Source organism: Delphinus delphis, chromosome 14, assembly GCF_949987515.2.
Source record: "Delphinus delphis chromosome 14, mDelDel1.2, whole genome shotgun sequence".
In the NCBI taxonomy this organism is placed as follows: Eukaryota; Metazoa; Chordata; class Mammalia; order Artiodactyla; family Delphinidae; genus Delphinus; species Delphinus delphis.
Window position 1 is genome coordinate 52969154 of NC_082696.1, and position 288358 is coordinate 53257511.

General features: G+C 41.9%; 2 protein-coding genes across 2 annotated transcripts in view; both read left to right on the plus strand.

Moving 5' to 3' along the window:
- Positions 1 to 35769: 35769 nt before the first annotated feature.
- PREP (prolyl endopeptidase) lies at positions 35770 to 172239 on the plus strand. Its single transcript, XM_060030171.1, has 15 exons — positions 35770 to 35984; positions 41121 to 41195; positions 61362 to 61495; positions 62623 to 62753; positions 65243 to 65452; positions 69422 to 69543; positions 87063 to 87168; positions 101543 to 101734; positions 105912 to 106109; positions 111601 to 111704; positions 152490 to 152626; positions 153778 to 153872; positions 157179 to 157310; positions 167895 to 168051; positions 171503 to 172239. Exons 1-15 carry the CDS (start codon positions 35940 to 35942, stop codon positions 171795 to 171797), a joined length of 2133 nt encoding a protein of 710 aa, XP_059886154.1. The 5' UTR covers positions 35770 to 35939; the 3' UTR covers positions 171798 to 172239.
- Positions 172240 to 270522: 98283 nt separating this feature from the next.
- Positions 270523 to 288358, plus strand: part of POPDC3 (popeye domain cAMP effector 3) — a 20452-nt gene continuing 2616 nt past the window's right edge. The window contains exons 1-2 of the mRNA XM_060030174.1: positions 270523 to 270738; positions 286840 to 287576. Coding sequence (XP_059886157.1) covers positions 287092 to 287576 — 485 coding nt within the window. The 5' untranslated portion in view covers positions 270523 to 270738; positions 286840 to 287091. The remainder of the gene's footprint in view (positions 270739 to 286839; positions 287577 to 288358) is intronic.

Below are 288358 nucleotides of genomic sequence, written 5' to 3' on the forward strand. Positions count from 1 at the left end.
CCCACTACTGGGCATATACCCAGAGAAAACCATAATTCAAAAAGACACATGGACCCCAGTGTTCACTGCAGCACTATTTACAATAGCCAGGTCATGGAAGCAACCTAAATGCCCACCGACAGACGAATGGATAAAAAGATATGGTACATATATACAATGGAATATTACTCAGCCATAAAAAGGAACGAAATTGGGTCATTGTAGAGACGTGGATAGACCTAGAGACTGTCGTATAGAGTGAAGTAAGTCAGAAAGAGAAAAACAAATATTGTATATTAACGCATATATGTGGAATCTAGAAAAATGGTACAGATGAACCAGTTTGCAAGGCGGAAAGAGAGACACAGATGTAGAGAACAAATGTATTGACACCAAGGGGGGAAAGCGGGGTGCTGGTGGTGGTGGGATGAATTGGGAGATTGGGATTGACATGTATACACTAATATGTATAAAATAAATGACTAATAAGAACCTGCTGTATAAAAAACTACAATAAAACTTATTTTAAATGGTTGAATTCATTAAAAAGAAAAAAGAAAATTAAAGCAAGGATAGGAGATGATGAGTGACAGGTGTGTTCTCAGATAGGATGACAAGGGAGGCTCTCTGAGGAGGGGATATCTGAACAGGAAACCTGAGTGAAGTGAGGAGGGAGCCCTGTGGATATATATCTGGGAGTGCCAGGCAGGCGGAGCATCTAGGACTGAGGCTCCACCTGTCTGGCACTAAGCAGGGGCTTACTTGGAAAGTTTCAGGAACAGAAAGGAAGCTGGTGTGGCGGGAGTGTAGCAAGGCAGGAGGAAAGTCAGTGGAGATGTGGGCAGAGACGGGGTCGGGGACTGGATGACAATGGCCTCGTACTTTATAGTGAAGGACCCAGATTCAGTGCTCTCAGAATAGTTCCCGATCACTGAGCCCAGGGCTTGGGTCTCACTCACCCCAAGGCCCCTGTGGCACTTTTTCACACTGTAGACATTACGCAAAGAAACTGGTTCATAACTGCGAATAAACTACCCTGGAATAAACTCTAGACAGGCACATTAGGTATCCCCAGCCATGCAAAATACCTGTGTCAGGTTTACTTAGAGATTTTGGCAATTCTCTGCACAAGTGAGCTTATCTTTCTCAATCAGCTAGTTACATTTGCTACAATAAAAGACTGATCATTCTTATTTCCACATAATTGCTGATCTTGGAACTTGGCAGGCAACCGCTCAAGATACTAAGTGCCTGAAATGTCCTGAGACCTGGAGCAGCGATGGCACATGTCTATTTTAGTAATCACTTTGGCAGACTCCTTCGAAGCATTTGTTAAATAATCTACTTCTGTGTTTTAGGAAAATTGAGTCTTGAGTCAATGACCCAGGAAATGCAAAGGAATGCTGCCTGCATGACAGATTCCACGTGTTGATAGAAACACTTTTCACTCTCAGATTCTCTAAGAAAATTATGAAATGGCATTGCTTCGCGTAGAAGTTTTCTTCAGTATATATTCATTTAGTGTTTATTTTAAAACTACATCCCCTTCTTTTTTAAGGAAGACATTTAAATTATGGGATTTTCCTTTTTCCTTTTTTTTTCCTGAGGCAAGAATGGCCTTTGACTCCAGGTTAGATGAAGATACCCCGTACAGGACATTGAGGGCTTTGTGATGGCAACAGGAAAAGCCCAAGAAAAGAGAGAACCTTGCTGAAGGATACATGCCTGAAAGGGAAGGGTGGGCACTGCTGGGGGAGGAGGGAGGAAGGCAAAGAGCAAAGAAGATGAAGGAGACCGGGAAGTGACTATTATTTCAAGAGATGTCCTGATAAGCTTATTGCAGAGTGTGGAGCACGGTCAGTGACCTTTAACTGGACTCAGGTTACATTGGCTGTCAGTGTTCGGTCGTCACAGAAATGGTCTCATCCTTTTGAAAGAAACATACGAAGTAGAACTAGATAGGAACCACGTCTTTAGTGGCATTAGGTTTTCACCTGTTTTGTGTAACATCCGTATAGGTATTGAAAGCCACTCTACCTTCTCAACACTGACCACTTACCAAGCCAAGTAGGGTGCTGTGGTCCCCAATCTGAGCATAACAGTGGTGGGTGCTCAAGTAGAAAGAGTGATTGTGGCAGGAGGTGGGGGAGACAGTCTGAGGGGGGAAAGAGACGGGATCTATGTGGGATGGTTTTAATCTCATTGAGACCATTTCTTGGAGGCTCTATTATCTTTAAGTAAGTTTTTATGGTAGTCTGCGTTATGTATTCTTGAATAATTCTATTTTTAAGAGTTTCTTCATTTTGTTTTCCCTTCTTCTCCAGAAGAGATGACATCTCTTATATTTTAAATCTCTTTTAAAGGATTTAATTTTATAGTGCCGTTAAGACCAAAACTATGTCAATTTAGTGAGGGAAGAGATTTAATTGCTTCAGAACATGCACATTTTGAAAAATAAACATGTTTCTTTTTCTCCTTGGTCAATTTGGCAGCATGAAGTCACTTATTTGTGGCTGTTATTTGTCTCCACAATTTCCCTTAATAGGAGGTTTCACAGTCTCTATATTCATGAAGCATTTCCTTATGTCTGGACCAAATCCCTTTTTGCTCTAATTTGAGGCCAGAGAGTCTGTGGAGATGCTCACAATTGTCTATTGAATAGACAAACACTTGGAGTTTGTTTTGAAAACTTGCGTCTCTTTCCCAGGGTAAATAATCCTGATCTCACAGCCTTCCTCAATGGCAGTAGAATGCATTCGTGACAATGTGTTCATGTTTAAAATTGGTCACAGTTCTGCAATCTCAGGACTAGTGCAAGAAACGCAACACAAAATTTATTTGACAATCCTACTTGATAATCCTAGTATCCCTCTTACTGGGATGGTCCTTTAATTTACAAAATACTTTTATGAACAAGAGCTCATTTTATCTGGATCACAAATCTGTGAGATAAATATGACTTATTTTTCTCTTCTTTCCTTTTTTTCTTTACAGATGAGGTCACAGTCTCCAGCCACACTACCAATAAGTGGGAAAGCAGATTCAAGTCCGGCTCTTCTGAGACAAAGACCAGGGGTACTTCCACTCCCCAGCAGCTGCCTGCTACATGCAAAGCCCTGTGCCGAGCGTTGCAAAGGATATTAGCATGGGTACTCCACTCCCAAAGACCTGCTTATGAGGTAAGGAGAAAGGTCTTGGGGAGGAAATGGAAAGATTTGGGCTCTGATTGTTAAGTAGGGTTTGGGCAGGTGGAGAAGAAAGTTAGAAACATTCCTGGTGTGAGGGGACCTGCCTATGTGAATGTATGTTGTGCAAAATCATCACATGTTAAGCCTGTATCTTCTCGTGGTAGAGGGCATCCGTCCTTGGAGGCATGATAAAGTTCCATGGTTAAGAACTAGGGCTATGAAGTTCGTGAAGTCTAGATTTAAATCCTGGATTCACCACGTACTAACTGTATCCTCCTGGGCAATTTCCTTCGTCTCTTTTTGCTTCATTTTCTCATCTGTAACATGAGAGGATTAAATGTAACTATTCATGTAAACACACCATAAACATTAGTTATCATGGCACCAAAAATGCCTTTAGTTAGAATAAAGAGTGGATGGGGGTATTCCTAACTCATATCTCAGTTTTCTATTTCCCAAGGACATGATTCAAAAGCATTCTTAGGGCTTCCCTGGTGGCGCAGTGGTTGAGAGTCCGCCTGTCGATGCAGGGGACACAGGTTCGTGCCCCAGTCTGGGAAGATCCCACATGCCGCGGAGCGGCTGGGCCCGTGAGCCGTGGCCACTGAGCCTGTGCTCCGCAACGGGAGAGGCCACAACAGTGAGGGGCCCGCGTACCGCAAAAGAAAAAAAAAAAGCATTCTTAGCCTTGCCACCAGTTCCTTGTGCTAAAGCACAAGATGATTCTAATTTCACTCTCGTTTTACAGGAAAGGAAACTGAGGAAACATCTGGTGGATAAACCCCTTATCCCTTCCACAGAGATAATTTTAATTCTCACTGTTGAATATTAGTGGGTTCAAGGAACCTAAACTGCCCACACACACAAAAAAAAACAGTAGGAGAGGAAAATATATCAACTTCTTAACTGGCCTCAACTGCCATTGACTTTCCATCTTAAACTGCAAGTTTGGGGTGTTTGTTGTGCATGATTTGCATTTTGTTTAAATTAGAGCGGCTGTTTCTATCAAACTCAGCTCTCACTGTGTCCCCATTCCTGAATGAGGCGTAAGGGGTATGACTGGAGTCACCACATACTCACAAGGACTTGATCTTAACCTTGAGCAGCCCCAGCAAACTGTGTTGTGTGTGAAAGCTTTCTATCAAGTGTGCTCTGGACAAAAAGAAAAATGAAATCATGATTTAGGGGCCAGTGAGAAGGGCTTTTGTTGGAGAGATGGGAGAGGTGAGTGTATCTTGCTCTGAGGTTGATCAGTGTCTCTATTTTGGGGTGGGAGAATGGAGCATCACAAATCGTCTTCATTGCGCTGAGTGAGTGGTACCTGCGTACAGGTCACTAAATAATCATGGTTCTGCTTTTCTTCCTCGAAGGACTGCTTAGTGTGGTGGGGGAAGGTCATTGGGAATTTCAGCATAGGTGTATTAGTTTTCTCTGGCTCCAGTAACAAATTACCACTAACTTAGTGGTTTGAAACGATGCAGATTTAATTATTTTGCTGTTGTATAGAGCAGAAGTCCAACATGGGTCTCATTGGGCTAAAATCAAGATGTTGACAGGGCTGCATCCCTTTCTGAAAGCTCAAGGGCAAAACTCGGTTCCTTGCCTTTTCAGTGTCTAAAGGCTGCCCAAACTCCTTGGCTTTGGTCCTCTGTCTCTCTGCCCAAAGCCAGCAAAAGTAGGTTTAGTTGGTCTCATACCACATCACTCTGACCTATTCTACTGCCTCTCTCTTCCATTTATAAGGACCCTTGTGATTACATTGGGCCCACCTGGATAATCTCTATTTTTAAGGTCAGTAGATTAGCAACCTTCATTTCATCTGCAACCTTCATTTCATTTTTCCATGTAAGGTAACATATTCATAGGTTTTAGTGATTAGGACATGGACATCTTTGGGGAACCATAAACCACCTGCCTACCAGAGTAGACACTGGTGCCAAAAGACATCCTCAAAGCCATTTGTTCAACAGATCCACTGAGTAGTTAGGTTATAAGCCTCTCTTTTGTCCAAAAATATCTACTAAAATTGTTAAGCCTACTAGACGTGGACACCTTGGTGTCGGCACTTATCTGGAACAGCCGCTCTGCCTGCTAACTTGGAGAGAGACAAGGAAGGAAGACAAAGAGAGTCAAGGCGCTATGTCCTAAGCTCAGTTCCTGTCACCCAACCTTTTGCTCATCTTTATTAAATGCACTGAGAGCCTCCCTTGCTCAAAAGGACCATCATCTCACACTCCAAGGATCACACACCAGGAGCTTCTATACGAAGTTCTGTTGAAGCTCTACCGTGCCCACCTACATCTCCTAACTTCAGCTAAAAGTGGGTCATAATAATCCCAGGTTCATCTCTTGTTGGCCTTCCATCCTTCCTAGGTATTGAACTTCATTTCCAAAATGCCCCAGGACAACAGAACTCCAACTCTGATCTGATTAAAAGTCATACATTCAGTTATATTTTTAAAGTTCAAGTCATGACTCAGTCTATCCAACTGAGTTGCGATCATCAGAAAGGAGTAGCCAAAAGAAGGTATTAGAGATATTTCAGGACAATTAAATTTAATTTTTAAATTGTACCTTAAAATATTTTTAAAGTTCTGAGAGACCGTGAATGTTTTTTCTTCATTCATTCCTCTTCTGTACCAGAGTAAGGATCGAACCACTTACATCAAAGGAAATTATCTTGTTTTGTTTTTAAGATCTTCATTCCACCAGAGGAGGACACAACTCCACAAATTTTCTTGTCAATATATTCTGAAGTTTAACAGTTCTCCTATCCAGAATGTATTCCTGGTCCAGACTAATTTAAATCCACTTATTCTTTTATATTCTTAGTTGAAGTGTAAAAAAATCTGGTTTTCAACTTTATACAGAAAATATTTAGATACTTAAAGACTCTTATCAATGTTCATCCTTGCTAGTTTTGCCAGATCTAAAGTTGGAGAATATGGTACATATTTTGACAAGAATTATGCTAATCCTGTGCTGTCTAATCTGGACTCAGACATTGTGTGTGTAAGTGCATGTGAGTGACTGTGTGTGTGTGGGCACGTGTGTGTGGGGGCATGTGTGTGTGTGTGTGCGTGTGTTCCAGCCATATGGGACATCTGGAAACCCTACCAAATTCCCTTTTTTTCCAGATCAAATAATCTCAGTTCCATTTAATTTTTCTTCAGAAATTCAAATATATAAACACTGAAAAGAGCCATTAAAGGAAGTAAGAACCACACTGTAGCTAAACAGCTAGGATGACATAAAGCCAAGCTTTCCTAGAAGCAGAGAATAAATAAGTGAGTTTTTTATTTATTTCTTATTAGCAGTAGAAATCTATGAAACAGAACCACATATACCAACAGATATTTGAGTGTCCAATAGATTTTCAGACCTGCCATAGGCTTTGTCAACCAGACAAGTCATGTGAGTCTTGGGACCTGCACACACAGGTCTCAGGGGAGCCAAGGGAGCCCTTGATATGCAATTGACTCAGACTTTTCATTCACCCAGGGCTTCAAATGTGGCCTTTGGGTTCTTTTTCCCTAAAGGAGGTCTTTGATTTACAGAAGATGTTCATCATTCAAATTTAAGCTTCTGTCCCATTACGGGTATCCCACCTATAGTACACTTAAAATTAAGTATTTTTTATAAATCCTGTAATTATCTTATGAAAAACCAAATTATACTGTACTGCTTTTGTATGAAAAGCATTAATTTATTAACCATAAACATTTAAAGTGTGCCACAATTATTTATAATCCTGTTATAAAATTGAGAAGTGGCCCAGGGCCTCTCTCAACCTCTGGGAGGCCCTGTACGTATAAAGTCCTGTCTTGGTGTCTGGGCCTTCCAGTATGAACCCACAGGCTTCCATGTGGCACTATGCCAGTATCCTCAAAAAGCAGGGTCTGCCTTTATTGACCTGATGCTCTGATGGCCTTTGATCAGGCCATTGTACCAGAGCAGCCAAGATACAGGGCAAGATGTGGCCTTTCGGTAACCTTCCTTCTTTGTGTGAGAGTAAGACAAGTTAATTGGGCTTGACAGTACAGATGACCCTTTCAAGTCAGGTAAAATGAGACTGTTGTCCTTATCACAGGTAGATAACCATTAATATTGCTTGTACTGTCTATGGCAAGAGAAAGGGGCTTGTTTGTTTTAAATGTTTTTCAAGGAAGGCAACAAAGATTCCCCGGTGATGGGGTGGGGGGGTTGCCTGGCTCACTTCATCCAAGGAAACAATGGTGCCATTTGAAGGGTTCAAGACACATTGAAAGGTAGAGAACACACTCCCATTGATAAATCATTATTATCGATAACCCTTTCTTTGTTCTTTATTTCACATAATTGTCAAAGTTCAGACTGTGGGACCTAGTGCTCGCTTCGGAGCTCTCTTCAGAAAGCTACATCTGAAAAGGAAGCCTTCTTGGATTTGAGTAGCAATGGAATGTCCCAGGCTATCTGAGCTGATATTGCTGATACTTTATTAAGCAATTTGTTTTGCTCACCATATATCCTGGAACTCTTTTTCCCTTTGTATTAGTTTGATTCTCTTTATGAGAGACACCAACGACCGTACAAGATTTCCCCCAGAAAAGGATCATTCACTCTTCTCATTAGCCAAGGTTTCCAGGGTTGGAAGATGGTACCATCCTCTCCGCTTCCCTGTAGAAAACCAAAAACTACAGGCTAGTCTCAGGGACTCAGAGGCCCTTTGAGGTCATGTGGCTTTGGTGCTCACTATTCTATTTCACTTGTGTTGGTCCTGTTCTCCTGTCAGCAGTTCAGAATCTAATTTAGGAAGAAAGCAAGAGAGGCGGGGGGGAGGGCGGGAAGGAGATACTAGGGCTAGTCTCAGTGGAGGTTCCCAGGTGGCCTGCGGTGGGTCCTGCTCCCTGTGGACAGCCCTATAGGTAGGAGCATGATCTACGCATTGATGTCACGTGTCTTACATTAGCAAAGAGCGATTTCCAAATAACTCCAAGATTTACCGGTAAAATAAGAAAGAAATCTGAGTTTTGTAGCATAGCACTAATGGAATTTCATCGTTATTCTATTGCCAGGGCTACAGAAAAATAATTTTGTCCGTTTATTGCTCTAGACTTTGTGAATAGGTAACATTTCTTTTGGAGAACAACTCCCTTAAGGACAGATAATTTCCTTTCGCATCATTTATACCCCCTCCCCAGATGTGCCAGCACATCTAGCACATGATTGCTGTTCAAAAAATACTTGCTTAGGGGCTTCCCTGGTGGCGCAGTGGTTGAGTCCGCCTGCCGATGCAGGGGACACGGGTTTGTGCCCCGGTCCAGGAGGATCCCACATGCGGCGGAGCGGCTGGGCCCGTGAGCCATGGCCGCTGAGCCTGCGCGTCCGGAGCCTGTGCTCCGCAACGGGAGAGACCACAACAGTGAGAGGCCCGCGTACCACAAAAAAAACAAAAACAAAAACAAAAACAACTTGCTTAAATAAGTAACGAATGAACAGGCCAAGCCAAATTTTAGATCTTTTTCCTCTTTTAATTGTCTGTATACTGTTTAATAAAACACCACCAGCATCTTTGATTAAAAGCCAAAAAGAATTCATCGTTTATTAATAGAGTAAATTCTACCATATGCAGAGCCAGAGACTCCTACTTTTATATTTTGTATACTTCTGGATTGTTTTAATTTTTTATTATTAAAAACATATATTACTTCTGTAACATAAAAAAATAGGATAAAATGGTAGGCTGAAAATGTTTGGTTTGAGCAAGAACATTCACACTTCAGGAATTTGTTGTTCCTGCAGGGGTGGAAACAAAAGGAAGTGTCAAGGGTGCTGAAGCACAGAAACTGTTTCATGTAAATGTTAAGATTCACATAGCTAGACCTTAGAAAAATGCTGCTGACCCAGATCTCCCCAATCCTTTGCTAAAGCAATGAAAAAGAAGCACATTTTCCTCCACCTTTAAAGTAATAGTTTAGGGACTTCCCTGGTGGCGCAGTGGTTAAGAATCCACCTGCCAATGCAGGGACACGGGTTCGAGCCCTGGTCCGGGAAGATCCCACATGCCGCGGGGCAACTAAGCCCGTGCGCCACAACTACTGAGCCTGCGCTCTAGAGCCCATGAGCCACAACCACTGAGCCCACGTGTCACAACTACTGAAGCCCACATGCCACAACTACTGGAGGTTGTGTGCCCTAGAGCCCACACATCTCAACTACTGAGCCCATGCTCCACAACTACCAAAGCCCGCGTGCTCTAGGGCCCGCATGCCGCAAATACTGGGCCCGCGTGCCACAATTACTGAGCCCGCGTGCTGCAGCTACTGAAGGCTGTGCACCAAGAGCCTGTGCTCTGCAATAAGAGAGGCCACCGCAAAGAGAAGCCTGCACACTGCAACAAAGAGTAGACCCGTCTCGCTGCAACTAGAGAAAGCCCGCGCGCAGCAACGAAGACCCAACGCAGCCAAAAATAAATTAAATAAATAAATAAATAAAATAGTAGTTTATTATCACTAGACCTTGGGTGGGGACAGGGGCAGGGAACCATGATGTTTTGCGCTTCTTGAGAGTGAGTACAACTCCCCTCTGGAGAAGGGAGGAAAAAAATATCAAAGGACAAGTCATAGCCCTTCTCTTCCCCCCAGCAATTTTGTCCAGGGTTAGTAAGAACTTACAAGACTGTTGGCTGCCAAAATTACCTAATGGTCTCAGAACTGTGGCTCAGCACTGAGGAGATTTTACTCTAATATTCAGTTTATGGCAACTTGAGTTAAATCCCCTTACGAGTGGGCTGGGCAAAGTGATTTTCTTCCAGAGACAGGGGGAGAAAGAGTAACTTTATAGAGGAGACGTCTGGCGAACATTACCTCACGCAGGTGACCAAGATCAACAGCAACTATGATGAGTCTTGCTGATAGCATGTACCCTTGAGATAGTGTGATGGGACGGGCACTTTACTTCTGTGGTCCCTCTTCCCCCAAACCCTAATTCCAATATAATCATGAGGAAAACATCAGACACATCCCAACTGAGGAACATTCTATCAATATAAAATACTTCACCAGTATTCCACAAATTTGTCAAGGTCATTAAAAGCAAGGAAACTCTAAGAAACAACCAGGAGTTGCCTAGGGAGACATGGCAACTAACTGTAACGTATTACCCTGGATGGGATCTTTCCTGTAATAGAAAAAGATATTAAGTAAAGACTAAGGAAATCTGAATATAGTAAGAGTTTTAGTGAGGGTCTGTGTATTAAATAACAGTAAGAAATGTACCATAGTAATATAATATGGTAACGATAGGGGAACCTGGGAGCAAAGTACATGGGCTCTCTCTGTAGCATCTTTACAACTTTTCTGTAAATCTAAAACTATTCTAAAATAAAAGCTTTAATTTTAAAAAATAAATAAAGTAGGGAAAAGGGAGAAGCAATTTAATATACCAATGTTAGAAATGAAAGACTTCTTCAAGCATGAACGTTCTGATTGTCTGAGAAATGTAAGCCAGTCTTTGTGGGTTAGTGTTAATCTAAAAATGTTCTTTTATGACTCACCCTTTCAATGCATTTGAATAAAACAAAAAAGAGTCATATCAGAAGGTTGGAAGAGACGTTGGAAATATTCTCACCCAAACCCTTTTATGAGTGAGCTAGTACAGGACTGAGAGGCAGAGCCAGAGGGCAAGTCCCCGAACTCCAAGCCCCCAAACTATGGAGAACCCCAACCCAACAAAATGCCAACTGAACACAAGTAGTCTATCTCTCAAGTATCTAGCAGTCAGCTCGCAATCTGCCTCTGCTGTTGATCAGTTAGTTCCTAAGAAGAGACTAGGAATTTCAGTCTCGCAGGCTGAAATTTGGTATACTTGCCCAATGTTTCCCAGTAACTTAGAATTTAAAGTGATCCAGATAGTGGCATAGCTGAATATAGTACTTTAAAAATCACTGATATTTCTTGATTTGCTTTAAAGCTGCTCTGTAGCCCTGGAGTATCACAGCCGGTGTATTCAGACTTCTACTGCTCAAGGTTTGAGCAAGTTTTCAACTTATATCCAGGAACATCCCCAAGCGAGAAAGGGCTTACAGTACCTTTCAGCCATGTGTGTCCCACCTCGGTGACCCCAAAGGGATGTGAGACACGAGCTTCAGGGAAAGAACCTTCTTCTTTCTTTTCCCATTACCTCTTGGAGTGGCCGAGGATCTCTGAGGGTGTAACTAAAATGCATTCATCGAGGCCATCTGTTATGATTGTGTAGACTGTCGCTTGTACAATGAGCACAGCCACACACAACTGCCCTGCTTAGGATTGACACCAAGTCAGCCGTGAATCTGAGTTGATGTTTAAAATGAGAAGAGGCCCAGGTGTTTATATTTCCTTTAGCTCTTATGATCGCTAAAGCTCTTTGCTATCTACCTTTTCCAACATGCAGGTAACACTCTGTTAGATAGTGATTGCTCTGATAAGTTTAATATTTTTTTAAAAAAATACATGCAGGAGGTTGCCTCTGATATTCCTTCATAATTTTGTATGTCCAGAAAGCTTTTTAAACCCCTCCTACTCTCCCAGACAAAGAGGCATAGACATCCCGGTGCTTAGGCAAGGTTACTAGATTTTATAGCACCTCAGCTCAAGAGTCCAGTGAGTCCATGCTAGAGACAAGTCTGATTTTCTGTGAATATGCTCACCACGCACTACATCTGAAATAGTAGAACTGTTCTGCCGTCCAGCAAAGATGTATTCCTCCTTACTAAGAGCCTCTCTCGGAGTTATTTTCACCTGGAAAACGGGGACAATAGTGTTGTGAAGTATTATTCTAAAATATCATGCCCACCCAAAATAATGTGGTAGACATTTCCAGTGGAGAAAACACTTCAATTTGACTGTTTCCATAACTCCAGGTCCCAAAGGAGAATAAGTAGCTGTTTGAGTTGGCTGATTCAACACAACTATTCTTTTTTTTACATTTATTTTACTGAGGTATAGATGATTTACAATGTTGTGCTAATTTCTGCTGTACAGCCAAGTGATTCAGTTGTACATATGTATACATTCTTTTTCATATTCTTTTCCATTATGGTTTATCGCAGGATATTGACTATAGTTCCCTGTGCTATACAGTAGGACCTTGTTGTTTACCCATCCTATATATAATAGTTTGCATCTGCTAGTCCCAAACTCCCAATCCATCCCTCCCCCACCCCCTTTCCCTTGGCAACCACAAGTCTATTCTCTATAACACAACTATTCTAAAGTAGAATTAGTAGTCACATTGATAAGATTCACTCATAGATCAAGAAGGAGATATCACAGCATCTGCTATAATTAAATGTCCTGGGCCTGCACTTCTGAAATGCAGACAGTCAGGACATCCCAGATGAACTGGGTCAAAGGGCGACCTATTCAACTACTGTCTAACTTTTCTATTTGGTGGCACAACTGTCCAGTAACAGCTAGATAGATACAGTTTATCAGGTCCGAAAGAGAAGACCTTCTAGATAGAAGAAAAACATTCTCCTATATTGATAATATAAAGTTACCTTAGAAGAGGATTTCATTGAGACATTAACTTTTAAAGATGTTATGATATTTCTTGTGACACACTCCAGCCGAGCAGTAATTAACGTCAACTTCACAAAACAGAGAGAAAACATTTTTTGAGGAGAGTAATTTCAAAGCAAGTGTGTGATTTCCTTCCAAGGTGTATTTCGTATTTTGCCAGTTGTAAAAGGTGGGCATTATATGCAGGAAAAATGACACCTGCACATGTAAAGGGCCACAGCGTTCCCCATCCTAGAGCAGTGCGATCCAGCAGAACTTTCTGTAATGATGGAAATATTCTCTATTTGTGCTATATTGTCCAATAGCCAGATGTGGATACTGAGTACTTGAAATGTGGCTGGTGTGACTGAGGAACTAAATTTTAATTGTATTTAATTTACATTAAGTAGCCACACGTACCTAGTGCGTACCTCATTGGGCAGTGCAGCTACAGACACTACGTTATATCCTCTCTGGAAGAAGTAAAAGTATTATGGCAGACGGATCAGGGTAAACAGTAGTGTTTGGAGAACACGGGGCTTTGTGCCCATCGTTTCATCATTAAATCTCTTCAGCTGTAAAATTGGAACTTATGGCTCAACAGAGACGGATGAACTTCCATAGAAGTCTGAGTATTTTTCAGAATTTTATATGAATCCTGTATTCCTGATCCTATGAATGTATGTATGTATTTATGCCACTTGATTCCATTTCATTTAATATTGTTAAGAAGACAATGATATATGGAACTGGGTAAAATGCTATGGAAAAAACTCTTGCAAATAGGAGCTATTTCGTAGGCAGTCTCTCAAAGGAATTTATAATTTTAATAATGTGACTATTTAGATAGTATGTTACTCTGAAAATTGAAGAGAAGGTATACAAACTATAGTCTTGAGCTCTTCCTGAATTGTAGACTTGTACATTCAACTGCCCACTTGACATCTCTACTTAGGCTGAGGATGGACAAGAGAATCTAATGTGAACATGTAACTTCAAGTGACTTAGATAATCAGGTACCTTGATTGGGAGATTTGATTACATTATGTATTAGCAGTGTTTGAATCTGTATAAAATTCTTTGTATTAAAAAAACACATTAGTTTTAATCAGCCATCATCATGTTGACTATCAAGATTACAGAGCACCCAATAGACAGAGGAAGACCGAAAAAAAATGCAAGGTATAATCCTTGTTAGGATTAGGAATACAGGATTCATATAAAATTCTGAAAAATGCTCAAACTTCTGTTGAAGTACATCCTTCTCTGATGAGCCATAAGCTCCTAGTTTACAGCTGAAGAGTTTAATGGTGATACGATGGCGCAAAGCCCCATACTCTTCAAACTTCACATTTATTTTGTTAGACTAGTGTTTACCCTGATCCATCCACTTCAAGCTGTTAAAATCGGCAAAATTTTAATAAATGAAAAAGGCTTTACATTTTTAATAATTATTTGGGATTCATTTTGATGAGATCTGAGCTATGGTAAAATGTAATGACATTGTATGTTGTCATATATATTAACATTTCCAACACACCTAATACAAAAATGCCAAACTTATACAACATGCAAAAAGAAACTCTTACAGATGTTGGTCCATCCTTCTATATCTATGTTAAAAATAAAGATATAAAAGACTCATCTGAATGTTACTTTATATGGCAGTTTTAGTATCCTAAAACCTTTAGCCACGGCCACATTCAAAGTGACTGGAAGAAATTACTGAATTCATTTGTTTACAAGACATATTCATTTCTAAAGCCCTACTTTTCCATTCATTTTACGACAAATATTGTCCATATTTTCTTTCTATCCCAGAGTCGTAAAATGTGGAGCTTTAATTTTCTCGTCATGTTGAAAATGAAAAAAATCAAGTAAATGTTCTCTGAAATTCTGAGGCTAAGTCAAAGGCAGCTAGCTTTCTCTTTTCAAGTCACTAAAGATTGAATATTTGCTGCCACCTGTTGACGATAATTGCAAATAATAAATCTCGTCTCCACAAATCACGAACTTCCATAGTTGAAAAAGTCCTTAGAAATCCATCTCCACTACTTCATTTTATGAACAATGAAAGGGCTCAGAAGGGTTAAGTGATTTTCCCAAGGTCACTCCAAGGGGGCAGACCTGAGAGTAGACTGTAGGTTTGGGCCTTGGAGGTCCGTGTTGATTTTCCTGTACCATTTTTTCTCACTTGTTGAGGTAACAGAGCACCTGAAATTCATGGTCCTCTGCACGGTTCCTGAAATACTGATGTGCTTCAATCCGTTACATTAACTAGTAACATTTTTTGCCATATGGAGGAACATGTCTATGTCTCTTTAAAATACTGTAGCAAGGGCTTCCCTGGTGGCGCAGTGGTTAAGAATCTGCCTGCCAATGCAGGGGACACGGGTTCGAGCCCTGGTCCGGGAAGATCCCACATGACGCGGTACAACTAAGCCCGTGAGCCACAACTACTAAGCCCGTGAGCCACAACTACTGAGCCCGCGAGTGACAACTACTGAAGCCCGTGCACCTAGAGCCCGTGCTCTGCAACGAGAGAAGCCACCGCAATGAGAAGCCCGTGCGCTGCACCGAAGAGTAGCCCCCGCTCGCCGCAACTAGAGAAAGCCTGTGCACAACAACAAAGAACCAAAGCAACCAAAAGTAAATAAATAAAATAAATAAATTTAAAAATATATATATTGTAGCAAGTAGGTCCATTGGATCTGACATTCAACCCAGGATGGGCATGTCTGGATGGGGTGGTAAGGTGGACTCACCAGCTGTCTGCAGGAGTGACCGAAGGGCCTCCTGGGAAAGAGTCCTTCTTTCTGAGAGAAGAGAGCTGAGAGTGACCCAAGAGGACATGAGATCCTGGGTGTGTCCCAAAGTGGCTAAAGGCTCGTGTGTGAGTCTGAAAGAGAAAGAGGTGAAACAAAAGAGTCAGTAAAACCTGAAAGAGTTCTTCACACTGTGGGCGCTGGCTTCCTCGTGGAAGGAGACAGCTCCTCTGGGTCTTCAGCCCATTTCACAGGCACCATCATCTCTAGGGGAGGGGCGTGCATTCTTCAACACAGGCATCCCGTGCTTGCAGGAGCTGTCACCCTGGAGAGTCGGGGCAAGGGCAGAGGACCACATGGCCCCTGCCTGACCAGATTTATGAGCACCGAGTAAATATCCCCTGCAACTCCTATAATTAGTTGAGAGGGGAGACTTTTAAGGACTTGGAATTCTCTTGATTACTATCGGCAGCATAGCTAGAGAGATGCTGTTTGATTTGTTTTACTCTGAGCACCAGGCTAGTGCCACAGCACTGACACTTGTTCATTCAAACGTTATAAATATGAAATTGTGGGGAGTTAATTAAAAAAAAACACAAAAAAACCCTAGCAGTCACAGTAACCTAATCTAAAGGAAAGGCGTTTGACCTTAAAATAAATCATTTAATCTCTCTAAGCCTTGGTTTCCTCATATGTAAAATGAGAAAGTTATTAACCAACCCTTTCTACTTGCCTGAGATGTCTGAGAAAGTGCTTTAAAGTTGTAAGACTTATTCAAATGCAAGGCAGTGTTTGTTCATTTAACCTATCCTTGCTCCTTACTGATTTGCAGTTAATTGTGACCATGTGACTTCCTTTGGCCAATAAAATATAAACGGAAGTGACCCACCACTTCCAGACAGAAGCTTTAAAAGCCAGTGTGTATTTCACTACATTCTTGTCACCCTAAGGTGATGATTATGGAACAGCCATTAGGATGGAGCCTCTATCAGTCTGGATGGGGTCCATGAGGACTACACATGAACAAAGCCCCCTACTGGTCCATACTGGACATGGCGTGTGAGCAAGAAACACACTTGTTGATTTAAGTCACTGAGATTTGGGGATTACTACCTCAACACTACCTGGTCTATCCTGACTGATCCCTGGGCCTATCCCATATCTGGGATACAAATGTAAAATATAAAGAAACAGTATGAGTCAAGTGGAGGTGACTGAAGGAGGGCTTCTTGGAAGAGATGTTTTAGGGAAAGGTTTTTTAAAAATGTCTAACAGGGCTTCCCTGGTGGCACAGTGGTTGAGAGTCCGCCTGCCGATGCAGGGGACACAGGTTCGTGCCCCGGTCCAGGAGGATCCCACGTGCCGTGGAGCGGCTGGGCCCGTGAGCCATGGCCGCTGAGCCTGCGTGTCCGGAGCCTGTGCTCCGCAACGGGAGAGGCCACAACAGTGAGAGGCCCACGTACCGCAAAAAAAAAAAAAAAAAAAAAAGTCTAACAGAATAAGAGAGAAGCATTACTAATGAAAGAATTATCATGTGCATATGGCTAGCTTAATTTGAAATATGGCTAAGAATCAGATGGTCAACAATAACTATGTGATGTTTTTAGACAGTATCCAATACTAATCGCTCATACACTATAATACCTGAACTGGCTTTAAGGAAAATGAATTCTTTGCCTGCATTTCTGTGAGGCTTGTCTATTAAATGAAGGGAAAAATAAAAAGCCTGACACACAGACGTCTTTTTTCTAGGTAGCACCTTTTTTATCTATCATGCCAGTGGCGGTCTCTATGAATAGGAGCACAGATACATGATCTTTAAATATCTGAATCTGGACAAAAAGGAGACAGATCTAAGAGACATAAACAGATAACAACAAATTCTTCATGAACAAAATTTCCATCCCTGCTTATCTCTGCTGAATGTCAATTTTAAACTCTCAGTGGGGAAAGGTATCTCCAAATCTCGATTATACCACTTCTCTCCACACCTTCACAGTGTTATGAAAAATGACCCAGAAGACATTGCTGAGTGAAAGGATACCTTACCAGGGTGACACAAGTGAAAGAAAGAAATAACCCAACAATGAGGCCTTTGATGCGGAGCCTGAGGATTTCCTAATAGCAAATAGGACGAATCAGTGGTTATGAAAGCAGCAGCTGCAGCTCCCATTAAAACAACACACACGCCTCTTTCACTGCCTTCCTAAGAAGCCTCGAGGAGAGCAGCTCACGGCGCTCTCCAACCCAGACAGGTCGAACTTCTCTGCCCTTCCTGAGCGCAAGAGGAAGAAAGCATCCACACAAAAGAAATATTTTTGTTGGCTGTCAGTCCAGAGCACGTTGACATCCCTGTTTGTGACAATCCACTGGTCAGTCTGGGTGTGGTCGCTCCTTTTGAAAGTTGAGTCTTGAGGAAGTAGGTCAAGTGAGCCACTGTTGTCGTGCTCCCCTGAGCGTGGCTACATCCTTGCCCTCGTTATGTGTGTGTTGCCTTGGAATTTGTGTCTTGCTGACCCATAGTGCCACCTACTGATTCACCAACCAGCATTTCTGGTTACTCCAAGTGACCAGCAGGGCTGGACTCTTTCCTTCAAACAGGCTGAGCTGGGCAAGCAAACGACCTGTCATGCTGAGAGTCGGAGGGGATTGATCAAAATATGGGATGTAGTTGAGGAAAGACTGGTGGTTAGAGTTGAGATAAATAATCCAAGGGGACCAAGGTACATCTGCAGGAGGGAATTAGGAAATGAAAGAAGACAAGGACTGTGAGATGGTCAGAGGCAAGCAGACAAAGGGCTTTGAGGGAAAATGTGAGCCATAGTTCTGATTCACCGTCCACCAGCTCTTCCCCCCATCACTGTGGCAGAGACCACCAGCTGTTCCCCACAAATCCTCTTCTTCCCAGCATGTAGCTGAGCTCCATCTTCCTGGTTCCTTGCAGTTGGTGTAGCCATGTGACTGGGCTCTGACTAATGGAATGTGAGAGGAGGTGCCGTGTGCTACTGTCAGGCCTGCCGCCTACTCACAGTCCCCTTCTCCCCTTCTAGCTGCCTGTGGTGGTGACATTGGAAGCCATGCATTCATAACAGCATCTCTGCAATCAGCCTGGATCTCTGCCAGGAGTAGAGCCCACCTTCTCCCTTTCCTACCTCTACCCGCTAACTTGAAACTACTCAGTCCTGTAAAGTGAGAAAGAGAGAAACTCTAAGTCGTTCTCTAAGCCACTGATTTTTTAGGACTTCTTTGTTGCTGCAGCAAAGCCTACCCTGGCTCTTATCATTTTTATTACATCCATAATATGACCTGACTCACACACTATTATTTACTATCAATTCAGTGCAGGATTCTCCTAGTTCCCTATCAGCCATGAATATAGGAGACCTGCCTGGTTTGACCAGTTTTCTTCTCCAGCTTCATCTCTCCTTATGCCCCACATTGTCATATGTGCTCCAACCATACTGAACTCCCATGCTCCCTCACATGCATCTCTATTTCTCAGCTCTCAGCATTTCCATAGGATGCTCCCTGAAACACTCTTCACCTACCCCTCCCACCCCACCTCCTCCCTCCTGATCTGTACCTGGTTAATTCCTACTCAATCTTCTGATTGCAACTTGGCCATTACTACCTTGGGGAACCCTTCTTGTTCCCTCCAAGACTGAGTTAGGTGCCCTCTGCATTCTCACAGCCCCCTATCCCATAGGTCCTACTGCACTCATCTCCCTTCCAGAATCTAGGCTCCATGAGAACATGAACTGTGTCGTATTCATAACTGAACCTTCGGATCTTAGCATGGCGCCTGGAATGTGGTACGCACTCAATAAATATTTATTAAATGAAAAACTTACTCCTGAAGTGGCCATCAAAATCCTAATATAATAATCTGAGATAATGTTTGAGAATGAGACAATGTATATGACATCTTTTTATAATTCCATTGCTTAATTCAATCCCTTGTACATGGATGTTGCCTGTACATACCTAAGTGATTATCTTCTCGGAGAAAGACTTGTATTTTTTTATTTAAGGGAAAACTGGGCAAAATGTTGGTGCCTGACCCAATATTTGCATTTTATCCTATAAATGACTTTTATCCATTTTCCTAGTTGTACTTCCGTATGCATAAGAAGTCAAATGTTTCCTAAATGATAACTGGAAAAATTCCGGAAGGATCAGTATAACAATTGAAACAATGAAGTATATGTGAGGAATGGATGTCCCTAATAACTGACACAAATGCAAAAGAAATACTTTAGGTAAATAGAGCAACACATCAGGTCAAGTTTAGAATTGAGGCTAAGGTGTTAATCTGAAGGATAGAAGATTTTAGTCGCTTGTCAAACCCTCTAGGCCAACAAATAAAAATCTAATCAGGAACTCTTAGACTTGTGAAAGTCTGTTGAAGAGAAGCTGATTTCAATGATGGAATGCACCCACACATTCAAGTATTCTAAGAGAATGGATAGGATTTTTTTTTTTTTTTGCTTCCTATCCTTGTTAAAGTTTTGAATTATTATGGCAAATTTTGATTTTCCAGGTAAATTCTCAATAACACACTTTGTGTTTGTTCTGATCATGATGAGAGATTGCCTTATAGTAGATAATATATTTTTAATTTTTGTACACTATAGTAGATAATATATTTTTAATATTTGTATATTCTTTCTAGAGCAGATTAAAGGCAGGCCGTCCTGGGCTGTACACACAGGCTGAGTGTTCTTGGGAGTTGTAGGTGACATGCACATGTGTTTTCATGGGAATGGTCTTAACCAGAATAGATGGAAGCAATTGGTATCACTGCAAACCTCCTGGGTTTAGTACCTCAGGGAAGGGATATCTAACTCTAAGGAGCTAGGTGAAGTATTGGACAATGTACTTGAGAACTAAGAGAGGATCAGTAGCTTAGAAAGTAGTCTCAGAAGTTGGCCTTGGAAGAAAGCGTTCCCCAGAAGGATTAAGCCATTAGCCGGTGAGAAGACTTAAGGGAAGTCTCCCGAGAGCCTCATGCAACATTCGCAGAAACTGTACCATAGCATAAGCATTTCCAAGTTCTCTATAAATTGGAAACTTCCCCAGATAAGAAGTCTAATACTTAACTGCAAGAGCTGCCCCTGCTTGAATTAAAAGCAGAGCTGCCAAGTCTGAGTCAGGCCAGCAGAGGGCAGAGCAGTGAACCTTCAAACCCGGTGACCTGGGCTTAGAGTTAGGCAGATGCGAGCGTGAACTGGAGCCTGAGAGTGAATAAGGGGTAGAGGATTGCCTGTGAAATTGGGGCTGCCTTGACAACATAAAGAAACCATCAGGACTGAGCCCAGGCTTCTGAGGAGTAGACTTTAGAAGTGTACAATTACGAATTAGTCTCTACTTCACTTCAAAGAATATGGACCAGTAAGCAGTTGGCTCCTGTTTCTAACGCCAGAGACAGGAGAAAAGGACCACAGCAAACTGTGCCCCAGACACTCTTCCAGGAATCTGCAACTGGCACCCCAGGTCCTTCTGGCCCGGGGGAGATCCTGCCACTCTGCTCTCTCTCGCACACTCCCTCTTGACAGAGGATAGGCAGGAGGCCTGCACAGTGGCACCTTGGACCTCAAAAAACCCTTACTCCCCATCTACTGCCAGCCACCTGGATGTGAGGATATCCTACCTTGCCCCAAGGTGCGAAGAGTGTGAAGATACTGCTTCCTTCTTTACCTACTGGATTCCAAATCATTAGGCTTCTACCTTAAAAAGAAGTTCATGTGTTATCAGAGATGGGTTTGGTTTGAGCCCCCATAGGTGGGTTGGAAAGAGAGGACAAGTGAGCTATATTTACTATGAAAGTTTATTTTTGAGCCCAGTACCCAGTCTAAAATGTGAAAAGAGGTCCTAGGAGCAGCCAGAGTTGCTGTCCTTGGACTCGGTGGATAGAAAGTGTTGAGAGGGGACGCAGGTGCTCCAGTATAAACCCAGAAGCCTCCCTGGACAGAGACAAGCTCTTAAGAAGAAATGCATGCAGAAAGACGTCCTGCGGCTCTGAGCCACTGCTCCATAGCTTTCCTACTGGCAGCTTACTGAATACTGTTTATAAAAATGGAGACTTCCTGACATTACACTGGGATCAGTGTGCTTACTAGTGTTTCACCCCTGGGCTTTTACATCTTGTGGAAACACCCAGGCCCTGCTTTCTTGCTGGCCCTTAAATAAACCACATAGTGAATTCCCTGGCTACTGTGAGCAGTAATCAATCAGGCAAGACCTTCTCCAAGGCCCTCCCGCCCCTGTCTGTATCCTAACAGCTCAGACTCACACAAGCTCTGATTTCCCTGGCCCCAAACTCTGGGTCTCATGCCTTCACTTTGGTGTCTGCCTTTGGATGGCTCAGATTCAGCAGACTTCAGACTCTTAACCCCATTCTTGGATCTTGATCCCATAGAGTGGCTTTGCGGTTTGTCCACCACTTGATCCTACCTGAGCGGCACCCATCGGCCCAGAGGAGGGCTCCACTCCTTCCCTGTGCTTATGTGACAATCTGGTCAGTCTCTGGTCCCCAAAGCTCACAAAGGAAACTGTGACTTGACACCAGCTTCGTGGGCTATCTGGTGAAGAGATTCCCTCCATAATCTGACAAGTAAGTTGACAAAACAAGCCCAAAGAGTAGTCTTAGGCCACTAGTGTCTTTGATACCAGGGTTATGCCAGGAAATTCAAGATCAGTTAAACATGAATTTAAAACCATCAGTTTCCACAATGTCTTCAACTGAATGGATGGAGAATAAGAAATCAATAAATACTGTCTGAGATTTACTCTTGTAGTTAAGAACACACACACACACACACACACACACACACACACACACAAGCACACTCCATAAAGACTATGACATCTTGATTGTTCAAACTGTAATGAATTATTTATTCAACTGCTGCCTCTGCAAAAAGTGGGTTGGGGGGAGGAGATGCAGGTCTGTTCATTTTTTCATATTACCCCCTTAACTTCAAAGGGCTCTTTTGAGAACTATCTCCAGTTTTAAAGAAATGTCTACCTGCGTTTCAGCAATACCATCAGTTTTACTTCAACTTCTGTTGCTTCTGTTAAAGTCAAGCCAATATTAAGTTTTAAAATTTATTTTAAAGCAATATGTATTGTATAATCTATTGTGTGCATACACCAAAGTTTATTTATTCAATCTACTGTTAATGGACATGTTTTGTTTCTAATAGTTTGGCGCTATTATGCTCAAATACAGCTATAAACGTGATTGTACATGTATCCTGGTGCGCATGTAAACATTTCTCTAAAGAATGGAGAACGTTACTGGAATTTTAATGGAATTGCCAGTTGTAGTGTATGTGCAAGTTCAACCTTACCAGGTGAAGCCAAATTGTTTTCCAAAATGGTTTTCCAAATCTGTGCTTCACCCCTGCCACCAGCCCCCTCTGACCCCCTCAAGTACACGAGCAGAGCTCCCCTTGCTCTACATCCTCTCTTTCACTTGATATTTTCAGAATTAATTTTTCTAATCTGTTGGATTTGTCATGGTACCTCACTGTGGTTTTAATTTGCATTTCCCCGATTACTAGTGAAGTTAAGCACCATTCTGTGTGTTAATTGGTGATTTGGATTTCTTCCTTTATGAAGAGCCTATTTAAACATTTTGTCCATTTTCTACTGACCCGATAAATGCTTTCTTGTTGCTTTCTCAGAATATTTAAAATATATTCTGCATACTAGATTTTGATAGCTATGCGTGCTATAGATATGATTGTCTTTAATGTAGACTTTTCCTTTCACTCTCTTTATGGTGTGTTTTGATGAATGAGGTTCTTAATTTTAACATAATTAGAATTATCATTCTTTTCCTTTACGGTTAGCGCTTCTGTTTAAGAAATCCTTCCCCATCCTAAAACTAAGGGGATTTTTTTCCCTGTTCTGTCTTAAAAAGTTTATTGCTCTTTCTTTCGTGGTAGGTCTTTAATCTACCTGAAATTTATTTTTATGTATAATATGCGCTATAAGTCCAAATTTAAAATTTCTATATTAAGACGATTGTTTTAGCATCGTTTATTATATTTCATGTTTTAGCATCATTTATTATATAAAAACCAATTGTATTCTAAGAATACAATTGGTTTTTATATATCCATTTTGTAACCTGCAGTTCCCTAAATTCTATTAATTCTAATAATTTATGCATAGATTTTTTAAAAATTATATATATATGTAGCCATACTATATTTATAACTCATGAATGGATGTTGAATTTCAATAAATATGTTTCTATAGACTTAAAATAATCACATGACTTTTCTTATTTGTTATTCTAATGTGGCAAATTTTATTAACTGACTTTTTAAAATTTTTTTGGGGGGTGTACAGTTTAGTGGTTTTAATTTTAATTATTTATTTTTTTAATTGAAGTATAATTGACCAAAAAAATTCTATTAGTTCCAGGTGCACAATAGTGATTCTACATTTTTATGCATTGCAAAAAGATCGCCATGATAAATCTAGTTACCAACTGTCATCATACAAAGTTATTACAATATTATTAGCTATATTCCCCACACCATATATCTCATCTCCATGACTTATTTATTTTGTAACTGGAAGTTTGTACTTCTTAATCTCCCTCATCCATTTCACTATCACCAAATTCCCCTGTCCTCTGGCAACCACCTGTTTGTTCTCTGTATCTATGACTCTGTTTCTGTTTTGTTATGCTTGTTCATTGGTTTTGTTTTTTAGATTCCACATATAAGTGAAATCATATGGTATTTGTCTTATTTATTTCACTTAGCATAATAACCTCTAGGTTCATCCATGTTGTCGCAAATGGCAAGATTTTATTCTTTTTTATGAGTGAAGAATATTACATTGTATATATATATGTACCACTTTTTATGTATCCATTCATCTATCAATGGACACTTAAGTTGCTTCCATCTCATGGCTATTATAAATAATGCTGCAGTGAACATAGGGGAGCATATATCTTTTCAAATTAGTGTTTTTGTTTTCTTTGGAAAAATACCCAGAAGTGAAATTGCTGGATTGTATGGTACTGATATTTTTAATTTTGGGGGGAACCTCCATACTTTTTTCTGTGGTGGCTGCACCAACTTACATTCCCGCCAACAGTGCACAAGGTTCCCCTTCTCCACAGCCTCGACGACACTTGTTATTTGTTGCCTTTGTGATAATAGTCATTCTTACAGGTGTGAGGTGGTATCTGACTGTGGTTTTGATTTGCATTTCCCTGATGATTAATAATGTTGAGCATCTTTTCATGTGTCTGTTGCCAGCTGTATATCTTCTTTGGAGAAATGTCTATTCAGATCCTCTGCCCATCTTTTTAATTGGGTTGCTGCTGGTTTTTTTTTTTTTTTTTTTTTTGAAGTTTAAAAATTTCTTTAATATCATCTTGAATCACACAATAAATTTGAAATATTCTTATTAACATCAGAAACTCTGATTATAAATTATTGTTACTTGCTGTCCTAGAACTTCCTTATATTATTTATTTTTAAACATTTTTTATTGCAGTGTAACAGAAATACCATGCAGTTTGGGAAAAGAAAAATCGCTCATTTGTAATTTTTGTTAAATTAATGATGTAAATACTGTCTTAATGGTTAATTTTAAGCTACCAACAGTTTGACACTTGACTCACAAATTCCTGTTTAACAATTGGCCCTCATGAACTAGGGTGAACCAGCTTTAGCACACCACTACAACATGTATACAGAAAAATGTACAAATCATTAGTTTATAGCTCATTGTATATCAGCAAAGTGAACACACCTACCACCCTGGTCAGTGCTGCTGGTTTTGATGTTATTTTGTTTTGATGTTTTGATGTTTTTGTTTATGTTATTTGTTTCGATGTTATTTTGATGTTGAGTTATATGAATTCTTTGTATATTTTGGATATTAACCCCTTATCAGATATATTGCTTGCAAATATCTTCTATTCAGTAGGTTGCCTCTTCATTTTGTTAGTTGTTTCCTTCACTGTGCAAAAGCTTTGTAGTTTGATGTAGTCCCATTTGTTCATTTTTGCTTTTATTTCCCTTGCCTGAGGAGACATATCCAAAAAAATATTGCTAAAACCAATGTCAAAGAACATTCTGCATCTGTTTTCTTCCAGGAGTTTTATGGTTTCTGGTTTTACATTTGAGTCTTTAATCCATTTTGAGTTGATTTTTGTATATGGCGTTAGCAAATAGCCCAGTTCTCTTCCATTAATCTATGTGTATGTGTCTGTTTTGGGGCCAGTACTATACTATTTTGATTACTGTAGCTTTGTAGTATAGTTTGAAATCTGTTCACCTATCTTTTCCTTTATATCATATAGTCTACTGTTGATTCCTTCTGGTATATTTTTAATTTCAGGTATCATATTCTTCAGCTCTTTTTGGTTCTTTTTTGTATTTTCTAACTCTTTGTTAAACTTCTCATTGTATTCATCCATTCTTCTCCCAAGTTCATTGAGTAGCTTTATGATCACTACCTTGAACTCTTTATTGACTAGATTGCTAATCTCCACTTCACTTAGTTCTTCATCTGGTTTTATCTTGTTCCTTAATTTGGAATATATTCCTCTGTCTCCTCATTTTGCCTAACTCTGAGTTTTTATTTCTGTGTACTTGGTAGGTTGGTTATGTTTCCTGATCTTGGAGAAGTGGCCTTACATAGGAGATGGGTTTCCATAGGAGCAGCACACTCTGCTCTGGCCACCAGAGCTACATGCTATAGGGGTTTCCTCTACATGGGCTGCATGGGCTCTTCTGTTGTGCTCGGGCTGACTACTGTGGGTATGCTGGAAGGTGGGACTGGCCCCTGGCCACTTGGCTGCCAGGCTCTGCCTCATGCAAAGTCTGCTAGCATGCTGGTGGGCAGGGCTGAGTCCTTGGGCATTGCTTGGGGATGGGGTGGGGGGGAGCCCAGTGCTGGTGCTGACCCACTGGTGGGTGGGGCTGTGTCCCCACACAGCTGGCTGCTCAACCTGGGGCATCCCAGGACTGGTGCTGACTGGCTGGTTGGGCAGGTAATTCCCCAGTGCTAATAGGCTCTCAAAGGAGAGAAAATTCAGCATTGCTGATTAATTTTCACTGAGTATAAAATTTACATTCTGGGGAAAAGAAAAAAAACAGTACATCAAATTTGTCAATCATTGTGTTCAATTCTTCTGTATTTTTACTAACTCTGCTTGCTCTTTAATTACTAAGAAATATTTTAAAACTCCTGTTCTGATTGTGAATTTGTTCCTGTTTATTGTTCTGTTAATATTTGCTTTATATTTTAGGGGTAGTGTGAGGCTTTTATTGTATGTTCAGACCACCAGCATTGTTTAAGAATCTACATCCTCTTCTACATTTAGTACTGTCACATTTGTTATATTTTGATAATTGAATGGGTATAAAATGAGACTTCATTGTGATCATGATTTCTGTTTCTCTGATTATTAATACTATTGTTCAGCTCTGAGTGTTTATTGACCATATGTGTTACCATTCTGTCCCTAACCTTCTGATTTGTATCAGAATTTGTATCTGATTTGTATCTTTTATCCATTTTTCTATTGTTCGTTCATTTTTCAATCCAAGAGGAAGTTATTTTTATGTGTAGCAAATATCTTTTCTCTGTTTGTGTCTTGCCTTTTCACTCTCTTCAAAGCGTCCTTTGATGTCTAGAAGTTCTTTATTTTAATGCAGTCAAATCAATCAATATGTCCTTTATGGTGATCTTTTTGTATGCCATATTTAAGAAAATTTTTTTCTGGCCCCAGTTAAGAAGGAAATTTCTCGGTGTTTTTGTTTAAAAGTCTTAACATTTTGCTTTTGAAATTTAGGCTTTAATCCTTTTGGAGTTTATTTTGGGGTATTTTTATTGTTTGATTTATTTTTGGAGTTTATTTCAGTATGATATGAGGTAGAAAAATAATTTTATTTTTTTCCTCATAGATAAACATTTATTCTGACTCTGTTTATTAAATACAGTTGACCCTTGAACAACATAGGGGCTAGGGACACTGACCCCCATGCCATAAAAAAATCCGTGTATAACTTTTGACTCCCCCAAAAGTTTACTAATAGCCTACTGTTGACTGGAAGCCTTACCAATAACATAAACAGTCAATTAACACATATTTCGTATGTTATATGTATTATATATACTGTATTCTTACAATAAAGTTAGCTAGAGAAAAAGAAAATGTTATTAAGAAAATCATAAGGAAGAGAAAATACCTTTACAGTACTGTAGTGTATTTATCGATACCATAAGTTTACATCATTTGTTTGCAAGATGAATAATCTGTTTGTCAGTACCTACTTCAATATTGTCTTATATGACACAAAATTCTGTAGATGTTATACATATTACAAACACTAGGCATCAAAAATGAAGAGATAATATGAAAAAGAAATTCATATTTATTTACAGGTTCACAATTCATGCACTGATAATGAAAAAGCTTCAATGTGATAGCCTAGTGTAAGCAGTGTGATTGCGTCACAGCAGGCTACACATTAATGATGAGTCATTATACAATTTTTATGACATACAGTATTGCAGTCATATGAATATGAGTTAGAAACATTGTTACCTTTTTTTAAAACCACTTACCTGTGATAATAGACTGATACGCACTTTGTCCAACTATGAGAGAGGTGTACTCTACAGTAATGTGATTCTTTGAAAGCAAAGTTATAAAACGGTAAGAAAGCTAACACATGATTAATGTTTTATTAAATATTACTTACCTTATGCCTATGTAAGGATAGCCCACTATCTACATATATTTTATGCATTCATGACATACTTTTTCTTAATTTTTTTGATATTTTTAGGCTACTTGGTTCATCTGTTTTTTTTAAATTAGCACAAATCTCCAAAAACTTTTCCAATATATTTATTGAAAAATATTCACATATAAGTGGACTAGTGTAGTTCACACCCATGTTGTTCAAGGATCATCTGTGGTTCCTCCATTCTCCACTAATAGACAATAGCACCAGGGTCACATATCAAAGTTCCCTGTATTTGTGCGATTGTTTGTGGCTATTCTAGCCTATTCCATTTTTCTATCCCTGTTCATATAGCATCCTATCTCAATTAATGTAGCTTTATATTAATTCTTGATAGGAAAAGCTTCCATTCCTTCCTCAAAAGTGTTCTGACAGTTCTTACACTTTTACTCTTCTGTATAAATTATAGAATCAGCTTGTCAAGTTCCACCAGAAAAAAAAGTAGAAGTATTGAGATTTTAACTACAGTTGCGTTGTATCTACAAATCAACTTGTGGACAATTGACATCTTTTCAATATTAAATATAGCAAGCCATGAACGTGGGCTATTTCTCCATTTATTTAGGTTTTCTTTCATGTCTTTTAAGAAGGTATTCTGTTTCTCTATGGTCCGATCTTGCACATCTTTTTTCAGATTTATTTGCGGCTCCTTTATACTTTCTGTTGCTAAGTGGGTCTTTTTAAAATTAATTTTTCTATTTGTTTGTTAATGTACCCAGAAACACAGTTGACTTTAGCACATTGATCATATATCCAGCCACAGCGAGCCACTCTCTTATCTTGAATAATTTTTTGGCAGTACTTTTGTTCTCTAAGTAAACAATTATACCGTATAAAGATAATGACAGTTTTATTTTCTCTTTTCTAATCCTTCAGTGCAACGTAGAGTAGAAGTGGGTATTGCAGCATGCTTATTCTTCTTTTGAGATTATACATGGAATACTTCTAATGTTTCCATATTTTAAATGATTGTGGTTTTAGGTTTTTTGGTCTTTATTTTTGTTTTTTATAGTTACCTAAATCAGGTTAAGGCCATTCTCTTCTATTCCTACTTTTCCTTGAGATTTTATTCATGAATGAGTATGGAATTTTGTTCTCTTAACATATAGAGATGATCAAATGGTTTTTCTACTTTCTATCATATTTAATACTTGTCCTTTTCTTTCATATTTTGCATCTCTTTGTCTCTCTGTATTGCATTTAGTGTCATTTCCTCAGAGCTACCTTTCAGCTCACTAATTAACTTTCTAATTTGATATTTAATCTATCCATGACTTTATTTCACCAACTTATTTTTCATTTCTAAAATATATATTTTGTTTTTTCCAAATCCAGTTGGTCATTTTAATACTTTCTTACAACTTACTATTCAGGGGATGACATTTTTTTCTTGAAACATTTCATATCTTGGCATTCTACATTATGTATTTGATCTTTCCAATACCTAAAACCCTCAGAGAGTCTAAACATGTTGCTTGTTACTTGTTCTTACTCTTATTTATGGTTTAAAAAATGTCTAGATAGAAAAAAAATAATCACGGTAGATAATTCCAATGGAGAATTTAATACAAGTAATTTGTTATACAAGTAGGATAGGCCTGGAGGATTGAAAAAGGAAAGGTGATGTTACCTGGAGATTAATAACTGTCACAGCCACTCTTTCTCCTAAGACTGGGGGAGCAAAGGGTGAAGTGGTGTCACGCAGACCCCGTGGTGCTACACCAACCACACCGTCACTGGTTACTGCCACTTCTCCATAGGAAGCCACAGCCTGCACTCCCACGGATGCTGCAAGAGCCTGGGAGTCCACAGTGCCTTTGATATTAATGAATTTGCTGCTGACCCCTTAGGCGCTGAAGGTTCCCTACGACAGATCCAACTATGCTGCAGCTCCAGCAACCTGCAGTGACCTGCAGGTGCCTGCCATTACCAGCACCTAAGAGAAAAGAGAAAAGTAGTGTCTCTCCTCCTACCCCTTCTCATCTCTGTTTTCTTCCATTGATAGAACCTAGCCAGGAACCACCTGACGAGGGCATGTAGGAAATGCAGTTTTCAGGTTCACAGCCTCTGGCAATGCAAAGGATTTTAAAGGAATGTGAAAATGTTGCTGAATGCTAACAGACTAAAGCCAATACCGTTTCCTTGCATGATCTGTGATTGTGAGTTAAATCGTGGTTGAGTTAGTGAGTAGAAAACCTCTGGGCCTAAGTTAGCATGCTTTCCTTCAAAGATGACCCCTTTTAACAGACAATTCAGATAGTCATTTGTTCTGAGGGCAGTCTTTCTGGAGTCTGTACATGGAAACTAAATTGCACAATTCCAGAGAGTAACGTATACATAGAATGTAGTGCAAATGATGCCCCTTGCAATTCTTTATCCTGGTGACTCTATTGCTTCACACTCTCCTGTTTCTGCTCATATTTTTTTAATGGCCTGTCTGTTTGGAGGGAGTGAGCAAAGTGTCCCTGGGAGCCTGGAGGTGCATTAACAATCCTGTCTTTAGCAGAAACTATCTCGTGTACCCTATCGCCCAAACTAGAAGTCTCCATGTAGTACTTTTATAAAGACAATAAAGAGATTTTCTTTCCCCGTTCCCCCACAAATAAGGAGGGAAATGGTAAGGCTAGTACACAGTCGGGAAATCTGTCAGCTACCTTTTCATGGAACGTGAGCTATCAGCAAGACAGGGCTTCGGGAACTTAGATTGCCCTAGGGAATGAGGCAATCTCTAAACCACTTGGGTGCCAAACTCTTCCGGTTTTATAGGACCCTGAATCTCCAGAGATGCAGAGAGTAATGGGCTGAAGACCAATGTTTCCCAGTGCTAATTATATATTAGAGGCCATAATACAACGCTGCGGCATACAGTGAAATGGTTAAACTGTAAATGTCAAGGGAGACCAGCACAGTGAACTTGAATGTAGATTTAATTCTTCAGAATTAGCTAGTTCAAGATGATACCTGTAAGAACTGCATGAGAGAAGCAGTAGTATATGGGAAAACAGTCTGGTTGCTACTCAGTAAGCCCAGAGAGACTCAGAGGTACTGAACTGCACTAGGAGAACCTCTAGTGCACAGGTTAGATACACTGCTTAGTGTCGATTAATGAGGAAAAACACCAGCAGGTCCACCATTGCTACCCAGAGTTGTAAAAGTTCCAACAGAACTTAAAATTTTTAATGTTAATATTCTAAATGTCATATAATGAGGTGTTGTTCTGTGAAAGGCTCTCTGTGTGTCCAGCTCTGGTGTTCTGCATGTGTTGTCCTGTGTTTATTGCGTCTCCATATTAACTTTTTGTGCTTACTTTTACCTTCATATCATATCTGGGATGCTGTCTCTCCGTCTTGCTTTGTCTATCTCATTTTCTTTTCCTCTCTGGTCTTTCCTAATCCCCTATCTCTACTTTTATAGCCAAGAATTTTGAACAGGCACATTTTTGTATTGCATGTTGTATTTGCTGAAAGGTATTAAGTTCTAAATTTAAAACAGATGAATAGATCATCTTTCTTTGCTTAAATGAAACAAGTTCATTTTACATGTAGGGGCCACACCTGATTTTTCTCCTAATAACAGAATAGGAAAAAAGATTTCTCTCTCCTGATTTGGAAACACACCTAACTTGGGAACCTCATTAGAAATGGTATAAATAAGTTCCATAAGCTGAAGTGGAAAAATACTCCAGATTCATTCTTGATCCACGTTCTCCATCCAATTTTATCTGGATTTAATTCAGCCCTCTCCTCTCATTCTGGTATTTAATTCAGTTAGGCATTAAGTTGAGAAGGGGAGGAGGGAGTGGAGACTTCACAGCTGTAATTCCAGACACCTCACATAACCTTTTAACCACATGGCTATATTGAGAGAAGAGTATTAGAAGGGAACAGCTACAGTTCCTAAAAAGATCAGATCTATGAATTTAGTAAGAACCACAGGCCCAGCAATGGCCTCTGAGCCAAATCTGCAGTTGTGGATGGTTTGAAAACAGGAGAAAACTACAGAGAAAGCCCTTTCAGTAGATAGACAATTACCTTCATCTGTCCACAAGGTATGGCCAGCACTCCCCCAGGGCAACTTCATTCTTAATTCCTGAGTTAGTTGTGAGGCTCCTACATCTTCATTTGAGTTCTTAATTAGAACTAAAGAATCTTAGAATTCTTTGAAGGCTTCCCTGGTGGCAGCAGTGGTTGAGAGTCCGCCTGCCGATGCAGGGGACACGGGTTCGTGCCCCGGCCGCGGAGCAGCTGGGTCCGTGAGCCATGGCCACTGGAGCCTGCGTGTCGGGAGCCTGTGCTCCGCAACGGGAGAGGCCATAACAGTGAGAGACCCTCATACCGCAAAAAAAAAAAAAAAAAAAAGAATTCTTTGAAACCACCTGATCCAGTTCTCTCCTGTTGTAGATTAAAAACAGTGATGATGTAAGGACTCATTCAAAGCCAGTGAAACAGCGGCAGGGCCAAAAAGAGAAACTCACTCTTATTCCAGGTGCTATTTCACGCTGCGTGAGGCTTTGCATCTAGGAATATACGCGAACTTCCATTGAGTCACACTGGAAAACGTAATATAAATCTTTGGGGGAAAGCAGTCGTAAATGACTGCACTCCACCAATCAGTCAGGGTAAATAGCTACTTACCTGGAAACCAGAAGTCAAATTAAAGGATGGCTCATCGGGGCAAGCACACGAGGTATCAGGCTTTAAGGGGTGCTAGCTAACGAGACGGCACTCTTGGTGTGTATCAGAGAAATAGGCTTCCCCCGGGGCAGATGCAGCCCCTTGCTGGCGGACCTTTATGAGATGATAAAGACAGCCCTTCCTCCAGGTGAATGCAGCCCGTGTACGCGGAGTGGCAAGTGGAGGGTGAGGTGGATTTCAGTCTACACTTACCCCATTGACTAAGCATCCTTGTGCATTTACCAGAAATCAACTCTGGTTGGTGGGAGGGAATACTTTGACAAGAACTTGGAGCGGGGTTGAAATAGCCAAGCAGCAGTAAATGATCACTAGCCTGCCTCCCTAGGAGGGTGACTCTGGTTAACTGAGTGGGTTGCAAAGTTTGAGGTCAGGCACTAGAAAAGGGGCTGCCAGCTTCCCTGGAGGTCTTTCTGTATCTCTGCTAGTGCCCATCCCCAAAAGGCCTTGTGCTGCGGGAATGAGTTCTAGGTTAGAGCGTGAGTCACAGTGTGAATTCTGTAATTCCCCTGCAAATGGTGTGCAGTGACGGGTGTCAAACGGCACTCTGAGGTTTATTCTGGAGGTAGTACTTCCATTTCTGAGATGGCCCAAATACTTCCCTTCTCTCCGTTTTCTATGGTCAAGGTAGAGCAGGGACTTTTCAGTCAAGTGACGGATTTGAATTTGAATCTTGGCTCTGTCTTAGCTGTGTGATGACATCGGACAATTTCCTTTAAAGCTACTGAGATTCCTCTTCCTCATCTGCAAAATGTCTTTGTTAGGAGGATGAAAGCAGACAACACATATCAAGTACGTGGCAAATGTAGGTAGTGTACGATCAGCCAGGCCAGCAGGGGGCGGGATAGGGCTATCCAGTCTTCCTCTCCTTGCCACCTCACTGCAGGTGCAGACTATCTATTGCTGGCAGCTCACTGCACTGCCTGGGCCACGTACAAACCTTTGGCTTTCAGGGACCAGAGGAGCTGGGCACCAGGATAACTGCCTGGAGGGAAACAGAGGATGTTACTTGAGTTGTGATTTGTCCTTTGGGTACCACAATTCCTATAATTTCTACCTCAGGTCCTGATAAAATGAAGTCCTTGGGAAGTTCCACCTATTAACAGGTGTGCGTTAGACCACAGAATGCTACTTATTTGTGAAGAGGGAGACCATCAGAGTGGTTAAGAATGAGTGTTGGCATCAGAGCAATCTGGGAATCTTGAATCTTTTTTTTTTTTTTCCATTATTTGTGAAGTCCCGGGCTAAAGACAGCCCGTTTTCCTCAATTGCAAAATTGGGATATTATTAGTTCTCATCTCATAAAGTTTAAATAAGGTAATTTCCTGGCATATCAGAAGCAGTTAATAAGCATTAACTATTGTTGTTGTTGTTGTTGTTAGGGAATCTGCTGGGACAGGTGTTCCTAGGTTGCCCTCAAAAAACAACCACAAGCGGCAGAAGCATAAGGTAATGCCTGGTGGCCCCTGGGCCAGGTGACAGGCAGGCAAGGCAGGAGGTGATGACTGGGCTGCAGAGTGCTAAGCCTCTGTGTTTGTTTGCACAAAGTTGGCATCAGTAGTGTGAGCTCTACCAGAACTGAGGACTCTCAGGTTGCCCAAGGAGGATGGGTCTGGAAACAGATGCAAAACATGATTATCAAACATCCCACCACTAACAGAAAGGCTGAACTGTGGGTGAGGCACGGAATTGGGATGGTAATAAAAATGAAACAGAAGACACAAGTTTACAACAGTTACCGTGCCCTCCTGGAATTCAGGACGTGAAGGACTTTCTGGTCACACCCATGCCCTCCTCCCAGGACTTTTAAGAAGCCAGGAGTACAAAACACATTGGGCACACACCATAGCTCTGATAACTGGGGCTATAAAGCTTCTTCCTGATGGTCCGGAAAGCAAGGCCAGAACACGTTATCACTAGCCCGAGGACGAATAAATATAACTATTAAAATTTCATGGGTTTGAGGTCAAGCATCTAATACCCCCCCCCGCACCCCCCCCATAAAAGATGCTCAATAAACAAACACACTGGCAGAAAAGAGATGCCGATAAAGGAACCGGCAGGATGAAGAAAAGACCCTAGATGATTTCCAGTCCTCCCACCTTGGTCCCCTCTCAACTGGTAAATCTCAAGGGCTCATCCATTGTCTTACACCTCATCGCACCTAAATAATCCAGCTGCCCAACCACACAGCGTCCACCAGGGGGTTTGAGAAAAGAGGTGTGTTTCCTTTATGGTCCTCACGATCCATTATTCCTTCCTTCCCAAGTCCAGGGTCACAGGCAGTGTAAATTAGGTCACCTCAAGCCCTTCGCTCTCAAGGCTGGGGAGAGGCCCGGTCTCTCCTCGCCGCCCCTACCCAGTACGGGAACAGGAAGATGGGGGAATCAATACGCAAACCCTGCGGTTCATTCGGCTCGAGGGAGGCCCTGCGAGCGCGGCAATGGCGAAGCGGCCAGCGGGGGGACTTCAGGGAGGGCGGGAGGGGGCAGGAGGCGTGGTGGCCCCGCCGGCGTGACCGTACGTGTGCCCGGCGCGGTGGCCGGGTGGCCGGGGCCAGCGTGTGGGGCGTGTGGCCGGCTCCGTGGCATTGTGGGTGTGGCGGGGATGTCTGGGGCGGTGGTCCCGGCGTGGGTGCGCCACGCGCCGGGAACAGCAGTCCTTGAGCCCGGGCGGCGCGGGCGCGGCCGGCGCTCCAGCAGAGGGAGCTGTGCGCCCGGCCTGGCTCACGCACGGCGCCGCCCCCTTCCTCTTGTCGCCGCCGCTGCCGCTGGGCCCGCCCGCCGGGGAGGGGCTGCCGGCCTCGCCGACAGCTCCTTCCTGCTTCCCGCAAGTCCTCGCCGCCGCGCCGCAGGTCCGGTCGTGAGTCCCGGCTAAGAGCTGCACGCCGCCGCCGCCGCTGCCGCCGCCGTCGCCGCCCAGCCCGCGCCCCCGCCTCTCCCCGCGGCCCGCCCGGCCACCTCGCGATCGCTCCGGAGCCCGCGCCGCCCCCGCGCCCCCGGCCATGCTGTCCTTCCAGTACCCCGACGTGTACCGCGATGAGACCGCCGTGAGTACCCCCGCCGCCCCCTGCCCTCCCCTCCTGCCCTCCCCTCCCCCTCGGCCTTTGTTTGCAAGGCCGGGCGGGGGGCGCCGGGCTCCTCCCTAGCCGAGGGGGCCCTGGTGGCGGCCACCCTCCGCCTGCTGGCGGCGGAGTCGGTGGTCAGCCGCCGCTGGGCCGCTTCCTAAGGAGATCAGCGGGGTCAAGGGCAGACGCCCAGGTGGGAATGGGCATCTTAAGGGAGTGGGAAGACAGAACGTGTCACTGCTTTTTGACCGGAGGAGGCTCTGGCTTAAATATGGTGGTAGGAAAAAGTGTGTATGCGTGTAGGTGATGTCCAATTATAAAACAAAAGCAAACTTTTTCAACTCACAAATTAAAAATACTTAGAGTTGAAGTTCATTCATTCGATTTTAAAACGTGTATCGAGCGCTTCCCCTGCCCTTGGCCGAGCGCTGGGCGACGGGCGCTGGGGATGCAGGGCCGGGCCGAGGTAGAGTCCTGGGGAAGGTGGAGCAGGGCCCCGAGCTGTGGCAGTGTTGATCCGAGTGTTCCTAAGCTAGAACAGGAGTTGGTGGGGTCGAGACGAGGTCTTCGAAGGGGAGAGGATGGCCTTTTAAAGAATGAAGTTTTGCCTAGTGCAGGGGTTAGCCACCGTTTCCTTCAGCTGTAGATGACCTCAGGGTCACTGTTGAGGTCCCCAGGGTGGAATTCTGGGCAAACACTTTTCGTGTGTGTAAAAATTAGTTTGGCATTTTAAGAACTGGAGTAAATCCAAATGTTGTGGGCATGATTCTGGTAGGAATAGCCAAATTCTTCAGATTACTTAAAATGGAATCCAAATAAAAAAGATTTTTGTAGGATACAGTTCTAGGTTTTTTTCTGTTTGCTTTGACCAGATTTATGCCAGAAAGTCTGTACTTTAAAGCAGTCTCATTTGGGGATAAAGGGTACTGGGGCTTTAGCGTAAAGGACGTATTGCTTTAAATTAAGATTCCCAAGTGGCACTGATGCATCCATGGTTTCTTTGACCTGTGGTCATCTGGTAACCATGTTTTCTCAGCCGGTTCAGCTGCTCGCTTATTAAATTTACTCTGACGCCCAAGAAGCTGTATCCCTGTGGTTCAGAGAGTTGTTTCCTTTGTGTCTGGGAGTAAAGTGATCCAGCCGGAATGGAAAAGAGGAGAGACCAAGTAAGAAGAACTGAGCGCTAGTTCTGGTTCTGTCACTCACTTGCTGGATGCTCTTTGGCAGATCACTTACCTGTTACAGGCCTTCTCTCCCATATGTGAACTATTCGGGCCGGCTTGGCTAATCACAGAGCTTACTTGCTGCTGTAGTAAGAATATCATCCTTCATTCATTCACATGATGGTCCAGCCCTGCAGTGTAACGGACTTTAGTAACGGGAAGACATGAATATCTCAGTTTGGTTCTTGAGAATCTTTGAGTTTTCAGGAGAGATTAAAATTATAAAGAACTATTATGTGGGTTTGATAAGTGCTGTTTTAGATTTGTTTTGTTTTATTTTTAAAGGCAGGGTTGCTTCTTGCTTAGTTTTTCCCTTTAAGGGTTACCAAAATCCTACAGTTCACTTATCTGTGTTTTACAGTTCTTGAAAGGGTTAAGTGAGGATTTTTTGAAGACATCAGAAAGCTTAGGAACAATTAACTTGAAAGAGTATACCGTGGATTTTAATACTCTCCAGTTCCTTTTCATCAAAGAACTCACGGTCAACCTCAAGGCCAAGGAAATGTGGTTCTAGTCCAGCCTGGACCCTGCTCTGTGGGTCCCAGTGTATCTATCCCAGCCCTGATAGCCTGCGTGGAGTATCTTTTTCCTGTGACGGAGTCCTGATTACTAACCCTACGCTTGACTTATGCATTTGCTCAAATTGTAGTCGTGATTTCTAGGATGGGTTCGTTTCTCTCCAGCAGGTGCTAGAGATTGCTGTAGCTCTCTGTCTCTCTCCCTTGAGCATCTTCCAGCTACGTACGGCACAGTCTCCTGCTGAACTGTGGGGTTGGAGCATGCAACCCTTTGTGGTGGATTTCTGCTTTAGTGAGCAGAGTTCTGGAAACCTTGCCATTCCACTGTAATGCCGTTGCCCATCCCCCCTGAGAGTGTTGCCCTCAGGGAGTTCGGGCCTGCTACAGCAGTTAGAAGAATGTATAGGGTGAGTGGAGAACACAGGGGAGGATGAGATTAATTTCCATCAGTAGGAAGAGACAGTATGTGAACTGAGCCTGGAAGTTGGCCAGTTGGTTAAGGTAGAAAGGACATTTCTGGCGTGTGACTTAAAGTCATCGTTATGTAGGGCTGTACAGTCATGGAATTGCATTTGTTTTAGGATGGCAGGAAGGCCAGAATATCCGTGGGTGGATGAGCTTGGAAGGAGGCTGGAAAGGGAAAGAAAAGAAAATGGGGCCAGGTTTGATGGGCTCTGCGTGCTGTGTGTACAAGTCTGCACTTCATCCTGAAGGCAGCAGGTGAGCTGTTGAACAATACAAGTGAAATATTGAACAGTAACAGTGTCTTGTCAGGACTCTATTTTTAAAGCCTCTCGGGAAAATAAGGCATGGTTTGCAAACTTAAATCAGATGGGAGAATCAGATACTGCACAACTTGAGTTCAGGGGATGTAGCTATGAGATCACCCCATTTGTAGGGTATCATCTTGTAAAAGAAAAATGTAGGGAGTGGGCGGGATGGGGGGAGGGCACTCGGCTCCTGGGATTCTCCTGGAGAGAATCAGTCTCTTGTCCTGGTTAAAAATGTCTGCTTGATAACTAACTTCAGTCTGCTTTAGATGGCGATGGGGCTGTTTGCTCAGAGGTAAACACCGTTCAGGAGGCAGTCCAGTGTAGGATACACTGGGTTCTGAGTCAAGGTCCAGCTGTGCACCTGCCAGTTCAGAACTGGCCTGCTTCATTAGCCAAAGGTTGAGTCCGCAGGCTTTGAGGTCGGCTCAAGGTGGGTCACGGTCCTCCCTCCCACTTATTAAGTCTGACCCTTGTCAATTGCTTTAATTCTCTCCAGCTTCAGTTTCCTCATCTGGAAAAATGAGTTGGTGAATAACCTCCCAGTGAGGACCAAATCAGATAATGTGGCTGTGGCGCAGTGTTTAGCTCACAGTCGATCTGTGGCCCTCCAGTCTCTGGGAATTGCATTCTGTAGTCTGGAAAGTAGGACTGTCATCACAGGGTTGCTTTAAAGCATCAGGCACGACAACATGGATATTCAGCGAATGTGCATTGCTTTGGGTCTAGCACTTGGCAGCACCTTCACTTAGCCATAATGCTAAGATGACTTGCAGTTCGTCTTTTCCCCTTCTTTATGAAAAGTGAAGTCTTTGGATATGTCTGAGTTCTAACAGCATCATAATCGAGGAACGTTTTTTAAGTGTCCGGTCTGTCCCCTCCAAGGAGTATTTGGGGAAAAGCTGTCGGCAGCTCGTTTGGAGTCACAGCGCTGACGCTGAACTCGGTATGGCCCTGGGCGTGTTGCCATCTTGTGCCTGACATCGCTCCTAAAAATACCGGATTGGAAGATCTTTCACAACTTTAAATGTTTTTGATTCCTTATTGACAGAGAAAAGATGGTTGTTACTGTAAGCATATTTTGTAACCATTCCAAGGTGTGTAGAATGTAAGACACTTGCAGATGAGAAGAAAAGACAGAAAGCTTTTCTTCAGTGATGATAATCAGCTAAAATTTAGAGAGGCTTTTGGTAAGGATTGAAAATTGGTAATTTTAGGAAGACTCATCAGGAAGGCTCTCGTCTGATTTTGTCAGTTGCACTTGTCAGTCATTGTTTGCTGAGAACAGTTCCTGTGTTCCACCTGAACTGCCCGTTCTTCCAGGTGTGCATTTCCCCAGGTGCTCTCCTCTGGCACCAGATGAGGACAGATGCTGACCCCTTGCAGAAAGCCTGAGGTTTGAGGCTTGGGGGAGATTCTTCTCAGTTGGCCAGCAGCCACGCTGAAACTTTGACCAGCAGTAGAAACAGCAGGTTTTCCTTTTCCAGGAGAGTGTTCTCTTTCCTTCGGAAATAGCCGTTACATTTTGGTATTATAGAACAAAACAAGGAGACAGATGCAAAACTCATTGGAGGCACTGGTAGTCTTCTGGACAACCTCATATAAGAAGCCTTAGCCGGAATGTTAATGAGTTGTTGAGAGAGACTTGACTGGAAAGACGTTGTCCATGTGGTTTCATTTGATTAGATTAATCACGTGAGTATGAAATGGAGAGGTTCTGCAGTGACATTTACCTGTGGATAGTTTCTTTAGGCATCATCACCTGGGGAGTGGCGACTCCCTGTCATTCTTCTGGTCTCGGTTCGTCTCTGAGGGCAGGCCCAGGAATTTGGTTTTTCAGAAGCTCCCACGTGGTTCTGAAGATCAGCTCCTGTGAGCGCTCCTGGAAGTGTCCCCTCAGTCAGGCCCTTCTTGCGCTCGGCAATTTTATTCATTAAATATCAGGGTAGTCCCAATGCCTGAGGCCTTTGTGCCTCCTTTTCTACACAGTGAAAGAAAGCATTTCATAACAGTGCACTAAACGGAAGAAAAGCTTCAGTTTTAGAAACGTTCTTTTATGGCATGTAAGTCAGCTTTCTCAGCTGACGTCACTTAGTATCATTGCACATTAGTTAACTTGCTTTCTGGCAGTTCAGACTTAAAGGCACAGCGGATCATATTGTACATTGTAGGGAGATTTTCTAATCATCAGTCAGCTTAGCGAGAACAGGGCAGTGCACTCGTGTGCGGTGGCTCCCTCCCAAGCGTGCCCTTCCGGCATCCCCACTGCACTGTGTAATTCTGTGCTTTGCTACGACAACACGTTTTCAAGTTTCTTTAGCACAGCGGCAGGCCTTTGTTTTGTGTTGTACAGATGGAGCGGTTCCTATTCTGACCTTTCATCTTTCTTCCCTCTCTAGCTAAAACGTTCTTTTCATGAAGGGTGGCTTGACACCTTTGAGAACCTGCCAGCTTTGGTTCATGTGGTAATTTGGGCAGACACGTTGCCAGTGAGCCAATTGGGCTGTTTCTGACTGCGCCTTTCCTATCTCTGTACCACATTCGGAAAGTAGTAACTTAATTGGGATTAGACACTAGTTATCTAATACCATATTTTGTCTTTTGCAGGTACAGGATTATCATGGGCATAAAATCTGTGACCCTTACGCTTGGCTTGAAGACCCAGACAGCGAGCAGACAAAGGTAAATTAGGGTTTGTGATTAAAGATAAGGCGGGGAAGGGTAAGCTGTGACAAAGCGAGAGAGAGGCATGGACATATATACACTACGAAACGTAAGGTAGATAGCTAGTGGGAAGCAGCTGCATAGCATAGGGAGATCAGCTGGGTGCTTTGTGGGGTGGGATAGGGAGGGTGGGAGGGAGGGAGACGCAAGAGGGAAGAGATATGGGAACATATGTATATGTATAACTGATTCACTTTGTTGTAAAGCGGAAACTAACACACCATTGTAAAGCAATTATACTCTAATAAAGATGTAAAAAATAATAATAATAAACATAAGGTGGGCTTCGTAGCTCAGACCAAACCCTAGACATCAATAACCGTGGCGTTTCCCTTCTGGTATCATCCTGTGTTGTCTGCAGTGAGAGGGTGAATAGACATGTTGGTACTGCCACTTTTCTGTGAAATGATTCATGGGAAAGAGGTGAAAGCATTTTTAGTCCCATAGAAGGTCACGTAACTGTTTTGAATAATGTTCATGGTTTATAGGGACACTAATGAACCAACTATTTGAAATGAAAATATTTGAAAGAAGGAAAACAGAATTTTACCAAAGGAAAATGAAACCCTACAGAAAAATTATGTGAAGGAAAAAATTGCCTAATACATTTTCTCCAAAGGAAAGAAAATCGTATATATTTAAGAAGTACCAGGTCCTGAAAACTGAATGCTGGTCATATAGATTACTTATTGATTTTAATGCAACAACAATAAAATTATAAGAGAACTAAATTCTAAGCATCCTCTTATATTTTATAAGGGGGTAGGGGGAGAATTTTCCACTCTGTGTAAAAATATGAGGCTTTCCTATTCTTTTGGAGAAACGTAGTATTTTGAGCTGAAGTCTCATTTCGTTAACGAAGCTTACCTTTAAGTGCCATGTCCCATGGGTATTTTCTCCTCCTTGGAGTGCCCAAGACTTGTCATTTGAGATTCATTATTTACATATACTCTATGTGGTTAAGTTTGCTTGGTTGAGGGAATAGTGTTTCTCCAGTCCACTCTGAGTTCCTTGACTCTTTTATTTATAGCCATGCTAACTTAGTATGTAAAAATATGTATACAATTTCTAATGTGCTCAGCATTCCAGAAGTTTATTTGAGCTTCTTTAGAATCCCAGAGTACATTTCCCATTAAAAAAAAAAAATTAATGCATGCTGAGTAGTTCTCTAGGCCAGCTTCTAAAAGCCTATGTGTTAGCTGCTCTTATATCTTGTGGTCCCTTGCCACCGTATATACCAGTGTTCTCTGGAGAACTGAACTCAGATTTCCAAGGCAATTCAGATTTTCCAGGAAGGCATTCCCTTCTGATGTGGACCTGGCTAGTGGAATCGGAATTCTCTCCTTGCCCATCCCCCATCCCCAACCCTTTCACACTCCCTGGCCAGTGGGGTTGCAGACTCCACCACCTTCATGTCCTTAGGGAAAAGCTTCACCAGGAACGGAGTGGAGGGAAGGGCTTAGCCAGGCACGATGATACATGGAAGAGGAGAAAGTAGAGGCAGGAATCAAGTCTTTCTTCATTTCCAAAGCACTGGCCTGCCTGCTTCCCTTTCTGCCGCTCTCAGCTGTTCTTCGTGACTAGCATTTTTCTCCTCCTCTGCCCACTGCAGAAACTCTTAAAACTTCTTCCCTGTCCTTTCCCTTGAAGTAAGCACACCACCATTTTGAGATCTTCTAATGGTTTTTACTTCTATCTATACTGCCTCATTCTCACCCTTTCCTGATTCCCTTCAAGAAAGACAGAGGTCTCATGGGTGAGAATGATTGGTATCTGGGTTTTCATTTTCCTTTGGTGAAGCAGTGGGTTATAGAGGTTGATGGGTAGCCATCCCCAAGTGAGAAACAGATGGGTCACTTGAGGGGCAGGCAAAGGCTCTAGCTCCGCAGGTAGGCTAAGCGGAGCAGGGAGCAGGTGTGGGCCGCCTCCTAGCCTCCACTCTGCCACAGATGACCTTGTCCATCCAGCTTTGGGCTGAGCTGTGACAGGATTGAGCCTGGGAATGGAGAGTCACAGGCAGCTTCATAGCCTGTAATGGAGGGAAGGAGATGAACTTCCTGTGCATCGCTGGAAAACTGTCCCCAAGGACTATCTCTATGACGATTACTTTGTCTGAGGTATTGGGTACAACCTGGATTCCTTCAGCCTTTGATGGTGATTGAGTGATGCAGCTGTGTTGGAATGACCCAGCTTTTGTTTACGTGTTAATGGATGCATACTTTGCTGTTCCTTAATTGATGATGGCTGGTCCTGTGGTTGACGAGACACTTACTAGTAGATGAAACTTTGCCAATTGGTGATCTTGCAGTCAACACTGGATAGACGCTAATGACACTGACGTATACACTGTTATTTTCGTGGTCTACATTGACTGGTTGTTTACCATGTGCAGGGCACTTCACTGGTAGCTTTGCGTACCCTATCCCATTCAGTTCTCAAACTCTGACATAGGCCTTTTTATTTTTCCCATTTCACAGATGAAGAAATTGAGTTAGAGTGATTAAGTAACATGTCCAAGTTCACGTAGCTAGTAAGAGTGGAACCCAGGCAGTCCAGTGGAACCCAGGCAGTCCACATTAAAGAAATGATAAAAGATCAAAGACTCTGGGTGTAATAGCTTTGGAAATGCAAGCTATAGGAATATATTCATGTCTGTGCTTGCCGTGTCCTCCTGCAGGTACCCTCGGCTTCCCCCCACCCCCCTCCCACGCTGACCTGTTCAGACGGTGTACCTCAGGTGTCAGAGGGCTTTGCAGCTCGTGCCTTCCCCCTGCATCCTCCATACACACCTTGCCCAGTTCCCCCTAAACAACATCGTTATTGACGCGAGCTAGTTGTCACCTGAAATCTGATGAGTGAAATTTCGGTCTCAGACTGAAAAGACAGAGTGTGTTTTTCTAACACTCAGAAGAGCAGCAGGAACATTTTCTACTCACAGTGAGAGGCACGTACACACAGGTGTATTAGCCATACCTTGGTGTAAAGGAAAATCTTCACGTAACCTCTAAATCAAAGAAAAACTGCTTGTTACGTTTTCAATGAAAAACCAGCCCGGAAGTGAGGAACATTGATAGCTCATTTATACTAAGATCTGAAATGCTGTCGGTAAGTCTTTGATTTAATCTAGTATTTAATATAGGTTATCCAACTCTGAGAGTTCCTGGCATTTGAGGCTCTATCCTTTATAAAAGAATCTCGGAGCAGACTTGTAACTTAGAAAATTCTCAAAGACAGTGGTGGTGGGGACTTGAATCTGGGTGAATTCTTTCAAGCTCTGAAGGCCCACGTAACCCTATTTTATAGCAAATGTTCCAGTTTGTAGAAGATCCTACACAACTCAGTTGTTTCTTTGAGGTCAATTCAACCTTTGTAAAGAGGAAACAGTGTTTTCAGCACTGCCCAATAGATGATATAATGTAAGCCACGTAGATAATTCAAAGTTTTCTAGTAGCCACAGTAAGTAACAAGAAACAGATGAAATTAATTGTAATAATTTAATCTAGTATACTCAAAATATTAGCATCTCAGCATGTAATGAATATAAAATACTGTTAAGATATTTTACATTCTTTTTTTTTAAAGTAAGTTTTCAAAATCCAGTATATATTTTATACTTATAGCACATATCAATTCAGACCAGCCACGTGATCAGTTGCTTATTTGCTACATGGGGCTAGTGGCTACCATTTTGGACAGTGAAGATAGGGACCAACCTTTCTTGTGAATATAGATGTAAAGACTAAATAATGTTAGCAGGTTAAAAAAAAAAAAAGCAGAATTTGTCACAGGAATTCAAGAACAATTTAATATTATTACATTCATAGATTAAACCTATATTCTATAATTAACCTAGTTAATATTTTAAGAATTAAAATCCAAAGCTAAAAATAGAAATAACTTTAATAAGATAAATATTCAAAACAACCTAAGCGCTAGGCTGGAATATCTCTGTCACTACTATTTTTGTATGTTTGCAAAGCTTTGACCAGTGCGATAAAACATGAACTGCAATTTGTACAGGCGAAAATAAAATTATCATTAATTATAGATTCTATGATTATGTGTCTAGAAAACCTCAGGGAAACAACTGAAAACTTTTTAGAATTAATGCGTTCAAGTGACGTGAGTATGTACCAAATAAATGTAAAATCAATAGCAATGATGAGAAATCAACCCATCTGATAGCAAAAAGCAAATACCTAAGGAAGAAGAGTTTTCAGGCCTACTGGGAGAGTAATAGTGTCACTTCAGAAATAGGGAGATCTAGAAAAGGGCCAGTTTGGGGCATTATTTTTTTTATTTTATTTTTTGCAGTACGCGGGCCTCTCACTGTTGTGGCCTCTCCCGTTGCAGAGCACAGGCTCCGGACGCGCAGGCTCAGTGGCCACGGCTCACAGGCCCAGCCGCTCCGCGCCATGCGGGATCTTCCCGGACCAGGGCACGAACCCGCGTCCCCTGCATCGGCAGGCGGACTCTCAACCACTGCGCCACCGGGGAAGCTCCTGGGGCATTATTTTTAATAGTGAAAAATTGGAAATCACCATTTCCAACAATAGTTTAGTGTTTAAGTCAAATCTGGTGGATCTGCTTAACGAAATAGTACATGCCTCTATTAAAATGTTGGGCTGTAAAGATTGCTTTCTAAGTGAAAAAGTGCTTAAGGTAGAATATGAAGTGGGAGAAGGATGCAAGATTGTAGTGCTCCCAGTGATTACAACTTTATAAAGTATGTGTGTAATTCTAGGAGCATCTGTATGGAAATACAACCTAAACAGTAATAAGATAAAGGGAAGGCTCTGGGTTAAAAGCCCTTTAGACATCTCGTAAGTGTGATATACTCTTGAGGTGTCTGAACCATAGTGAAATCTCACTGGGGTAAATGGGACACCAGGGTAACCTTGGAAGTTTTCAGTGTGAGATGGCAGAGAGGGAGGTTTGCAGTCATTAAAAAGGATTTGAAGACAGATAGGCAGGTCCCAACAGATGGTCAGTCCATACTTCCCATTCAGCAGGCTCTTCCCTGGTGGAGCAGTGGTTAAGAATCTGCCTGCCAGTGCAGGGGACACAGGTTTGAGCCCTGGTCCGGGAAGATGCCACATGCTGTGGAGCAACTAAGACCATGTGCCGCAACTACTGAGCCTGCGCTCTAGAGCCCACGAGCCACAACTACTGAAGCCCACACACCTAGACCCCGTGGTCAGCAACAAAGAGAAGCCACCACAATGAGAAGCCCGCGCACCGTAACAAAGAGTAGCCCCCGCTCACCGCAACTAGAGAAGGCCCGCGCATAGCAAGGAAGAGCCACCGCAGCCAAAAATAAAAATAAATAAATCTATTTAAAAAAAAAAAAAAAGCTTGTCCTTTGCAGGTCATGGAAGGAAGTATGTAGCAGCCTTGATGCACCCCGATATTTTGACACCGAGGTAACTTGAGCCTCCAGACTACTAATAGCAAGACACCCATCCCCCATCCACTGACAGTAATGTGCATGTGATTCACTTCCTAATCTTTAACTTCCTAAGTTTCCTGTGGGACACAAACAAGTGAACCCCAAACCCCACACTCGGCCTTAGCTCTTTGCAGCCTCTTTCTTCCTCTCAGTTGGCGTCCTGGCCCCTTTGGGTGTGCCCTGTTCAGATCTCATTTCAGATACTGTCACGGGCCATCTCCTCTTTTCCTGTCGATTAGCCACTCTGCATGCCCCTCCATGCAGCTGATAGCCCTTCTTCCTTTGTCCTGTCTCCCATCAGTATAAACCATTCTCTTCGTGATCAGCAGCAGCCCCATTGCCAAATCCAGTGACCTTACCATGGTCCTGTGTTCTTCACTGTGCAGATGGACCACACGTCCTGGGGAATAGTAGAGACTTGTATGTCACCAGCGAGGGGACTGCTGTGCCCCCTCAGCTTTGCATTGCCTCTCGATCCCTTGCAGTTTACGGAAGCAGCCGTCTCGCTGCCAGGTCCCTGTGAGAGTACCGAATGCGTATTTCTTTCCCCTGGCCTCCCCGTCCATCGTGGTGCAGTCAGTGCACGTGGCACCATCTGCGCCCCTTCCTGATAGTGAGAAAGTCTCTGCATCCCAGGGCTTGGTTTTGCAGCCCTAAAGTCCAGATAGAAGCAATGTCCCTGTAGCCTTTTGAAGAGTCTCCCCATTTTACTCCATCGTATTGTGGCTTCAGCCTCTTGGTTGAATATTCTAGAACTTGTTACTGAGTTAGTGAAGGGGAGATACAGAAAGGAAAAATTTACACCTTTCATGGGATAGCTGCTGTCATTGTAACTAGTTGTCAAGTCCGGCTTCCACAGAAGCTCTGTCCTGGGGCTTTGGTACAGGAGGTAAGCAAATGTAGAATACCAGCTGCAGATATCAAATGGCTAATTTATTTTTCCCTCTCTGAGAGCTGCCTCAGGCAAAAGGACAGTAACGACAGCTCCATCCCTTGTGGATCATGAGAGAAGAACTCTTTAATAGGAACCAGCAAAAAAAAAAAATTGTTTTTATGTTCAGTCCTTCTAAAAAATGACATCACCATTTGTTTCAGAGAGGATCAAAGGAATACAGAATGTAGGTCTTTTCCCCCACACCCCATTTGTCTGAGTAGTTGGGGGTCGCCCATTACACCTGCTGAGAAGGGGCTGTGAAGGTAATGAACAGAACAGTCCCTCAGTCTTACAGGTGAAGAAGCTGGAAACGTCCCCTTTCTGCCCGCACTGTTCCCTTCCTTGGCAGGAAAGATTTAAATCTCAAAGGACTTCTGATCATCTCTAGGGTATTTAAATAGCCTAGGATTTCTGTGTAGGTATTTTAATGTCACAGAGGTCGGTGGAGAACAAAGTTGAGGGCAGTCAACACCTTTCCCTGGGATCCTTTCTGCCTATCCTAATATGCGGTTTTTTTCTTTGCTTGCTTGCTTTTGTTTTTGTTCTTTGAGGTTAACCCTAAAAGCAGGTAGCGTGAGGAGTTGCTGCTCTGTGCTGGTATCAGTCTGGCCTAGATCTCCCTGGGCGGTGTGCTTTCCTAAAGTGGGGCAGAGCCAGCGTGGGCAAGAACTGGTGGGGAGCTGGGTGAGCCACGATCCTTCTGTCCACTTGCATTTCCCCCTCAGGCTGTCAGGCCGCAGAGGCAACCGTGGAAGCTTGCTCCCAGGACTTCCACTAACATGAAGGGCCAGTTCAGTGTCTCTAAGCCAACAGACAGCAGATGAAGCTGACTGGGAACTGAGGAATACTGGATATAATGAACAGCATAGGAGACTTTAGGTTTTGGGTTTGGTTTATGGTGTTCTTTCGAAGACATCAGGACAAACTGTGAATATCCTCTTTTTAAGTAGTTCCTTCATCCTGTGAGTTTCCAGGCGTTTCCCATGTCACCTCTGTTGGGAGGCAGGGTGGAGAAACAGAATATTTGCCAGATGGGAATAGAAGTCATAGCCCTTGGTCTTTCATTTTCTTGGCCTTTGAGCACAGCCAGCTACCTTACCTGGGATTCCTTTTCTTCATCTATAAAATGAATATAGTCACACTCAATTCATCTTAGCTCCAAGGTTTTAATGACACCCAACTGAGAAAATGCATGTAAAAATTCATTTTCCCCACACAGCAGAGCTGTGTACAAAGATGATACATCCTGGGCACTGCTGCTTCAATGTTTTGAGATGTAGACCTTCAGCCTCTAGTCCTCTTATTTGCTTACTCAGAATGTTGAACTTTAAAGACGCCTCTGTCTTTTTATTTTCATCCTCAAAATGAAGCAGGATTTTCCTTTTGAATTCTAGTTATTTAGAAAAAGATACTTAAATTCTAAGCATTGAATTCCCCACACCTCCGCCAACGGAACTGTGGCATCTAAGTGTGGCTTAGTTGTTCTAAAGGACGACGACTGAACTAGGCCAAACATTACCTTAAAGCTATTTGGTAGTGCCTCTTTTAATTGGTGTTTTCTGAACCCACTGGCAAAGCTGGCCTGTGAAACGCCCTGCCATCCATTCATTAATGTTTCATGTAAGGACCTGGATTGAGAATTACTACTGTGTTGTTCCTCCTCTAGTGGAAACAGGAAATGCTCTAGGTAAATCTGTTACCACATATCATCTCAATCTGCAAGGCGTCTCAGGTCTTAAAGGTCTCACCACCTCCTATAGAAAGGTTTAGCCTTATGTATGTTCGCAAACACACTTATGATAAATCCGCAGTTGAAATATGTATTTAGAGAACGACATCCTTTTGATCTGTGCATGGGGTAATTGTCAAAAGTGTGATAGAATTTGCTGGTCCTGGGCCATCCTCTTTTCTAAGCAGTGCTCTCTCTTGTCTTTTTCTGTCTTCTTTCTCTTGCTTTCTGTAATGAGCTTTTTGAGGCAAGCAGTATAAATGAATTCTGGCCATGTTAGGCAAATAAGGAATTCATAGCAAGGATATGAGGCCAGCTCCTGGGATGCACTGAGGGCCAGGCTTAGAGCAGGCAGGAACCAGACAGTTGTGGGACTCCGTGGTGGGAATTTCCACTTTTCACCCAGCACTGCTGATGGCATCAGTGATTACAGTGATTTGGCCCTCTGTCGCTTGTTCAAGTGACTGCATCCCAGGAGAGGGAGTTTTGATTGGCCAAGCTCCAGATGTGTGCTCACTTCTTGGCTGTACTGTGACAATGAAAAAAGATTTGGTAAAAGTCTTAGGGACCCTCTTTGGCTTCTGTAGTGGCAGGACAGCTATGTGAGGTTAGTATCTCACTACGCAGGGTAGAGCCCTGGGGAGGAGAATGGATGCTGGCTGGCCCTAATGCCATAGGTCCACTGGTTTCATTCCCCTTCCTTCTCCATATGTGCTCATGCCCTCCCCTTCTCCCCCTGTCCTGGGTTTACCGGTGTGCCCACTGCACCAAGCATTGGGTTAAATGGGGGTGAGGAGAGGGATGTGTTGTCATGAGCAAGACAGGTGTGGCCCATGCCGGCCTGGACTCACACATCAGCCTAGGAGACCAGAGATTGGAGTTGGGCGAACCACGTAACCTTTGAGCTGCTAGAGGTCAGTGCTGAAAGGAGGCTGAGCCGCATCTTGAGTAGAGGCTGGGAGTCTTGCCCCATTTGGTCACCACCAGGGAAAGCTCCGTTTTAGAAAAGCAGACCCCAAACCATTGATGAAATTCTTAAGGTGCTTGTGTACATTTAACATTAATATTTTCCCCGTAGGCAGCTACTCGGCCTTGTTTCCAATAATCTGCATGTCCTCTATGAGAAATGCTGATATCAGACATGGTATCTTTAGGAAAACAGTTATGAAAGAACTAACAACTAAAGAACGAAGATAACTGATGTTTCTGAGCCTCTTTCTTTTCTCTTAGGTATCTGGAATCCATTCACCAGCCCATGCTGCCATGTCCAGGGGGAAAGCATTCAGTCATAAAAATCACCTGGGTATTTGTTAAAAATAGACATGCCCAAGCTCTACTTCTGTAGCATCTGATTTGGGTAGAAATCTATTTCCCAATCACCTCACCAGGTAATTCTTAAGATCCAGAAAGCTTGGGAAAACTGCCCTAGAGAATGCTTAGACATGATTAGAGAACAATAGTAACACCTTTGATTTATATAGGGCGCTTTCAAGGAGTTAAGGTTCTCATAGATGCCTCACTTGTTCGTAGCGTCTTTGTAAATTAGAGGGACAGTGTTTGCGATTCTAATTTTCTCATTGGGGGAAATCAAGGCATGTGTCACAATAAAGACCTCTGGGTCTCTCCTGTATAACAGTGGATGGCACTCTGACCATTTGGGTCAGCTCTCTATTCAATCATGCACACCGTTCTCTGGAGCTCCAGTTCTGCCTGTGTAGAATCTCATACCCTTCTTGTTTTTATCCAGGCTGTCACTGCCTGGTTCAGGCGTGCATTGCCACTGAGCTAGGCATTCAGTAGCTTCCTAACTTGTCTCCCTTCTTCCAGAATTTTTTTTCTACCCTGTTCTTCCCAGAAGCTGATGAGAACCCTTCGAGATCTTGGAACCTGTTTATTCATGGGAAAGCAGTAGTGTATATTCATTTAATGAATAGCTTTAGAGGTAGAAAGACAGGTTTGAATCTTAACTCCACAGTTTTATCAGAGTTGTGACATTGGTCATGCTTATTAACCTCTCTGAGCTTCAATTTTTTTTTAATTTTTTTTAAAATTTATTTTTGGCTGCATTGGGTCTTCATTGCTGTGTATGGGCTTTCCCTAGTTGCGTCGAGCGGGGGCTACTCTTCGTTGCGGTGTGTGGGCTTCTCATTGCGGTGGCCTCTCCCGTTGTGGAGCGTGGGCTCTAGGCACGCGGGCTTCAGTAGTTTTGATTCTCGGGCTCTAGAGCACAAGCTCAGTAGTTGTGGCGCACAGGCTTAGTTGCTCCGCGGCATGTGGGATCTTCCCAGACCAGGGCTATAACCCACGTCTCCTGCATTGGCAGGCGGACTCCTAACCACTGTGCCACCAGGGAAGCCCCTAAGCTTCAATTTTCTGATTTATAATCTGGAGAAAACTACTGTGTATGGTTGTGGGTAAAATTGAGTGATAATGTTTTTGAACCGTGGAGCGGAGTGGTTGACACAAGTAAGTGCTTAATAAATGCTTGCCATTGCACTTATTATTAAATAGTTTAAATAGCACAGGAACTATCTGCTTGATAATTTAATAGGCCTCATCTTTAGAGCTATTTGGGACAAATTCTTTTACTGCAATTATTTCTTGGGCTCTGTTTAGATCTCCTTTCTTTTTGGATCAATTTTAGGCATCTGTATTTCCTAGAAAATTGTACGTGTCATTGAGATTTTAAAATTTACTAACAGGGGATTATGTGAAATAGTTCTTGTAATGACTTTACTCTCCTTGTTTGTGTCTCTATTTGTTTTTTGGGGTTTTTTTGGCTGTGCTGGGTCTTTATTGATGCGTGCAGGCTTTCTCTAGTTCCGGCGAGCAGAGGTACTCTTCGTAGCGGTGCACAGGGTTCTCATTGCGGTGGCTTCTCTTGTTGCAGAGCACGGGCTCTAGGCGCGTGGGCTTCAGTAGTTGTGGCCCGCAGGCTTGGTAGTTGTGGCTCGTGGGCTCTAGAGCGCAGGCTCAGTAGTTGTGGCGCACGGGCTTAGTTGCTCCGCGGCATGTGGGATCTTCCCGGACCAGGGATCAAACCCGTGTCCCCTGCATTGGTAGGCGGATTCTTAACCACTGCGCCACCAGGGAAGTCCCTGTCTCTCTTTCTTTATTATTTCAAACTTCCAGCATCTGTAACTCCTCTCCCCTTTTTGACTGGTTTAGCCAGCGCTTCGGTTGAATGCATGGGAGTTTTTTGGTTGCTGTTTGTCTTTTTAGAAAGAAATGGTTCTAGGCCTTATAAGTTGTACTCTTTAATTTTCTAGCTCATTAATTTCTTTTTATTTCGCTTTGTTACTTTAAAACTTTTTGGTTTGAACGTTTAGTTAAATTTCACTCTTTCTCATTGGTGGATCACCTTTTCCAGGCTTCCCTATCCAGCCCTTGGGCAAGCTTCTGGTGGATTCCTCCTCTCCTACCCTGCCCATGCTTGGCCAGCTGAGCGGCTCCTGGAAGAGCTGTATCAGGCAGGACTCTTGACGAGCAGCACCTGAAAGCCAGCTCGCTCTAGCTCATATAAAAAAAAAGGAGCTGAGTGGCTCACATAATTGAAGATCAGTACATGCCTTTAGGCACAGCCTGAGCCGGGACTGCACATGATATTTCTGGAAACCTGTCTCTCTTTGTCTCTTAGGTCATCTGCTTTTCTCTGATTGTTTTGTTTTCTAGCAGCCTCTCCCACATAGTAGGGAAAGATGGGCCTTGCCCCTTCAGGCTTTACACAGTCCTGACAACCCGAAATCTCCTAAGATTACTTCTCCTTCCAGTGTTCACCTCAGTCCCTGAAAAAGGATTCTGGTTACTTAGCCTGGGTTCACAGCTACTTTATTGACTGTTACATGTAGAGAAGCATTGACGAAAGACTCTGCTTATGAAAGTGAACAGGGTTTACTTATGTGAAGAATGTAGAAAGGAGTGAGCATAGTTAGAACATAGAGGTATCACTACCATTATGTATGACATTCAGCGTAAGCTGCCGCCCCCAGAAACGATAAAATCTGATCAAGAGAGAGGGTAACCCCCAGACTTCCCGACGTCGTGACTCATTTTCCAGGCCCAGCCTTTCTATTTGGGTACAGAGCACCTCCCCTGGGCCAGATGTACCTCATCAGTCACAGTGTGGGCGCTGTCCTGCAGCATAGGGCACACCCAGGCACCAACACCATCCCCCGAGCCTGTTCCAGGTACACTCCTGAATCCGTCCTGTGGACTAGATCAGGTCAGCTGCCCCGACGTGTGTGGGATTCATGAAACAAAGCCCTTAGATCAGCCTCGAGCCTCATCCTGCATGGACGTCCTGCCCGGCTCTGGATCAATCCCTGGATCTCGGGGAGGGGTACTCTGATGGCTAGCAGAGGTCACACCTCAGCCACTCCGCCCCCAGTCTATCAGTGGGGCTTCCTAAAGGTACCGAAAAGAAACAGATCTCAACTCGAAGTGTTTTTACCACATTCTAAGAACTTTAATTCTTTTTTTTTTTTTAACATCTTTATTGGAGTATAGTTGCTTTACAGTGGTGTGTTAGTTTCTGCTTTATAACAAAGTGAATCAGCTATATGTATACATATATCCCCATATCTCCTCCCTCTTGCGTCTCCCTCCCACCCTCCCTATCCCACCCCTCTAGGGGGTCACAAAGCACCGAGCTGATCTCCCTGTGCTATGCGGCTGCTTCCCACTAGCTATCAGTTTTACACTTGGTGGTGTATATATGCCCATGCCACTCTCTCACTTCATCCCAGCTTCCCCTTCCCCTTCCCCGTGTCCTCAAGTCCATTCTCTACGTCTGTGTCTTTATTCCTGTCCTGCCCCTAAATTCTTCAGAACCATTTTTTTTTTTTAGATTCTATATATATGTGTTAGCATACAGTATTTGTTTTTCTCTTTCTGACTTACTTCACTCTGTAAGACAGACTCTAGGTCCATCCACCTCACTGCAAATTACTCAATTTCATTTCATTTCATGGCTGAGTAATATTCCATTGTATACATGTGCCACATCTTCTTTATCCATTCATCTGTCGATGGACACTTAGGTTGCTTCCATGTCCTGGCTATTGTAAACAGAGCTGCAATGAACATTATGGTACATGACTCTTTGAATTATGGTTTTCTCAGGGTATATGCCCAGTAGTGGGATTGCTGGGTCATATGGTAACTCTATTTTTAGCTTTTTTAAGGAACCTCCATACTGTTCTCCATAGTGGCTGTATCAATTTACATTCCCACCAACAGTGCAAGAGGGTTCCCTTTTCTCCACACCCTCTCCAGCATTTATTTATTTATTTATTTTAGAAGATGTTGGGGGTAGGAGTTTATTAATTAATTAATTTATTTTTGGCTGTGTTGGGTCTTCATTTCTGTGCGAGGGCTTTCTCTAGTTGTGGCAAGCGGGGGCCACTCTTCATCGTGGTGCGCGGGCCTCTCACTATCCCGGCCTCTCTTGTTGTGGAGCACAGTCTCCAGACGCTCAGGCTCCGTAGTTATGTCTCACGGGCCTAGTTGCTTCGCGGCATGTGGGATCCTCCCAGACCAGGGCTCGAATGCGTTGCCCCTGCATTAGCAGGCAGATTCTCAACCACTGCGCCACCAGGGAAGCCCTCCAGCATTTACTGTTTGTAGATTTTTTGATGATGGCCATTCTGACTGGTGTGAGGTGATACCTCATTGTAGTTGTGATTTGCATTAAGAACTTTAATTCTTAATGTTTTAGTTTTTCTTATTTTTCAAATACTCTTGTTATAGTTTGGATTCCCTCACTGATACAAGAATTATTCAAGAGAGGATTTGCACGTGTTTAACTTCGTCCTGGTTGGATTTTTAGTTAGGTTTGGATTTGATGTGCAGATCACCTCTGTCCTTGCCAGGCTTCTGGTCAGTAGTGTGTACACCCAAGAACGGAACCAAAAAGGGTTAGTGTTCCGACTTTGAAGGGGCGCCCTGGTGATGGCGAGATCTGAGAACAAGGCTTGAATCTAAGGTCGGAATGAGACTTTCTGTTTCCTTCCCCCTTGATTGACAGTAACTAGCCCAGTGAGGGAACAAGTTGATTTGCCTTCAGCGGGACAGGCAGAGAAGGTGGAAAGAGTCCTGGCAGGGCTTCTAGAAGGCCCCACCTGGTCTGTTACCCACATGCAGCGGGAAGCTTAGTGGGAGCCTTCCTGACCTGAGAGCAGATGGTCCCAGAGAGAAGAGAGGGACCCACTCTGGGCTTTTAATGTTCAAGGACAAGCCCCGTGGGTTTTGGGCTCTCGCCTGTTGGATTTGACGTGGCTCGTCCTTGGGGTTTGTAGGGGTTTGTGGGACCAGGAAGAGAAAGGCTCCTCTCTGGGTTGAGGTAATGGCATTGTAGTTACCACCGTGACCCGAGCAAGCTTTTCTTTGTCGTCTGATGGACTGCTAATGTTTGAAAGTTCGGAGCGCACTGGAAAGTAAGGGGCACTCTTCTCTCTTTTGGGTGTGGGTTCCTAAATCTGTCCGGTACATTACCCCATTCCTCCATAGCCTCCGTTTCTAAAGCGGTCGCCTGCAGCAGCTGCCTTTCACCCTCTGTTTGGCGCGCCTCTGGTTTTCCATGTGACCGTCCAGCCCTCCTGGCCCTGGGTCCTCCTGCAGCCTCCGGGATGAGCTTTGCCACCTCTTGCCTTCTCGTTTATGGGCATATCCCTGCACTTGGAGAGTCATTTCCGAATTCTGCTACGCTCCCAGCAGGGAGAGGGGGTCCAGGCGTGCTTCCTCCTCTGGCCTCCAGGATGCTCTCAGCCCTTCACACATGACTACGATCGGGGTTTTCTGCCAGGCCGTGCTGTGGCACCAACCACTTGCTTTAACCAGCTCATTCATATGTGCGTGTCTTTGTGTGTGTGTGTGTGTGTATCTATATATTTAAATAAATAATATATTTACACACACCTACATATAATTTGCAACAGAAACTCCTCTAAGTTTGTGGGTTGTAGATAGCACCATCCCTGGTTTCACCTGGGTGGTACCCATGATGGAGTGGGTCTCCCACCTGGAAGTCCCTCCTGGGCATTGGACTGCCTGCCTGCCCCACTCCCCAAGGCCTACACCACCCTATCCCAGCAGTAATTTCCCCTTCATTTGTTCTCCTGTAGCTCTTATCTTATCCGTGTGATTCATCTGTTCAATCCTGTGTTGCCTGTCGTGATGTTCTGTATACATATCTATTTAATGAGGAGCTGTACGCATCCTTTTTATTCCTGTATGTAAAAATTGTGCTTGTAGAAGGACTTGAGATATTTTGTGGATTAAAGCATAGTACATATGAGGACAACTTGAAAAAAATTCTTTCTGAAGACAGGGAAGGTAAAGGCATCTCCAGCTCCCAAACTGAGCCACCCTTTGCCAGGTAGCTTTGTTTTGTTGTTTTTTGTAGATTATGGTTAAGAACGTTCAACATGCGATCTGCCCTCTGAACAGCGTTTAACGTGTTAATGTGTACGGTATAGCATCGTTAACATACAGGCACGGTGTTACACAGCAGAGCTCTCAGATTTAATCGTCTTGCATAACTGGGACTTTGCTTTGAAGATTTCTGATAGTCAAGGCAAAATGCAATGTGAATTGGATTTCTTAGCTTTGAGCAGCTGTTCTTAGAACAATATTTTCAGACTCATCCGTAGCTATGGACTCTAAACTGGTGATCCCCTTTAAAGGCTCAGCTGCTGGTGTCATTTCATGGGCTTTCAGGTTTCAGTGATTTTAATAATATCCTGGAGTGTGACTTTCGATGCTGAGACTCGTGAGGGACAAGGAGAATTTCATTCCCCTCACCCTGCTTCTTTACCATTCTGCAATTCCTCCAGTTTTTCTTTTCTTTGTCCTTATACCTCTTTTCCCTTTCCCCCAAATTTGCTCTAATTTTCAGACCCAGAAGCCAGACTATCAAATCCATAAATGACCACGAAGGCATTACTGGCGTTCTTTGGAACCCCGCATTTCACAAAGCCGCCTCCATGAAAAGGACTTGCCCAAATGATAAATATGTACACTATGACGGAACTTAGACTTTCAAGAACTTGAACACTGTTTGCATCTAGATACTGGACTGGGAAGGGTGCAGTCTTTGAATATTGCTCTAGTTAAAGTAATTGACTCACATTTGTGGGCGAGAGGTAGCAAGATTGTATATAATGAGCCTAGTTATTTAGTAGCATTCCGACGGCTGACTTAATGGTTTTCTGAACATTTTAAGTGAGAAAAGCCAGTGTGCCTGCTTTGGTGTGAGATGGGTTCTGTTGCAGCAGTTGTAACTGTAGCTGAGAAGCAAAGCAAGATAGAGAAACCGTGGGAGGGTGCAGTTCCACCTTTCCAGGGAAAATGAACTGAGGATCTATGACTCATGCACCCGCCGTGGTCCTCCAAGATCCAGGGTATGAGGCCTAGATGCAGCCTCGTACAAACACAAATCAGACGGATTAGGGAAACGAAGTCTGCAGGGCTCCCTTCTCAGAGGACCCCCAGTGGAAGGGGAAGGGGCCAGCCAAGACCCTCAGTCTGCTGGGGCCTCAGGGTGGGAGCCCTAAGCAGCTAGAATGTTCTGGCGAGGCCCTTCTGGGAAACCGCCATCAAACCTAGATGTGAGCATGCGCTGTGCCCATCTTCTCTGTCCCTACTCCCATTACAGTGGTCGTTCCTGCTCCTTTAGAGCCCAGCCATTCCACTTGGCCTTGTCTCCCATTGGACCGCTGCCCCGGCTTCCTAACCGGCTTCCCTATTTCTGCTTTTGCTCCCCTATAGTCTGTTTTCCACCCAGAGCAAGAGTAGTCCTTTGAAAAGGTAAAGCAGACTATGTAACTGTCTCCTCACCCGGGCATAGCTTGTTTGCATTTGGAATGAAGATTCAAACTTCACATCTGCCCACCAGGGCCCACGGGATCTAGCTCCTGCCTGGGTCTCAGTCTCTCTCACTCATCCCCAGCCTCCCTGACCTCCGTACTCTTCTCACCTGCCAAGCTCCTCCGCCCAGGGCCCGGCACCTGCAGTTTCCTTGGCCTGGAACGCTCTTCCCGTCTTTACAGAGCTGCTCCCTCTTACCTATCAGATCTCAATTCAGAGCCTCAGAAGAGCCTCCCTGGCCATCCTGCTAGAAGTAAGGACACCCCCATCCCAGTGTTGCCCAGGATTGGTGGTGAAAGATGGCTTTCAAATTTCCGTGGGGGCTTTATATTTTTGTGAAATGTAACGGAGATGTCACGGCAGCGTCCCGTTGCTGTGGCGCCCCCTCCCGGTCCCTGCGCTCGCCGTGGGCTGGCAGTAGCGGTTCAGGAGCCGCGCGTCTCGTGGATGCTACTTCGCGTAGGAGCTTCGCCCCACGGCTACCCTGCGTGCGTCCTTAGGACTGACTGTTCTCTGCAACCCTCTGGCTTGTGTCTTGTCTCCCCCGGTAGAACGTTCGCTCCACAATGGCAGGGATCTTGTCTTGGACTTCTCACCCCTCCACCCACCATGCCAGGATCGGTACTGACGCACACTAGGTTCACATTAAATCCTTGTCGACACTCCAGCACCCTGATGGGGCTGCCCAGCCCAAGCGGGAGGAGATCAGAGAAAGCCCAGGCTGCCTGCCTTCTCCCCAGTAGGTCTGCTTTGTCTCCACATCCAGTATCAGGCAAGGAGTCGGCCGCGGTCACTGTTACAGTGACTGGAAGAACATGATTCCGCTTCAGCAGTATCGCTCCCTCGCTGTGTGGTGCTGGCCAAGTGCCTTCAGTACCACCTGCCTCCCTTTCCACGTCTGTAAAGGAGGCCTGGCATTTCCTTCGCCCATGAAATCAGGTGATGCTCTTGCACACGCTTAGCGATCTCCAGAACGCTGCCCCCGCGCGGCTTCGCAGCTGTGCATTGACTTTGTAACTAAAAGACAAGAGTTAATCTCCTTGTTGACAGTTTTTAATGAGATAGAGTGGGGTCAGCAGACTTTTCCTGTGAAGGGCCACACAGGAAATATTGTAGATGTGAGCCACCTAGGTCACTGCTGGGTTTGCAGCCCGCCCCTCCCCCCCACCCACCTGCCCAACAGTTAAAAATATAAAAACTATTCTAAGCTTGAGTGCCGTAGGGAAAGCAGGCCAGGGCGAGGTTTGCCAATCCCTCGTGATAAGCAGTTGGCGTTGTATTTCTGTGGGACTCAGTCAATGTTACTTTCTGTTTGAATGAAATAAGAAATGTGACCCATAACAGTTTCATTTCTCTTGAACCGATCCTCTTGCAAAGCTGTTATTCATCATTGTACTCATACCTCACACTCTTTCTCACTTGTTTTCAAGAGCATTGTAAACTTCGAGTTTTAGAACAGCTTTCTCTCGGCACACAGTCGTGGTTCTCCAGGGCGGGGTCAGTGGTTTGTGTAGGAGAGCCCGTTTAGAGACCGTTTGGAGCTGGGGTCGGCCCTTAGATCTGGGTGAACTCTGATAATAAGGGTAGAAGGTCTTAGAAAGATTGTCAAAAACAAAATTGATATGGGACTTCCCCGGCAGTGCAGTGGTTAGGAATCCGCCTACCAATGCAAGGGACACGGGTTCGAGCCCTAGTCTAGGAAGATCCCACATGCCGCGGAGCAACTGGGCCCGTGTGCCACAACTACTGAGCCTGCGCTCTAGAGCCCGTGAGCCACGACCACTGAGCCCGGGTGCCACAACTACTGAAGCCCACGCGCCTAGGGCCCGTGCTCCGCAACAAGAGAAGCCACCGCAATGAGAAGCCCGTGCACCGCAACGAAGAGTAGCCCCTGCTCACCGCAACTAGAGAAAGCCCGTGCACAGCAACAAAGACCCAACGCGGCCAAAAACAAAAGTTGATAAAGTAGTACCTAGGTATCTCTAACTTGGTTTCTTTAACTCTGATGTTTGGGGCTCACCGGCTGCTGAGGGGCGTGGAGCCTTGCACAGCGTGAGTGTAGTGTCTTGACAGTGCGTGATCTGAGTAGCTGATACTGTGTTTGGTTCGAGCGTAGATTTGGGAGCCAGCTCTGCCACTCACAGCCGCGTGATGTTCGGCACCTTTTTGACCTCTAAGACTCAGTCTCCCCATCCAGAAAGCTGGGCTAAAACAGAACCTTCTGCATAGGATTATGAGTCCTAAATGAGTTAATACCTGCTGGGTGCATACTTAGTGCCATGGAAGTATTAGTTGTTGTTATTTATTGAGGGAAAATATGCTTTCACTGATATATTTTTTAAATCCTTTTTATCCAGGTTTCATTGAGATATGATTGATGTACAACACTGTATAAGTTTAAGGTGTTGAACATAATGATCTGACTTACGTGTATCATGAAATGATTACCAGGACAAGTTTAGTTGACATCCGTCATCTCGTACAGATATCAAAAGAAAGAAAAAAAATATTTTTTTCCTTGTGATTAGAACTCTTAGGATTTACTCTCTTTTAACAACTTTCATATATATCCTATTGCAGTGTTAATTATAGTCATGTTGTGCATTACGTCTCTAGTACTTACTTATCTTATAACTGGAAGTTTGTGTCTTTTGACCACCTTCATCTAGTTCTGCTCCCTTTATCCCCTGCCTCTGATAACCACAGATCGGATTTTTCTGTGAGTTTGGGGCTTTTGTTTTGTTCTATATTTTAAGAATCCGCATATGAGTGAGATCATACAGTATTCGTCTTTCTCCGTTCAACTTAATGTAATGTCCTCAAGGTCCATCCATATTGTCCCAAATGGCAGAATTTCCTACTTTTTTATGACTGAATAATATTTGATTGTCTATATATATTCCACACCTTTTCTTTACTCATTCATCCATCAGTGGACACTTCGGTTGTTTCCATGTCATGACTATTGTAATAATGCTGCTGTGAGCATGGCGGTGCAGATATCTCTTCGACGTAGTGTTTTTGTTTCCTTAGGATATAGTCCCAGGAGTAAAATCGCTGAATCTTGCTGATACATATTAATGGATAACACTCCCCATGGAAAATTTTATATCTGACTTGCTTTGTTCATTTAAATTTTCTCTCCAGGCTTTTGTGGAGGCCCAGAACAAGATTACTGTGCCATTTCTTGAGCAGTGTCCTATCAGAGGTTTATACAAAGAGAGAATGACTGAATTGTATGACTATCCCAAGTATAGTTGCCACTTCAAGAAAGGGAAAAGGTATGTGAAGTTGCTTTCATTTAATTTTCTTTTTACTTTTCTGATCTAATACGTTCTTAAATTTTACAGTACAAATGCGGAATAACTTATCAGTTTATAAACTTAATTCATTATAAAATCAATTCATTTCTATGCTGGAATATGAGAATAATATTTTTTGGTCTGTTGACCACTTTCTTAAAAGAAGGACCAAGAAATTTAGCAGAGATGTGTCCTAGGACGAAATCTAGATCGTAGGAAATGATTGTTGTCTCGTGGCTAGTAATTGGTGAGATAGCAGGATTCATAGACAGCAATGGAATTTGTTTGCCTCTGAAATTAATTCTCTTTAGCTTCTACTACTTGAAAAGACCTTATTATATGCATTTCTTCCATCCAGGAATGGAAATGGGCCAAGATGCAGCACCCATTAATTCACCTCTCTTGTTCCTTGCCCTCTGACACCCACTTAAAACATAAGTCTCTTGTTTGCTTTTTAACTCTCTTTGGAACCACTACCACAAATTTACTCTAGAGTTTGTTAGACTTCACATACATAGGGATCAGCACAGTATGATCTGCATGCCAAGCCCTGTCTACCCCCCGTTTTGTAAATAAAGTTTAAATGGCACACAGCCATGCGCGTTGTTGGTGTGTTATTCACGGCTGCTTTTGTACAACAACTGCAGAATTGAGTAGTAGCATCAGAGTCTGTATGGTGCACAAAGCTTAATTAATTTGCAGTCTTGCCCGTTACAGAAAAGGTTTGCCCACCCCCTACCCTAGCACCCTGGCTAGGGATGGGAACCAGCACTTCATCTTAGCAGATCTGCTGTCTTCTCCGTTGAAAAGAAAAAGTTACTGCTTTATTTGAATATCAGTTTTCACTTTAGGAAATAAAGCAGGCTTTATTTAGCTAATGTGTAGAATTACAATATATTATTTGAATTCCTAAAGCAATTCAGGGAACAAACTCTGGCTACAGGGAGATGGTGGGACCTTCCACTCTAGTCCCCATGTCCCTGGCACGGCCTGTTTGCAGTTGTACCTTTGTATGTTGTTTTCCTTTTCCTATTTGTTTGTATGTATTTGGTTTTTCTCCACAAATAGAACTCCATAGCTGAATAAAGACCATCTCTGTCCCCCAGGTATTTCTATTTTTACAATACAGGTTTGCAGAACCAACGAGTATTATATGTACAGGATTCCTTAGAGGGTGAAGCCAGAGTGTTCCTTGACCCCAACATACTCTCCGATGACGGCACGGTGGCGCTCCGAGGTGAGGGCTACACAGCCAGGCCCACGGGAGTCCCGGGGCCCTCGCTCGCAGCTCTGAAAGACCAGACAGAGTGTGGACCGTATTGTAGAACAGACGCACACGCAGTGTCAGGAAAGCTGATTTATGCACGGTAAATTCAGAACACATGGGCAGTCACATCTCCTTCTGATGGCATGAAGCAGGACCAGAGAATAATTCACGCTGGACCTAAATTAGCTTCTAGTGCTTCTGGGATCTTGAAGTATCATCATCACTTTCTGTAGCTTCTCTGAGACCTGTCTACGTTTGGAAAAAAATTAATTCTCTTCTGTAAGAAATTTAAGTTGTACAAAGAATGTTTTAACTATAAATATAAAACAGGAAAGAATATTTATGAAATCTGCTTCCTTGAGGGGAAAAAGTGATGTTTTCAAATTTAGTTAATTGTTAGTATGTTAGAATTAAAAGTATAAAACACAGTCTTGTAGAAATTAGACAACTTGGTACCTTGTCCCCAGAGGATGCAAGTTTAAAAGCTGAATAAGTATGTTTTGCTGTATGCAAAAATATGTATGCACTTGCCGTATGTCTCCTAAATAACTTCCCCCGAGATAACCTCCTCTACGGGCCATGAGATTACCCAGGTTTGTGCCATAAGCACCACTTCTAGGGTAAGGAAGTTGTCTACACTCTGGTTCTGTGGTTTAAAAATTGTACACTCTGAGAATCATCTCTGGCTAGTGTTCTAGATGTTTTTAGTAAAGTTGGCTCAGCATTTCCTCCGTAGCATCTTCTCTTTTGTAGAAAAAGCACAAGTGTAGGTTCAGCCCTACAGAATTGAGCAGTTGGAACGCTGAAGTCCTGTAACTGATTAGGTGGGAATTAAAGAGGCCTGTTCCAGCAGATCTGTGTGAGAAGACCCTTTTATAAAGGCATTCAGTCATTTAGCAGTTCCTCCTCCTCTCCCCCAATAGGCTGTGTATGTACACGATGATCTTTAATCTCATTAGTATTGAGAGTAATCGGTATTGGAAATAAGATGCCAGCCAGCTTATTGTCAGTATTCTTCCATGAATTTGGTCTTGGAAATGAAGATCAGTTGTGAGTGAATTTAATACACTGATTCTGTGCAGTAATACACCCTAAATAGAAGTTTATTTCATTTTAACCAGGGTCTATCTTGCAACTCATCCAGAGGACTTCATTATAACAGGGTCTCACCTCTCACTCTGATAATTCATTCCAGTAACATTTTTATGTAATGCTTGTCATGTACGGACCCTGATGGATGGCAAGGTAAATTAGACATGGAACTTGGTCTCAGTCTTTGAGTTTTCTGAAAATGATATTATAGGGGAGTCACAGTATAGGTAGACATTCAGATTCTTTTGATAGTATATGATTTTTTAAACATATATTTCAAGTCCAAGTGTTTTATTTACATTTTTCCTGAAAATTTTAAAATTATATATAATTTATGTAGCATAAAAAGTGAATATTTACTCCTCATCACATTCTTGACTCTTTTCTGCGTTTATATACGTTTGAGCCTGGGTACTTTATAGGAATTATAAGTGATTAATAAGAAGGTTTTATGAAATTTTAACCTTATTTTTCCCTAGGAGAAGTTCCATGTAAAATAGTAGGAAACCCGTGAAAATAGTTGTGTTTCTTAGGATAATTTTTAACCCCCAGTGAAGTTTAACAGGCATCATAAGAGGAAATCCCTGGTGTCAGTATCTGGTACCAAACACTACACATTCCTTATAATCATAAAGCTAATAGAAACATATAAATATTTGTCAAGAAGCATTCCACAGTGGTTAGAACATTCTGTCTGTGATGGCCCCAAAGAATGGGGGACAGTGCATTAGTCCATCAGTGGTGTTGCTTTCCTTATCTTTTCACGGTCACTTTTGGAATGTGCACTGCATGAGTCTTCATTGCAAACCCTCAGGCTTCATTTACCTGGGCTTTTAGTGGTCAGATGGTGTGGACATTAATCCTGGAGCGCCAGCAATGCTCAGAAAACGAGGTTGTAGAGAGGGATTTCAAGTAGTTTGGAGTCCATTCCAAAAATTATGTAACGGCTCCAGTTTAGTTCTGTTACATTCAGTCATTACTCTAAAAGCAGTGTCCTTACTCCTTTCCCCCGTCCTTCCAAGTATAAACCCAGATGAGCTCTGCTTTTAAGTGAACTGCTTATTGAATTATAGAAAATTTTTAAATGGAAGCATCTTAGTGGTCATATAATCTATTACTTCATTTTACAGATGAAGAAACTAAGGCCTGGAAAGGTTAAGAAACTTGTCCAAGGTCATAAGGCAAATTCCTGGGAGACCTGGGTGAGCCCCCAGAATTCCTCACAGCCAGTTGCCTGCTCCTCCTGTCGCCACATTCTGCTTCCATGTGTGACAGAGAGCTTTGTCAGACAGCACAGTGGGCAGCGGGCAAGGCTGGGAGTGGTGTCCCCATGTTCACCATTTGACAGTTTCTCGTGTGTCCCTTAGGCTATGCATTCAGTGAAGATGGTGAATATTTTGCCTATGGTCTGAGTGCCAGTGGCTCAGACTGGGTGACGATCAAGTTCATGAAAGTCGATGGTGCCAAAGAGCTTCCAGATGTGCTCGAAAGAGTCAAGTTCAGCTGTATGGCCTGGACCCACGATGGGAAGGGAATGTTCTACAACGCATACCCACAACAGGATGGGAAAAGTGATGGTAGGTTGAGACTTCGGATGAAGCACCTTTTTCATGAAATGAAGTGTGACTTCACATGACTTAAAGAAAGAAGCTAAACCCCACATAGAGGTTGCTTGGTCTAGAATCATGTTTCCTGGAAGGACGTTTTATCTGTTAGCGTAGTTGTGTAACAGTTCTTGCCAAAACTTTGTGGTTCAGAATAACGACCATTCGTTTGCACTGTGAGTCTTCAGGTTGGCCAGGCAGTTCTTCTGGGCTTAGCTGAATTCTATCATGTATGTGAGATGAGCTGCTGGTCAGTTGACTGATCTTAGCGTGACGTTTTCGCATGTCTGGGGCGTCACTTCTGCTCCATGTGGTCTCTCATTCTCTAGCCGGCCAGTCCAGGCCTGTTCACATGGCAGCTCAGCAGGATTCCAAGGGGGAGAGCTGAAAGGCACGACCTCTTTGATGCCTGGGCTTGCTATTGGAACATCACTTCACTGCACTCTTTGGGCCAAAGCAAGTCACAGGACCAACTGCTGTTCAAGGGGTTGGGAGAGAGATACAGGGAACTGTGAAAAATTGGGGCCATTTTTATTGCCGTCCGTTCTTCACATATGCATTCTTTCTCCCAAGGGGATCATGGAGAAGATGGATTTTTTTTTTTTTTTTAACAAAACCAACTTATTTAATGATGTTGAGTGATGATAAAATTTTGCAGGAACCACATCTCTTTCTCTGCTCAGAAGTTACAGGTCACCTGTCGGTCACACTTGTCTTGACGCTTTTGTCCTCATTAACTACCAGGACACACCTTTGTTCTCTGCTTCAATTGCACAAAGATCCTGTTGTGTGCAAGTGGTCCCTCTTTCTTCCTTCACCTCTCACCTTCCCAGGCAGGAAGGGCCCTGTAGCTTGTACCTTGCTGGTACAAGCTGTCGACATCATCTTCTTTACGCTACTCCATATTTCCATGTGGTGTACAGCATTTTCATGTTGTCTTGGTTGATCTTTACAGGTGGGCTACCATCCCTTTGCTGGAGTTTTGGAGCTGGGGTGCAGAGTCTCAGTTACTTGTTGCAGGGCCTAGAGCTGGCAGGAAGCACGGCTAGTCCAGTGCTTTCTCCTGCACATGCTGTCCCCTTATCATGAATTGCTGTATCTTTGTCATCTTTAGATAGGCTTTTTTCCTCTTTTCCCCCCAGTTGAATTGGGAATAAGGCTATAATACTTTTCATCTCCTTCAGCTGCATTTATCAATAGCTTTTGCTGCCTTGGATTAGATTACTGTAGTACCTTTTTCTTAGTTCACCAATGAGCTACAAGAGGAGCTAAGAGTAGGCTTTTTATTCAAGGATGTTGGCTAAAGAAAGACCTCTGTGCTCTGTACACTGAATTAGCTGCCTGTATGAAGAGTGCTGCTGAGTTAGAAAGTGTTGGCTGTTTCCAAGTTCTAGGAGACCAAAAAAGTATATAACTGGCCATTTCTTGTTAGAGAACAGTGTTACTAAGTTAACTTGTGAAAAACATGGAAATTATTATTTAGCCTTAATTTCCATTGGCAGAAATAGTAATAATTAGTAATGGTGGTTGATTTAAGAGAGCCAGCATCTTCTCCCAGCTGTAATTTTGCTGTCCTTTTGTTCGGAAGACCTCAACAGCCTTTCAGGTTGTGTGGTGGAGGACTTACGAATGAGGCTAAGCAATTCTGGCTATGTGCTGTTAGCAGTGTTCCTGGAAACCCATGGAAAATCACCAAGTTAAGCTTTTTTTTTTTAATGTTATGGTATTATCTTCCTTTTTTTCTTCATTGTCCTGAAGAAAATCAGCCTCCAAAATCAGCAAATATATGTGGTTATTTCCAGGGTGATACCCAACTGATACTTAACTCTCTTTTTTTTTTAATAGATCTAATCTTTTAGAGCAGTCTCAGGTTCACAGCAAAACTGAGCATAAGGTACCAAGATTTCCCATATACCCTCTGCCCCTCACACATGCATGGCCTGCCCCATTATCAGCAACCCCATCAGAGGGTACAGTAGATGAGCCTGCACGGACACATCATAATCACCCCAAATCCACAGTTTACATTAGAGTTCACTCGTGGTGGTGTACGTTCCATGGGTTTGGGCAAACACATAACGATACATATCTACCATTGTAGTATCATAGAGTGTTTTCACTGCCTTAATAATCCTGTGCTCCACCTATACATCCTTCCCTCTCCTGCCAGCCCCTGGCAACCACTGACCTTTTTTACTGTCTCTATAGCTTTGCCTTTTCCAGAATGTCATGTAGTTGGAATCATACAGTATATAGCCTTTCAGATTGGCTTCTTTCACTTAGTGATGTGCATTTAAGTTTTTTCCATGTGTTTTTATGGCTTGATAAAAACACTAAAAAGCATTATTTCAGCATTAAATAATATTCCATTGCCTAGATGTACTATAGTTTGTTTATCCATTCACCTCTGAAGGACATCTTTGTTGCTTCCAAGTTTTGGCAATTATGAATCAAGCTGCTGTTAATATCCGTTGTACAGGTTTTTGTGTGGATGTCAGTTTTCAACTCATTTGGGTAAATACTACCAAGGAGCACAGTTCCTATATCATAACGGTATGTTTAGTTTTGTAAGAACCTGCCAAACTGTCTTCCAAAGTGGCTGTACCATTTGCATTCCCGCCAGCAATGAGTGAGAGTTCCTGTTGTTCCACATCTTGGCCAGCATTTGGTGTTTTGAGTGTTCTGGGTTTCGGCCATTCTAATAAGTGTGTAGTGGTATCTCATTGTTTTAATTTGCAGTTCCTTGATGACATATGCTGAGGGGCATCTTTTCACATGCTTATTTTCCATTCGTATTTCTTCTTCGGTGAGGTTAAGATCTGTTAAGGTCTCTGGCCCATGTTTTTAATTGGGTTCTTCATTTTCTTATTGTTGAGTTTTAAAAGTTCTTTGTATATTTTGGATAACAGTCCTTTATCAGATATTTGCTTGTCTTTTCATTCTCTTGACAGTGTCTTTTCGTGGAGCCGAAGGGTTTAATTGTAATGAAGTTTGGCTTATCCGTTATTTCTTTCATGGGTTATGCTTTCGGTGTTGTATCTAAAAAGTCATCACCAAATCCAAGGTCATCTAGATTTTCTCCTGTGTTATCTTCTAGGAGTTTTATAATTGCATTTACATTTTTAGGTCTGTGATCCATTTGGGGTTAATTTTTGTGAAGTGTATAAGGTCTGTGTCTTGATTCGTTTTTTGCATGGGGTTGCCCAGTTGTTCCAGAACCATTTGTTGAAAAGACTGTCTTTTCTACATCGTATTGCCTTTGTTCCTTTATCAAAGATCAGTTGACTGTATTTATGTGGGTCTGTTTCTGGGCTCTCTACTCTGTTCCCTTGATCCATTTGTCTATTTTGCTAACACCACACTGTCTTGATTATTTATAATAAATCTTGAAGTCAGGTAGTATCAGTTGTCCACCTTTGTTTTCTTCCTTCAGTATTGTGTTGGCTCTTCTGGGTTTTTTGCTTCTCCCCATAAACTTTAGGATCAGTTTGTCCATATCCACAAAATAACTTGCTGGGATTTTGATTGGGATTGCATTGCATCTGTAGACTAAGTTGAAAAGAACTGTCATCCTGACAATATTGAGTATTTCTGTCCATAATATATTGAGTATATCTTTCCATTTATCTACTTATTCTTTGATTTCTTTCATCAGTTTTGTAGTTCTCCTATAGACCTTATGCATATTTTATTAGATTTATACCTAAGTATTTCATTTTGGGGGCTGCTAACGTAAATGGTACTGTGTTTTTAACTTCAAATTCCACTTGTTCATTGTTAGTATGTAGGAAAGTGATTAACTTTTGTATATTAACCTTGTATCCTACAGTCCCGCACCAGATACTTAGATTTCTAAATATTTCTAGCATTGTACAGTATGGGAGGGATGGATTTTCTTAAAATTGTCAGCTGCATTTCAGTGTATGTTTTTAATTCCTTTAGGCACAGAAACATCCACCAATCTCCACCAAAAGCTCTGCTACCATGTCTTGGGGACTGATCAGTCAGAAGATATTTTGTGTGCTGAGTTTCCTGATGAGCCTAAGTGGATGGGTGGAGCTGAGGTATCGTTCTACCGTGAGATTTTACCCACAAACACCATCTCTCTTGGATTGTGTATATAAATATTCTTATGTGGTGATCTTTACAGATGGTGGAAGTCCTTTGAGTGAATATTCTTTTGTTAGAAATATTAGTACTCAAATGGACTCTTAACAATGAAGGTGAAAAATCTTTTAACTGTCATCTCAACATAAAAATCTTAATACTAAAAGTAATACATGCTTATGGTAAAATTGTAAAAGTACAAAATAACGTAAAGTAAAACGTGAACATTTCAAAACTTGGAATCCTGATTCTCAGAGGGGAGGAGAGTTTCCTTCCAAAACTTTTCTTTGTATACACAGGTGAGAATGTAGGGGGAGAGAGAGTGTGTGTGTTTTTCTTTTTTACACAACTGTGCTCTTCATGCCTCTTGTTCTCTTGTTTTTACATTAAAATATGTACCCTTTGGATATTTATGCATCTCATAGGTGGTTCATACATTCCTTAGGGGTCTTGATAATAACCGACCTCTGTTGAAGTGATGTCTTTGTAGTTACTGTCCCAGATTTTATTCTGAATCGCCTGTGAAATAACTTAGAGGTGCTTAGAGAAAGAATTGGACTCTTGTTAGCTCATTTCTGGGTACTAAGATGTATATATATATATATATTTTTTTTTTTAAGAAAGAAAAGCATTCTGAATGTTTTCATATAGGTGGGCTATCATCCCATTTTAGTGGGAATGAGGAATCCACTAGAAACTTTGAAGCCCATTGAGCCTCTTACCCCTTCTCGGGGATACAATTAGAACTTTGGTAAGAAAGGGGTATTTTAGATTTGAACTTCTGTGCATGGGTCTGATTCAGTGGGGGATAGAATATGAATCCACGGTTTTTTAGTCCACGTGCGTTAATATACCTTATTCCAAATTGTCCTTGTATTTATTTTGATTCTCTAGAACCACAGTTGGCAGCCTACTGCCCTCAGCCGAAGTCTGGCCAGCTGCCTGCTTTTGTAGATTGGGTTTTGCTGGAGCACAGTCACGCCCATTTGTTTACTTGTCTGTGGCCGCTTTCAAGTTGCCAGAGCAGACTTGACTAGTTGCCACAGAAGGAGGCCCTGAAAGCTGAAAATATTTACTTTCTGGCCCTTAATAGAAGAGGTTTGCCAGACTTTAATGCAGTCTGTTAAAAGTGAATTTATAAGACTTGCATATTATTGCCTGTTTGAAACTGTGCCCTTTTTGCATGCTTCTTCCCCACCCTACAAGCGTTTCTTGTGTAGTTACTGTTGTCAGTTTTCTCACATTTGTTTTTAATGGCTTTTCTGACTTTATTTGTAGATTGTTTCTACTAAGTTTTCTTCTTAGTCCAACTTCTCATACCCAAGGCTTCTGCATTCTGCAGATAGTAGGTATTTATTTATAAAATAATACACATTTTTACCTTCATCTGAGTGAAGCAATTAGGGAGGTAAATATGCTACCAAAAACATCTTGTAATGTTGGGTCATGTGTTTCTTTTCACCTTTTTGGGGGGAGAGATGTTGATGGGGAAACATTACAGCAGACCTGTTTTAATCAAGGTAAAATTATATGGTCGATAAAATGAAATACAACTGAAAGTGAGTGCCGGAATAACTGATGTACTTTAGCATATTAGTCCAGAAGAAAACAAGCTTCGCAGTAGAGTACACATGCAACTAGTTGCTCACATCTCTTTATTAGCGTTTGCTTGAAACAGCTAGTTTTTTTTTTTCTTTTTACTTCTTAAAATCATGGTAAAATATAGCTAACGTAAAACTTATCCCTTTAATCGTCAACATAAAGTTTATGAGTTTAATCATTTATAGAGTTCAGTGGCATTAAGTACGTTCACATTATTGTACGAGCATCACCCCCATCTGTCTCCAGAACTTTTTTCATCTTGAGAAACTGAAGCTCTGAACCCATTAAGTGATAACTCTGCATCCCTTCTTCCACCCAGTCCCTGGTAACCACATTCTACTTTCTGTCTCTATGTATTTGACTGTTCTAGGTACCTCATGTAAATGTCATTATACAGTATTTGTCCTTTTGTGACTATTTCACTTAGCATAACATCTTCAAGGTTTATTTCCATGTTGTACCATGTGTCAGAATTCCCTTCCTTTTAAAAATTGAATAATATTCTATTGTGTGCATATACATTTTGTTTATCCAGTCATCCGTCAATGGACACTTGGGGTGTTTCCACAGCATTATTGTGAATAATGCTGCTATAAGCCGCCAGTTTTTTTAAATACAGTGGAAACATACCGTATATGCATTTAAAATATATGTATATTCTGGGCTTCCCTGGTGGCGCAGTGGTTGAGAGTCCGCCTGCCGATGCAGGGGACACCGGTTCGTGCCCCGGTCCGGGAAGATCCCACGTGCCGCGGAGCGGCTGGGCCTGTGAGCCATGGCCGCTGAGCCTGCGTGTCTGGAGCCTGTGCTCCGCAACGGAAGAGGCCCCAACAGTGAGAGGCCCGCGTACCGCAAAAAAAAAAAAAAATATATATATATATATATGTATGTATATTCAATTCTGCTACTAGGCAACTGAAAAGAAAAGCAAATTTAAATAGTTTGGATGATCCTTTTACCATTCACTCAGTAGATATTCACTCTGTGTGACTTGTCTAATATCTTTACCATAACCGTGGTAGGGTGGTGATCATTCCATTGCATGGACAAAGTAAAGTACCTGTGAAGGTGACTAACTTGCAGGTCCGTGGCTGGAACTGCCTGCTGGGTATGTTAGACCCACAGCCTGTATCTTGTTAACCTCCAGCACTCTGCCTCCCTTGTCGAAAGGTAAGAAGTTGTGCGAAAACAGCAGGAATGACCGTTTAAAGAATGGCAGTAAATGAAGAGATGGCATCTGTATTGCACAGAAGCAATAAATGAAGTTGTTAAAAAAAAAAAAAGCTAATGGGATGTGTACAGTGTGTCCTAAGGAACTTTATACTAGATCAGGGCCCTGATGAGCAAATTATGCAGAGGAAGTCTGTAAGCAAACCAGTAGGCTTAGTAGACACAAACTGGGTATAGGTTTCATTAAGCTGTATTCCAGCTGCTTAGGGGGTCTTGTTAGACATCAGCCTTCCAGTGGCCAGGGTTAGTTGGGCAGGTTCTGTTGAGAGGACCTTCTTGCTATGTGGAAGAGCAACTTTGTCACTTAAACACGGGTGCTATAGTTCTGAGCCTTCAGAAGCCTCAGGTATGCCCTGAAATTGATTCAGTTCCAAGTCAGAAAAATCTAGGTCATGCCAAAAGTCGTGATGTACGAGTTTCTTGTACCTGTCAAGGAAGTGTGATAAAGCCCATGGGGTCCAAGAAGCTGGTGGGCTGTCAGCTGGCTGGACCAGAAGCGCCCATGCCTGGTGTACGAATGAGCGCTCCGGGCATTCACTGGAAGTGAAGCAGACGGTTTCCTGACAGGCTTTATTTAGTGACCCACACCTTAGAGAAAAGCAGTAGTCCTGATCATAACCGCACAGCAAATGCACGTGCTGCAGTTGTTGCTTTTATTTTTCAAGTGGTGGCTTTTAGGATCGTCATTTTGAATCTGGTATTTCGTGAATACACTCACTCAACAGTGTCTCTGAATGGAGGGCCAGCACCATCGTGATGGGGGTGTACTGGAGCACGAATCAGGAGATTTTAATTCTAGTCCTGTCTGTGTGACCTTGGGCAAGTCACGTCATCTCTCCAAGTCTGTTTACCTAAGTTTCCTTCAGCGCCTTTTTCAGTCTGTGGATGGAGGATTTATTACAGCATCTCATAGGCCCTGGAGGGTTGGGCTTTGTGGGTGTGGCTGAGTGAGTGGATGTCTCTGAATTTCTTTGGTGCGCTGCCCTCCTCCTCCCTTTTGGCTGCTGCAATCCAGGTTCACCGAGGACTTCTCTTTATATCCTAGATGCTATCTCCTCGTGACTCCTCTCCTTCCTTCACAGATACCTCCTCTGCCTTCCTACATGGACAGGTCCTTCTTGCCTTGAGCCGCCCGTCAAGTTACTATCACGAAGCAGCTTTAGTTTCCCCACTGTTGTCCCCACTAGGACAACATCCACCCGGCAGAACCCATAGCTTTCTGGACACTTTAGAGTATTTGAACTGTTACTAAAGGTCCATTGCAGCTCAAAACAAAATATCAACTCTCCAGTTCACTTGCTTCTTCCCTCTCCCCAGCTCAGGTTTCGTGAGCACGTGGGGGACTAGCAGGTGGGGTAGGTAATGTTTGTTCCCTAGACTTGGACATGAGTAGTCATAGTGGCTTTGTTCATGATAGCCCCAAACTGGACACACCCCAAGTATCCATTAACAAGTGCATGAGTGAATAAACTGTGGTACATCCCTATGATGGAATACTAGTCAGCAATAAAAAGGAATGAACTATTTTTTTTTAAGTTTATTTTATTGAAGTATAGTTGATTTACAATGTTGTGTTAGTTTTCTGGTGTACAGCAAAAATGATTCAGTTATATGTACATATATAATAGTTTGCATATGCTAATCCCAAACTCCCAATCCATTCCTCCCCTACCCTCCCTTCCCCTTGGCAGCCACAAGTCTGTTCTCTAGGTCTATAATCTGTTTTTGTTTTGTAGAAAATTTCATGTGTCATGTTTTAGATTCCACATATAAGTGATATCATATGGTATTTGTCTTTCTCTTTTTGACTTCACTTAGTAGGATAATCACTAGGTCCATCCATGTAGCTGCAAATGGCATTATTTCATTCTTTGTTATGGTTGAATAATATTGCATTGTATATATACACCACATCTTTATCCATTCATCTGTCAGACATTTAGGTCGCTTCCATGTCTTGGCTATTGTAAATAGTGCTGCTATGAACATTGGGGTGCATGTATCTTTTCAAATTCTAGTTTTGTCTGACTATATGGCCAGGAGTGTGATTGCTGGATCATAAGGCAATTCTGTTTTTAGTTTTTCTGAGGAACTTTCCTACTGTTTTCCATAGTGGCTGCACCACTATGGGAATGAACTATTGATACACTGAACAAGAGGGATGAATCTCAGAGTAATTATGCTCTGTGAAAGAAGCTAGAAAAGAAAGAGTACACAGTATTTGATTCCATTTATATAACACTCTAGAAAATGCAAAGTAGTCTATAATGGCACGGAGCAGATCAGTGGTTGCTTGAGAATTGGGGGATGGGAACAGGAAGGAGGGAATATAAAGGGGCAGGAGGCAACCGATGGATGGTCAGACTGAAACGTCAGAATTTAAGTTTTACGGGGTGGGGGCAGGGGAGTGGCCATTCTGAGCAGTGACAAGATTGCCTGTTCCCTCCCCTCAGCCATTCATCGTGTTTTAGTTTCTACAGTGGCCGTGCAGGGGGAGGAGTTGGAGAAGGGGAACAGGGTTTTTGCTCATCCGGAGCTGTTTGTGCATATGTCTTCTGGCAGCTTGCGGTCATGAGGGGTTTCTAGGTACCAGCTCTTTGTGATCCTTTTGCAGTGAGATCCCCTCGATTCTGGGAACCTGTGCACTTTGTCGTTCCCTCGTGTGGACAGTAAACTCTCTGGCTGACCTTTTGCATCGTCCTCCCTTCCGCTCACAGCTTCTGCTCCCAGCAGGATTCCCCTGAGGTTCATGCCTCTCTGGCACCCCCTTTTCCATCCTTTTTCAGCAGGCTCCTTTCCAGATGACTGGAGTCCAGCTACCTTCCTGGTGCCTCTTGTTCCAGGGGAAGCCACGTCCACGGGTCGCTCCATCCTGGACGTGCAGGCAGTGTTCCCCACTGCCCTCCTCACCTGCCAGCCCAGGGCCTCCTGCCCTTGGTCCCTCCTGCACCTCCAGCGGCTGTGCCCCTGGGGGTAACATGAAACACATACCTGGCATCTGGCTTGGAGGCACAGTGATGTCACTTATTATGTAAGACAGACTGACGTTTCAGATGGAGGGCAGGATTGTGGGAGGATAGAAATAATCATGTTTTAGAAGGTTCTTTTGGACAAAAAAAGTCTATTTTAAAGTGACTTGTAGGGCTTCCCTGGTTGGCGCAGTGGTTGAGAGTCCGCCTGCTGATGCAGGGGACACGGGTGACTTGTAGAGCATTTGGAGAAAAATAAAAAACCCACAAAGCAAGCATGTTGAGGCACTTTTCCCAGCAGAGGGTGCTCTAGAGTGTAGATTCTGAAAATGTATCAAGTCCCTTGAGAAAGGATTAAGAAGAAGATGCCCAGCGTCTTTGTGATTATCTAGCTGAATCCTACATTGAGAACCTAATTTTATTGTACAAAGGTAATCTTGACCTTAATAGGTATCACATATCTCCATAAACCATCTTTATATGTTCACTGTGTTCCCTAGTAATTAAAATATGTATGTACAGCTGACCCTTGAACAATGCAGGGGTTAGGGGTGCTTATAACTTATCACCCCTTTATATATGCGGTTCCTCCGTATCCACTATTCCATATCCACAGGTTCAACCAACTCTGGACCTGTAGCATTTCCTACGGAAAAAAATCTGTGTGTAAGTGGACCCAAGTTGTTCTAGGGTCAACTGTGTTTGTGTACACATTTATGTATATCACATATATCTATATATGAACTTGTACACATTTATGTATATTTCATATATATTAACGTTACCTAATGCTTGACTCATGGTGGGCACTCAGAATGTAAATATCTGTACTCCCCCTTCCCCTGCTGAGGTTCACACACACAAAGACCCTGTAGACAGACGCCGGTGCACCCAGCGTTGCCTTACAGAGCATACATAGTAAAGTCAGATGTTCCTCAGGAAACTCTGCCTCACCTGCCCCTTTCTTGTTGGATGGTTTCTGCTTGAGCAGTACTGTTCAGCAGCCCTTTTCCTGGTCAGCACAGTTCATGCGTTTACTCCCCAGATACCTGGAAGCCCTTATTACCTTGGGTCCACCACTGTGCCGGGGCCAGGTGGTACTCAGGAGAAGAGATGGGCAGGCTCTGGCCCTGATGGAAGTTGTTTTGGCTGTAGTAAACTATTTTATATAAAATTTTTTTTTTTTTTGCAGTACGCGGGCCTCTCACTGTTGTGGCCTCTCCTGTTGCGGAGCACAGGCTCAGGGCACGAACCCGGGACCCCTGCATCAGCAGGCGGACTCTCAAGCACTGCGCCACCAGGGAAGCCCTATATAAACATTTTAAAGTCATACATAGAGGCTTGGGGGCCCATGACAGAATACCCACCACGTTCAGTTTGTGTTTCATTCTAAAGACACCGTTGTCCTCTTGACCTTAACTTCGGTACTTGAACCTGAGGCTGCCAGCGTGTGTTCTGATGGGTGACCCTTCACCGTGCTGTCCCAGGGGGTCCTGCAGTTTTCACTGGCTCCTGGAGGCTGATTCCTTCTGTTCATCACAGGAGTGGCAGTCCTTATATCAGTCCCAGGGGGACTCCTCCCTGGACTGTGTGTGTCCGAGGCTCACGGCCCACGTCCTCTCTTTCACCAGCACTGCATGAAGTGAGGATCTCCATCAGGCTGATGGGCACGCAGGGACATCTCAGAGCCTGGTGGGGAAGGCAGAGAGTCAGGAAGCCGAACTAAAGACCTGGATGTGAGCAAGGCTGCGGGTAGCGCTGCTCTGAATTCATAAAACAGCTCCTGATAGGAGAGGGTTGGTTTTGTGGTAGAAGTTGGATTTGCTGGTCAATCACTTTTCTCAGCTACCCCTCTTAACTGCTCAGTGGGGGAAAAAAGAAAAGAAACAGTCGATTCTGAAATAACCGAGCTTATGTGCCAGAGAAACAATGAGGTACATGAGAAACAAGAGTGGCTATAGCATGTCGAGACCTCCGTTACTACTTTTACTTTGAATGGGTTTTCTTTTCCTAGAATTTTCTGGTATATCTGTTTCTGGCATACCAGGCAACACATCATAGAGTACTGGGGTTGATGTCCTTTCTCTCGCACTGCTGTAGTAGCACACAGTATTGGGAAAGCTGGTTTAAGGACTACCTATTAGAAATGTTTGTCAGTGCACGTCGTATTGCTTAGACTATCCCGTGCTTCTGCTACTGACACTGTCTCCTGTTTTTATTACAAATCCATAATGAGCCCCATGAAAAGCCATCACTGTAGGTGATTAGTTTGACGTTTAAAAGTTTTCCTAGATTATGTTTTGGAAACATACTTAGTAAAGAGATGTTGTCATGATTCACAACTATTATGAAAGGAATCCACAAGAGTCTGTGAGATAAAACTGATAAGAGTTTCCTGCTCTGAGAGGAAAATGATTAACTCTCAAAGCTATTAAAATCCATTTTCACACCTTTTGTTAATTTCCCAGGCAACTTTAAGTCTCACTGCTTTTTAGTATACTATTTTATACACACAATGAATTATTTTGTCATAATATATAAAAGAAAGTAGTTTCCTCGATTTGAAGAAGTGCATGTACTTTCAAATTACGAAGAGACTTTATCCACCCTCTTCTTGTTGGATTCTAAGTGGAAAAAATTATATATATTAAAGAAATTTCATGTTCGTGAAGCTTTGGTAGTTAACACAAGACCATGTAACCATGGAGTCTAGTAGCTCTAGCATAAAACAGCTTATGAGCTTTTCTTTTGAAAAGGATAAGTTTGATAAAAGTCCACGTATTCTATGTATATGTAAATATTAGTTATGGGTCGCAACGTTTTGAAAGTCAACTTTTTAGATAGTTAAATGGTTGAGAATTTAAAACTTTAATAAAGTGATCTTCTGTTAATTTTCTCAATATGAGATGCATGAAGAAAAGCTAGCTTATTCAGGTCAGCTGGAAAGCCCAGCTGTTTTCACTACGTAGTGTTGAGACTAAAAATAGCCAGATTCATCTACTTTAAAATTTTTATGCTAGTAATAATAAATACATTTATTGTTTAAAATAACATACAAGGGACTTCCCTGGTGGCGCAGTGGTTAAGAATCCACCTGCCAATGCAGGGGACATGGGTTCAAGCCCTGGTCCGGGAAGATCCCACATGCTGCAGGGCAACTAAGCCTGTCCGCCACAACTACTGAGCCTGCGCTCTAGAGCCCGTGAGCCACAAATACTGAGCCCATGTGCCACAACTCCTGAGCCCATGTGCCACAACTCCTGAAGCCCGTGAGCCTAGAGCCTGTGCTCCACAAGAGAAGCCACCGCAATGAGAAGCCTGCACACTGCAATGAAGAGTAGCCCCTGCTCACCGCAACTAGAGAAAGCCCGAGTGCAGCAACAAAGACCCAACGCAGCCAAAAAATAATAATCATAATAATAAATAAATAAATTAAATTAAAAAAATAATAAATAGAATAACATACAAAGATCCCATTCTCTAGAGAAATTACTGTTATCAACATATTTATTATTTATGTTCTGTCAACATAGAACATATGTTCTATTTCACACTTATTTGTCCATTCATATTTTTTTAAAAAGCCTCCAATGAGCTGATGGTGGAGCCAGTGACCTCTTGTGAACACGGTGCAGCTGGACCCAGACTCTGGTCTGAATGGTTCACGGTCACACCTACATGAGGCATTAACAGAAGAAATTTCATAAAAACATATTATTTGGGAGTAGATTCCCCAGAGGTTTGCTCTGGTTGCTTCTTATCTCTAAATTTCGTGTTTGATGGTTTCTGGGTTTGTGAGGGTTATATTCCTGAACGTGCTGAGTCATGTGTGTGTTGGAACAGCACATGTGAATCTTAACAGAATAAAGTATAAAATATATACACTGTCGAAGTCGAATAGTTTGCATGATGTCTGTCAAAGGTTTCCCTGGTAAATATTACTGTCCCAGGGAGGCTTAATACCACAATACGCACAGGTAAAATTTCTCAGTCAACTAATGTGGCTTCTTTAATGAAAGTATGAAGTCTGATAACCCCATACCTTATGCCCTACCTTTTGATAACTGTAAATGCACATGGCAGCAGTTTTTGGGTGCCCCTCTTCAAAACTAGAAACCACCACTTAAAAAGGTTTCCTTCAGTTAGCGTAAAATATGCTAGGATGAGAAACCAGGTGACATGATGCCTTGCATGCCGTCACAGGTCAGGTTCCCTGGGGAGCAGCCTCCGGAAGTTCAACGGGGGCGCTTTCAAAACCTTCGCCTGTGCTGGGGAGAGAAGGCAGAAGGGGGACAAGTTGAATGAAATCATGACAAGGGCCTCAGCCGGTCCTCCAGGGAGCTCTTGAGCTGGGTTAGCCCTTCAACCTTTTCCTAACTAGGGGTGAGGGGCCTGGGCCTTTATACCTTTATGCATTAATCAGTCATTGCACGTGGGATGAACCAAAAAGAATGTGTGACCTCGGGAGGGGTGGCTCTCTTTACCGGGGAGGGCAAGGCCCCAAGGTGCTCAGCTGAGAGCTGCCTGCTCCCGGTGCCCGGCAGCTGGGGGAGCGCGCGCTTCAGCAGACCCCAGCGTCCGCTACTCGCGCTGTCTTGTCAGTGAGATGTATACTTGAGAATGAGTAGCTTGAGTGTGTGTTAGACATAGCCCTCTGAACCAGATACCTAAGCCAGCATAGCAGCTATAAGAATGGAAAGAGTCAAGCAATCACTTTTAGAGGAATTCTGCTTCCCTTTTAAAAATCAGTTAGGGACCATCCATTCCCAAGAGCCTTCTCAAATGAATTTTTTAAATTTAGTTATTTATTTTGGCTGTGCAGGACAGCACGCAGGATCCTAGTCCCCCAACCAGGGATCCAACCCACGCCCCCTGCAGTGGAAGCGCGGAGTGTGAACCTCTGAACCGCCAGGGAAGAGCCTTCTCAGATCTCACTCTTCCTCCCAACTCGCTTCCCTGTTAGATGCTCCTCTCTGGCACTCGCGTCAATTCTTTGTATTTCTCACTATGAATGTTTACAGTATAACTTCGTGTGTGTGTTTGAGTGTCTAACTCTCCCACCTCAGCATAAGGTCTTGAATGCCCTGTCCTGTTGATCTGTGTGTTCCGGAACCTGGTTCAGCTGCAGCAGATTCTCAGTAAATGTTGGTCGAATAAACAGCCTCAGCTCTGACTCCCCAGATAGTGGACGGCTGTGTTTGGTGGCACATGTTAAATTGTGTCTCTGGTGAAGGAGATGGAAAGCTGGCTGGCGGCAGATTCTCCTGTTTAACACCAGCCACCTTTTGTGACAGTTTTATCTCCAACTTCATCTACCCCAGGAGCAAGGGAGGATGACTTTTGGCTTTGTTTTTTTATCTGGTTATGGATAATGAATAGCTAAGTACCAGCAGATTTCCAAATGTTATGTAGCCTGTCTGTGAATACCACATTCTTTGTACATTGGAATTTTTTCTCTTTCCAGATACTTTTATCAATGCAGATGTTATTCCTGTCTCCCTTAATTAACAGTTTCTAAAGATATTTAAGCAGTATTCTAAATGTAATTCAGCAAATGGCTTCACACAATTAGATTGTCAAAGTAATTTGTGTCTAAAGGGAAATACTTTTTTAAAAAATTGTCAGTAGGAAGAATGGTAAAGAGTTTTAACTTTCATCCTGTTGGTATTGTTTGAAATGCAATCAATGGACTTAAATCAGCAAATGTCAATATTTTATTTACAGTAGTTCTTAGAATTTTGTTTTTGTTAATTAATATTTATTTACATAAAAGGGAGATTCCATGAAATAAAATCATTTTGATTTAAGGAAGATTTGTTTAATATAGACATAAAGTAAAAGGAAGCTGTGATTTAAGAATTACAAATTTCATAATTGGTCAGTCTAGCATTATTGCAACCCTGTTGTGAAAAGTCAGTGCTGTTGAATGAGATTAATTGCTTCTAGAGAACACGGTTTTTCTAGCCTATGTCTTATTGTTTAAAGAAAAACAGTGTTTTGTGAACTGGAATTTATACTGTTCATGAGGCCTGAAGGGACCCTTGGCTCTCCTGCTTTTCTATCTTCCTTTTATCTGGATTTCAGGAAAGTCACTTTCTTCTGTTGAGATTTAAGTCTCCTCATCATCAACATTATTTTTGTCTTCCCCTCCCAGTGATTCCCAAAATTCATTTCTTAAATTGTCTTGAAATAGTCTGAATGTGAGGCCGTGGTTGAATATACATTGTTACTGATTAAATTTTAGTGGACAAAGGTGTATTTCTCAACTATATATTTTAGGGCAACGGTGACTTATAAATGATTTTGGAATTTGAGACCTTGAGCATTTGAAGTTCAGAGTTGTTTGCCGTTCAGCAGATTTGTCCAGTGGCTATGGAATATCTCTGGATTGTGATGAAGAGCGTTACAGAGAAGAAGACTGACTTAATTGGCATCCCAACAGCAAGTCCCTTGGGACTTCCTGCCTTAGATTAAATATAAACTGCTGCAACCATTTGGTGCAGGCAGAAATACTGAGAAAAACTCATTAGATGTGCTTGAGACAGCTGTCATCGAAGGTTTGGTGTGGTTCTTGCAGTGTTTTACTGCCCTATCATTCTGTTGGCTGAATCACTGCAACTGAATTAGCCATCATTTATGATTGATGTAGCATGACTCTAAGCACTAAGCTATAAAGAATCTGTCTTTATTTAAAGGACAAAAGAACAAAAGTATGAAGTATTATTAATGAGGCTGCTTTCCATTACATTTAATAAAGTTATAATTGTGAGTTTGCTAATGATATTCTTAGTATAGGATGGTTTAAAAATGAGGTGGAACTGAATTTCTAGACACTGGTTTATTAGCTATGTATATGAACAGCTTAAGGAAAATGTATAAAAGACTAGAAATAGAGTATATAACTCCCAGTGCAGTCAATGAAGGGAAAAAGTTTATAAAGAAATTTATATTAATACAGTGTAAAGAGAAAAGGAGAAGGGAAAAGCAAGGTGACTAGAATGTTCAAAATTAAGATGTGGAAGCAGTAACAATTAATAAAGACGAAATATGGATTCTTAGACTGAATTTTTAAACTCCGTCAAGCCAGATGTTCATTTTTAAGAAACCCACTTAAAATGTAATGATAGGTAATTTTCGGAAATACATTGAGAATGAGAATGGAGAAAATAATACATGGAAATCATAAATGTATATGCAGTTTCTCCAAAACCATTTGACACTCTTTGAAAAGACTAGAAGAAGCCTGGAAAGAGATGAAGAGAGTGCACCTGAGTAGTTCAGTGTCGTGTGTAGTTTGTGACCAGAACTCATACAGCAAAATATTCATTTTTTGGAAAGGAGACAACTTCAGAACTCAGAAAAAATGTCACCAAGAAAGAACAGCCAGGGCTTCCCTGGTGGCGCAGTGGTTGGGAGTCTGCCTGCCGATGCAGGGGACGTGGGTTCGTGCCCCGGTCCGGGAGGATCCCACATGCCGCGGAGCGGCTGGGCCCGTGAGCCATGGCCGCTGAGCCTGCGCGTCCGGAGCCTGTGCTCCGCAGCGGGAGAGGCCACAACAGTGAGAGGCCCGCGTACTGCAAACAAAAAAAAAAAAAAAAAAGAACAGCCAAATTAAACGGGACTTTTCTAGAATCTTTTATAAAACTGTACTTAGTTGGAATCCCACTTCTATTTCACAAATACAAATTACTTCTGTGCTTTAAAATAATTGTTCTGAGAAAGAGATGTTTCACATCCAGTGTGCTGCCAAGTTCTTAAACATATTGGATGTTGTAGACACACACAGCTATTGTGACGAATTTACCAATGCAGAGAGCCCGATTGACAGACAGCTGGTTTACCAAAACAAATCTGCTGATAGAAAGTGGATGGGCATTTCTGAAGAGCTGAAATCTAATTCCTCCAAGCCTAAAAACTTGATGCTGCTAGTAAGTAAAACCCTAAAAATAGCCTACTATGTAATATGACAAAAGAAACTATATCGTTGTTATGTTTTTTATTAATCATAAATATTATATTTTAATTAGTTTTATATTACATTCTTAATTCTTACATCTCTGTATTTTAAACACACATAATACTATACCCTAAAATTGTAATTATCCAATAAAGAATTAAAAATGAGTTAAACAAATAAAAGTATAACGACAAGTTTTTGCTTCTGGCCATGATGTGTAACTGATACTGGACTAACCCTCCTGCCGTAAACAGCTAGAAAACTATCCAAAGGAGACAGAGCGTCCGTTTGCAGATATTGGTCTGCAGATGTCATACGACTGTGATGCGTGAAAGCGATGTCATATGATTGCCCCAGCTTTCTGCCTGGAGGAATTTTCTGAACTCTGGCACAAGGAGGAGCCCCCAGAATATTACAGTCTCACTGAACTAAGGCTCCAGAGATTGGAATTCAGGAAGACTGAAGCCACTGGAATTTGCAGGCACAGTGCCCGAAGGGGGAACCACCCCCTAAGGGTCCCAGAAATCTTCTTGGCATTCCCCTGCATCTTAGGCTGACCATTGAGCGGTGCGTGCCTAGGATGAGGCTCCATGATTCAAGCTGAGAACAACCAGCAGCGACTGGCAAGCTGTTAACTACCAGAGGTTTAACAAGTCTGGGAGACCTTCACATTCTAACCGTTAAAGTAGAAAGGCCTTGTGAACACCCAGGGTATTCAGCAGAGACCCCAGAAGGGCCACCCATGCCTTTGCAGGAGCGCCGTAGACCTTCCCCAGCAAAGTTTGAAAATAAATCTTAGATGGAACATGCTGATCCACCAAATTAACTGCCTCAAAACAGTTTACAGAAAGACCAAAAAAAAAAAAATAGCAAACCCAAAAGTCCTCAATATGTAAAGAAGCAGGAAAATGTGACTTATAACCAGGAGAAAAACTAGTCAATAAAACAGATCTAGAAATTACAGGTAGTACAATTAGCAGACATAGACTTTTTGAAAGCAATTATAAAAATAATTTTTAAAGGATTTTAGGAAATGTTAACGAATTATAAATGAACAAAGAAATAGGAAACATAAAAATAACCAAATATTCTTCTGGAGGTGAAAAATAAACTATCTGAATCGAAAAATTCTCTGCATGTGTTTAATAGCAGTTTAGGTACTATAAAAGAAAAGACCTGAATTTGAAGACAGCAAGTTGAAACTAAGCCACAGAAAAAAACTGAAACAAAAATGAACACAGTCTCACCGAACTGTAGAACAATACTAAGTGATCTAACTTTATGTATTTGAAGTCCTAGGGTAGGCCTGAGGGGACACACAAATCATACGAGGAGAAAAACAGCCAAAAATGTTATGAATTCGGTAAAACAGACAAACCTACAGATTCAAGAAGCTCAACAAATCTGAAAGAGGCTACTACAGCAAAGCCCATTGTAATCAATTCATAGAAGACCAAAGATAATAAGAAAAATTTAAAAGCAGCCAGGTAGGAAAACACATTACATTGTACATAGGGAGAAAAACATGAATGACTTCTCATCTGAAACAATGCAAGTCAGAAGACAGTGGAAAGACACCTTTTTTTTTTTAAGTTTTTATTGGAGTATGGTTGCTTTACAATGTTGTATTGGCCTCCACTGCGCAACAAAATGTATCAGCCATACACATACAGATATCCCCTCCCTTTTGGACTCCCTCCCATTTAGGTAGAGTTCCCTGTGCTATACAGCATGTTCCCATCAGTTGGCAAGACACCTTCTTATGAAGCCTTCCTTGACTGCCATATTTAAAACTGCAGTCCCTCCCCACACATCCTGCCTCCCTTACCCAGACCTGTTCATGTTCTGTACGGCATTTAGCATTTTATAATAGACTACGTTACTCCATATTTATGGACATGTCTCCTCCACTAGGGTGTAACTTTTCCCCCTTGATTTATTCACTGATTTATCTTTAGCATCTAGGAAAATGTCTTGCACATATTAGCTGCTTAGCAGCTATTTATCGAATGAATAAATGAAGGAATAGCAGTTGTTGGTAAGTGCATTCGTCAGGGTTCTCCAGAGAAACAGAACCAATGGAATATATGTATATATAATATATATAGAGAGAGAGAAACTTGTTTAAAGGAATTGGCTAACATGATTGTAGGGGCTTGACACTTCCAAAATCTACAGGGTAGGCTGACAGGCTGGAAACCCAGGGAGGAGTTTCAGCTTGAGTCCAAGGGCCATCTGCTGGCAGAATTCCTTCTGGCCAGGGGAGGTCCGTCATTTTCTATGAAGGCCTTCAACTGATTGGTTGAGATTGACCCACATTATGAAGAGTAGTCAGCTTTACTCAAAGTCCACCAATTTAAACGTTAACCTCGTCCAAAAAAAAACACCTTCACAGAAACATCTAGAATAAACCAAATATATAGGTCCCGTGGCCTAGCCAAGATGACACATAAAATTCACCTTCAGAGTAGGATGTGGAAAACAGGACAGATATGTGAGTGTAAGTCAATACAACCAGTTAGGAAAATAATTTGGCAACATCTAGTAAAGTTGAGTATGTGCATATCATACCACTGAGCAGCTTTACTTGTAGTTATGTTCCCCAGGAAACATGTATATGAGGCCACGATAAACATGTTCAGAAATTTTTTAAAGTATTGCTTATAGTAAGGACAAAAATCACAAAGGAAGAAAATGGAAATAATCTAATTATGTGGTAGGAAAATGGATCAATTAGTTGTGATGTATTCCTAGATTGGAATATTTTACAGCAGTTAAAATAAGTGAAGCAAATATACACGTATCAACATGGATTAATTTTTTAAATTATATTGAATGAAAAAAGTTGCAAAAGGATGTATGTAGTCTGATACTACTTATATCAATTTTGACAACTCAAAACCGTAATGTATTATTTGTTGCATTCGTTTTTTATCAAGATTCTTTTTGCTACCTAAGGTTCTCCTGTTTAATATTTTAAAAGAAATCCACTGAAGCACAGGTCTTTTATCTCTGCCGCCTTGTGATATATAGGGGACTAAAGATACGCATCAAAAGTTGTTTAGTTGTTCAGTAGAAACTTGCTAATGTGACCAGTATAAACCACAAATGAACGTTTGTGCATCTGCGCCCATTTTGCTAATTCTTACTCATTTAGAACAGCTTTTAAAACGTGTAACCTGTGACAAAATTTCAAATTCAGGGACATTTATATTCAAAATGACAGATTGCGTGTATTTTTCAGTTAAAGAATAGACTTTATTTTTTTTAACTTTAAAAAAACTTAAGTGTAACTGACATAGAATATTGTGTTAGTTTCAGATGTACAACATAGCTATCCAACAGATACGTTACAAACGATCACCGTGACAAGTCCAGTAACCGTCTGTCACCATACAGAATTATCACAGTATTATTGACCATAAAGAATAGACTTTAAATAAAAGTCACACTGAGTCATGACATTCAGTTATATATAAATATTTTCAACTTAAATATTTCACTGTGTTTTGTTAAAATAAACTGTGATTCACAGTGAAATAAGTTAAAAAATTGATGTTCACCTTTTCTTCTGATAACTTTCTTATCCAGTCCAACTGTTTGGGGTAAAGATACTGCATTTGCGGTGAACCTTTATTTTTTACTTAATATTTACCAGTGTTCTCACAAAAAAATATATTCTAATCAGCCCCGTGTGCTGTTTTTGTTTCCTTCATAGTTATCTGACGACGGTCGCTACGTCTTGTTGTCGATAAGGGAGGGGTGTGATCCCGTAAACCGACTCTGGTATTGTGACCTCCAGCGGGAACCCAGTGGCATCACCGGTAAGCTGTCTTTCAAACACGGATGATTACTCCAGGAAGCTCCATTAAAAAGCCATTATGTTGGTCTTCTAATCGATTTCCCAAGAAACCTTCTTCCATTTAACCACGTCATCTCAGTTCGTATGGTTTTTTTCTTTCGATATTATTCCTTAAAATGAAAAGAAATTGAACGAAGCTCTTCGTTGGCTTTAGCATTTTCTCTGTAGATTGAGGCTAACCATATTGCTTGCATGCTTATGAGTGTGAAAGTTTCCTGTCCACATTGCACATAAAGAGCGTTTGGGGGAAACTGACCCTTTGGTCTGTAAAGCATTATCACTGTCTAGATGTAATGGTGCAAACTGTCACAGGAAAGAGGACACCAGTGACAATTTATTGGGTTAAAAGATGATCACAGGACAACTGCTCAGTACTGAACACACGTACAATGTCAGCCTGATTTTGCTTCCTGAAACCCTATGTATCAAGATAGTAAGCATAGGACCAGCCAGTTACAAGTTCTAGACGTGGCTCATCTTAAATGTTGCTTTCTTCCAACATTTATTATCATACTAGCACCATCATCAAGCATTAAAGCTTTTCAGCTGCACTATTTACTATGCTGAAAATTCTCAGACCCCAAAACTCTCTCAGGGATACACTAACACTCAGACAAGGATACAATTACCCCATGGTCTGCTTAATGTAAAATAAATATATTTTAGAGACAGTTGAGACAAATTTTCAAAATATACAATATTGAGCACATTTCTAGTTGTTGATTAGATTACCTCATTATTAGTATCTAATGTATATTACATTATGATCAGAAAATATATACCTTTTTTTTTTTTTTTTTTTTGCGGTACGCGGGCCTCTCACTGTTGTGGCCTCTCCCGTTGCGGAGCACAGGCTCCGGACACGCAGGCTCAGCGGCCATGGCTCACGGGCCCAGCCACTCCGCAAGCATGTGGGATCCTCCTGGACCGGGGCACGAACCCGTGTCCCCTGCGTTGGCAGGCGGACTCTCAACCACTGTGCCACCAGGGAAGCCCTACCTTTTTTTTATTATTGATTGGACACTGGGTCATTTTTAAACTTCTCTGAGCAAGGTCTGTATCCTAACATTCTTAGCTGTTACAGAGCACCATTCACACATACAGCAGGATGAAGGCATCTCTCTTCTAATATTAAATATATATCCATTGAATAAAGCTACATTTTTTTTTTCTGTTTCGAAAAAAAAAAAGACACACCCATTTTGATCTCAAGAAAATTGGATCCACCGCATCAGTTTTCACATTCTCTGAGAGGAGCACACCACCGCCCGAGAATCGCTCACTTGAGTTGCAAGTCTAGGTCTGCATAGAGCTGAGCATGGAAGGTCAAATCTGAAAAAGCGAACAGCAGTTACTGTGCTGCTGTCCTGCCCAGTGTTCCTCTGTGGATCTGGGATGGTGGAAGGGACTTGGCCTTTCTCCAGTTACAGTGTTCTTCCTCCAGAGAGTGCCGCTTTCATTTTGTCTTTATTACTTCATTATATCTTTAAATTATTAGGTAAGCTAGTTTTTAAAAGGTGCACAAATTGTCTTCTCTGCAGCTGGAGGAAATTAAACAGTTTCATCCACGTATATATACTGAACTGCTATTGCTCTGTCCACTTTAATAATAGATGGTATTACTTTGAATGAGACTTACCAAGTGCTGGCGCCTCTGTTTTCTCCCTCACCTCTTCGTCCTTACCTTTTTTTTTTCCACTACCTCTCCCCCCCCCACACTTTTTCAGCACTCGTGAGGAATTAGAGAAGAGGGTGTGATACCCAGAGATTGGGATTCCAGGAGGAAGGCAGTACAGAGGTGCACCGGTGCACTAGAGGTGCATGAGAGAAAAACAGGGAAGCATCTAAGAAGTGCTAGTGGCCGGGGAGGAGTCCAGATGGTGGGATAAGAGGACGCAGAATCCGCCGCTCCTCACAAGTACATCAAGAAACCCACTGGCTGTGATGCATTCAGATTGGAAGGCATTATTTACCACATAAGCCAGGTCCTGGCCTCCCTTCCCGACTTGGTCTTTCCTTAGCTTATGTGACCATTGTCTTCTCTGTTTCTTAGATGGTTTTGTGTAGCTTAGCTGAAGAGCCCAGCACAGAGTAAGCACTCAGTAAACGTTAGCAGTTATTCTTGTCCAAATTGTTCTCCTTTTCTCTCTTTCTTTAAAAATTCTTACAGAGGAACTTTAAGATTATTTTGCCATGATCTGAACAAAATCCAGCCATGTTTGACTAGAGCTATGTGTAAATCTATGAATTTATTTGGGACTGTATCTCTGAGTTGCATAGGAACTACATCTTTCTTACTAAAGGTATTTCTGGGTGTTTTACGTTTGTGAAATATTGATGGTTTGTGAAAGTATCTTCAAGGTTTAACCAGAGAAGCAGAACCTGTAGGATATATATATTAAGAGATTTATTGCAAGGAATTGGCTTACATGATTATGGGGCTGGCTAAGTAAGTCTGAAACCAGTAGGGCAGGCCATCAGGAAGGGCAGGCTGCCGTCCACAAGTGGAATTTCTTCTTATTCATGGAAGCCTCAGCTCTGCTGGAAGGCTCAGGCCTACCTAGATTATCTAAGTAATCTCCTTTAGTTAAAGTCAACTGATTATGGTCTTTAATCATATCCATAAAATACCTTCACGGTAACACCTAGATTAAAGTTTGATCGATTAACTCAGGACATCAGCCTAGATAAGTTGAAGTAACAAAAAGACCATCCCAGTGAGCTCGTGGAAAACCACATGGAAGACAATAGAGCAAATAAGTCTTATGATACTAACCTGATGTCATTTTATAAGAAGGTTACTAAACTGACCAGTATGTGAAGTTCATTGTGTCATTCAGAAAAATACATAATATACTGTTGACAAGAAAGCAGAATTTAAGTGAGTAAGGTAGGTGAATTTAAGCTGTTGAGTTGCACACAAATGTGTTAGGATCAGTTTGGAGAGTGTTCGCATTGATAGCTGCTAAATTCTGGGTGTAATGCTGGGCCTATAATCTTTTTTAAATTATTGCTTTATTAGTATTAAACTCGTGGGTAACATAAACCTCAGAGGAGCTCTTCTTTTGAATGGTGGTCGTGGGATTCTGAAAGCTCTCAACAGTTGCAATGACTGACCAGTACTAGAAAGATGAACTGGAAATCAGTTTCCATCCATGGGTTCAAAAGTCAATTGTGTAGGGCAAGATTAGAGAGATCTTGGGTCTTTTTGTTTTTTTAATTGATTGCTGCTTCATTATGAGTTAATAATATGATTATAACCGATTAAAAAAACAAGTACTGTGTGTGAGTTTAACTGTTGAAGACACTAAGTATATTTGGTTTATAACGGGAGAAATAGCAGATGGATATCGTAATCATTAAAATTTTTTAAATAGCTCTTACTAATTACAGTTGAGTACCTTGAGACAGTAACCTTAAGGCTTTCAAATCAGATGTGAATTTTAGTCTCAGCTCTACCTCTAAATAATTGGTGACCTTGGGAAAGTTATCCTTTTCTCTTAATATTTCCACAACTACAAATGAGGCAGTGATACCTACTTCATGAGGAATTGTGAGGAATAATGAAAATGCATAGAAAAGGGCCTAGCAGGGTTCCTGGCATACGGTGGGCTCTCAAGCATGCCTTCTTTATCCTTTTGTTTTTTGACTGAAAGGGGAATATTTGGAATCACTACACAATGGTTTTAGGTAGTGGATTAAAATAGATTGAAGATGCCCTAAAAATAATTTATCTTCAGTATCGAAGCTGCTCCAAACACAGATCTTGATTTTGACTTGTTTTCTGTAAAACCGGATTCATAGTCAGAAAAGAGGCCTTACATCAAAGAACACAGGAAGAGGTGTGCCTCTCGTGGGAGATGTGTTTAATTTTGCAGGTTGATAACTGAAAATTCCAGGGAGCATATGCCCAGTTGGTGACTGTGACTGCCACCTAGGATCTTTTTCTTGCTGTTTCCTTACTGCTCCCCCATTTTTGTTTCCCTGTTTAAACTAAGGAGAAGAATAATTAACATTTAAGTTAAATGCTAAATACGCTAGTTAACTGAAATGGTAGGTGAGTTAAACCTGAATAGCTGGTGACTGAAAACTAAATCCAGTGTTACAAAATCGTTAATGTTATATTGCTGAAATTGATATCCCTTTTGATAACCTCAGGTCTTTCTGTTATAATTTTAATCATTTTTGCCTTAAAGTCAGGGAGATTTATCAGTATTTTACTGTACATTAATTTTTTATTTATTAGGGGACCACTAAATTGCCTGTCTGGAGAACTAAATAATTTCACTTAAGCTCTTTTATAACATTTCCATCATCTTTGTCTCCCAGGAAACCTTTCTGCCTGTGTGCAGTTTAAAATAAGAAGCGCAAAAAAGTGGCCAATGGCTACTTAATATCATAGAAAAAGGTAAAAGGAAAACAAAACTACATAAATACAGAATGGAAAAAAATCTTAGAATGTTGAGAATTAAAAGTGTTCTCTCTGATTATGATTTACATTCATCATGTCAATTTGATTTTCTGTTCAAGGACTGACCTTCTTACTACGTGCTGCTCTGTGAGCTTAATCTCTCTCCTGTTACCCTTTGCCTCTCTTCGGAGAACCTCATTTCTGCCATTTACATTTGCGGTATTTTTACTTAGTAGTAATACGAACACATTTCTTGCAAACAATGGGCCGTAGCCTTTCCACAGGAACTGCAGTTCCTGTAGCTGCTCCTGTCCTTACCTGTCTGAACAGGTAACTCCCCTGACTCACTTCACTCGCCACTGTATGGAAATGGCACTAGGCCCATCATCTGGGCATTAGAAATCTGCATAATTTTCCACGTGTTCAAAACGGCTAAGCAGGCCCCCTCCAAAGAATATCACACCCTCTTTTGCGCTGGCTGCCAGAGACGTGTTCCAAGTCACTATCGGCTTTCTCTGGGAGAAGAGGGACTTGTGCCCTAGAAGTTACCATGCTTCCTCATGCTTTTGGTTGATACTTTTCCCTCTGTAGTTGGCCCTTCTTCCCCTTTCCCCTATTCTGATTTCTTTTTCTCTCCATATAAAAACACCGTGTGAGTATTTTTGAGCTGCATGAGATCAGGGATCTTGTCTGTCTTGCTCTTCTTGGAGTCCCCAGCGCCTAGAACAGTGCCTGATGACAGCAAAGATTCTCTCCTTGACCAGACTTCAGTCAGGCTCCTCTGAGCCTCTTCTCAATTAGGTCTCAGCCTTAGTTCCTTGCCCCCCACCCTCCTTGCTTGGCCTACATAGCCCAGTTGTTGTGAGAATCCTGCTAAGTCAGTTTAAAGACAGTCCCTTACCCCTGATATCTGATCAAATTCCTCATTTTCCTGTCCATTCCCCACATGCTTGACCTGCCTTCAACAAGAATCCCCCTACCCTGGTATCTTCTCTTAGTAAATTTTGATCACCAGTCCCCTCATTCTGCACATTGGCTATAAATCTCCAGCCGTCTTTTCTGTGTTTGAGTTCAGCCTGACGTCTGTCCCTAATTGCAGTAGTCTTGACACCTATCACAATAGTCCTGAATAAAGTCTTCTTTACCTTTTTACAGGTGTCAGAGTAACTTTTCTTTAACACAGACTCATAGTAAGTGGGCACCAGCTTGTCTCCAGCAACTTCCCTCACCCCTTGAGGATCCCGTGCTCAGGTGGCCCTGCTTGAGAAGCCGTCCTCCATCTGTAACTGTTAATTTACTTGTATTTTGGATCTTTACCCTTCTGGCCTCCATGCTGTTTTAAATTAAACTTTTGTCCTTTATTTAACCCTGAGAACAATCAAAAAGTACAGACCACGTTTCTCCAGTCCTGTGTATTACATGAGCAGAAGATTTCTGCTTCTCTTATTTAAAATTGAAAGTAAAAAGGTATCAAGGTATCACTTAGGACACCGGGGAGGCATGACATTTTATGAGTTCTGCAATGGAAAAGACAGCTGTGTCTTGACTCCTGTGATTCTTAATGTGATTCATGCATGCAGATTAGTTGAAATTAATCATCCTGAACCTTGCAAGAAAATGATTTTGTCTGGATTTTCTTAGTTATATTTTCTGTACCTTTCTAAATCAAGACTATTTCTTTTGAGATATATATATATACACACACACACACACACACACACACACACATACACATACATACACACTTTGTTTCCTAAATTTCTTATAAATATTTTGAATACATAGAGTTGCTTCACGTAGACTAAATTTAGAAGAAATTTTCACGTATTTTTTACGTTACAGTTAAATATCAGGCCTCAGAGTTGTCTGTTTTCACTCCAATATGTGGGCTTCTAAAATTTTTAATGAAAACTTAATTTAGGGACTTCCTGGTGGTCCAGTGGTTAACACTCCATACTTCTAATGCAGGGGGCGTGGGTCAAGGAACTGAGATCCCACATGCTACACAGCGCAGCCCAAAAATATATATATATTAAATAAATAAATAAATAAATACTTTGAGGAAGAGCTACAATTTAAAAGTTTCTGAATTCCAAATCAATGCACCTAATAAAGTTTCATTTTAAAAAAATGAAAAGAAAGAAAAGTTAATTTTATACCCTAAAAATATAAAAGATGGTTTTCAACACTTACACATATTTAATTTAGTGTATTAATTTCTAACTATTCTTATTGGAAAAGTGGAAGACACTACTAACTTCTTTTAAATTTGGTTACTTCTGTTGTCTTTACATTATCAAGAAGTGTATGCAAGGTTCAGTCTGAAATGTAGGATTGTGTGAATGTTATATTTAGTCATGAAGCAGACATTAATTGGTGCCCACTTTGTGCCAGGCGCTGTGTTGGGTGATGGCAGTGATGACAGCCCATCCCCGCCGGGTGTGTGCTCCCCGTCGGCTGGACAGAGGCCATGAGACGGCCAGTGCACAGCATCAGGTCTTATCAGTTGTGCTGTCGTCAAGCATACATGCCCAGGCTCAGAGTTAGGACCTCTCTGGAGTTTGGAAACTCTAGACTCACTTCTCTCTGTTGTCTGTCTTTTTTAAAATTATTTATTTATTTATTTATTTGGCTGCATCAGGTCTTAGTTGAGGCACATGGGATTTTCATTGCGGCATGCGGGATCTTTTGTTTCAGCACACGGGCTTCTCTCTAGTTGTGGCACACAGGCTCAGTAGTTGCGGCACGCAGGTTCAGTTGCCCCGCAGCATGTGGGATCTTAGTTCCCTGACCAGGGATTGAACCTGCCTCCCCTGCACTGGTAGGCGGATTCTTAACCACTGGACCACCGTGAAAGTCCCTCTGTTGTCTCTTTTGTTCGTTCTCTTTTCTTTTGGGTTCTTTCATTTTTCTGTAGAAGGTCAGATACTTTATTCTCTATTTTATAGGATAGTCAGCAGCAAGAGACACTGACCATGTGGCCCTATTCTGAATTAACGTACAACTATATCAGAGGTTTTAAAATAGAATCTGTAGGAAGTAACTGTTAGGTGCAAAGAACTATAAATGTCTAAAATCCTTGTTGTTGGTAATTTAACACCCTTCTTTTTCAGTGCAGCTATCCTTAAAACGGACCTGAAATGGTCTTTGCTCATGTCACAGCATTTATGAAGGGTTTAGGGGGAAAAGATGGGTGATGCTGACATACTGATTTTTGTAAGGAAATAGCAGTATATCCTATACCTCACCCAGACTTTCACTAACCTGTCTCTCAGCTTTTTCCTTTTTTGCTGAAAGTTTGATCATTTTCAGCACTCACCATGTGTTCATTTTAATGCTTTCATGTCTTTAAAGAAAACTGGCTTTCTCCTGCATGAGAAATCAATCTACCCTACATGCTAACATAGAACTACAAAAGGAAGCTCAGTGTTTATCAGACACTTAAATTGTTCACTCAGCCATCTCTGGCATTACGAGGCAGACGACCTCTTGTTTCTAGGTAGCTGGGACAATTTTGACTCCCATGTTCATGCCTGGTGGGGCTGGACATCTTTTGGAGATGGAGAGGAAAGGAGGAGATAAACATTCCAGAAGCTTGAAACAGATGAGTTGTCTAAAGTTTAGCAAAGTCATCGGGGTGTTAAAAGTCAGACCAACAGGGGAGGAGGGCTTCTGTGAAAGGCAGGGAATTATTAGAAAATAAGTCTGTGTTTCAGAGACGGAATGCCAACAACCCAAAAGAATTGGAACGTCGAGAGACAGTATAAAAATAAGCAAAACATGAATTTTGAAGTAAAATATGAAGTACTAGTGATAAAAGTAATAATTTTACTAATTTTTAAGTTAGTGATTATAAAGGCTTTTTCTAGGAAAATGGCTCTGTGCCCTGAGAGATGGAAACTAGATTTGATTAGTTCGCCGTTAGCAAACAGTGCTGTTCAGAAGCCACGTGCAGCTTATTTTTGTCGCTTGAAGAACGCTGGGGTTCTTTGGGATGGTAGTTCGTATTGTTTATGTAGCATTTCCCGTGTGCCAGCTTCTGAGCTATGCGTGTCGATATTTCACTGTCTTCTTAACAACCTCTGAGGAGCACATGTTGTTATCCCAAGGAAGCTGAGGCTGGTGAGGCCAGTTAGCTTTCCTGATGCCATTGTAAGATTCAGACCCAGGTCAGTTGAATTCCACGCCCATGCTCTAACCGTCACCATGTGGCAGTTGTGACAGAATGGAGGCATCAGGCCGGAGAGGACAGCAGACTTCTGCTCTCCTCAGCCCTAGAGCATGAGCTGTGCATGCATCAGTTCCTGTTGTTAGAGGCCAGACCCTCTGTTTTGTCAAATGTAAGCGCGCTTTTTAGCTCCTATCACAAGAGAGCTTACAAAACGTTTTCTAGGCGATGTAGTTAATACCATTGATTTTCAAAGAAAGCAATACAAGTCACGACTTTGCTCTATGGAAAGCTTTAGATTACTTATGTTAAGCTCACCTTCACTCAGTAAACAGATTATTCCCCCACCAAGAAGCAGGTTTATAAAAAGTAATTTTAGGGCTTCTCTGGTGGCGCAGTGGTTGAGAGTCCTGCCGATGCAGTGGACATGAGTTCGTGCCCCGGTCTGGGAAGATCCCACATGCTGCGGAGCGGCTGGGTCCGTGAGCTATGGCCACTGAGCCTCCTCAACAGGAGAGGCCACAACAGTGAGAGGCCCACGTACCGCAAAAAAAAAAAAAAGTAATTTTAACTTGAATGTGGAGAAGTTTGGGAATCGAATTCTGTTGGCTTCAGAGGGAAGAATACCACTTCCAGACAAAAAGACCTCAGAAAAAGTGGGCAAAAAGTGAGATGGTTGGAGAGTCTAGCCACATCTCTTTTTTTGAAGTACCTTTCCTATTTCCCATTAAATCAACAGTGTTTTAACGTGTGAATAGCAAAACTGAATGAGCCCCATTGTTCAACTGGAATACCTTTTCTCTTAAATTATCTTGTGGCCAAAGCCTGAGGAGCAAAGGTTTCCAGAGAGCCAAGGGATTTCATGAGTCCTCATTTTAAATATGCTGCCCTGTGAGCCTGTACTTTGAACAGCTTTTCAGATTTTAATGGATTTGTAAAAATCCAGCCACATTCCTAAGTCTGCATGAATATATGACTTGTGTGTATTTATGACTAAAGTTAATGCTTCAGAAATTGGTGGCAGATAATGGCCACAAACTTTTTTATTGTTTTGGTGCTCTTTGGAGCTGGGTTATTTAAAACAAGTGCACCACATCTTCAGGCTCACCTGACTATACAGAGGTACTGAAGGAAATTTCTGCTGTGTTTTGCCTTTGGTGGATGTTCCCGTGACTTTTTTGCAGGCAGGGGGAGGTAGGGTCATAATAAATACCACTGCAATGGCTGAAAGACCTTTTCGGCAGAAACCGTAAGGTGGTTACTTTGAGAAATAAAGGTTTCACATCAGAAGATGTTTTATTGTCAGGGGAACACTTAAAGAATCTGACATTTCCCTGAACCAAGACTCTGTGTCTACAAATGTCACAGTCCAGAAAATTGTGTTTCATCATTCTTATTATAAACAAATGTAGCTTTCTGACTATCTGCAAATTTTGCATTACCAACTAATTTTTTAGCTTATTCTTATAAGGAATAGTCTTTGGGTTTCTTTTCCTTTTAAAGTATTGTTTTATGTAAACTAAGATGCAGTTTTCTTTGAATGGATCACCTGCTTTTGAGGTTAGCAGTTTGTCACTGGACAAGAAAATGTTTGGCTCAGATGCAGAACTTAATTGTTTATGGAAATTAATTGTAAGGATTTCTGTTTGTAGGAGTGTAGCAGATGATACACTCTGAATTATCTCCCAACTGAAGCAACTGAAATGTTGTAAAAAGTTAATAAAGCATCTTACTAAGTATATTGCTAATTGGCACAAAGGACGAGAAATCGTAAAGACCAAAGACAAAATGAAAGCCGGAGTCCTGGGATATAAGCTGGATTGTCCCAGAATGTTTCTGCTGGGCCTTGAGGCTGAGCTTCCCTTTGGTGGTGGTGTGAGGATTATTGAGAAATAAACCCGCCAGTGTTGGAGCCAGGGAGGAGGGGAGAGGCAGGGTATAGTAAGGAAACCTGCCTTGGAGGTTTGTCTCTACCTTGGAGGCAGGATGGGAATCCTCCTAAAACATGAGAAGGGCTGACCTTCACGTGGGTGCAAGTTGACTTGATTGTCTCGATGAGGTCCAAAAATCCTCATGCCAAGAATTTAAAGTGCTCCCAGGTTGGTTGCCTCCCAAGAGGGAAACAGAAGCCATATACACATCTTGTCTGAAATAGTGTCCCTTCAACCCAGGCCTTCAAGAATTCTCACAGATAGTGTTCCGAGGGAAGTCAGTTCACAATCAGAAATCACAGAGCAGATGAAGAAATTCACCAGCACGAGAAGTAGAGCCAGCAGAGTCACACCAGAGTGGAATTACCAGATTTCTACTGTAAAATAAGTGTGTAAATACACTTTTTAAAATAGTGATGCTGCTTTTTAAAAAAAATAAATGAGAAGCTTGGAAACATAAGCAAGAAACAAGATATTGTCAGTAATGACCAAACCTATTTGGAAGAGGATGAAGTAGAACTTCTAAAAATAGAAAAATGATTAACATTAAAAATTAAGTGATTAGATTAAAGAAGAGATTAGACATAGCTGAAGAGAGAATTAGTGAAATGAATATTAAAATAAATTACATAGAATGCAGCCCACCAAGAGGTGGAAAGCATATGAGTGGTTAAGAGACACAGAGAAGAGCAAATTGGGGCCCTCCAGTCTGCAGAAGACAACTGGCCAAAGATGTCAAAACGAAAATGATGTAGCTGTCTTAATATCCAAGTAGACTTCAAAGCAAAATGCATTACTAGAGATAAAACTCTATAATCATAAAAGGTTCAATTCAGTTTTATTTAGATATAATAATTCTAACTGTATATATCTAAGAGCATGATTTCAAAATACAGAGAGTAAAAGTTAACAGAAATACAAATAATAATGGACAAATCTACAATCATAGAGAAACATTTTAACAGACCTTTTCTTTGACTGATAGAAAAAATGGCCCTCTAAATCAGTAAATATATGGATTTGAACAAAAGATTAACAAATTACTTAGTAGACATTCTTAGCATATCACAGGGAAGGTCTGCAAAATACACGTTCTTTTTGGTCACATACAGGAACATTTTAAAATCATTTAAGAAAAAAAAATTAGGCCACAAAGCTTTTCTCAACAGATTTAAAAAGATTGAAATCATACAGAGTATGTTCTTTGTATACAGTAAGATTTAACCAGAAGTCGGTAACAATAACCAGAGGATGAATAATCTCACAAACATAATGTAAGGTCAGATATCAAGAACAGAAAGAAATCAGACACAAAAGAATAATGTGGTATGGTTTCATTCTATTAGAAGTTCAAAAATGAGGCAAAATTAGACTGTAGTGTTTGTGGCTGCATGTTAAGGCAGAAAACGAACAAAGAAAAATAAGAAAATGATTATCATAAAAGGGTGATAATTTCCTTCAGGAGGGAGGGGGCTTGTTCAGAGCATCACAGCACAAGAAGTTCCTTCTTGTTCTGTCATCAAAAATATATCAACTGTCCTTAAGTGCTTATTCTTCCAGATGAACTTCAGAATGATGTTGTCAGATTCCCTAAAAAGCTCATTTGGATTTTGGAATTGAAATTGTGTTAAATTTGTAGATTTCTTCTGGAATTATTTGCACCTTTGAAATACTGAGTCTTCCTATCTAGGGATATGGTATGTGTTTCCAGTTATCCAGGTTTTGTTTGTTGTTGTTTTTTAAGATTCCTTAGAAAAATTTTAGAGCTTTTCTCGTAGAGTCCACATTTCTTGTTAAGCACATTCTTAAGTATTCATTAATTTTACTGCTAATATAAATGAGGTCCCCTGTCCCCACCATGTTTTCCAACTGGTATTGCTAACATGTGGAAAAGCAGTAGATTTTTTTTAACTGCCTATCTTATTATTAGTTTTAATTCCAGCCGTTTATTTTAAAATAATATTTGTTGAGGTTTTTGTTGTAGGGTAGGTATCAGTCACTTATAATTGTCACATTTACTTGCTGTTTCTCGTCTACAGTTGAGAAAATGAGGCTCAGCAAGGTATAAAGAGATTGTTCAAGGTCACACAGCTAAATTGTCGCTGGAGCTGGGGTTTCAATTCAGTTATATCTAACTGAGAAACTCTCTGCCATGGGATTATATTTTCCCTGATTAATTTAATTCAACAACAAGTTATATAAAGATATTATGTTATAGAGATGAATGAGACAATGAACGTAAACTCGCCAGGAATATAAATGAACGATCTAAATTAATGTAGCAATTTCATTGTGAAATCGAAGGTAGGAGATTAATTGGAGAATAGCTGAGATCCGGCATTGCCTTTGAGCAGTTTAGAAGTCATAGAGCTTTTTCGTTTATAAGATTTTTGAGATGTCCTCTAAACATTTATGTCTGATACATTATGAACCAGATGTCTTCCCAGTGGATTTTTTTTTTTAATATTAACAGTGACATTTAGTGAGCCGTTTAAATGATGATGATGGGGGACACATTTAAGATCTCTTTGTAGCGTTGACCTTCTCCAGACTAGTTCTTAGAACAGAAGGACTGGAAAGTGTTCGTCCTTGCATTCAACACCAATTTTATTTTGCACCTTTGAAGATGCCACTCTGTCTGGGTGCTGAGTATTAAATAGTGAATAAAAAAGACAAATTATAAACAAGCAAATTAGGTACAGTTGACCCTTGAACCACTTGGAGGTTACAGTTGGCCCCCTGGATACATGGTCCCTCTGCATCCGTGGATTCAACCAACTGCAGATCAGGTAGTACTGCGGTATTTACTATTGAAAATAACCCCCTATAAGGGAACCCACGCAATTCAAACCCATGTTGTTCAAGGCTCAGGTGTATGTATCTTGAGAGAAGTGCTGTGAAGAAATGATCTGGGTGCAGGTGAGAGGGACCTAGCCATTTGAGAGTGGGGTAGGCAAGGGAAACAGCTTGTGACAAGGCCCTGAAGTGAAGCATGTCTTAAGGAACCTAACAGAGGCCACTGTTGCCAGAGGACAGGGAGCGAGGCAAAAGTTGGAACATCTGAGGTTAGCTAAGTGGGCAAGGACTGTAACATGCAGGACCATGGAGACCGAAAGAAGGAATTTGGATTTGATTCAAAGAGCAGTGGGGAAATTTCTCGGAAGGGTACCAACAGGGACCAGCTTAGGATAGTAAGACATGGTGGTGGCTGCTACCGAGAAGAACAAGAGGGGCAGTGGGCAGAGCAGGTGGGAAGCTGATGCCGCACACCAGGGTTCCCCAGCCACATACTGACATCTGGGGCTAGCTGGCTCTTTGTCAAAAGGGTATCTTGTGCCTTGAAGCAGCATCTCCGGCCTCTTCCCACTAGATGCTCGTAGTAGCCCTCCTCTCACTTGCCAAGTTGTAACAACCAAAAGGTCTGCAGACATTTCCAGAAGTCCGCTGGTGGGGGTGAGATCATCCCCAATTGTGAGCCACTGCTCATAACCAGAGGGAAATAAAGACTTGGCGTGGAGTGATGGCAGTAGAGGTAGAAAGACGTGCTCGGATTTGAGACCCTCTCAGGTAGAAGGGGATGTGCCGGATTATGTGGGGTAATGGGCTGAGAGAATTCTCCACTCTCCTTCATTGCCAGGTTTGCGTTATTTGGAAACCTTAAAATTTACCCACATTCGCCCTTGCTCTTTCTCATGCCTTAGGTCTTCCAAATATTGTGTCTGCTTTGTGTTCTATAGACAGAAAAGATCCATCCCCCGCCCCCCACATACAAACCACACCATTTCAAACCCTGGAGAGGTGACAGAGGTGCTTGGTCTCTCACCAGGAATCCTGAAGTGGGTGAAGCTGATCGACAACTTCGAAGGGGAATATGACTATGTAACCAACGAGGGCACGGTGTTCACGTTCAAGACAAATCGTCATTCTCCCAACTACCGCCTGATCAACATTGACTTCACAGATCCCGAGGAGTCCAGGTGGAAGGTGCTTGTTCCTGAGCACGAGAAAGACGTCTTGGGTAAGAGTACGTGCCGCTTGGAAGTTGTGCTTTTGTTTCTGGTAAGAACGTCAGGAAGTTGGTGCATCTCTCATTCTCCGGTGACCGGTTACAAGGTGAAGCACCTTCAACCTCTAATTGTGAAATGTCTCAGTAGCGCAACTAGGTGTTTACCGTGTGACGTCTTTGTAGTTAGTACAATACTGTGTGGGGTCTTCAAAAAATTGTGAAGGTGTGAATCCAGACCTTCAAAGGTAGTGCTTTTCTTTTATTAGAAAAAAAAATATCGGCCGTCTTTGTGTAGTTATTGTCTGATAATCACTAATGTTTAGTTTTTTTTAAATCAGTTGGATTCAGAATCCTTAGCTTTTAGCTTCTGAATAAGCTTTGGCTGTTCACAGTACACCTATTGTAGATCTTAGGGTGGGTTTACAGTCCTCTTACCGGAAAAGGGAAGAGACTCTTGTCAGAGTTAATTGAAATACATTGCACTTGATGCTGTGTGCACTGCGCTACGGTAACCTCTTGAGAGCCTCAGTTCTTTATCTGTCATGTTTCAGAGTTCCTTTAAGTTCCCATTACTGATTTTCTCAGTGATTTTCCAAAAATAATATACTGCTTTATAAGTTACTTCTTGCCTGAAAGCTGGATTTAAAATGAGACTCTCTAATTTTGTTACACTTTTTGACACAAAAGGAGAGTCGAGTACGTTCAAGCCAGTGAAGAGTTTGCTTGTGGAGGTGAACTTCTGCTGATGGGTTGAATGGGGATGAAATCTAGGGCCATCCCCCAATGGGAAGGTATAAGGTGTATATAATCAGGAAAATAATTCCTTTTGAGAGCTGCAGAGTGCCCCATTGTCACATAAAGCAGTCCTGGCATGGGTTTTTCAGTGAATTAAGGCACAAGTATTGGAGTCAGATCCAGGTGCACATCCTGGAAAAGTAAGGACGTCTTCCGCACTGGCTCAAGGCAGTGTGCTCTGTGCCTGCAGATATTTCAGCCTGGCCTTGCTTAGCGGGTAGAGCGGAAGGTGGTCAGCTGATTACAGCTGAGTCTCTGAGCGCTTCCCAAGGGCGCTCCCGCCGGGCCCTTGCTTGGGCAGTTCCCTTGGCCCAGGAGGAAGCGCTGCTCTGGGTGTTTGCCTGGGATCCCCTTCACCCCTGGGCTTCTGGCTCATCCCTCCGCCTGCTTCTGTAAAGAGGTCTGCAACACCTCAGGCAGTTCTGTCAGACAGGACCCAAGGCAGCCCCACCCATGCTCTTTCCTACACAACCCCCATTTGCAGCCCCAGGGCAGCAGCCCATCCCGGGCTCCTCCACAGTCCACAGTCCATACGTGCTTCTCAGCTTCGGATTAGGCACCCGTGCTCTGTCTCTCTCAGGCTGGGGTTTTCCCCAGCGGGGAGGGGGACTTACAGCATGACAGGGGCTCTTTCCAAGGAAATCGCCTCACCCTGTGTCCTCAAAACCTTCCATTCCGTCTCTGACCCTCGTATATTTGGTTGAGGGACCCACGAATCCTAGAACAGGTTTTCTGCCTTTTCCATGAACACCTTCATGTGACTTTGGTAACCTGATGACTTCTGTCCAAACTGAGACAGAATGTCCCCCCTAAGGGTGGTAAGAGCCAGCATTTAGTGAGTGCTTCCTAAGTGCCACAGGAGGGGCCCTCAGGCCTTGGTGGGTCCGGGGAGACTTGGTGGGCATGTCTTCCTGAACAGCGAGTGCCCTGGGTGTTTTTCAGGTTCGAGTCAGGTTGGAACAGCGATTCTCACATAGGGAAGCATCAGAGGTACAAATATTTCCCAAGGCGTGTGAATTTTCTGCCTTTTAAAGCCCCCCTAAGGCAGTTTTAACTATACCTTAAGGTGACATCCTATCTCACTTGCAGATCTAATGAAATGCAAATCAAGATTATATTTTTATAACCTTTCCTCTAAAAGGTTATAAGTTCTTTAGACTGGAAAGGGGAAACCTTCCATATTCACAGAACTCATCAATTCAAAGAGAAGCACAGTTGAATTTGCAGTGTGTCATTAGCACAGAACGCCCTATTGAGAATAAAAACTAGAGATGAGTCATAAAGTACAGCTGTAAAGTCAGAGCTTTTATTAACGACAGTCTACAAATCACCTTGTCCTTTTCTTATTCACTTCGTCTGTTTCAGAATTCTGATGTACTCGTAGTTAACACAGATTGATTATTTTTGGACAGAAATAATTTACTTCAGTTTTTTTCCCCTTACTTTCCTTAAAACATTAAAGCCACATGACATATATTGCTTGATTGAAGCACTTAAAAAGTCGTATTGGATGAGCAAATTACTTTCAGGTGTAAGAGTTCGTCCTTCTATCCTGACTTGAGGAAAAGTTTGCGGTAGTAATCTAAACCACCCGCCGAGACTGAGGCCCCTGGGGATTCTCAGAGCTCCCTCTGGCCTGTGTCTTGTTGATCATTCATAACGTTATATGCGTGAACTACTAGTTTCTTGGGTTTAAAAATAAGCAGTGTCAAGAGCCCCTTGCCCTGCATCCCACCATGAGACCCAAGAAAGGCTTTTCTTTTCCACGCGCTAGAGCTGTTCCCTGCAGCCCTGTCCTTGCTTCCATTTACTAAAGCATCTCTCCCTCTGGATGGCCTGTCCTTAGCGCTGGCGCATCTTATCCAGAGCACGACGGATTGTGCTTGGTGCCTGCCCCCCTGCTTTCTCCTTTCCTCCTCTGCTCACTCACCTCCGCTCTCCCAGCTCCGTCTCGGACGGTACCATACTGAAGCTGCAGCCCTGGACACGGAGGGGCCTCCTGTCTCTGCCTCACTTTCCTGTCCCCACACTTGCCACGTCCTGGTGAGTCTTCCTGGGAGATGCCTTCTGTTTCTTTGCCCCCTCCTCCAGACTTTATCCCCAGCTTGATATGGTGTTCTGCCCGGCTTCTTACAGTTGTGTGTTCGGGTCTCCCCTCCACCCTCTGTGCACCTCTGTTGTTCTCTGGTCAGTCGTCGGATGCATACATCTGATGCCATCTTTATGTGTGTCACCCTTCTCTCCAACAGTAGCTCCTCAGTAACGGCTGAGTCAGAAAGGCCTAAACTCGCCCCTACCTGGCTCACCCAGTCCCCCATCAAACCACCACTACTGCCCCCGCCCACCCCCGAATGGAGCAGCAGTTTTCTTCTTCTTCTTCTTTTTTTTTTTTTTTTTTTTTTTTTTGCGGTGTGTGGGCCTCTCACTGCCGTGGCCTCTCCCGTTGCGGAGCACAGGCTCCGGACGCGCAGGCTCAGCGGCCATGGCTCACGTGCCCAGCCACAAAGTGGGATCTTCCCCAATCAGGGCACGAACCCATGTCCCCTGCATCAGCAGGCGGACTCCCAACCACTGCGCCACCAGGGAAGCCCGGTTTTCTTCTTCTTGAAAATGGATCTCTACCTCGTTCTTTCTCCCAGTCTCCTTCCCTCGCTCCCTTCCTTCCTGCTGTTGGTTCATTCATGTTCCTTTTCTCTCTCCTCATCCCCAGCTCTGGCCTTCATTCCTTGAGTCATGTTTTCCCACCTTCTCGTCCCCCAGAGAGCTGTCCTGGTCCCGACACCACCAGGCCCCCCGCCTTCACACCCCTGCCCTCCAGACATAATTCAGCATTTGCTCAAGGGCTCTCTCTTATTTGGGGTCCCAACCAACCACTCACTCACCCTTGTTTACAAGTTACTACGTGTATTTTTACGCGATTGTGTCTCAAGGACAGAAATGACCTCATCTTCTTGCTGGTCCGTCCAGCACCCTGTAGGGTATCTGGCACATACATTTACATTTAATACAGATTGTTGAATAAACGATCCTGACAGATGTGGATCGTGATTCGGGCTTTGTTGTTTTCCTTCTTATACCTCCTGTAGCATGATATTGGACACAAAATAGGTAAGCAGGGTTATTTGTATCACACACGTTATCTAAATCATCCAAAGCTCCTGGCCCCAGGTGGAGACTATCTTGTTACCTCTGGAGATGACAGTGGCAGTGATTTATTAAAGGGATACGCTGAAAACATGATGCATGATTAACACCAATTATAAAATCCCTTGCAAGTCTCACTGCCGCAGAGCACAGTGTTGATTGAACTCAAGAACTATTGTTCGGTGACATGAGTATATTTTGGGCTAATTTTCAAAACCACATTATGCTTTATCTGTTGTTATCTTTTCAGAGTGGGTAGCTTGCGTCAGGTCCAACTTTTTGGTGTTATGCTACCTCCATAACGTGAAGAACACTCTGCAGCTTCACGACCTGGCCACCGGTGCTCTCCTCAAGACCTTCCCGCTTGAGGTCGGCAGCGTCGTGGGGTACAGCGGTCAGAAGAAGGACACCGAAATCTTCTATCAGTTTACTTCCTTTTTATCTCCAGGTGAGCGTCTTTCCACCAATGTTGTCCAATTTAAAAATCAGACTCACGTTTGGGTTTCTTTTGAGAAATCGAAATACAGTGCTGCGTTATTGAAAATCACATATGCTGTATTACAGCCAAAAGTACTTAGTGGGAGTAAAACAGTAAAACAGACGCTCAGAACAAAGGGAAACACGAACACCTAGAACTGCGCTCTCATTAATCTTATATCCTGAGTCTCTCTTCCAGGGACAGGACCATCTGTTGTTCTAGGTTGATGTGAAAAATTAGTATGAACAAGTATAACCTTAGAGTCAGCCTTTGGTCTACAAAACACACACAGTGCAAATAACTAAAAGTGTTCCATAAAAATCTGTAGTCACATCTGACATTAATAAATTGTTTTAAAACAATAAATTCTGCTCTTGTTAAACTGGATTAAAATGTAATTGTGAAAGTTTAGTCTTACATCATATGGGGGGGCGGAATTTGTTACTTGGTTCTAGTAGAAAAGGAAACACTTGTAAATTGCAATTTTATGGTATCAGTTAATTTTCCCCAAACTAAACGTAGCTTTCTGTATAACTTGTTTTTTTTTAAGTTGGTCACACTCATTTTGCTTGTTTCGGTTTTTTCCCGTTTCTCCACTTGGCTGCAGTGTTTCTGTTACAGCTGAAGCCATAACACATACCCTGATTTATCCCAGGAGCCTGGCTCAGTTGGCAGTGTACCGTTGACTGGGTAGACCCTATCCTGAAAGCAGTCTGGCTGAAAAGATGTCTGCACTTTGCTTGTTTGTTTTTTGAGCTCCTTCATCGTCCTTTCTGTCCTACCCGGTTTTGTTGCAATAGTTTGGTCCTCAGCAAATAAGGCAGACGTAGGGGAGAGCCCAGCAGGTGCAGAAGTGGCCTTGTCCTCCTCCCGGGGTTTGGCAGGTGACAGTGATGCCTGATACACTTTTTTTTTTCGTGCCTCTGAGTCACAGAGCAGGCAGTCTTTAAGGAATCTTATCGTCATGACAGGTTGCCATCAGGGTTATTAAAACCAAAAGAATGATGCTCTGTACGTAGGGCTGATGGTACCTCTGGAACACCTAGCAAGCTTTACTTGCCCATGTGCCTTTCAGAGGATCTCAAAGAGATGTGGAAACCATGCCCAGGGCCAGGAGTCTGGAACTGACAGGTCAAGAACCTCACATCAGGGTGTCTCGAGCCTCACCCCTCCTCCCCTGGGGCTTGGGGGACAGCGGCAGCCAGTGGACAGGAACCAAGAGAAGTAGCTTTCCTCCAGAGAGCCATTCTCAACCACTGCCGTGGGATCCACACTTTATTTCCTCAACTTACACTGGTTCCAGAAATTTGACTTTGGAAAACCTCATAGCCTCATATCACTTGAAACAGTGATAATGGATAAAGGGCAATGAGGACAACAGAGCAGCGCTGACTCACCTGCTCTTCATAAAAGCCAGAGTCCCCAGAGGCCTGTAAACCACCTTCAGTGACCCCATGTGGCCATTTATTTCAGGAACAAGTTCATCATTACCCAGGGCTGAAAGGGCTCACTGTCCCAGCATAAAATGATGAGTTCTGTACCAAGCAGTGAAATCCTATCCGTGACCGTGGCCGTGCGGTTTGGAAGGAGGAGTGTGTTGTCAGTGCTGTATGGACAGGACGCTCCTGAGCAAGCTTTAATTTGGTGCTGCCGTGCTTTGTTCTTCTCCTTTGTCTTTGCTTATTCATTTTGCCTCCTGCTTTTTCTTCTCTCTCCTTCATGTAATTTGATATCTAAAACCGGAGAACGGGGCTTCCAGACTCAGGCCTTCTTATCCAAATGTAAAAGTGGCCATCAGACAATTAAACTAGATTCCTCGAAAGCAGGAATGGCAGTGTGTACATACACACTCCCACATACATGCATGTCCGCTCAAAGGCTGTCTGGCGCTGGTCTCTGAAGATTGGCTGTCCACTACTGCAGTAAACAGCAGAGACACTAAATTATAAATAAAGCCCTGGGGCCAAAAATACCTGCAGTGCCAGCTGCTGTGGACACGTGGTACGTCTGGCAGGTGAACACCAGCTGACCGTTTCCCATGGAGGTACATCGTGAAGACACGTCTTGAGCCAAGCCATTTGTACCTTGAGTCGCACTTGGAAGAACAGAGGCAGCCAGGGCAGTTTGGAGCACGATACACTTATTCCCTGTGGCTCAAACCACTTAGTGGTCGAGCCGACTGATTCTGTACTCATGGAACCTTGGAGTGTTGTCTAAGGCTCACTCCAGACTTGCGTGTGTTGGAATAATCCAGTACAGGCGTCCCAGCTGCATGGCTCTGAGAGACGGAGAAGAAATCAAAGAACCTTTCCCAGGCTCTTTGGGAAGGCATAAAAATGTTTCAAGACTTTATTTTTTTAGAGCAGTTTTAGGTCCACAGCAAACCTGAAGGGCTGGTACAGAGATTTCCTATGCAGTCTCTGCCCCACACATGCACTACCTTTGCCATCATCAGCATCCCTGCTACAGGGTACATCCCCTGTGACAACTGATGAACCCGCATGGACACATGTCATAGTTGCCTGAAGTCCGTGACTTACCTTAGGAGTCACTCTTGGTGCTGTACATTCTAAGCTTGGAGAAATGTATGACGACGTGTATCCATCATTATGATACCGTGCAGAGTGTTTTCAGTGCCCTTAAAAGCCTCTGTGCTCAGCCCTTTTCATCCCTTCCCCCTGCCAAGCCCCTAACAACCACTGATCTTTTCACTATCTCCATAGCTTTGCCTTTTCCAGAATGTCATGTAGTGGACTCATAGATTACGTAGCCTTTTCAGGTTGGCTCCTTCACTTAGTAATGTGAGTTTAAGGTTGTTCCGTGGCTTGATGGCTTATTTCTTTCTAGCACTGAGTAATATTCCATTGCTTGGATGTCCCACAGTTTATTTACACATTCACCTACTGAAGGACATCTTGGTTGCTCCCAACTTTTGGCAATCATTAATAAAGCTGCTGTAAACATCTGTGTACAGGTTCTTGTGTGGACATGTTTTCGACTCCATTGGGTAAATAACCAAGGAGTGCAAACAATTTTTGAGAGACTTGTTCTAGTTTGTGGGGTTTTTTCTTTTAATAACCGTGAAACCCAACCTATAATCGGATGAAACAGTATCTACATGGGTCATCTTCACAAATTCCTTTTGCCTTCTTTTTGCACATCCGATTTTCCAGATTCCTCTGATGATTCTTTAGCAACCTCTAGGGTTGCCCCTTCCTCCTAACTCCCATTTCTTTCACCTCCTTACATTTATTCAGATTATATATAGCAGGAATATTCGAGCTAATCGTCCCTGCCTCTTTCCTATTGCTAGAATAGCCTTGTTAAAACACTGTTTCATCAGGAGACCCATGTCAAGTGCAGACACCTCGTGTGGTCTTAAGGGAATTCCATAATTCAGTTCTCTTTTGCCCTTAAACTTTGAAATTATTCCCCAGAGATCACCTGACCAGTCCTCTCTGATTCATGACTCTAGGATGGTTTCTCCAATCCCTTCCCCGCTCCTTGTACTTAAGCAAACCAATTCAGACAGGACACAAAGCATCATTAGACTACAAGAATTCATGTTACAGAGTGAATATGCAGTGGGCTAACCTGGACTGACCCCGATGGATCTATAAACAGAAAGTATCCATCAAATATATTAAGTACCAGTACCTTTAGGTTTAACCCAGCCTCCTCCAAGGTGCCGCTTCTGCCCCAAACAGAAGAATTAAAGTCAGGCACTCGGCACCCTTTCTCCCAACAGTAGCCAGCCCGTGTCCTATACTTATTTCATTCTGCTATTGGAGGGTTTGATGTCTCAATTATTCTAGATACACAGGCATTTAGAGTGTGTTTCCTACTCACTGTCTTTCACTGGGGTCACTGCCCCAGTAACTGGCCAGAGCTGGGAATCCTGGCCCCAGGGTCCTTCGTCGTTCACCGTAGTACAGGTAACAGTGATGCCGGGGTGAGTCCGATGCTCAAATGGCACGTGCTTGTTCTGCAGTCTCTTGTCGTCGTCGTTGTTTGGTCTAGAGTTTTTTCCAAGGATTCAGATGCTTTTTGTGTTTGGTTGAAGTGGGGCAGGTACTAATGAAGAAGCTCTTCAAAAATTAACATACATGTGAAGATAGCAATTTGCCCTCGAGATTACATTTATCTGGGCAAGTACAGTATTCAGTGTATCTGGTAATTTAGAACGTATGCCCAGAGTGTAGTCTGGAAGTATTTTATATATAAAGTCATATTCCAACAAACATCCAACTATAACTTAAACTAAGAAAGCCAGGACTTCGGTCATGTTACACATCTCCCCACTGTCAGTGTTAATCATATTCCCTATTATAAACCTTAAAATAATTTGTAAGCATGAGAAGTGAGATAACATTCATAGGGATTAGCAGTCCTGCTGTTAAGGAATCTGAATGTATTACTCTTTGCCAGTGGGGAGGGCAGAGTGCTGTTTCTCAGCTGTTAGTGAAGTTCATACGTACACAGAGGAGTTGAAAAGAAAGCAAGCTGCCATTTTAACACATGATCAATCAATTTGAATGTGCCCTGTGGGAGTACCGCTTAGTTTCTGGTTTTCCAGCAAGTATCAGGATCTCTAAATTGATTTTTCATATACTTGACAGCATATGTTTAAAGTATTCTGTGGGAGGGCTGTTTCCACACCAGCCACTCCAGATGACTAATTCTGTTTCATAAACTATAGCAATGTTGTTGTTTTCAAACAGTAACGATTCGTCTTAGTTATTGTTTCTTTGGTTTAGTTCTTGAATGTTAGAGTGTAGTAGCGTTAAATTAAGGAAATGGAATTTTCATTAGTGGTTAAAATAAGCTAAAATGTTGTGGTGTGTGTTCATCAATCTGTGTTGTGCACAATTACTGGGATAATCAAAATTTTAAAGGCAACTCCAAAAGGCTACCCTAAAAGGCTACCCTAAAAGGCTATCTTTGGTCCTTGACTGCTCTCCACATGTGTGTCCACAGATGGGTGGGTAGCAGGTAACAGGCGCCCCAGAGTTCCCATCAAGAGACCCCTGAATGGCTGTTGACTTTAGGCAAGTCATTTGAGTTTTCCATCTTAATCACTTCTCAGGTAAAACGGCCCTACATGAAGTTTCCCATCTTCTTTGACCCGTTCTCCTAAGTGACCTGGCGTGGGGAAGACCTATTAAGTTTCTGCAGTTAGGTTTAACTATTCTCATGGTCACAGAATGCATTAGAATCTTCTAAAATGAATACCCAGGTAACTGTTGTAAAACGGAAGGCCGAACACGATGGTGATGATGAAGTGTGAACTGGTGATGATGACATGGTGATGATGAAGTCAGGCACTCCACACACCTGACCATTGTGGGCTCTCTTGCTACAGTGACCTTACACGGCACTGCTGACTGTGCTTTGTGATCTTTGCCCCCCCTTGTATCTAGTGAATTTGTGGACTGAACTTAAGACTTCCACTTCCTTCTAGGTATCATTTATCACTGTGATCTGACCAAAGAGGAACTGGAGCCCAGAGTCTTCCGAGAGGTGACTGTGAAAGGAATCGATGCTTCCGATTACCAGACAGTTCAGGTATGGAGCATTTGATCCTGACAAAATCTGACTTTTGGGCCCTGCACACCCCACTTTGTCAGGAGCCGTGGAGGTAATCCACAACAATACGGGCAACAGATATTGGGGGAACTCCTGCTGTTTCTGGGCATTGAGCCAGGCGTGGTCCCTGTCCTCCGAGAGTTTAAAGGTTCTGCTCCCGGCACTGCTACTCTTGACACGAAGCCAGAGCCCCTTGTCTGGGTGCTCAAGGCAACACAGTTTGTCTGCTTGCTTGAAAGTGGGTTGTTTTCTGGCTCAGGTCTCGTGGTGTCATAAATAACAACATAGATCTGCTCTACATAAAATACTCAAGTGCTAGGAGCCAGCCCTTTCAGTCTGAAATTCGTCTGTATGTCTGGCTGGCACAGGGTGAGCGCGCCATAAAATATTAGAACGGATGAATGAACTGCTTAATTGTCATGGTACCACCAGTTCAGTCTCTGGTCACCATCTTTTCAGGTTAAGAATCTCCATTTTTGTTTTCGTAGCGCCCCAACTGTACTGAGTTTCTCAGAAACGGAATCACTTACTAATGGATGATGCAGGATGACTCTGTTCCTTTGCAGTGAGAGGTCACCTGTCAGGCACCAGGTGTTTATCAGGGCTCTCCCACCAGGGGGCTGGACCGCAGAGACCACAGATTAAGAATCAGACTGTTGTTTGTGAAGGAAAGTTAGAAAAAAGAGCACTGATGCCCCCGAGGATGTTTCTGTGAAACTAGGGCATCATTTTACCTCAGTGAATTGCCCTTCACCTGTCTAGGAGTAGTCTAGATAATGGGCTAGATGTAGTTCAAAAATAAATAAAACCTTTTTTTTTTTATGAATTATGCTTTTTATTTATTTATTTTTGTTTATGTTTTTTTAACATCCATATTGGAGTATAATGGCTTTTCAATGGTGTGTTAGTTTCTGCTTTATAACGTAGTGCATCAGCTATACATATACATATATCCCCATACCTCCTCCCTCTTGCATCTCCCTCCCACCCTCCCTATCCCACCCCTCTAGGTGGTCACAAAGCACCAAGCTGATCTCCCTGTGTTGTGCGGCTGCTTCCCACTAGCTATCTATTTTACATTTGGTAGTATATATAAGTCCGTGCCACTCTCTTACTTCATCTGAACCAGCTTACCCTTCCCCCTCCCCGTGTCCTCAAGTTCATTCTCTACGTCTGCATCTTTATTCCTGTCCTGCCCCGAGGTTCTTCATAACCTTTTTTTTTTTTTTTTTAGATTCCGTATATATGCATTAGCACACGGTGTTTGTTTTTCTCTTTCTGACTTCCTTCACTCTGTATGACATCCACCCCACTACAAATAACTCAATTTTGTTTCTTTTTACGGCTGAGTAATATTCCATTGTATATCTGTGCCACATCTTCTTTTACCATTCATCTGTCGATGGACACCTAGGTTGCTTCCATGTCCTGGCTATTGTAAATAAAGCTGCAGTGAACATTTTGGTACATGACTCTTTTTGAATTATGGTTTTCTCAGGGTATATGCCCAGGAGTGGGATTGCTGGGTTGTATGGTAGTTCTATTTTCAGTTTATTAATGAGCCTCCATAGTGGCTGTATCAATTTACATTCCCACCAACAGTGCAAGAGGGTTCCCTTTTCTCCACACCCTCTCCAGCATTTATTGTTTATAGATTTTTTGATGACGGCCATTCTGACTGGTGTCAGGTGATACCTCACTGTAGTTTTGATTTGCATTTCTGTAATGATAAGTGATGTTGAGCATTCTTTCATGTGTTTGTTCTCAATCTGTATATCTTCTTTGGAGAAATGTCTGTTTACGTCTGCCCATTTGTGGATTGGGCTGTTTGTTTTTTTGATGAGCTGCATGAGCTGCTTGTAAAGTTTGGAGATTAATCCTTTGTCAGTTGCTTCATTTGCAAATATTTTCTCCCATTCTGAGGGTTGTCTTTTGGTCTTGTTTCTGGTTTCCTTTGCTGTGCAAAAGCTTTGAAGTTTCATTAGGTCCCATTTGTTTATTTTTGTTTTTATTTCCATTTCTCTAGGAGGTGGGTCAAAAAGGATCTTGCTGTGATTTATGTCATAGAGTGTTCTGCCTATGTTTTCCTCTAAGAGTTTCATAGTGCCTGGCTTTACATTTAGGTCTTTAATCCATTTTGAGTTTATTTTTTTGTATGGTGTTAGGGAGTGTTCTAATTTCATTCTTTTACAAGTAGCTGTCCGGTTTTCCCAGCACCACTTACTGAAGATGCTGTCTTTTCTCCATTGTATATTCTTGCCTCTGTTATCAAAAATAAGGTGACATATGTGCATGGGTTTATCTCTGGGCTTTCTGTCCTGTTCCGTTGATCTATATTTCTGTTTTTGTGCCAGTACCATACTGTCTTGATTACTGTAGCTTTCTAGTATAGTCTGAAGTCAGGGAGCCTGATTACTCCAGCTCCGTTTTTCTTTTTAAGATTGCTTTGGCTATTCGGGGTCTTTTGTGTTTCAATACAAATTGTGAAATTTTTTGTTCTAGTTCAGTGAAAAATGCCAGTGGTAGTTTGATAGGGATTGCATTGAATCTGTAGATTGCTTTGGGTAGTATAGTCATTTTCACAATGTTGATTCTTCCAATCCAAGAACATGGTAATCCAATCCAATCCATCTGTTTGTATCATCTTTATTTTCTTTCATCAGTGTCTTATAGTTTTCTGCATACACATCTTTTGTCTCCTTAGGTAGGTTTATTCCTAGGTATTTTATTCTTTTTCTCGCACTGGTAAATGGGAGTGTTTCCTTAATTTCTCTTTCAGATTTTTCATCATTATTATATAGGAATGCAAGAGATTTCTGTGCATTAATTTTGTATCCTGCTACTTTACCAAATTCATTGATTAGCTCTAGTAGTTTTCTGGTAGCATCTTTAGGATTCTCTATGTGTAGTATCATGTCATCTGCCAACAGTGACAGCTTTACTTCTTCTTTTCTGATTTGGATTCTTTTTATTTCTTTTTCTTCTCTGATTGCTGTGGCTAAAACTTCCAAAACTTTGTTGAATAGTGATGCTGAGAGTGGGTAACCGTGTCTTGTTCCTGATCTTAGTGGAAATGGTTTCAGAGTTTCACCGTTGAGAACGATGTTGTCTGTGGGTTTGTCTTCTATGGCCTTTATTATGTTGAGGAAAGTTCCCTCTATGCCTATTTTCTGGAGGGTTTTTATCATAAATGGGTGTTGAATTTTGTTGAAAGCTTTTTCTGCATCTATTGAGATGATCATATGGATTTTCTCCTTGAATTTGTTAATATGATGTATCACATTGATTGATTTGCATATAGTGAAGAATCCTTGCATTCCTGGGATAAACCCCACTTGATCATGGTGTATGGTCCTTTTAATGTGTTGTTGGATTCTGTTTCCTAGTATTTTGTTGAGGATTTTTGCATCTATGTTCATCAGTGATAATGGCCTGTAGTTTTCTTTCTTTGTGACATCTTTGTCTGGTTTCGGTATCAGGGTGGTGGTGGCCTCGTACAGTTAGTTTAGGAGTGTTCCTCCCTCTGCTATATTTTGGAAGAGTTTGAGAAGGATAGGTGTTAGCTCTTCTCTAAATGTTTGATAGAATTCACCTGAGAATCCATCTGGTCCTGGGCTTTTGTTTGTTGGAAGATTTTTAATCACAGTCTCAATATCACTGCTTGTGATTGGTTTGTTTATATTTTCTATTTCTTCCTGGTTCAGTGTCAGAAGACTGTGCTTTTCTAAGAATTTGTCCATTTCTTCCAGGTTGTCCGTTTTATTGGCATAGAGTTGCTTGTAGTAATCTCTCATGATCCTTTGTATTTCTGTAGTATCAGTTGTTACTTCTCCTTTTTCATTTCTAATTCTATTGATTTGAGTCTTCTCCCTTTTTTTCTTTATGAGTCTGGCTAATGGTTTATCAATTTTGATTATTTTCTCAAAAAACCAGCTTTTAGTTTTATTGATCTTTGCTATTGTTTCCTTCATTTCTTTTTCATTTATTTCTGATCTGATCTTTATGATTTCTTTCCTTCTGCTAACTTTGGGGTTTTTTTTTTCTTCTTTCTCTAATTGCTTTAGGTGTAAGTTCCGGTTGTTTATTTGAGATATTTCTTGTTTCCTGAGGCAGGATTGTATTGCTATAAACTTCCCTCTTAGAACTGCTCTTGCTGCATCCCAAAGGTTTTGGGTCATCGTGTTTTCATTGTCATTTATTTCTAGGTATTTTTTGATTTCCTCTTTGATTTCTTCAGTGATCTCTTGGTTATTAAGTAGTGTATTGTTTAGCCTCCATGTGTTTGTATTTCTTACAGATTTTTTCCTGTAATTGATATCTAGTCTCATCGTGTTGTGGTCAGAAAAGATACTTGATGTGATTTCAGTTTTCTTAAATTTACCAAGGCTTGATTTGTGACCCAAGATATGATCTATCCTGGAGAATGTTCCATAAGCACTTGAGAAAAAAGTGTATTCTGTTGTTTTTGGATGGAATGTCCTATAAATATCAATTAAGTCCATCTTTTAATGTGTCATTTAAAGCTTGTGTTTCCTTATTTATTTTCATTTTGGATGATCTGTCCATTGGTGAAAGTGGGGTGTTAGAGTCCCCTACTCTGATTGTGTTACTGTCAGTTTCCCTTTTTATGGCTGTTAGCATTTGCCTTATGTATTGAGGTGCTCCTATGTTGGGTGCATAAATATTTACAGTTGTTATATCTTCTTCTTGGATTGATCCTTTGATCATTATGTAGTGTCCTTCTTTGTCTCTTGTAATAGTCTTTATTTTAAAGTCTATTTTGTGTGATATGAGAATTGCTACTTCAGCTTTCTTTTGATTTGCATTTGCATGGAATATATGTTTCCATCCCCTCACTTTCAGTCTGTTGGTGTTCCTAGGTTTGATGTGCGTCTCTTGTAGGTAGCATATATACGGGTCTTGTTTTTGTATCCATTTAGCTAGTCTATGTCTTTTGGTTGGAGCATTTAGTCCATTTACATTTAAGGTAATTTTCGATATGTATGTTCCTATTACCATTTTCTTAATTGTTTTGGGTTTGTTATTGTAGGTCTTTTCCTTCTCTTGTGTTTCCTGCCTAGAGAAGTTCCTTTAGCATTTGTTGTAAAGCTGGTTGGTGGTGCTGAATCCTCTTAGCTTTTGCTTGTCTGTAAAGCTTTTAATTTCTCCGTCAAATCTGAATGAGATCCTTGCCAGGTAGAGTAATCTTGGTTGTAGGTTCTGCCCTTTCATCACTTTAAATATGTTCTGCCACAATGTGTCCTGCCACTCCCTTCTGGCTTGCACAGTTTCTGCTGAAAGATCAGCTGTTAACCTTATGGGGATTCCCTTGTATGTTATTTTTCCCTTGTTGCTTTTAATATTTTTTCTTTGTATTTAAATTTTGATAGTTTGATTAGTATGTGTCTTGGTGTGTTTCTCCTTGGATTTATCCTGTATAGGACTCTGTGCTTCCTGGACTTGATTGATTATTTCCTTTCCCATGTTAGGGAAGTTTTCAACTAAAATCTCTTCAAATATGTTCTCAGTACTTTTCTTTTTCTCTTCTTCTTCTGGGACCCCTATAATTCGAATGTTGGTGCATTTAATGTTGTCGTGGAAGTCTCTGCAACTGTCCTCAATTCTTTTCATTCTTTTTTCTGTATTCTGCTCTGCAGTAGTTATTTCCACTATTTTATCTTCCAGGTCACTTATCCGTTCTTCTGCGTCAGTTATTGTGCTCTTGGTTACTTGTAGAGAATTTTTAATTTCATTTATTGTGTTGTTCCTCATTGTTTGTTTGTTCTTTAGTTCTTCTAGGTCCTTGTTAAACGTTTCTTATATTTTCTCCATTCTATTTCCAAGATTTTGGATCATCTTTACTATCATTACTCTGAATTCTTTTTCAGGTAGACTGCCTATTTCGTCTTCATTTGTTTGGTCTGCTGGGTTTTTACCTTGCTCCTTCATCTGCTGTGTGTTTCTCTGTCTTCTCCTTTTGCTTAACTTACTGTGTTTGGGGTCTCCTTTTTGCAGTCTGCAGGTTCGCATTTCCTGTTGTTTTTGGTGTCTGCCCCCAGTGGGTAAAGTTGGTTCAGTGGGTTATGTAGGCTTCCTGATGGAGGGGACTGGTGCCTGTGTTCTGGTGGGTGAGGCTGGATTTCGTCTTTCTGGTGGGCAGGACCGTGTCCGGTGGTATGTTTTGGGGTGTCTGTGACCTTATTATGATTTTAGGCAGCCTCTCTGCTAATGGGTGGCGTTGTGTTCCTGTCTTGGTAGTTGTTGGGCATAGGGTGTCCAGCACTATAGCTTGCTGGTCGTTGAGTGGAGCTGGGTCTTAGGGTTGAAATGGTGATCCCTAGGAGAGCTTTCACTGTTTGATATTACGTGGAGCCAGGAGGTCTCTGGTGGACCAATGTCTTGAACTCAGCTCTCCCACCTCAGAGGCTCAGGCCTGAGACTCAGCCAGAGCACCAAGACCCTGGCAGCCACACAGCTCAGAAGAAAAGGGAGAAAAAAGGAAGGAAGGAAGATAGAAAAAAATAAAATAATGTTATTAAAATAAACAATAAAAAGTAATTATTAAAAATAAAAAAATTTTAAAGTAATAAAAAAAGAAAGAAAGAAGAGAGGAACCAAACCAAAAAACAAATCCACCAATGATAACAAGCGCTGAAAACTATACTAAAAAAAAAACGAACAGAACCCTAGGACAAATGGTAAAAGCCAAGCTATACAGACAAAATCACACACAGAAGCATATACATATGCACTCACAAAACGAGAAAAGGGAAAAATATATATATATCATTGCTCCCAATGTCCACCTTCTCAGTTTGGGATGACTCGTTGTCTATTCATGTATTCCACAGATGCAGGTTCATCAAGTTGATTGTGGAGCTTTAATCCGCTGCTCCTGAGGCTGCTGGGAGAGATTTCCCTTTCTCTTCTCTTTTCCCACAGCTCCTGGGGTTCAGCTTTGGATTGGCCCCGCCTCTGCGTGTAGGTCGCCTGAGGGCGTCTGTTCTTCGCTCAGGGAGGATGGGGTTAAAGGAGCAGCTGCTTCAGGGACTCTGGCTCACTCAGGCCGAGGGGAGGGAGGGGTGCGGATGCGGGGCGAGCCTGCGGCGGCAGAGGCCAGCATGACGTTGCACCAGCCTGCGGCGCGCTGTGCATTCTCCCAGGGGAGTTGTCCCTGGATCCTGGGACCCTGGCAGTGGTGGGCTGCACAGGCTCCCCGGAAGCGGGGTGTGGATAGTGACCTGTGCTCGCACACAGGCTTCTTGGTGGCGGCAGCAGCAGCCTTAGCATCTCATGCCCGTCTCTGGGTCCACACTGATAGCTGCAGCTCGCGCCGGTCTCTGGAGTTCGTTTAGGCGGTGCTCTGAATCCCCTCTCCTCGCACACCCCAAAACAATGATCTCTTGCCTCTTAGGCAGATCCAGGCTTTTTCCAGGTAAATAAAACTTTGTTTACAAAACCAATGGCGGACTGGATCTGGCCGCGGGCTGCAGTTTGCCAGCCCCTCTTCTATATCAGAGGTGAACATACTGGCCTCCGGTTTTATTGGAGAGCAGCCACACCTGTTTGTTCACACAGTGTCTGTGGCTGCCTTAGTGCTTTACTTGTGCAGCAGAGACTGCCTGGCCCACAAAGGCTAAAGCTCTTAGTATTTGGCCCTCTAAGACAAAGTTTTCTGATCCTTAGTCTGTAGAAATAGTATTTATAAAATCAGAGTGTTCTCAGTAGACATACAGGGCCTTTGTCTTGAAGCTCTGTCAGGCCTGAAATCTACATGTACTTCTTGGGTGACATTGGGTGAATCATTTAACTTTCCTGCCACAGTTTTTTCAGCTGTAAAACAGAGTTAGTGCGTATTTTGCAGCATTCCTGCAGGATTCTGTGAGATGATATATGCAGGCATACCTTGTTTTATATATACAGGCATACCTTGTTTGATATATACAGGCATACCTTGTTTGATATATACAGGCATACCTTGTTTGATATATACAGGCATACCTTGTTTTATATATACAGGCATACCTTGTTTGATTGTGCTTCGCTTTATTGCACTTTGCAGGTACTGTATTTTTTTTACAGATTGAAGGTTTGTGGCAACCGTGTGCCGAGCAAATCTGTGTTGGTGCCATTTTTCCGACAGCGTTTGTCCACTTCATGTCTCTGTTGTATTTTGGTAATTCTTGCAAAATTTCAAACTTTTTCATTTTTATTATTATATTTGTTATGATCTGTGATCAGTGATCTTTGATGTTACTATTGCAAAAAAGATTATGACTCACTGAAGGCTCAGGTGATGGTAGGCATTTTCCAGCAATAAAGTGTTCTTTAAGATATGTACATTGTTGGGCTTCCCTGGTGGTGCAGTGGTTGAGAGTCTGCCTGCTGATTCAGGGGACGCGGGTTTGTGCCCTGGTCCGGGAGAATCCCACATGCCGCGGAGCGGCTGGGCCCGTGGGCCATGGCTGCTGAGCCTGCGCATCCGGAGCCTGTGCTCCACAACGGGAGAGGCCACAACAGTGAGAGGCCCGCCTACCGCAAAAAAAAAAAAAAGATACGTACATTGTTTTTTAGACTTCATGCTATTGCACACTGAATAGACTACAGTATAGCGCAAATGTAACTTTTCTTTGCACTGGGAAACCAGAAAATTCATGTGACTGGCTTTTTTCTGATACTTGGTTTATTGTGGTGGTCTGGAACTGAATCTGCAGTACCTCCAAGGTATGCCCATATTAAGTGTCTGGCACATAGAATATAATCAGTGTTAGAAATAAATTCAGCAGACTTTTAGTTTTCCACAGCTATTTTGGCTTCTTTCATTTTCAGGGTGAGCCATTGCCTGTAGAGGTATCTTTTAGGGGCAGTAGCCCCTGTCTGGTGCTTATATGGTGCGTTAATTCACCATAGTCCTGCATTAGACTTTTAAAATCACTTGTAGGCTGTCATTCTTTGCTGTTTTCCGTTTTCTCCATGTGTAAAAAATCTGTCCCTATCAACTGTAACATTTGACCTTCTCAGGAACTACTTCTAGTCCCTGCCTGGGCATCCTCAGGCGCACGCGCACGTGTGTGTGTGACGCGTACCACTGCCTCTCCCATCAGTAATGCAAAGGACGCCCACAGGCAGCAACCAGTGACTGTCCCTGCCTTCTGCCCTCAAAGGTACAGCCTTGGCTGCCCTAGGATTGGGCAGAGTTGCCCATGAGAGACACCCCCCATCCCACCCCCCGTCTTCTTCTCATCTCTACTGTGCAGCCCCTCTGGTGTATATTTTCAAAAAACATTATTCTCATTTTTTTCTGCTTCCCACAATTCCTGCCAAAGTGAGTAATTACCTTTGGAGTTTGGGGCAGGGAGGGGGACCTGTAATCATGACAGCTTCCAGCGAGGCAGCCTCTTCTAGGGAAGTGACCTTTATTTCTCAGTGAGGATGGTGGAGTTGTTTTTCCTATCAGGTAGCTGTTTTTTTTCTGTTCTTCACAGAGGATACACCAAGAAACTACTTACAACCTAATATGTATTGTTTTCATTTATAAATGAAAAGATAAAACTTTACAGTTGAGCACGTGCTTGTATGGAGTAGAAATCCCTCAGCCGTGCGCATAGCAGCCTGAAATTTCCAGATTAAACTGGGGAGGAAGCGTGCTTGGGTGACGCCAATTGCTATGCCGTTGGAAAACTCACTGAACTCCTGTGTCTGGCTCTCCACTTCTCTGACGTTGAGCTACTGAAATGCTTGCAACCTTTTATTTGTACTGCTGCAATAGGAGGAAAAAAAGATTAAAAGATTCATGGTAAATATTTAAGGAGATAGTAACTGAGTAACTGGACAGAACGCATTGGTTTTACAGATCTTAAGGAGGTATGCCTGGGGCAGAGCATAGCCTCTCTAGTATAATGGCAATAGAAGATTTTAATCGGTTGATTATATACATCACACACATTGCACTGAGTTATTTAAATAGAATTCTTCCTTTGTGTAAAGGTGCCTTTGGAATGTACCGTGACGTCACAACACCGTCGACTTAAAATCCACTTTGCAGTGGTTTAGCTCAGGTGTGCACAGCAGAGCTTTGACAGGAAATGTGAGCGTGACAGATGTGCGCACAATTCGATCAGGCTGTCAGTGGTGTTGCCAACAATGACCAAACGGTAAAAGCAGACCCTAGAGAGGAATCTGTGCGTGAATGGAAAAAATTCCTTATAGTACGTAATAGAAACCACAGCATTTTTGGGGGAAAAAAAAGATACTCTTTGTTTTCGGTTCCTTCAGGGTAATGATGCTTTTGATTTCGCTTGACTCTGGTTTTTATATTTATTCTGTAAGTGATTTTAAAATAAAATCCCCTGGGCTAGTCGTCATTCCTTCTTACATTCTGTGAGGCACATTATCGTTTTGAAGCAAATACTGCAGCACAGCTTACCCTGCATGGTTAGTACAGTTAATGGTGGTCACAGCCATGCACATCTACCTGGTGGTATAGCTGGTCAGGTGGACCAAGCTAAGGAGAGAAAAAGAGGAGGCTCGAAGAAGCACACGGCTAAAGAAGCCACAGAGGGCTGTTCTTTCATTTAGGACCCAGAGCATCTTGAATGGTGGTGGGATAGGGGGTGGAAGTGTTCTAGATTGCTGAGGGACACAGAACAGAGCTACTGTCTGTGTAATCTTTATCCAATCCTGACTACAGCTGTGGGTAGAAAATTGATCTGTATCGGAAATACAGTTCTGAAAATCTGATCCTGGAAAAACTGTTTCTCTTCCGATCTGGGGTACACATAAGAATTTAGTTTTGGATAGGTTTATCAAATCTGCAATTGACTGATCGTTTTTCTCCTTTTATTGTGAATGACATGACCACGTAATATTGGTTAGAACATCTGTGCCCGTGTCTTTAAAAAGAAGTTGAAATACTGAGCATTAGAAATTACATTAATAACACAGGTTTGGCGATGAGTGATTTACCTGAAAAATCTGTCTACATTTATAATCAGTAATATGTTTCATTTTAAACAGAAGCAAAGGAATAGAGAAATGTAGTCTGTCAACAAATATTTATGATGTGACATGCAATGCCAGGTGGTACTGTTTGAAGACAGAGGAGTTCCAGACAGAGGCACTGTCCCTGGGAAATTTATAGTCAGTCTGGAAAGTTGAGACACAGAGATCTGAAAGGTCAGACACCCCCAAGGATGTTATCCCAGTGATCAAGGGAAAGGTGAAAGCTTCCATCAGCAAGGCCACGTCCTGGTCAGGGTCGTGGAGGGAGTCTTCCCAGGAGAGGTGGAAACTGGGCAGGGCTTTGAGGGATGGCTGCTTCCGTAATTCCCAGGTCCTTACTGGGACTCCTGAAGAATTTTACCACAACCCTTCATTCAGAGACTGCCTCTGCCTTTTTGTAGCAGGATTTTCATAATTTCACAGGAAGTTCGAGAAGAAAGGAATCATGCCCTCGACATCCTATGCAGGTAGGGTTGCCTTGGGCAGCTGTCTTTTGCGGACGGAATAGTGTTTGCACTGTGGTTGAACGTGGCATGACAAAGGATATAGTGTAGCAGAAATGCAGTTTTTGGTTTCTCATTGTCTCATTTTTGTTCAGCCAGCTGAGAGATTGGATTTTCTCCTCCCAAAGTGAAAGACAAAATTTATAGACCTGAAAAAGAACAGTGTACTCTGAATCAACTCCCTTAACAACAGTTTCCACATTTTATAAAAGAATACATTAGAAGGAAGATTCAGTTTTATGGGGCGATAGCAAACCTAAGGCAATAGAGTATAGAAATAGTAAGAATTATAAGTATTTAACACAGATTTTAGTATCTTGATTCCTGTCCTCTTGAACTGAGGAATGTTACCTTCTGAGGTTTACCTGCAGTAACGCATGTGAGACATCAAGAACATCCCAAAGGCAGTTTGCATTGTAGCCGACCAGCAATGCTAAAATTAGATGATTCTTTGGGTTTACCAAGATGCCTTGGCATAGACAGAGTGGCATTTTCTTTCTTTAGATTTTTTTCTCACCTTGGCGATATCTAATTTGTAGTTGCTAGCATACGGGTTTTGCCATTCAGAGAACATGTTCTCAGAACATTAATTAGTGTTTTAATACTCATTAACTTCTGTGCTGAGTGCATGGCATATGCAATTTTTGACTCATCCACATCCTTTGTGAGCTGACTGTTGAACTAACGATACTATTTTCCTGTAGCGCTGTATTCTCACAGTTAGGAATAGGTCAGAAATCTTCAGGAAATGTTAGTGAAGAGTGAATGGGGGAATGTTTTCAAAAAGAACGTTTTGAGAGGATACAGTGCTTACATATGATTAGGAAGTGGCCTTAAACTGAATCAGTTGTTCTTGACGATTTGTGCCTAAGCTTTCATGTTATTTTTTATAGTACGCTTCGCAGTGACATATTCTTGCATAAACAGATTCCTGCCTTCCTTTAGGATTCTCTTTGTCGCCCAGCCATTCTAGATTGACAGCATAATATTCATATTCAGAGGGCGTATGTTTGTACCCGTTTCCTCTTTAGATAGCAACTGTGTTAAAATAATTTGACTGTAAAAGATGATAAGAGGGCTTCCCTGGTGGCGCAGTGGTTGAGAGTCCGCCTGCCGATGCAGGGGACATGGGTTCGTGCCCCGGTCCGGGAAGATCCCACATGCCGCGGAGCGGCTGGGCCCGTGAGCCATGGCCGCTGAGCCTGCGCATCCGGAGCCTGTGCTCCGCAACGGGAGAGGCCACAACAGTGAGAGGCCCACGTACTGCAAAAAAAAAAAAAAAAAAAAAAAAGATGATAAGAAAGAGTCTTGGTTTTCTTGCTATCTTATAACGGAGAAATAGGTTATGGGGCCCAAGTGCGTGGTTGGTGCAGTTTCCATACCATAAAGAAATCCTCTTCCATGTTTTGAAAAAGGACATTGCTTTGCAGCAACCTGAGCATATGTAACCCACTTAGAGTAAAAATCACAAGGTTGCCTTGAGAATTGAGCAACCAAGTCCCCGGAACGATAGGCCTGGGGAGATTCCTTGAGTCTCCTGCGGGCTTCCTTGTTGCAAGGTGGAAAACAGCTTGAGGCACTTAAATAGTGCCCACTTAAGTATATTCAGTTTTTGTTTAAATTTTTCCAAGAGTCATGGCTGTTGAAATCCATAAAAGCTGCGGGTTGCTGAGCTTTGCTGATACTGAGGTCAGTAGATTTCAGATTACTCACAGCTAACAAGTAGCTCCAGCTCCTTGCTAGAAAACTATCCTGGGAAAAAGAAAGTTCTGTTTCATTATCCTATAAAAACAAAGTAGAAAGTCACTTCCCTCTTATTAGTACTGAATCAGTAGTGGAGTTGCCATCTATGAATAATAGTATGTGCTAATGGTGCTTATCTTTTGCCATTTTAATAATTATTTCTGGTTTTAGAAATGAGTCTGAATCTCAAGGTGTGTTATTCAGATTAGATTAGATTTCTCCTGTGAGCAACAGGAGAAAACGTCACAAATAACCATGGCTTAAAGGAAAGAGATGTTTCTTTTTCCCTGTCACATAAAAGAAGTGCAGGGGACATCAGTCCAGGAACAACTTGGTGTCTAAGGGGTAAGGAATCCAAGCTCCTTCTCTCTTGCTGCTTTATCCGTACATGGCTTCCATTCCCGCCATCACTTCATGGTCCTAGAAGGCTGCAGGGGTTCCAGCCATTTTATATCCACTTTCCAGCCAGCATGAAGGCAGCAATAGGGAAGAAGAGGGAAGGGCAGGTGTTTGCCCTGTTTGCCAGAGGTGACATGTATTATGTCTGCTTTCACCTTATTGGCAAAAACGTACTCACGTGGCCACGCTTGGCAGAAGGAGGTTTAGAGATGTAGTGCTGATGCCATGCGCTCAGCACAGAAGTTAATGAGTAAAACACGAATTAATGTTCTGAGAACATGTTCTCTGAATGGCAAAACCCGTATACTAGCAACTACAAATTAGATGTAGTTTTATTCCCAGAAAAAATGTACCAGCTAAAAATTAGGGCCTTATTATCAAGGAAATGGGAATGGATATTGGCGGACAGCTAGCAATCGGCCACAGAAAGCAAAACAGGCCTTCAGCAAAAACTTGGTGGGGACCCTGAAACCAAGGAATCCAGACGCCACCTGGTGGCCAGGTTTCTAAATCTCGGTTTCCCACTGGAAAAACTAAGACTCCAAAAGAGTTGAATTTTCAAATATTATCATTGTGAACAGTAGAAGTCACACACTACAAAGACAGGAGCACCCTTTAAAGAGGCTCTCCTGTCCCAAGAAGAAAGGCATTTAGTATTTCCTCTAGGACATGAGTATTCGCTCTTCCCGAACGCTTGTCCTGACTTTAGCAGAAGTGATGCAAGAGTATATGAGACTATTTGAGCATTAAAATCAAGGTGAACTGAGGGGCTACCTCTGGCATGATGAGGAGGCCAGGTAAGCAGTGTCCAGATGGCTGTCCAGGTGTTTTGTTCTGTGCTGGCGTCATCTTCCTGCCTGGGGTAGCAACTCCCAGCCACACCCCCTGCCCTGTCCCTGCAGAGGATGTGGACACAGGCCATCCTCAAGAGCCTGCTCCTTGGAATGGAAGCATGGCACAAATCAGCCTTTGGGCAGGTGTCAGGTCCCGAATTTCATAGCCGCCTCTTGCTTTGTTCCAGATGGTATGTTTTTCCACTATTGGTTTGGGGCTCTGGACAAATTGCACATACATTAGGGTTCATCTGTTTGAACCCTCTCATTTTAAAGATGAGGAAACTAAGACTCAGTCTGCTCAGTGTTTTAACAAAGGTCACACCACCAATAATTGTCAGAGCCAAGACTAGAATACAGAGCTCCAGAGCTGTGCTAATCCTGTGCGTTTTGTTATGAGGACAAGTTATTTGCTCTCTCTGTACTCGGTTGGGATTTGGTTTTCGTTTTTGTTTTTTCCACCTTTAAAATAAACAAATTAGCCTAAAAGCCTCTAAATCCCTACGCTTCCTTACCTCTAAAAGTATGTTTCTACATCATGTAAAGATCTAGTGAGTACTTTGTAGAATTTTATGGGACCTATTAAATAATAAAAAATACTCTCTGTGTGAAAGGAGAGGCAAGAAGGGCCCATAAGTTCATTTTTTAATGACTTATAAATACTGTTATGATTTATTTAAATATTCACTTCCAGTCTCCTTGTTGCATTTTAATGGAGGTCTTCATTGCATTATCCATTTATTTATGTCATATATATTATACACATAAACATTTATACATTTATGTTTTAATGTATTAAAATATACAGAGGGGCTTTAAGTCTTAAATGTCGGTCACCACGTGGCAACTTGAAACTCCATTTAAAGTATGTTCAGAAGTAAAAAACTTAAGTATTTATGTTTTTGCTTTTGTCATCTTTGCTGGACTTCCCCCAAGGTATTATTGGGGGAAGGTTGGCAGTAATGCTAATTCTGGCACTCGGTTGCCTCTGATTCAAAATCAGAAGAATATTCACAGATTTATTTTGGAAACTCTAGCCTGAGATGTTTGCTTCTTATGCAGTGAGCCTGGAAAGCAACTTCAATGGCCGGAGCAGGAGACCTTCTCTATGGCTTTTCCTTAGAGAGGGGCATCCGTTCCAGTGTCTGTCTGCAGATTTCTGCCTTCTCCATCGGTGAAGTTAGACAAAGAATTAATAGAATTGGGAGGGTGTCTAGAAATCTGATAATTGTTCAGATTTCCTCTGCATTGAGAAAGCTCAGCAGGAGAGAGTTGGGGCTTATCTTTTCTGTAACAATATCATTCCTAGCCCCAGGGTACATTTTATGTAGGTTGCCAGCTAGACAAGTGTTCTCTGGCTTCCTGCTCTGCTCGACCTTTAGGGCAAAAGGAGAGAAGAGACCATAGTGTGGGCTCTTTACTTGCCACACAGTTTCCTCCCTGCCTTCTGCCTTTGCCTGGAGCTGCACGGATGGTCCGTGGATGATGGCAGGAATACCAAGCCCTGTGGGTAGTCCGTTACCTCCCTGGAGGAAAAGCCATTTCTGGCCTATCACTGGTCTGTGAAGAAGGGAGGAAATTCTTTCCCTAAGTATAATCCTTTGATGTGGATTAGGTGTGCCCTGACATGGGTTTAGCAAAGCCGGCTTGATCCTCCTCTGTGCACTCCCAGTGCTGACTCAATGTACGGAGTAGATTAGAAATGTTGTAACAATGATAAACGTGATGGTACAGTATCGCGAAGTGGAAGGCATCGCGAGGGTATTAAGCAGGGACACACGCAGGCTCCTGGTCACTGTCAGTGTCAAGTGTGAGCTCCTCTACCAACTCTTGGTGCCATGCTTCATCCACCCCACAGAGGTACCGCCTCACCGCCCTGAGTCCCCACCCCAAACACTGCACACCACCCAGGCTCAGCTCCTAAACGGCCCTTGACCACCATGCCCAGACTCGCCTCTGCCTGGCTCTCCTTCCTCTGTGCTCCGTGCTGGCACTGCTCGTCTTCTTTACTTTGTTCTCTGAAACGCCACATGTCTTTCAGAGATGCGCCGCACGTCTGCCGAGATGCCTCTTCTTGTTCCTGCCCTTGGGAACGCAGTCAAAAGCAAAACACAGGGAGAGGGGATATTCAGCTGGTGCTTGAAAACATAGCAAGGGTGTGTACACATAATATGCCAGCCTCCATGCCAGGGTTCTCTGCATTATCTCATCGCTTTAGAGAAGAGCCATCCCTGGAGAGCTATACTCTTGTGACCTCAGCTTTCTGGATGGGGAGCCTGTGGTGTAGGGAAGTTAGATGAGTCGCCCCAAGCCGCACCGTGGCATAAGCGGGGCGTAAGCCACATCTCTGATTGTGCAGTGCGCTTGAGCACCTGAGCAGCTGTGCCCACCTCCCCGATCAGGCTGCCACAACTCAGCAGTCAAGTGCCCTGAGGTCGGTAGTTCTAGGTCTCCGTGTAGAAATCAACATAAGACATTGTGGTTTTATTAAGACTGTAGAGAAAGCTTCACCATTGACCTTGGTTAATGTCTCAAAAGAAAGAACTGTAAGTCATCTCCTCAGGCTGTATTGATAAATGCAGCCCAGGTTCTTGTGCATTTAAAGTCATCTGCTAGTCAAGTCTGCTAAGTAATGGATGACGCCTTGTGTCCTGCTTACCTCCAGCTGCCTTCGTTTGTATACATATGTATATAAACATAAATATTAATATGCATACAGACATGTTTTTAACAGAATATACTCTTTGATCCCAGTTAAGGTAGTGGGTAATTCTGAAACTGAATCTCAAACAGAAAACCGTCGAGGGTGCAAGTAAAAATCATTATATAAAAATCATTTTATGCTGCCTACATCTGGACCCTCCGCTTCTCTGTGTTTTGCAAAGGATATGTCTAGTTCAACTCTAAAATTTAATGTGAATATAGCTAATGTAAATATTTGGAAGAGATTAGAGAAAAGTATAAATGCTCTAAACTGTGGCTGGTGTGTTTGAGAATGTGCAGGTCTGGCTGTGTCGGAAGCACTGACTTTGATACGTTGCTCAGAATCTTCAGAGATAGGAAGGACAGGCGAGTGTTACGGGGCGTTGCCAGAGCTGCCTCCACTCACCCATCTAGACTTTGACACCTTGTTCAAGTTCATTTACGACTGCCAGCTGGTCCCCTTCTCCTCCTCACCTTGCATCAGAAATTCCTGGTCTGCATTGATTGGTGGAGGTGGGATGGGGAAGAACCACTGCATTTATGCAGTCCCTGTACGTATTAAAAATGTACTTTGTGCCAAGCGTTGGGCTAAACACTGGGAATGTAGCAGTGACCTAGAGAGACGTGGTCTTTGCTCTTATGAGGAATATGGGCAAAAGCAAGTGAACAGAAAATAAATGTGAACATTGCAAGTTGGAACAAGGGCTGTGAATGAAGAAAACAATGACTGTTGCTGGGAATGACAGAGGGGCCCAGTGTGAATTGGGCCAGTCGTCAACAAAAGTTCCCTTGAGATTTCATTTAAGTGGAAACTTCAAAGCTAAGAGGGAACGAACCACGTGAAAATGAGGGAAGAAGAGCCCAGCATGTTAGAGCAAAGGCCCCGAGTATAAAGTGCTTGACTTCAGAGAGGATCGGGGAGAAGACTGGGAAATGGTGAGTGGAGGAGAATGGGGGCTGGGTGGGGGGGATGGCAGGGTTTTGTGGCCATGTTAGGAGTTTGTTTGGGATCCCAAGTGTGGTGGGAGTCCCTACAGGGTCTTTACTGGAAAGTGACATGTTCTGATTTAAGAAAACCATCGTCCGTTTTGTGGAGAATAGATTTAAAGGGCAGGTATGGACGTGGAGAGAGCTGATATACATCTGTAACAACAGACCAGGTAAGAGATAGGGTGGCCTGGACTAAAGTGTAGCCTTTGGACGTGGGGAAAAGTGTGTTTGGAATACACCTGGGAGGTAGAGGGAGCAGGATAGGGTAAGGGATTGAACGTGCAGGGGACAGGGGAAGGGACACATCAAGGATGACTCTGAGATTTTGAATCTGAGTAGCTGGTATCGTGTATCAAGTTGTCAGCATGTATCAAGTTGTCAGCAGTGGGTTGGGGAGGATGGGTTTGAGAGGAAAAATGTTTTGGACCTGTCAAGTTTGTGGTGCCTGTTACATTTTCATCCAGGCAATGATGTCAAGTATGGAGTTAGACATTTGGGTCTTACGGTCTAAGGGTTGGAGTGATAAATGTGGGCATCTTCAGCATTAGTGTGCTGTTTAAATCCAGGGGCAGGAACAGAGTCACGTGGAGGAACACGTAAGAGTGGAGAAGGCTCGAGGCTGAGCTCTGAGGAACCCCACATCTAGGGGTTAGTTGGAAGAGGAAGAGCCAGCAAAGAGCTGGGGAAGAAGCAGCCAGAGAGATGCAAGGAAAACCAGCAAACCGCAGGCCGGGTAGACCAGGAAGCCAAGAACAGTGTATGAAAAGGAGGGAGTGGCAGATGACACTCAGTGTGTTTGGTTGGTCAATAAGGAAGAAAGAGGAGTTCTTGGATTTGACAAGGTGGGGTCATTGATGATCTTGACAAGGACACTTGCAGTGAGCAGTGGGGGCAGAGTGGTTGCTGAACAGGGTATACTGAGAAAGAGGAGGGAGGGTGTAGATGGGGTTCATATATAGACGGTTCCCGGCTTACGAAGGTTTGACTTGTGATGGTTCAACTATATGATGATGTGAAAGAGATACACATTCTGTAAAAACTGTACTTCGAATTTTGAATTTTGAGCTTTTCCTGGGGCTAGCAACATGCAGTAAGATACTTTCTCGTGATGCTGGGCAGCGGCATTGAGCCTCAGCTCCCAGGCAGCCGTGTGATCAAGGGGGTAAACGACTGATACACTTAACAACCATTCTCTTCCCATACAACCATTCTGTTTTCCACTTTCAGTACAGTAGTCAATAAATTACATGAGTTATTCAATACTTTATTATAAAATAGGCTTTGTGTTGGACGATTTTGCCCAAGTGTAGGCTGATGTAAGTGCTCTGAGCACATTTAAGGTAGGTCAGGCTAAGCTACGATGTTCGGTGGGTTAGGTGTATTAAATGCATTTCGACTTAGATATTTTCAACTTATGATGGGTTTATCAGGATGTAGCCCCCTTGTAAGTTGAAAAAGACTTAAGTATTGTTTTCTCATGGGTGGGTGTTATTGAGGGATTGGGGGATTAGCTTTGCTCTCATATTATTTTGTATTGCCTTATTTTCCTAATTGCAACAATCTTCTCTTAATGCTGTAATCTGAAAGGCTTACATTTTCATTGTTTAAAAAGTTTTTTTAGAAAAAAGAATCCCCCCTAGGTTAACTGAACATCTCTGACTTTTAACAGCTGTGGTTTATACTTCACACTCTCTTCCTCCTTCTCCAGACTACTTTTCAAATTTGTCATTTTCTTCCTGTAGAATAACTTGTATAGCTATGCTAAAAAAGCAAATCAATCCAAAAAAATAGGTTTTAATTTTATAAGACATTTACAAATGGAGCCTTCCATAGCTTTCATGGCCGTGAGTTCAGGGAGAAGGTCTGAGAGAAGAGGAAATGGAGAACCATGTGTACACAGGCTTTTGAGAAGTCCAGTGGCATGTTACTAAGGTGGGAGAAACCAGATTGTTTTGGTGTGTCGATGGATTGGTTCCAGAAGGAAAGGAACCACATAGGAGCCGAGTTCTCGAGAAGGTGAGGGGATCTCAAGCCCTGGTGGAGGGACTGGCCTTCAGATAAGGAGGGACGTCTCCTCCACTCCACCTGGAGGGAAGGAAGAGAATGTGGGTGTGAGAGCGCCTGCATTTCCAAGTACTGGCTCCCCACTTTCCTTCTGTGAAACTCCCTAGGCCCTGAATTCTCTGTCTTCTCACCTTTTTTTTTTTTTCCCCCAAACAATTTTTGAGTTTCAACTCAAAATCAAAAAGTAGTTTGGAAAAAAAAAAAAAAAAGGTCATGAAGAACCTAGGGGCAAGACGGGAATAAAGACACAGACCTACTAGAGAATGGACTTAAGGATATGGGGAGGGGGAAGGGTAACCTGGGATGAAGTGAGAGAGTGGCATGGACATATATACACCACCAAATGTAAAATAGATAGCTAGTGGGAAGCAGCCGAGTAGCACAGGGAGATCAGCTCTGTGCTTTGTGACCACCTAGAAGGGAGGGATATGGAGGGTGGGAGGGAGGGAGACGCAAGAGGGAAGAGATATGGGAACATATGTATATGTATAGCTGATTCACTTTGTTATAAAGCAGAAACTAACACACCATTGTAAAGCAGTTATACTCCAATAAAAACGTTAAAAAAAACGTAGTTTTGAAATTTTGAAATACATACATTTTGTTATGTACTCAGTTTAGGAGTGGGAAGACTCAAATATCGAGTGTTAGGATTTTCTACTCACTATGAATGGGTTCCTTCCTAATTGCTCTTTTCTATCAGTCAGGATAGGCTAGGCCATTGCAGTTAACAGGCACCTCTAAAATCTCAGGAAAGCTTGTATTTCATGCTGTCTGTGGGCCATCAGCCTGGGCTCCCTCCAGGCCCTGCCCAAGGAGCCTCTCCACCCAAGCATGGCCTGTCCCTGTGCTGCAGAGGGAAAGTGTATCACACACTTGCTGTGATGAATTCCTTTTCTGTACAAGTGTCACCTCCCAACCCAGCCACACATCGTTGGCCAACACCATGTCCTGGGGACAGACCAGCCTTGGAGTGGGCAGCCCTCCGTGTGCCGGGAGGAGAGAGAACAGCGCTGGGGGGCTCGCCCTGCAGACGACCGCACATCCCTCCCCAGAGAGGGCCTCCGTGGAGTGTAGGGTTGCCTCTGCACCCAGCCTCATCCTTTGACCACAGCATCTAAAATTCTGTCACTACAAATCCATTCTGTTAGTTTTAAGCTTTCATTTTTCCAAGTATTTTCTTCAGAAATACAAACCGCTCTGGAAAACCTAGTGAATAGTCAACGTTTCTTTTTTCTCCAAGGACCTTTATTATTTTCTCTGGCGGACTCGAAGCTGTAGGAGAGTTTGTATCCTGAACGCAGTGTTTTTAAAGTAATGTTTATTTTCCTACTTTACTTAATAAAGAACGCATAGAACTGCCGATCAGCTGCACAGCCCGAGTTGCTGATAACTGCAGTCTGATCTGTGCAGCCTCGTCTTACAGGTCTGCTTCCCATTGGGCTTCTCCAAATTCTGCCCATAGCTCTCGGACCTCCATTACTCCTCTGTGGACCCATCTGGATCCAGGAGCTGGGATTGGGCCCACGGTTCTCGGATGCCACGGGTCTGCGAGAGGAGGGCAGGATGATGCTAGAGGCAGGGAAGCAGACTGAGGGCTTGCAGCCACGCGTGACCCCCTCAGCTGCATCGCAGCCTAGCCGGCCGCTGGCCTGTCCGCATTCTCCTTAATTTTTCCATCCGTCCGCTCCAGCCCCTCCTTGCCCCCTGCTTTTTGTCTTACCCCTCAGGCCTCCTCCCTCTCTCCCCAACCCCTCCAAGAGCTGGATCCCCTCCGTGGGTGCTCTGTCCTCCATGGCCACAGGGCTGGCCAACAGCAGGGTGAGTCTCTGGGAGATGAAACTGGCACGCTCTGCTTGTGGCACTCTTTCATCAGTGGGAGAATACACGTGTGATCTAGCCAGAGTCTTGCCTTGGGGTGATGTTGGTGAGTTACAGTCCTCTGTACCCCACAGTATTGAGGGTTTGGGGTGATGTCTGCTTGGGTGAACGACTGATGTTGTTATTGATACAGTGGCGGGCAGGCTCCTGGCTGGGGTCAGTGTGAGCAGGCAGGGCAGCCAGTTCTGAGATGGGTGGTCAAAAGGCAGTGACTATTTGCCGTTGTTTCATAGGCTAGTGTGGCTTCTTATTAAATAGCACATCCCTTATGTGACCAGCCTTGAGAAATGCCCACGGACCCGCACGGTCTGGCCCCTGCCCTCTCCCCCTCGTCCACTCAGCTGCAGAGTGGCCGCCCCACTTTGTTTGCATGTACGCACTCACACTCCCCGCCCCCCAGCACCCCCTCCTCTCCCCACTCTGCCTGGAATGTCTGCCGCCCCCCTGGCCCACCCCTTCACTCACTCTCACTGCACAGATGAGAGACCCTGTCCCTCTCCGTCCTATGTGAGAGAGCAGCCCTCTGCATCCCAGTCCCACATCCAGCTTTATTGCTTCCCCACTGCACTTATCCCTAGCTGACATCATCTTCTCATCTGTTTATGTGTTCATTCCTCTTCCCTTTAGAGAGTGGTTTTGCCCCCCCCCCCCGCTATGTCCCCAGAGCCCAGAGTAGATACATATAAATACTTAGCAAATGAATGAGAGAGGCCACAATAGATGAAGCATGTTACATTGTCTAGTTATCATGGCCAGAAATCTATACAAATGGAACGTTTCCTTTCTGTAAAATTTCTGTGTCAGACCGTCTCCCTCTCCTCTCTTATGATAATTGGTTCCGTCCATTCAAAACCAACAAATAATGCCAGAAAATGAGTGTTTACCACCATTTGAACTGCTGTGAATTCTTCTGCGTGATCTAATCTTTAAGACTATTTTGGGTCGTAGTCTGACAAAAGTAGGGAATAGCACTACTTCTCCCTTTTAGAGCATCAAAGTAAATTTTTCTTTATATTTTCCTTGCACACATTTATTGTTACCTGCTTGCAAATGTTTGCAAATCTGTTAGACAAGTTGAGCAATAAAAAAAGTAGTTCTGGGCTTCCCTGGTGGCGCAGTGGTTGAGAGTCCGCCTGCCGATGCAGGGGACACGGGTTCGTGCCCCGGTCCGGGAAGATCCCACATGCCGCGGAGCGGCTGGGCCCGTGAGCCATGGCCGCTGAGCCTGCGCGTCTGGAGCCTGTTCTCCGCAACGGGAGAGGCCACAACAGTGAGAGGCCCGCGTATCGCAAAAAAAAAAAGAAAAGAAAATTAGTTCCACTAACATGTAAATTCAGTTGACCCGTTCATTCCTTGTTGTGTGTTATGAGAGTCTGTGACCATTACTTTGGATTTTTTTATTACTTTTCCCAGATTTTGGAAATCTCACTTGTTTTCTAAAGCAGCCTCTTATTTCATGCATTCAGTTTCCCTTTCCTTCTTCACTTTTCAACATCTTTATTGATTTGTGTGTATGGTTTTTATAAGGTCTTTCCACACTGTGTTAGTCTATGTGAGGCCCCAGAAGACCCTGTGCCTAAGAGAGAAGCCAAAGGATGCCTAAGACAGTTTTACTAATTAATACTGATTTAAATAAAATGGAATTTTCAAGTGAGGAATTCCAGTGAGTATCTAGGAATGACTGGGTGAAAAGATGGCTTAAGTAAATAAAAATAATTGTTTCACAAACATTTATTAAGCAACTACCTTGTATCTGGGAGTGCTGGGAATATAAGGGAGGATAGAGTTTACTAGGGAAATGGGGATATAATCAAAGATTTTTAGCAGTTTGCTTTCAGTTGATCACAGGTCTTATGGGACCCCAGAGGAAGAGGAGCATCTAAGACTGTTGCTGGGAAGAAGGGCTTCCTGGAAAGGAGCTCTGGGCAGACGGGGAAGGGCGCTGGAGGGAGGAGAGCTCCTATACAGCAGGGGTGTCCTCAGCACCACAGCTGGAGCCTAGTGGCAAGAGATGGGCCTGGAAAGGGAGACGGGTCCAAACCCTAAGGGTCTGGTGTGCACCCAGACGGCGTGAGGTTTTTATCCTGTGTACAGTGGGGGGCCCTTGAAAGCACCTGTGCCAGATGTACATGGGGCATCTGCCCGGTGCTCAGAGAATTAGGGTCAGGGGTCAGGCAGAGTCCTGAGGAGTGGCAGGGGTGGTGGTGAACGAACCCATGGGCACAGCTTGAGCACCTCAGTGGTGTGCATAGAAGGGGCAAGAGGAACAAAGCCTCAAGGGAGCTTCAAGGTTTAAGGGACAGGAGGGTTGAAGAGGTGGGGAAGAGGAACCAGGAAAGCTTGCAGCAGCGGGGGAGTAGTTCCAAGGACTTGGAACCTCTTGTTCCAAGAAATTCCATGGTCTTGCAGGGAAGTCACAGTGGCTGTGGGTTGGGCAGTGTTGGGATTGCCCGTGAGCATTTGGTGGTGAGAGCAGCCAGCCAAAGCCTGGCAGCAGTGGACTGAAAAGGCTGTGAGTGGAGCCTGTGAGCCTGGCCGCTTTAATGGAGTGAGGTGGGGGGTCTCCTTACAGTCCTGGGCTTTGTGTGTTAATTCCTAGGCAGTAGAGGTATCACACAAAACTCGCTAAATAAAACCTTTGGAACTCAGCATGCTGGCTTTGTAGCCAGCTTTTCTGCACACACAGCCCTGATGCTTCATAAGCGTCAGATGTTCTCCGTCCACCATCCTGAATGCCATCTATCATCACTACAGCACAATGTTCTTTTCTAGATCTTCCAGGAACATGATTCGATTATTCATCTTAAGCTTTCATTTTTCTTAGACTTTGATCTTCACTGCCTTAACGCTGCCTTGATTACAGGTGATAATAAAAAGGTGTGTGTGTGTGTAATCCAAAGTATATTATTTCCACATTTTAAAACATTTTTAAATGAATAGACAAGATCGTCCGTCCATGATAGTGCTGGGGTAGACAAGGTAGTGGGAGGCATTTCGTAGCCATCAAAAAAATATATATATGGTTTCATTGATGAGATTTTTGCTGTTATTCTACTGCACAAATATAAAACATTCACACAGCCAAGCTTAGAACAGAAAGCAAAGAAGAATCACGGTAGGATTTCTGAACTTTGTGATTTGTCTTCATTCCCCCCCCCCACCGCCGTTCTCTTTTCCGCCCCCCGGTGAGTTGCCTCCCAATGGCTGTTTGTGATGCTCCTCTAAGCCTCTGTTCTGTCCCTTCTAACGGACCATCTCTTTGCAGCTTGCCCTCACCAGCACGAGTCTACTTCTGGCCCCATGCGTCCCAGTGGGGGAGTGAAATGCACTGTGTGCTCATGAGCTTCCCAATGATTGTTTTTTAAGCAACATGAAATCATCTATGGTGGGTTTCTTGTTTTGCCTCTTACTCACCTGAGGGGTCTATTTTGATGGTTTGCATTTGTATTGTCTGAGAGACTCTAGGTAGAAGTAGATCAGAGGGTAATAGCAGCATTGGATGTGTCCAGCAGAAACCCACATGAATGTCTTTGTGCCTGTGAATTTTACTTGCAAATTCACCTTTTCGGTATTCCAGTCATTCATTTTTCTACAACGAAATTATTTTGTGTGCATTTGCTTCTCGCAGTGTTTTGCTGCATCTCAGTTTCCCCTTGGAGGTACAAATGAAAAGTGGTACTTGGACAGTTGTGCCAGCTTCCTGGTTCGGGGGCTTTTGCCAATGCTGTCCTTGATTCGGGGCCCCCCTTGGCTTTGTGCAGGTTATTCCATCCCCCACCCCACGGGTGCAAACTGCTTGATTGCAGGAACACCGCTCCCCTTTCTCCTCTTTTAACATCTGTCTCTCTTTAATAGTTCACACTCTTAAGAATGCATAACGGCCAGCCACAAATGGTTAAGCTGCAAAGTTCTCTTCTGTTCTGTTACTGAACAGTCTGGCTAGAGTTTGTCTTTTCAACATTGGTTATTTTATTTTTCTAGTGCAATAAAATAAATAAGTGGTCTGATGTAGGTGTGAGTTAATGAGGATTTGAAATGGATTTCAAGCATTCTTTTTTTTTTTTTTTTTTGCGGTACGCGGGCCTCTCACTGCTGTGGCCTCTCGCGCTGCGGAGCACAGGCTCCGGACGCACAGGCCCAGCGACCGTGGCTCAGGGGCCTAGCCGCTCCGCGGCACGTGGGATCCTCCTGGCCTAGGGCACGAACCCATGTCCCCTGCATCAGCAGGCGGACTCTCAACCACTGCGCCACCAGGGAAGCCCTTCAAGCATTCTTATTGGGTGTTTATGATGCAGTTGCAATCTCATGAGTCAATTACCAGAACCAAACAGTGCAAGAGCCATAAAGCTCATCCACCGTGGCACTGCTAAATTAATAGATTAACAGCTACACACAGGAAAATGGCAGATGTTAAATATCTTTCATTAGTAATAAGTTGGAAGTTTGGGATCCCTTATCCATGCTTATACAGCATCTTAAGTACCTCAACCAGAGTTAATTTATATTTTTTTACTTTTCAGCTTACAAGCACTGTGATGCCAGACTCTAGATTGCTGTGTTTGTATGGATTTTTAAAAAATTTTTATTCAATTTATTTAAACTAAAAACAAAAAACAGTTCACCCATTTCTCCTACCCCCCACCTCTGGCAACCACCACTCTGTCCTCTGAATCTATGAGCTTAGTTTTTGTTTTTGTTTCGTTTTCTTAGATTCCGCATAAAAGAGAGAGCATATGGTATGTGCCTTTCTCTGTCTGACTTAATTTCACTCGGCATAATGCCCTCCAGGTCCATCCACGTTGTGGCAAATGGCAGGATTCATTCCTTTTTATGGCTGAGTAATATGCCTGTGTGTGTGTGTGTGTGTGTGTGTGTGTGTGTGTGTATCTCACAATTTCTTTGATCCATTTATCTATTGATGGACACTTAGTTGTTTCCATATCTTGGCTATTTTAAATAATGCTGCAATAAACATAGGGGTACATATATCTTTTTAAATTAGTGTTTTCACTTTCTTCAGATAAATACCCAGAAGTGGAATTGCTAGATCATGTGGTAGTTCTATTTTTGATATCTTTTGAGGAACCTCCATCACCATTTTCCATGGTGGCTGCACCAATTTACACTCCCCCCAACAGTGCACAAGAGTTCCCTTTTCTCCACATTCTTGCCAACACTTGTTACTTCACGTCTTTTTGATAATAGCCATTTTAACAGGTAAAGTGATATCTCATTGTTTTTTGTTTTATAAATTTATTTATTTATTTTTGGGTGTGTTGGGTTTTCGTTTCTGTGCGAGGGCTTTCTCTAGTTGCGGCGAGCGAGGGCTACTCTTCATCGCAGTGCGCGGGCCTCTCACTGTTGCGGCCTCTCTTGTTGCGGAGCACAGGCTCCAGACGCGCAGGCTCAGTAGTTGTGGCTCACGGGCCTAGTTGCTCTGCGGCATGTGGGATCTTCCCAGACCAGGGCTCGAACCCGTGTCCCCTGCATTGGCAGGCAGATTCTCAACCAGTGTGCCACCAGGGAAGCCCTGTCTCATTGTTTTGATTTTCATTTCCCTGGTGATTAACGGTGTTGAGCATCTTTTCATGTGCCTGTTGGCCATCTGTATGTCTTCTCTGAAAAAATATCTATCCAGATCTTTTGCCCATTTTTTAATTGGATTATTTGGTCTTTGCTATTGAGTTGTATGAGTTCTTTATATATTTTGGAGAGTAGCCCCTTACCAGATGCATGATTTGCGATTATTTTCCCCCATTCAGTAGGTTGCCTTTTCACTTTATTGAAGGTTTCCTTTGCTCTGCAGAAGTTTTTTGGTTTGATGTAGTCCCACTTATTTATTTTTGCTTTTGTTCCTTTTGCTCTTGGTGTCAGATTCAAAAAATCATCAAGACCCATGTCAAGAAACTTACCATCTATGTTTTCTTCTAGGAGTCTTATGGTTTCAGGTGTTATGGTCAAGTCTTTAATCTATTTTGAGTTAATTCTGGTGTATAGTGTAAGACAGTGGTCCATTTTCATTTTTCTGCATGTGGCTGTCCAGTTTTCCCAACACCATTTATTGAAGAGACTGTCCTTTCCCTATTGTATATTCTTGGTTCCTTTGTTGTAAATTAGTTGACCATATGAGCATGAGTTTATTTCCGGGTTCCCTATCCTCTTACACTGATCTATGTGTCTGTTTTTGTGCCAGTACCATAGTGTTTTGATTACTCTTGGTTTCTAATATAGTTTGAAATCTGGACACATGATTGCCTCCAGCTTTGTTCTTTCACAAGGTTGCTTTGGCTGTTCCGGGTCTTTTGTGGATCCATACAAATTTTAGGATTTTTTTTTCTATTTCTGTGAAAAATACCATTGCAATTTTGATAAGGATTGCATTGAATCTCTATATTGCTTTGGGAAATATGGATATTTTAACAATATTAATTTTTCCAATCCATGAGCATGGGATGTCTTTCCACTTATTTGTGTCTTCTTCAATTTCTTTCATTAATGTCCTGTAGTTTTCAATATATAGGTCTTTCATCTCCTTGGTTAAATTTATTCCTATGTCTTGTATTCTTTTTGATGCAATTATAAATGGGACTATTCTAATTTCTCTTTCTCATAGTTCATTATTAGCATAAAGAAATGCAACAGATTTTTGCATACTGATTTTGTATCCTGCCACTTTACTGAACTTGTGGATTAGTTCTAACAATGTTTTGGTGGAGTCTTTAGGGTTTATATATATATGATATCGTGTCTTCTGCAAATAGTGACAGTTTTACTTCTTCCTTTCCAGTATGGATACTTACTCCTTTTTCTTGTCTAATTGCTCAGGCTAGGACTTGCAATACTGTGGTGAGTAATTAGTGGCAAGAGAGGATATCCTTGTCTTGTTCCTGACCTTAGAGAAGGGCTTTCAGCTTTTCCCCATTGAGTATGTTGTTAGCTCTAGGCTTATCGTATATAGCCTTTATTATGTTGAGGTATGTTCCCTCTATACCTGCTTTGTTGAGAGTTTTTATCATAAATACATGTTGAATTTTGTCAAGTGCTTTTTCTGCATAAGATTTTTAACCCTTTTTGTTAATGTGGTATATCGCATTGACCGATTTGTGGGTGTTGAACCATCCTTGCATCCCTAGAATAAATTCCAATTCAATATATCGTTGGATTTGGTTTGGTAATATTTTGTTGAGGATTTCTTTTAATGAACTGCCACTTAAAATACTTTTTCTTATGTTTGATTGAAGCATGGGGTCCAGTTTGAGCATTCACTTCCGCATTTGTCCAGCACTCATTTTCTAAGTGCCTACTGTCCTCTGGGCACTGTATTAGGTATAGATGTAAATTGATGCACGGCCCCAAGAGGGAGATGCATGATGGTGCAACAGTTGTGCCATTGAGGGTTCAAGAGGAGCCCCTGGGGAAGGGGCCAGAGGATTTGCTGATCCCTTGTTTACAGGGGCTAACAGCATGGAGTCTGGAGTCAGACAGCCCAGGTTCAAATCCTGACTCTGTCACTTATGAGATATATGTTTTGGACTAGTTACTTTTCTGTGTCAAAGTGACTTCCCTAAAAAATGGCAGTATTCACGGTATAAAGTGTGAATTAAAATGAGGGAATATTTATAACGCTCTTAGAGTAGTGTTTGGTACATGGGAAAAACTATGTAAGTGTTTTAAACAAATCAAGTAAAATAAATACTGTATATTGTGACCAAAGTAGGGACTAAGGAAAACTCTATTGTGAAAAATATAGAAACTAAGTGGCAGGCATTTTAATATTTGTTTTTAAATGTATGGCAACTTTAGTCGATAGTTAACTTACATAGGAATTTACTATTACTAGGTTCTGTCTCCAGAGCCTTGGATAACTTTTGTTCCCTGTATTTTCAGTTATTTTGACTTTTTCAGGTAGAGAAGAACTTTGTAAAAATTAGGGAAGTTCCGAAATGAAATGACCTGCCATTTGTCTTGTTGTAAATTTCTTTCTCATTATAGAAATATCCAAGCAAAGGTTGAACCTGCCTGAGATGTAGCTCTGGGGATGCCTGCATTGGGTAGGAGTAGATGGGGGTCAAACAAGTGAACTCCTAAGAGCCGATGATTTGTTTCTTTTCAGTCATACTTTAGTCTATTCAGGCATGTGACATTGGGAGCCAGGGTCTGGAGATGTGAAATGGCAGTTTCACTGGAGAAGATAGCTGGGAAGGATTCACAGATGTTGAAGGCGGAGAGTAGAGTCTCAATTGCTGGTCTCAAACGTGGACTTCATTTTGTGGAAAATGGGAGGCATTGCAGTTTTCAGTAGGGGAATGACCTAGATTAAAAGGAAGATGTTTTTTTGATTGCAGGCAGATTAATCTGGTAGCAAGTATCCAAAGATTGGAAGCAAGAGTCCTGTTAGGAGACAAGGCCACCATGTGGATAGGCAGGGCTAGATAAGATGACATGTGAGAGGCATCCAAGATGACTTTGAGCCTCAGGAACTGATGAGGCTGGCTGGTGTATAGGAATTTGTGGGATCGGAAAGAGAGTGTTTAATATGTAATTCTAACTCATTTATTCAGTCAACAAATAAATTCATAAACAAATGTTACTGAATGCACACAGTGCAGTGCTCATAGTGACCTGAGGTTGGACTCATCATGTTGTTTTCATGAAGAACAAAACAGACACACATGCATTCCACATGCAGCCTAAAAGCCCACTGTGGTGAGCCTCATTACGGGGCAATGTATGCATTCTTAGAGAGCACCTCAGAAACGATGCCTGTTAAGAAACAGAAACTGCTTTCTCTGAACCTCTGCATATAGTAAGTAGGTCCTTCACTTTTATGAAAACGTCTGATTGTGTGTTTGCCTTGACCACAAGGAAATCGGGGCAGTGGAACTGACGGCTTTTATGTTTCACAATCAAGTCATATTTATTCATCATAGCCCCTTATGTCTTTCTACCTTAAAATACGTGAATACCTCTAAATTTTAAAAACTCATCAAAGTGCCATGTTCCACTTGTGTCTGTACCACTGGCTTTCTTTCCTCACGTTCAGAACCTTCCACTTTCTATTTCACTTCTTGCTGCACAGTTTGAGACCGGGAATAGGTTTATTATTCCAAAGAACAGATGGCTGAGCCTTTGAGAGCCGGTGCATTTCTGCAGAGACTATGCATATAGCACTTAGCACATCGTTGGTGCTCAAGAAATGTCCCAAAAATTAAAACAGATTTTTTAAATAGACCGACTTCGCTGTCGTTGAGGTGCCCCACAGGAGTTTTTTAAATCTCCAGTGTTACAAAAATGTCCAGCCATCCTGTGGAAAGCAGACTAAAACAATCTGAAATAAACACTTCCCTTTATATTTTCTGCCCAAAGGTGACCCTTAAACTCTCCCCCACTCCTCCAAAGTTAAAAGTCTAGAAAAGAGATAGGGTTACGACCTTCCTTGTATCTGAAACAGGCTAGTATTTTTAACGTAAGCACAGCTCAGAAACGTGCAGCACCTCCCAAAATTCTTCGTATACTTGTTTTACGAGCTAATGGGGGCACAGAGGTTGCCTTCTGCCCAGTTCTGTGGGTGATGGAATGTCCTGTTCCCTGTTTGCATTGAGCACGGAATTTCTGAGCAGCTCTGCTCCTCGTCACATGTGTCTGCCATCCTTAGCACAGGCCACACAAGGGGCTCTGTCAAGTCTGATGGGAAGGGAAGCTCAGCGCCCTTTATGAACATTCTCCTTTCAACCCGTCAGGCTCTAAAATTAGGCAGGAGTCGCCCTCACCAGACATTCCTCTCTGCAAAGGGCTTGCCCTTTACCGTTTTCCTTCACCTTGCGTGGACGAGCACATCCCATTACCCGTGATAACGAGAGTCCTGGCGTTTGCCTCAGAGAGCACCAAGTCTGAATCAGATTAACTGTGGGGCTGAAGATTGTTTGTTTGGGGAACTTAAATGGTCTCACATGTTCAAATGTGTTAGCAAAATTGATTTTATTACTAAATGTATTATTATCTCCAGAAAAGTAATCATTTCAGCAGAGAGAGCTGATCTTTTCATAACTGATGTCATTCTCTTGAAGAACAGTAACGTTCCCTTGGTTTATGTTCACTTGCTCCTCTTTTTCCTTTAAAGGAAGAGGTTTTTATTTCATCTGTATGAAGCCAGATTCACATGACAGCTGGACATGCATACAGATGAGCTGGACATGCATACAGATATACATGCATATCCGGAGAAAGACCACCTGACATTTGGTGATGCCTCGGCACAGTCATGCGGACAGTAGGGATGGTCATTTCTGACATTTTGGACTTATATAAAGTATAAACCTTTTCTCTCTTTTCCTCAAGAGTTTTTTAATTTAAAGGATGCAGATCAGGGATCGGTGAGCTCTTATCTGTCAGTCATTTCATTAGAATACTGGTTTTAAATGTGCAAAATTAGAAGCTGCTTTAAACTGATTACTTATCAAGTTGGGGTTAGCTTTTCTTATGATACTCTCAAGCATTTTGTGTTTCATTTCTGAAGTGAATTGTGCCTTTTAAGAATACTATTGAAACTGAATTTTTTTAGTAGAATGGCATGGCAGGATATAGTGGGATTTTTATTATTCTTTTAATAATCTGTCCTCAAGGTGGTAACACTGATGACTGTTTAGAAAAGGATCATCTTTCTAAGCAGACCCATTCTGCTTTAAGAAATAATGATAAGTAATAACTCCTGTATCTGGAATGTGGCTTTTGACATGCTTGAATGAGTCTCCTTTTCAAGAGGGTAACGAAAACAAAAAAGCGAAGAAAGGGTACTTGTCCCCTGGATTCCCTAGAGGCCAGTGATCATTGTCTTGGGGGTGGGGGTGGGGAGAATATATTAAATTTATGTCAAAGTTTCTAACGTTTGCAAAATTTTGCATAATTACACCCAGGAAAGATGCTTACAAGGAAGTAATAGCTTGAAGTGAATTACTTTCTAATAGGGTAGAAAAAACGCTGGACCAGGGGCTTGGTGTTAATTTTACGTAAGCTAGCAGTGTTACCTGGCAGTTATCTTTATGGATCTTGGGTTTCTCGTTTCTAAAATGAGAGGGTGACCAGCTAGGTGAGGTCCCAGAGTGACATTCTCTCCTTGTATCTGAAACATTTATTGATTGATTGATTTTTATTTTTTGTGCATTGGGTCTTCGTTGCTGCGCGCGGGCTTTCTCTAGTTGCGGTGAGCGGGGGCTACTCTGTTGCGGTTCGCGGGCTTCTCATTGCGGTGGCTTGTCTTCTTGCAGAGCACTGTCTCTAGGTGCGTGGGCTTCAGTATTTGTGGCATGTGGGCTCTGTAGTCGTGGCTCGCGGGCTCTAGAGCACAGGCTCAGTAGTTGCGGCGCACAGGCTTAGTTGCTCCACGGCATGTAGGTTCTTCCCAGACCAGGACTCGAACCCATGTCCCCTGCATTGGCAGGCAGATTCTTAACCACTGGGCCACCAGGGAAATCCCTGAAACATTTTAAATACCCAGAATTTGGGATGATCATCTTGATTCCCCAGGGCTGAGAAAGAGCTGACACCAGCTTTCTTTCCCAGGTGGAACAGCCTCACAACTACTTGAAAATACCCATCTCTGTCCTCTATCGAGGTACAGCGTGGGCTTCCCAGAGGGTGTGCTTCCTTATCGCCTTGTTGTGCTGAATGTTCTTGGTTTTAAATGTGGACTAACTTTGTTATGCTGCTGTGAGTCTACAAAATGAAGTACGTAAGTTTTAAAGGGGAGGAACACGGAATTAAGGCAGGAAACATTCTGAAGTCAGTGTGTGATCAGTCTCTGGTTGGCTTACTAATGTCTAGAACTAACTGTGGCTTTGAATCGCCGTCATGATGTTTATTTTTCATCTGTGGTGTCCCTGATGAAGGTTGCATATCAAAACACGATAAAATAGTCCCTCTCATGTGGTCTCACGGGTGCTTCCAAAGACACTGTCTTAAATTCTTCGGTGGTGCTTGTGTCGGTGAAGGTGGACAGGCGTGCCAGGGGAAAGACCCGGTGCTGACCCTGGTGTCACAGGCTCCTGGTTGGACTGGACCTATCGCACGGACCGTTTGCTCTGCTGCTGACAGGAATGGGGTAGACGGGGCCCGTCAGCCTCACATGATGAGCTGTTGGACCTAGATGACGGACAGACTTTTTCTGTTACTCAAGTGGGTGCCTGCTGGATCCCATGGGAGCACTTTGTTGTCCTGTCCGTTAAGGGTCCCATAATGGCTTTGGCATCCCATCAAAGGTCTGTGCCCACAGTGGACACTCAAAATGAACGGATGTGTATTGTCAGCTCGCTCTCAATTGGTTACAATTATGAGGGCGAAAAGTCTTTTTGCTTTTTAGCTTGAACCTGGGTGGTGGTGTAGCAATAAACTTTTGAAAACAGCCCATGGGTTCAAGCTTCAGCAGTCGCCTCCTCATCAAGCAGTAACGGCTTGTGTATCATATAAATAGATAAAATATATTATGGTGGTTGTGTGTTACTAATAATAGTTCGAGGCGCCACTGCTCCTACCACCGCTTCACTTTAGCCAGTGAGAGGAGTCAGGGAGACCAGGTGGGTTTGAGGCTAGTGTGGCAGGGAGTCCTGAGCAGGGTCACCAGCACACATGCGCGAGGAGAGGCCTGAGAATTGAAGTGGCCGAGTGATGCCTGGGCGTGGGGTCCTTGGCACAAGATGTGATTCTGAGAGTTGGCAGTTGGGTGGCTGAGGAGAGAGTGAAGTAAGGGACCACCGCTACTACCCAAAATGAGAGAGCCCCAAAGAGGAGCCTGTACAGGTACACCTAGAGTACGTTGGCTTGCAGATGTAGACGGGCCACCCACCGTGTGACATCACAGCCCTCACAGTGGAGCAACCTGAGGGGCTTTCTAACCAGCCCCTCAACAGGGACCTGCAAATGTGGGCGTGAAGGTCCTTAGCACGGAGTAGTTTATTGGAACTCTCTGAGATGGCAAATGGGGCATTTGCAGATAGAAAAGAGAAGACCAAGTATAGAAAACTGCAAAACAGTAGCATTTGGCAGCAGGAAGAAGAGCTAGTAATGGATCAATTAGGAAGGTTGAAAGAGAATTAGAGAAATACCGCACCCAGGAAGCCAAAGAAGCAGCTGCGAGATAGGGATCGAAACAGATGAGGCCTGGGAAGAAACCAATTCAAAAATGGCATTTCTGAAAAATGGGAAAAAGAATTATTCTTTAGTAAATGGTGTATAATAGTTGGCTATTTGGGGAAAAGTAGTTAGATACCAGATCATATGTAAAAAGAAACTTCATTTGGATAACCATAAATGTAAAAATTCAAAATGAAAATATAGACAAATATTTTTACACCTTGGGGTGAGGGAGTCCTATCTGTATATGTGCTATGTAAATATATTCAAGATACCACAAAGAAAGTTTAAAAACAGGCTATAGACTGGGAGGAAATACAAACAAAATATGTGACAGAAAGAAAGGTAAATGTCCTTAATGTAAGAAGAGTTTCTGTTAACTAATCAGAAAGGTAAAACACACTGAAAGCGTGGGCACACTTTGTTTTCTGAGGAAGAGATATAAAATGACCAATTAACAGATGAAAATCTTTGCTAATCTAAAAACTGAGCCTTAAAACTGATGAGATGGTAATGTTTGCCTTTTACACTAGCAAAAATTAAAATCCATCTTAACACCCACTGCTAATAAGAAATTGACACTTAGGTAATATTGTCATTAGGAGCTTAAGTTGATACACCGTTTTTAGAGTATTAGTCAGAATCTATTGAATTTTTTTTTATTGGAGTATAGTTGATTTACAATGTTACATTACTTTCTGCTGTACAGCACAGTGAATCAGTTATACATATAGCCACTCTTTTTTAGATTTTCCCATATGTCATTACATAGTATTGAGTAGTTCCCTGTGCTATACAGTAGGTCCTTATTCGTTATCTATTTTATATATAGTAGTGTGCATATGTCATTCCCAATCTCCCAGTTTATCCCTCCTCCCTGTTTCCCCCCGTAACCATAAGATTGTTTTCTACATCTGTAACTCTATTTTTATTTATAAATAAGTTCATTTGTACCATTTTTTTAGATTTCACATATAAGCAATATCATATATTTGTCCTTCTCTGTCTGCTTTCACTCAGTGTGACAATCTCTTGGTCCATCCGTGTTGCTGCAGATGGCATTATTTCATTCGTTTTTATGGCTGAGTAATATTTCATTGTATATATGTGGCACATCTTCTTTATCCATTCCTCTGTCGATGGGCACTTAAGTTGCTTCCACGTCCTAGCTATTGTAAATAGTGTTGCAGTGAACTTTGGGGTGCATGTATCTTTTCGAATTATGGTTTTCTCCAGATATATGCCCAGGAGTGGGATTACTGGGTCATATGGTAGCTCTGTTTTTAGTTTTTTAAGGAACCTCCGTACTGTTCTCCATGATGGTTGTACCAATTTACATTCCTACCAATGAGGTGGATAACCTCATTGTAGTTCTGATTTGCATTTCTCTAATAATTAGTGATGTTGAGCATCTTTTCATGTGCTTTTTGGCCATCTGTACAGTATGGACCATCCATGTGGGTCTTACTCTGTCTTGCCTGCCACAGACCGCTTCCTGCACTCTCCTCCGAATCCCAGAAGCTCCCTCTCTGTCCCAGCTGATCCCCCTGCCACCGGTGAGGGGGCTTCCCTGAGTGCAGGAACCTTTCCTCTCCTATAGCTCCCCCCCGCCAGGGGTGCAGGTCACGTCTCGTTTCCTTTTTTTTTCTTTCTTTCATCCTACCCAGTTGTGTGGGGATTTTTCTTGTCCTTTTAGGTGTCTGAGGTCCTCTGCTAGTGTTCAGCAGGTGCTCTGTGAGAATCGTTTCATTTGTAGATGTGTTCTTGATGTACTTGTGGGGAGAGGTCAACTCCACATCCTCCTATTCTGACATCTTGGCTCTAACTCCTGTGTTGAATTTTTAAATGCACATACACTTTGATTTAGCAATCATGTCTAAGAACACATCCTATAGAAATTATAGCATGAGTATATAAGATTTGTGTAAAAGGGATTTGTTCTATCAATCAGTGTTGATAACAGAAAAAGGGTAGTCTGAATAGCCTTTGGTGAGCAAATGGTTAAATAAGTTTGTGTACTTTCATACGATGAAGTACGAGGCAGCCACTTTGTTAAATGAGGTAAATCTGGGTATCTTTACCTGGAAGGAATTCCACGTTAGGTAGCTGAGTGGGGAGAAGCCGACTAAGTTTTATCCCAATATTGGCCTGATTCTGTATATTGCCTTTTAATAATAACCTGTGTATGTGAATACGTGTAAACAGATGTGTCTCTATAAGCATGCAGAAAAGTTCGGAAGGATCTACACCACCAGGGTAGAGGTAGGGGTGGAGGGGCAAAGACAAGAAAATTCATCACTGCCCTTCGAAAGGGCAATGGTGAGGATAGGACTGAACGAGGCAGGCGAGTGTGAGCTGTGGGTGTAGGTTACTGTGGATATGTTTGATCGGGAAGGAAGCAGGAGGGACAGGCATGGCAGTACAAAAGATTTGGGGCGTTGTTGTTGTTATGTAGGATAGGAGAAATTTGAGTCTGTTTGTACGCCAAGGAAAGGGAGACAATACAAAAAGAAAAAGTTGTGGTAATCAGAAGAGTGTGGTAGTAGTGGACTTAGTAAGAAATGAATGATCCTTCTTTCTATGGGGTTCAGAGGGTGAGTGAAGTTGGCAGAAGGTTTTTCCAGAACTCCAAGCAGATGGCCCCCATGAAGATAGGAAAGGCCAGATACAAAAGAGTAGGGGATGCACATGGGTGGTGTTGGGAATGGAAGAAAATGGGAAACAATGGGAACAGCTGGGGGATGTGCTAAATCTGCAGGTTTGGTCATCCACCTCCTACTTGTGGGACCAGAATTTCTGGGAATGAAGCCTAGGAAACTGCACTGTTAGCATGTTTATCACAGATGCTTAGGCCCAACCCATAAGGTTCAAGAACCACTAGTGTAGATTATGAAGTGGAGCTTTTCGGTTGGGCCAGGTTTGGGAAGCAAGTGGAAACAAGGAGTGTGCTGCCTTTTCTTCCTTACCAGGCAAATCTAGAAAGAAACTTACCCACAAAGCCCCTCTGAAGAAGAGGCTTCAAGAGGAAATCAGTGTCAGTAAAGTCAAAGGAATGGAAAGAGCAGAATGGGAACTAGCTGGGCTATTTTTAATGTCTGTTTCCAAACTGTCCACATGGATTCCTTCCATAGTTATCAAAAGACCCAGGAGTCAGTCTGCCCGTCTGTTGCGGGCAGGTTAAGGTTTATTGCCATCAATTGCCACTCGATCAATGGAAATGGCGTAAACACTGCTCTGTGCGTATGTATGGAGATTTGATAAAGATTTATACACGTATATATGTTACGTGTGTATGTTTATTTCAAGTCTGAAATAGCCTTCTCTTAAGGAGTTGTCCTGAAGGTGATTCTATTGTAGTCATGCTCACAGTGCCCTTTCACTTCTGGACAGCGTTCACGGTGTTATTTTAACATCTCAACTACACCAGCTTAAAACTTGGGTATATTTTTGCAGCTATGGGCATAAGGGGGCCTTTGTGCTTTTGACTGTATTCCACAAGGATGCCTCTCTGTCCTGGAGCCGGATGGGAGCATTGCAGACGGAGGTGCAGGCACTGGAAATCCTACAGGTGGTAGCAAGCAAAGCAGTGCCAGAGGAGGAAGCCACGTTGCCCCGAAGCAAGAAGACAGAGCACTTTGCAGACAGGAGGCTCTGAGGGTCAGCTTAGTAGGGACGGAAGTGCACCAGTCCAGCTGACCGGGTGAAGAGTAGGACGCAGAAGGGGAGGTGCCTGAGGAGGGCTCAGCCGGGCTGGGGAGGGATTGGGTGCCGGGGCTGGGATTTGAGGATAGGTGGGAAGTCGGGACGTAGCGGGGGGTGGGGGGGAACGCTATTTTTTGAGCAGATGATTGAGTTAGGGTAGAATCGTGTGAGACAGTTTGCTCCCCTGCCCACCCGCCCCCACGCTGTCTCCTCTGTGGTTAGAACGCGCCTACCTGAGGGCCTGGGTTCAGCTCATTAGCCCCAGCCGTCGCCTGTGCCTCTCACCCTGCATTTGCTTGTACTGCTCGCACGGTTACTCTCTATTAGTGGCTCCTAACCGGCACTAAATAACTTTAACTAAACCCTGTCTCCTCTGATAACTTTGAACTCTGCCATGTATTCTCCATAATTCCTAAACAGTCAACTTTACATATATCTCAGTATTTCTCTCCAAAGTCAGAAGCAAATGCTTGTTATACTGTTCCTTGGCAGGTTTCAAAAAACGACCAGACTCGCAGGCATTAATGGTGGCCATGTAGTGCCTTTCTCCAAATCTGCCTCGCCTCCCCCCCTCCCCTGCCCGCCCCCCACTGTTTATTCCCAAGGACTTTGTGGACACTTTCCACGATAGAACTGCTACCTTAAAAAGCTTTGGATAGAATATGGCTCCGAGTCACACTGCCTGTAGAGGTTTATGTCCCTGACTGTGACGTGTGAGGTCAGCAAGACGTTTCTAAGCCGGGGCACTTTCCAGGTGTCATTTGGGATAAAGATACCACGTTTGACCAGAGAAAGCTATTTACAGATTGTCTGTCTGGAAGAAGCCATTATCAGCTTTGGGTGGCTTACCGTTTGAATAACATTTCATGTTCTCTTTCTAATCCTTTTTCTCTTATTCCTTTTCTCCAAAAAGTCATGAATCTAGAAATGTTAACTGAACTTACCAGATTCAGGAAGGTTTGATGAGCCTTAATTATCAATCCTGGAGAAAGTGTCTTTGTTTAATCAGAAACAATAGGATTCCTATGTTGCTTCTTATCTACTCTCTAAAGCTAACATACGTTTTGTTGTTGCTAACATTTAATTAATAGTTGAACCTAGGAAAATGAAGAGGGGTTGAGTGTCTTAACATTTGGAGAGGAAGTTGAATATGAAATGTCTTTCCTAGAAAAACAGTCTTCCTAGATTGGGTTGTTTGGCAGAAGAGCCAAATCTGAGTTTCCGCTGCCGGGAGGGGTGCTCGGGAGCAGAGAACTGAATGCCTGTTCTCTTATATGGGCCTCGTGGAGACCCTAAGAGGTGGGCACGGTGGCCACATTTTAGGGATAAAGAACTAAAGCTGAGGGGCTTCCTTGGTGGCGCAGTGGTTGAGAGTCCGCCTGACGATGCAGGGGATGCGGGTTCATGCCCCGGTCCGGGAAGATACCACATGCCACGGAGCAGCTGGGCCCATAAGCCATGGCCTCTGGGCCTGCGCGTCCGGAGCCTGTGCTCCGCAACGGGAGAGGCCACAACAGTGAGAAGCCCGCGTACCGCAAAAAAAAAAACTAAAGCTGAGTGAGGACAGACTTGCCAGGGGTCACCTAGCTTTTGAGAGTGGAAGAAGAATTCAAAGTCGTCTCCCTGTATTCACTACTCCACACTGTCTCCATAAAAACGGAAATATGCTTCACCATCAACTAGCCCCTTAGTGGTACTGGATTTTCACTGTGCTACTCAACAGCTTGAAGAATTTACTACCTGTCTTTTTCCCATGTAAAAGCATGCAAGTGTTTACTCAGGAACGCTAAATCTAGCTGTTCTGCTTTCTTTTGTTCTAGATTTTCTACCCTAGCAAGGATGGTACAAAGATTCCAATGTTCATCGTGCATAAAAAGGGCATAAAATTGGATGCCTCTCATCCCGCTTTCCTATACGGCTACGGCGGCTTCAACATATCTATCACACCTAACTACAGGTAAGCGTGGCACCTCGGAACTTCAGCGTGCATCTGACCTTCTCCAGACAGTGAGGAGAAACCAGAGACTGCCTCTGCACCAGAGCCCCATCCCCTTGGTCCCCAGAGGAGAACCTGGATGAAAACAACACTGATTCCTGAGCAGATCTTACCTTTGTTCATTGTGCAACGAGTATTCGTTAAGCCTGCTCTGTGTTGGGAAGTGAGACGAGTAAGGAAGTGTCCTTACACCATTTTCTTCCCTGAACCAGTGGATATGCTGGCAGTTTCAGTAGAGACCCTCCGAGGTATAGGAAAAATGTTGAAGAGAGGACCACATGGGTGTATGGTCTGTACCTACCTCAAACTCTCCTTTCCTCTGATCTTCAACATCCAGGGAATTAGCAGCCAGACCATCTTGAGCCTCAGGTTGCAGAAGCCCACAGTTTCCCCAGTTACTAAAAGGAAGAGTGAATAAATTTCAGAAATAGTTCTCAAAGCACAATTAATTTTAGTTAACAGCAAACAGAAAAATAACCTCAGTACTGTTAGGGTCAGAGTGGAACGAGAAGGAAGAAACATAAAATCCAAACTTTCTAAAGAAGCTTTGTGCTATAGTTTCTTCTGTTTATTTCTAGAAAACATTCTCTAGCCCTGGGCACGCGTTCTTATTTTCTGGTCAGTGTGCCTGATCTCCTCTACCTCTCTCACACCTAGTTTCAACGTCTAAATTTCTGTAAAACTGGAAAATCTGTTTAAAATTCATATTTCAGAAGGAGCTTTCTTTTTTCCAACTTGAACAATTTGGAGAGAGATACTGGGAGAGATGGTAGCAGGGGCTTTTACCGGGTGTGTAACGAGCACAGCACCATTCATACCAAGGCTGTGTCACGTGGGTGGCAGTATTTTGGTTGCCAAGACAGTTGTTTAAAATGAGGTATACTGCACGCTCCTGAAAACGTATGAGCTTTGCAGTTCATCACTAGTCAGAAGTTACAACATTTCACTTAAACCGAGCAATGTAAAAGCACTGGGCTTCCACGCAGATGACAGCACGTGCGGAGCGTCTTCAGGGCCGTGTGTGCGGGTGCGGGTGCAGGTGTGGTGGAGGAGGACAGCGGCCCTCACTGGGCACAGGTAGTGGCAGGTTAACTGTTTTTACCATTTCTCAGTGTGTCCAGGCTCATCTTTGTGAGACACATGGGTGGTGTCCTTGCAGTGGCCAACATCAGAGGAGGTGGGGAGTACGGAGAGACGTGGCATAAAGGTGAGGTATTTTCTCTGCAGAAACGCAAACATGGCATAGAGCAAGCCGAGGGGATTAGGGGCAGAAAAGGATGCTTCCAAACACATTGCAGACACCAGTCCCCCTTTCAATTGAAACAGCCCAGTCTCTTCAGTTTATTCTCCTTTGCAGTCTATTTTAATGAAGGACACCTTTTTCAGACGCATCTCCTACATACCATAATCAGTTTGTTTTGTTTTGTTTTGTTTTTAGCAATGTATAGGGTACATTTTTATCTATCACTGTCAGAAGTGAGCCTGGGGGATACTTTTGGTATTTATTGTGTCTCCTTCTCCTGTTAGCCTGGCTTTTTACTGTTTAGCATTATCGGCTATCTCAAAACAGACTGCAAAAACAGGCCATTTTCTCTTAAAAGAAAAGAGCACTCTACAATAGAGCTTTCCTATTCCCAGTTCGGGCATCTTTTGCTTGTTTTCTCTGATCTTCCCAACGTTGCTAAGAAATAGCATCCTCCTAGTGTTGCTGCTGGGACTCTGATAAAACCTGCACGTGCTAGATAAACACAAGAACACAGTCAGTTTTCTTTTCTGGTTTTAACGGTTCAGTCCCTGTTCTCTGGCCTCCTGAAGCATGTATTCTAGTTGATTGAGGAAACTGCTCCTATATTCAACTTTATTCCCCAGATTATCATTCTTTTAAAAAAAAATTATGGCAATCTTTACTTTTAAAGCCCCATCTCTTCCTTTTCTCTCTATACGGAGCACACCCCGTCTCCCAGGCTTTTGTGTATCTGGAATGCATAGACTAACCAATAACTTGAAGAAGATGTTCTTCCCTTACCTTATTCCTGTGTTTGTGGGAGGAGGGTGTGGGAAGCCCCTTCACTCCCGCTGGCTCCCTGCTTCTCCCCTCTCAACATCAGGCGTCCTGTGTAAGACAGTCTGCAGGCACGAGGGCGGCCCCCAGGGCTCAGGCTTGGCCAGCAGCACGTGGCGAGAAGGCTCTTCTCCTGCAGCAGGAGCATCCGAGACCACCCTCTGGATCCGTACGCCCACTTGTTCTTCTCTACCTCCTAAGGCCAAGGCTCTGGTTTTCTGCATCGATCAGATCAGCAAAGATGAGGGTAGATCTGTAAAGAGCTTTTTTCATAAGCACCTGTTAGATGTCAGGAGGCAGGAAAGGCCCAAGCCTAAATCCTCGGCCTTCAGCATGCACCCCAAGGACTGATGTCAGACAGCAAACTATTTGAGCATCTTAGCAAGAGTGAGTGTCCCTAATGAACACATGGGCCCCCAGCCTGCCAGCCGTCGTCGGGCCAGCTGCTGCCAGGTGTCGTCCTTGAAGGCTTTATTGATCGTCACTGTATTTGAAACAGCATAGAATTCATTGTATAGTTTTGACTTGGACCTGATATTAGAGTTTAATTACACTAAAATCATAGTGATATCTTACTGTGATAGTAAGAGATAACTAAGAAAGGAGGAATAAAAGTAAAATCTCTACACACCTTATGTTGGATGTACATCCCAAATCCATATGCTAAGTCTGAACCCCCTGACTCACCCAATTTCCTGGTTAAAAATGTTTAATGTAACACTTAAACACCCACCTGCACGGACTCCTGACCCAGTGGCCTTCTCCTCAAAGAACCCAAGTTCTTTGCCATAGAAATTCCTCTGGTCCTCAGGTGTCCACCATGCTCTGGTAGGGAAGAGTGCCCTTGGTCTTGGTCAGCTCTTTCATCTCTGTATTAATTATAAACAAGTTATTATCCAGAAGTCTTGGGGGGTGGGGGAGTTTGCAGCTTGACTGAAGCTAAAAGTTGATTACCTCTGTTTAGACTGATCACAAACTTTCTCCTAATTTAGGCAGTGAAGGGGCCTGAAATGGAACTTTTCTAGTTAGACCCTAGCATACTGAACCTCGATAAATCTAGATTTCATTCTGTTAATTGAGTTTAAAATTTAATGCTCTTCAAAATATTATTATTCCTGGAAACTAAGTAATCCTAGCCATCTTAATTCACCAATACTTTCTTATTAAAATCTTAATAACATTTGTTTTGATATGAAAAAATTTCTTCTGAAAAAATTTCTTCAGTAGCGCTGCTTCATCTTGAATTGAATTTCTGCAAAAATGGTTAATCTCAAATAGCTAATTAGATCTATGTCTGCTTTTTGTTCATTTCATTGGCAGTTATTTCAGACATCCGTTCCTCTGCGGGCATGACTTTGACTTTTGGCCTTTACTTTTGGATATTACAAGGCCTTACAAATGTTCCTCTCTTTAAGTGGTTTCTTTGTTTGGCTCTACACTGGAATGGCTTCTAGATGAGAAAGCCCAGATTCTCTGAGGAGATGCTTGAGATCCTCTTCATTCAAGCACAGAGAAACTAATGGGCTGCTCTGTGCAGCACCACGTCCCCACCTAATTCCTACCTAAGTTCCTTAAGTACCCGTGGGCAAAGTCAGAGAGCTTCCTTCTCGTAATCACGTCCCCACCTCAGACTCCGGCAGAGAGGAGGGGTGAGAAGTGCACCTCTCTGCACAGAGCACTTTCTTTATTTTTTAATTAATTAATTTATTTTATATTTTATTTTTGGCTGCGTTGAGTCTTCGTTGCTGTGCACAGGCTTTTCTCTAGTTCTGGTGAGCAGGGGCTATTCTTCGTTGTGGTGCGCGGGCTGCTCATTGCGGTGGCTTCTCTCGTTGCGGAGCGCAGGCCTCAGTAGTTGTGGCGCACGGGCTTAGTTGCTCCGTGGCATGTGGGATCTTCCTGGGCCAGGGATTGAACCCGTGTCCCCTGAACTGGCAGGCAGATTCTTAACCACTGCGCCACCAGGGAAGTCCGCGCAGAGCACTTTCATCTTCCCAGGGAGGGGGCAGCGCACTCGTCCCCATTGTCGCATGCTGTGTGGAACTCGAGGACTGGACTCTGCTCCGGGTCTTGTGTCAGTTTTGAGTCCAGCTCCTCCCAAGACACATGTTCTTTTTGTTGACATGCTTTCACATTTTCATTCTCATGGTTGTCTGACGTCATAACAGATCATCTCTTCCCTTTGGGGCATTTGCCTCTTAAGTTCTAAGAGGTTTTAGAAAAATACAAAGGCACCGTATGGATTAGCAGTTGTGGTACTGATGATGGATTTCCACAATGCATAACAAAATTTAAATTGAGGCATTTTTCTAAATGTAGTGGTAGTCCATTGTTTAAGTTGATCAGTAGTTGAAACTATGCCCTATCATCATTTGAATTCCCCTTAGGTTAAAATGTGATTTTTTTTTCCTGTTTTGTTAATTAACTGTCTTTCACTTTGGCACATTGTAGGTGGTATCTTGGCCAACAAACAAAACTGCTTTGATGACTTCCAGTGTGCTGCTGAATATCTTATCAAGGAAGGTTACACGTCTCCCAAGAGGCTGACTATTAATGGAGGTTCAAATGGGGGCCTCTTAGTAGGTGAGAACTGGGTTTCTTATTCATTGTACTTTACTAGTTAACTCTTGGAGTTTTCAGGTAGTCTGATTTACTTTGGCTCATGGATGGGAGCAGTGGTACAGAAAAAGCAAAACCCATTTGTATTTGGGCATCTAATTAATGACATTTGAAGACACAACTACTGACTCAACTCATCATAGCCTGAAAAGCCCTTCCTCCTCCCTGTTCTGAGCTCTATCGGACTGGACCGCAATTCTGACTCAACTCATCATAGCCTGAAAAGCCCTTCCTCCTCCCTGTTCTGAGCTCTATCGGACTGGACCGCAATTCTTACCCTTCCCTCTCCCGCTCCCCACAGACTGGACCCACAGGTCTCTAGGGTTCAGTCAGCACATGCCTGAGCCTAATAACACACCTCTGACTGTTACCCAGAACTTGTAAGCTGTGATCACCACTAAACGTTTGTTGAATACCTATGCCATGGGATGCTAGATGCTGTGGGTTCAGAGAAATAAGTCATGAAGGACAATGAGGTACATGCAAAGATGGATCCACAGCTTCACAGTCATGAAACAGTTCACAGTAATGTTCACCCTTGCTGAGCACCTTGCCAGGCTCAGTGCTGAGCCCTTGACATGCACATGGCCTGGGAGACGGGGACAGGTATTATCTCCATTTTACAGAGGAGGACGCTGGGACACTGAAGGGGTTGAGTAGCTAGTGTGATGGTGGTGCTGGTGTTGATGCTTAGCACCGTGGCTTTAGAGTCTGCTCTTTTAATCTCTATGTGGCACTGCCTCTAAGTGGATTTTCCTAATTTTTGGTAGTTAATGAATTTTTACTTTTCTTTTCGTCTCTCAACAGTACTTAACATTGTAATGAACATTTATAGTGGTCCTGAACTTTGCTTGCTGGGTCCTACATCCAGTGTCATTAGGATACGAGGGGCCGTTGTACAAATGGAGAAGAGCACAAATAGACTCAACCTAAAAAGCACATGTGACCATTTTTAGCTTTCCATCCACTGTTGTCAGGGGACCTTGTCACATTCACTCCGTTTCCTTGTCTTTGAAATTTACTGACTTGTGTCAAAACCTGAATTCCTGTCCTTATTACTCCTTTACCCCAATGGAATATAGTCTTGGAAAAAACATTTTCCCAGGGAGGTAAAATATATATTTGTCCAAATAATTTGTTTAAATTTGGAAAGGGTAGCGATGTGGCCGAGACGGCAAAGTAGGAAAACCCCTGAGCTCACCTCCTTCCACGGGCACACCCAAATTACAACTATTTACAGAACAACTATGTATGAGAACAACCTGAAGACTAATAGAAAAGATTTTCCACAACTAAAGATATAAAGAAGGAACCACAATGAGATGGGTAAGGAGGGGGCAGATGCACAGTATAGTTAAGACCCACAACCTCGGGCAGGCAAACCACAAATGGGAGGATAATCACAATTGCTGAGTTCCTTCCCAAGGAGAGAGGGGTTTGAGACCCACATCAGGCTCCCCGGTCCAGAGGTCCTACACCAGGAAAATGAGCCCCTAGAACATCTGGCTCTGAAGGCCAGCGGGGCTTACTTTGATGAGAGCCAGAGGGCTGTGGGAAATAGAGACTCCACTCTCAAAGGGTGCACACAAAATCTCACATGCTCTGAGTCCTGGCACAGAGGCAGTCATTTGAAAGGAGCCTGGTCAGATTCCTTTGCTAACCTTGAAGAGCCTCCCAGAGGGGCAGGAGGCAACTGGGACTCCTACTGGGGACACAGGTGCTGGTGGCAGACATTTTGGGGAACTCGTTCTACCACAGGGACACTGGTGCTGACAAGCACCATTCTGGATCCTCTCTCTGGCCATTAGCGCTCCGCCACCAGCAGACTGGCACCAGCTCTGGTCATGCAGAGATCAGACCTTGCCTATCAGCATGCCCAAAGTAGTTGGCCCTGCCCCAACAGAAGGGCCCGTGCAGCCTACATAGGAGGCACCCCTAGAGCATGTAACTCTGGTCACCAGAGGGAAGTCTGCTGCTGGGCCCTACAGGATATCACCTATATTAAGGATACTTATCCAAGCTCAGAAAACATAACCAACCTACCTAATACACAGAAATAAACCCAGAGAATTAGGCAAAATTAGAAGACAGAACTATGTTCTTAAACTAAGGAGCAAGATAAAACCCCAGGAAAAGAACTAAGCAAAGTAGAGATAAGTAATCTTATCCAATAAAGAGTTCAGGTAAGTTGTACAATCACAAAAATTGTGTTGAATCTGCATTGCCAATGAGTATTGTTAATTGTGTATAATTATGACTATGTATTTATTATGTATAAATATGTACAACATATTTTCTCTATTTTTCCCAATTTGAGATAAACCTGGCTAAATCAGTAATACCTAATCTCTACAAGTTCTTCTTGTATGTGCATACAAAACATAAGCTTACAATGCAATTGTTTTAGAACAACTCTTTCAAGAAAATGTTGACATAAAAATATGTGTATATGTGTAAAAAAAAAAAAAGTTCAGGTAATGATTACAAAGATGCTCAACAAACTCAGGAGAAGAATGGATGAAGACAATGAGACATTTAACAGAAAGTTAGAAAATATAAAGAAGAGCCGAAAAGAGGTGAAGAATACAATAACTGAAGTAAGAAATACACCAGTAGGAATCAACAATAGATTAGATGATACAGAGGAATGGATCAGAGACCTGGAAAACAGAATAATGAAAATCATCCAAGCTGAACAGAAAAAACCATTCTAAAAAATGAGAATAGCTTAAGAGACCTCTGAGACAACATCAAGCAAACTAACAAACATTCACATTTTAGGGGACCAAGAAGGAGAACAGAGAGAGGGGCAGAGAACTTATCTGAATAAATAGCTGAAAACTTCCCTAACCTGGGAAAGGACACAAACATCTAGGTTGAGGAAACAGAGTCCCAAATAAGATGAACCCAGAGGTCCACACCCAGACACAGAGACTCTTAAAAGGAGCAAGAGAAAAGCAACTAGTTACTTATAAGGGAACTTCCCTGGCTCTAGAAGAAATGTTAAAAGGCCTTCTCTAAGTGGAAAAAAAAGACCACAACTAGAAATATGAAAATTATGAAAGGAAAAAAAACTCATTAGTAAAGGTAAACATCAAGATAGTAGATCAGCTACTTACAAAGTCAGTAAGAAGTTTAAAAGACAAAGTAGTAAAATCATCTATATTCACAATAGTAGTTAAGTTGGTACACAAAACAAAAAGTTTTAAAATATGACATCAAAACATTAAATATGGCAGGGGGAATATAAATGCAATATTATTAGAAAGTATTCGAAGTTAAGAGATCATCAACTTAATCACAAAGATATAGAGGTGGTTACGTATGAGCCTCCTGATAACCAAAACCAAAAATCAATAGTAGATACACAAGCAAAAAAGAGAAAGTAATCCAAACATAACACTAAATATAGTCATTACATCACAAGGGAAGAGAGCAAAAAAGAAGGAACAAAAAAGAACTACAAAAACTACCAGAAAAGTTTTTTAAATGGCAGTAAGTACATACCTATCAACAATTAATTTAAACGTAAATGGACCAAATGGTCCAATCAAAAGATAGAATGGCTGAATGGATAATAAAATAAGACCCAACTATATGCTGCCTGCAAGAGACTCACTTCAGATCCAAAGACAGACACAGACTGAACGTAAGGGGATGGAAAAAGGTATTCTATGCAAATGGAAACAAAAAGGAAGCTGGGGTAGCAATACTCAGACAAAATAGATTTAGACAAAGTTTGTAACAAAAGACAAGAGCATTACATGTGATAAAGGGGTCAATACAAGAAGAGGATATAACATTCATAAATATTTATGCACCCAGGAGAAAAGGGAACCCTCCTACACTGTTGGTGGGAATATAAATTGTACAACCACCATGGAGATCAGTATGGAGGTTCCTTAAAAAACTAAAATAGAACTATGATATGATCCAGCAATTACACTCCTGGGCATATGTCTGGAGAGAACCATAATTCGAAGAGATACATGCACCCCAGTGTTCACTGTGGCACTACTTACAATAGCCAAAACACAGAAGCAACCTAGTTGTCCATCGACAGAGGAATGGATAAAGACAACATGGTACATATATACAATGGAATATTACTCATCCATAAAAAATGAAATAATGCCATTTGCAGCAACATGGATGGACCTACAGATTGTCAAACAGTGCAGTAAGTCAGACAAATATCAATATGATATCACTCATATGTGGAACCCCCAAAAAACGATACAAATGAACTTGTTTACAAAACAGAAGCAGATTCACAGATCTCAAAATCAAACTTATGGTTACCAGAGGGGAAAGGTGTGTGGTGGGGGGGATAAATTAGAATTTGGGGATTAACAAATACACACTACTATATATAAAATAGATAATCAACAAGGACCTAATGTATAGCATAGGAAACTCTACTCATATTCTGTAATAACCTATATGGGAAAAGAATCTGAAAAAGAATGGATATATGTATATGTATAAATGAATCACTTTGCTGTACACCTGAGACTGACACTGTAAATCAACTATAATAAAATTAAAATTTGAAAGATATTTATGCACCCAACATAGGAGCACCTAAATGTACACGGCAAATATTGACAGACATAAGGGAGAAGTCGAGAGTAAAACAGTAACAGGGAACTTTAATACTCTACTTACATCAGTGGATAGATATTCCAGACAGAAAAATCATTAAGTAAATACTGGCTTTAAATGACACATTAGATCAGATGGACTTTAAGAACATTCCACCCAAAAGCAGCAGAATACACATCCTTTTCAAGTGCACATGGAACATTCTCCAGGATAGATCCTGCTAAGCCACAAAACACGACTGACTAAATTTAAGAAGATTAAAATCACATCAAGCATCTTTTCCAACCACAACAGTATAAGATGATTAGACACTAACTACAAGAAGAAAACTGCAAAAAACAAACACACGGAGGCTAAACAATATGCTATTAACAACGGGGGAGGGGGTCACTGTTAAAGAGGAAATTTAAAAATACCTGGAGACAAATGAAAATGGAAACAATGATCCAAAATCAATGGGATGCAGCCAAAGGAGTTCTAAGATGGAATTTTATAGCATTATAAGCCTGCCTCAGGAAACAAGAAAAGTCTCAATCTAACCTAACACCTAAAGTAATTAAAATAATAAAGATCGGAGCAATAATAGAGTCTAAAAAACAATAGAAAAGATCGATAAAACTAAGAGCTGGTTGTTTGAGAAGATAAAAAGCTAAACCTTTTACCAGACTCATCAAGAAAAACAGAGAGGGCTTCCCTAGTGGCACAGTGGTTGAGAGTCCGCCTGCCGATGCAGGGGACACGGGTTCATGCCCCGGTCTGGGAAGATCCCACATGCCGCGGAGCGGCTGGGCCCGTGAGCCATGGCCGCTGAGCCTGCACGTCCGGACCCTGTGCTCCGCAACGGGAGAGGCCACAACAGTGAGAGGCCCACGTACCGCAAAAAAAAAAAAAAAGAAAAACAGAGAGGGCCCAAAGAAAATCAGAAATGAAAAAGAAGTTACATCAAACACCACAAATATGCAAAGGATCATACGAGATTACTATGACTAATTATACACAATAAAGTGGACAATCTACAGGAAATGGATAAATTCCTAGAAACTTACAATCTCCCAAGACTGAATCAGGCAGAAATAGAAAGTATGAACAGACCAATTACCAGTAATGAAGTTGAATCAGTAATAAAAAAAAAAAAAAAAAAAACTCCCAGCAAACGAAAAGTCCATGACCAGATGTCTTCACAGGTGAATTCTACAGAACATTTAGAGAAGAGCTAACACATATCTTCTCAAACTCTTCTGAAAAACTGAAGAGAAAAGAGCACATCTAAACTCACTTTACAAGGCCAGCAGCATCACCCTGATACAAAAACCAGACAAAGACATCACAAAAAAAGGAAATTATAGGCCATTATCACTGGTGAATACAGATGTAAAAATCTTCAAAGTATTAGCAAACCAAATTCAACAACACATTAAAAGGATCATACACTACGATCAAGTAGGATTTATCCCAGGGATATAAGGATGGTTCAATATCTGTAAATCAATCAGTGTGATAAGCCACATTAACAAATTGAAGAATAAAAACCATATGGTCATCTCAATAGATGTGGAAAAAGCTTTTGACAAAATTCAACATCCATTTGTGATTAAAAACTCCTAGCAAAGTGGGTATAGAGGGACATACCTCAACATAATAAAGGCCATGTATGACAAGCCCACCACTAACATCATACTGAACAGTGAAAAGCCAAAAGCATTTCCTCTAAGGTGAGGAACAAGACAAGGATGCTCACTCTCACCACTTCTATTAACATTGTATTGGGAGTCTTAGCCCCAGCAATCAGACAAGAAAAAGAAATAAAAGGAATTCAAATTGGAAAAGAAGTAAAACTGCCACTGTTTGCAGATGACATACTATGTATAGAAAATCCTAAAGATGCCACCAAAGAACTAATAAATGAATTCAGTAAAGTTGCAGGATACAAAATTAATATACAGAAATCTGGATTTCTGTACCTTAAACTATCAGAAGGAGAAATTAAGAAAACAATCCCATTTAAAATTGCATCAAAAAGAATAAAATACCTAGGAATAAATCTCACCAAGGAGGTGGAAGACCTGTACACTGGAAACTGTAAGACACTGATGAAATTGAAGATGACACAAATTAAAAGATGTGCCATGCTCATGGATTTGAAGAATTAATATTGTTAAAGTCACCCTACTACCCAAGGCAATGCATAAGATTCAGTGCAGTCCCTATCAAAATACCAATGGCATTTTTCACAGAACTAGAACAAATAATTCTAAAATTTATTTGGAAACACAAAAGACCCCAAATAGCCAAAACGGTCTTGAGAAAGAAGAACAAAGCTGGAGGTATCATGCTCATTGATTTCAAACTATACTACAAACTCTAGTAAGCAAAATAGTATGGTACTGGCACAAAAACAGACATATAGATCAAAGCAACAGAAGAGACAACCCAAAAATAAACCCACACACGTATGGTCAGTCTAAAACAGAGGAAGGAAGAATATACAGTGGGGAAAAGACAGCCTCTTCAGTAAATGGTGTTGGGAAACCTGGACAACTCCATGCAAGAAAGTCAAACTGTACTGCTTTCTCACATCATATGGGAAAATAAACTCAAAAATATTTAAATGTAAAACTCTAAGAAAACACAGTACACTCTTTGACATTGGTCTTCACAAACTTCTTTTGGGTATGTCTCCTCAGGCAAGGGAAACAAAAGCAAAAAACAAATGGGACTATAACAACCTAAAAAGCTTTTGCACAGTGAAGAAAACTATCAACAAAACGAAAAGACAACCTACTGAATGTGAGAAGGTATTTGCAAACAATCTATCTGATAAGAGGTTAATGTCCAAAATATCCAAAGAACCCATACAACTCAACATCAAAAACAAACTCAATTAAAAAATGAGGGCTTCCCTGGTGGCGCAGTGGTTGAGAGTCCGCCTGCCGATGCAGGGGACACAGGTTCGTGCCCCAGTCTGGGAGGATCCCACATGCCGCGGAGCGGCTGGGCCCGTGAGCCATGGCCGCTGAGCCTGTGCGTCCGGAGCCTGGGCTCCACAACGGGAGAGGCCACAACAGTGAGAGGCCCGCATACGGCAAAAAAAAAAAAAAATCAGAGATATAATGTACAGATAACATAGGGAATATAGTCAATAATATTTAATAATTTTGTGTGATGACAGATTGTAAATAGACTTACCATGGTGATCACTTTGTGATGTATAAAAATACCGAATCACCGATTTACACCTGAGACTAATATGTTTTAAGTCAGGTATACTTCAATTTAAAAAAAGAAGAAAGAAAGAAATGGAGGGACTAACCTGGTGGTCCAGTGGTTAGGAATCTGCACTTCCACTGCCAGGGGCCTGGGTTCCATCCCTGCTCTGGTCAGGGAACTAAGATCCCACAAGTCGTGTGGCTTGTGGAAAGAAGTCGAGAAAGGAGATGGAGAATATTCTTACGTACCGAATAACTACAAATTTGATTCGTTCACTCGCCAAATATTTATAGAGCACCAAGAAGTGCTGGGCATTTTTCCAGATACTGGGCATATGTCAGCAAACGAAAGAGACAACAGCTCTGCCTTCGTGGAGCTTTTGTTCCAGTCAGAGGAGGCAGACGATATGCCCAAGGCCAGCAATGGGCCCCGGAGGCCCATGTCTGTGGCCGGGCACAGAGAGCAGGGGAGAGAGATGGGAGAGGTTAGGGGTGGGGGGAGGCCAGAGCAGGCAGGACCTCGTGGCCCATGCAGAGAGCATGGTTTACTCTGTGAAATGAGAAGCCTTTGGGGGAGTTTTGAGCAGAGGAGTGTCATGATTTGACATGTTTTTTTTAAATCGGGATCATGCATTGATCCTGTTACTGTGTTAGGGCAGACAGAAGGGGAGGCAAGGGCAGAAAAGCTTCTGTCCCAGGCAGAGAATATGGTGGCTTGGACCTGGGTGTGGCGATGGAAGTAGTGAGAAGTGGTCTGATTCTGGGCATATTTTGAATTTGAGCCAACTGAATTTGCATATGAATTAAATATGAAGTGTTAAAAAAAGAAGAACTAAGGGTGAATCTAAAATTTTTAATGGGAAAGGACATTGAAAATACCATCTGATTTCAGTAGTGGGAGAATTGTGTTGTAACTTACTGGTTCATCCAATAAAACTCCATTTTATTTTTGGAGTTTTATATTCAGGAATTCATTTATGCCTTTTAACAAACTAGGTCCTTTAAGGGACCTTCAGAGATGGAGTTCCTCCATCAGGATGCTGAGATGCTTATTAAAAAGAACAGTTTCCAGATTCCTGCGCCTCCCACCTCTGAGTGGGAGAAAAGGATCTGCAGGGGTAGGACTCAGATTTCAGTATCATGAATCAGCACTGAAATCAGAACTGGGGTGGGAACAGTTTTTTGTCAGAGGCAGCAAAAGTTCACATCCTTTGACTAACTCCTAGTCGTGCCAGCTTTGATCTTACTTCCTCCCAAAGCCTCCCCAACTTCCGCACTCTGGCCTACGCCCTACTTCCATAGCACCCGTATTTTCTCAACAGTAGTGATTGCCACACTATAATTGCCTGTTCACTTCTTTATCTTTCCCACTAAATTATTCACTGACATATCCCCAGGCGTAGTGCCAGGCACATGGCAGGTGTTCAATAAACATTTATTGAATTTTCCAAAAAATAAGTTTTTAAGTGTACAGAGAAGAGTATTCTTACAACAGGACAAGAAGGTGTGTCAACATCGGTTAGAGCTCTGAGCGGGGTTTTAGGCGCTATTCTGCCTTGGGCTCTATGAGCCGTTTCTGCTCACAACATTTCTGATGCCAAATGTGGGAAGGGGGGGCATACCACGCCAGCCAGTTCTCCAACTCTCCATACACCACCTGGGTGTCTTACAATTCAATTCAGTTCTGACACTACCCAGAGTTAGCACAGACCCAAAAGGGTGAGGGCTCTGCCCCCACTGCAGACACCAATCACAAGTTCTGGACCTCCCATACTTCTGACTCACAGCTATAAATCGGGGGTTCCCATGTCCCCCTCCTCTTTCCTTACGTTTACCAGTTTGTTATAAGGGATAGAACTCGGCAACAGTCAGATGGAAGAGATGTGTAGGATAAGGTATGGGCGGCGCACGCAGAGCCGCCACACTCCCTGTTAGCGCACCACCATCCCAGCACCTCCCTGCATTCACCACCCTAGAAGCTCCAGATTTCATTGTTTGGTGGATTTTATGGAAGTTCTATTATGCAGGCAAGATTGATTAAATCAGTAGCCGTTCATCACTAACTTGATCTCCACCCCCTCTCCTCTGCCCAGAGGTCAGGGGTGGGACCAGAAGATCCAATCCTCTAATCACATGGTTGGTTCCTTGGGCAGCCAGCCCCCATCCTGAAGCTATCTGGGGACCCACCAAGACGCATCTCATTAGCATGGACTCAGAGACGGCTGAAAGGGGTTACTTATGAATTATGAGAGACACTCCTCTCACCCTGTCACTCAGGAAATTCCAAGAGTTTTAGGAGCTCTGTTCTAGGAACTGGGGACAAAGAATAAACAGGTATTTCTTAGTGTGTCACGATATCACAGGCTAGTTTTCAGATCCTGAACAAGTTCGTTAACCTCCTGCATCACCTGTGAAAGCAGCTGGGGATGGGAGGAGGGGACACAGGTTTTACAGGAAGCCCTAGAGGTTTTCATATAATGTTCCTGCATTGAGATTCACTTTGAGGAGTAAATCTCTACTACTGATGACAATACCCACCCCTCCGATATATTGGAAGGAGGGGGAAGAGCTTGTGGGCTGTTGGGCAAGTGATTTCTGATGGTTTCTTTCTGTGCTCTTGGAAAAAAGACAACCAGGGTTCTGAAAGCATTTAAGTGTTGTTTTGTTCTGTTTTGATTTTGCTTATTACATAGATGTTTAATGATGGACCACCTCCCTTTTCTATCTTGATTTTTAGCTGCATGTGCAAATCAGCGTCCTGACCTCTTTGGTTGTGTTATTGCCCAAGTTGGAGTAATGGACATGCTGAAGTTCCATAAATACACTATTGGTCACGCCTGGACCACTGATTATGGGTGCTCAGACAACAAACAACACTTTGAATGGCTCATCAAGTAAGGTTTTAATTCGTATGACATATTTGTGTTGCTAACAATTTGATACCAGAATACTGAACATAGTCAAAAGGATAAACGTTTGACTCCATGCCCTTCAATATCTCATATTTGCGTGTAATTTACTGCAAAAGTAGGGCAAGTGGTGGGAGTACCTGTCTTCCTGGTTTTGATCTGGTCTTTAACAAAAACAACAAACTACAAAGATGTGATGGGCAAAATTTTAAAGGTGGTCCTCCAGGATTCCTGTCCCCTGGTTCTTCAGTCAACCACTAATCTAGGTACTTCTGTGAAGGGACTTTGCGGATTAAATTAAGGTTACTAATCAGCTGACCAGGATAAGGAGATTATCCTGGATTATCGAGTGGGCCCAATCTAATGACAAACCCTTAAAGGCAGAGCATTTTCTCTGGTGGGAGTTGGGGATGCAGCAGAAAGGGAGATGAGAGAGATTGGACGCATGAGGAGGACTAAAGCCACCAATGCTGGCTTTGAAACTGAAGGAAGGGGGACTGTTCGACCTGAGATCAACCCCAACCAACAGCCATCAAAGAAACAAGGACCTCAGTCCTACAGCCACAGGGAACTGAATGCATTCTGCCAACAGCTGGAATGAGTCTGGAAGTAGATTTTTTTCTAGAACTTCTTGATAAGTGCCCAGCTAGCCAACACTTTGATTTCAGCCTTGAGAGAGCCAGAGAACCCAGTTGAGCCAAGCTAGACTTCTGACTTATAGAACTGTGAGATAAGAAATCCATGTTGTTTTTAAAAGCTGCTAAATTTGTGGTAATTTAATGCAGCAATTAAAAAATAATTTTTACAAAAAAGGTCATTATAACTTACATATATATGGGATTTCTTTTTCTAAATTAAGAAATAAAGGGCTTCCCTGGTGGCGCAGTGGTTGAGAGTCCGCCTGCCGATGCAGGGGACACGGGTTCGTGCCCCGGTCTAGGAAGAGCCCACGTGCTGCGGAGCGGCTGGGCCCGTGGGCCATGGCCGCTGAGCCTGCGCGTTCGGAGCCTGTGCTCCGCCAAAAAAAAAAAAAAGAAGTAAGGAAATGAACTTTTTTTGTGCTCTCAGTATAACCACATATATTTGAAAATACAAGTTGCATTACTGAAATATTCGTATCCCTCAACACTTTGGCGATAACAGTGAGAAAATGGCAAACATTTAGATTCTCCAGACTGCAAGCTACATTCTTTTTTGGCTCCTCACTCTCTTTACTTCCCACATGTAGGGGTTTTTGGATTTTTACCAGCAGTATTTAGGAATTACTCCTGGAATAGCACCAGCAGCCTATGTCCCCTCTCCCCAGTCTCCTCAGTCAGTTATAAATTTTGATACAGTAATTTCTCAAGTCAGGTTTTTTTCCTTCATTTGATGTGTTTTGTATGGTTAGCTCCACTTAGAAATTCCGCTAAAATGACTTGAAATTTTTTAATTGAATACTTTTAAACTACTCAATTCTGTTCCGTAGGAGGGGGAAAGTTTAGCTTTTAAAATACACAGGTAGCCTCACTGACACATCCTGGTGAAAGCTGAATATTTGAAGAAGCCATAGTTCCAATTAACTTTAAGAAAATATGCACTTAGCGGGGGATAAGTCCCATTTAAACTCAGTTGAAAATACTGAGTTAATTGTATAATGAAGGCAACAAAATATTTGCTGGAACCTGATACTTCTGAAATTAATTTGAAAGCAAAAATAGTTCTAAATATTTTTTCTCTCAAGATGTCTGTGATATTCCTATTTCAGACTTTATAATTTTTTAACCTAGCACCACCCACAGAGCTGTATTTTCCTCTTACTTGCTACTCCCAGTGAACAGAGAGCTCAATCCAATATATTGAAGGGGGTCCCCCATGCCCCCCAAAATTTAAATTTCCAAGTTTGTGAATGGCTGGGAAAAATAAAGCCCAACAGACTTTTTTTCTACAGAACGTCTCAGTCTTGAATGTATAAATGTGGCACGTGAATCTTGAGGTGGGGAGAGGCATTATTAGTAGGCAGAGTTTCCAGACATGTTTTCCCATAGAACTAACCCTTATCCGGAGGACGGGGGTTGATCCAGAAATACTCTGCAATGAGAGCAGAAAACAGACCCATTGGTACCCCCATCTTATCTATTAGGAGACTAAACCCCAGAAGGTTTTAGTCTTAGCTTGGTTAACTGAGTAGAAATTTTACTATTTTTGCCTATTTACCCTCCAAAATAAAACTCTACTAAAACAGTTTAATTCATTAATACTGAACACTTTGGAAAACATGACACCCATATGGACTAAAATGTAAAGAAAAAGTATCCAGAGATGTCTTTCACTTAACTATTATCAATCGCTGTTTAATTTGATTGTACTTATGTTCTTAAAAACCTTTTTGTTAACTGGAAACTTATCTTGTGCTTCAGAAGGTGTCTCCTCCACTAGCTTTCTCACCAGTGGCCAAAGGCAGTTTCTTTCTGCTGGACTGTGAGCCAGCAGGGGGTCAGCGGCTTAGGTTCCGTGGTTTCAGACAGGAAGCTAGGCCCAGAGGGGACCCGTGGTCTTCCTAAGACTGCCAAGCTGAGCTCAGAATAAAGGTTTTATAGATACTAAACAGGCAAAAAGCTGCTGTACACTGGATTTCAAGTTCTTCAACAAAAGAAAGGCTTGCACCCATTCTATTCACAATCAGTGATTTAAAAGAACAATCAGGGCTTCCCTGGTGGTGCAGTGGTTGAGAGTCCGCCTGCCAATGCAGGGGACACGGGTTCGTGCCCCGGTCCGGGAAGATCCCACATGCCGTGGAGCAGCTGGGCCCGTGAGCCATGGCCACTGAGCCTGCGCGTCCGGAGCCTGTGCGCCGCAATGGGAGAGGCCACAGCAGTGAGAGGCCCGCGTACCGCAAAAAAAAAAAAAAAGAAGCTACAAGGATATATTGTACAGCACAGGGAATATAGCCAATATTTTATAATAACTTTAAATGGAGTATAATGTATACAAATATTGAATCACCTGAAACTAATATTGTAAATCAACTATACCTCAATTAAAATCTTTTCATGTAAAATATAAACAAAGGGACAGTCAGTCCACTTTGTAGCAGTGAAAAAGTTAGTCTGAAGAATATGAAAATATTCACCTCAAGACAGTCAGTATGTACATACTCTGGGTTGTTTCAACAGCCCTGTTTCTTTCTTACACAGGCTTCCAAAGTGGGAGCGAAGTAAACGACACAGCTCCCCAGCTTCCAATAGCCCTGGCCAGTCACAGCCTAAACGGTGAGGTGATGTAACTTAGTCTGCAGTGGTCACCCATGGACCACTTGGCTGCAGTCCTCACTGCTGGTGACGGTAGGCAGGTAGACGACGCAAGTCACTATGCCCACTGGTCCCCGTGATTATCCTAGTGGACACACAACTCCCATTTTGATATCCGGCCTCATGAAAGTGCCTTTGCCTTTCAGATATTCTCCACTGCACAACGTGAAGCTACCAGAGGCAGACGACATCCAGTACCCGTCCATGCTTCTCCTCACTGCGGACCATGACGACCGCGTGGTCCCGCTTCATTCCCTGAAGTTCATTGCCACCCTTCAGTACCTGGTGGGCCGCAGTCGGAAGCAGAACAATCCCCTGCTTATCCACGTGGACACCAAGGCGGGCCACGGGGCTGGGAAGCCCACGGCCAAAGTAATAGAAGAAGTGTCAGACATGTTTGCATTCATAGCGCGCTGCCTGAACATCGACTGGATTCAGTAAATGGCATTTCCCACTGCCTCTGACCGCTGCGGAAAACCTCAAGGGCTCTCACACCATTAAAACCGAGAAACCACTGGGCGTAATGCCTCCCCACACGAACACTGTTCCTGCACTCGCGGACTGCAGCTGAACAGAACTGCCGTGGGAATTTTATCTTTTCTAGGCTTCTCCTTTTTAGCAGGCCCTTGGCGTTTCTTTTTCCACCCTGTGCAGGCACATATTTTAAAAGGAACAAAAGGCATGTTCGGATAAATAGCTAATGGCAGCCAACACATTGTGATTAGATTGCTGAATTCAGAGTCATGGTCAGGCATACTTCATATAGAGCACCTCAGTGAAATTTGCTTCTATAACTATAACCAATACACCTTTACATAAATGTGAGACTTGTTCTCCTGAAAAAGACTTCTTTGCCACAATAATAAATGTTATTTAAGAATGAGAGGCTTTATTTCTGGTTCCTTTGTGTTGAGGAGCAACCCCAGAAGCGCAGTCATTCTGCACTGCGTCCTGTCATTTGTCTATGGGAATAAGCAATGAAGTCATAGACTGTAAGCGCTGCACGGAGGCGGAGCGCGTCCATCTAGCTCCCTTGTTTATGGTGAGGAAGCTATTAGGGGTGGCTTACTGTCTTACCTATTAACCACTCAGCCAGCTGATCGTATCGTCCGGGGCTCTTTTGGTTTGGATGCCTCCTAAAAATCAGTGGACCCGAAGCTTCAGATTATTCAGCCTATTTGTCTGTCTGTCAATTTGGTTACAAAGTAATTGTGGAAAATAATAGAGTACCTGGGATTCTAAAACTAAGAGACCACATGAGTGAACTCTCCAAATTTATCTTACAATTAGAAATTTCAGCATTTGCCAAGCAGTTCTTCCCCCCATAGACCACTTCCTGGAAATAAAAATAGTCATACTTTAAAAAGTGTGTCTCCCCAGCCTGAAATCTTCAAGAGGAAAATATATCATTCCTCAGACTTGTCCATAAGAAAAAAAAAAATTAAGGCATTTGGTTTAACATTTCATGAAATACTATTCCTTTGGGTATCAGTTTGGGAGGTGGTGATCTAATTTATGAGAAAAAAGCAGCTGCTGCTTTGTCTTGCTTCATGAGATATCACAAAAATTACTATTTTGTATAAAGTATTTTAACCTTAAAAAATTAGTTTAAGGGCTTCCCTGGTGGCACAGCGGTCAGGGAAGATCCCACATGCTGCAGAGCGGCTGGGCCCGTGAGCCATGGCCACTGAGCCTGCGCATCTGGAGCCTGTGCTTCGCAACGGGAGAGGCCACAGCAGTGAGAGGCCCGCGTACCGAAAAAAAAAAAAAAAATTAAAAGATTACTTCATTAATCTAATAGCTTGTTCTTTTCCAGGTAAGTGCTATTTTCCAAATCATACATGTTTGTGCTTCTCTTGAGATCTCTACCTCTCAAATTGTGGTCTAAAGTTAGACACACTATTTTCTGTCCAGCTTATCACTACATACAAGCTCAGCTGAAAGGTGGATACGGTTTGGCTTTTCTCTTCTACAGTTATGTTTTCTCTCACTGTTCAAATAAGCATTGTATATAACGCAGCTGTCATTGAACATAGGATTCATTATGAGCCCCTCCACCCAATCCCTGGAGAAAAGGTATGCCACTAGCTAGCAGTGCATGCAGGGGTTGACATCATCACCATCTACCTGGAGAGATGCTAACACTAGCTAACTGCCATGTAACTGCTGACCAGCATGACAGGAAGGAAAAAAATGTATTTGTATAGATAAGGCAAAGGCAGCCTTTATCCTAGACCAGCTGGGTCATCTGAGGTGCAGACAGCTGAGTTGTACCCATTCAGTCCAGAGCATTTGCAAGTTTGCACAGAATCCGGCTACACTTTCCCACTGAGGTTTTCTACTTAGCAGCAGAAAGTGCAAGTAAAGTGTGTAGAGTCTCAGCTTCAAGAGAAATCAGGACCAGGTTCAAATCCCAACTGTCAATTAGTAACTGGTGATTATGAGGAATAAACAGGCTAATATACTTACACGCGCCTAGCATATAATTGGACTCCAACTGGGAGTATTCTTTCCCAAGCTAATTTTCATATCGAGATTTTAGCTGCACAACTGAGCGCACAGACTGAAGGTAGCTTTTTTACACCTTAAACATTGGATGACTTAGAGGTTGGGCTCCTCCCCAGATCTCAGAGTATCTTTCTTACTAGATGCCACCCTCCTCTGTATCCTGTGCTCTGCCCCTCTGCTCTGTCTTACGTTGCTCTCTGGTGTTCTGAGGAAAAAAGCTGCATGTGGTGGCCAGGTGGTCTAACTGCCTTGTCACAGGGCCTTGCAAACACGCCACAGAGCATTTGCTACCTTAGTAAGATAAAGTCACATTTATGATGTTTAATATGTACACACCTGGAATATTGTAAAACTTTGCAATTAGTCATGTTTCCTAATACTCCCACTAAAGCTTAGGCAGTTACACCCAAATGGTGCTGCCAGTATGGAAGGTTACATTTTAGCTAAGAAAGTCTGTCACTAAATTCTCCATATTTATCAGATAATTTTACCAGCCTCAGGGATTTCCCTGGGCAGACTGCATAGCCAGTACCCAGAAGGCTTACAGAGCCTCAAAGATGAGTTAAGGCTAGACTGGAAAGCTGTAAGGGGGGCTTTAAAAAAGGCGAAGGTCAGACTATAAGGGGGTAGTCAGGAAGGCCAGTGGGATGAGGGCTGAGGCCAATGAATAAGGACCATTTAGCTGTATTTTGCATCCATTCATATTCTAGGGGCTTGGGAGTGCAAAGAGAAAAAGTCCTGCCCTGATGAAGTTGAGACTCCAGGGGGAGGAAACAGGCGATAAACTATGTCCTCGGTCCCCTGTGCTCTAAGCTTTCTGTGTGTGTGGATATGTTTGTCCTCAAGCAACCTTATAAACCATGTGCTACCCTTATCCCCATTTGGCAAAGGCCCAAGTTCACCAGCCAGGAAGGAAGCAGGTAGGGCAGTTAACCCTGGCAGCAGGACCCTGGAGACGGCACTCTTACCCACTAGTCTAGTAAGACAAAAAAGCAAGAGGCTTCCCATTCAAGATGGCGACTAGGAAGGTCCTGAACTTACCTCCTCTCATGGACACAGCTAATTGACAGCTGCATACAGAACAATGCGCTTTGAAAGAAACCCAAAAACTAGATGAGCAACTCCTACACATGAGGTGAAAGAGAAGAAACCCACATGGAACCGGGTAGAAGAGGCTGAGACACAATCTCACGATACACCCCAGCCCTGACACAGCCACCCACAGTCAGGAGGGAACCCACAACTCCGAGCTTCTCCATGAGGAGCAAAGGGTTTGGACTTCACATCTGACACCCCAGCTTTTAAGACTTGCATCTAAGAGACGAGCCTCCAAAATATTTAGCTTTGAAAGCCAACAGGGCTTGCATTCATGAGACCCACCAAGATATAGCAAACAAGAAACAATTTTTTAAATTTGTTTTGTTTTTTTCTCTAGTCACACTTTTAAAGAAAAGTTTAATATATTTAATATATTAAAAAATACCTCACACCAGTCAGAATGGCCATCAACAAAAAGTCTACAAATAATAAATGCTGGAGAAGGTGTGAAGAAAAGGGAACCCTCCTACACTGTTGGTGGGAATGTAAATTGGTGCAGCTACTATGGAAAACAGTATGGAGGTTCCTTAAACCAAAAATAGAGCTACCATGTGATCCTACAATCCCACTCCTGGGCATCTATCCAGAAAAGACAAAAACTCTAATTTGAAAAGAAACATGCACCCCAATGTTCATAGTAGCACTATTTACAATAGCCAAGACATGGAAGCAACCTAAATGTCTGACAGATGAATGGATAAAGATGTGTTGTGTATACACACACGCCACACACACACACACAGGAATGTTACTAAACCATAAAGAAGAATGCCAATTGCAGCAACATGGATTGACCTAGAGATTACCATAAGCCAGACAGTGAAGTAAGCCAGAGAGAAATACCACATAATATCACTTACACATGGAAACTTCGAAAGAAAAAAAGAGACAGATGAACTTATTTACAAAACAGAAAGAGATTCCCAGACATAGAAAACAAACTTACTGTTATCAAAGGGGAAGGAGGGGAGGGGAGAGAGGGATAAATTAGAAGGTTGGGATTAACATATGCACACTACTATATATAAAATAGATAAACAACAAGGACCTACTGTATAGCACAGGGAACTATACTCAATATTTTTCAATAAGCTATAAGGGCAAAGAATCTGAAAAGGAACATGTATATGTATGTATGTATAACTGAATCACTGTTCTGTACACCTGAAACTAACATGACATTGTAAATCAACTATACTTCAATTAAATAATTAAAAATTTTTTTAAAGATCTACATAGGGACTTCCCTGGTGGTCTAATGGTAAAGAATCCGCCTTCCAATTCAGGGGACACAGGTTCAATCCCTGGTCGGGGAACTAAGATCCCACATGCTGCGGGGCAACTAAGCCCTGGGGCCACAGCTACTGAGCTCTTGCGCCTCAATGAGAGAGCCCATGTGCCACAAACTACAGAGCCCACGCTCCCTGGAGCCCACACGCCACAACTAGAGAGAAAACCCGCATGCCACAACTAGAGAGAAGCCTGCGTGCCTCAACAAAGACCCAACGCAGCCAAAAAAATAAAATTTTAAAAATAAAAAAGATCTACTTAGTAAGTTTCAAATATACAATACAGTATTATTAACCATAGTCACCATACTGTACATTACACCCCCAGAACTTATTTATAACTGGAAGTCTGTATCTTTGACCACCTTCAATTTAACCACCCAAAAAACAGTTCTTAAAAGGGCTCAAGCAGACTCATCTGGCTACCCCCCAGGGTCCAGCAGAGAGTCCTCTGCCTGAAAAGTGCCCAGTCTTTCTGTGAAAGACACCTACCTGCTCATCTTAAAGCTTCGGTCCGAGGGGCAAGATTCTAACTGAACACACATCTAGAAGCCTACGGAAACACCCTCCAAAGTCCACAGAGGCTGGTGGGGCCATATTCGCAGTCTCCCTCCAAATATCTCCCAGAAAGACCTTGGTCACTAATATCTCCCAGAAAGACCTTGTGCACACACCTAGTGCCCTGGTTTCTGTGACACCCACTGATCACGTGGCTCTAGTGGCCAGTGGGTCCTGTAGGGCTGTAGCAAATGGACAAACAGTTCTTAACTGGCTAACCACCCCAGGGCACAGCACAGAGACAGCAGACTGAAATGCACCCCCAGACTTCCTGTGAAAGAGACCTATTAGCTTATCTTCATAGCTGTGGCCTGAGAAGCAGACTCCTAACTAAACACATCTAAGGGCTGATGATAATCCTCTCCAGAGATCACGGAGGCCAGTGGGTGTCATCCTCACACTCTCCCTCTGTCCTGCCCGACATCACCAGCATCTCCAGGAAAAGAGCTTGTGTATACGTGTGGTGCCCCAACTTTTGTGGCTGTGCTACGTCACTTGATAGCCTGAGTCTGGTGGCCAGCGAGGCCTGTTTTCTTGTGTTTATGGGACAGCTGCAAACAAAGAAACTTCTTAACTAGCTATTACCTCAGGGCTCAGTGCAAAGAGAGCAGACAGAAATGCCCATCTGCCCCTGAAAGAGCTATATTTGCACATTTGAAAAGCTGCTGCCTGAGGGCCTAGCTTCCAATTAGCCTGCACCTAGGTGCTGACTGAGATCCACCCTCTTTGGGACACCAACAGGTCTTTGCACACCCTCAACTACCAGAAGCCACTAAGAATAAAGCAGGCTGCTTGAACAATCACAAAGATTTGAGACAATCAAGAGCTAGAGCAGGGTGGAACAGTAAGGTTCACCTCCTACACAAGGCTGCTTCTTTAAGACTGGGAGAGGTGACTGTTTCAGCTAATGCATAGAAAAATAACACAGACTGTCAAGGAAATGAATAAACAAAAGGAATATGTTCCAAACAAAAGAACAAGATAAAACCTCAGAAAAACCCTTAATGAAACAGAGATAAGTGAAAATTTACCTAGTAAAGAGTTCAAAGATACAATCATAAAGATGCTCACCAAATATATACGCACCCAACATAGTATTTGCCTTATGTATTGAGGTGCTCCTAACAGCCATAAAAGGGGAAACTGACAGTAACACAATGATAGTGGGGCACTTTAACAACCTGCTTTCACCAATGGACACATCAGACAGAAAAATCAATAAGGAAACACAGGCCTTAAATGACATATTAAGCCAGATGGACTTAATTGATATTTATAGAGCATACATTCCCAAAGCAGAATACATATTCTTCTTAAGCGGACACAGAACATTCTCCAGGACAGATCAAATATTGGGTCACAAATCAAGCCTCAGTAAATTTAAGAAAACTGAAATCATATCAAGGATCTTTTCGGACCAAAACACTATGAGATTAGAAATAAATTACAGGAAAAAGAATGTAAAAAACACAAACACGTGGAGACTAAAACAATATATTACTAAACAACCAATGGATCACCAAAGAAATCAAAGAGAAAATCAAAAAATACCTAGAGACAAATGAAAATGAAACATGATGATCCAAAATCTATGGCACACAGCAAAAGCAGTTCTAGTAAGGAAGTTTATAGCAATACAATATTATCTCAGGAAACAAGAAAAATCTCAAAGAAACAAGCTAACCTTATACCTAAAGAAACTAGAGAAAGAAGAACAAACAAAACCCAAAGTTAGTGGAAGGAAAGAAATCATAAAGATCAGAGTGGAAATAAATGAAATAGAGATGCAGAAAACAATAGAAAAGATAAGTGAAATGAAAAGCTGGTTCTTTGAAAAGATAAACAAAATTCACAAACCTTTATCCAGGCTCATCAAGAAAAAAAAGGGAGAGGGCTCAAATCAATAAAGTCAGAAATGAAAAAGGAGAAGTTACAACTGACGCCACAGAAATAAAAAGGATCATAAGAGACTACTACAAGCAACCCTGGACAAATTCTTAGAAACATACAACGTTCCAAGACTAAACCAGGAAGAAATAGAAAGCATGAAGAGACCAATCACAAGTACTGAAATTGAAACTGTGATTTAAAAACTTCCAACAGGGACTTCCCTGGTGGTGCAGTGGTTAACAATCTACCGGCCAATTCAGGGTACACGGGTTTGCGCCCTGGTCCAGGAAGATCCCACACGCTGCAAAGCAACTAAGCCCGTGTGCCACAAATATCTGAGCCTGCACTCTAGAGCCCATGAGCCACAACTACCGAGCCTACATGCCACAATTACTGAAGCCTGCACACCTAGAGCCCATGCTCTGCAACAAGAGAAGCCACCACAATGAGAAGCCCATGCACCTCAACAAAGAGTAGCCCCCACTCAACACAATTAGAGAAAGCCCACGGGCAGCAATGAAGACCCAATGCAGCCAAAAATAAACAAATTAAATTGATTCTTTAAAAAAAAATTGGAAAAATTTTTTAAAAATAAAAACTTCCAACAAACAAGAGTCCAGGACCAGATGGCTTCACAGGTGATATTTATCAAACATTTAGAGAAGAGCTAACACACATCCTTCTGAAACTCTTAAAAACTGCAGAGGGGGGCTTCCCTGGTGGCACAGTGGTTAAGAATCCACCTGCCAATGCAGGAGACACGTGTTTGAGCCCTGATCCGGGAAGATCCCACATGCCGCGGAGCAACTAAGCCTGTGCACCACAACTACCGAGCCTGCTCTCTAGAGCCCATGCTCTGCAACAAGAGAAGCCGCCACAGTGAGAAGCCTGTGCACTGCAACAAAGAGTAGCCCGTGCTCGCCGCAACTAGAGAAAGCCTGCACGCAGCAACGAAGACCCAATGCAGCCAAAAATAAGTAAATAAATAAATTTATTAAAAAAAAAAAAACAACTGCAGAGGAAGGAACACTCCCAAACTCATTCTATGAGGCCACTATCACCCTGATACCAAAAGCAGACAAAGATACCACAAAAAAAAGAAAATTACAGGCCAATATCACTGAGGAACATAGATGCAAAAATCCTCAAAAACTACTAGCAAACCAAATCCAACAATACATTAAAAGGACCATACACCATGATCAAGTGAGATTTACCCCAGGGATGCAAGGATTTTTCAATATCCGTAAACCAATCAGTGTGATACACCACATTAGCAAATTGAAGAATAAAAACCATATGATCATCTCAATAGATGCAGGAAAAGCTTTTGACAAAGTTCAACACCAATTTATGATAAGAACTCTCCAGAAAGTGGGCATAGAGGGAACATACCCCAACATAATAAAGGCCACATACGACAAACCCACAGCCAACATCATTCTCAATGGTGAAAAGCTGAAAGTATTTCCTCTAAAGATCAGGAACAAGACAAGGGTGTCCACTCTCACCATCTTTTTTTTTTTTTGGCTGCGTTGGGTCTTTGTTGCTGCACTCACTTTCTCCAGTTGTGGCAAGCAGGGACTACTCTTTGTTGTGGTGTGCAGGGTCATTGTGGCGGTTTCTCTTGTTGCACAGCACAGGCTCTAGGCATGCACGCTTCAGTAGTTGTGGTGCGGGCTCAGTAGTTGTGGCTCACGGGCACTAGAGCACAGGTTCAGTAGTCGTGGTTCATGGGCTTAGCTGCTCCATGGCATGTGGAATCTTCCTGGACCAGGGCGCAAACCCGTGTTCCCTGTATTGGCAGGTGGGTTCTTAACCACTGAACCACCAGGGAAGTCCCATCACCACTTTCATTCAACATAGTTTTGGAAGTCCTAGCCACAGTAATCAGAGAAGAAAAAGAAATAATAGGAATCCAAATTGGAAAGGAAGAAGTAAAACTATCACCTTTTACAGATGATATGATACTATACATACAAAATCCTCAAGAAGCTACCAGAAAACTACTAGAGCTCAATGAATTCAGTAAAGTTGCAATATACAAAATTAATACACAGAAAATCTCTTGTATTCCTATACCCTAAAAATGAAAGATCAGAAAGAGAAATTAAGGAAACAATCCCATTTACCATTGCATCAAAGAGAATAAAATACCTAGGAATAAACATACCTAAGGAAGCAAAAGACCTGGACTCAGAAAACTATAAGACACTGATGAAAGAAATTGAAGATGACACAAACAGATGGATAGATATACCATGTTCTTGGATCAGAATACTCAATATTGTGAAAATGACTATACTACCCAAAGCAATATATAGGTTCAATGCAATCCCTATCAAACTACCGACGGCATTTTTCACAAACTAGAACAAAAAAATTTTACCATTTATATGGGAACACAAAAGACCCCGAATAGCCAACCAATCTTGAGAAAGAAAATGCAGCTGGAGTAATCAGGCTCCCTGACTTCACACTATATCACAAATCTACAGTAATCAAAACAGTATGGTAGTGGCACAAAAACAGAAATACAGATCAATGGAACAGGATAGAAACTCCAGAACTAAACTCAAAAAAGATTAAAGATCTAAATGTAAGACTGAATATTATAAAACTGTTAGAGGAAAACATAGGCAGAACACTCTCTGACATAAATAGCAGCAATATCTCTTTGGAGCCACCTCCTAATGAAAATAAAAACAAAAATAAATAAATGGGACCTAATGAAACTTAAAAGCTTTTGCACATCAAAGGAAACCATAAACAAAACGAAAAGTCAACCTACAGAATGGGAGACAATATTTGCAAATGATGCAACTGACAACGGCTTGATTTCCAAAATATACAAACAACTCATGCAATTCAATATCAAAAAACCAAACAACTCAATCAAAAAATGGGCAGAAGATCTAAATAGACACTTCTCCAAAGAAGACATACAGATGGCCAAAAAGCATACGAAAATTGCTCAACATCACTAATTATCAGAAATGTAAATCAAAACTACAATGAGGGGCTTCCCTGGTGGCGCAGTGGTTGAGAATCTGCCTGCCAATGCAGGGGACACGGGTTCGAACCCTGGTCTGGGAAGATCCCACATGCCGCGGAGCAACTAGGCCCGTGAGCCACAACTACTGAGCCTGCGCGTCTGGAGCCCGTGCTCCACAACAAGAGAGGCCGCAATAATGAGAGGACTGCGCACCGCGATGAAGAGTGGCCCCCATTTGCCGCAATTAGAGAAAGCCCTCGCACAGAAACGAAGACCCAACACAGTCATAAATAAATAAATAAATAATTAAAAAAAAAAAAAACTACAATGAGGTTATCACCTCACACCGGTCAGAATGGCCATCATCAAAAAGTGTACAAACAGGGAGACCTTCAAGATGGCGGAGGAGTAAGACGTGGAGATCACCTTCCTCCCCACAAATACATCAGAAATACATCTACATGTGGAACAACTCCTACAGAACACCTACTGAATGCTGGCGGAAGACCTCAGACACCCCCAAAGGCAGGAAACTCCCCCACGTACCTGGGTACGGCAAAAGAAAAAAGAAAAGACAGAGACAAAAAAATAGGGACAGGACCTGCACCTCTGGGAGGGAGCTGTGAAGGAGGAAAAGTTTCCACACACTAGGAAGTCCCTTCACTGGAGGAGACGGGGGGGTGGCGGGGGAGAAGCTTCAGAGCCACAGAGGAGAGCACAGCAATAGGGGTGCAGAGGGCAAAGCAGAGAGATTCCTGCACAGAGGATCAGTGCCGACCAGCACTCACCAGCCCGAGAGGCCTGTCTGCTCACCCGCTGGGGTGGGTGGGGGCTGGGAGCCGAGGCTCAGGCTTGGGAAGTCAGAGCCCAGGGAGAGGACTGGGGTTGGCTGTGTGAACACAGCCTAAAGGGGGCTAGTGCACCACAGCTAGCCGGGAGGGAGTCGGGGAAAAAATCTGGACCTGCCTAAGAGGCAAGACAACGTTGTTTCGGGGTGCATGAGAGGATTCAGAGCACTGCCTAAACAAGTTCCAGAGACAGGCGTGAGCCGCAGCTATGAGCTCAGGCCCCAGAGATGGGCATGAAACACTAAGGCTGCTGCTGCAGCCCCCAAGAAGCCTGTGTGCAAGCACAGGTCACTATCCACACATCCCCTCCCGGGAGCCTGTGCAGCCCGCCACTGCCAGGGTCCCGTGATCCTGGGACAACGTCCCCTGGAGAACACACGGCGCGCCTCAGGCTGGTAAAACGTCACGCCGGCCTCTGCCACTGCAGGCTCACCCCGCATTCCGTACCCCTCCCGCCCCTCGGCCTGAGTGAGCCAGAGCCCCCCTAATCAGCTGCTCCTTTAACCCCATCCTGTCTGAGCGAAGAACAGACGCCCTCAGGCAACCTACACGTAGAGGTGGGGCCAATCCAAAGCTGAACCCCAGGAGCTGTGAGAACAAAGAAGAGAAAGAGAAAACCCACCCAGCAGCCTCAGGAGCAGCGGATTAAATCTCCACAATCACCTTGATGTACCCTGCATCTGTGGAATACATGAATAGACAACAAATCATCCAAAAATTGAGGCAGTGGACTTTGGGAACAACTGTAGACTTGGGGTCTGCTCTCTGCATCTAATTTGTTTCTGGTCTTATGTTTATCTTAGTTTAGTATTTAGAATTTATTATCATTGGTAGATTTCTTTATTAATTTGGTTGCTCTCTTCCTTTTTCTTTTTTTTAATGTACAGATATATATTTTTTTCCTTTTTCTCATTTTTTGAGTGTGTATGTGTACGCTTCTTGTATGATTTTTGTCTGTATAGCACTGCTTTACCATTTCTCCTAGGGTTCTGTCTGTCCATTTTATGTTTGTTTGTTTTCTGTATAGTTTTTAGTGCTTTCTATTGTTGGTGGATTTGTTTTTTGATTTGGTTGCTCTCTTATTTCTTTCTTTTTCTTTTTATTACGTTTTAATCTTTTTATTTTTAATAATTTTTTTTATTTTAATGACTTTTTCTTTTTTCTCCCTTTTCTTCTGAGCCGTGTGGCTGACAGGGTCTTGGTGCTCTGGTCAGGTGTCAGGCCTGTGCCTCTGAGGTGGGAGAGCTGAGTTCAAGAAATTGGTCCACCAGAGACCTCCCGGCTCCACGTAGTATCAAACAGTGAAAACTCTCCAAGAGATCTCCATCTCAATGCTAAGAACAAGCTCCACTCAACGACCAGCAAGCTACATGCTGGACACCCTATGCCAAACAACTAGCAAGTCAGGAACACAACCCCACCCATTAGCAGAGAGACTGCCTAAAATCATAATAAGGTTGCAGACACCCCAAAAACACACCACTGGACATGGTCCTGCCCACCAGAAAGACAAGATCCAGCCTCATCCTCCAGAACACAGGCACCAGTCCCCTCCACCAGGAAGCCTACACAACCCACTGAACCAACTTTAGCCACTGGGGGCAGACACCGAAAACAACAGGAATTATGAACCTGCAACCTGCGCAAAGGAGACCCCAAACACAGTAAGATAAGCAAAATGAGAAGACAGAGAAACACACAGCAGATGAAGGAGCAAGGTAAAAACCCAGCAGACCAAACAAATGAAGAGGAAATAGGCAGTCTACCTGAAAAAGAATTCAGAGTAATGATAGTAAAGATGATCCAAAATCTTGGAAATAGAACAGAGAAACTACAAGAAACGTTTAACAAGGACCTAGAGGAACTGAAGAGCAAACAAACAATGATGAACAACACAATAAATGAAATTAAAAATTCTCTAGAAGTAATCAAGAGCAGAATAACTGAGGCAGAAGAACAGACAAGTGACCTGGAAGATAAAACAGTGGAAATAATTACTAAGGAGCAGAATAAAGAAAAAAGAATGAAAAGAATTAAGGACAGTCTCAGAGACCTCTGGGACAACACTAAATGCACCAACATTCGAATTATAGGGGTCCCAGAAGAAGAAGAGAAAAAGAAAGGGACTGAGAAAATATTTGAAGAGAATATAGTTGAAACCTTCCCTAACATGGGAAAGGAAATAGTCAATCAAGTCCAGGAAGTACAGAGAGTCCCATACAGGAGAAATCCAAGGAGAAATACGCCAAGACATATATTAATCAAACTATCAAAAATTAAACACAAAGAAAAAAATATTAAAAGCAGCAAGGGAAAAGCAACAAATAACATACAAGGGAATCCCCATAAGGTAAGAGCTGATCTTTCAGCAGAAACTCTGCAAGCCAGAAGGGTGTAGCAGGACATATTTAAATGGATGAAAGGGCAGAACCTACAACCAAGATTACTCTACCCAGCAAGGATCTCATTCAGATTTGACGGAGAAATTAAAAGCTTTACAGACAAGCAAAAGCTAAGAGAAATCAGCACCACCAAAACAGCTTTCAAACAAATGCTAAAGGAAATCTCTAGGCAGGATACACAAGAGAAGGAAAAGACCTATGATAATAAACCCAAAAGAATTAAGAAAATGGTAATAGGGACATACATATCAATAATTACCTTAAATGTAAATGGATTAATTGCTCCAACCAAAAGACATAGACTGGCTGAATGGATATAAAAACAAGACCCATATATATGCTGTCTACAAGAGACCCACTTCAGACCTAGGGACACATATAGACTGAAAGTGAAGGGATGGAAAGAGATATTCCATGCAAATGGAAATCAAAGAAAGCTGGAGTACCAATTCTCATATCACACAAAATAGACTTTAAAATAAAGACTATTACAAGAGACAAAGAGGGACACTACCTAATGATCAAAGGTGAATCCAAGAAGATACAACAATTGTAAATATTTATGCACCCAACATAGCAGCACCTCAATACATAAGGCAAATGTTAACAGCCATAAAAGGGGAAATCGACAGTAACACAATCATAGTAGAGGACTTTAACACCCCACTTTCACCAATGGACAGATCATCCAAAATGAAAATAAATAAGGAAACACAAGCTTTGAATGACACATTAAACAAGATGAACTTAATTGATTTTATAGGACATTCCATCCAAAAACAACAGAATACACTTTTTTCTCAAGTGCTCATGGAACATCCTCCAGGATAGATCATATCTTGAGTTACAAATCAAGCCTTGGTAAACTTAAGAAAACTGAAATCGTATCAAGTATCTTTTCCAACCACTACAATATTAGCCTAGGTATCAATTACGGAAAATAATCTGTAAAAAATACAAACACATGGAGGCTAAACAATACACTACTAAATAACCAAGAGATCACTGAAGAAATCAAAGAGGAAATCAAAAAATACCTAGAAACAAATGACAATGAAAACACGATGACCCAAAACCTTTGGGATGCAGCAAGAGCAGTTCTAAGAGGGAAGTTTATAGCAATACAAGCCTACCTCAGGAAACAAGAAACATCTCAAATAAACAACCTAACCTTACACCTAAAGCAATTAGAGAAAAAAGAACAAAAAAACCCCCAAAGTTAGCAGAAGGAAAGAAATCATCAAGACCAGATCAGAAGTAAATGAAAAAGAAATGAAGGAAACAATAGCAAAGATCAATAAAACTAAAAGCTGGTTCTTTGAAAAGATAAACAAAATTAATAAACCATTAGCCAGACTCATCAAGAAAAAAAGGAAGAAGACTCAAATCAATAGAATTAGAAATGAAAAAGGAGAAGTAACAACTGACACTGCAGAAGTACAAAGGATCATGAGAGATTACTACAAGCAACTCTATGCCAATAAAATGGACAACCTGGAGGAAATGGACACATTCTTAAAAAAGCAGTCTTCTGACACAGAACCAGGAAGAAATAGAAAATATAAACAGACCAATCACAAGCACTGAAATTGAGACTGTGATTAAAAATCTTCCACCAAAAAAAGAGCCCAGGACCAGATGGCTTCACAGGCGAATTCTATCAAACATTTAGAGAAGAGCTAACACCTACCCTTCTCAAACTCTTCCAAAATACAGCAGAGGGAGGAACACTCCCAAACTCATTCTACGAGGCCACCATCACCCTGATAGCAAAACCAGACAAAGATGTCCCAGAGAAAAAAAATTACGGGCCAATATCACTGATGAACATAGATGCAAAAATCCTCAACAAAATACTAGCAAACAGAATCCAACAGCACATTAAAAGGATCATACACCATGATCAAGTGGGGTTTATCCCAGGAATGCAAGGATTCTTCAACATATGCAAATCAATCAATGTGATACACCATATTAAATAATTAAAGAAGAAAAACCATATAATCATCTCAAAAGATGCAGAAAAAGCTTTTGACAAAATTCAACACCTATTTACAATAAAAACCCTCCAGAAAGTAGGCATAGAGGGAAATTACCTTAACATAACAAAGGCCATATATGAGAAACCCACAGACAACATCGTTCTCAATGGTGAAACTCTGCAACCATTTCCACTCAGATCAGGAACAAGACAATGGTGTCCACTCTCACCACTATTATTCAACATCGTTTTGGAAGTTTTAGTCACGGCAATCAGAGAAGAAAAAGAAATAAAAGGAATCCAAATTGGAAAAGAAGAAGTACAGCTGTCACTGTTTGCAGATGACATAATACTATACCTAGAGAACCCAAAGATGCTACCAGAAAACTACTAGAGCTAATCAATGAATTTGGTAAAGTAGCAGGATACAAAATTAATGCACAGAAATCTCTTGCATTCCTATACACTAATGATGAAAAATCTCAAAGAGAAATTAAGGAAACACCCCCATTTACCATTGTGACAAAAAGAATAAAATACCTAGGAATAAACCTACCTAAGGAGACAAAAGACCTGTATGCAGAAAACTATAAGACGCTGATGAAAGAAATTAAACATGATACAAACACATGGAGAGATATACCATGTTCTTGGATTGGAAGAATCAACACTGTGAAAATGACTATACTACCCAAAGCAATCTACACATTCAATGCCATCCCTATCAAACCACCAATGGCATTTTCCCCATAACTAGAAAAAAAATTTCACAATTTGTATGGAAACACAAAAGACCCTGAATAGCCAAAGCAATCTTGAGAAAGAAAAACGGAGCTGGAGTAAGCAGGCTCCTGGTTACTACAAAGCTACAGTAATCAAGACAGTATGGTACTGGCACAAAAACAGAAATATAGATCAATGGAACAGGATAGAAAGCCCAGAGATAAACCCACACACATATGGTCACCTTATTTTTTATAAAGGAGGCAAGAATATACAATGGAGAAAAGACAGCCTCTTCAATAAGTGGTGCGGGGAAAACTGGACAGCTACATGTAAAAGAATGAAATTAGAACACTCCCTAACAGCAAACACGAAAATAAACTCAAAATGGATTAAAAACCTAAATGTAAGCCCAGACACTATAAAACTCTCAGAGGAAAACATAGGCAGAACACCCTATGATATAAATTACAGCAAGATCCTTTTTGACCCACCTCCTAGAGAAATGGAAATAAAAACAAATAAATGGGACCTAACGAAACTTAAAAGCTTTTGCACAGCAAAGGAAACCATAAACAAGATGAAAAGACAACCCTCAGAATGGGAGAAAATATTTGCAAATGAAGCAACTGACAGGATTAATATCCAAAAGTTACAAGCAGCTCATGCAGCTCAATATCAAAAAAACAAACAACCCAATCCAAAAATGGGCAGAAGACCTAAACAGACATTTCTCCAAAGAAGATATGCAGACTGCCAACAAACACATGCAAGGATGCTCAACATCACTAATCATTAGAGAAATGCAAATCAAAACTACAATGAGGTATCATATCACACCAGTCAGAATGGCCATCTTCAAAAAATCTAGAAACAATAAATGCTGGAGAGGGTGTGGAGAAAAGGGAACCCTCTTGCACTGTTGGTGGGAACGTAAATTGATACAGCCACTATGGAGAACAGTATGGAGGTTCATTAATAAACTAAAAATAGAACTACCCTACAACCCAGCAATCCCACTACTGGGCATATACCCTGAGAAAACCATAATTCAAAAAGAGTCTTGTATCACAGTGTTCACTGCAGCTCTATTTACAATAGCCAGGACATGGAAGCAACCAGAGTGTCCATCGATAGATGAATGAATAAAGAAGGTGTGGCACATATATACAATGGAATATTATTCAGCCATAAAAAGAAATGAAATTGAGTTATTTGTAGTGAGGTGGATGGACACAGAGTCTGTCATACAGAGTGTAGTCAGAAAGAGAAAAACAAATACCATAAGCTAACACATATATATGGAATCTAAAAAAAAAATTGTTCTGAAGAACCTGGGGGCAGGACAGGAATAAAGATGCAGACGTAGAGAATGGACTTGAGGATACTGGGAGGGGGAAGGATAAGCTGGGACGAAGTGAGGGAGTGGCATGCATATACATACACTACCAAATGTGAAACAGACAGCTAGTGGGATGCAGGTACATAGCACAGGGAAAGGAACTCGGTGCTTTGTGACGACCTAGTGAGGTGGGATAGGGAGGGTGGGAGCGAGATGCAAGAGGGAGGAGATATGGGGATATATGTATATGTATAGCTGACTCACTTTGTTATAAAGCAGAAACTCACACACCATTGTAAAGCAATTATACTCCCATAAAGATGTTAGAAAAAAAAGTCTACAAATAAATGCTGGAGAGGGTGTGGAGAAAGGGATCCCTCCTGTACTGTTGGTGGGAATGTAAACTGGTACAACCGTTATGCAGAACAGTACGGAGCCTCCTTAGAAAACTAAAAATAGAACTACTGTATGGACCAGCAATTGCACTCCTGCGCATATACCCAGAAAAAAACCATAATTCAAAAAGATACATGCACCCCAATATTCATTGCAGCACTGTTTACAATAGCCAAGACATAGAAGCAACCTAAGTGTCCATCGACAGATGAATGGATAAAGAAGTGGTACATACATACAATGGAATATTACTCAGCCATAAAAAAGAATGAAATAATGCCATTTGCAACAACATGGAGATTATCATATTAAGTGCAGTAAGTCAGAACGACAAACATCATATGATATCCCATCTATGTGGAATCTAAAAGAATGATACAAACAAACTTATTTACAAAACAGAAACTGATTCGCAGACTTACAAAACAAACTTATGGTTACCAAAATGGAAATGTGCAGGGTGGATAAATTAGGAGTTGGAATTAACATATACACACTGCTATATATAAAATAGATAATCAACAAGGACCTACTCAATACTCTGTAATAACTTATGTGGAAAAAGAATCTGAAAAAGAATGGATATATATATAACTGAATCACTTTGCTGTACACCTGAAACTAACACAACACTGTAAATCAAGTATACTCCAATATAAAATAATGTTTTAATTAAAATAAAGATACTAAGCAGAAAATGTATTTCAAGAATAAACTGAAGAAACAGCGGGGCAAATGAACAGGCCATGACAAAGGATGCCATTTTAGTCAAGGAGTTCAGCAAGGACTTAAGGGAATTAGCATTTGAACAAAGGCCTGAACCCGGCAGGACAGACTGGAGTAGATTAGATGGTTCAGCGCAGGTGAGGCCACCCGAGGTGCTGAGCAGGGAAAGAACAGGGTCAGATCCAACAACCACGTGGAATGCTGACTGCAGGGGGCATGAACAGAAGCAGGAGGACCATAGAAGGACAGGTGGTCTTAGCATCTTTAAGGAATTTGGGGGTTGGGGCAGCGGGAACCCACCATCACAAAAATAACTCTGACCTGCGACCTCATGGATGACCCTCAGAAACATTATGCTAAGTGAAAGAAGCCAGACATAGACGACCACGTCCTGCATGGTTCCATTTATAGGACGTGTCCAGACTAGGCAAAACTATAAAGACAGGAGAACATAGGTAAGAGGTTGCCTCTAGCTGGGAGTGGAAATGGGGCATAACTAATTGGGCATAAAGGATCTTATTGGGGTGATGAAAATGTTCTAAAACTGTATTACAGTAATGGTTGCACAACCCAGTAAACTTACAAAGATGTCATTGAATTGCACACTTGAAATGGATGAATTTCATGGTATGTGCATAATACTTGAATGAAGTTGTCAAAATAGACTGTGATAATGAAATAAAAAGGAACAAATGAGGGCTTCCCTGGTGGCGCAGTGGTTGAGAATCCGCCTGCCGATGCAGGGGACATGGGTTCGTGCCCCGGTCCGGGAAGATCCCACATGCCGCGGAGCGGCTGGGCCCGTGAGCCATGGCCGCTGAGCATGCGCGTCCGGAGCCTGTGCTCCGCAACGGGAGAGGCCGCAACAGTGAGAGGCCCGCGTAACGCAAAAAAAAAAAAAAAAAAAAGGAACAAATGAACCTCTGGATGAGCACTATCAGGGATAGCCACCTGGAGGACTGCAAGGTCACGTAGGAAAGGCAGGTAATGGGAGCAATTGAAATTAAAGCTTGTTCATCAGGTTTGGCCGAGGAGGATGAAGACTGTTTTGAGCAGGGTCCTTATGGCAGAGTTCACCCCGCAAGGCAGAGCTGTCCCTCTCCCCTCTACTGAGTCTGGTTCTGTAGATCAGACTGCTGACACCATGTCTTGCGAATCATGCCCTGAATCCACTTCCCTCAGGAACTCAGGGCCTCCTGCAGACTCATTTCTGCAGCAGCTGAAGGCAGACAGACACAAAGGCACGCAGGCTCTGTTTAATGCTGGGTGAACGCCTGAGGAAGCTATCGTTTTCTCTGCTGTTCAAGAGAAAGTGTCTTGGTGGCCATTTATGGGAGTTATTAATGCCAAGCAACCCTACGAACTGTAAGCAAACCACCTACGTGGTCACATGTGATTTAAAAAGTGATTTGCATTTGGTGGGCAATGAAAATATATTACTGTTCTCTGGTTCCGAAGTATTGAAGGGTTTGATAAGTATCAACGGCAAGAGCTTACAGTCACTTTGAAGAGGGAGTCAAACTGAGGTTAACCTGAAAGCAAGATCAGTATCAAAACATAACCCAAAATTCTGGGGGAAATGATGGAAGTTTACACAAGTAACAGCATGTTACCTCTCCCAGGACATTCAGGTGCTAGGCCCGCAAATGGTGTTTTCCAGAGCGCTGGCTTCACCCTCCACCTCAATCCCCAGAAGTTGCACATACCTGATAACTCCAAGGACACCGGGAACTCCCCAGCTCTGCCGCCGCTCTGGTTTTGCCTCAGTGTAAAATTCCGTCTAACTCCTCCGAGAGAACTGTTAAATGGGAATGTCTTGGGGCGGGAAGGTGAGTGGGAGGGGCTTCGTCAGTTGTTAACACCTGAACTTCTGAGTTGATTTTGCTATTTCCTAGTGAACAGCAAGGCTGTGCCTGCATGTGGGTGGAAGTGGGTTTCAGGTTTACTTGGCAAGGGAGAGAATGGTCAGAATACGGTGGTAGGTTCTCGGAAGGGACGATTCCAGAAGGGAAATTAGGGAACAGATATTGCAGAGTTTGCCTACCTCTCACTCTTGCTCCCGGGTCTCAGCCCAGGAGTGCTGCTACTCAGCCTCACCTGTCATGGAGTTTATCCCCGCCCCAATCCCACGAGGTGTAGAGGCCCAGCTGAGAGCAATGATCAAGGAGGTAAAAATACAATTGATCCTTGAACAAAATAGGTTTGAAGTGCATGGGTCCACTTGTACCCAGATATTTTTTCAATAAATACTACAGTACTACAACAATCTGTTGAATCCACAGGTGTGGCACCTTGGAAACCAAGGAACAATGTATCCGGCAGGGCAACTATAAGTTATACATGGATTTTCAACTGGGCGGATTGTCGATGCCCTTCACCCCAACGTTGTTCAAGGGTCAACTGTACAGAGGTTTTGCAGCCTGAACCAGTCCAAACTGGTGAAGGAAAATTATTAGACACACAGGAACCAGAATTAATTCACATAGATACTGGCCACCTTATATACAGTCTCAAGCACCGGTGCCTTTTATCCCAGAAGCTGTATAACTTTGAGAAAAAGTATATTTTACTAATATTTTAAAATTATTGCAAAAATAAATGTTGCCTGTAATTTTTTTCTATTTGTAATTTAGATGCACAGAAAAATTGCTAAAATGGTACAGGGAGAACCCATATGCCCTTCCTCCAGATTTTCCTAATGTTATCATCTTCCATAATCAGTACAATTATCAAAACCTGGAAACAATCACTGATTATAGTACTATTAACCAACCTACACACCCTATTTAAATTTTGTCAGTGTTTCCACTAAATGTCTTTCTTTCCGCCCCAGTCTCACATTGCATTTAGTTGTCATGTCCCCTTAGTCTCCTCTGGCCTGAGAGTGCCTCAGTTTTTCCTTGCCTTTCAATCACCTTGACACCTTGGAAAAGGACTGGCCAGTTATTTGTAGAATGTCCCTCGTTTTTAGTTTGTCTGATCTTTTCTCATAGAGTGAAGTTATGCATTTTTGGCAAGAATGCCCCAGATATGATGCTGTAACTTCTCAGTGCGTGATATCGGGGGTACATGGCGTGGATATGTCTTATTCCTGGTGACATGCACTTGGATGGCTTGGTTAAGGTGGTGTCTACCTGGTTTGTCCATTGTAAAGTTAACCACTTCTCCATCTTGAAGATTACCTTATAATTTAATGACAGTTATATTTTACCTAAATTAAAATACATATTTAAATGCCACCTTTCAGAAAAGTATTTGAGACAAATTATAATAAAAGATATATACAAATAAGACTCTTGCATGTCCTATCTCAAAGAATAGCTCTTTTCTGTTTCCTAAACCTGCAAGAGGTCTTGATATTACCTTCATAAATCCAGTCATCTCCAGGTTCTACCAATTCTATCTTCTAAATATGGCCTCAGCTGTGTCCGCTTCTCTCCATTCTCACCATGTTTCCTAATTTGTCTCCCTGACTCCAAGTCTTGATCCTCTCAAATTCTGTCTACTCACTAACTCCAGAGTGAGCTTTCAAAAGCAAATAAGATCAGGTCACCTCCTGCTTTGGGCCTTTAGTGGCTTCCCACTGCCCTAAAGCAGAGATGATCTGAGTAGCAAAGCCTGGAATGGGTCCTCTGGATGAACTGCAGATAAAATGATCCCCTGGGTAGCTGAACAAGTTAATCTCCTAGCTGCGATCAGAATGCAGTGGGGAGCTTGTTAAAAATACAAATCCACAGGCTCCTACCCACAGAGATTCTGACTCAGAGGAGGAACCTGGGATCTGCACTGCAACAAGCTTCCCAGGTGATCCAGATAGGGGGTCAGCTGAGGACCAAAATGATATTCGTTCTTAGGGGGAGCTACAAGAAAATTTTTCTCTAATTTCTAAATTTCTGTAATGCTGTTGCAATCCTGCTGTAATTATTAAATGCACCTAAATTTATTTTAAATAACTCTAAATTAAAAAGTCTGCCAAATAAGAAGTTCCAACTTCTGTCAAATTTGCACATATTACAAGGATGTTGTAATTCTTACTTGAAAAGGTGATCATTTTATTTCCTAAGACTCATTAAATTGAACTCCCTAGCGGTATAGATATAACCCTTCTGAGGTCATGATATGAAGTCTTATTGTCCTATTTTAAAGATCCCAACCACTGCTAGTGTCCAGCAAAGGCATGTACCAAGCTTTGGTCCCCATATTTTAAAACTCTGGCTGGGCAGAGTGCCTGGCTGTGGCACCCTAGGTGCCAACAATGTGTCATGTTGGCCCCTGAGGTTTGAAAGACAAATACGGTCAGTTCCAGTACTAAATAATGTCTTTTTAGTCATTCCAAAGATTTTCTAATTTAAATAAAAACTGAGCAATTTCAAAAACCCAAGCAAGTAATGATTTATATCAAGTTTACTATACTTTTAAACGGATTGAGACATTCCAAAACCCTATATCAGACTTATGTAAGCCCCAGCATCATTCCCAACAGTAATCCCTAACCTCATTTTTAAGCAAAATACATATTATACCAATGGGACAAAGTCAGATTAAATATATAATGTGAGCACATATTTTATCTCATAACAAAATAAGAGGAGTGGCATTTAGTTGGACTGTTTTTATAGTCTACATGTACCTCCCTCCACTTCTGGAAGGGTTTTGCAGTTGAACTTGGTGGGGGGGAAATGCTGGCAGAGAGAGAGGAGACAGGAAGCCAAGAGGTGGTCTGTATCGGCCTGTGATGGGCTGTAACCACCCAGTTCCCTAAGTTGAGTCAGAACCACACAGAATGTGCTTCCTTCCAGGCAGAGTGCTAATTCCTTCACCAACTCTTCCTTTGTTAGTTTTTTCTTGTGACAAAAGTATACATCTTTTAACGTGCAAGAAAAACTTGACGTAAACTATGACAAAACCTTGATTAAGGAATGGAGTATCTTTGGGTAATAGTTTCTCTTTCGGTTAATGAGGAAAATATAGGTACTGAGATACAGCTTCATCAGACTCTGGCCGTACGCGAAACACAGAAAAATGGAAAATGCGTGAAGTGTGATGCCTTGAAAATTCAGTACTCTGCTATGTTTAACTATCTCCTTTTGAGTTTGCAGTCTAAAATGTAAACCCAATAAGCTTCAAATGGGCAAGTCATAAAATCAACTGGGAGAATTAATCAGAAGTTTCTCCAATAGCCACTTTTATCCTGTGTGGAATTTTTCACTTGGGATGATGACAGCATTTTTATGAAAAGGTAATGGACTGAGTCATTACCACAGCACCAAACCACACTGCATTTTATTTGTTTGGAGTGTGGATCTTGGAAGAACTCTGGGCATCTTTCAAAATTAAATAAGGCATCTAAGAGGAGAAACCAGAAAACATAAAACGCTTCCAAGGAGCAGAGAAAGCGATGTTGAGCACCTGCATGAGCTGCGGGAGCTGAGCCCTGAGTTTAGTCCTGAGTCTGCCGGGCCCTGGATGAACTGGCGGAAATGACCCTAAACTTCAGGAGCTACGGCTTCTTCAGCCACAAAATAAAAATACTGTTTAGCTCAATATACACATGGATTCAACAGGCGAATGCCGTCCCTGACTAATGACGGTCTTCCTCTAGCTGGTCTCTCTCCAGCCTCCTCCTGGGGTCTGGGTCTCTGCGACACAGTAATGTCCCGCTCGTGCCCTCTACTGGTGACAGCTGAGGCTCAGCAGGACAACTGGGGACAGCATTCTGTCACCCACGCCCTGGCTTCAGCATGCTGGCCACTTCCCCTTACTCTGCAGCTTCTTCATCCTGACCCTAGGCTCTGTCCTCCCAGAATCTCTGAATTTCTTCAGTGGGCCACTTAGGACCTCAGGCTCCCTGCACACCTCTTGCAGGCCACGGAGAGCTGGGAGCTGCCCTGGGCCCATCCATGAAGCCAACTTCTCCTTCAGGGCTGCACGGTGGAGGAAGTGCCAACCAGGGGATCTTGCCGGCCTCCTGGGGACCCAGAGGGGTGCAGAGCACAAAGCCCTTTGTTTTGTCTTTGCTTTTGTGTCCACCTATTTACCGTGGCTCCTGGACATCAGCTCGAAGAGGGGTGGTTGGGACACATGTGTCTCACTGCCTGCTTCCTCTCCCTCTATCTTCCCCTTCCTCTTTTTTTTTTTTTTTTTTTTTGCGGTACGCGGGCCTCTCACTATTGTGGCCTCTCCCGCTGCGGAGCACAGGCTCCGGACGCGCAGGCCCAGCGGCCATGGCTCACGGGCCCAGCCGCTCCGCAGCATGTGGGATCTTCCCAGACCAGGGCACGAACCCGTGTCCCCTGCATCGGCAGGCGGACTCCCAACCACTGCGCCACCAGGGAAGCCCTCCCCTTCCTCTTTTACTCGTGCCTCCTACCCTATGTCACACATTGACTTCTCTCCACCCCTGCCTTTTCTTATGATCTAGTCCACAAGACGGCTCTTGGTAGGTGCTAAAGAAATTCACCACAAAGATTGCCTTTCAAAACAAATGTTATTCTGCAGACCCAGAAGTCCTGCTCTAGATGTCAAAGGCTGGATATTGAATCTTCCTCTTTGTATCCCTGCTGTGCACTCCTAATCCTCCCTCAAGGCAAACCAGATATTTCTGGTCAGAAAATGCAAATCTGCACTTTAATTTTTTCAGAGAACATACACTTTCCTCAGAAAGCCACACCTCTCCCTGTGACAGTTTCTCTCTCCATTTCACATTTCCTTTCTCCTGATTAAACAGGGCTGAAACGCCTCCCTAAGAAGACTAGCTTAAACTGGGAACTTGGGGGAAAACACAGAGGGAAAAGGGTGAGTCGAGGGTAAAGAAAGCCATGTGGCTCTTTGTTTTACACATCAACCCCTGCTCTTTGGTCATGTGTACACCCCAAGACAACTGGATCAAAGCACATAGGCTCCTTTCCTTTAAATACTATTTCAAATGATGATGCATCCCTTGCTGTAAGAACTTCAGAACAGATTTTCAAACCTCTGACAGCTGCAGGAAGGTCTTTTGCTACCCTAACAATTCATCACCACCCCTAAAAGATTCTGCACATTCTCAATCACAGTTCTAGGAAATATTTTGTGAAACGCCCTATACAGATACTTTATTCAACTCCTTCTAGGCACAAGGCTGTAGGCAATATAGAGATGAGTAATTCAGGGGCGCATGCCAGGAATTTACAGTCTAGTGAGGGAGCAGAGAGGAGAGCTGAGCAACTACATAACTAGCTGTGAAACAATGGAAAATAAAATGCCATGGAAGTGCTATTAGTGGATCCTAAAGGATACTCCTCACATGGGACCTCATCTAGGTGACACTGAGTCATGTGCTGGAAAAAGCCCTTAAAGTCTTACAGCCAAGGCAGAAGTGGCCTCCATGAAACTGAGTTCTCCTTATGACCACTAATAAAACCACCTCGAATCAAACCATCATGGTTCAAGTCCATTGGCTTCTGATCAAGTGGAGGAGGCTAAAGTGCTAGCAAGGCCCTCAGACTCAATAGCCCTTCTCTATGCCAAGCTCTGTTAGAAGCTGGATGGTGGACAGGGGCCAGGAAGAGACGACAATGGCTAGCATTGGAATCTGCTGACGTTCTCTGTGTTATTCTACGTTGCTGACTGAGAGAGGACATGTGCTTTGGAAACCAGATAAGCGGCAGGTAAGGTTACTGTTGTGCCGTGAAACTTGAGACCACACTCCTTCTCCCCAGAATTCATCCAGATGGAAGGCAGAGAGGGGTCCCCACAAAGCAGTGACCAAAAGACGAGCACAATGGAACAAGGAGAGCTGGCAAGAGTTAGCTGTAAAAGTAAATAAGGAGAATATTAAGCACCAAAGACCACTGTCATTCGTAAATATTAGATCCAGAAATCGTTGTTGTATTTGATAAGCTTGGCGTAAATTCTTTAAAGAAGGAGATGAGGGAGTCAAGAACTAGAAAAGCACCTTCAGAGGGAAGCTAATAAATAAAATAGGACAAATCAAGCAAAAGATAGAATAAGCAACCCTAATATCATTGGGAAATTTTTTCTGAGTCCTTGGAAATTAAAATAGATCCACTTAAACAAATACCTAAGGGTCTCTTGTTTCACATCATGTGCCGGGAGCTGGCAATGCCCTATCACAGTGACCAGGGCACAATTCTGGGCCTGGAATGTGGCCAATGTACTTTACTCCACTGAACCATAATCTGACAGTGAGGAGTACCGTGCTTAGGAAACTGTTGCTCGGCCCAAAGTCTAGAAAAGGCACGCCAAGAGGGTTAGCCAGCCCTGTTCAGGGAAGAGGATACTGATTCTGGGTGTTTTCTGTCTCCATGCAAAAGAATACTTTGGTGTTCTGGTTTGCCATTCGGATCCTATAACCCAGAGAATGTAAAGCAAGAGTCAACAAAGCAGAATAAAAGACCATGAAAGAAAGGGGAGAAATGGAACTTCATTGAAGATGTATGCATGGGAGCTGGGCCAGTGAAAATTCTTGCCACAGACTTTAAATAGAAAGAACATGAAGAATAAAATCTGTGGCATAAAACTGAAGTAGAAAGGATAGCATCTAAATGGTGACTTTGGACATTAACTGAAGGAGGCAGAACAAAACAAACTAGGCAATTTCTTAGCGTCAAATTTCTGTGTGTTAGTTACATGTGGCTCACCGGAACACGGTATGGAGATTTGATGGATGGAAAATCGTCGCCAGCTCAGTGAAATAAGGACAGAAACTCAGAAAACATTTCTTTACCATCAGAGGAAGTGGGGAATTGTTTATACATGATTTCTTCTCGGTTTAATAAATTTGTTTAAGGCAGATGACAAGATCTGGTTGTCAAGGGTCAAACTTCCATCCCCCACCGGCCCGCACCAGACACAAAGGGATGGAGCTGGAGAGATACCATGGAAGGGGAGAAAGATATGTACAACCCAGAAAGGCATGCCCTTGAAAAGGCATGGTAAATGGAGTAAAGTGGAGCTTCATAAAGGCCAGGGAGCTGAGGACAAATAAGAAACTCTTATCCCATGGGACAGAGAATAGATTGAGAAAATTAAGAAGTACTTGAAACAATCCTCAGGCAGTGCATGTCGCCTACTTAGACCTCAGATTCACATCTATAAAATAGGGAAGTTAGATTAGAAAATCTCTGAGATCAGGTTCAGCCTGAAAATGTCATTACTAAATGATATTTAAGAATCAGCAGAGGGCTTCCCTGGTGGCGCAGTGGTTGAGAGTCCGCCTGCCGATGCAGGGGACACGGGCTCGTGCCCCGGTCTGGGAAGATCCCACATGCCGCGGAGCAGCTGGGCCCGTGAGCCATGGCCGCTGAGCCTGCGCGCCCGGAGCCTGTGCTCCGCAACGGGAAAGGCCACAACAGTGAGAGGCCCGTATACCGCAAAAAAAAAAAAAAAAAAAAAAAGAATCAGCAGAAAGCAGAAAAATTAGGCCAAAGCTGAGTTATCCCATGAAATGCCTTCTATAACAAACTGCATTAAACCAATAAAGAAACCCCCTCTCCAAGGTAGAGTTTGAGCAAACAATGGAGCTCAAACTCCTTTTGAGTTTGATCTACGCACAAAGCCTTTTTGAAGCTGGCTCTATGGGATCGTGCAAGAAAAAGTTGATGGAAGGGAAAGAAAGTGAAAAAGAAACAAAATAATTTGAGACCTTACATTTAACATGAGTTCCTTCATACTTAACGTCTTTTAAATTTTCATTGGTTTTAGGGGTGGAAGAAGAAATGCAAAGTTGTCTCATAAATTAAAAAAAAGAGTTGTAAGCACAATTTTAAAGCAATTCACAAATATACAGCAGTTACTCTTTTCATTATTATATAACTAGTTCAGAGGGAATACAGGCTCTTTGGAATCCCAGCGCACCTAGCATTTCTTTGGGGACGTTGAATACATGCTACAAAAGCAGCAGTTTACAACTAAAATCACAGATGGGCTCTTAAAATAATTATACGACAAAATAATAATCTTCAAAGAATGATGGTAAAATTTAGGAGGGCCAAACAGCTCCAAATGCAAAGGAGCAAGTTGAAGGTACCAGAAGAGCTTAAATTTTTAGTGTCTTTTAGGTCATCATTATGAGTACTAGCGTAAGCATATGAATGGTTTTATCGAAGCTCTTAGAAATCCCTCATGCTTTCATCAAGATTACAGAGAGAGAAGATGCCTTTCAAAAGTGAAATAAATGGTAATAACGCGATTATCAAATGACCTACATATTAAATAGCTTTAACACTTGTTTCTTGAGAACCCGTGCCAACTTTCTGGGATTTAGAGGACTTTTTTTCTTTTTCTTGCGGTACGCGGGCCTCTCACTGTTGTGGCCTTTCCCATTGCGGAGCACAGGCTCCGGACGCGCAGGCTCAGCGGCTATGGCTCACGGGCCCAGCCGCTCTGCGGCACGTGGGATCTTCCCGGACCGGGACACAAACCCATGTCCCCTGCATCGGCAGGCGGACTCTCAACCACTGCACCACCAGGGAAGCCCTAGAGGACTTATTTATCTTCCTGATGTTTCCATCCTCCTTCCTGTCATCTTTGCCAAAAATCATCAATAAGAATACGACAGGAGTTTTCCTGCATTAAGAAGGAGTCTACACGGCTGTACTCTATCTGCTGTCATGATTACAGGCAGACGCACCAAGCCAAGGAAGAGCCTAAATGTTTAACGAGCAGGAAAGTCATTCGTCAGTTGTAATGCAGACCCACTAGACGGTTTGAAAAGATCACCTCTTTTTGTTTTAAATAGATTGCTGAATATTTAATGAGTGCCATGGTATTCAGCTCTGAGAGGGGACAAGCAAGGGTCAGGCTATGACTGCCTGCTGCTCCCTCCAATTTCAGCTCCCCTAGGGTTTATTAAAGGTGGGAAATAGCAGAGTCAAACCAAGATCTTTTTCAGCAGCACCCTTTGTAGCACTGTATACGTGGAAAGAAAAATGGGAGGTCACAGTCCTGTCCTGGTGAAGCAAGGTTAAGAATTAGGAACAGGGCTTCCCTGGTGGCGCAGTGGTTGAGAGTCCGCCTGCCGATGCAGGGGACACAGGTTCGTGTCCCGGTCTGGGAAGATCCCACATGCTGCGGAGCAAGTAAGCCCCGTGAGCCATGGCCGCTGAGCCTGTGGGTCTGGAGCCTGTGCTCCGCAGCAGGAGAGGCCACAACAGTGAGAGGCCCGCGTAATGCAAAAAAACAAAACAAAACAAAAGAATTAGGAACAATCCTTCAGGAAAAATGAGGAGTATGCCTAGCATTTCTTTCCCTTATTTCACAAAGGTGAGAAAGAAGAATAGAGTTAGGAAAGAGAAGCAATCAAAAATCCTTGTTGGGGAATTCCCTGGCGGTCCAGCGGTTAGGACTCCATGCTTTCACTGCCTTGGCCTGGGTTCAATCCCTGGTTGGGGAAGTAAGAACCCACAAGCCTCACAGCGCGGCCCCCCCCCGCAAAAAAAAAATCCTTGTTGTCTAACACAACACTGTAAGTCAACTGCACTTCAATAACAAAATAAAAGAAAACTTTCCTAGTGACAGGCTTAAAAAAAATCCTTATTGTGATTATGTTGGGAAAGAGATCTTACATCCAGCTGATTCGGCATTAAGTACCCTTTACTATCTGAACAATCCTAGTCCAAGAAAAGAGTACTTTTGTGAACAATTTGCCATAGTCAGATTCAATCTTAACTGATTTAGAATCTGTTGCAATAATATGGGTGAGAATTGATAGTAGATTGGACAAAGATGGTAGCAGAAGAAGCGGAGCCAAGAGGAATTTGCTGATTGATTGGATATTGCTTTTTTTAAATAAAAGCATCAAGGGCTTCCCTGGTGGCGCAGTGGTTGAGAGTCCGCCTGCCGATGCAGGGGACACGGGTTCGTGCCCCGGTCCGGGAAGATCCCACATGCCGCGGAGCCGCTGGACCTGTGAGCCATGGCCGCTGAGCCTGCGCGTCCGGAGCCTGTGCTCCGCAACGGGAGAGGCCACAACAGTGAGAGGCCCGCGTACTGCAAAAAAAATAAAAAATTAAAAATAAAAAAAGCGTCAAGGATGACTCTAAGATTTTGGCCAGACCATTTACTGAAATGAAAAAGGAATGGAAAAAAGCATTTTTAAGAGGAAAATAAAGAGTATAGTATTAAACAATGTTAAATTTGAAATGACCTTTAGACAACCAAACCTACATGTCTGCTAGACAGTTGGGTATACCGAGCTGTCTTTCTGAGTTGAGATATGTATTTGTAGTATATGTGTAATTAAATAAAATCACTTGGGGGATATAGATAGAAGCAGAAGAGTTTTGAAGACTAAGCCCTGAGCCCTCCAACATTTAGTGGCCATGAAGTTGAAAAGAACCCTCAAAGGAGATTGAGGAGGAGACCCAGGATGTAGGAAGACAAACAAAAGAGAAGAGAACCGTGAAAGCCAAAAGTGAATAAAATCTTTCAAAGAGAGACAATTGTATCAAATGCTCCTGCTGGGTGAAAAAACATGTGAACTGAGAATTGGCCATTGGATTTGGTAACACAGAGGTCTTTGGTGACTTTGGTAAGTCCCTCTGAAGAGTGGCAGAGACAAAAGCCTGAATGGAGTGGTCTCAAGAGAAGAGCGTAAGTGGAGAATGTGAAGTATAGAGAAATATTTCAAAGAATGTTGGCGTAATGGTAAGTAAGGAAACGGAGTAGTGACTGTCCCGGGAGACAGAGTCAAGCAGATTGTTGTTGTGTTTTGTTTCGTTTTTGTTCTGTTTTGAATGGGAGATATTTGTATGTCGACAGGAATAACCCAGAAGAGAGGAAAAAATTGACAATGAGGAAAGAGACTGATGTCCTTGAGTACGCAGAAGAGGATGGGATCCATATGCAGATGAAGGGGTAGTCTTTCTACAGGAGCAAGGACAGCTCATCCACTGTAACACATGGGAAGCAGGGGGTGGGTACACAGAGGAGCAGATTGGTAGACTTAATGGGGGTGTATTGAAGTCGTTATTTGAACTGCTTCCATTTTATAAGGTTCTTATATTTTTCAGGAAGTAGACTGTATCATGTAGAATACTTTCTGGAAAAAGCATAATATCCAACCAAAGGTGGCTTAAATAAAGGGGATCATTACAAGAAGTTCCAAGGAAGACAGTCCCAGGTTATTTTCAGTAGCTCAAGGGTGACTCCAAGGATCCAGAGTCTTTCCAAATTTCCATTTGCAGTCCTCAGGGTATTGACTTGCTTCAACTTGTCTCTTCAGGATTGTAGGATGGCTGCTGCAGAGGTAACAGTATCTGACTGAAGAAGAGTGGCATGGATGAGGGATAGCAACATTGCTCCTCTCATGTCTCTTGTTTCCAGGTAGGAAACCTTCCCCATACAGCAGGATTCCCTTCAGTCCCATGGCAAGAATTCGGTCACGTGCTCATGTTCTTGATGGAAGATAGGCTGGCAGAGTAAGCATGTAGTATTTTCAACAGCTTAGTAGGAGCCAAACTCTATGACAAGTAAGATATGAAAATAAGCCTTTGGGTTGGCTATCAACAGTGCCAACCCCAAAGGTGGAGATTCTGATTAGTTTTAGACAGAATTAACAGTATAAATGAAAAATTTTAACAATAACTACTAAAAAATATAAATAAAGTGAATAACTTCCTTATTTTGGATGGAAATGAAGGACAATTTAGGAAACTGAGATTCAGAGAGGGCAAGTGACTTGTCCAAGGTCAAGCAGTTAAGACAGAGAGAGAAATTAGCACTCACTGATCTGGATGGCTGATCTAGAGCTCTTTCCAAAAAAACAGCCAGCCCTTTGATTTATTGTTCTTCGAGTGATACCCCGTGGTTTTATTACTACCATAAATGGTAGTATTTCTATGTTAGACACACGCGCACACACACACACACACACACACACAGACCAATCTCCTGATTCACTGTCTAAGGCATTTATTTTATTTTTCAGTAGCTCTGATAAAGTTACATTGTTCTATCAGTACTCCCTCCCATCTTCATTGGACTCAAACCACTCATTCACACAGTACTCATTCACACAGGCGTAGTGGGGCATTCAGTGCCCAGGCACTAGAGAAAGCTGATAGATCCATACGGATGCAGAGTCTGTGACCTGGGTATCAGCTCTACCAACCATCAAATTCCCAAGTCTCTCAGAGTTACCATGACCCATTTTGTTCCCTGTGCTTCTCATCTCAAGAGTCACTCTTCAAATGCCATTCATTCAATTGTGCTTCTTTTTTTTCCTTTTCTTTTTTTTATCATGGTAAAATATACATAACCTAAAATTTACCATTTTAAGCATTTTTAAGTGTACAATTCAGTGTCATTAAGTATATTCACATGTTGTATAACCATTACCACTATCTCTCTCCAGAACTTTTTAATCATCTCAACAGAAACTCTGTATCCATTAAAAATAACTCGCCTTTCCCTCCGCTCCACCAGCCCCATGGTAACCACTATTCTGCTTTCTGTCTCTGAATTTGCCTCTTCTAGTTACCTCATGTAAGTGGTATCATACACCATTTGTCCTTTGTGTGTCTGGTTTATTTCTTAGCATGATGTCTTCAAGTTTTATTCATGTTGTAGTATTTATCAGACTTTCATTCTTTTTATGGCTGAATAATATTCCACTGTATGTATATACCACATTTTGTTTATTCATTCATCTGCTGATGGACACTTGGGTTGTTTCCATCTTTTTGTCATCCATCCTTTACATTGCCAAGACTGGAGGATTTGTCTCCTTTTCTTTATTCTTAACACCCAGCCCCTATTTGTTCCTGGCTTGTTTCCCTATAAGCCTCGTCACTGACCTTCCCACCTACAAGCTACCCCTAGGCTTCTTTAATCATTCTCAATACCTCACCTTCAGACTCCTCTTTCTCACATACGATTTTGAACACTTCATCTTCCAACTCAAAAGGTAATTTCCAGTTGCTTCTCAATTCACACATCTAAGAACAACCAGTGACAACCCCCTCCCCACCGGCCCCAACTCATCTGGATTTATCTCAATCTATACTCTGGTTCATGCACACCAAACAGTTAACCAGTATTCACATATGACTTTCCCATTCTCATAAAATAGATCTTCTACCCAGTTAGAATGCCTCTGTTTCTCTCTTGCCAACAATCTTCTCAAATGTTCCTAAAACATTTCCTTGAATGTTCATAAATCATTTTCCTTAAGAGTCTGTGACAAGTCCCAGTTGTCACAAACTGTACCAACAATGCTTTTGGTCTTATAAGCGGGTCTGCCTATTTGTGGAAACTTGATCAATAGAGATAGATGGGGCTAACTGTAAATGATCTCATGGTTGTTGTGTGAGTAAGAACTTGGAATAAGGGTGTAGTTAATCATGTTTATTTTTTTTAATTTTATGATGTTTTGACACCTTAGGGGGCTTGCTGGCTGGGGGGAGAATGTTCCCTCCTATGGAACATTAGCTAATTCCTAGAGATAATGAATAACTCACCTGCAAACATGCCTTTCATATACAAACCAACCAATCCCAAGTCCATATCCCCAACAACCACCTTTATCAAACTGATACACCAAGCCAAGGTTTCCCCTTCTCTAAATCAATCCAGGACCAGGTACCAGAAAACCGGAGACCAACCCAGAGCCCAGAGCCCACTGACATTATCCAAACTAGCTAATCCTAAGCTGTTTTGCCCACCCTGCCATGCCTTTCCTGTAGGAAACACAAAAAAAGCTGTGGGCCATGCTTTCTTTTCACTCTTCCTGCCTCCTGACCAGACCTGGTACTTCTCCGTGTGGCCCTGCATGGCATGGCATGCCCCTCTGCCCCCTTCTCTTGGGAACTGTAAAAATTCTTCCTTCTTTCTTTTTTAAAATTTATTTATTTACTTAGGCTGCACCACGTGGCTTGTAGGATCTTAGTTCCCCAACCAGGGATAGACCCCGGGCCCAAGGCAGTGAAAGCACTGAGTCCTAACTGCTGGACCACCTGAGAAGTCCCTAAAAATTCTTCTTTCAAAGGCATTACCCTCTCTGTGTTGTCGCTCAGTGACCTCCATAAATTAAAAATCCTGTGGGTACAGGTGAGACAAAGGGCCAGTCAAAACCACCAATGGTATCCATGCATTTTGAAGGAAGGGTCTTCTATCAACTTGTCCTACCTAAACAGAATCTAAAATCCTGCTGTGCAGAAAAGGGTTCATGGAGCAGACCTGATGATATCTTTTGAAAGGTCTGCTTACAAAGCTGGCCGTTGGCTGCTGTTGGGGAAGTTAGATTTCAGGAGGGTTCCCACCATTAACTTTATCAGTTAATAACAGTGAGTGTCTCACTGTGTCTAAACTATTTGTACAAACAATGTGGTCTATGACGAACACATACGTTCCTTCTGGGAGTCTGGATCTGAGTATCTGCCAGGCAGACAGTGTCCCCATTAAAAACCCTGGACACTGAGTCTCTAGTGAGCTTCCCTGGTTTGCAACATTTCCCATGTGCTGTCTCAACTCACTGCTGGGAGAATTAAGCACAGCTATTTGGCGCCACTGGAGAGGACGCTTGGAAGCTCGCACCTGGTCTCCCGGGATTTGCCTCGTGCGCTTTTTCACTCTGCGGATTGTGCTTGATATCCTTTTGCTGTAGTAAATCCCAGTCGTGAGTACAACTATGGGCTGAACGCTGTGAGTCATGACAGCCATTCTTACAGTTCAGATGACATAATTTTTCCTTACTTTTCTTATCAAAGCAATTCTAGTCCACATCCATCACTCACCAAGGCTGATATATGTTGTCATTTTTGAGGTTCCTTGCTCTCCCTAGAATTATGAAAGAGCCCTGAAAGAAGCTCTCATTCTGTGGCTGCTGCGATTTCACTACTGCTTCTTGTCCTGTGGCCCAGGCACTTTGCAGTGGTGTCACTCTCAGTGGTGCTTCCTGCCGTCCACAAGATGAGATAGGGACATTCCACTCCCTCCCTCCCACTCCCTGTGCCAAAGTTCAGACAACTCCAGAAAAATACAGTTTCTAGAGATTCCATCCCAGCCTCTTCTTTCTTGAAAGGAATACCCTCCCTCCCCATTTCAGACAATTAGATGAAACCCTTGCTCCTCAGAATTTGGTCCTGAGTCCCTAATAACTGTTCATCCCTTCCAGGGGCTACGGATGCCAGAGCACAAGAGCAAAGATCTAATATCTAATAAATGGGGGTGAGAATGTGTGTGTGTGTGTGTGTGTGTGTGTGTGTGTGTGTGTATGTGTATACATGTGCATATGTATGTGTTAAATAAGTAGAGAGAAGAACGGGGGATTAAAGAAAAACTGTTTCTTTACTCACAACACTCTGATACCGAATGTGTGAGTTTTCTTTTTGTTTTGTCTTACCCACACCAACCAATTCTCCAACTCTCTGGACACCAATTGGATGTCCTACAATGTAACTAAATTCTGACACCAACTGTCTGGAGTTAGCATCAGACCCTACATGTCGGGGGCTCAGTCCCACAAGAGTGCCCCTAGTTCAGATGCCACTCACCAGTCTTAGTCCTCTGGTACTTCTGACCACCTTGGCTACAAGTCAGGGGTTCCCACAGCCTCCTCCTCAGGCTCAATAATTTAATATAATGGCTCACAGAACTCAAGGGAACACTCTGCTTACTATTACTAGTTTATTATAAAGGATAGATGGATGAACAGCCAAAATAAGAGGTACACAGGGTGAGCTCCAGAGGGGCCCTGAGCCCAGGAGCCTCCATCCTTGTGAAGGTGCGTTGCGTCAACCTCTCTGCACACGGAGGTGTTCACTGAGCCGCACGCTCTCCAAATCCCATCCTTTAGGTTTTCAGTGGGAGTCTCATCACATAGGCATGATTGATTAAATCCTTGGCCATTGGTGATTCAGTCAGTCTCTGGCTCCTCTCCCCTCCTGAGAGGTCGGGGGATGGGACTGAAAGTTCTATCTCTCTAACAGCCTGCTTGGCATCTCTGACGACCAGCTGTCACCCTCCAGGAGTCACCTCATTAGCATAAACCCTGGTGTGGTTGAAAGGGGCTTATTATAAATAACAAAAGCCACTCTTCTCACCGTATCACTCAGGAAATTCCAAGGGTTTTAGGAGCTCTGTGCCTGGGACTGAGCACAAAGACCTAATGTATATTTCTTATCATATCACAATATCAGGGGAGGGTGAGTGGGAATTAGTCTTTTATTCTTTGAATCTTCTACAACAGTATGAATAAAGCATAAAAATAGTATATCAGAGGTTATCCTGCTACAAAAGTGGTAAGTTTGGCTTTTTTTAAGGAATATTCTGACCAAAGTCTTTTACTTATTAATACCAGTCAGCAATTTTTCTTCAGTATCATCTCTCTGCTACTAAAAGACAATTCACTAGTACTCAACTTTTCTCTAATACACAATCTGCAAAGGACATCTCCAGTCTATTTTTTGTTTATAACATCCATAGACAACAACTTCCAACAACTATTTACGACTGAGCAAAGAGATTTCTAAGTGAAACAACTGTTGGCAATAGAGGCATTAAGATGAATTCTGGAAGACTAACAATCATAGATCACAACGACAAAGGCATATAGATATATATGCCTGTTGAGAGACTGGGCAAAAGGATTCAATTCTCTCTGCATTAAATCTGAAATGCCAAGAACAGGTATCCCTGTCACCTCACCCATGATATCCAATCTTCTGGATCCATGTTCAGAAGTCCCTTGTAGGGCCACTTGATAGTACTGTACTTTATTTTTTCTTTATTTTAAAGATTTATTTATTATTTAGTTATTTTGTTTATTTTTTGGCTGCATCGGGCCTTAGTTGCGGCACACGGGATCTTCGTTGAGGCATGCAGGATCTTTCTTTGCTGCGCGCAGGCTTCTCTCTAGTTGTGGCTTGAGGGTTTTCTCTCTCTCGTTAAGGCATGCGAGCTCAGTAGTTGGAGCACCCGGGCTTAGTTGCACCACAGCACGTGGGATCTTAGTTCCCCGACCAGGGATCGAACGTGCGTCCCCTGCATTGGAAGGTGGATTCTTAACCACTGGAGCACCAGGGAAGTCCCGATAGTACTGTACTTTAATTTTCAGTCTGGGCCCAAGGTCGGTCCACTTTGTGCCAAAGTTTTCTGCACAGAGAACACTGCTAAAACTTCCAGACTAGTATTAAGTGCAAGATACGATCCTCCAGTAAAAGACAGCAGAGCTTCTTGAATAAATGGCTGGTTGTAGGGCATGTGAAAATACAAGATAAGCTGGGATGATTCTTTTAGTGCCAGAAAAGATGGAGTTGCTCAAAAAAAATAAATAAATAAAAGTAAAAAAGACAGGGAATGTCAAAGGGATTCAAGAGTAAACCTGACAGCTCCCAATGGACAAAGGTGGAACAATTTGAGCAATGAAAGAAACAATACAGCATTGGATTATAATAATGTGGATTATAATCCACAAGTCCCTACTGGTATAAATAAATGATTGAAGAAATAAATGTGGGAGAAGAGACAAATCCCCCTTACAAATAATTACAAATAATTTATGTAGATATTCCATCCTCAAGCAGGTGTTCTTTCCTCCCTGATTTAGCAGCCTGCTTCCAAAGGATAGACTAGGGCAAGGTGGGGAGAGTTACTTTACAGTGGAGCAAACACTACTTTGGCCAGATTGATCTCGGAGAGGCAGCAGTGAGTGGTGGCGTGAAGCAAGATCTTAATTCTCTGCCCAGGCATTGAACCTGGGTAGCCTGGATGAAAACCAGGAATCCTAACTACCACACCCCCTGGCTCTGGCCCCCAATGAAAAATGCATTTCTCAGGGAGGCAAGAACTGTAAAAAGAGGTACAAAGTTTATTATTAGAGACATAGCACAACAACAAGTGGGAGAGCACACAGAGAAACAGTTTGTTTAGTTACGACAGAAGCAAGGCAGAGATGCACATGGAGAGAAAGGGTGTGGGCATCCCCCCTAATGAGGAGGAGTGCAGTAAAGAAGCAGTGAAGTCCTTTATATAGGGCAGTTCTTCCGGGTCTTTGTTTACCTTTGGCCTATTATCTGGTTTCCTTTTCCACACCTGACCTGCCCTAGGGCCCTCCCCAGCATACGGGCACAACTTTTTTGCAAGATGGATTACAGCCCAGAGGCCTGTGGTATGGCCTTAGCATCCCATATTATGGGGGGGTGCCCCCCTCCTTTTTGACCCCCAAGGAACCTTTCTGCACATGTGCAGTGTTTCCCTTGCCCCAAGGATGGGAAATGTATGACCTCTTGACCTTTTAACAGGGTTTAGCCCCTCTCTGTCCCTGCCATAAATGTGTCCAGTGTCTGGTTATCTACCCTATTCCTGTTGTTGTTTCTTATATCGAAGGACAGATCTCAAAATATAGACAGGAGTCCAGTCATAAATACGTAGTCCAGAGCCTGTTTGTCTCTTGCCTCAGGAAATGTAAACAGGGGGCTGGTAATGACTGTCCAGCCTGGAGTCCATCTTCTTCTCACCCCAGGAAGTGTGAACAGGAGGCCAGTTGTAAATGTCTAGCCTGGAGCCCATCTATCTCCTGCCTCAAGATGATCAAGGTTAACATCACCAGATATAAGTCAAGTTCATCATACACACTCCTTGATGTGATGTGATGAGAATGGCACTTTGCTTCTGTAGTATTTGTCCCCCAAACCCCTAACCCCAGTCTAGTGATGAAAAAGTATCAGACAAACAAAAACTCAAGGGACGATCTACAAATAATACCTGACCAGTACTCTTTAAAATTATCAAGGTCATGAAACGCAAAGAATGACTAAGAAACTGTCACATGCCAGAGGAGATTAAGGAAACATTACAACCACTTAAGGAGACATTACAACTACAGGCAGTGTGATATCTTGGATGGGACCCTGGACCAGAAAAAGGATAATAGTGGGAAAGCTAATGAAATCTGAATAAAGCCTTTAGTTAATAGTATTCCAGTGTTACTTTCTTAGTTTGACAAATACATTGTGGCTATATAAGACGTTAATATTAGGAGAAGCTGCTGAAGAGTATAGGAACTCTCTGTTCTACATTTGCAATTTTCCATAAATCTAAAATTGTTTTATACATATATACACACACACATACATATAGTATATATAATGTATTGGGTACTGACTCAAGCAAATAAAAATGTCTTCTACATCCTGCTGTTTTTATTTCATTTATTCAGAATTTGCTTTGCCTGGAAGCTGAAACCTGATTCCTTGAAATCGACCAGGGTGACTGGATCTGGAAGAGAGCCTTCTCCTCAACAACTAAAATAAATATTATAGAAATACTTCATCTCCGTGGGCAGAGCTTGTGATGCCCTGGGACAGCATCTGCCAAAGGTGAGCAAATAAAAGTTACAGGTCAGCGCTGAGAAGGCTATATCTCAGCCTTTTGAAATCAACAGTTTGCTTCAGTGCCATAATTCAGCATAAAAGAAACCACAAAGGAACCAGCAGTCTTTGCCATTAAGAATTGCTAATGAATGTATTATTTGCACCTATTAACACTTCTCAATTGTGATCTTTGGTAATTACTTCCATTCTCCAACACCACCTTCATTTTTCACTCTAATTTTTTCTAAAACTCTCTTACAATACATAGCATATTGTGAATAATTTTACCTGCAAAATCAAATTCTAAAAACTAGAGGTGGAGATCAAGATGGTGGAGTAAGAGGACACGGAGCTCTACTTCCCCCACAAACATATCAAAAACACATCTACATGTGGAACAATTCTCACTGAATACTAACTGGAAACTAGCAGAAGGACTCCTGTACAACCAAGGCTGTAAAAAAGATATACACATTACCAGGTAGGAAGGGAAGAAAAATGATGAGGTTGGGACCTGTGCCCCTGGGAGGGGACTCAGAGGAAAAGGGAGATTGCACTGGTGGACACCCATCCTCAGGTGTGAGCAGGTCAAGCCACAGACTGGGCATACCAGTCCTAGAGTCCTATGCAGAGGAGACAAACCCCCTTGGCTGCTAAGAGGACCACTGTGACAGATAGAAAGGTTGGAGAAGCCTGGACTCCTGTGACTTGCCCCCAGTGCAGGATGGAGAGAGGTCCACCCCAGCAGCTGCCAGGCTTTCTGCAACCACCTCAGTGTGCACCCTAGCCCAAGCTGAGCAAACACTCAAGCCCAGCTCATTCTATACCACTGCATGGCACTGGATCTGGGGCTGCAAGGACCAAGGAAAAGACTTGACCTTGGGATGCAGAAGCTGAAGGTATAACTCTCCTAGACTTCACACTATACTACAAAGCTACAGTAAATAAAACAGCATGGTACTGGCACAAAAATAGACACATACATCAATGGAACAGAATAGAGAGCCCAGAAATAAACCCATGCACTTATGGTTAATTAATCTATGACAAAGAAGGCAAGAATATACAATGGAGAAAAGACAGTCTCTTCAAGAAGTGGTGCTAGGAAAACTGGACAGCTATACATAAAATAATGAGATTAGAACATTTTCTCACACCATATAAAAAACAAATCAAAATGGTTTAAAGATCTAAATGTAGACCCAAAACCATAAAACTCCTAGAAGAAAACACAGGAAGAACACTCTTTGATATAAATCATAGCAGTATTTTTTTGGATCTGTCTCCTAAGGCAAAAGAAATAAAAGGAAAAATAAACAAATGGGACCTAATTAAACTTAAAAGCTTTTGCACAGCAAAGGAAACCATTGACACAATGAGAAGACAGCCTACTGAATGGGAGAAAATATTTGCAAATGACATGACCAACAAGGGGTTAATATCCAAAATATACAAACAGTTCATACTACTCAATATCAAAAAAACCCAAACAACCCAATCAAAAAAAGGCAGAAGGGCTTCCCTGGTGGCGCAGTGGTAAAGAATCCGCCTGCCAATGTAGGGGACACGGGTTTGAGCCCTGGTCCGGGAAGATCCCACATGCTGCAGAACAACTAAGCCCTAGCACCACAACTACTGAAGCCCATGTGTCTAGAGCCTGTGCTCTACAACAAGAGAAGCCACCACAATGAGAAGCCCTTGCACCGCAAGAAAGAGTAGCCCCCGCTCACTACAACTAGAGAAAGCTTGTGTGCAGCAACGAAGACCCAACGCAGCCAAAAATAAATGAATAAATAAATTTATTTAAAAAAAAGACAGAAGACCTGAATAGACATTCTTCCAAAGAAGACATACAGATGGCTAACAGGCATATGAAAATATGCTCAACATGGCCAGTTATTAGAGAAATGCAAATCAAAACCACAATGAGGTATCGCCTCACACTGGCTAGAATGGCTACCATCAAACAGGCTACAGGGCTTCCCTGGTGGCGCAGTGGTTGGGAGTCCGCCTGCCGATGCAGGGGATGCGGGATCGTGCCCCGGTCCAGGAGGATCCCACATGCCGCGGAGCGGCTGGGCCCGTGAGCCATGGCCGCTGAGCCTGCACATCCGGAGCCTGTGCTCCGCAACGGGAGAGGCCACAACAGTGAGAGGCCCGCGTATCGCAAAAAAAAAAACCCAAAAACCAAAAAAAAAAAAACCCCAACAGTGTACAAATAACAAATGTTGAAGAGGATATGGAGAAAAGAGAACCCTTGTACACTGTTGGTGGGAATGTAAATTGGTGCAACCACTATGGAAAACAGTATGGAGGTTCCTTAAAAAAACTAAAAATAGAACTATGATCCAGCAATCCCACTCCTTGGGTATATATTTGGGAAAAAAAAAAAAAACCCATGAATTCAAAAAGATACATGCACCCCAGTGTTCATAGCAGGACTAGTTTCAATAGCCAAGACATGGAAGCAACTCAAATGCCTATCAACAGATGAATGGATAGGGAATCCCCTGGTGGTCCAGTGATTCAGACTCTGCACTCTCACTGCTGAGGGCGTGGGGTTCAATCCCTAGTCAGGGAACTAAGATTCCACAAGCCGTGCAGCATGGCCAACAGAAACAAAAACCAAAAACAGATGAATGGATAAAGAAGACGTGGTCTGCATATACAATGGAATACTAGTCATAAAAAGAATGAAATCCTGCCATTTGCGGCAACATGGATGGACCTAGAGAATATTATGCTTAGTGAAGTAAGTCAGAGAAAGACAAATACTGTATGATATTACTTATATGTGGAATCTAAAAAATAATACAAATGAATGTATATGCAAAACAGAAAGAGACTTACAGATATAGAAAACAAACTAGTGGTTAGTGAAGGGGAGAGGGAAGGGGTGGGGGGCAAATTAGGGGCATGAGATTAAGAGATACAAACTACTATGTATAAAATAGATAAATAACAAGGGTATATTGTATAGCACAGGGAATTATAGCTATTGTCTTGTAATAACTTTTTTTGTTTGGTTGTTTTTTTGTTTTGTTTTTTTGTTTTGTTTTTGTTTTTGTTTTTTGCGGTACGCGGGCCTCTCACTGTTGTGGCCTCTCCCATTGCGGAGCACAGGCTCCGGACGCACAGGCTCAGTGGCCATGGCTCACGGGCCCAGCCGCTCCGCGGCATGTGGGATATTCCCGGACCGGGGCACGAACCCGCGTCCCCTGCATCGGCAGGCGGACTCTCAACCACCGCGCCACCAGGGAAGCCCTGTAATAACTTTTAATGGAGTATAATCTGTAAATATACTGAATCACTATGCTATATACCTGAAACTAATGTAATATTGTAAATCAACGCTACTTCAATAAAAACATTTTTAACTATTGTTTAAAAAATATTTAGGCCATTTCTTCAACTAATATCTAGTTGAACAAAATAAAATTGCTTCTTTCACTTGATAATTAAAGATTTAAACATGTTAATAATAATACCTAATTTTATACCACACATTTCAAACGCAATTTTATACACTTAAATTCATCCTTACAATAACTCTGTCAGGTAAGGCAGGGCATATACTATCAGGGTGAAAAGTTAGGCAAGTTGGTTTATGTCACACTGGGATCTCAGTGGCAGACAGGTGGGAAACAGAAACAGGCTACAGTAAGAGGGACTGGAATTCGGAGAACTGGCATTGTTAAAAGGCAAACCCCCTAGAGGGAGAGCCACAGCGCACATTGCAGAGAAGAGATGAACTGGGTCTGCTCTGGACCAGAAGACATCTCATCTGGAGATGGTGCACAACAGAAAGAGCCTCGTGGAACCTATAGAAGCCCAGCTGATGACTAAGGTCCCCAGAAAGAGTATCCTGGCCCTAGCTATGACAAGGCTTAATCCTGGGTAGACTATTAACCAAAACCAAGCTGAACACCTTGCCTAGGGTACTGCTGACTCTGTCCCAGATTTCCTCAGGAGCTACACAGAACTCAGTCTTCTACTGGAGACTGCAGGACACTAGCTCAGAAGCTAAGAGAGACAGGTGGCAACAAGCATTCCCATTTCTCAAATTAAGAAGTTAAGTGATTTAACCGAGGGCGATGATGCAGCCAGCCTGCCTGGATTCAAATCCAGATTCCACCACTTTTTGGGGTGTTAACTGGGGCTGGCTATATTGTAGTAACAAGTAGACGCTCAAAGGTGTAATGATTCAGACAGAGTCAAAGCTTGTTTTTCGTCTCTGCGATACTCCAAGGAGGGTGTTCCCGATGGGTGGGAGTGATTCGGTCCCCTTCTACTTGTGGCTCTGCCAACCCCCAGTGCCTCAGCACAGTTGTCATCCAGCAGGCAAATGGTAAAAGAGCATGGAGGGGGCACTCCTGCTTCTAAAAAGCTTTAGTCTAGAAATGGCACACACCACTCATACTCCATCGGCCAGTACTTAGTCCAGTGGCCAATCTTCCTGCAAAGAGGCTGGGAAATGTCAGCTGGCTATGTGCCCAGAAAGAAGAAACAGATCTTGGGTGAACGGTGTCTGCTACAGTAGCTGTGTGACCGCGGGAAATTATTTAGCATCTCTGTGCCTCATTTTTCTCAACTATAAAGTGGGGATGATAATACGACCTGCTTCAAAGAGTTTTTATGAGGATTAAGTGAGTTAATACATGGAAAGCGTTAGAACGGTGCCATGTTTGCAGTCAGCACTCCACAGATGCTGGCTATCATCATCATCATCTTCGTCGTCACTATTTTCATCATTATCACGATTATTTGAAAACTAGATGGCTAGGGTTTAAATGTATTTTGACTCAGAATCCAGGGAGAATTCTTCCTTCTCTTCTGGACTGCTGCTACAGTCTTGAGCATGTATATAACATGATTCAATGCTCAGCTCTCCTCCTGAAATTCAAATATTGTTTCTCTAAAAAGCACAAATGAGAAAATCTGCTTACAATAATTGGAAGCAACTGTTGGGGCTAATGGAAGGACATGGTAGCCTTATTTGATTTCGAGAATAATATTTCGGGTTTTTTTTTCTCACTTTGGAATTTTTCATTTCAATGAACGGTAACAGAGAAATGTCACGCTGAGGAGAAAATTCAACTAAGGGCTCATTGTTCTCTAGGCCTGTATTTTGAGGGGAGAATATACAGATTTAATTTTGTTTTTTTTTCAGAGAGCAGCTTAGTATCTCTTCCTATACATTTATTAAGGCCGTTTATTAAGGACACATTAAAGCAGCCATGGAGAGCTTGCTCAATCATTCTTTGCCCTTCTAGCCTTTCGGCTAAAACAGTTAATTCTATTTCACTTGCTTGAATATTGAGATGAGTATCAGGAAGCAAAAATTTCTTTCAGTGAATAAGCCAGATACTTTTCAATCAGGTAACTAAAAATAGAAGGGCAAATATTATCACTCATGAACAGTAAGTTTTTCATTCAGTATCCTTGAGCTATTTGACCGTCTAATGTCTGCCTGCATATGAACGGGGGCTTTATTATAAATGTACTGTGGTGATGATTCACTCTGAGGCTGCCTATGCATCTTGCCAGTGGCCTCCACTCACTTATTATCGTATCTCACTATCAGATGGGAAAGCCTGCAGCGCAGTTGATCCAGCCCAGCCAAGATTGTCTTTGCTGGTATAATGTGTGATACTGGGTTTGAAGCATCAATGTATCCTCACAAAAACAGGAAGCCTTAAACAAGTAGATCTTGAAGAGGCATAATTTGGTCATCTTGTTCACTTCCAAAGTCATGAAGGTAGAAAGAGAACCTCTGTACCCAGGAAATTCCGAGAGCAGGATATCTCAAGAATGTGCCGGAGGAAAGAATGCTGTGAAGTGCTGTCTGGAAAGCGTCACGGACGCTTCCCTGAGTACACCTCACGTTACCGGGCGACCACCAGAAGCCTCTGAGAGGTGCACGAGGGGACTTTAGATAGAGGAATGTGGAGGGACTGGGAGTTGTCTGCCAACATCTGCTTCCCGCTCTCCAAAAGTAAGAACTGTGGCTGGGTACATGGCTGCCCAGCAAGGTTACGTTTCCAAGACATCCTTGCCATTAGGTGTGGCCATGTGACTAAGATTTTATCCAGGAAACATGAGCAGAAGTGCTGTGTGCCACCTCCAGGTCATCAAGGGAGCCTCCACCGTCCCCCCGCATCTCCTTTTCAGGGTAGGTTAGACCCTGACTGTGGCAGTGACTCAGCGTGGACCATGCAGACAATGATAACGCCCTAGGGTCTGGCTACTCCAGTATGGTCAGGGAACAGCAGCATTGCATCATCTAGGAACTGTTAGAAATGCAGAATCTCAGGTCCCACCCCAGACCTACTGAAATGGAATCTTCATTTTAACAAGATCCCCAGGGAATTCACATGCACATTAAAGTTTGAGGCACACTGGCCAAGAGATGGCAGAGCCATGACTTGGAAGGAACCTGGGTCCTCACTTGAGCAGAGTGATCCCACTGACCTACGACACTCACTTTGAAACTACTAGTGAGAGAGAGAAAGAAATTTTATTATTGTTATTATTATCATTACTATCGCTATTAAAGTCATGGTATTGTCGAGTGTCTTTATTACAGAAGTTTAGATTTATCCTAATACAAGTAGTGTGACACTATCCACAGGGTCTCATTTGTCAGACCCTATTTCAAACTCCCATGGAAGTTCCTACCCCCAAATAGATCAATGTATAAACCCTGTCAGGACCCTGCGCTCTTATTAACTTAGAGATCTACCAGGTGAGACTGCAGGACCCAAAGATAGTTCCCACTACTAACTAGAGATCCCTGTCCTTAGAGGATTCAGCCACTCGAAAATCATCAGCAAAGTCAGGAACTAAGACAGAAAGAGTTCCTAATGAAAAGTCACTACAGGGTCAAGACTGGAAGTCGAGAGGAATTGTAGTCATGAAATTAGAGCTGCAGTAAGGCGCTCTGGGACCCTCCTGGCTGTCCGAGCAGCCGCCTCCCACCTACATTCCCCATACCCTCAACCTGAGCCCCTGTCCTCCCAATGCCCACTGGCCTGCTCAGAACACTGTGGTCTTTGCTCCCTCCAGCTAAGCTTGAAACTTGTTTTAAGGTCAACATCTTATCTATGAAGGAAATGACAAAACTGTATTCTGAAATGATACATCTCACACAAACTCAATCTTGTTTAATTAACTGAACAGTTCAAATGCTTAGCGTGATGTATAACCCCATTCTCAATGTGACTATTTGTATTCAACTCCAGACTCAACTCCCTCTGCTCTCTTCATTGCAGGCTTACTCCACATTCTCTTCTGTTTTTGACACACAGAACATCTTGCCATTCCATTGGGACCATTCCCTTACCCATCTCTTTGGCTTTGCACATGCTTTTTTCTATAGCCTGAATGTTCTTTTTTCCACAACCTTTCTCTATCTGGCGAAGTCATTCTTCAAGCTCAAGTTTAATGCTTCTTGCTCCTAGAAGCCTTCCCCCAACTCTGTCTTGGCTGTAGGTCTCTCCCTCTCAGTCTATGGAAGTTAGCAGCTCAGTTACTAGTTAAAACATGGTATTTTAATTAGTTATTTTCTTCTTTTAGTTTCAAATTATCTGGAAATACCTAAAGGGTTAAATCTTATATTTAAATTCACCTTTGAATTCTCAACGGCAGAGCTTAGCACATAGAAGGTAAATGGATGTTTGCTAAATAAATTAATTCTCTCTGCTCCCCCCACCCCATTCTCCCTGGTCCCATTAATACTTAACCATTATATTTAAGAGAGCTTCCTTTGTAAAATGTACATACACAGGTCCCTGGCTAGTTTCAAGCTTCCATTCTCAGGACAAGGTGCACTTTTTAAAAACCTATGAGCATTCAAAAATTTGCAACAGAAAGTACCCAAATAATGTTTGTTTGATTAACTGAATGAAAGGTTTTCCTTAACGAGTCTTTAAATAGGAGTCTGCCAAGTCACTGAAGTAAAATTTTGAATTTTCCTCTAGATTTGAAATATATATACATTTCCATTACTTGCATTTGTCAAAAATTTAGTTTTCCTGTTGAGAATCTAATTTTTCTATTTTTTGACGCTTTTTATTTAATAAAATTTTCCTAACACTTATATTTACCTTCCATATTCTGCTACTTTATCCTTAGTGTCCAGAGTGTGGCTCTGAATATTATTCCCACAAATATGAACCAGGGCTCCTTGCAGACATGGCTGATTCCAGGTCTGAGGCAGGAAATGTACAAGATACCTGGTCACACTGGAAAGCAAAGGAACTCTCAAAGACTTCCAGAAATATGTCAGTAGAAGTCAGGAAGCAACCTGAAAGGGCTTCCACTGGCCAAAGAAGGGACAGTTTGGACGTTTATAAGATATGCATTTATGTGAAATACAAATTTCAGTGGATTGAAGTAAGTCAACTCAGTTTTTTAAAAATCCGTGGATTTGTAATAATATGCCCACTCTCCTAAAAAACAAAACAAAATGTACAATCCTCACTGATCACCCTTGGAGGATCTATGGAACCAAGTCACTACTCTGAAAAAGGATTTGAAAAAGGAAAACTTCCAGCATTTATCCTGCCATGTTTGTATGAAGTAGGCCTCAGAGCATACACAACTGAGTTCATGCACCTCCCGTATTTGCACAGCCCACCTGCCCCTGAGATTTGGCCACTTCTTCGGTGGACATCCCCACTACTACCACTGTTGCATGCTCTCCTAACACCGCTAACTGTCTCAGCCTCCTCTGAGATAAGAGCTGGGCTCTGAGCATGGCAGCTGTCATGCCTGCTGCTGTGGAGGCAGCAGCAGCTCTGATGCCCAGGTCCAACTTGAGGGGATGGGCATAAAGAGGCTGGCTCCTCCCACTGCTTCTGGACCCAGATACTGTGTTAAACATTAGTGTATGGCAACTGGCTTCCCCAAACACTGCCTGGGGCAGTCTGATAGGTCAACCTGGAAGGTTAGAGGAGTTACCGCCCCTTGAAGTGAACTTTGAACTCTGACCAGCGAGAGACAGGATTTGGGAAACCATCAGCAGATAGGTTTGCCTCCCTTTCTCCCTTATGGACTGTTCCAAGATGTAGTGCTTCACACTGCTCTCTGGCAGACGTCCTATGTGATCAAACAACCAGTCGTGTATTTTTGTGAGGCTATGCCAGCTCTAGAACATGCCACTTTGCAGTTGTTTTTCCTGCCTCACTTCCCTTTCTCCTTCAATTGTGCTGTCCTGGAATTGCATCTCCCAATAAAACTCCAGCATGCAAACTTTGCCTCAAGCTTTGGCTTCCAGGGAGCAAAGTTAATTCATAGGGTAACCAAATGGATGAAGAAGCAAAAAAAATGGCATTATGTAAATTAAAACATGATGAAGAAATTATAGAACTAGAATATCACCATTTCACAATCTCTTATAAAATAATGGACCCATTATTTTATACCTATCAATTGCTGACAATATCACAAGAGAGACAAGTAGATATTGTATTCTCGTTATGAAAGCAAGCGGAAAGAAGGTCTGCACTCTGATTTCTGTGGTGGGAGAAAGGGTCTTTCTTCTCACAAAGACTCGTGTGATAGGAGAGTTTCTATCATCTGTGCCCTTGACATCTGAGAGTCACCCCTCCTTTAACCTGACATCATAAACCTGACATAATTCAGCCCAAACAGTCTCCGATTCTACAAATACAACTTGCTCTTTTTCAACAACTCACCCTTCTTCATATCCATCCCTTGACCTTCTTTGAAAACTCAAACTGCCATCTTGAAACGTATGCAGAAGGATTGGGAAGGGAGAAGCATTACACAGATCAAACATATGTATGCGTGGCTGGCTCAAGTCTATGCCATTGATGCCACGATGGAAAATAACTCCTCCATCGGATTTCCCTGGTGGCGTAATGGTTGAGAATCTGTCTGCCAATGTAGGGGACAGGTTCGATCCCTGGTCCAGGAAGATCCCACATGCCGCGGAGCAACTAAGCCCGTGAGCCACAACTACTGAGCCTGCGCTCTAGTGCCCGCGAGCCACAACTACTGAGCCCGCACGCTCTAGGGCCTGAGTGCCATAGCTACCGCGCCTGTGTCCTGCAACTACTGAAGCCCGCGCGCCTAGAACCAGTGCCCTGCAACAAGAGAAGCCACCACAATGAGAAGACCGTGCACTGCAATGAAGAGTAGCTCCCGCTCATTGCAACTAGAGAAAGCCTGCACGCAACAACAAAGACCCAACGCAGCCAAAAAACAAAGAAAACTTTTCCATCAAGTTTGCCTTGAATATTCTCCAAACAGAAATTATTTTTTCCTCCCATGAGTTTCTAAAGCACTTGCTTTGTACTTTTTGCAAGTCAATGATCACTTCCATGTTCTTCAAACTTAAGTATTTATACTCACATTGACAATGGATGAGGATTTAGGCAAAACCACAGAGTAAACATAGGGCCTTTCCTAAGCTGTCAATTTTACTTACATATTTGAGAGAGTAAACACATTTTTAAAGAGTATTTTAATGGTAAATGAGAATATATATGTGCTCGAATGCATAGCTTACTTAATTTCTTTTTCAGGTAAAATATGTAGCAGGCAGCTTTAAATTTTGATCCTCTACTTCCCTGAGTTATACTCCCTGTTTGAGCGAGGTGGAGGGGATCTAGATGAGCAGATTTAACATGTCTCTGGTTTGGTAAGGGTCTGGTGAGTATGCAGGTATCTTCATGTAATAGACCTCTCCACTGCTATTATTACATGGGGCTTGACGTTTTTTGTTTTTTTTTCATTGAAGTGTAGTTGATTTACAATGTTGTGTTAATTTCTGCCGTACAGCAAAGTTATACACACATATACTCAAGTTATCACATATATACATTCTTTATTATATTCTTTTCCATGGGCCTGAAGTTTTTTTAAAAGAGGTAGTTATTTTCATAGGAGATAAGAAGTCTTCTAGAGGGAAAAGATTGAGACCTCAGTCCTATTTTTTCAAGGTTCAAGATTCTGGAAACGTGTACAGATGGCCTGGGATATTCCTGATGAGGACTAGGAGGCAGAGAAGGGTTACAAGTCTCCTGTAAGATGGCCCTATGAAGACAGATGGCGAGTACCAAGTGCCAGAGGGCCCTCCTTGGGATATCAGCTTGGTCCTCAGACCCCGACTGGTAACAGGTCTTGGCAAAAACAAACAAGTACACTAAAAGATATCCTGAATTCTTTTGCTTATGTCAACTTCAGACTATGGTTCTTCTAAAATTAAAAGTTTGGTGGGGAATACTGAAGATCCAAGTGAGCCCTTTGGGACTCACATATAACAAGTTCTTTCTATATTCTTGTTGCAGGAGGAGTTACCTGTGCCTATTCAATGTCTACCACATGATCAAATTAAGCCCCTTATTTAAAAAGGAAGAAGTAGACGACTATGGCAGTACTAGCAGAGATTTTTTTTGTTGTTTTGTTTATTTTTGTTTTTTGGCTGTGTTGGGTTTTCGTTGCTGCGCACAGGTTTTCTCTAGTTGCGACGAGCGGGGGCTACTCTTTGTTGTGGTGCATGGGCTTCTCATTGCGGTGGCTTCTCTTGTTGCCGAGCACCGGCTCTAGGCACGCAGGCTCAGTAGCTGCAGCACGGAGGCCCTAGAGCGTGCGGGCTCAGTAGTTGTGGCTCGCAGGCTCTAGAGCGCAGGCTCAGCAGTTGTGGCACACAGGCTTAGTTGCTCCGCGGCATGTGGGATCTTCCCGGACCAGGGATCGAAGCCGTGTCCCCTGCACTAGCAGGCGGATTCTTAACCACTGCACCACCAGGGAAGCCTGAGATTTTTTTTTTAATTGTGTTAATTGCACTTACTTCCCCGTTGTCCCAAACACAACCACCACCCCTAGTTAATCTCTGTATTTAGCTGCATAAGATAGATGATGATGAAGATAGATAGATAATGTAGATATGTGTGTATACACACACATTGTGTTCTTTTATGTTTCTCATTTAATACTAATTAAAATTTACATAACTTGAGGGCAAAACACCTCCTCCAGTGTTTCCTCTCCTAGTGCTCCAGAGTATATAAAACAGGCTTTGCAATACCATGGGTGGACACTCAAGGAAATTTATGAACTGGCTGATGAAGTTACTATAGGGAATGTCATCATTAGCTTTGGTCTTCCAAGAAATAAGGATTTGGTTTTATGAATGCCAATAAAAAGCTGCTTCTCTGGGTTATAACATTATTTTCTTCACTGACATATTCACATTCCCCAAACATAATTCTCCTGAATGAATGCTAAGAAACCCTCGGTAAAATACTTAAGAGATTACATCTTATTGCATACAATTCTCTTATGCAGGGATTCAATTTTGCTATGAGAGCTGGAAAGGATCTCAATTTATGTCAACACAGATATGTATAAAATTTAGTGTTTTTTGTGTTGACTCAGGCATCATCACAATTCAAGACATGCCTTAATTTCCTTGGAGTACAAAGGATGCCGAGTAGGGAGCTAGATGTGCCCTGCTGGAGAACAAACATTCATGCCCGTATTTAACACTGTGCTTTTCAAGGAAAATTGTTGGTTTAAGTAGCGTGGTCTCTCATTGCATAGCAAGCTCTTTTCAGTCTAGTGTACTCAGAATCACATGTTTGTGCCAAAACATTTTGATTCATGAAGCACTTTGGACTTCTGCCATAATAAGGATCTGTGAATCTTACAAGGTCAGTAAAGGTTATCAGTAAAGACCCAGAGTCTACAAATCCATCCTAGCCAACTGAGTTACAGGACTGCTATAACAAGAGCACCAGCGTTAGCAGAATTACAGCCCACAAAGAAAAATAATGACTTTCTCAGTCTGAGTGCAGAAGGTGACTGGCTTGTTAACAGGAGCGAGAGAATCAGCGAGCATGGACTGTGATTCCCAAGACGTCTCAGAAATGCCAAGTTTGTTTCCTACTTTATTTCTTACTATGAGATTCATAATAGAAATACTTTAATTTGGGCTTTTTCTATCCATTTTTTCCCCTTATTAGTCCTATTTTGTTAATGTAATTCTAATCCTAGCTGTAATAAGAAAAAGAACTTACGTTCAATAAGTTACCATTTGTAATAATAACCAACCAATGCTGAATGGAAATCAGCATTCACCAATCTGCCCGACTCCTTTAACGCACATTTAAATATACATTTGTATATTTCATAGTGTATTAAAATTATGAATCTTATCACATCTCTCTATTGTTTCTTAGCAAGAAGAGTAAACCAATGAGAAAGTTTTGTTGGAAGGCTTTCAGGAGCATATGTTTAGGTGTGGATGCTCATATCAGGCAGATCCTAAAGAAGACATTTACTAAATAACGTGAGGAACAGTTTAATAAAATAAGGCTAATAATATTATTATCATTATTGGGCGTACTACCACACATAGTAAATGAGAGCACATTTTTAACAAATATTGCAATAATCATCGTTATATTAAATGAGTCTTGGAATTGTTTAGATGAGAAAAGTACACAGAATAAAAGTTTTAGGGGAGATGGACTTACTATCTTTTCCAAATCAACTTTGTTAAGGTATAATTTACATAAAATAAAATGCATCCATTTTAAGTGTAAAATCTGATGCATTTGACAAGCACATACACTCATGTGACAATCACCACAATCAAGATATAAAACATTTCCATCACCCCAAAATATTCCTCATGCCCTTTTGCATTTAGTCCCCCCTTCCCCCTGGCGCCAGGTGACCAGTAATCTGCTTTCTGCCACTATAGATTATTTTTGCATTTAGTCCCCCCTGCCCCCTGGCACCAGGTGACCAGTAATCTGATTTCTGCCACTATAGGTTATTTTTGCATTATCTAGAATGTCGTATAAGTGGCACCATACGTAGGTACAGTACCTGACTGCCTTCTCTTGCTCAGCTTAATCTTTCTGAGAGTCATCCATGTTTTTGCATGAAAAAGTAGTTCTTTTTCATTGTCAAGTTACCATCCATCGGACAAAATTTATTTGTTTGACCAGTTCCTGTTTTGACTTGTAATACAATGTAGTAATCTTAGTAGTTCCTACTCTATTAACAGTCAGCTGCTGAATTCTGATTAGATGCACCCAAGTATCATCAGTATAAAAATGTCCAGATGGTTGGATTGACCATGATTTTGGTTTGTTTTGTGTCTTGCAGGGCATTGTGTTAAAAAAAATAGTTACAGAACTACTTTGGACCTACAGTGATGTTTTGTTCCTCCAGAAAGCACTTCTGCCAGCCCCCGAGGCTGCTAGTAGTCTATGGACTGCCATGTATAGCTACACTTCCATGGTGTAGTCCTTTGCAGTCCCAACCCGGGGCCTGGGGGAGGGGGTCAGCAGCTTCTAATGCTGGTAGGTACTAGACTCAAATTTTTGATACTCCTTCCCACCATCTCGCTGCTGTCGTAAGATCATTTTTAGTGGTTTCTTCCAGACTGAGGACAGAAGACTGAGAGTTGAAGAGGCTCCACTTTCCTCTCCAAAAATCTGGCCTAGTAAATCCTTACAATCATTTATCTCTACGATGCTTTAACATTTTTAAAAAGTTTCATCCAGATTTTGTAGTTTTCTTCAGTGGAAAAATCGTTCCAATGACTTCATCTGCTCTTTCCAGCTGGAAGTGACCCTTTGCTCTTTTCGTGATAATCCTCTGCTTCCTGGATCCACAGCAGCAAACTATCCTTTACTGAAAAAGTTAAAACTAAGCTCAGAGAAAGTTGAAGCCTGATGACTACAAGGAAAAGTGAGAGCTAACGGAATGCCTGGCAGCCTGCCAGCCGTCCTGCAGTGTTCACTTTTCATTTTCACCTGGATTCCCAGGTGACTCTCACTTATATTAGAGTTTGAGAACCACTTAGCTAATTCATGTTACTTGATGGCATCTTGACAGAAGAGTGTGCCTGCATGCACGTGTGTGTGCGTGCGCGTGCGTGTGGGCACATGCAGCTATAGTCTGATTATATGTTATGTTCAATTATTTGGAGAATCCATAATCCAAACCTGACTGGACCATAGTTGCTAAGAATCACATATGCTGCATTCAGAAATAAACTGCCTCTGCCCTCTCTTCCCTCTGCTTGGTATCTTCTCTCCCAGATCTTCATAGAGGTCTCACCTCACTTCCTCAGAGAGCCCTTTCCTGATCACCCTACCTAGAACGGCCCCTGTCACTCTATCCTCTGACCCTGCTTTACATTTCTTCATGGGAGACAATGTACATGAATTAGAGTGTGATGATTTGTTTCATACATAATACAAAAAGCATAATTGGAAGAATTAAGTTGTTAAAATGTCCATACTACCCAAAGCAACCTACAGATTCAATGCAATTCCTGTCAAAATTCCAATGGCATTTTTCACAGATATATAAACAATCCTAAAATTTGTAATGAACCACAAAAAGCTCTGAATAGTCAAAGCAATCTTGAGAAAGAAAAACAAAGCTGGAGGCATCATACTCCCTGATTTCAAACTATATTACAATGCTATAGTAATCAAAACATTACAGTATTAGCATAAAAAACAGACACACAGATGAGAAGAACAGAATAAAAAGCCCAGAAATAAACTCATGCATACATGGTCAATTAATTTATGACAAAGGAGCCAAGAATATACAATGGTGTTGGAAAACTGGACAGGCACACACAAAAGAATGAAACTGGACCACTATCTTACACTGTACACAAAAATTAAGACCTGAAACCAGAAAACATAGGCAGTAAGCTACTTGACATCAGTCTTGGCAATGATTTTTTTTGGATTTGAAACCAAAAGCAAAGATAACAAAAGCAAAAATAAACCAGTAGGACTAAATCAAGCTAAAAATTCAAAACAGAACTACTATATGATCCAGAAATTCCACTTTCGCATATTTATGTGAAGAAAATGAAAATACTAACTGGAAAAGATATACATGCCCCCATATTCACTGCCGCAGTATTTAAAATAGCCAAAACATGGAAACACCCTAAGTGTCAACTGATGGATGAATGGATAAAGAAAATATAATACATACACGCAATGGAATATTATTCAGCCATTAAAAAAGAAGGAAATCCTACCATTTGTGACAATATGGATGGACCTTGAGGGCATTATGCTAAGTGAAATAGACAGAGACAAACACCAAATGATCTCCCTCATGGAATCTGGAAAAAACAAGTTCAGAGATACAGAGAACAGATTGGTGGTTGCAAGGGACAGCAGGGGGGAATGGTGAAATGGGTGAAGGGGGTCTAAAGGCACAACCATCTGGTTATAAAATAATAAGTCATGGGGATGTAGTGTACAGTGTTGTGACTATAGTGAATAATACTGTACTGTATATTTGACAGCTGCTAAAAAGTAGATCTTAAAACGTTCTCGCCACAAGAAAAAAATGTATGGTGATGGATGTTAACTCAACTTATTGTGATTGTTTTGCAGTATATCAAATATCAAATCATTATGTTGTATGCCTGAAACTAATATAATCGTATACATCAATTATATTTTTTAAAAAACTAAGGAAATCTGAATAAACTATATGGACTTTAGTTAATAATAATATATCAGTATTGGCTCACTAACTGTGACAAATGTACCATACTAATATAAGATGTTAACAACAGGGGAAACCAGGGGTGGGGCAAATAGGAACTCTCTGTACTGTCTTTCCAATTTTTCTGTAAATTTAAAACTATTCTAAAATTAAAAGTTTATTTAAAAAAAAAAAGAGACAAAAAAAGTGTACCATTCTGATGAGTTAAGAAACTGGGGATTGTGACAGCCCGCCTCTGACTGGGAAGGATTCCCCTCCTTCCTTCCTGCACTGGAAAAGCCTTGGGTTTTTATTTGATCATTTGTTTTCATATTTGACTTTTAATTCTGAGTCTGTGGTCTGCTTTTCCTAGTCAGTTTCTCCATCTATAAACCCAGAATGATGATAGATGACAGTATGGAGAGACACCTTAAACAGCAATGAAAAAGCAATCCTATGTTTGGGTACGCTAACGTGTAAAATGAGTTCTTACCAACATCCCTAAACATCTCCAACAGTGACAGGCAAATTGGCTGCCCCTAGTCTTTATGTGAAAGTCAAAATGGACCTGCCTCTGGATCCTTCCTTTAGAATGTCTCATTAAATTTACTTTAAAAAATTGCCCTACTGCACTGGCAATCTCTGAGTCTTCCAGATAATACTGGTATTTTATGCGACAGGCTAACCAGAAACTTTTGCAGAGCTCTGTCAGGGGATCATCAGCTCATCTATGAGGCACAGAACTTTTCATCTTGGATGTTGTCAGAAAAGGTGAACGAAAAGATTCATCAAGTGACAATAAGAAAAAAAAAAAGTCACACTAGAACTAAGAACTCTTAAAAAAGAGACTTTGTTTTTCTGCCTTGATACAGCTTTACATGTGGATTTATCTTGCATAAAAGAGGAGACGAGCACACAATTAATCAAAGACAGAAATGAAAAGTCACGCTGTCTAGCTTTACTTCATTAGGAAATTGTTTCCAGCATTGTTTATCCTGGCACTGCTAACACATGATGAAATGAATTTGAATAACAAAGGTAAGATCTTCAGAGGACATATACCTATTTTTATACTGAGAAAGTAATTATAATAATCAGGCTATCATACCAAGGTATGAGTGTGTGTTTGTAATCAAGTAAACAGCAGTTGTGGCAGGGTCAGAAACCTACAAATTAACCTGAGGTAATGCACTGGAAAAATACAGAGAGCTATACACATCCAAGTGCTTTGCTGTTGCAGATGTTTATGATAAAATGGCCTGAAATAGATGCAAATGTCAGGAGGAATTAACACCTTTTTCACCTAAAAGTCGGGATGTTGCTCTCCTGCATCTACACACTTTCTCTGTCTGGGAAATTGCCCTCCTGGTGAGTTTTGACCACAGGTAAAGGCCACCTCCCACCATCCAAGCTGAAACTGCCAGATACCCACTGTCACAGCATCGTTTGCAGTTAACATCTCAGGCCTCAAGGGTTCGATATACCGGCTCCAGACCTTGAAACAGGGGACAGAGAGGAGCAGGACAAGCAAGGAGATTTTCTTGAACACCAGCAGCAGTGTCAGCAGCACCCAGTGCTAAGGGGCTGCAGCGACTCAGCACCAGGGATGAAGCATCCTGTCCAAGACGCAAGGTGTACAGGTCAATGTTCAGGGTGCCCATGGCAGGGTCCTCACTGGACCAACTCTGTGGTATAATTTTGGATGGCAAACCTGTCCCCAGTTGAGAACCACTGCCGTAAAAGAACATGAAGAAGCTGATGAACTAAAGGACTTTGGGGGCTGGATAGCTTAATAAAGGAAGGAGACAACCCATAATTCTTAAATTCCTAATTCAAGGGTTGGAGAGAAAACCAGGGGCTCCATCGACTTTGTCAAAAGACTCCTTTACCTGTTACAGCTGCCAGGCTATAAGAGCCAAAGGCCAATCTTAAACGTGAGCCTCGCTCTGCCACTTGCCTCCCACCCAGCAGAGCCAGTGGTGCTCAGAGAGCTGCAAATACGGAGGCCGTAGGGAACTTGTGGCAAGCTTCTCTTGAAGGACTTGCTGCCCCAGCTGCCGGGGAGGTGCCTACAGACAGCCTTCAGCTGTCAGCCCTCTTTCGGAACTGCCTCAGCTGAAGAGAGTTTGCCCAAGGTCATGTCTCCTTCCAGAGAAAGTCCACATCCAGTGACTGATAACAGAGGGGTATAGATGCCCAGCTCCCTCACCTCAAGTTTAGGACAACCCTGAAGGCCCTTCCCAGCTTTCAAACACTTTGTGGGTTCAGCCGAGGCCTTTTGCAATTGCACTGCAACCAGAGGTGAGCTGGTAAGCGGGTTCTCTGGGGGGAGGAGGGAAAGCCCTGATTTACAGCATCTGACGATTTCCATGCAAGCTGGCTCCAGCATATCACTTGTCACAGCCCGACTTGTCTCTCAGCCCCTTTCTGCTTTTTTCCCTTCTTATCTTGGTAATCCCAAGACCATGGCCTAATCAACCTCCTGCACTCCAATTCTATGTGTCTCAGAGTCTGCTTCCAGGGGAATCCAACATGGATCAAACGGTGACACAGAGAGTGGTGGACCTCTAGATAGGAGAATAAGCTCCGACTACGGAGAGGAAAGAGTTCACTGTTCAAATCATGAAGGGCCTTGTTCATCATACAAAGTGGTTTGGAATTTACCTTATGGGCCATGGGGAGACAGTGAAGGGTTTTAAATAGGGTGCTAATAGGATCTGATATATATTTTAGGAAGGTTGTTCTGGGAGCAGAACACAGAACAAACTGGAGTGGCAAGAAACCATTGCAGTAGTCCAGTCGGACAGTGACTGTGGGGATGAAGAGGAAATCTCTTGATAAATTGGGAGACTTTGGTGACTAATTGGAGGTGATGATGGGAAAGAGAGAAAGAGTCAAAGATTAAGTTGGGGGCTTCCATGGTGGCGCAGTGGTTGAGAGTCCGCCTGCCGATGCAGGGGACACGGGTTCGTGCCCCGGTCTGGGAAGATCCCACATGCTACAGAGCGGCTAGGCCCGTGAGCCATGGCCGCTGAGCCTGCGCGTCCAGAGCCTGTGCTCCGCAACGGGAGAGGCCACAACGGTGAGAGGCCCGTGTACCACAAAAAAAAAAAAAAAAAAAAAAGATTAAGTTGGGATTACTGCTAGTTTGGGAAACTAGTTGGATTAGTTCATGACAGAGAATGTTAGGAGGAGGATATATTTCTAACATGTTGACATTGTTATACCCACATGGACCATCAAGGTGGAGATATTCAGAAAGGATATATTTATATATATAATCACATCATATTACTTTACCTTGACTATTCCAAACCAAGGCTATATAAATACATACATTATAGCAGGATAAAAACAACTAGGTGAAAAATTGAGGTGAAGAGAATTAAGACAGAGGTGAGGTTAATACACAAAAAGTAAAAGGCAGACCCTAAACAACAACTACGGATAGGCCACCAGATCTGCCCTGAGCTTCCTAGTGGCAAAACAGAGAGAAACACAATCGAGCAAACGTTTCATTGAGACCCTAAGTTAAAAGCAAGTCGGTGGCTTCCGAGAACCACCCATTCCTGGATACTGAGATCCAAGGGGAAACATCTTCCAGGGCTAGCCAGCAGTTGGAGATAGAGAAAGGGAGGCTTAGAAGTGAGATGGAGATGGAAATGTGGGAGTTGAGGAGTGTGGGTGGTGGTGATGATTGTAGGCACGGCAGAGTGTATAACATGAGAAGAAAAAGGACCAAAGATGGAACCCTGGGAACACTGACATTTAAGAGGAAAGTTGGAGAACCAGGGAAAGAGAAAGAGCAGAGAAAATTAAGAATCCCAGCCATGTGAAACACAGATATACTGTTTGGGAGCACTTGAAAGTTAGTTTTCTAATTTCACCGTCTACTTCAATGACAACATATATACCAATATGTGTTGAAATATACCAGTAATCACCTTCAAATGCTCGTGGGGGAAAAAGCAGCAATTTTTTATCTATCTTTTCAAAAACGCAGATAAAGGTCACTGTCAAAACATAACCCCAAATGCAAAGGAATACTAGATTATACCGATGATGTCATGGTTACTATCATACGACTAAAGTAATGCAATTGGCAGTAGTAGAATGTATATACAAGACTTTAGTAATTTTTTTTTTATCTTCACTCTACTTTTTTTTTTTTTTTTTTTTTTTTTTTGTGGTACACGGGCCTCTCACTGCTGTGGCCTCTTCCGTTAAGGAGCACAGGCTCCGGACACTCAGGCCCAGCGGGCATGGCTCACGGGCCCAGCTGCTCCACGGCACGTGGGATCTTCCTGGTCCAGGGCACGAACCCGTGTCCCCTGCATCGGCAGGCGAATTCTCAACCACTGCGTCACCAGGGAAGCCCCTCACTCTACTTTTAAAGTAAAAATTATAATTTATGTTCACTTCAGGAATAGCTGAGTCTTCAGAAAAGATATATATTTTTGAAGAATAAGTTTCTTCCAACGTCCGGTCTTAAGAGTATAAAAGTTCAGTATTTTCTTATTTGCCTTGCAAATAAATTCCTCTCTATATCCTACCATAGCAAAAGAATCACTAGGTTTACCTATGGATTAGATGATAAATAGAACAGGTGATCTCTGCCCTGAAGAAATGTGAGACCTGCCTAAGCTCTAAGAAGGAAGACTTGAGAAAATCAGTTTGAGAGGTCATTGCTGGCGCTGCTGTCCTTTAGGGGTTTGGGAGGTGAAAATACCATGAAATGCAAAGAAATAATGTAAATAGAACTTATGGAGTCAAATAATTTCTGATAAATCTTCAACCAATGGAAATGTACTGGGGAAAAATACACTATTTTACATCAGATTTTATAAAGAAATATAAATAAAAGTAGGCTGTGCATCTTGTATGAGAAAGGAATGAACGTAATCAATGAATTTGGTAAAGTAGCAGGATACAAAATTAATGCACAGAAATCTCTTGCATTCCTATACACTAATGATGAAGAATCTGAAAGTCAAATTAAGAAAACACTCCCATTTACCATTGCAACAAAAAGAATAAACTACCTAGGAACAAACCTACCTAAGGAGACAAAAGACCTGATGAAAGAAATTAAAGATGATACAAATAGATGGAGAGATATACCATGTTCTTGGATTGGAAGAATCAACACTGTGAAAATGACTATACTACCCAAAGCAATCTACAGATTCAATGCAATCCCTATCAAACTACCACCGGCATTTTTTTAAATTTTTTTTTTTTGCGGTACGCAGGCCTCTCACCGTTGTGGCCACTCCCGTTGCGGAGCACAGGCTCCAGACGCGCAGGCCCAGTGGCCATGGCTCACGGGCCCAGCCGCTCCACGGCATGTGGGATCCTCCCAGACCGGGGCACGAACCCGCGTCCCCTGCATCGGCAGGCGGACTCTCAACCACTGCGCCACCAGGGAAGCCCCACCACTGGCATTTTTAACAGAACTAGAACAAAAAATTTCACAATTTGTATGGAAACACAAAAGACCCCGAATAGCCAAAGCAATCTTGAGAAAGAAAAACGGAGCTGGAGGAATCAAGCTCCTGGACTTCAGACTACACTACAAAGCTACAGTAATCATGACAGTATGGCACTGGCACAAAAACAGAAATATAGACCAATGGAACAGGATAGAAAGCCCAGAGATAAACCCACGCACATATGGTCACCTTATCTTTGATAAAGGAGGCAAGAATATAGAGTGGAGAAAAGACAGCCTCTTCAATAAGTGGTGCTGGGAAAACTGGACAGCTACATGTAAACGAATGAAATTAGAACACTCCCTAACACCATACACAAAAATAAACTCAAAATGGATTAAAGACCTAAATGTAAGGCCAGACACTATAAAACTCTTAGAGAAAAACATAGGCAGAACACTCTATGACATAAATCACAGTAAGATCTTTTTGACTCACCTCCTAGAGAAATGGAAATAAAAGCAAAAAGAAACAAATGGGACCTAATGAAACTTCAAACCTTTTGCACAGCAAAGGAAACCATAAACAAGATGAAAAGACAACCCTCAGAATGGGAGAAAAGATTTGCAAATGAAGCAACTGACAAAGGATTAATCTCCAAAATTTACACGCAGCTCATGCAGCTCAATATCAAAAAGAAACAAACAACCCAATCCAAAAATAGGCAGACGACCTAAATAGACATTTCTCCAAAGAAGACATGCAGATGGCCAAGAAGCACATGAAAGATTGCTCAACATCATTAATCATTAGAGAAATGCAAATCAAAACTACAGTGAGATATCATCTCACACTGGTCAGAATGGCCATCATCAAAAAATCTAGAAACAATAAATCCTGGAGAGGGTGTGGAGAAAAGGGAACCCTCTTGCACTGTTGGTAGGAATGTAAATTCATACAGCCACTATGGAGAACAGTATGGAGGTTCCTTAAAAAACTAAAAATAAAACTACCATATGACCCAGCAATCCCACTACTGGGCATATACCCTGAGAAAACCATAATTCAAAAAGAGTCATGTACCACAATGTTCATTGCAGCTCTATTTACAATAGCCAGGACATGGAAGCTACCTAAGTGTCCATCGACAGATGAATGGATAAAGAAGATGTGGCACATATATACAATGGAATATTACTCAGCCATAAAAAGAAACGAAATTGAGTTATTTGTAGTGAGGTGGATGGACCTAGAGTCTGACATACAGAGTGAAGTAAGTTAGAAAGAGAAAGACAAATACCGTATGCTAACACATATATATGGAATCTAAAAAACAAACAAAATGGTCATGAAGAACCTCGGGGCAAGACGGGAATAAAGACACAGACCTACTAGAGAATGGACTTGAGGATATGGGGAGGGGGAAGGGTAAGATGGGACAAAGTGAGAGAGTGGCATGGACATATATACACTCTCAAATGTAAAATAGATAGCTAGTGGGAATCAGCCGCGTAGCACAGGGAGATCAGCTCAGTGCTTTGTGACGACCTAGAGAGGTGGGATAGGGAGGGTGGGAGGAAGGGAGACGCAAGAGGGAAGAGATATGGGGATATATGTATATATATAACTGATTCACTTTGTTATAAAGCAGAAACTAAACCATTGTAAAGCAGTTATACTCCAATAAAGATGTTAAAAAAATTAAAACTAAAAAAAAGAAAGGAATGAACAGATGTAAAGTGGGCAACCATGTGAAAAGCCCATGGAAGAGAAATGGATGATTAATACACTACAAACAGGCTGGGACAATATGATTTATCTCCATCTCAGAATGGAAAACTACAATGCAGAAAATGAGGTTAACATGAAAAATGTAGGAATCCTGACAAACAACAGAATAAGGGATAATCTATGTTTAAATTTAGGGCACAGATTAAAGTGAGGAACCAAGATTCTGCTCGTAAAGAATCCACGAATCTACTGACAAGTTTTGGCAAGTAAGCTGAGCTGGAATTCTTCCTTAGAGAACTAGGAATATTTCTCTAGCTCAAGGCAAACCATAGATCTAGAATGAAATGGCGCACTGCATTTCTTAGTAAGATAATGATGCTTTACTGTTGGCAAAGAAGATTTTACAGAGAGGGCTAGGGCAGAAAATGGAAGCCACTTAGATTTTTCTTTGTGGAGGACACAGAGGAATAATTTAGGGTTCCCACAGAAATAACTGCACTCAGATGATAAGTCACTGCAGAAATTAAGAAAGACAACTAGAACCAAACTTGCTATTTGACAATATTCTAATAATATTATTAATAACCAAAAGATTACTTACCAGGTGTCAGAGTGGTAGGCATGTATTCTCTTTCTACAGTTGAAGAAACAGGCTTAGAGTAGAATGAGGACAACTGTCAAAGAAGAAGATTAATACATGGCTCAGATCTCTGATGTACTAAGAAGAGCCCTAACCATCTAAACATCTAAGAGATCTAACCATCTGTTGGGCATGGTCATAAATATTTTATCCTTTCAATAACCTAATATGTTCTCACTATATTTGAGATGAGAAAACTAAAGCTCCACAAGTAAAGTAATTTCTTTAAGGTCACACAAAGCTGCTCAGGGGTAGAAAAGGGATTTCTGTGCTGGAGCATTTTTGTACTAGCTCACAAGAACAGATTTTTAAATTTCCAAGAATTTTGCAGGTGATCAGTAAACATAACCACTCTAAAACTGTATAGCACAGGGAACTATAGTCAATATCTTGTAATAACCTATAACGGAAAAGAATCTGAAAAAGAACATGGATATGTGTGTGTATTTATATATATGTATATATGTATATGTATAAATAACTGAATCACTTTGCCGTACACCTGAAACTAACACAACATTGAAGATTAACTATACTTCAATAAAAAAAATTTTTAACGGAAAAAAAAAGGAAAAGCTCTTCACAATTCTACAGTATAACTCGGTCTGGGGAAAGCAGTGTTTTCCTACACTTAGAAGAAAAATATCTCCATTTTTCCTATTCTCATTTCTCAAGATCAAGGTCCCCAGCTTTCCGGAAGTCATTAAACAGCTACAATGTCATTATGTTAACACTTTATTAGCACAATCCTTTTGTAAAAAATCAAGAGCAGCACCAGGTGGATATTTCATTTCTTAAATAAATTCATGGCTTTTATCTCTCATTTTGGATTTTTTGTAATGTAAAATTTTATTGATGTATATATACAGAAAATGCATACACTAAAAGTGTACATTTCAACTAATTTTCACAAAATGAGCACACCTATGTAACAAGCTTTCAGATTAAGAAATTGAACACGACTAGATCTTCAGACGTCCTCGTGTGCCCATCCCTTTCACTAATTTTCTCTCAAAGGTAACAACCACCTTGAATTATAACTCAATAAATTCGTTTGGTCTGTTTTTGAACTTTATATAAATAGAATCATACAAATTTATATATTATTGTATTGAGCTTCTCTCATTCAACACTATATTTATGAAATTCGCATATATAGTTGCATGGGGCTGTAGTTTGTTCATTCTCATTGGTATAAAGCATTCCACAACTTATTTATCTATCCTACCATTGATAGGTATTTGCTGTTTTTTCTTCAATTTTTGACAGGAGAGATGCTGCTATGAACACTCCTATGTATCTTTTTAGCAAACTGTGCAATAAAAGAAATAAAAGTAGGCTATGAGGGTCATTTCAGAATTATTCAGATTTATTGGCTGTAGTTTTGAGGACTCTGAATGGAACTTAAAAATATATCATTTTTCTCTTTTCAGTGTGTATTTTTTTATTCGATGGTTGGTTAATACTTGTGAACATTCGCTCTACATATCCTGTTAAATTTTTCCCTAACAGTATTTCTAGTGATTGCGTCAAGAAATGTCCAAGTCTTGACCTCTTTGAACATGTTACTTACTACATGTTACAGGACTTCAACAGTAGTCAAATAAGATGTCAGTATAGGCGTCTGCTGATGGATGTATGCAGACTAGGTTCACAACCAATGAAAAGTGATGGATAATATTTATTTTTCAAAAATCTTCTTAAATGCATTGACAAACTGGTTAGAATAGACTGTAAGGAATACTCAGGTCAAAAACTAAAAGGGAATAGAATAGATGGACAACAAGGTCCTACTGTGTAGTACAGTGAACTATATTCAATGTCCTGGGATATACCATAATGGAAAAGAATATAAAGAAGAATGTATATATATGTATAACTGACTCACTTTGCTGTACAGCAGAAATTAACACAACATTGTAAATCAACCATGCTTCAATAATAAAAAAAAAAACAACAAAAGCAGAGCATGCAGGGAGGAGAGAACACTGATGCTGCTTCCATCTTGAGGGCAGGCACTGAATTGGATGAACAGGAGCTTTGGTATGCACAGCCTTCTGGGGCTGGGGTAGAGGAGATAAAACCCAGGGCCTGAACAGACAGTAGAGCTAGGACCCAAAGTGTACACCCTCAATGGAAGGATGAACTAGAATAACCCCTATCTCCCAGGGGATGGCAAAGACAATTGCCAATGCGTGAAAGAAGAAAAAAAAGTGTAATAAAAAATAACCCCATACTAGTCCACAAATCTCAACAAGTTTCAAAGGAATGGTATTAGACAGACCACATAGCTTAGAAACCAACAACAAAATAATAACCAGAAATATCCCATGGTTGAAAATAAAGAACTATACTTCTAAATAATCAATTATTCAAAGAAGAAATTATAACAGAAATTAAGAAATTAGAAATTTAGAACTAAACAATAATGAAAATTCTACATATCAAAGCTTTTGGCATGCAGCTAAAACAATAATTAGAGAGATATACAGCTTTTGTTGCACAGATTAGGAGTGAAAAAAGGCTATACATTATTGAACAAAGAATTCCAATTTAAGAAATTAGGAAAAGAACAGCAAAATAAATCCAAAGAAAGATGGAGATAAGAAATAATAAAGATAAAAGCAGAAATTAAAAATCAGGAAACAAACTTACAATAGTGAAAATTAACAAAATTTGGTCCTTTGAGATGATTAATAAAATTGACAGACCTCTAATGAGACTAATAAAGAAAAAAAGAGAAGAGGTACAAATAAACAATATTAGAAATGAAAAAGTAAACATAACTACAGATACTATAGACATTATAAAAAGATATGAACAATTTTATGAGAGTTAATTTTAAAACTTAGATGAAATAGACAAATTCCTAGAAAATTAAAACTTACCAAAACTAACTCAAGAAGAAATGAAATATCTGAACCCTCCCAAAGAAATTGACTTAATGACTAAAAACCTTCCTACATGAGAGAGAATAATGGGTTCTCCTTTAAAGCCTCTAGGTTTTGGGGTAGTTTGTTGCACAGCAATAGATAACCACAGCAGCAACTATATTTGTTATAAAGGGCTCTAGGTAAATACTTAATGATACTAAAGAAATATTATTAATTTTAGATATGACCTTGGTATTAAGTTTAAAACAAGTCCTTATCTTTTAGAAGTACATTTTTAAGTATTTATGGATGAAATGATATGAACTCTAACTTCCTTTGAAATAATGGTGTACATAAGGATTACATGAAACAAGACTGACCATGTGTTGATAATTGATGTAGTTGGGTGGCAGGTATAAGAGTTCATCATATCTTTCTCTTAATTTTTGTGTATATTTCATAACAGAATTTTTTAAGTTCTCAGGGATGACAAATATTTTATAAATATTTTTGATGTATTCCATAGTAAATTAAAAAATTAAAAAGTGAATTCAGCATTGCCAACATAAATTTAATACAACTTCTTAGATAATTTAGATACTTCTCATATCTATCTTTTATCTTTGAAGACACTTCAAGTACTTTTTATTTTTATTTATCTTTTTATTGAAGTATAAATGACTTACAATATTATGTTAGTTTCAGGTGTATAGCATAGTGATTCGATATTTTCATGCATTACAAAATGATCACCATGATAAGTCTAGTTACCATCTGTCACCATACAAAGTTAGTACAGTATTATTGACTGTATTTCCTATGCTGTATATTATGTCCCCAGGTCTTACTTATTTTATAGCTGGAAGTCTATACCTCTCATCCTCTTCATCTATTTTGCCCAACCCTCTACCCCCTTCAATCTGGAAACCACCAGCCTGTTACCTGTATCTATGAGTCTATTTATGTTTTCTGTTTGTTTGTTTTGTTTTCTTCCCCCATATATTAGTGAAATCATATGGTATTTGTTTTTCTCTTTCTGACTTATTTCACTTAGCATAATACCCTCCAGGTCTATCCATGTTGTTGCAATGGCAAGATTTCATTCTTTTTATGGCTGAGTAATATTCCATTGTGTATATATATATATATATATATATATATATATATATATATATATATACACACACACACACACACATACATATATATATCACATCTTTATTTATTCATCTATCTATGGACACTTAGGTTTCTTTCACATCTTGGCTACTGTATATAATAAATAATGCTGCAGTGAACATTGGGGGTGCATATAACTTTTCAAATCACTGTTTTCGTTTTCTTCAGATAAATACCCAGAACTGAAACTTCAGGGTCATATGGTAGTCCTATTTTTAATTTTTTGAGAAACCTCCACACTGCCTTTCATAGTGGCTGTACCAAATTATATCCCTCCAACAATGCATGAGGGTGCCCTTTTCTCCACAATCTTGCCAACATTTGTGATTTCTTTTGATAACAGCTATTCTATTAGGTGTGAGGTGATATCTCATTGTGGTTTTGATTTGCATTTTTCTTATGATTAGTGATGTTGAGCATCTTTTCATGTGCCTGTTGGCCATCTGTATGTCTTCTTTAGAAAAATGTCTATTCAGCTCTTCTGCTTTTTTTTGTTTTGCGGTACACGGGCCTCTCACTCTTGTGGCCTCTCCCATTGCGGAGCACAGGCTCTGGACGTGCAGGCTCAGTGACCATGGCTCACGGGCCCAGCCGCTCTGCGGCATGTGGGATCCTCCCGGACCGGGGCACAAACCCGTGTCCCCTGCATCGGCAGGCGGACTCTCAACCACTGCGCCACCAGGGAAGTCCTCTTCTTCCCATTTTTAAATTGGATTATTTGGGTTTTTATATTGAACTGTATGACTTCTTTATATATTTTGAATACGAAATCCTTACAGGGCATATTGTTTGCAAATATCTTCTCCCATTCAGTAGGTTGCCTTTTTGTTTTGTTGATGGTTTCCTTTGTTGTGCAAAAGCTTTTCAGTTTGATGCAGTGCCATTTGTTTATTTTTGCTTCTGTTGCTCTTGCCTAAGGAGACAGATTTTTTAAAACATTGCTAAGACCTATGTCAAAGAGCATACTGCCTATGTTTTCTTCTAGGATTTTTATGATTTCAGGTCTTACATTTAAGTCTATAATCCATTTTTAGTTTATTTTTTTATATGGTGTAGGAAAGTGGTCTAGTTTGATTCTTTTGCATGTAGTTGCCCAGTTTTCCCAACACCGTTAATTGAAGAGGCTGTCTTATCCTCCATTGTTTATTCTTACCTCCTTTGTTGTGGATTAATTGACCATATAAGCATGGGTTTATTTCTGGGCTCTCTATTCTGTTCCATTGATCTATGTGCTGTTTGTGTGGCAAGTACCATGCTGTGTTGATTACTATAGCTTTGTAGTTTAGATTGAAATAAAGGAGTATGATGCCTCCAGCTTTCCTTCTTTCTCAAGATTGCTTTGGCATCTTTAATGGTTCCACACAGATTTTCGTATTATTTACTCTAGTTCTCTGACAAATGCCACGGGTATTTTGAAAGGGATTATATTGAATCTGTAGATTGCTTTGGGTAGTATGGACATTTTAACAATATTATTTCTTCCAGTTCATGAGCATGGTATATCTTTCCATCTATTTGTGTTGTCTTCAATTTCTTTCATCAATGTCTTACAGTTTTCAGAGTACAGGTCTTTCATCTCTTTGGTTAAGTTTATTACTAGGCATTTTATTCTTTTTGATGCAATTGTAAATAGGATTATTTTATTAATTTCTCTTTGTGATTGTTCATTATTAACTGCAACAAATTTCTGTATATTAATTTTGTATCCTGCAACTTTACTAAATTCATTTATTCTAATAGTTTTGTGGTTGCTGCTTTAGGGTTTTCTATATATAGCATAATGTCGTCTGCAAATAGTTACAGTTTTACTTCTTTCCTTCCAATTTGGATGCATTTCATTTCTTTTTCTTGTGTGATTGTTGTGCCTAGGACTGTTGTGCCTAGGACTACCAATACTATGTTGAATAGAAGTGGTGAGAGTGGGCATCCTTGTCTTGTTCCTGATCCTAGAGGAAAAGATTTCAACTTTGAACCATTGAGTATGATGTTAGCTGTGAGCTTGTCATACATAGGCATACCTCAAAGATATTGTAGGTTCAGTTCCAAACCACTGCAGTAAAGCAAATATCACAATAAAGTGACTCATACAATTTTTTTGTTTCCCAGTGCTTATAAAATTTCTGTTTATACTATACTGTACTCTATTAAGTGTGTAATAGCACTATGTCTGAAAAAGTGTACATACCTTAATTTTAAAATACTTTATTGCTAAAGAAGGCTAACCATCATCTAAGCCTTCAGCAAGTTACAATCTTTTTGTAATAGTAACATCAAAGATCACTGATCACAGATTACCATAATGAATATAATAATGAAAAGGTTTGAAATATTGTGAGAATTACCAAAATGTGAAACAGAGACATGAAGTGAGCAAATGCTATTGGAAAATGGCACAGATAAACTTACTTGACACCAGGTTGCCACAAACCTTCAATTTGTGAAAAACACAGTATCTCTGAAGCACAATAAAACAAGGTATGCCTGTATGGCATTTAATATGTTGAGGTATGTTCCTTCTATATCTACTTTGTTGAGAGTTTTTACTTTAAATAGATACCGAATTTTGTCAAATGCTTTTTTGTATCTATTAAGATGACTATATGATTTTTATTTTTGGTTTATTAATGTGATGTATCACATTTACAGACTTGAAAATGTTGAAACTTCCTTGAATTCCTGGGATAAATCCCACTTGATCATAGTGTATGATCCTTTTAATGTATTGTTGAACTGGTTTGCTAATGTTTGAGGATCTTCACATCTATGTTCATCAGTGATACTGGCTGATAATTTTCCGTTTCTTTTTTTTTTTTTGTGGTGTCCTGTCTGGTTTTGATACCAGGGTAATGTTAGCCTTGTAGAATGAGTATTCTTTCCTCTACAATTTTTGGAATAGTTTGAGAAGGACAGGTATTAACACTTCTTTAAATGTTTGGTAGAATTCACCTGTGAAGCTATCTGGTCCTGGACTTGTGCTTGTTGGGAGTTTTTTGATTATTGATTCACTATCATTATTGGTAATCAGTCTGTTCATATTTTCTATTTCTTCTTGACTCACTGTTAAGTGATTGTACATGTCTAGGAATTTATTCATTTCTTCTAGGTTGTCTTTTGGCGTATAACTGTTCATAGTAATCTCTTATGATCCTTTGTATTTACATGGTGTCAGTTGTAACTTCTCTTTCTTTTCTGATTTTATTTATTTGGGCCTTCTTGGTTTTTTTTCCTTGATGAGTCTGGCTAAATGTTTAACAATTTTGTTTATCTTTTCAAAGAACCAGTTCTTAGTTTCATTGATCTTTTCTATTGTTTTTCAGTCTCTATTTCTTTTATTTCTATTCTGATCTTTGTGATTTCTCTCCTTCTATTAACTTTGGGTTTCGTTTGTTCTTGTTTTTCTAGTTCCTTTAGGTGTAAGGTTAGGTTGTTTATTTGAGACTTTTCTTGTTTCCTGAGGTAGGCTTGTATCACTATAAACTTCCCTCTTTCAGCTGCTTTTGCTGCATCTCATAGATTTTGGATTGTTGTGTTTCCATTTTCATCTGTCTCCAGGTATCTTTTTATTTCCTCTTTGATTTCTTCAGGGACCCACTGGTTGTTTAGTAACATGTTGTTTAGCTTCCATGTGTTTGTGGTTTTTGCGCTTTTTTCCTGGGGCAGGTGTGGGTGGGGTGCCCAGGGTGCGCTAAGCTGGAGCCACCTTGAAGGGATGGCTGGAGGTGTAGACCAAGGACCTGGGGTGCACCAGGGCAGCCTTGGTATGCCGGCTAGATGAGTGGACCACGTTCCCTTGTACACTATCAAGGTGGAGGGGGATTGCCAAAAATGGCAATCTCTGGTACCTGCTACCCTGGAGAGAGTCCCAGAAGTTCCCTGCCCATTCGGCAGATGCTCTAGGGTTTGTAAGTGGATTTCTCTCATGTATAGTCTAGATGCCCTTTAAACTGCTGGTTTTTTTTTTTTTTTTTTTTTGCTCTTCCCCAGGGCACATGGGCACCTCAGTGACGTCCCTACTACAGGTCCCATTGATACCGTGTCTCCATCTCTCCTACCTGTCTCTGTGTGGTACCTCCATTGTCAGTTGTGCAGAAGCTGTTCAATCAGCCCTCAGTTTTTCTTCAGGAGAAATTGCTCTGTATGTAGGTGTAAAATCAGTGTGTCCATGGGAGGTGAGTTCAGGGCCTTCTTATGCTGTCATCTCGGAGGAACTCTGCAAATACTTTTTTTTTTTTGCCATACGCGGGCCTTTCACTGTTGTGGCCTCTCCCGTTGCAGAGCACAGGTTCTGGACGCGCAGGCTCAGCTGCCATGGCTCACGGGCCCAGCCGCTCTGCGGCATGTGGGATCTTCCCGGACCAGGGCACGAACCCGTGTCCCCTGCATCAGCAGGCGGACTCTCAACCACTGCGCCACCAGGGAAGCCCTCAAATACTTTTTAGAATGAAATGGATAGGAAGAAAAAAATTATGTATACTGATTACTAAAACATATAGCAAATCATTTTACTGGTATGAAATATCCCAAACACCCCTCCACCCACCCCTGCAATCTTCTTGCCAAGACTGAATCCTTGAGTTCAAAACAGCCTCTTCCTAGGATACCAATACTGACAACAATTTCATGTACAATTTGCAGTCTCAATTTCCCACTAGAATGCATGTCGCTCCCTTCAGAACAGGGACCTCATTATATTTACTTTGTGTGCATGATCCCAGAAGAGTACCTAGTCCATGGTTCAGACTCAACAAATTTCAGGGTTATGTATTGCATTTCACCCACTCCTACCTCTCTCACTAGCTTATGGTGAGGCTTAAAAGTGATGAAAGTAAAAGCCTTATAAATTGAATGTTTCATTGCACCAGATCCTCTGTCCCAGGTAGAAAGCAGGTAGTTCTCATCTTTTGAAAGAGCCTTCTTTGAGTGGAGGAGGAGGCTCCTTCCCTGGCTCACTCCACTTCCACAAGCAAACGGAGTGTTTCTTTGTTTCTTCACTCATTAGTTGGGCCTCCCCAGCCTGGGGTGGAGAGGCTAGAGCCAAAGGAGGACAAAACCCTGGCTTGCTGCCAGTCACAGCACAGCCGTCTCTGTGGGGACATGTTACTCAGAGCGTATTTTGGCATAAACTCAGTCACTTCAGTTAACTCAGAAGGGGCATGGTGTGAGCTCCTGGGAGGGAGCCACAGCATGTCCAAAGGGCACAAAATAATGAGGATTTTTCTGTGTGGTCTCACCCAATTTATCTTCTCAAGTAGCTCAAACACTAAATGGAAATACTCAATCTCCATCCTCCCTATGCCTTTGACAAGGTAAAAGGAGTTTACGAGCTTTTTTATTTTTTAATTTAAAGTTCTGCTTCTTTTGCCCTTCCATAGTCAAGACAAAACAAAATAATGGATTATTATGCTTCATGGCGGCATGAAATAATTTCAGTTAAATTTGAGATTCGTGTTTAACATTTAACATGTCAGTTTGTCATTGCAAATTGACTTCTCTGTGCAGATCAAGAAAAAAAAGATGTTTTTGGAATGAATGCCAAAGGAACTGAATAACCAGCCATCATGGGTGGATTAAAAAAAGCCACAGTTGAGAGGGAGTCTACACATTCTGTTTTTTAGCTGTTTAGATGAATTTTCATGACTTTTCCTTTGTCTGGTAGATGTTTGTTTTTCTACATCGTTTAAGTAGGATTAATTCAAGGATTTTACACCTAGGACCCTCTGAAAGACAATTTTACATTTGAGTATATTTAAGTCCCTAGGTCCACCTCTTTCCTTCCTACAACTGTAATAGCTCAGCTTCTCATACCCTCCTGTTGTGACTCTGGCCAAGTTCTCCCATCCCTCCTAGAACACAAGTGTACAATTTAGTCAACCCTAGTCCATAGGAACCAATCCTTATAGCTCAGAAATGTTATTACAGCTTCCAGAAAGGACCTCTCCACCGTGGTCCCAAAGATCAATTTACTCTTTAAACTAATAAGCCCAATTCATCGGCAAATCATGTACCATATATATTTTATTACCTAGCTGTAGGAGATATTCCTAAAAGGAAATGTGTCATAGAGCTATATACATGGTGACAAGTTCTGGTGGCGGGGGGGGGGGGGGGGGGGGTTGGTTTATCTTGTTGTTGTTTTGCTCAAGAGGGAATTGGTGTTTCTTGAAAAACTGGAGGGAGGGACAGCACTCTTACCACTCCTTACCAACCACCTTTGCTCTCTGGGTCTCCTTTGTCAGCTCAGTACTGGTAGAGAATTGCTGTTCACTGTCTACACACACGGCAACCAGATCTGACCCATGTGTGTATGTGCCTTTGAGATGGAGGGGAAACAGGAGCCTCCCAAGTTCAGATCAGTTGCTTTGATTCCCATTTCCACTGTGGATTGGCTCATTTGTGCTTACTTCTCTCAATCATCCATTTTGGTTAGTGAACAGGTCACACAATGAAGAAATTCATATGGCCTGAAATGGTATGTGAATGTGTATGTGTCTAAGTTAATTAGGTAACTTAGAAATAGCATATTTGAAAAACAAACCAGCAAGAACCTGGCACTAATGTTCTGTAACTAGGTTTCCTATTGCCTTGAACAGCTATTATGATCACTGGTGGCCAAATGAATTCAAAAGCAAAACATGTACAACACTGACTAATACAATCCTTTCCCAGGTTCCGGAGAACAGCTTGTGGTGGCTCTGTTTCATCAAAGGAAGCTCTGGTCTGTTGCAAGAATGGCTTGCTCATTCTGCTGATGAATTAGTTGTATTAATGTGCCAGAAAGAAGCAGCGATATGGGGATAATTTCTATAAAACTTGATGTTTCATCCGAATGTGATTAACAGAGCCAAGAATTTTTGTCCTTGCTACTGTGAAATAACTCAGAGCCAGTGGTTGAGTTAATCACAGCTAATATTTTGTCCACATTTGAACAAAGCATCAGTTGATTTTCCTTCCTTTCTGCATAATAGTTTTTAAGAGAGACATTTTGTTTTTTCAGTTTGAAGATTTTTTAGTGAGGATAAGAGTATGGAATTACCAGATTAGAGATAAATTTTGAGATGCAGGGGATCAACAACTATGCACATTTTGTAAAAAACTGGTTATTAAATACATATTCCAGGCCAACCACTGAGGCAGAGCTGTGGAGCCCCAATCCCAAGTCAGCCACTATCCAAGAGCCGAAAACCTGATTCCTTTCTGACTTGCCCATCCTCCAGCCGTGTGGAGGACAGGGCCTTAGTGCTCCGGCCGGGTGTCAGGCCTGAGCCTCTGAGGTGGGAGAGCCAAGCTCAGGACATTGGACCATCAGAGACGTCCCAGCCACACGTAGTATCAATCGGCGAGAGCTCTCCCAGAGATCTCCTTCTCAATGCTAAGACCCAGCTCCACTCAACAACCAGCAGCTCCAGTGCTGGACACCCCATGCCAAACAACTAGCAAGACAAGAACACACCACCACGCATTAGCAGAGGGGCTGCCTAAAATCATAATAAGTTCACTGACACCCCCAAAACACACCACCGGACACGGTCCTGCCCACCAGAAAGACAAGATCCAGCCTCATCCACCAGAACACAGGACCAGTCCCCTCCACCAGGAAGCACACACAACCTACTGAACCAACTGTACCCACCGCGGGCAGACACCAAAAACAACGGGAACTGCAAACCTACAGCTGGTGAAAAGGAGATCCCAAACACAGTAAGTTAAGCCAAATGAGAAGACAGAGAAATACGAAGCAGATGAAGGAGTAAAGTAAAAACCCACCAGACCAAACAAATGAACAGAAAATAGGCAGTCTACCTGAAAAAGAATTCAGAGTAAAGATAGTAAAGATGATCCAAAATCTTGGAAATAGAATAGAGAAAATATAAGAAATGTTTAACAACGACCTAGAAGAACTAAAGAGCAAACAAACAATGATGAACAAGATAATAAATGAAATTAAAAACTCTCTAGAAGGAATCAATAGCAGAATAACTGAGGCAGAAGAACGGATAAGTTACCTGGAAGATAAAATAGTGGAAGTAACTACCACAGAGTAGAATAAAGAAAAAAGAATGAAAAGAATTGAGGACAATCTCAGAGGCCTCTTGGACAACATTAAAAAGACCAACATATGAATTATAGGGGTCCCAGAAGAAGAAGAAAAAAGAAAGGGACTGAGAAAATATTTGAAGAGATTATAGTTGAAAACTTCCCTAATATGGGAAAGGAAATAGTCAATCCAATCCAGGAAGCACAGAGAGTCCCATACAGGATAAATCCAAGGAGAAACATGCCAAGACACATATTAATCAAACTATCAAATACAAAGAAAACATATTAAAAGGAGCAAGGGAAAAACAACAAATAACACACAAGGGAATCCCCATAAGGTTAACAGCTGATCTTTCAGCAAAAACTCTGCAAGCCACAAGGGAGTGGCAGGACATATTTAAGTTGATGAAAGGGAAAAACCTGCAACCAAGATTACTCTACCCAGCAAGGATCTCATTCAGATATGATGGAGAAATTACAAACTTTACAGACAAGCAAAAGCTAAGAGAATTCAGCACCACCAAGCCAGCTTTACAACAAATGCTAAAGGAACTTCTCTAGGAAGGAAACACAAGAGAAGGAAAAGACCTGCAATAACAAACCCAAAACAATTAAGAAAATGGTAATAGGAACATACATATCAATAATTACCTTAAATGTAAATGGATTAAATGCTCCAACCAAAAGGCATAGACTGGCTGAATGGATACAAAAACAAGACCAATATATATGTTGTCTACAAGAGACCCCCTTCAGACCTAGGGACACATAGAGACTGAAAGTGAGGGGGTGGAAAAACATATTCCATGCAAATGGAAATCAAAAGGAAGCTGAAGTAGCAATTCTCATACTAGACAAAATAGACTTTAAAATAAAGGCTATTACAAGAGACAAAGAAGGACACTACAAAATGATCAAGGGATCAATCCAAGAAGAAGATATAACAATTGTAAATATTAATGCACCCAACATAGGAGCACCTCAATACATAAGGCAAATGCTAACAGCCATAAAAGGGGAAATTGACACTAACACAATCAGAGTAGGGGACTTTAACACCCCACTTTCACCAATGGACAGATCATCCAAAATGAAAATAAATAAGGAAACACAAGCTTTAAATGACACATGACCTAACTGATATTTATAGGACATTCCATCCAAAAACAACAGAATACACTTTCTTCACATTTGCTCATGGAACATTCTCCAGGATAGATTATATCTTAGGTCAGAATCAAGCCTTGGTAAACTGCAGAAATTGAGATCATATCAAGTATCTTTTCTGACCACAACATTATGAAACTAGATATCAATTACAGGAAAAAAACTGTAAAAAATACAAACACGTGGAGGCTAAACAATACACTATTAAATAACCAAGAGATCACTGAAGAAATCAAAGAGGGAATCAAAAAATACTTACAAAAAATTACAATGAAAACATGACGACCCAAAACCTATCGGATGCATCAAAAGCAGTTCTAAGTGGGAAGTTTATAGCAACACAATCCTACCTCAAGAAACAAGAAAAATCTCAAATAAAGAACCTAAACTTACACCTTAAGCAATTAGAAAAAGAAGAACAAAAAACCCAAAGTTAGCAGAAGGAAAGAAATCATAAAGACCAGATCAGAAGTAAATGAAAAAGAAATGAAGGAAACAATAGTAAAGACCAATAAAACTAAAAGCTGGTTCTTTAGGAAGATAAACAATATTGATAAAACATTAGTCAGACTCATCAATAAAAAAAGGGAGAAGACTGAAATCAAAGAATTAGAAGTGAAAAAGGAGAAGTTACAACTGACACTGCAGAAATACAATGGACCATGAGAGATTACTACAATCAACTGTATGCCAATAAAACGGACTACCTGGAAGAAATGGACAAATTCTTAGAAATGCACAACCTGTCAAGACTGAATCAGGAAGAAATAGAACATATGAACATACCAATCACAAGCACTGAAATTGAAACTGTGATTAAAATCTTCCAACAACCAAAAGCCCAGGACCAGATGGATTCACAGGCGAATTCTATCAAACATTTAGAGAAGAGCTAACACCTATCCTTCTCAAACTTTTCCAAAATATAGCAGAGGGAGGAACACTCCCAAACTCATTCTACGAGGCCACCATCACCCAGATACCAAAACCAGACAAGGATGTCACAAAGAAAGAAAACTACAGGCCAATATCACTGATGAACATAGATGCAAAAATCCTCAACAAAATACTAGCAAACAGAATCCAACAGCACATGAAACGGATCATATACCATGATCAAGTGGGGTTTATTCCAGGAATGCAAGGATTCTTCAATATACGCAAATCAATCAATGTGATACATCATGTTAACAAATTGAAGGAGAAGAACCATATGATCATCTCAATAGATGAAGAGAAAGCTTTTGACAAAATTCAACACCAATTTATGATAAAAACCCTGCAGAAAGTAGGCACAGAGGGAACTTTCCTCAACATAATAAAGGTCATATATGACAAACCCACAGCCAACATCGTCCTCAATGGTGAAAAGCTGAAAGCATTTCCACTAAGATCAGGAACAAGACAAAGTTTCCCACTCTCACCACTCTTATTCAACATAGTTTTGGAAGCTTTAGCCACAGCAATCAGAGAAGAAAAGGAAATAAAAGGAATCCAATTTGGAAAAGAACACGTAAAGCTGTCACTGTTTGCAGATGACATGATACTATACATAGAGAATCCTAAAGATGCTACCAGAAAACTACAAGAGCTAATCAATGAATTTGGTAAAGCAGCAGGATACAAAATTAATGACCAGAAATCTCTTGCATTCCTATACACTAATGATGAAAAATCTGAAAGTGAAATCAAGAAAACACTCCCATTTACCATTGCAACAAAAAGAATAAAATATCTAGGAATAAACCTACCTAAGGAGACAAAAGACCTGTGTGCAGAAAATTATAAGACACTGATGAAAGAAATTAAAGATGACACAGATAGATAGAGAGATATACATGTTCTTGGATTGGAAGAATCAACATTGTGAAAATGACTATACTACCCAAAGCAATCTACAGATTAAGTGCAATCCCTATCAAACTACCACTGGCATTTTTCACAGAACTAGAACAAAAAATTGCACAATTTGTATGGAAACACAAAAGACCCTGAATAGCCAAAGCAATCTTGAGAAAGAAAAACGGAGCTGGAGGAATCAGGCTCCCTGACTTCAGACTATACTACAAAGCTACAGTAATCACGACAATATGGTACTGGCACAAACACAGAAAGATAGATCAATGGAACAGGATAGAAAGCCCAGAGATAAACCCAGCACATCTGGTCACCTTATCTTTGATAAAGGAGGCAGGAATGTACAGTGGAGAAAGGACAGCCTCTTCAGTAAGTGGTGCTGGGAAAACTGGACAGCTACATGTAAAAGTATGAGATTAGATCACTCCCTAACACCATACACAAAAATAAGCTCAAAATGGAGTAAAGACCTAAATGTAAGGCCAGACACCATCTAACTCTTAGAGGAAAACATAGCAGAACACTCTATGACATAAATCACAGCAAGGTCCTTTTTGACCCACCTCCTAGAGAAATGGAAATAAAAACAAAAAGAAACAAATGGGACCTAATGAAACTTAAAAGCTTTTGCACAGCAAAGGAAACCATAAACAAGACCAAAAGACAACCCTCAGAATGAGAGAAAACATTTGCAAATGAAGCAACTGACAAAGGATTAATCTCCAAAATTTACAAGCAGCTCATGCAGCTTAATAACAAAAAAACAAACAACGTAATCCAAAAATGGGCAGAAGACCTAAATAGACATTTCTCCAAAGAAGATATGCAGACTGCCAACAAACACATGAAAGAATGCTCAACATCACTAATCATTAGAGAAAAGCAAATCAAAACTACAATGATATATCATCTCACACCAGTCAGAACGGCCATCATCAAAAAATCTAGAAACAATAAATGCTGGAGAGGGTGTGGCGAAAAGGGAACCCTCTTGCACTGTTGGTGGGAATGTAAATTGATACAGCCACTGTGGAGAACAGTATGGAGGTTCCTTAAAAAACTACAAATAGAACTACCATATGACCCAGCAGTCCCACTACTGGGCATACACCCTGAGAAAACCATAATTCAAACAGAGTCCCGTACCACAATGTTCATTGCAGCTCTATTTACAATAGCCAGGAGATGGAAACAACCTACGTGTCCATCATCGGATGAATGGATAAAGAAGATGTGGCATATATATACAATGGAATATTACTTAGCCATAAAAAGAAACTAAATTGAGTTATTCGTAGTGAGGTGGATGGACCTAGAGTCTGTCATACAGAGTGAAGTTAGTCAGAAAGAGAAAGACAAATACCGTATGCTAACACATATATATGGAATCTAAGAGAAAAAAAAATGTCATGAAGAACCTAGGGGTAAGACAGGAAGAAAGACACAGACCTACTAAAGAATGGACTTGAGGATATGGGGAGGGGGAAGGGTAAGCTGTGACAAAGTGAGAAAGTGGCATGGACATATATACAGTACCAAACGTGAAATAGATAGCTAGTGGGAAGCAGCCGCATAGCACAGGGAGAGGAACTCAGTACTTTGTGACCACCTAGAGGGGTGGGATAGGGAGGGTGGGAGGGAGGGAGATGCAGGACGGAAGAGATATGGGAACATATGTATGTGTAAAACTGATTCACTTTGTTATAAAGCAGAAACTAACACACCATTGTAAAGCAATTATATTCCAATAAAGATGTAAAAAAAAAAAAAAGGATTTTACACCATGGTCAAGTGGGGTTTATCCCAGGAATGCAAGGATTCTTCAATATACGCAAATCAATCAATGTGATACACCATGTTAACAAACTGAAGGAGAAAAACCACATGATCATCTCAAAAGATGCAGAAAAAGCCTTCAAGAAAATTCAACACATATTTATGATAAAAACCCTCCAGAGAGTAGGCATAGAGGGAACTTTCCTCAACATAATAAAGGCCATATATGACAAACTCCCAGCCAACATCATTCTCAATGGTGAAACTCTGAAACAATTTCCACTAAGATCAGGAACTAGACACCACTATTATTCAACATAGTTTTGGAAGCTTTAGCCACAGCAATCAGAGAAGAAAAAGAAATAAAAGGAATCCAAATCGGAAAAGAAGAAGTACAGCTGTCACTGTTTGCAGATGACATGATACTATACATAGAGAATCCTAAAGATGCTACCAGAAAACTACTAGAGCTATCAATGAATTTGGTAAAGCAGCAGGATACAAAATTAATGCACAGAAATCTCTTGCATTCCTATACACTAATGATGAAAAATCAGGAAGAGAAATTAAGAAAACACTCCCATTTACCACTGCAACAACAAGAATAAAATACCTAGGAATAAACCTACCTAAGGAAACAAAAGACCTGTATGTAGAAAACTATAACACACTGATGAAAGAAATTAAAGATGATACAAACAGATGGAGAGATATACCATGTTCTTGGATTGGAAGAATCAACATTGTGAAAATGACTATACTACCCAAAGCAATCTACAGATTCAATGCAATCCCTATCAAACTACCACTGGCATTTTTCACAGAACCAGAACAAAAAATTGCACAATTTGTATGGAAACACAAAAGACCCCGAATAGCCAAAGCAATCTTGAGAACGAAAAACGGAGTGGGAGGAATCAGGCTCCTGGACTTCAGACAATACTACAAAGGTACAGTAATCAAGACAGTATGGTACTGGCACAAGAACAGAAATATAGATCAATGGTATAGGATAGAAAGCCCAGAGATAAACCCACACACATATATTATTTTTGATCACCTTATTTTTGATAATGGAGGCAAGAACATACAATGGAGAAAAGACAGCCTCTTCAATAAGTGGTGCTGGGTAAAGTGGACAGCTACATGTAAAGGAATGAAATTAGAACATTCCGTAACACCATACACAAAAATAAACTCTAAATGGATAAAAGACCTAAATATAAGGCCAGACACTATAAAACTCTTAGAGGAAAACATAGGCAGAACAACCTATGACATAAATCACAGCAAGATCCTTTTTGACCCACCTCCTAGAGAAATGGAAATAAAAACAAAAAAGAAAACAAATGGGACCTAATGAAACTTAAAACCTTTTGCATAGCCTAGGAAACCATAAAAAAGACGAAAAGAAGGCCCTCAGAATGGAAGAAAATATTTGCAAATGAAACTACTGACAAAGGTTTAATCTCCAAAATATACAAGCAGCTCATGGAGCTCAAATCAAAAAAAACAAACAACCCAATTCAAAAATGGGCAGAAAAAAAAAAAATGGCCAGAAGACCAAAATAGACATTTCTCCAAAGAAGATATACTGATTGCCAACAAACACATGAAAGGATGCTCAACATCACTAATCATTAGAGAAATGCAAATGAAAACTACAATGAGGTACCACCTCACACTGGTCAGAATAGCCATCATCAAAAAATCTACTAACAATAAATGCTGGAGAGGGTGTGGCGAAAAGGGAACCCTCTTGCTCTGCAGGGGGGAATGTAAATTGATACAGCCGCTATGGAGAACAGTATGGAGGTTCCTTAAAAAACTAAAAATAGAACTATGACCGAGCAATCCCAGTGTTGGGCATATACCCTGAGAAAACCATAATTCAAAAAGAGTCATGTACCATAATGTTCATTGCAGCGCTATTTACAATAGCCAGGACATGGAAGCCACCTAAGTGTCCATGGACAGATGAATGGATAAAGAAGATGTGGCACATATATACAATGGAATATTAGCCATAAAAAGAAATGAAATTGAGTTATTTGTAGTGAGGTGGATGAACCTAGAGTCTGTCATACAGAGTGAAGTAAGTTTGAAAGAGAAAAACAAATACCGTATGCTAACACATATATATGGAATCAAAAAAAAAAAACTGGTTCTTAAGAACCTAGGGGCAGGACAGGAATAAAGACGCAGATGTAGAGAATGGACTTGAGGACATAGAGAGAGGGAAGGGTAAGCTGGGACGAAGTGAGAGAGCGGCATGGACATATATACATTACCAAATGTAAAATAGATAGCTAGTGGGAAGCAGCGGCATAGCACAGGGAGATTAGCTCAGTGCTTTGTGACCACCTAGAGGGGTGGGATAGGGAGGGTGGGAGGGAGATGCAAGAGGGAGGAGATATTGGGATATATGTATATGTATAGCTGATTCACTTTGTTATACAGCAGAAACTAACAAAACATTGTAAAGCAATTATACTCCAATAAAGATGTTAAAAAAGAATACACATTCCACAGATACTGACCTTTAAAGCTGTAGTGTAGCAAGTCAGAAGCTATAAACATAGCCTTGCCTTTATTCTTTGGGAAGCAGTAGAAAATTGTGGTAAATATGCACACGAGGGCATCAGAATGATTCAGTTTTAACACTGCCTCCATCACTCTAGGTTATAATGGGAACTGAAGCTAATTGCTGGAGACTGCTTTATACCTCAATGTCCCATCAACAATGAGGGGTAAAGATACTTACCAACCTCACTGAGAAATTGAATGACATAATTTAAGTAAAGCTCCCAGCGCAAAGTAAGTGTTCAACAAGTGGTAACCATACCTACTAGCTGCTTAACTATTAAATCACTGTAATACTTACACTTCAAGTGATAATGAAGGTTAGGCACCAAATCAGAGAAAAATAGTAACAATTTATCTTATTTGAATTACTGTGAACTCAAAGTGTTACTACACTAACTTTCTCCGTAATTCACACTGCCTTATCCACGTATACTTAGTAGATTATTAAAAACAGCAACAACAAGACAACCAGACACCACTTAGTGCATCTGAGACAGCTGACGTATAGGAAGCTTTCTGAATGTATGATGATTTGACTACGGCAAGCTGACTCAGAGGTGGCAAAACAACTCAGTGTTTGGGTATAGAACCTGATTTCTATTTTAAATATCGAAATCCTTTAGATCTCAGTTTCTTTACCAGCCAGGGTTTGAGATGGAGGGAGCAGGGAAGGCAATCACTTCCCTTCCTGCTTCTCCACTAAGTGGTGGAGCAAGGATTAAAAGAGGAATCTTTTAGACACCAAAATATGTGCATTTAAGTCCTGTACTACAACTGCTTCCCCATTAGGGATAAAGACTGGGCTGTGCCAGCAGTTCCCAGCCAGCGACACTCAAGAGAAGCAGGTGGTACAGGGGCAGAAGGTGTGGCCTCTTGGAACCCTCTGCCTGCATTTGAATCCAGCTCTGCCACGTGTGCCGTAAAACCTGCAAAAATTACTTAATCTCTCCATGCCTGAGCTTCCTTACCTAGAAGGTGAGGATGGAAACAATACTTGTCCATAAATTCATAGTAGGGTTAAATATCTAATACATGCAATTTGCTTAGAACAGTGTCTCATCTATTATATTAAAAGCGGTTGTTATCTGTTATTTATCTTGATGCACATATGGGAAACATGCTAAGGTTTGGGGTTTTTTTCTTCATTTATTTGTTATTGAATCTGTGGGATTTTGTCTCATTTGCAACAGAGTCTTTACTCTGTCCTACAAAGCTGGAGATATACCTTTTATCTCTTATGCACTGACTACTTCAAACATTGCTCATGTATGTTTTTTTCTCTTATTTCACAGGGATTTCTGGGAATTAAAGGAGATATTTCAAAATTAAGCTATCCCTTCGTGAGGACTATGAGAGTTAGGTTATCTATCTTTGGGCCAATGATTCCAAAATCACTAAGCTTTAAAAATTGACTTGTCGGAACTGCAGTGTAAACTGCTGAGAACTGTAAAATTGTAAGGTAAACGCTTACTCAAGGAAGTTGGATCTTATCATAGAGCTTGGTTTTAAAATCAGCATTTAAGGCAAACATTAAACATAGTTAAAATTACTCTTGAACATCTCTTAGAGCACAGGATAGTTCTGTTTGTCAGTAAATCCACTATAGTTACTTTTTTTTTTTTTTTTTTTTTTTTTTTGCGGTACGCGGGCCTCTCACTCTTGTGGCCTCTCCCGTTGCGGCACAGGCTCCGGACGCGCAGGCTCAGCAGCCATGGCTCATGGGCCCAGCCGCTCCATGGCATGTGGGATCCTCCCAGACTGGGGCACGAACCCGTGTCCCCTACATCGGCAGGCGAACTCTCAACCACTGCGCCACCAGGGAAGCCCCACTATAGTCACTTTTTTCTCCAGCTTTGGAGCAGATGACATTTCTTCTGCTGAACACCAGATGAAGAAACTGACTTGTACTTAAGCCAGTTTTGTATGAAAAAAACATGCACAACATAAACCTAGCAGTTTATATATACTATCTCATTTACTCTTCACAGTGGCCTTATGAAGTATTAGTATGTATTCCTTTCTCACCTTCTAAGGACTGAGGCAAAGCAAATAACTGACTCGCCTGTGGTCTCTGGCAGGTGGGCTGTGGAGCAGAATTTTGATCTCAGCTCACCAAAGCCCCCAATTTCCCTCCACATGCTCCCTCTGCCGAGAATAACTTTTGTACGACATTGAAGGATACAAATTGTCCTTTACTCTGCTCAAGAAAGACTACTTAGCATCTATTAGAGGAAAGGTTGAGTTTAGAGCTTCTCGCATTGAATGCAGAGAAGTTGGAGGAAGTCCAAAGACTAAGGAACCCGTTTGAAAATAGTCCCAATAGGGATGCAGTTTAAGAGTGGAAAGATATAAAGAGAGATAGGACATTACTGACTCTGCTGAGTTTTCGAGCCATAAATAAATTATGCAGGGAAGCCAGGGAAGAAGCATCCTGGCAGTCTTCGTGGCTTGGTTGCAGCCTTCCTTGAAGAGGGGCTGGATGGGGGCCTCCCAAGAGTCCTTTCCATCCACAGTTCTAGGAACCCACCCTGGACATCACTAATAAATGGAGCAAAGCTAGAGAGATTTCACCCACCAGCTAGTTACAGATACTACTCAGCTGATTCCTAGAATGCTTCTCTAAAGGGGAACCCGACATTACTGTCTTCTCATTTAATGATGGGGAAATGAGGCCCAGACACCAGATTCATGGGAAAGGTGACGGCTCCACAGGCACTTTTGCTGGAGAGGCGGCCCCAAGGGCACCGGCTCCACGGCCAACAGTGAGTATCCGTGCCTACCCCTGGCCTAGAGGAGGCGCACAGGGCCCGGGGGGTGGGGCGTAATAGGGTGTAATCAGGGGAATGTTCCTGATGGCCCGTGCCATATACCTGTGGTCACCAGACCAGCCAATACCTCTGTATAAACAGGCCTGTGAAAGAGACCAATTACTCAAATCCCTGGTCCACAATAAAGTCAGATCCTTTCTTGCAGCCTTGCTCTTTCTAAAGGGTTCTTTTTCTTTTAATTGCTTTTTTTCCTGATTATACATACAATATAGTTAATACAGAAAAGGAAAAAACTGAAAAGTGTATAAAATAAGATAAACAATATAGAGAAGATCAGATAAACAATGAGGTCCTACTGTATAGCACGGGGAACTATATTCAGTATCCTGTAATACACCATAATAGAAAAGAATATTAAAAAGAATATGTATATGTATGTATAACGGAATCACTTTGCTGTACACCAGAAACTAACACAACATTGTAAATCAACTCTACTTCAATTTAAAAAAAAGAAGGGATTTTCCTGGTGGTCCAGTGGTAAAGAATCCACCTTACGGCGCAGGGGACGCGGGTTCGATCCCTGGTCAGGGAACTAGGATTCCACATGCCGCAGGGCAGCTGGGCCCGCGGGCCACAACTACTGAGCTCGCGGGCCTCAACTAGAGAGCCTGCGTGCTGCAAACTACAGAGCCCACGCACCCTGGAGTCTGCGTGCCACAACTAGAGAAGAGAAAACCTGCACACCAGAATTAGAGAGAAGCCCACGTGCCACAACGAAAGATCCCGCATGCCTCAACGAAGATCCTGCATGCCTCAACTAAGACCCGACACAGCCATACATAAATAATAAATTTTTAAAAGATCATGTATTTACTATATAGTATATCTTTTCCTTATAAAACTCAGCTATATAATAGTCTATGATATGGATAATAATAACAATAATAATGAGATAGCTTATGTGCCAAATGCTGTGCTAAGGACTTAATTTGCATCTCACTTATTGAAAGCAATCCGGACAGGAATTACTTGACACTTCCTCCAGGTCCAATACAGTATGACACTTTTTTTTTTATAAATTTTAAAATTTACTTATATATTTATTTTATTTATTTGGCTGCGTTGGGTCTTCGTTGCTGTGCGTGGGCTTTCTCTAGTTGCAGCGAGCGGGGGCTACTCTTCATTGAGATGTGTGGGCTTCTTATTGCAGTGCCTTCTCTTGTTGTGGAGCATGGGCTCTAGGTACGCGGGCTTCAGTAGTTGTGGCATGCGGACTCAGTAGTTGTGTCTCGCGGGCTCTAGAGCACAGGCTCAGTAGTTGTGGCGCATGGGCTTAGTTGCTCCGTGGCATGTAGGATCTTCCCGGAACAGGGCTTAAACCCGTGTCCCCTGCATTGGCAGGCGGATTCTTAACTACTGCGCCACCAGGGAAGTCCCCAGTATGGTACTTTTAAAGAGTCAGATATTTTCTTTTCCCTTTCTTTAAAAAAAAAAAAAAAGGCTAAAAAATCTAATGATTCAGGAACATCAAAATCAGCTAGATCATCTTTTCTTTTTTAAATATTTATTTATTTATTTAGTTGTGCCGGGTCTTAGTTGTGGCTTGCGGGATCTTCGTTGCAACATGAGGGGTCTTTAGTTGCGGCATGTGGGCTCTTAGTTACAGCATGCAGGATCTAGTTCCCTGTCCAGCGAACAAACCCGGCCCCCCTGCATTGGGAGCGTGGAATCTTAACAACTGGACCACCAGGGAAGTCCCTCAGCCAGATCATCTTATCACCTTGATTACAGCCGCAGAGGTATGGTTAATATTAAAACCTAAGAAGAACTTACAAAAATTAACATGAACGATAAGCCTCTAGATTTATAAGGCCCCTGTGGGCTCTGTTAATCTGAAAATTCAACAGTGGCCTACCACACCTCATCACCAGGCTAACGGTAAAATTATCTGTCTACTTTTAGAACTGTTTAGAGTTTGCGCTTAAGCCACACTTCATTTTGATGACCTTCTGTAAAGGTCTACTAACCTTTTTAGTTCCATAATTTTCAGTCTTCTAACTTATTAAAGATGATACTGATATAAACATTCTACTAAGCTTTATGAAAGACATAATTTTAAAAGACCAACACATCTAAACAATAAAGTTTTCACCTACAATTTCTTAATAGAATTGTGTTTAGAATGTAGTATAATATTAAAAAATAGTCAATACAAAATGCAAAGTCCTTACAGAGGAATCCATACTTCTATCCTCTTGTTTTCTCTTCACTTTAGTTGGTTTGTGTTTCTACTTTTCAGCAACAAATTTTCAGCAAATTTCCATTTTTCTCCTAACTCTGAACACTAATTCTCCCTTCTGGAACCCAGAGATAATTTGTGATTTAAAAATCCTCTAAGGAACAGAGTAATGGTTACCAGAGGGGAAGAGGTAGGGGGAGGGTGAAATGGGTAAAGGGGGTCAGCTGTATGGTGATGAGCAAGCTGTAGAGTATGCAGAAGTAGAAATATAATGTCGTTCACATGAAACTTAAATAATGTTATAAACCAATGTTATCTCAATAATAAATACATACTTACATACATAAATATTAAGAAAATAAATAAATAAAAATCCTTTAAGGCTACTGAATTTTAAAATGTGTTTTCTTAATTAAAATCTTAGCAAAAACAAGCCCTAACATAGGGCTTACTATTGTGAGATACTTTTACATAATATATTTTTCTCTTTGCATTGTGCCTCAATTCCAACTATTACCTATTAGGCAGAAAATGAGACATGTCCTATTCACTAATCCCACACATTAAAGCAACTATATCAAGTCACTTGAATCCCATATTTAAAAATATGAGATGTAGGCAGAATACATTTAAAGGCTAATCTACTTTTTTCCTGAGTAGATTTTCCCGGTACATATGGCTAGGTACCATAGAGCCATAATGAAGGCTTTGCACCCATTTGTGCCCGGAACTAACTGTGCCTGGCACATGGTGGCACTTCATAATTATCTGTTGAATGAATGGATCTGCAACCAATGAAGTGATTTGAGGAGCACAGAGAGAAAAGGGTAACTCTGGTCTCTGCCCCCTACCATGAACCAAGCCAAGAAAATCTCAGCCCCTCCCAGGTCCCATAAATGGCAGGGTCACCCCACTCATTTGGTTCTTGGCCTCAAAGGTTGGCTGTGGCTGAGTTTTTCTGATGGAGTAGAGTGAGGCCTCGTCACAAATGCTGACTTGGATCTCACATGCTGACCTTCATGTTTTTTCTAAGAACCTCTTTTACACAAAGTAGAGAAGTAGCTGTTAGATAACAGTTAGCTCTCCATCCCATTTCCTAAGAGAGAACAACTGCTTACATGGACCAGACATTAAGATTTGTGTTCCAGTTACAACTACTCATGTGGCAACACCCTCTTTATAGGATGCACAGAAGAATATTCTCTTTGAATGGTCTTGATATTATAAAAAGAGTTTAATTGTACACTTGCATATTTGAATTGCATCTTTGATGAGTGAATATTTAAATAAATTTCTTTATTATTGGTTATTCTTCATTTGTAATCTTCCCCATTTTTATTTACTTTACAATTAATTTTTATTGAGATATAATTGACTACAAATACTTTTTTATTTGATCAGGTGGAATGGGAATATTTCATAGTCAGTTATTGCTCATTTGTTTATACATCAGTGTTTACCTTTCTTTAATCAGCTCCATAACGATATTGCCTAGATCTAACTGTAATTTTTATATCAATCAGCTTTATTTACCATTTGAAAAATAACTGTTGTTTAGCTACATACTGAATTTCTTGAATTTAGGTCTTGTTCAGAACAAAATTTATTTAAGAACAATGAGGCTCTACTTTTGATGATGTAAAAATTTAGGTATTATTGTTTCCAAAACATTCAGTTCTCTATCCTAACCTAAATCTTCTGCCTTCTGCCCTACGTAATATAAGGATATATCCTGGGATGAGGACTGAAACTTTGAAAACTGTCTGGGCCTCACACAGAAGTTCATGGTCCATCTTTCGGGAAATATCTCAAGGTGGATGTTCAGAAGCAGTGAAATTCTAAACTAACCAGAGGCTCTCCGAATATCAGTGTTCGCTAAACTCATAAGAATTTTGAATGCCTCAGAGATCCCCCAATCTACTCCAAGCAGCTATTCCCGCTATTAAACAAAGACTAAGGTCTTCTGGGTGGATAAAGGTGCAAACTTCTTCCCCAAGACGTGACCTTCACCTAAAACCTGGGAGCTCTCCAATCTCTCAAGGGACTGACTCTAAGAGCATGTTCAAATGGAGACAACCCACAAAGCTTTGGGAAAGCAGAGGAAAAAAGCCAAAAACAAACTAAAGAACAACACAGACACACCACATAGCACTTATTGCGGACAGCAACAGAGATGACAGGTTTTTCTTGGGTGCTGATGGAGATCTAGCCAAGACAGGTACTCTGCTGGACTGCACCTCAAGAGGTTTCCTAATTCCCCTGCCAAATCACCAGCCCAGGTCCTGCTGCCCTAAGGCCTGCTGGGATCCTATCCACCAAAAAACACTGGCACTTTCAGTTCTGGAAGCAGTTCTGACAGCTTTGATTCTGCCATGTGCACAGAAAAGAGAGGCTCAAAGATTTTCTATGAGAAGATTGTAGGAAGAGTAAGGAGGTAGAGTCTAGACAACTCTAAGAAGTGCTTTGACCTAAAGCTGTGTAATGCGCTTTTTCTTTTTTTAACTTATTTTGACTTTTTTATTGTGATATAGTTCACATACCATAACATTTACCCTCCTAAAACATACAGGTCAGTGGTTTTTGACCATATTCACAATGTTGAATCACCATTATCTAATTCCAGATCATTTCATTGCTCCAAAAAGGAAAGGCAAATATGTGGCCTTTTGTGTTTGGCTTCTTAGCATAATGGTTTCAAGTTTCATCCATGTTATTTCATGTATCAGCACTTCATTCCTTTTTATGGCTGAACAATATTCCATTGTATGGATATACCAAATTTTGTTTACCCATTCATCAGTTGATGGACATTTGGGTTGTTTCCACTTCTTGGCTATTAGGAATAATGCTCCTGACCATTCGTTGGACTTGGTATTTAAACGGGAGAAATGTTCAGCTTCTGAGACAAAACAACAACAACAAAAACTGAAAAAGAAAAAGGATAGATGGAGAGTGAAAGCAAAAGAGTTAGGAATAAATGTAACCAAGAAAGTACAAGATTTGTACACTGAAAACTATAAAACGTTGCTGAAAGAAATTAATGAAGACCTAAATAAATGAAAAATATCCCATGTTCATATATTGGAAGACTTAACATTGTTAAGATGGCAATACTACAAAGTGATGTACAGATTCATTATAATCCCAACCAAAACCTCAATGACCTTTCTGCAGAAATGGAAACGATGTTCATAAAATTCAAATGGAATTTCAATGGAGCCCAAATAGCCAAAAATAACTTGAAAAAGGACAAAATTGGAAGACCTACACCTCCTGATTTTAACACTTACCAGAAAAGAAATTTATTAGTAATCAAAACAGTATGTGGTATTGACATAAAGATCAACGGAATAGACTTGAGAATCCAAAAATTTACCCGTACGTCTATGGTCAACTGATTTTAACAAAGGTGCCAAGACCACTCAATGGGAAAAAATAAACTCTTCAACAAATAATGCTGGACAACTGAATGTCTATGTGCAAAAGAATGAAGTTGGGCCTCTATCTCACAATATATGCAAAAATTTACTCAAAATACATCAACAATGTAAGAGTTAAAACCATAATACTCTGGAAATAAAACATAGGGGTAAATCTTTGTAACCTTGCATTTCGCAATAGACTCTAGCAATGGCTCCAAAAGCACAAGCAGCAAAGGAAAAAATAAATTTCATCAAAATTAAAAACGTGTGCATCAAAGGACACTATCAAGAAAGTGAAAAGACAACACACAGAATGGGTGAAAATATTTGAAAATCATACATCTGATAGGAGTCATCCAGTATCCAGAATATATGAAGAGCCCTTACAACTCAACAACAACAAGACAAACAACCCAATTTAAAAATAAGCAAAGGATGGGGCTTCCCTGGTGGTGCAGTGGTTACAAATCCGCCTGCCAATGCAGGGGATACGGGTTCGAGCCCTGGTCCAGGAAGATCCCACATGCCACGGAGCAACTAAGCCTGTGCTCCACAACTACTAAGCCTGCACTGTAGAGCCCGTGAGCCACAACTACTGAAGCCCGTGAGCCTAGAGCCCGTGCTCCGCAACAAGAGAAGCCACCACAATGAGAAGCCCGTGCACCACAACTAAAGAAAGCCCACCCTCAGCAACGAAGACCCAATGCAGCCAAAAATAAATAAATAAATAAATAAATTTTAAAAAGGATTATAATAATAAAAAACAATAAGCAAAGCACTTGTACACATTTCTCCAAAGAAGATATACAAATGTCCAACAAACACATGAAAAGGTGCTCAACATATTAGTCATTGGGAAATGCAAATCAAAACAACAAGATACCACTTTATACCTGCTAGGATAGCTACAATCAAAACAAAAAAAAAAGACAAGAAATAGCTAGTGTCATCAGGAAGGTAGAGAAACAGGAACACTCGTCCTCTGCTGGTAGGAATGTAAAATGGTACAGGTGTTATGGAAAGCAGATTGGCAGTTTCTCAAGAAGTTAAACATAGAATTACCATATGACCCAATAATTCCTCTCCTAAGTAGAGACCCAAAAGAACTGAAAACAGATATTCAAACAAAAATTTATACACAAATATTCATCGCAGCACTAGTCACACTAGTCAAGAGATGGAAATTACCTAAATGTTCATCAACTGGTTAATGGATAAACAAAGTGTGGCATATCCATTCAATAGAGCATTATTCAGCCATTAAAAAAGAATGAAGTACTGATACATGCTACACCATGGATTAACCTCAAAAACATTCAAAGTAAAAGAAACCAGATATACAAGGTCACATGTTGTATGAATCATTTATATGAAATATTCAGATAGGTAAATCCATAGATTTAGTGGCTGTCAGGGGCTAGGAGAAGGGAGAATTGGGGAGTAACTGCTTTATGAATATGGGGTACCCATACCCATTTCTTTTGGGATTATGAAAATATTTCAGAATTTGATAGAGATGGTGGTTGCATAACACTGTCAATGTACTAACTGCCACTGAACTGTACACTTAACAATGGTTAATTTTATGTTATGGGTATTTTACCTCAATTTTTAAAAGTATGGTGGAACAATGATGTAGAAAACACTGCAACCTTTGACAATAATTTTGTAAATGTACATTTGCTGGAGGATATTTTCATGATCTTCATTAAGTAATAAATCAGATTATAAATTAAATTTTCAAAATTAAAAAATTATGAATAAAGAAACCAAAAGAGGATGAGGAAACAAAAGAGCAAAGGAAACCAAGAGAAAGAGAACAAGAGCCAGGGAAAATAAGAGAGGGAGAGAAGAGAAAAGGAGGAGAATGAAGAGGATGAGAAAAAGGAGAAAAGAAATATGAGAGCTAGAGCAAAAATGTTAAAGTGGGTGATATCAAGTGTCAGTGGGGCCTGTGCAGAAAGGAGCTCTCTCCTGCACAGCTGGTAGGAGTGTGGGCTGCACAGACACTTTGGAGAACAATTAGTCAGTAGTTAATAAAATTAAAATGGGGGCCTTCCCTGGTGGCGCAGTGGTTGAGAGTCCGCCTGCTGATGCAGGGGACATGGGTTCGTGCCCCGGTCTGGGAAGATCCCACATGCCGCGGAGCAGCTAGGCCCATGAGCCATGGCTGCTGAGCCTGCGCATCCGGAGCCTGTGCTCCGCAACGGGAGAGGCCACAACAGTGAGAGGCCCGTGTACCAAAAAAAAAAAAAAAGAAAAGAAAAAAAATGGATATACGCCGTAATGTTCAGCATGTCAACTACAGGTAATAATACTGTACTGCATATTTGAAAGTTGTTAAGAGAGTAGATTTTAAAAGTTCTCATCACAAGAAAACAAAATTCTGTGACTCTGTATGGTGACAGATGTTAACTAGCCTTATTGGGGTGATCATTTCACAACACATACAAATATTAAATCATTACGTTGTACACCTGAAATTAATATAATGTATGTAAATTACACCTCAATACAAAAAATAAAAAATAAAAATAAAATGGACATACCCAGAGTTTCACTTCTGGTATTTAATCTACATTAGGGAGATCGTCATACATGTGCCAAAGGAATCATGCACTCAGCATTTGCTTATATCAGAACATCAGAAATAATCTAAATAGTTCTTTTTTTTAAAATTTATTTATTTTATTTATTTATTTTTGGCTGCATTGGGTCTTCGTTGCTGCGCACGGGCTTTCTCTAGTTGCGGAGAGTGGGGGCTACTCTTCGTTGCAGTGCGTGGGCTTCTCATTGCAGTGGTTTCTCTTGTTATGGAGCACAGGCTCTAGAGCGCAGGCTCAGTAGTTGTGGCACACGGGCTCAGTAGTTGTGGCACACGAGCTTAGTTGCTCCGTGGCATGTGGGATCTTCCTGGACCAGGGCTCAAACCTGTGTCCCCTGTATTGGCAAGTGGATTCTTAACCACTGCGCCACCAGGGAAGCCCCAGAAATAATCTAAATAGTTAAAGGGATGAATACATTGTGATACACTAATAATATCATAATAGCATGAAGTAGTTTAAAAGAATAATTATATACATATGTATTTCATACAGATATATATATAATCATATATATCATATATATTTTATATATATATGAAAAAAGTAATGAGTTCCAAGTTAGTTTTTGGTCTAAAAAAGATAGCTGACAAATGAAGTTTGATGTCACACAATATACACTAATATATGATATTACATTAATATGTTACTGGTATAATAAAAATTTATGTTAATAAAAAGAAAATGAAGGCATCTTTTCATGTACCTATTGGCCATCTGCACTTCCTCTTTGGAAATATGTCTAGTTAGTTTTTCTGCCCCATTTCTTCACCGGGTTGTTTGATTTTTTATGTTGAGTTGAATGAGCTGTTTATATATGTTGGATATTAACCCCTTATCAGTCATATCATTTGCATATATTTTCTCCCATTCAGTACATTGTCTTTTCATTTCCTTGTTGGTTTGCTTTGCTGTGCAAAAGCTTTCAAGTAATCATCAGGGAAATGCAAATCAAAACCTCAATGAGATATCACCTCCCACCTATCATTAAAAAGAATATAAATAACAAATGTTGGCAAGGATGTGGAGAAAAGGGAACCCTCCTACACTGTTGGTGGGAATGTAAACTGGTGCAGCCACTATGGAAAATACTATGGAGGTTTCTCAAAAAACTAGAAATAGAACTACCGTATGACCCAGCATTCCGCTCCTGGGTACACATCCGAAAAAACCAAAAACACTAATTCAAAAAGATACATGCACCACAATGTTCATAGCAGCATTATTTACAATTGACAAGATATGGAAGCAACCTAAGTGTCCATCAACAGATGAATGGATAAAGAAGAAGAAATGGCATATATATACAATAGAATACTACTCACCATTAAAAAAAATGAAGTGTTGCCATTTACAGCAATGTGGATGGACTTAGAGGGCATTATGCTAAGTGAAATAAGTCAGACAGAGAAAGACAAATACTGTATGATATCACTAAATGTGGAATCTAAAAAAATAAAACAAACTAGTGAATATAACAAAAAATAAGCAGATTCACAGATATAGAGAACAAACTAGTGGTTACCAATGGGGAGAGGGAAGGGGTGAGGGGCAATATAAGGGTAGGGTATTATGAGGTACAAACTATTAGGTACAAAATAAGCTACAAGGATATATTGTATAACACAGGGAATATAGCCAATATTTTACAATAACTATAAATGGAGTATAACCTTAAAAATTGTGAATCACTATATTGTGCACCTATAACTCATGCAATATTGTACAGCAACTATACTTTTAAATAAATAATAAATAAATAAATGAAAATGAGTGATATAGAGAAATAGAACTATGGAGAATTATATAGGGGTTAAAAAATGAAAGAAACACAGAAGAAAGAAAGAAAGAAGGTAAAAAAGAAGAAAGGAAGGAAGGAAGGGGTTAGTGAGCAAGCCTGGCTGAATTCATACCTGGAAGTAGAGGCAATTAACAAGCAAGTACACTAGATTAAATGAGACCTAGTTTAGTACTTAATTGCTCCTAGATCTTTACCATAAGTATTCTTCACATTGCAGTTGCAACTTGAGTTGTACAACCTGAGTTGACTGTGTTTCCGTCCTGCCACAGAGGTTTAGTCAAGAGACTATCCCAAAGGACCTGCAGGGATGAAGGCTATGGATCTCAGATACACAATCTTTGAAGCAGAAATGCAGTTGGGGGCTTCCCTGGTGGTGCAGTGGTTGGGAGTCCGCCTGCCAATGCAGGGGACGCGGGTTCGTGCCCCAGTCCGGGAAGATCCCACATGCCGTGGAGCGGCTGAGCCCGTGAGCCATGGCTGCTGAGCCTGCGTGTCCGGTGCCTGTGCTCCGCGGTGGGAGAGGCCACAACAGTGAGAGGCCCACGTACCACAAAAAAAAAAAAAAAAAGAAATGCAGTTGGAAGTCCCAGAGAGCCCTCGACCTGTGGCAATCCATAGGGCACCACTTCATTAGTTTTTGTCTCATGAAGACTTTGCAGTGAAGATTAGGCAGGGACATGTATGTGAAGGAGTAAAAGAGAAAAAACAGAAGGCATCAGGACAGCAATATTTAACACAAAGTTTATCAAAGAAGGAACTACACTGTGTGTACTAATATGTTGAATACCTGAAACACACATACTAGTTGTATTAGTTACTACAAATTTAATGGCTTAAAATAACACACAATTACTACCTCACAATTTTGCTGGGTCAGGAGTCCAGGCATGGCTTCACTGGGTCCTCTGCTTAGGGTTTCACGAAGCCAAAATTAAGGTGTCCTCTGTTCTGCATTCTCATCTGGAGGCTTGACTGGGGAAGAACATTTCTAAGGTCACTTAGATGGTCAACAGAATTCATTTCCCTGTGCTTGTAGAACCCGAGGGCCCTGGCTTCTTAATGGCTGTTGGTGAGAGGCTGGTCCTAGAGGCCACCTACAGCCCCATGCCCCGTGGACTTCCCCAGCATGGACGCTTACTTCATCAAGCCAAAACGGACAGTCTCTAGAGAGAGTGTGCTACCAAGACCAAGTCTTTTGTAGAGTAATGTAGTTACAGGAGTGGCATCCAACACCTGTGCTGTATTTATTGTTTACAAGCAAGTCACAGGTCCCAAATGTACTCAAGGGGAGGGGATCCAACCAAGGCATGAAACCCAGGAAGCAGTGGGAATAATGAAGCCACCTTACAATCTATCACACAAGCACTTCTGCTGCTTCTGAGTTTTTAAATTAAAAATGACCTTCTGCTTCTGCTGCTTCTGAGTTTTTAAATTAAAAATGACCATGAATATAATCCTTAAAAACATTGTAATGTACAACACTAAATAAGAAGTAAAATCTAAACCCAGAATACATCTGATGTCAAGGCTCATGACCTTCTCACTTCCCCAGCCATATCCAGTTTAAACTGGATTTCCAACATCTCTGAGTCAATCCCTAGAATGAAGAGTAAGAGCAAAAGCCTGGAAGACAAGCGGTTTCTAGCTGCGCACGGGCTGTAGGAATATGGTTAATTTTTGGCCCTCAGTCCCAGTAACAATTAAAGGAGGTTAATTTTACCATTTATATTACTTTAACTGTTATTCTGGGGACCAAAAGAGACACTGATTACTCAGTAAATATTTTGTTCCTGGAATCACTGTCACCAACACAGTTATATAACACGAATGAGGGTGCGGAGAGAGGGGAGGAGATGGAAACCCTCGAGTAAGTTGTATTTCACTGTTCCCTCACCAACCACCACAGGGTTTGACCACCAAAACCAAAGAAAACTTCACTAACTTCATAAGAGGAAAATATGCATTTGATTTTTGCCTTAAGTTGCATGCACTGGCTCATCACTGATTTGAACTTTTTTATCATCTGTATTTAATTTTTTTTCCTTCTGTGATCATCCATGCTCTTTATACATTTGCTTTATTCAGACGTTCATTGATTTGAATCAAGATATTAAACGTTCTCTGTCCTATACACCCAGATATTCCCATCCCCTCTCAGGTAATTTCACCTCTTTTTGTTTACAGTGCGGGGAGGTGGGGTTGGGTGTGAGGTAGCGAGAGGGCAGACGTACAGCTGCTTTCCATCCCAGGAGTCAACCCCATGTCTCACTGCCTAGGATAACAGCGAATAATACAAGGTTCATTTTATAACTGTGATTGGTGTTCACTTCGGGAAACCCATCTTCGCAAACTTTGGTCCGCCGCGATCGCTAAGTTGATCAGCAGTCCGGCGACTCCCAGAGGGCTGTGGCTGCCCGGGCCCCGCGCGCCCGCGGCCGCCGCCACCCCCGCCGCCCCTGGGGCGCGCGCCTGTGCCCAGCCCCCGCCTGCACCGCCGCGCCGCTCCGGAGCCGGGCTGCGGTCACCGAGCGCCCGGGCACGGATGCGGGCGCCTGCCCGGGGTCGGCCAGGAGAGCGCGAGCCGGGCGCCGGGGGCTTCGCGCCGGCTGCCAGGGCCCGGCGCGCTCGGCTGGGAAACTTCTCCGGGCGCGAGGCCGGAGCTCAGCGCGGGGCCGGGGAAGGCCAGGTAAGGAGGGAGCCGGGCGCCTCGGCTGCCTCTCTCCCGCCGCCGTCCGCACCCTCACACCTGGCAACGCCGGGGCCGCTCGCCGGGCGAGGCCTCTGTACTGGCCCCGCCCCCGGGTGGGGGCCGCTTGCCGCAGACCCCCGGCAGCGCCGGTGCTTCGCCGCCGGTGCTACTGCGCGCGCCGCTCCGCCGCCGGGCTCCAGCCCCGCTCGAGCCAGCGGCTAGCCCCGGGTCCGCGGGGCGCCGCTCGAGCTTGGCGGTCGTGGGGGGATCGCTGCTGCGGGTCGGCGCGCGGGCCCTGGGCGCTCGGGTCGTCCTCGCATAGAGGTGAATCTTCCTCCCACCTCTGCTGTTGGTCCCACTCTTGCCCCGGGCACCTTGGAGTCCCCCCAAAAGGCCGGATTTTCGAGGGAGAAAAGCTGCTTCTGGGGGCCCTGATATCTTTAGGTTGGCCTTGGGGAAGTCGGGCAGCGGCGGGAAGTTTCCTTCTGCAAAGGGTCTGACTAGGGGCAGGGTTTCACGCTGAGTTGGGGACCGAGAAAGCTACCTCATCCAAGGTCACGCTGACCTGTTTACTCTATTTGGGGAATGCCCCTGAAAAAAAAAGGGAAGGAAGGAAAGAAAAAGACGTTTGAAAACCACTAAATTACCTCCTCACCAAGGTCGGTTACAGAGGTATGATACATTTTGAGGGTCTGTATTTTAAGAAAAGATTAAAGGCACAGAATCAAATACAGTAATAGGACTATGGCCAAAAAAAAAAAAATTGTTTTAGTCAGGAGATATTTTGCAAAAAGTTCTATATGTAAATAAATGGAAAGGTAGAATTAGAAACCCACTTTTCTACATAACCGAATTTGATTTTCTAAACTTCTAGAATATGACAGCCTTCCTTCCTGACGTTTCACTCCAACTTTTGTGGTTAGGTATTTTCAATTTGCAAGCTTGCACACTGCAATTGAGTTTTATGGCAGCCTTAAAAAAATTATTGCTCTCTGTTCATACTAAAGTTTAGTGGCTATTTTCTTTTCTGTTATTTTTAATACCAAGGACTGTTGCATGAACATATCCCTGGTGTGACAGTACAGGAACTTGGCATTGTTCTTTATGGCAAGAGAAAACCAAATAAGAACTACTTGAAACAAAATATAAACAAAACAAAAATTGGATCTCCTTCCACATTTGCAAAATAAAGAGGTCTGGCTGATCCCAGATGATCTTTAAGCCTCTTTCCTTCTCTGGGAGACTGGGTTTGTCTTTTGAAGAGTTTGGGATACAAATATTAAGTGAAATCTAGAGTAAGATGTTATCTGTCCTAAAATTTTATACATATAAACTGGGAGACATTTGATAATTGAGTTTCTTTAATCTCATCAGTCTCTCAGAATAGCTGAATCATTGTGCATCCTGGGTTTCTAAATGGTGATATTCTATGTTATTAAATAAAAATGTGTCATGGGAAGCCCAAATCCCATGCTTCTTATCACAAGACTGACTAATAGCGTTGACACACTGGAGCATTCACGTCTGCTTATTTTGAAACAGTCCCCAGGAAAGATCAAGAATGGTTATGAAGCATTTGCTGTAGTGTGTGAGCATAACAACACATAGCGACATGACAGGCAAGAAGTTTTGAAACAGCTTTGGAAAATATCCAGGATAGATTTGCAAGCCTGCAAATTGCGATTGAAATCTTTTTTTTGTAATTATGGGTGTTGGTCAGCTGGGATTATAAGCTATAGAGAATAAGTAAGAATTTACAAGAGTATATTGAGTCATTAATGTGATTTTTTTTTTAAAGGAAAGGGGAAAATATTTCTCTCTTTTATCTAAGTAGTTAGACAAAAATGTCTTAAAGTGAAATTTACAACCGGTTATTTTATAAATTAAATAAATAACCAAAAGTTGCTGACTTAAAGTTCCTGTAACAATGCTGGATCCTCCTCCAGCCCAGAGAATTCAGGGATCAATTCATACAGACCCAAAGTGAGATCTTCTCATTTTGTGCTTTTCAGCAGAATAACCTCTAGTGACTGTCACACACACACTCTGAAATTGGCGGGGGAGGAGGGATTTATGGTCTAGAAAATGGTCTATAGCAGCTGAGCCTATAGAAGAACTTTCATCTCTCTGAGACTCATTTTCCATTCTGAACAATGCTGATAATACTATTTGGGTTGCAGAGTTGTTGTGACTCCTAAGTGGGTCAGCATAGGCAAGAGCCAGTGTCTGGCACATAATAAGAGCACAGCTCATCTTAGTTCTCCCTGTCTTCCTGAGTAGGTGTTTGTTTATTGACTGAACAAACTGTAGGTTGAACAGTAGGTCACAATTTTTTGTTTTTGATTTCAGAAACTCCATGTGGCAAAATCTTGACAATTGTTGAATCTTGGTAATGGGTATATAGGGATTCATTATATATTATTTTCTCTGTTTTGGAATATGTTTAAAATTATTCATCAAAACAAAAATTTAAGAGTGAATCTGAACAAAACCCCACCTTATAAGATATATTTCTAATCTAGCATTTCATTTTTAATTGGAATTTTTAAAATTATTCTATATGGACAGGAAAGAAAAATACAATTATATAGAGTGAATGGATGGGTGGGGAATGATACTGGAGAGCAATCCGTGGTGATCTTCAATTTTTTGTGAAAAATTTTTTTATTTTAAAAGGATTCAAAAATATCACGATATTTGTTAATTCTGGTTGTTGGATTCATGGATTTTTATTCTCTGAAATTTTTGTATTTAAAAATTCTCAAATTAATATAAAACCACCTTTTGGTTTTGTAAGAGTATTATAAAGGAAGCAGGTACTTCTCTGGTGGGTGGTGCAGTGGTTAAGAATCCACCTGCCAGCGCAGGGGACATGGGTTCGATCCCTGGTCCAGGAAGATCCCACATGCTGCGAAGCAACTAAGCCCATGCACCACAACTACTGAGCCTGCATTCTAGAGCCCACAAGCCACAACTACTGAGCCCACGTGCTACAACTACTGAAGCCCTGTGCCCTAGAGCCTGAGTGCCAAACTACTGAAGCCCGTGCACTCTAGGGACCACGTGCCACAACTACTGAAGCCTGCACACCTAGAGCCCGTGCTCTGCAACGAGAGAAGCCACCGCAATGAGAAGCCCATGCACTGCAAGGAAGAATAGGCCCTGCTGTTCGCCACAACTAGAGAAAGCCCTTGCGCAGCAATGAAGACCCAACACAGCCAAAAAAATAAATAAATAAAAAATAAAGTAAGCAAACAATACAGATATGTGCAAAGAAAAAAGCAGTGTCCCACCATACAAGAATAACCACCCTTAAGATTAAGTGAAGATCATTCCATATGTCGTTTTTGCATTTATACAACCAGAAGGATACAGACACATTACTGTGTAATGTGGTACTCCAATGACACATAATGTTTGGGGGTTTATTTGTCTGTTTGCTTTTGGTGTTTGATGGAAGTTCTAAAAAACAAGTTTGTTTGCATTTTGGTTTTCAAGACTTTAGACTGTCTTTTAAAATGTAGCATTTATTTTAAAATTCAATATGCAACAACTGACTTTAAATGAGTTTTAAGTAGCCTAAGTTTTTTGCATATAAGACGTACTTTTAGATTATTTTAGATCTCATAATTTGAAGCTGGGTTTTAATTATGTCAACATTTGAAATTCACTAAAATGCAAGCCCCATGAGGGCAGGAATTTATTGAATTACTGCGTATGTTAATTAGTAATATTTTCCTGGCCATTTGAAAGTTGATGATGCAGTCAATTATGCTATAATGCTTGTTTTGAAAACCAGCGTCATTCCAATGCAATTGAAATATTAGGGAACAATTTAAGCATAACACAAATTTTGCACTTGCTTATACATGATTTACTCAGCCAGAAACACCAGGTGAACACAGTAAACTGCAACCAGCTAACTGAGCCCTGTAGGAATACACAAAATGCCAACACACAGAGACCTCAACGTCTACCAGCTACCTTGGTTCAACATGTGGTATCCTGCAAGATTGTGTTTTGCTATTCTTTTGCACTTAGGAATTTTTCTACATAAAAACACACTCATTCAACATCCCAAGAATGTTTAAGCATCTTGATTCAAAAAAGAAAAATAGTGCATGCAAAAGGAAAGCTTCAATATTGAAGAGAAGCTTGAGATAATCAAATATTTTGAAAGAATCAAGAGAATATGTAGTATTTCCTGAGCAGCAGGAATAAGGGAATAATCCACATTGCAGATCATGACAGGAAATGCACAAAAAAGAAACATCTATGGCTGGAATAAGCTCAAGTACTACAAAGTCAATAACAACGAGGCTGAAAGAAATCAAAGAAATGGAAAGATCGTTCAGCACGTGGATGGAGGACCAGTGAACAATCTTTCTCACAGCCAAAGAGAAAGCTCCTGTCTATATACGAACACTTGAAATGGTCATTCCCTGCAGAAGTGCTCCTGTTAGCACCAGTAGTGGCTGGTTTGGTGGTTTCAAACATCGTTGACTCTGGTGTGTGATCCACGTGCTCATTAAGCCCGAAAAAATGACAAAGGAAAGATTATAGCCAATTAGCTAGCACACATGAACTTAATAGGTGTGTTTGCCAGGAAGGAAAATGAGAACCTGAAGTAAATAAACATAGAAAAAGTGAGTTCATTTGTTGCATATAGGACACTTGGAGGAGAGGTAAGTGAAGGTGTCTACCTTGGATTCATATCAAGAAAAAACTGTTAATGCATTCGTGATTCCAGCTTCTCTTGCATCTTTCATCAGGAATCTTAGGTGAACTTACTGCTTGACATGATAACAGGTGATCAAAGGTGAATGGCTTCCTGCTTATGCCTTTAACCATTTCCAGGACATGGAAAGTCAGAAGAACTTGAAGCAGAGTATGGGGGTTGTTTGTTTAAAGCAATCAAATGATGAGCTTGAGAAGGAGAGGTTTACTGCTGTGTCTTCAAATTAAGAATTATAGGGCACTGCATGATTCAACATAGGACTCAACCTATCCTTCTGTTGCTCCAAAAATTGTAATTTCTTTTTTTTCTCTTTTTTTTGGCTGCGTTGGGTCTTCGTTGCTACCCTCTTGTTTTCCAGATATGACTGAAGACCTGTTACCACCTGATTTTCCTAATTTAAATCTAGCAAGGATTGAGTGTCTTCTGCTCCACAGACCTATATTCCAAGTCTGTCATAGAATGTAGATTATTAGATTAATGGAAAGCCTCATGTATAGTTAGTATTGGTGTATACTGTGTGTGTATTCATTTTCTATTGCTTTGTAACAAATTACCACAAACTTAGTGGCTTAAAACAACATAAATTTATTATCTCACAGTTTTTATGAGTCAGAAGTCCAGGCACAGCTAAACTGGATCCTCAGCTCAGGGCCTCACAAGCTTGCAATCCAGGTGTCAGCCACACTGCACCCCTCATTTGGAGTCCAGGGTCCTTTTCCAAGTTTTTTAGGGTGCTGGCAGAATTCAGCTCCTTGTGGTTGTAGGACTGATTATCCTGGTATCTGTTGGTTGGGTACTTCTTTCAGCTCACAGATACTGCCTGCAGTTCCTTGCCTTGTGGCCCCCATAGGCATGTCATAGCATGGTGTCTGCTTTATTCTAGGCCAGTAAGAATATGTTTGTCTAATTTCCAATCCCTCTCAAGTCCTACAGTGGAGTGTTATATAACTTAACATAATCGCAGTGGTGACTACTCCAGCACCATTGGCCATATAATGTTAACTAATCAAGGGAGCATCTGTCCCATGCCATTCACAGGTTCTGCCCAGACTCAAGGGAAGGGGATTATAGGGCGTGCACACAAGCAGGGCAGGAATCTTAGAATTCTCCCTACCACCGTACATGATAAAGTGAGAAAGCAAGCATGGCTGAAGATAATCAAGTGTGACTTTAGCTGAGACAAGAGAATCAGAGAAGCCCTTCGTAGCCTGTGGGCATGGTATGAAAGTCAAAGGCATACTCCAGCCTAGAAGCCTAGTGGTACATGAAGAGACTTAGGCATGATGTGCAAATAAAGGCTGGTGTGGACCTTCTGGAATCCAGAAGGCCACAATCCAATCTCCAGCATAAAATTTATAAGACTGTCTGTCTGAGATTTACAGTGTATACCATGAGGTATCATCAGAAGATGAAATGATAAAACAAGACCATGTAATATAATTGCTTAGAAAAGTAGAATTCTCCTAAGGGAAAAGGAAAAAGTAGTGCCTTCCTTGGTAGGATAAAGAGGCCAAGAGCTGTAGTGGAGCTGGCCATCTTTTTAGGCAGAAACCAGATGGTGACACATCTATGCCTTGGATAACATCTGACTGTAGCATATGAATATTGTAGCCAATATCATTTACACTGATATCAACTCTTTGCTCTTAATCTTAGATAATTCTTCCATATTTATACATTTATATGCTATACATATGCACTGTTTGCACAGCATCATGTCAAGTCTTTTCATTTCCTCTCTCTTATTGCTTGAGAGGCTCTAGACCAGCACTGTCCAAGAGAAATATAATGCAAGCCACATATGTAATTTAAAATTTTCTAGTAGCAACATTAAAAACTAAGAAGAAATGGGTGAAATTAGCTTTAATAACATGTTTTATTTAATCCAGTATTTCCAAAACATTATCATTTCAACATGTAACCAATATAAAAAGTATTCACGACTTATTCCTTATCTTTGTACTAAGTCTTCGCAATCCCTTGTGCACAGCACGTCTTACTTCAGACCAGCCATATTTCAGGGGCTCAACAGCCACATGTGGCTCCTGGCTCCTGCAATAGCCAGCACACCCCTAGAATTCTAAGGCCTCTGATCATGGGCATTTAATTTCAACTCTCATTTCTCTTTGTACTCAACTTTCTAGATAGTCTTGCCAGCTCCAGTCCTTACTCAGGATTGTCCTGTGTTATTACAAGACAACTGTTACATACCCCTCCATCCTGCCCCTTATCTTCTGTTGTGAACTCTGTTGCTAGACCAAGTGCATCAGGTTAACCATGACTCAAAATGAGTCCCCCTTTCCTCTGATTTCTTTCCGAGCTTCGGGAAAGAAAGGGATGAAAGGAAGATGAAAGCATCTTCATCCCTTTTCTGTTCCTCTGTCTCAGTAGAGACACATCTTCCTTTCATTTCTTCCTCATGGTCTAATATATGCTTTCCTTTCTTCTTAATCCAACACCTAAGCCATTGATTCAGGTATTGATCACATCTCACTTGGACTTCCTGGCTTATTAACCTGCTTGTTCCAAAACTATATTCTACACACTGCTTTTCTCCCTGAGCATTGTTATCATTGCTATATAAAAACTACTTAAAATATATACCCCAACTGAGAGAATAAGCAAATTATGACACTTTAAAAAGGAAAATATATATAATGGGTAATATAATATATAGTGGAAGCCGTGCAGACCGATAATAAAGGCCATAAAAACTCAGAACCTAGAAGGTGCACTTCAGCCACCATGTTAAGGAAAGGCAACCTTGAGCCCCCTTGGAGATGACTGGTGAGGAAGAAAAATGCCCCCTGACCTGAGCAAAGCATGGAAATGAAGACACACAGGAGAAAATGGGCCTTTCCAGCCCTTTAAAAATAAGCATTAGGGCTTCCCTGGTGGCTCAGTGGTTAAGAATCTGCCTCCCAATGCAGGGGACACGGGTTCAAGCCCTAGTCTGGGAAGATCCCACATGCCGCAGAGCAACTAAGCCCGTGTGCCATGACTACTAAGCCTGCGCTCTGGAGCCCGTGCTCCGCAACAGAAGAAGCCACTGCAATGAGAAGCCGGTGCACCGCGACGAAGAGTGGCCCTTGCTCACCGCAACTAGAGAAAGCCTGTGCGCAGCAACAAAGACCCAACGCAGCCATAAATAAAATAAATTTTTAAAAAATAATAATAAGGATTAAAATTCAGACCCTTTACTCTACAGAATGTTCTGGTGTCTCTCAACCCTATCCCCCTAAAAGTTTGTAACCCTGGTTGCATAACAAAATCCCTGGGAAATTTGTGAAAAAATTCCAGTGCCTGGGCCCTACCACAGTTCTTAAATAATTAAACAATCTCTAGAGTTGGGCCCCAGTCATGAACCTGGTATTAAGATCTGCAGTCATAATTCAGTTCTGCCCCTCAGCTCTACATGTTGACCTATGCTAGGAATAATGTTCTATTTCCTATCATGGAGAGTTGTGTTATTTTAGAGCTAAAAGGAACCGTACATTATTTGTCCAACTCTTTCATTTTATCAGTGAGGAAACAGGTCTGGGAAGCTTAAAATCACATGCTGTTTAGGGGCACAGCTAAGACTAGGACTCTTCTCTTAAGTTGTAATGCCAACTGGACAGACTAGATAGCAGAATGGTGCACGGACACCAGCACTACAGCCATGGACAGACAACTAGGGATCAGGGAACATTACATGGAGTAACCAGCATGGGAGGACAGCCAGTGGTCAGCCAGGAATGGACACAGCTGAGGCTCTGCAAGCAAGGATAATTCAAAGATCCTTCAGGAACAAGATAAAATAATGGCTCTCAAACTGTAGTGTGCATAAGAATCAACTGGGAGCCTATCAGAAATGCATCTTTCTGGGTCCCTTCCTGGCTCAGTAGTTCTGGGGTGGGGCCAGGGAAGGAGCATTTTAACAAGCCACCGAGGTGATTCTTTTTTTTAAGATTATAAAGTTTTTTTTTAATTTTTTTAACGTTTTTATTGGAGCATAATTGCTTTACAATGGTGTGAGTTTCTGCTGTATAACAAAGTGAGTCAGCTATACATATACATATAACCCCATATCTCTTCCCTCTTGCGTCTCCCTCCCACCCTCCCTATCCCACCCCTCCAGGTGGTCACAAAGCACGGAGCTGATCTCCCTGTGCTATGCGGCTGCTTCCCACTAGCTATCTATTTTACATTTGGTAGTGTATATATGTCATGCCACTCTCTCACGTCGTCCCAGATTACCCTTCCCCTTCCCCATGTCCTCAAGTCCATTCTCTACTGGGTCTGCGTCTTTATTCCTGTCCTGCCCCTAGGTTATTCATGACCTTTTTTTTTTTTTTTAGATTCCATATATATGTGTTAGCATACGGTATTTGTTTTTCTCTTTCTGACTTACTTCACTCTGTATGACAGACTCTAGGTCCATCCACCTCACTACAAATAACTCAATTTCTTTTCTTTATATGGCTGAGTAATATTCCATTGTATATATATATGCCACATCTTCTTTATCCATTCATCTGTTGATGGACACTTAGGTAGCTTCCATGTCCTGGCTATTGTCTCTTTTTGAATTATGGTTTTCTCAGGGTATATGCCCAGTAGTGGGATTGCTGGGTCATATGGTAATTCTATTTTTAGTTTTTTAAGGAACCTCCATAATGTTCTCCATAGTGACTGTATCAATTTACATTCCCATCAACAGTGTATGAGAGTTCCCTTTTCTCCACACCCTCTCCAGCATTTATTGTTTGTAGATTTTTTGATGATGGCCATTCTGACCAGTGTGAGATGATATCACATTGTAGTTTTGATTTGCATTTCTCTAATGATTAATGATGTTGAGCATTCTTTCATGTGTTTGTTGGCAATCTGTATATCTTCTTTGGAGAAATGTCTATTTGGGTCTTCTGCCCATTTTTGGATTGGGTTGTTTGTTTTTTAGATATTGAGCTGCATGAGCTGCTTGTAAATTTTGGAGATTAATCCTTTGTTAGTTGCTTCATTTGCAAATATTTTCTCCCATTCTGAGGGTTGTCTTTTCGTCTTGTTTATGGTTTCCTTTGATGTGCAAAAGGTTTGAAGTTTCATTAGGTCCCATTTATTTATTTTTGTTTTTATTTCCATTTCTCTAGGAGGTGGGTCAAAAAGGATCTTGCTGTGATTTATGTCATAGAGCGTTCTTCCGATGTTTTCCTCTAAGAGTTTGATATTGTCTGGCCTTACATTTAGGTCTTTAATCCATTTTGAGTTTATTTTTGTGTATGTTGTTAGGGAGTGTTCTAATTTCATTCTTTTACATGTAGCTGTCCAGTTTTCCCAGCACCACTTATTGAAGAGGCTGTCTTTTCTCCATTGTAAATTCTTGCCTTCTTTATCAAAGATAAGGTGACCATATGGGTGTGGGTTTATCTCTGGGCTTTCTATCCTGTTCCATTGATCCATCTTTTCTGTTTTTGTGCCAGTACCATACTGTCTTGATTACTGTAGCTTTGTAGTATAGTCTGAAGTCAGGGAGCCTGATTCCTCCAGCTCCGTTTTTCTTTCTCAAGATTGCTTTGGCTATTCGGGGTCTTCTGTGTTTCCATACAAATTGTGAAATTTTTTGTTCTAGTTCTGTTAAAAATGCCAGTGGTAGTTTGATAGGGATTGTGTTGAATCTGTAGATTGCTTTGGGTAGTATAGTCATTTTCACAATGTTGATTCTTCCAATCCAAGAACATGGTATATCTCTCCATCTACTTGTATCATCTTTGATTTCTTTCATCAGTGTCTTATAATTTTCTGCATACAGGTCTTTTGTCTCCTTAGGTAGGTTTATTCCTAGGTAGTTATTCTTTTTGTTGTAGTGGTAAATGGGAGTGTTTTCTTAATTTCACTTTCAGATTTTTCATCATTAGTGCATAGGAATGCAAGAGATTTCTGTGCATTAATTTTGTATCCTGCTACTTTACCAAATTCATTGATTAGCTCTAGTAGTTTTCTGGTAGCATCTTTAGGATTCTCTATGTATAGTATCATGTCATCTGCAAACAGTGACAGCTGTACTTCTTCTTTTCCGATTTGGATTCATTTCTTTTTCTTCTCTGATTGCTGTGGCTAAAACTTCCAAAACTATGTTGAATAATAGTGGTAAGAGTAGGCAACCTTGTCTTGTTCCTGATCTTAGTGGAAATGGTTTCAGTTTTTCACCATTGAAGATGATGTTGGCTGTGGCCAGGCAATTCTGATGGAAGTGATCTGGGCACACCTGCTGGGAAGCACTAAACACTAATCTAAGGAACAAGATTGTTGTTGGCTTCCAGAGACTGGCTTCTTGGCCACTGGAAAGTGAAGACTTAATGATGGGTTGGTTCTGGGTCTATACCTGCCAGCAGTAGGTGGCCAGGACACAAGATAGGTGAGAATGATAGAGATCACTCCTGCAGAAATGAGTAAATTTAGAATTTACAGTATAAGGATGGTGCGTCTTCAACTGTAATCCTCTGAGGGAAAGAAAACTTTTGAAAACTGTATTCTCCAAATGGCTCAGCTCTATAACATACAAGCAACAAATACAGCAATAGCATTTCTATGTTATTTAAAAATTTGCTAAGAATTTTTAATAAAGATTTTCTCCTCTGAATCTTCCAGCACCCTTTAAAGCGGACAGAATAGGTGATATTACCTCTGCTTTACTGATGAATAAATATGTCTGAGTTCATCTACATAGCAGGGAGGAAACTGAGGCCTACATTTTCTAAATCCTGGTACTGTGGAAGCAGAATGATGCAGTTTAAACTGTGAGTTTCAGAGTCAGGCAGACCTGGATGGAATCTTACTTCCAATATGAGTAGTGTGGTAACCTTGAACAGCTTACCTGCCTTCTCTTTCTCATCTGTGAGATGGAGATAATAGTACTTTCCTCATGGGGTTGTGCAGGTTAAATGAGATAATTTTTCAAATATGTCTGGCACATAGTTGCTGAATAAGTGCAGCTCCTTAAAGATAAGCAGAGAGGGCTTCCCTGGTGGCGCAGTGGTTGAGAGTCTGCCTGCTGATGCAGGGGACATGGGTTCGTGCCCCGGTCCAGGAGGATCCCACGTGCCGCGGAGCGGCTGGGCCTGTGAGCCATGGCTGCTGAGCCTGCACGTCCAGAGCTGTGCTCCTCAATGGGAGAGGCCACAGCAGTGGGAGGCCCACGTACTGCAAAAAAAAAAAAAAAAAAAAAAAGGCAGAGAAAACTAGCTTTTTTTTTTTTTTCAAAACAACATAAATTTATTCTCTCGTAGTTCTGGAGGCCAGAAGTCTGAAATCATGGTATTGGTAGGTGTACTCCTTCCAGAAGCTCTAAGGGAGATTCTGTTCCTTGCCTCTTCCAGTGTCTGGTGGCTGTCGGCATTCCTTGATTTATGGCTGCATCACTCCAGTCTCTGCCTCTGTGGTCACATTGCTTCCTCCTCTTCTATCCTCCTCTTCTGTCTGCATCCTCTGTGTGTCTCTTATAAGAACAACTGCCATTGGATTTGGCCCATCCAAGTAATCTAAGATGGTCTTCTCATCCGGAGATCCTTAACTTAGTTATATCTACAAAGACCTTTTTTCCAAATAAGATTACATTCACAGCTTCCAGCGATTAGGGCATGATCATATATATTGGGGGGCAAAAACTAGCTTTAAGTTCATGATTATTTCCTATATGGAACACACACCAAAGTTGGGATATGATTCCAATTAATGAGTAGAATATTCATGGAATTTTGATCTTCTTCGTTGCCTAGCAACCCAAACTAACACAATACCACATGCTACCAGAGTTGTTTTAATCAGATCAGGAATTCAACTGCTCTTAAGGAACTGAACGTTCTAAAAAGACAGAAGGATTCTCCTATGAATTTGGAGTTGTGCCAGACATCTTAAATAAGTGATGTCCCAATCCCTCAGTCAAGGTCTCCTCCACTTCTGTTCCCTTAGGTGACAGAAGATGTTAGAACATCTGTTGAATTGGATAGACAGTGGGGATGAAAAAGGCAGAGTGGGCTTGTACCTCTATACCAGTGTGTTCAATCCACATTCACTGAGTGCCAAGGGTCAGAAGTACAAAAACATTTGTCTTTGCCCCTTAAGAATTCTGGAATCTAGAAGAGGAAGTGAGTCAATGTTGAATAATAATACAGCAGATTACTTCATGAGTGCCTTTCTATGTCTGTGTCCCTGGCAGTATTCTAAGCATTATGGATTGAGCAGTACAAGCAGATATAGCAGGTCTCAAATATCCACTGTCAGGATTATTATTTTACTGCCAAGCTGTCCTGGCAGAATATCTCACTGGTCTCCCAACACATTAAATCAGACTCACAACCTTGAAAGACACATTGCCTGCTGGAGAGGGCATGAAGCTGAGTGGAGGACTGGAACTTCCACCCTGTGACTTACTGCCTCCTTTCCCTGAAGCAAGTTACCTAGCCTGTCCGGTGCCCCCCCTTGCTCATCTGTAGGCTGAGCGTGGTGCCTGAGACACTGCCTCCCTCACAGCCGTAAGTGTGATGCCGCGAGGTAATAAATGTCCACGTTCTGAACCGATAACTGCCATTTCTGAGCTGATCTTCATCAGTTTGCCACCCGGTTTAGATCACATTTCACTGAGCATCTTTGTGCCTGCCTTTACATTTCCTTATTCCCTAGAACTCAGGGTCTTACAATGTAAAGAGTAAACTTGGAAATATTTTGTTTATTTGCCCTTTATTTTGTCTCCGTCACTTGTAGCCCCATGTGTTAACTTCTTTTGCAGGGAAGACCCACTTTAGTGCTTAAGAAATCCATTGTGCTCCTTTGGCATTTCAGCATTTATTTACCCAAAAACATGACTTAAGGCCTACAGGCTTTTCAAGCAGCCAGCTGGTTGATGAATCATGTGCAGCATTCGTATAGTGCTGCTGGCACATGTCAGAGGAACACTCAGGCTCATCACCTGCCCCTGTCAGTTCTTCCTCTTCTAATAAAGTACATCTGTTTTGGTGACTGAATAAAAACACACCAAGCAGAGAAAGGCTGGGTGTGGAGTAATTTAATCAGGGCAAGTCAGCACTCCCTGTTGAGTGAGACGGTGTCAAGGATAGGAAGATGGCTTGGTAGCAGCTTATTGAAACAGAAGCCGACTGGGAAGGGCCGGAAACACAGTTCCTCATATAATCATAATGGGTCACACTCCAGGAATGTAGGTGGCCCAGTATATCCCCCAAGTCAACAGTTGAAGGGGACAAGATTCCCATAAGCTCCCTTCTGAATTGCCACAAACATTTTACGTGGCCTCTCCCTGTTAGCATCATTTTAACAATTTGTTGAGGATTATAAATTTTTCAGGAAGTTCAAACCCAAGTTCAGAGCTCTACTGGCAGTGCTTTTTAATATTGGCTTCATGGCTGTGCTTGGCACCCTAAGGAACTGATTAATTTCAAATACCCAAGTTTTAAAAGTTAAACAGCAGGGGGACTGACATTTGCAGTCTGCATTTCACAGTTGTCACTACTCATTGTATTTTTTAAAAACGTTTCTTTGTTTTGAATGTGCAGTAATATATAATTTTGTGTTTTGTTTAAAGAGGAGAAATGAAACATATTCAGCATGCCAGTCTGCCTTGAATCTCATCTCTCACAGAGAGATGTGTGGAGTGATAATTAGAGGGATGCAGACTGTGTAAAATGTATTTGAAAGCAGCATGAGTAGAAATAACAATATGGTTGTAAGTTATAGGTCTGTGTTGTTTCTTTTTTTCATGATTCACCTGGTGATGTTCCTTTTTTTTTTTTTTTTTTTGCGGTACACGGGCCTCTCACACTTGTGGCTTCTCCCGTTGCGGAGCACAGGCTCCGGACGCGCAGGCTCAGTGGCCATGGCTCACGGGCCCAGCCACTCCGCGGCATGTGGGACCGGGGCACGAACCCGTGTCCCCTGCATCGGCAGGCGGACTCTCAACCACTGCGCCACCAGGGAAGCCCTGGTGATGTTCTTAATGTCATTACTTGCAGAGAAGAGAATCACTGTCCAAGATGAAAAACCAGGAACTTCAGCAGCAGCAGCTTCTTTATTTTCATTTCTAGTTCTGTTGGTAGCAACACTATTCCTTTTTTCACTTCAGCTAAGTCACTTTCACCTCTCTTTGTGTACTTTTTTTCTATGAGACAAGATCTATGATATCTGATATTTTATTAACAGGTGTTCTGGAAAAATCCATCTCAAGATAAAAACACTAAATACAGCACACAAGTTCAAGGTTCTTGAATGTTATTTTGGTTTCAAAAAAGTCAATCTAATGAATGCCTCACACTGAAACCATTTATTGTTAAGAAACCTGGTGATAAATGATACATATCCTATAGCTCTGTCATCATGGTTAAATCTCTCCTGAGTCAGATCACATATTAGCATTTATACCATATGGCTGAAAGGGTAGAGAATATATGTGCAGAGGAACAAGTCGCTAACATTTTTGACCATCTGGTAAATAAATGTGTAAGTAGCAGGAATTGTACTATTATTTACTTAGTTATATGGATGCAACCCTTAACCTGAAATAGCCTCTAATACAGTGAAGGAGAACTGAATTTTTATTTCTCGAATAATTTAGCTCTAATTAATTAAACATTTTCACAGTCTACTATGTGCCCTTAAAATCTGACTCCTAATTGTGTGTTTCTTATGTTTATTGATTTATTAGGGCTCCTTACAGTGCCTGATTTAAAATATCTCTCATGGGAGACCACATGATTGGATTTAGCATACAGGCTCAAGTCCTGAAGTTCTGCTCTGCCACCAACCACTGTGTGGCCTTGGATAAATTACTTGGCCTTTCTGAGCTTCGAATTCTTCACCTATAAAGAATGAATAACGTATTGTCAAACAGTATCTCTAAAAGGGTGGGCCATGGAAGGCCATGGATCGATGCATCAAAATCATGTGGGGAGCTTGTTCAAAATACCAACACTTAGGCTCCACCCTCAGAGATTCTGACTCAGTATATCCAGAAACAGTCTATGAATCTGCTTATTTAGTCACTGTCCCAAGAGATTCTGAGGTATACCGAATTACTCTTCTAGGGACCAGCTGATTATAGCGCTTAATAGCTTTCTTGAAAAATAGGCAGTTAGTTAATTGTAACAAATACTAAAATTTCTGTAAATAATTTATTATTATTAATAAGCCTAACTCTGAAATATGCATTTTTATATCCTAGAAATTTAACACTTTCAGTATTTGTGCTGAAAACATTTTAACTTCATAGAAAATAGGATGTCAACTTGAATAAGGAATGCTGATGACTCACTGAATACACTTCTCCATTCTCCTTGTTTAATTAGAATCCTTTCTGTTTTTTTCTCACACAGGAAACCACAAAATATTTCTGGGCTAGTTCTAAATCAGGAGCCCAGATGAACTTAAGGATGCTAGCATGGGATTCTTAGTTTTTCAAGATCCGTACACACCAAACCCTTAATCACCCCAACTCCAGTGTCCGGGCTTTCTCTGGTTTTGTGAAGACTGAGCAAAACTCTGATGATGGAAAAGCAAAGGACTTAATTACTTGCTTCGATATCATTTAACATCAACTGAGAAGTGAACCAGACGGTAGTACAGCCATGGAAAGAAATTCAAGTTTATGGAAGAACCTAATAGATGAACACCCCGTCTGCACCATCTGGAAGCAAGAGGCCGAAGGAGCCATCTATCATCTTGCCAGTATCTTATTTGTAGTAGGTTTCATGGGTGGCAGTGGATTCTTCGGGCTCCTTTACGTCTTCAGTTTGCTGGGGTTGGGTTTCCTCTGTTCTGCTATCTGGGCTTGGGTAGATGTCTGTGCAGCTGACATATTTTCCTGGAATTTTATATTGTTTGTCATCTGCTTCATGCGGTTCGTTCACATCGCCTATCAAGTTCGCAGCATAACCTTTGCGCGAGAATTTCAGCTGTTGTACAGCTCCCTCTTCCAGCCTCTGGGGACCTCTTTGCCTGACTTCAGAACTATTGCTATGAGCTCAGAAGTGGTTACTTTGGAAAAGGAGCACTGTTATGCCATGCAGGGGAAAACCTCCATTGACAAACTCTCCCTGCTTGTTTCAGGAAGGTTTGTACTCTTGACGCTTGCATGTCTTTCCTCTTTATTCCTTACTAGCTTGTGTTTCTTTCTGCTGCATTTTCCATCTCAACACAGCCTAGTCCTGGGCAGCATTTAGCATGCTGAGGCATGAGAAAGCCCTTGACACATAAGTCATGGACAGAGGCATTTAGAGTACAGGGTATTATTTACTTGAAGCAGGTTATAATTTAGAGTCTTAATATTTCTTCACAGAAATCAAATGTATGAATCAGTTTGTCTGGATGTGCTACTTGTTTCCAAGCTAATCATGAGAGTCAAGAGGATGATGCCAGCTTAAATTCAAAGAATACTTATGTTAGCATGCAAAGTATTTTGAACAGATTCTGCTAGGGCATTCTTCTAAATAATAAAGAACACTTAAATTTTATAATGATCATTTTTTTCAGTAAATTCTAGCAATTGCCCACTTGCTAGAAGGGGACGTGCACTATATATAAAATTTGAAAACAGAAAGTTTGGAGGAAGAAATACTAATGTGATTATTCATGTTTTTTAAAAGGTTAACTATTCAGTTTACAGAGGTATTTCCAGTGGTACTTCTTTATGTTCTTCAGTGTTCTCCTGCTTAATTTAAAATCTGACTGAGTGCATTGAAACTTTTAATTGAAAGATATTATATACACAGAAATGGGCACATATCATCAATGTACAGTTTGATGAATTTTCTGATGAATCTTACCCACTGTTCCAGAATCCTAACCATGGGAGGAACAGCGGTACATAAATCTTAAAGGGGATTTTTGTCACTT

Excerpts from the sequence above, each read along its gene's own strand:
- PREP (XM_060030171.1), top strand. The coding sequence starts at position 35,940 with ATGCTGTCCTTCCAGTACCCCGACGTGTACCGCGATGAGACCGCC. Across the intron at positions 69,544-87,062 it reads AGTGGATGGGTGGAGCTGAG|TTATCTGACGACGGTCGCTA; the intron begins GTATCGTTCTAC and ends TTTCCTTCATAG. Across the intron at positions 106,110-111,600 it reads TACTTCCTTTTTATCTCCAG|GTATCATTTATCACTGTGAT; the intron begins GTGAGCGTCTTT and ends ACTTCCTTCTAG.